We start from the raw sequence: 288,358 nt of genomic DNA, 5'->3' as shown, positions 1-288,358 counted from the left end.
ACATACAGATCACTCAGACGTCCCTCTCAGACCACCACACCATAAAGCTGAAGATCAACATAAGTACAACTAGAAAAACAAGGACAAACAACTGAAGAATAAATAACAATCTTCTTCAACATGAATGGGTACTGACCCAGATTAGAGAGGAAATTAGGAAGTATCTAGAAACTAATGAGAATGAGAATACAACGTACTAAACCCTGTGGGATACAGCAAAAGCCGTTATCGAAGGATGTTTGGTAGTGATTAATGTATATATGAAAAAGGAGGAGAAATTTACAAGTGATATGCTATCATAAAACCTACAGCAACTAGAACAGAATCAACAGAACAACCCATTCAGTAGCAAGAGAAAATAAATCATAAAAATCAAGGCAGACACTATGGAAATCAATCTGGCGATACCCAAAACAGATGGAAATAGAGTTACCATATGACCCAGCAATCCCCCTACTGGGCATATACCCAGAAGAGGCAAGAAACAAACCAAGACCAGACATCTGTGCTCCAATGTTCATTGCGGCACAGTTCACAATTGCAAGGAGTTGGAAGCAACCCAAATTTCCATCAACTGATGATTGGATTAAAAAACTGTGGTATATACATACAATGGAGTACTACGCATCACTAAAAAACAGTGATGAACGTATGAGGCACATAGCAGCATGGGAAGAACTGGAGGAAATCATGCTAAACGAGGTAAGTCAGGCACAAAAGGACAAGTACAACATGAGCCCTTTGAGGTAAGAATTAAAAATTTTTTTTTAAAAGCAAAAGTGGCATAGGGGAAAAAGCTACGGTATACAAACATTTTAGGGGTGAAGACTGTGTAGTATGGAAGAGACCAGACCAAAACCAGGGATGTACATGGTAGACAATGGTGGAGGAGGTGGGGAAAGGAAAACAAAAGGATGAATACAAGGAAGAAAAGGGTAGTGGGGTCATGGGGCATTAATCCACCCAAGGGGAGGGTATTGTTTATATCTCCACAGGGAAAGTGGGACCAGACTTCAACCCAGTGTCGCAAGGTGTCAATGCAATATCCCAGCGTGGAGTAGGGAACCAGTGGAGAGGTCTGGGAGGCTGGCCCCAGCACCATAAATTAAGTGGATTCCTGCCCCTCCCCCAAAAAGAATTTGTTCCAAAGGACGACATTGACTCTGCAGCTCCGGGAGATGAACATATCTGATCAGAGCACACGGGAGAAGATGAAGGGGCAGGAGGAGAGAGTGGAGCACAGCCTGGCCCACCAGGCCATGATGATGATGTTCCTGAGGAGAGCAGCCAGTCCACAGAGAGAACAACATGGCTGGCCCCACTATGAGAAATGATGCCAATCAGTGACTAAGGGCGATACAGGGGACAGCACCAGAGACACAGTATGGGAATTGCACCTGACCTGATCCCACCACACCGAGGCAAATCACTGGGGGAGTGCAGCGGAACAGCAAGGGAATGGAGTGGCAAGGTCCCCAGGGAATGCTGAAAGTGGACTTTGGGGCCAGGGCGTGGTGCCCCAACAGACTGGACTGGAAAACGCGCCTAAGGGCCAGCAAACGATCCCTGAACTAACTACAAGCTTTTCTCTTGTGAACTCTTTTGTTCTGTTCTTTGTCAGTGGTTTGTTTTTGTTGTTTTGTTGTCTGGTTGTATACTGTTGCTTTGTTTTCCTCTGTCTAGTTTTCCTGTATGTTAGTGTCTCCACAGGTCTGTCTGAATAGGACAGGCTGTATGAACTATCTGTAGGAAAAACAACGGGACCGACAGTTCCGGGGGTACTTGGGGTGGGGACGTAGGGGGGGTAAGGAAGTGGTGTTAACAAACCCAGGGACAAGGGAAAAACATGGGACCCCAAATGGTAGAGAAGGGGGAGTGGCAGGCCTGGTGGGAAATGATCAAGGGTAAGGTTACTTAGAGAAGAGGTATACTCTAGCCCAGGTGGCAATGAAGCATGGTAGTAGGGCAGGAGGAAAGTCAAGGGAGATGGAGGAAAGAGCTAGGAGTCAAAGGGCATTCATGGAGGTCTAGACAAAGACATGTACATGCAAATATATATAGGAGGATGGGGAAATAGATCTATGTGTCTATATTTATAGGTCAAGTATTAAGGTGGCGGAAGGACCTTGGGCCTCTACTCAAACACTCCCTCAATGCATGAATACCTTCTTTTATTAAATTGGAACTCTATGATGCTCACTCTCCCAACACAACGGCTGGAGCCAAAGTGGGTGAACAAGTAAATGTGGTGAAGAAAGCTGATGGTGCCCGGCTATCAAAAGAGATAGTGACTGGGGTCTTAAAGGCTTGAAGATAAACAAGCGGCCATCTAGCTCAGAAGCAACAAATTCCACATGGAAGAAAACACCAGCCTGTGTGTGATCGAGTGGTCCCAAAGGGATCAGTTACCAGGCATCAAAGAACAAAAAATCATCATATCATTGACTGCACACCTCCATGATAGGATCGCTGAAGACAAATGGGTGCATAAGCAAATGTGGTGAAGAAAGCTGATGGTGCCCGGCTATCAAAAGAGATAGTGTCTGGGGTCTTAAAGGCTTGAAGGTGAACAAGCGGCCATCTAGCTCAGAAGCAAACAAGCCCACATGGAAGAAGCACACCGGCCAGTGCGATCACGAGGTGCCAAGGGACCAGGTATAAGGCATCATGCAAAAAAAAAAAAAAAGGGTGTGTATGTATGTGTATATATGTGTATATGTATATATATACCATATTAAATGAAGGGGGAAGTGCAGAGTGGAGACCCAAGGCCCAAGTGTCGGCCAATGGAGATCCCCTCACAGAGGGGTTTAGGAGAGGAGATGGGTTAATTAGGGTGTGAGGTAGTATCGATGAAGAACACAGCTTTCCCCCAGATCCTGGATGCTTCCTACCCCCAACTACCATGATCCGAATTCTACCTTGCAGCGCTGGATAGGACAGAGGCTGTACACTGGTACATATGAGGGCTGGAGGTACAGGGAATCCAGGGTGGATGATACCTTCAGGACCAAGGGTGTGAGGGACGATGCTGGGAGAGTGGAGGGTGAATGGGTTGGAAAGGGGGAACTGATTACAAGGATCCACATGGGACCTCTTCCCTGGGAGAGGGACAGCAGAGAAGGGGGGATGGGAGACTCTGGATAGAGCAAGATATGACAAAATAACGATGTATAAATTACCCAGGGCACATGAGGGAGGGGGGAGCGGGGAGGGAGGGGGGAAAAAAAGAGGACCTGATGCAAAGGGATTAAGTGGAGAGCAAATGCTTTGAGAATGATTGGGGCAGGGAATGTATGGAGGTGCTTTATACAATTGATGTATGTATATGTATGGATGGTGATAAGAGTTGTATGAGTCCCTAATAAAATGTAAAAAAAGAAAAGAGGAGAAAAAATGATTAGGGCAAAGACTGTACAGATGTGCTTTATACAATTGATGTATGTATATGTATGAACTGTGATAAGAATTCTATGAGCCCCAATAAATTGTTAAAAAAAAAAAGCAAAAAAAAAAAAAAGAAAGAAAATGATTAGGGCAAAGAATGTACGGATGTGCTTTATACAATTGATGTATGTATATGTATGGATTGTGTTGTATGAGCCCCTAATAAAATGTTAAAAAAAATCAAGGGGGAGGAGGGAGAAGATGGCCGACAGGGACACCCGCATACTCTGAGAGCTCCTCCAAACAAAGCGGGATTGGCGACCAGGTAGCTGAATAGAAAGAGTCTGGTGAGTGAAATATCCCCCTGGGTCAGCACCCCAGTCCTACCCCACGTATTTGTCCGGAGCAGGGGTCTAGGTGAAAGAGGACCGGACTAGTGGGACATCTCTGGCCACTAAGCTGCCGTGAGCTCACTGGCGACCGGCTTAGGCTCCATCCCCAAACCCGGCGCCTAGCCCAGAGCCACTTGCCTGCCCTGCCTACTCCAGCGGCCCACTCCCCACTCCCTATCGCGGATCCCCACTGGGAGAGAAGCTTTCCTCTCCCGCAGTTCCCCTCTCCCCACAGGGCAGCGATCTGCCCTCGGGCCCACGTCCCTCCCTCCATTCATCCAAGCTCAGGGGAGCGGACCCGCGGGTTGTCTGGCGACCCCCACGGGGGACCATCCACCCGCACCGCTGCCGCGGACCTCTCCACCTGCCCTCCGTGCGCTGGCCTCCCACCCCCGCCCGCCCCCGCCAGCCCCTGGCAGCCTAGCGCCAGCTCCACTCCTGGCGGGGACCCTGCGCTGAGCACTTCCCGCCAACAGGAGCCATAGCCCAACCCGCGCCTGTCCCGGACCCTGAGCTTCCGCGGAGCGCCGCGCCCCGCGCTGCTGAGTCTGCCCACCAAGGGCCCCCCCCTGCGCAAGGCACAAGAGTAGGTGCCCTCCCCAGGGTGCTGCGGGGACCCCGGCGGCCGCGACTCTGAGCCTGAGCAGAGGAAGGGCGCCATTGCCCCCTGCGGTTTCGCGCCAAGCCTCCTTTGCCAGCGCCATTACCCCCTGCGGTTTCGCGCCAAAAGGGCGGAGAGCGAACACCATTGTTCCCTGCAGTGTCCCGCAGCTGCCTGCGCAGCTATCCAAGGGGCCCCGCTCACAGCCCGGGCAGATCAAACACTCCACCTGCAGTCTCGCTTTGCAGTCCCTGAGGAGCCCTCAGTGAGCTCCAGCCAGCTCTCACCACCTGGGGCCCTGTTGGGTCCCCAGTGCCAGCCCTAAGCCTGCCGCAGCCCGCCCCAGCCACCCCAGGAGACGGCACAGTGGCCTGAGCCTCCACACAATAAGGTTACTCCTGTCTCCCAGAAGCATGGGGCCTATTAAAGGATCAAGGAAAAATCAACAGACCACATCACTCCCAACAAAAAAATCAGAAAAACGAGGCACTTTAACAGACCTAACGTCACTCATAGAAGAAACAGATATAGATCAGCCACAAAAGGAAATCTTCAGAACTCTGCTTGCAGTAATACAGGAGCTAAGAGAAGAAAACCAAAATAAGGATGCAACGATAGAAGGGATGAAATGCACAATAGAGGGGATGAAGTCCACAATAGAGGGGATGAATACTATCCACCAAAAGGAACTGCAGAAACTAACAGAGGAGGTAGCAGAGGCCACACAAAAGGTCACAGAAGCTATATCTAGGCTTGAGGAGGCTGAGAACCGTATCAGTGAACTCGAGGACGCTCAAAACAAACGAAGCAAGCGAGAAAAACAATCAGATAGGAAAATTAAAGAAACAGAAGACAGCCTGAGATCAATGACAGATGCTATGAAGAGGAATAATATTCGAATAATTGGTCTACCGGAACACAACATAACACACAAATCGACCGCCAAGATAGCAAAGGAATTCCTGGAAGAAAATTTCCCCAACCTAACAAAGGAGAATCCGACTCTCATACAGGAAGCAGAGAGGACGCCGGCTAAGCTAAACACCAAGAAGAACACGCCAAGGCATATAATTGTAAAATTATCCAACTTAGAGGAAAAAGAGAAAATTCTACGAGCATCAAGAGAAAGGAAGACAGTCACATACAAAGGAGCGCAGGTAAGGGTATGCTCAGACTTATCAGCTGAAACCATGAAGAGGAGGAGAGAATGGAGCAGCATCTTCCAAATCCTGAAAGATAAAAATGCCTCCCCCAGAATCCTATACCCTGCCAAGTTATCCATTAAGATAGAGGGTAAGATAAGGGTCTTCCAGGACAAGGAAGAACTCAAAAAATATACTGCAAGTCACCCGACCCTGCAGAACATACTGGCTGACTCACTATGGCCAGAAGATCAAGCTCCAACTAGAACCTCCAGGAGACCACCATATATCCCATCTCCATCTAGAAGCCAACATGCCAGCAACACGTACCAGGACAACACGGTCTCAGATGGAAAAGAGGACAGGATAGAAACCCTCCACTCAAACGCAGTACACTGATATGAAGGAAGATAGGCAAAGACCCAAAACACAAAACAGAATATGGCAACCATGAAGCCAGAGATTGTAATAATCACTTTGAATACAAATGGGCTCAATTCATATGTTAAAAGAAAGAGGCTGGAGGATTGGATTAGAAAACATAACCCATCAATCTGCTGCCTGCAAGAGACACACCTTAAGCAAGCAGACAAGCATATGCTGAGAATAAAGGGCTGGCAGAAAGTTTACCAAGCAAATGGTAACTCCAAGAAGGCAGGAGTGGCTATCTTAATCTCCGACAAAATGGATCTCAAGATCCAAAACATAAAAAGAGACAAAGAGGGACATTACATAATGCTCAAAGGCTCAGTAAACCAGGAAGCAATAAGCATACTGAATATTTACGCACCTAATAATGGTGCGGCAAATTTCGTCAAACAAACTATTAAAAAAATGACAGAAGAAATCACGGAAACAACAATAATAGTGGGGGACTTCAACACTCCACTATCAGAGAAAGACAGGTCACAGGGAAAGAAGCTCAGCAAAGAGGCCAGAGAGCTAAACAATGTAATTAGGCAACAGGGCCTGATAGACATCTATAGAGCCTTTCATCCAAAAGCAAAAGGTTTCACATTCTTCTCCAATCCACACGGATCTTTCTCAAGAATAGATCACATGCTGGGGCACAAGGCCAGCCTGAGTAAATTCAAACACATAGATATTATCCAGACGTCTTTCTCAGACCACCATGCCATAAAGCTGGAGATTAATAGAAGGGCACCCAGAAAAGCAAGGGCCACCAATTGGAGAATAAACAACGATCTCCTGCGACATGAATGGGTTAAGGTCCAGATCAGAGAGGATATCAGGAAATTTCTAGAAACTAATGAGAACGAGCATACAACATATCAAAACTTATGGGACACTGCAAAGGCAGTTATCAGAGGTAGCTTGATATCACTGAATGCATACATGAAAAAAGAAGAAAGGCGTATGACAGATATGTTAACACAAAACCTCCAACAACTAGAACAGAGTCAACAGAACTACCCCTCCAATAGCAAGAGAAAAGAAATAATAAAAATCAGGGCGGAGTTAAACCAGTGGGAAGACAAAAGAACAATGCAAAGGATTAACGCAACTAGAAGCTGGTTTTATGAACGAATTAATAAAATTGACACTCCCCTGGCAAAGCTTACCAAAGATAGAAAGGAACAATCATCAATAGCCAGGATGAGGGATGAATCGGGGGCAATAACAACAGACCCCAATGAGATAAAAAGGATAATCACAAAGTACTATGAAGGTTTGTATTCTAATGAATTCAGAAACCTGGAAGACATGGATAAATATTTAGAAAAACAATCTATCCCTAGATTATCTGAGACAGAGATCAAGAACCTCAACAAACCCATAGCGAAGGAAGAAATAGAGAGTGTCATCAAAAACCTACCAAGGAAAAAGGCCCCAGGGCCAGATGGCTACACAGCAGAATTTTACCAAACATTCAGGGAAGAGCTGACACCGATCCTCCACAAAGTATTCCATAACATAGAAAAGAACGGCAAGCTCCCAAACTCATTTTACGAAGCCAGCATTACTTTGATACCCAAACAGGGAAAAGACCCCACAAGCGTAGAGAATTATAGACCAATATCTCTAATGAACATAGATGCAAAAATCCTTAACAAAATATTGGCCAATAGAATACAAAGGAACATCAAACATATCATTCACCACGACCAAGTAGGATTCATCCCAGCGATGCAGGGATGGTTTAACATCCGAAAATCCATCAATATCATTCACCACATCGAGAAGAAAAAGGATAAAAACCATATGATAATATCCATAGATGCAGAAAAAGCATTTGACAACATCCAGCATCCATTCCTAATCAAAACACTCATGAAGATAGGATTGGAAGGTAAGTTCCTCAAGCTCATACAAGCTATCTATGAAAGACCAACAGCCAACATCATAGTCAATGGAGAAAAGACAAGAACAATACCACTGAAAAAGGGTACAAGACAAGGATGCCCCCTGTCCCCTCTTCTATTCAATATCGTTTTGGAGGTTCTGGCTAACAACATAAGACAGCGGAAGGACATCAAAGGGATCCAGTTGGGAGAGGAGGAGGTGAAACTATCGTTATTTGCAGATGACATGATCCTATACATTGAAGACCCCCAAAACTCCACAGTTGGAATACTTACAGCAATAGAGGAATACGGAAGAGTAGCAGGATACAAGATCAATAAACAGAAGTCGGTAGGGTTTCTATACACATCGGACAGGGCCATGGAAGAGGCGATTAAGAGGGAAGTACCCTTCACAGTAGCCAAGAACAAACTGAAATACCTAGGAATATACTTAACAAAAAATACTAAAGACCTATATAAGCATAATTATAAAACCCTATTACAGGAAACCAAAAGTGACCTTCACAAATGGATGAAGCTCCCCTGCTCATGGTTAGGTAGGCTGAACATAGTAAAGATGACAGTTCTTCCTAAAGCACTCTACAAGTTCAATGCTATACCAATCCAATTACCATCAACCTTCTTCAAAGAATTGGAAAAACTGACCACCAACTTCATATGGAGAGGGAAGAAACCCAGAATTAGCAGAGAACTCCTCAAGAAGAAGGACACAATTGGAGGACTCGCCCTACCTGATTTTAATGCCTACTACACAGCTACAGTGGTCAAAACAGCATGGTACTGGCACAATGATAGACACTCAGACCAGTGGAAAAGAATAGAAAGCCCAGGAGTAAAATCATCAGCATATAGACAACTGATCTTCGACAAGGGTCCCAAAAACGTCAAGTGGGAAGCAAATGCCCTCTTTAATAAGTGGTGCTGGAAACAATGGATATCCACATGTAGAAAGTTGAAACAAGATGTCTACCTCACCCCATGCACAAGAATACACTCAAGGTGGATCACAGATCTAGAAGTCAAACCCCAAACCATCAGGACCATTAAGGAGGGAATCGGGACTAATCTCAGAGCACTGGCCCAGGGAGCACATAGGCTCACTGCAACAGGGAAGGGGACACACACAGGTGATCTGGAAATCGACAAATGGGATCTAATAAGAATAAAACACCTGTGCACCTCGAAAGACTTTGCCAAGAGGGTGACAAGGCAACCCACAGACTGGGAGAAGATTTTTAGTAATGACACGTCAGACAAAGGGCTCATAACTAAAATCTACAACACCATCATGACCTGCAAAAAGAGGAAAACAGTTAACCCCCTAAGGAAGTGGGCAAAAGAAATGAGAAGAACTTTCACTACAGAGGAGATCAATATGGCCAATAAATATATGAGAAAGTGCTCGAAGTCCCTTGCCATAAGAGAAATGCAAATCAAAACAACCATGAGATACCACCTAACACCCCTCAGGATAGCTCAGATCAGTAAATCAGAGAGCAACAAGTGTTGGAGGGGCTGTGGTGAAATAGGAACCCTCCTCCACTGCTGGTGGTCGTGCAGATTTGTACAGACACTGTGGAAAGCAATCTGGCGATACCTAAAGAAAATGGAAATTGATCTACCTTACGACCCAGCCATCCCTCTACTGGGCATATACCCGGTTGAAGCAGCAAATAAAACACGACCAGTCATATGCGCTCCAATGTTTATTGCGGCACAATTCACAATAGCAAAGACTTGGAAACAGCCTAAGTTTCCATCGATAGACGAGTGGATTAGCAAACTTTGGCACATACACACAATGGAGTATTATGCAGCACTAAAAAGCACCGATGAGCACATGAAACACGTTATTTCATGGGAAGAGCTGGAAGGAATTATGTTAAGCGAGGTAAGCCAGACCCAAAGGGACAGGTACAACATGAGTCCCCTGAGGTAAGTACAATCAGCATGACAGAAATGGGGCATTAATCCACCCAAGGGGAGGGTATGGTTTATATCTCCACAGGGAAAGTGGGACCAGACTTCAACCCAGTGTCGCAAGGTGTGAATGCAATATCCCGGCGTGGAGGACGGAACCGGTGGAGAGGTCTGGGAGGCTGGCCCCAGCACCATAAATTAAGTGGATTCCTGCCCCTCCCCCGAAAAGAACTTGTTCCAAAGGACGACATTGACCCTGCAGCTATGGGAGATGGACATATTTGATCAGAGCACACGGGAGCAGATGAAGGGGCAGGAGGAGAGAGTGGAGCACAGCCTGGCCCACCAGGCCGTGATGATGATGTTCCTGAGTAGAGCAGTCAGTCCACAGAGAGAACAACATGGCTGGCCCTACTATGAGACATGATGCCCCTCAGTGACTAAGGGCGATACAGGGGACAGCACCGGAGACACAGTGTGGGAATTGCACCTGACCTGATCCCACCACACCGAGGCAATGCACTGGGGGAGTGCAGCGGAACAGCAAGGGAATGGAGTGGCAAGGTCCCCAGGGAATGCTGAAAGCGGACTTTGGGGCCAGGGCGTGGTGCCCCAACAGACTGGACTGGAAAACGCTCCTAAGGGCCAGCAAAGATCCCTGAACTAACTACAAGCTTTTCTCTTGTGAACTGTTTTGGTTCTGTTCTTTTTCAGTGGTTTGTTTTTGTTGTATTGTTGTCTGGTTGTATACTGTCGCTTTGTGTTCCTCTGTCTAGTTTTCGTGCATGTTAGTGACCCCACAGGTCTGTCTGAATAGGACAGGCTGGATGAACTATCTGGATGAAAAACAACGGGACCGACAGTTCCGGGGGGACTTGGGGTGGGGGGTAGGGGGGGTAAGGAAGTGGTGTTAACAAACCCAGGGACAAGGGAAAAACATGGGACCCCAAAGGGTAGAGAAGGGGGAGTGGCAGGCCTGATGGGAAATGATCAAGGGTAAGGTTGCTTAGAGAAGAGGTATACTCTAGCCCAGGGGGCGATGAAGCATGGTAGTAGGGCAGGAGGAAGGTCAAGGGAGATGGAGGAAAGAGCTAGGAGTCAAAGGGCATTCATGGAGGTCTAGACAAAGACATGTACATGCATATATATATAGGAGGTTGGGGAAATAGATCTTTGTGTCGATATTTATAGGTCAAGTATTAAGGTGGCGGAAGGACCTTGGGCCTCTACTCAAACACTCCCTCTATGCATGAATACCTTCTTTTATTAAATTGGAACTCTATGATGCTCACTCTCCCGACACAACGGCTGGAGCCAAAGTGTGTGAACAAGTAAATGTGGTGAAGAAAGCTGATGGTGCCCGGCTATCAAAAGAGATAGTGACTGGGGTCTTAAAGGCTTGAAGATAAACAAGCGGCCATCTAGCTCAGAAGCAACAAAGTCCACATGGAAGAACACACCAGCCTGTGTGATCGAGTGGTCCCAAAGGGATCAGTTACCAGGCATCAAAGAACAAAAAATCATATCATTGACTGCACACCTCCATGATAGGATCGCTGAAGACAAATGGGTGCACAAGCAAATGTGGTGAAGAAAGCTGATGGTGCCCGGCTATCAAAAGAGATAGTGTCTGGGGTCTTAAAGGCTTGAAGGTGAACAAGCGGCCATCTCGCTCAGAAACAAATAAGTCCACATGGAAGAAGCACACCGGCCAGTGCGATCACGAGGTGCCCAAGGGACCAGATATAAGGCATCATGCAAAAAAAAAAAAAAAAAAGATATGTGTGTATGTATGTGTATATATGTGTATATGTATATATGTATGTGTATATATATATTATATTAAATGAAGGGGGAAGTGCAGAATGGAGACCCAAGGCCCAAGTGTCGGCCAATGGAGATCCCCTCATAGAGGGGCTTAGGAGAGGAGATGGGTTAACTAGGGTATGAGGTAGTATTGATGAAGAACACAGCTTTCCCCCAGATCCTGGATGCTTCCTCCCCCCAACTACCATGATCCGAATTCTACCTTGCAGGGCTGGATAGGACAGAGGCTGTACACTGGTACATATGAGGGTTGGAGGTACAGGGAATCCAGGGTGGATGATACCTTCAGGACCAAGGGTGTGAGGGACGATGCTGGGAGAGTGGAGGGTGAGTGGGTTGGAAAGGGGGAACTGATTACAAGGATCCACATGTGACGTCTTCCCTGGGAGAGGGACAGCAGAGAAGGGGGGAAGGGAGACCCCGAATAGGGCAATATATGACAAAATAACGAGGTATGAATTACCAAGGGCATATGAGGGAGGGGGGAATGGGGAGGAAGGGGAAAAAAAGAGGACCTGATGCAAGGGGCTTAAGTGGAGAGCAAATGCCTTGAGAATGATTGGGGCAGGGAATGTATGGATGTGCTTTATACAATTGATGTACGTATATGTATGGATTGTGGTAAGAGTTGTTGGAGTCCCTAATAAAATGTAAAAGAAGAAAAGAGAAAAAAAAATGATTAGGGCAAAGACTGTACAGATGTGCTTTATACAATTGATGTATGTATATGTATGAACTGTGTAAAGAATTGTATCAGCCCCAATAAATTGTTAAAAAAAAAAAAAGTCTACCATTAAAAAAATTAAGTCTACCATTAAAAAAAAAAAAAAAAATCAAGGTAGAGTTAACAAGTGGCAAGAGAAGAAACCTGTGCAAAATATCAGTACAGCAAAAAGCTGGTTCTTTGAAAGAATCAACGGAATCGACAAACCGCTGGAAAAGCTAAGCAAGGAGAGACAGGAGTAACATCAATAGCCAGGATGAGGGATGAAACCAGGGAAATCACAATGGACCCCAACGAGATTAAAAGGATAATCACAAAGTACAATGAAAATCTGTATCTTAATGAATTCAACAACATGAAACACATGGAAAAACAAACCCTCTCAAGATTATCCTAGATAGAGGTCAAGAACTTCAACAGACCTACAGCAAAATAAAAATAGATATGGTTATAAAGAAACTACCAACGAAAAAAACTCCTGGACCAGACGGCTTCACAGGATAATTCTACCAAGCATTCAGGGAAGAGCTGACATCAATCCTCCACAAGTAATTCCAGAGCATAGAAAAGGAAGGCAAACTCCAAAATTCATTCTATAAAACCAGTATAACTTTGATTCCCCAAACGGGCAAGGAGCCCACAGGAATTGAGACAATAGACTGATATCTCTAATGAGCATAGATACAAAATTTCTTAACAAAATATTGGGCAATAGAATACAAAAGTATATAAAACATATAATCCATCATGATCAGGTGGGATTCATTCCAGGGATGCAGGGACGGTTTAACATCTGAAAGTCAATCAATATTATTGTCCACATTGATAAGAAAGAGAATAAGAATCACATGACATCGATAGCTGCAGAAAAAGCATTTGACAGCATCTAATACCAATTCCTAATTAAGACACTCAAGAAAATAGGAGTAAAAAGGGTATTTCCTCACGTTAATACAAGCTATTTACAAAAAGCCAATAGCCAACATCATAGTCAATGGAGAAAAGACAAAAACAATCCCACTGAAAAAGGGGACCAGACAAGAATGTCCCTTTTCCCCACTTCTTTTCAATATCATACTGGAGTTCCTATTTAACAACATAAGGCAGTACAGGAGTTCCTGTCTAGCAATATTAGGCAGCAGAAGGACATTAAATGTATCCATCTGGGAGAGGAGATGGTGAAACTATAGCTATTTGCAGAGGACATGATTCTATACATTGAAAAACTCCAAAACTCTACAACAGGAGTACTGGCAGCAGTAGAGGAATACAGCAGAGTGACGGGATAGATCAACAAATAGAAGTCTACTCCCTTGCTATATATATTGGACAAGACCACATGGAAGGGGAGATCAAGAAGGCAGTACCATTCACAATAGCCAAGAACAAACTGAAATATCTAGGGATATAGCTAATAAAAACAATTTTTAAAAAGACTTATACAAGGAAAGCTACAGGAAAATAAAAGTGACCTCCACAAATGGAAAAATATCCCATGTTTGTGGATCCAAAGACTCAATGTAGTAAAGATGTCAATCTTACACAAGGCATTATATAAGTTTAACGCTCTCCCAAGTCAAATACAAACAACCTTCTTCAAAGAATTGGAAAAAGTGACAACCAGTTTCATGTGGAGAGGGAAGAAACACAGAATTATCAGAGAACACCTCAAGAAGAAAGAAAAAAAATCAGAGGGCTCTTCTTACATGACTTTAACACCTATTAAACCGCCACAGTGGTGGAAACAGAGTGGTACTTGAATAATGACATATCTGTCATTCTCAGACCAATAAAAACGAATGGAAACCCCAGAAATAAAGCCATCAGCATATAGACAACTGATTTTCAACAAGAGCCAAAAGCATCAAGTGGAAGGTACACTGGTACAGAAAGGAACTGGACACACAAGTAATCTAGGACAGATGAAACTCTAAGGACCAGTGGTGAGAGTGTCAATACTGGAGCGTGGAGGGAACGTGGGGTAGAAAGGAAGAACCGGAGGACATGGGAGAGGTGGAGGTTGGGGAAAGGAAGTGGTGTTAAAAACCCAGGGACAACAGATAAGTCTGTATGGTGAAAAATAACACCAAAGGTATATAACTTCCTTAAAACAATTAAACGTTTGAGATCAAAATGGTATTTTCCCAGGGACAAGTTTAGAAGAGAGGAAAGGAGAATGAATGGAAACACACAAAACATATGAAGGAATGAATGCTCCTTAGAAGCGAGGATGGAAGACTTCATGTTATACTTTGGATGGGTTACCTGGAGGACCTAGTTCCTGAGGACAGCTTGCTTGGTATAGTAGAAGGACAGTAAAATGAAGAGGAAGTCCCTCAAGAAGAGGGACTGACACAGGGGCTGTAACAATGAGCTCAACAAAAGCAGCGTTTGTTCCTGCAAATGGTGCAAAGCTGGGCAGCGTTTCGCTTTGTTGTGCGTAGAGTCACTGACTCAGACCCAACTTGACAGACCCTAACAATAGCAATATAAGATATGTGTATAAAACTGCACAAAACACTCCAGATATCCGTTTATTTACGACACCTTCAACAATTCAGAAAAAAAAGGAGACAGGGAACAACAGGAAAAAGCAAAATGTTCCCTCTGTAGCCAAAATAGATATGGTAAACATCATGTACTTTGAGCACAACATCATCCCTGGTGCCCACACTCAGAGCTTAAGAACTGTATTTTGCTCATTATTGCTTATAAGTGCAGCATTGTGTAACCTGCTTCTTTTCCAGTGCACTGCTGATGAGAAATAAATAAAAAAGAAAGACTGTTCAGTTATAGATCTTCAACAAAAAAAAGTGGTAACTTCTTTGAAGCCCCAATGGTTCAGTGGTTAAAGTATTTGGCCGTTAACCAAAGGTCCAAGGTTTAAACCTACTAGCTAATCCTTGGGAGAAACATTAGCAGACTGCTTCCTTAAAGATTCATTCATTTTGAATAGCCTTGCCTTCAGGCAGTATGCATCAAAACGTGAATTAATGTAAACATAGGTTACATTTTAACAACCTACCATATGTTTTCCCCTGCTGACTCATTTTCAACTTGTTCTCACTGCACCAAGTTGATTCGGACTCATAGCAACCGTCACTGTCATCAAGTAGATGCTGACCCATAGTGACCCTATAAGACAGGGTAGATTTGCCCTTGTGACTTTCTGAGACTGTAACTCTTTAATGTAGTGAAAATCCCTGTCTCTCTCCCCCAGAGAGGCTGGCAGTTTTGAACTGGTCACCTTGAAGTTAACAGCTCAACTCATAACCACTAGTTTTTTTTTTTTTTATCATTTTCTACTTTCTCTTGCATTGAGTTTTTTCCTGTGTTTTATTTTGTTGTCATTGACTGGGTGATAGGTAAATCTATAAAGACAGTACCTAGAATAATAGCTTCTTAGGATTATGACAGGAAGTTGGGGAAAATGAAAAGCTAAGAACAATGAGTACACAAAGAAAATGTTCTAAAATCGATTGTGGTGGTGATTGCACAACCCCTTTTAATGCGCATAAACTATTAAATTATATGTGAACTAAATGTCAAAAACGTTTCTTAAAAATGTACACCTTTGGAAATCCTATTTAGTAGTTCTACTCTGTTATATCAGCTCACTAGTAGTAAGTTTTTGAAATTAGCCCTTTATCTGATGTGTCATTCCTAAATATTTTCCCAATCTGTGAATTCTCTTTAAACTCTTTTGATGAAGTCGTTTGATGGGCATAAATGTCATATTTTTATCTTCTATAATGTAAACATTTTTCGCTATGTTCAGTAGCGTATTTTTTCCCTTCGAACTGTTCTTTCTTTAATAGTTTTATTAACACTTAATCCACATGTTACACAATTCAATAGTTCAATCACTGAGGTAGTTAGTTTATTGTGCCAACCTCGCCGATAAACACATGTGGGGTTAATTGAAAGGCGGAGGGATAAATGGTTCTGTGAGCCTCACCTTTCTAGTTCTTGGGTCTCTTGCTTTGTGATGGTCGGACCAGGGTGCAGCTACCTTGGCAGTTTCCTGCTTCAGCTGGCAAAGCTGACTTCCTACAAGACATCCCCAAGGAGAAGCCATATGGACCTTCCCTGATGCAGCCCTGGGTGCTGGAGCAGCTGTGTGGAGACCCCTGCCAGCACTGCGATGCTTTCACATTCACTGATTTGGCTTTCCTCCTGCAGTTAGCGTATTAGTGTGAGTATTGTGAGGTGGAGGAGGACTTTGTGGATTGGTGTTGGACATATGGGTTAATGGGTTAATGTTGGACTTGTGGGCTTGGGCAGCACTGGGTTGGAATGTTTTCTTGATGTGCACTTACCCTTTATATAAAACTCTCTCTTATACATGAGTTTCTGTGGATTTGTTTCTCTAATGTACCCAGACTAATACAATCACATTGAGAAGACCCTGTATAATCATCACCACATCAATTTTAGAACATTTTCTGCCTTCACCCTCATGGTTAAATCACTTAAAAAATAATTTGGTGGGGGGCTCATACATCTCATCACAATCCATCCATCCATCCATTGCGTCAAGCACATTTGTACATTCATTGCCCTCATCATTCTCAAAATATTTGCTCTCCACTTAAGCCCTTGGTATCAGCTCATTTCCCCCTTTCCTCCCTGCTTCCCTCTCCATCACGAACCTTTGATAATTTATAAATTATTATTATTTTGTCATGTCTTACACTGTCCGATGTCTCCTTTCACCCACTTTTCTGTTGTCCATCCCCCAGGGAGGAGGTTATATGTAGATACTTATAATTGGCTCCCCCTTTTCTACTCCACCTTCCCTTCACCCTGCAGTATCGCCACTCTCACCACTGGTCCTGAAGGGATCATCTGTACTGGATTCCCTGTGTTTAGGTTCCTATCTGTACCAGTGTACAATCTCTGGCTAGCCGAATTTGTAAGGTAGAATTGGGATCATGATAATGGGGGAGAGGAAGCATTTAAGAATTAGAGGAAAGTTGTATGTTACATTGTTGCTACACTGCACCCTGACTGGCTTGTCTCCTCCCTACGACCCTTCTGTAAGGGGGTGTCCAGTTACCTACAGCTGTACAGCTAGGTGGCCGTTTGTTTACCTTCAAGCTTTTAAGACCCCAGACGCTATATCTTTTGATAGCCGGGCACCATCATCAATATTGTATTTATGTCTTGTATTTATTTTAGCAGTTTTATTGATATCTAATTCATGTACCATACAATTCAGTGGCTTAAATATGGTTAAAAGAGTTATGCATTCATCACCACAATCTAAGACTTTTTCTTCATTTTTGTACCATGATTATTAGCTCCCTCTTCGCCCCCCACCACCACCTTCCCTGCCATATCCCTAAGAATCTAGTAATCTAGTTACTGTCTCTATAGATTTATCTATCCTGGATTTCATATAAAGAAAAGCGTACCACCTCTCCCAACAATAATAACAAAAAAAATTACAAAAACCTAACCCAAAAGAATGCAGAAACCAATAAAACTGGAAAAAATAATAAGATATTAAATTGTAGCCTAAGTATATCTACATTACTTCATCTTCTGATATCTGAGGTGGTTGAATAACTGTTTCTTTCAGTGATTGTATAATTATATGGAAGAGAAAAAACCTCAAGAGCCTACAACAAAGATTGTGTATAAGTTTCTGATGGTGTCTGTCTAACTGGCTACTTCTTTGCCAGAGTGGGACAGTGAGTATTAAAAGGACTCAGCAATCTCACAGGAAGACCAAACAAAAGCAAGAATGGGTGTCCTTCATGGAAATAGGGACCAGGGCCCAAGAAACCATTAGGGATGGTGGCAGCAGTGTCACTCTGTGGAACAATACTATCACGCTTTGTGACCTCTACCAGGCTTTAATTCAGCATGTCTCTAGTTCTAACCTTACTACTAGGACTTTCAGCTACTCTCCCCACATTCCCAGGGGAGGAATTTGATTCAGCCAAACTAATTCAGATAGTTTCCCTTAGTCCAATCTGTTGTAGCCAGATATGGCAGGTCAAATGCCTCAATCATACCCACACACACAAAAAATCCCTTAGCATTTACTGATTAAATCACTTATCCATGTTTCCGTGCAATGTGTTAGATATCTCTTGTGGACCCTCCCACACTTCGAGTTCAGATGTAAGAGACATTAATCGCTAGGATTTTGGGTTCGCTAGTTAAAGAAACAGGATATTTAGTTTCGCTCACTTTATGAAAAAACATCAATAAACTAGACCCTGTTTATCATTAGATAGCAGGTCCGTGACCGTGATCTGGGAGATCACTCAGACAGAATTACTGGCATCACAGACCGAAAACTCGGTCATTCCTCAGAAAAGATGACTTAAGTGTCTACTCTATTTTCTACACTGTGAGAGAAACAAGAATCAGTTCTGGCCCCTATGAAGAAAATGTGATTGCTGTATCTTCATATTCAGAGGCTTGTCTTGTATAAAATACGCATGACTGCTATAAAAGGCAGACCTAAGAGCAGAGGGTGAAAGTTGCAGGGGAGGAGAATAGGATGAAGTATCAAACCCTTAATGATGTCCAGAATGAGGTTAAAAACTCCACAAGATGTGCTTCCCTTCTAACCAAGAAATTAAAATATCAGTAACTATCAGGAGAGTTGTGAACAGGTTTTTTTTTTGCCTGAGGCAAAAGGACATGAAGTATTTTTTAAAAGACCCTTTCAATTCTTAGGTTCTGAAAATGACACGTAAGAGAACGGAAGTTTAGAAACAAAATAACCATGACTCTTCAATTTGCCTCAGAGAGAAGGTTTCCCAACAGGCTTAATTAAGCTATTCCTCATTCTCGTACTTCTCTGGAGCATCCTCTGTACCGACGACAGGGCAGAGACTCACGGTGGCTCCAGAAGAGGAGGCTCGTTTAATGGCTGACTGCATCAGAAGCCCTGCAGGATCTATTGTTGCTAATATGTTTTTAGAACAATACCGAAGAAGGACACAATGTCTAACCAGAAAGGGAAATGAGATAACCTCTCTAACAGAGAGTGCATGTGCCTGAATGTGATGGCAATAAAGGCCTTATGCAAGCAACCTTGAAGATCATCTATATTCCAACCTCCCGTCTGAGGCCCAGTGCTCTCTATGGCAACAGTGGCAACAATAAATTCAAGAGCTCCCGTTGCAGATGCGGGTGCCCACCAGACCTGACAGGGTCCACTACGGATGCTACATAATGATTAAAAGAGACTCCAGGCACACAGCAAGCAAGGTGCACTCGCTGTAAATTTACATAACAGTGAATAGGGGTCAGGGGCCTTGATGGGCCAAACTTTGTAGATATATTTTCATTCTCCTTCCCTCATTCATAGGTAAGGAAATTGAGAAAAGGGAGCTTTTCAAAGTCCAAGAGCAAGTGACAGAGGTGGACTTTGAAGCACAAGACTATTGGCCTCCAGAGACGTCAGCTTGTCAGCTGCGTGTCCTATCACGGCAACTATCTACTCTCTACTCTTCAATGGAAGGCGTTTCGGCCACATGACATGAATATACATGTAGTTTTCTGAAAGACGGGCCTCTCCTAGGTGAGATTACAATCTGGGTGATGAGTATTTGTTCTAATTAATATAAATCATAGCAGTATTCTTGGTTCTTCACCATAAGTAGTAAATTTTCTGAGTTTAGTAAACCATGATGAAAGATGTATTTGACTATCCAGCGTTTGCTCTAAAATCACTGGCAACAAGTCTACTTGCTTTCGTTAAGTCTAGGACCCCAAACCATGAGCTGTTATTGTAACAAAAGGCTTTTCACTTGCACGAAACACCAAAGATTTAGATTGTGTGGGTCTAATCTTCACCCAAATTCCTTCTGTACTTTGGTGTCCTTTATAACTAACGTTTTCCAGTTCGTATTAGCAAAGCTCAGTCTTCTTAGACGAATCACTGTGATGCTCTCTTTGTATAAGCCACAGTCTAGTGGGACCATATTCACCAGAATGCACAAACATCTTGGATCTGGGACAATGTTGACTTGAATCAACTTATCAGTTAAAATGTTAATGCATGTGTATTTACATGCGTACATTAAAATGTACACCGATATTAATAAACTACTTTTTAAAATGCAGAATTAGACTATTTTGCAGTGTGAATATATTGGGGGAAAACCTTACAATGAAAGATTCACTAAAAAAATAAATAAGTAAATAAAAAAAAATTAGTATTGCTAAAAAAAAAAAAAAGAAAAAGAAAGATTCACTAAGCTCCTAGTATAGGGCTAGCCCTGGAAAAGATCCGTATTCGTGCCAATTCCAATGAAAGGTGACCCAACAGAATGCAGAAATTGCTAAACAATATTAATATCAAATACAAAAAATTGTTTTTCAATAGCAGGTGTAGCAGTGAATCGACAGCAATTCAGTTCAGATTCAGAAGAGAGCGGATCTTAACTAAACACAGAAAAGACTAGAAAGGTGTGTTCTTGTGTCTTATTGACTATACAAAGGCATTGGACTGTATGAGTCACAACAAACTATGGATAATATTGAAGAGAATCAAAATTCCACAGCACTTCATTGGACTGATGTGGAACCTTTACACAGATCAAGAGAGCAGTCTGAACAGAACAGGGCACTGCATGGTTTAAGGGAAGGTGTGCGTCAAGGTTGTATCCTCTCACTTTACTTACTCAATCTGTATGCTGAGCAAATCATCTGAGAAGTTGGGCTACATGAAGAAGAAGTTGGTGTCAGAATTGGAGACAAACTTCCTTATAACTTGCAATATGCAGATGACAGCCTTGCTTACTGTAAGGGAGGACTTGAAGCAATTTGCTGTTGAAGATCAAGGACTTCAGCCTTACATATGGACTACAGTCAAATGTAAAAAAACCCAAAATCCTCACAACTGGACCGATAGATACCACAAGAAAGAAAAGATTAAAGTTGCCAAAGATTCCAATCGATGCTCCTGGAAGCAGCAGTCAAGAAACCAAACAAGGTGTTGCATTGGACAAATGTGCTGCACAGGGCCTCTTTAAAGTCTCCTAAAGCAAAGATGTCTCTATGAGAACTGAGGTGTTGCTGACCCAAGCCACAGTGTTTTCAAGAACCTCATCTGCATATGAAAATTGGACGTTGAATAAGGGAGATAGAAGAATCAATGCACTTGAATCATGGTGCAAAGACTAGTGAGACTACCATGGACTGCCAGAAGTACTAACAAATGCGCATTGAAAGAAGTGCAACCAGAACGCTCCTGAGAAGCCAGGATGGTGACATCTCATCTCATGTACTTTGGGCCTGTTATCCGGAGAGATCAGCCCCTGGAAAAGGACATCAAGCTTGTTAAAGTAGAGGGGGAGCAAAAACAGAGGATGATCCAAAGTGGACTTAATCCCTGTAGTTCCTTGTACAACATGGTCAGGAGTTGCGGTTTGCAGTTGACAGCTACGAGCTGATGCCATCAAGACTTAGAGTACCTATGTTTGTGAAGCCAACTCTGTGACCCTCCCAGGTCTCATTGTGCTCGCCCACAGAATAACCGAGTAGCAGGTATGAGTATGCCTCCCTCTTCACTCAGTCTTCTCTTCAGCTGTCTGTCTTTATGTGTCTTTTATAAAGATATTTATCCTTAGCGTTAGGATCCAGCTGCATCATTTAGGATGCTCTCTTCTCAAACTTTTTAACAATATCTGAAAAGACCCTTTGTCCAGATGAAGTCATTCCCAGATTTTGTGACATGAACATAAACATTTCCACTATACTGATGTATATGTACAGGCTTAGTCTTGCTTCTTTGTAATTTGTATTTAAATAGTATCATAATATGTATAATATTATGCAGCTTGCTTTTCATTAATTTCTATGTTCATAAAATTCATCCATGCTGATATACACATAAATAGCATAGTTCATTCACTTCTATTGCTTCCCATTTTTTTCATTGGATGAATGTACCACAGTTCAGTCATCCATTCTATTGGTACAGATTCAGGTTATTGTTATTGTTCGTATGTTTCACTTTTCTGATCTTTTCTTTTTGGGTTCGCTGTTACAATCAGTGCTACATTCTTATGCATGTCTCCTGGTAGACAAATATGAGTATTTTTCAAGGTTATAGCACCTGAGTACAACTGATGAAGTGCAGAGCATGCCCTATTTATTAGACAGATATAGCAAACTACTTAACAAATTGATTGTTCCAATGATACATTGTACAAGCATTCTCATTGCTTAATATTATCACTAATTATGACATCAGATTCTGCTCTCGGTCAATAGTATATATATGTAGTCAACTCTCATTGATATTTTAATTTGCATTTTCAAGATGACTGGTGTATTTCAGTACATGTTCATAGTTTTTTTCTTCTTCATCACAGTGATTTGTAAAAGTATTTGCATCCTGGGCACTACTAATTATCTAATTATTTGCCAGATACACACAAACATACACATACAAACATCTTTCCAACTTTTCCCTCTTTTTTATTGTCTTTATGTTGGTTCCCAATGATCATGAGTTCTGAATGTAACCAAAGTTATCATATCCTTATGGATTTCTGTTTTTATGTCTTGTTTAATAATGCTTTGCTAGTCTGGGGTGACTACAGAAATAAATTCATAGACACGTGTATAAGGAAGAGCTTCACCTAAAGAGCAATTGTACATTAAGAAAACATCCCAGCCCAATTCAGATCAAGTCCATAAGTCCTATACCAGCTCATATGTCCAATACCAATCTATACAGTGTCCTCAGACTCACGAAACACATGCAATGATGTCAAATGAAGAAAGATCACAGATCAGTGGGTGGGAGGTCTTGTGGATCCAGTGGCATTGCAATCACCTCAGCGCCGGCAGGGGTCTCCACGTGGCTCCTCCAGCCATGTGGCACCAGCACTGCTCCATGTGTCTTGTCAGCCAACTGCAACGTCTCCCAGAGAGTGAGCCTGTGTCCTGCCTCCAGTGAGCTATTTATCTCCTTAGTGCCTCCAAATGAGGTCATCAAGCTGTGACCTGATTGACAGACTAAACCCCACCCCTGCACTCTTAATCATCTCAAGTTGACTACAGATTATATAACTACCACAAATACCAATCTCAAAGTCACAGATATTGCTTTATATTTTCTTCTAAAAATGTCCAAATTATATCTTCCACATTTACATTATAATTGGCATGAAATCAGTATTTATGGTCTAGAGCTAGAAATCCAAATCATATTATCCACATAGAAAACCAGTCCTCTCCATCCAATTTGTTGACCATTCATCATTCACTATTAGCAACACTTCTGTTATTTATTCCTTATCTTCTATTGATCCCTTAGTCTTTGCACCAATAAATTATTGATTACTGTAACTTTAAAAAACGGAGTCCTGGTGGCAAAGTGATTACACGGTGGCGTGCTAACTAAATGATCAGCAGTCAAAAACACCAAATGGAACTCCTCAGGAGAAAGATGAGGCTTTCTACTCTTGCTAACAGTTACAGTCTCAGAACTCACAAGACCCTGTCCCATAGGGTCTCTATGAGTCGGCATCGACTCGATTAAGTGAGTTTGCTTTATTTAATTTAGATTATAACTTTAATCTTACTGCTTCTCTTTCAAAACTATTTTGGCCATTCTTGGACCTTCAATCCACTCCCTCAGGTTTCATACCCACCTTGCAAGTGCAATGCTGATTGTTTTAGATTTTTATTTTATTGCCATTAAATGTGTTGTTCCACTTGAGCAGATATCGCATCTTCAGGAAAGTCAGTCTACTTATTCACAAATATTTAGGAACCCTAATTATTTGTGGCATAACAGAAGCCCTGGTGGTGCAGTGGTTACAGAGCTGGGCTAACTGCAATGTCAGCAGTTCAAAACTACCAGCCTCTCTTTGGGAAACAGGGCTCTCTACTCCCCCAAAGAGTTACAGTCCTGGCAACCCCACAAGGGAAGTTCCACTTTAGTCAGCACTGACTCCATGGTAATGAGTTCGGGTTTTGCTTTGTTTATTTCTTTAAAGTGGAATAGCAAAGCATTTAACTGCGTAAGTGAAAGGTCGCTGGTGAGGCGGATGGCAGACAAATGGATGTAGCAGTCTGCTTCCACAAAGATTTCCAACCTTGGAAACATTATATGGCAGTATTCTGTTTTATAGTATCCCTGTGAGTTAAAATTGAATCAAGGGCAATGAGTTTGGATTTTGTGTGTGTGTGTGTGTGTATGTGTGTGTGTACCTGCCATACATTCTATTCTGCTATGTCAATGCCTTTTTATATATTTTAATAAAAATATATTTTTAGATTATTCCTAAATTGATATTTTGCATATATAATTGCTGTTATGAATTTACTTTTTTAAAATTAAGTATTTTCTAAGGTTTTCTTGCTGTTATATAGAAATAAAAGTTTTATATATTGATTCTTATATAAAAGAGAGTAGAAGGTGAGTGGTTTGGAAAGGGGGAACTGATTACAAGGATCTACATGTGACCTCCTCCCTCTACGTCCCTGGGGGACGGACAACAGAGAAGGGGGTGAAGGGAGACGCCGGATAGGGCAAGATATGACAAAATAATAATCTATAAATTATCAAGGGCTCATGTGGGAAGGGGGAGCGGGGAGGGAAGGGGATAAAAAAGAGGACCTGATGCAAAGGGCTTAACTGGAGCACAAATGCTTTGAAAATGATTATGGCAAAGAATGTACAGAGGTGCTTTATACAATTGATGTATGTATATGTATGGATTGTGATAAGAGTTGTATGAGCCCCTAATAAAATGTTTAAGAAAAATTATTGTAGGTGTTTTATATAAATCATCATATAAATTCAAACAGTGCTAAACCATGGTGGTGTAGTGGTTACGAGTTTGGTAGTGATCCACAAGGTCTGTAGTTCAAAGCCACCATCTGTTCTTTACTTCATAGAGTTACAGTCTCAGAAACTTACAGGGGCAGCCCTACCCCGTCTTGTAGGGTCATAATAAGCCAGCATTTACTCAAAGGCTGTGAGTTTGGGTTTGTGTGTGTGTGTGTGTGTGTGTGTGTGTGTTTGAAACTGCTAATACTTATGCCACTTATTTTCTTTTGTTTCATAGCAGTAAACCTGAAAGCAGGCATCTTTGATTTATTTATAAGATTAAAGATAACATATTTAAAGTTGGACTGTAAAGCATGATGTTAGATTTTGAGTTGATGGTTTACTAAGGTGTGAAAATTCCTTTACTTCCTAGCTGCTTTGTTTGTTTAAAAATTATTAATGTATATTGAAGTTTACAAAATGATTTTCTACACACATTAAAATGAGAAAATTTTTTTCACTCTTCAAAAAATCTAAACTCACTACCATTGAGATTTTATTAATGGATTTTCCAAATCTGAAGCACATTTACATTCTTGGAGTAAACTGAACTAGATCACAATATATTAATATGTTATATACATCATTGTATTTATGTACTAGGAGACTGTTCAATATTTTTGGACCTATGTTTATAAACATAGTATTTCTTGTATATAGGTATTGTACTTGTATTTAAAAGTATTTCTTTTTGATTTTTTCAAACCAACAGCCTTACATTATTTATTGTTAAACTTGATGCGGAAGCATAGAAACCAAGGAAGAAATCAGATTGTTTGCCAATACAAGTTCAATTGATCGGATGGTGGCAAAAGCCTTAACGCAGCTCAACACGCTGTGAGCCTCGGCAAGTGCAGCGTGAGCGCCCTCCCTCAGGGGGCTCCCTACAGACTCAGCTTGGCTCTTCTCCGATATCTTCTCTTGGAGTTGTACCTGATCTTATTACCAGTTTTCATTCGAATCCATTGAGGAATGAGCCGCTTCTGCTTTTGTTTCTTGGCCAGGGATCTCTTGATCCTGAAAATCTTATGAGAGGACATGGTGAAGTCGGAGCACACCACACTGAGGATGGCAGAGAGACTGAGAGAGGGTCTACAAGTATTTCTTGTACTTAATCTACTTTTAGAACGAAATCAGCTAAACAACATTTTCTTATCTTTTATTTTCTAGAACAGCTTTATTATAAGGCCTCTCTGCTTTTTAGAAAATATGTTTTAATTCAGGTGTGAAACTGAGAGGATCTGGATCAATGGGTAGGAGTAGAATAAAATAAATGATTTCCTATTATGTTATTGATCTATTTAATCATCTATTTCTCCTTGCACCAGTAGAGTGATTTTCCTCTAAAATCCGTGTCTAAATTTTCAGATTTATTGAAATACAAGCTACTGGTTCTATAGGTCTATCCCTCTTTCATTTTCCTTGTGTATTTTGCTTCCTCATATCTTCGCTCTTGCTCTCGCTCTCCCTCTTTCTTCCTCATTAACCTTGCGAGTGGGTTTTTCACTGTCTCAAGACAACAAAACGTCCTGTTCAGTTCCTGAGCTTGTCATAACTAGCAATGTTAACCTTGAGTAGCTGCTTAACTCCTTTGAGCTCCATTTTCCACTTTTATAAGATGGAGTTAATTACGATATCCCCATTATGGAGACTAGATGAGTTAATATAAGTAGATCACTTAGAACAGTACTAGTAAGCACTAAGTCTTATACGTTTGCATAATTTTCCTTTTGCATATGTTAGGAGTTCCTGCTCACACACTGAAAGTATGGCTTTTGCTTTTTGGCAGCTGCAAGATTCAGTCGGACTGCTGTTGTCGGACCTCATTGCCCCCAACCCCCGAAAGAGATTATTCAATAAAGTGATTTGATGACAAGAAAAAAAAAGTACTGTCTTTTGCATCATCAATTTTCTCTATTAGTTTTTCTATTACCTTAAATGTTTATGTTGCATACTGTTTTGTTTCTCAGTATGTTATTTTAACCTCATTTTACACTTTTCCTGGGATTTAAAATAAATTTCCTTCTATTTTTAACCTCTTCTTGTGAACTAAGTAAAGGTTTACCGAGCAAATCCGTTTTCTGTTCAACAAGCCATGCATGCATGCTGTTTCATGTTATTAATTAGTCCCCACCATGTGCCGTCAATCACGGTACTTCCTCGTGTCTTCTTTTCCTTCCTCCTTTCTGCCTCTGAACTTTGTCCCTGAGCAAACGCTCTGCCATGGATCTCAATGCTTGCTTATTCCAAGGACAGCCTCCCCAGTGTCGCTCCTCACCTGTGGACCTGTCTACCACTTGACTGAAAATGGAGCCACGGGGCGGAGTTCTATTGCAGCCCAAGCCATAGCTAACAGCCACAGTCCCACGGGTTCCACCAGTTTGTATTTGACTCGTTACCACGGGTTGGTTTGTTTTTTTTTTAATGATTTTTAGTTTTGTTCCACATTTCTCTCCCACTCAATCCAGAATCTTCTAGCACAATCCCTTTCTGAGCAGTCGGCGCTAGTTGCCATTTAATTCTTCTGGTCTCAGCACAATGATCTCAGTTGATCGGATCCACTGGACTGTTTCCATGTGTCTTCGATTTTCCTCACTCTTCATTGTTTTGGAGAGGCCAATATCTCTGCATTAGATGGTCACTCCCCAATCTTTTAAGACTCACGGTGGCAGATATATAATCTCCTGTCAACTAGTGAAGGGATGGAGTCTAGCCTGACAATCAGGCCATAGCCAGTGAGGTCTCCATGTGGGCATGGCCTTCTCCTGAGGATTCTGAAAACTCCTGTATTCCTCCCTGGAGGTGGGAGACACTCTCTGCTTTGTCTTCCAACTGACAAGACACATAGAGCCCTGGAGCTGGAGGAGCCACATGGAGCCCCATGCCAGAACTGATGCTTCCACTGCCACTGAATCCACAAGACTTCCCACCCACTGGCCTGTGATCTTCCTGCATTCGGCATCATTGCATGTGGGCAAGGCTATCCCAGAGCTGAATGGGAAACTTACTGGCATGGCCTTCCACGTCCCCACCCCAATGTGTCAGTCATGGATCGTACTGCTGCCAAGTACAATGATATCAAGAAGGTGGTGAAACAGGCGGCTGATGGTCCCCTAAAGGGCATCCTGGGCTACCTCCTGTGACTTCAACAGTTATCTCCTGTGACTTCAACAGTGACACCCACTCTTTCTCCTTTGATGCCGAGGCTGGTGTTACCTCAGCAACCATTTTGTCAAGCTCATTTGCTGGTGGGACAATGAATTTGACTACAGCAACAGAGCAGTAGACCTCATGATCCATTTGGCCTCCAAGGAGTAAGAGCCCCTCTTGCACAACCAGCCCCAAGAACGGTACTAGAGGAAGAGAGGCTCTCAACTTCTGGGAAGTCTGCCCCCAACTTGATCCCCCAATACAGTGGGACTATCCCATCATCTCGAGTTTCAATCCAGGCCCCTGAAGGAAGGGGAGAGGCTTATAGCCCAATCTTGTCATGTACCATCAAGAAAGTATACTGTACCCAGCCAAAAATGACATCAATGTCTTCTGCTTTAATTGCATCCATTAAATTTGTATTATACTGATTTCATTAACATTCTTCTCACAAGTTCAGTCACTGCCATCAAGTCAATTCCAACTCATAGTGAACTTCAGGACAGAGCAGAATCACCCCTATGGGTTTCTGAGGTCTCATCTTTCTCCCACTCATTCTCAGGTGTTTAGGATTGCCTTTCAAATCACTACACATAGAGAAGGTTATTTGGTGCTCAGTTTTCTTTTTCAGTTTGTTTCCAGGGACATGGAAACTTTTGTCTGGATGATATTTTATTTAACTTCATTGTTGCCCTTGCTTGGGAGCCCTGGCAGCAGAGTGGTGAGAGGTTGGGCTGTGACCCACATGGTCGGGACTCAGAATCCACCGGTTGTTCCTCTGGAGAAAGATGAGGCTTTCCCCCTGGAACACGTTGCCATCTCAGCGACCCACCAGGACAGTTCTACCTTGTCCCAGAGGGGCGCTATGGTTGGAATCAGTAGTGAATTTGGGTTTTTTTGGTTGGAGTCCTGGCTTGACACATTTGTTCTTGCATTTTCTGAGGATGCCAAACTATTTCTGTTTCTTAAATACTCTTATGGACTCCAGAGTAGCTCAAAGTAGACTTCAGATATGTACTCTTTCCCCAAAATCTTTGGGGCTGTTTGTTTGTTTCCCACTTTAGGCACTGTGTTAGTTTGGTTTTTCTCATTAACTCCTTCTTGAATAAGGCACGATCTTTCAAGTTCCAAGTTTCAAGTGGTAGAGTCGGCGACTTTTTCTTGGCTTCTGTTCATGGCACACTAAGAGGATGGCTGCCTACTTTTCTCAGAGTGACAGACATAGGGCCACTGTGCTGATTCCAAGATCTATCTTGGAGCTGGCTGCTGCCTGGTCCTTCTCTAGTTTGTATGATTAACCACGATCCTTTACTGAGCTGACCGGATTGGTTACTCAAATTGCTCCCTCTCACCTTAACTTCAGGCTGACATTTCTGGGTATTTTTTATTTTGAATGCATTGGATGCTGCTGGCTGTCTTCTACTTTGTGTACAGTTGTTTGGGGGGATTTATGGCTTCGTGTCTACCTCCCACTAGGAAGGTGATGATTGAGTTTGATGGTAGATAGAGGGAAGATCAGGAAGGATGTAGTCTGCTTCACAAAGCAGGTTTTGAGGGTTTCGGAGTACATCTGAGTATTTGAATATGTGGAAAGATATAAAATATTAGCCTCAGGTGGACTATTTTGATATATGAAACTGGTAACATATGAGGTGTTGCTTTGAAAATTGTGATACCCGCCACCTCAAGTTACTGAGGATCAAAAGAGATAATCCATCTAAGATATATGGAACTATGCCTGGCTAGAAGAAATACTCTGTAATAATAATAATGTGTTTAAATAGTATATAGTTGTGGTTTTTTAGTATTGTGAAATCCATATCTCGAACAAAGACTTATGAGACCTGTGTCCCTTGCTACCTCTTCTAGTGGAGTGATTTTGACTTTGTTTCCTCTCTGTGCCTTCACTCTCTCATTTGTGAAATTAGTGTTGGGATCTTTTATATTCAAAAATCTTACCAGCTCTGACCTATTATGAGGAAGTGCCGCAGTAGCAGTGCTTTGTTGCATGCATTCTCTGGGAATGGAGTCCTTCTGAAACATCTGTATGAAACAAACACATTTCTTTCTCAAGTCCACAAAGCAGAACTTGGCCTGGGCCAACAACTTTAATACAACCTTCTGTTTGTCCTCAGATGGCCCTGAGAAAATATGTGTGTGATGTCTTAGCAGCCGTATTTGTTTTTCTTGTCTCCCCTCTAAAGTTTCCTCCTTTCATTTCAAAGGCCTGGCATCTATCTCTTTTTATAATAGGAGCCTCGGTGCCGTAATGGGTCGTGCTTTGGACTGTTAGTGACAAGGTCAGCAGTTTGAACCCACCAGCAGCCCCATGAAAGAAAGATGGGACGCTTGGCTCCTGTAAAGACTCACGGTCTTGGAAACCCACAGGGGCAGTTTCTACTCTGTCCTATAGGGTCACTATGGGTCACAATTGACTCCATGTCCGTGAGAGAGTGCTTCTTTGTATCCAAAGGGAGCTGGATGTGCTACCATTTGACTAATTGACTAATAATATGAATGGGTTTCATTTGCATTATTGAATTGAAATCTGTGTTTGATTTTCTCACTCTCACTGAAGGGTTTGATCCCCTAGAAAAGCCTTGCCAGGCAGCATAGATAGATGAGATATTTGGGGAGGGAAAAGATAGAAATAGTCTCTAAATCACACCTTCATGAATTGCCCTACCTGGATGGGGCATTGCTCTCCGTGTCACCTAAGTTGGATTGGAATTCCTTTGTAATAGGGTTGTTGTTTTTTTCACAACCCTATGCAAACCCTACATAAGGACTGGTCTGTCGCCAACAACAGGAGCCCTGGTGGCATACTGGTTCGGGCTGTGGGGATAACATTCCATCCATAACAATTGCTAAATCTACTTTTAAAATGCAATGTGGTTCAAAGAGCAACTTTTTTTTAATGCCCACAGTAGAACCAAAAGGCAAAGAAATGTAAAATTATTCACAGGTACTGCTGAAGAAAGATCTGGCCATCAGTTATTGGAAACCCTTTGGTCTACTTTCATAAAGATCAGGGTCAACTCAATAGCACCTCGCTTTAGTTTAGTCTTACATTTAAAGCCACTTTGCAGTTTTCATTGCAGTTCACGTATTTATCATTTGTTTCACTGTAATCGAACTGTACTTTGTGAGTTGCGATGGGCAGTCCCATGCCCCAACCAAATAGGAAACTCACAGGGCTGATAATTGGCAGAGTTGCCACTGGGGTCTCTGCCTCCTGAATACTAACTCTGGTGGCTTTTTGCTTGTTTGTTTTTTGATAAATGTTGCCACCCCTCTAATTGTTATCTAAAAACTCATGTTAATATCTAGTTCCACATTTCTATTTTCCTGTCTACTTTCTGATTTGGAAAGAAATCCCATTATGAAAGGATGACTTCAAAGCCATCGCTCGTTGACTAATGTGAGTGTGGGTCGCATGCTTTGGACATTAATGACATACCAAGAAGCTTGCCATTATTTAGCTGAGCAAAAATAGACATCCAATGTCCTCTACCCCAAACGGCCCGAGTAACTTTAAAAGCTACTCTTGAAGGCTAGAGAGCTGTGGGAAATGACTAAGTAGCACTGAAAGCAGTTCTCTGCTCTTCAAGAGTTCAATGCTGAGGCAACGTGGGTGGTAGGAAGAAGTGAAATAAAAGGACCAGGACACACCTCTGAACATGTGCCAGAGCTTATGATGTGGACAAGTTATGGGCTCAAGTGTTGAAATCAATAACTGGGCATGATTTGAAAATAGTGTACATCCTACTGAATCTGTCGAGGGCAAATAGTCTTCCACATGGCAGATGCTGCCCCTGCTACTGGCTATAGACAGAGGCAGCGCCCCCAGGAGATCCTAGGAAGCCTTCGGCCAGTGCCTCAAAGGCAGGAGTGGAAATAGTGCACCGTTTTCTGAGGAACTCTTTGTTGAATACATTCATCCGTTCATTTGGCTGTCATCCGACAAAGGCGTGTGAAGCCATCGGGCTGTGCCGCTCACTTCCCCGGGCTGACGCTGCAACAGTGACCAAAGCAGAAAGTGAAGTCTGCCTTCATGGTACACGTGGGGATAAGCTAATCTGGGGCGATGAAACTAGTTAACAAAAAGCTATCTGCTAAGTAAACCAAAGCTGCCATCGAGTCAGCTCTGCCTCCTGGCAGTCTCATGGACCACGGAATGAAGCATGGCCCGGTTCTGCATCATCCTCGGATTACCGTGCCCCACTGGCCCTCCACGCCACCACACACATTGTGTCCGGCAACAATTGTTCCTCTGAATGACACGCCCAAAGGACGGAAGTCAGATAATCTTCTGCTGGGACCCATAGGTGTGTTGTGATCCCTAAGGCTTGCTGGGATCCATGGGTGTTGTGATTCCGGGTAATAGTTTTGTAGACTGTCTTCTGTATGTGTATGTGTGCGTTCTTAAAAATTCTTTAAGACATTCCACCTGGGAAATTGTAATGTACACTTAGGATATAAATTCTTTTCCTTTATACTTTACAGTTTAGATTGTATGATAAAAAGATCCTGAAAATTCAATTTAAAAAAAATAATTTTATTGGGGGCTCATACAACTCTTATCATAATCCATATATCCATCGATTTTTCAAGCACATTTGTCCATTTGTTGTCATCATCATCCTCAAAACATTTTCTTTCTACTTGAGCCCTTGGTATCAGCTTCTCATGTTTTTTATGTTCTTAGACATATTGAACACCACATTTTAAATTATTATATTGAAATTCCCATGAGTTGGATTACTAACGGGTCCCACTTAAGTCCTTCCTAGTACATTTTGAGAACCAGAAGGTGCAATCTATGAAGGTGACCATTGTGCTCCATCAATGTTTACTTACCTTACCCAATTGCGGTGAGAGGCATACATGAGCTGGACCCTCAAAGGAAGTGGAATGTGAACAATGGGAAAAAAGGGGTCTCAACTCAATTCAACTCACTGCCATTAAGTCGATGTGGACTCCTAGCAAGCTTGTAGGACAGGGAAGAATGGTCCCTGTGAGTTTTTCAGGACTGTAACTCTTTATAAGAAAGCCCTTTCTCCCGAGGAGCAGCTGGTGAATTTGAACTGCTGACCTTGTGGGTCACAGTGCCCAACATAGAACCATTGTGCCACCATGGCTGACGACAACAGGAAGGGTCAAAAGTTGGCTTTTCTAGTCAAGGGAAATGTCACAACCAAGGGCAAGGGGAAGTCGGCCTTTCATCTGGTCTACATCTGCTGAGCATTGGACCACAAGTTCCACCTAAGCCTTTGCTTTTGCCCATATCCTAGCAAAACAGTTTTCACACAAAGAGATGCAAACATTGGTTCAATTTTCAAAATATTTTGGCAATAACTCAGGAAGCATTCATTTTAGATGTGTCCTTAGGTAGTTGTTTTATAAGGAGCTAAACAGAATCCTGCAAAGAAGAATCAGCCCAGACAGATTTGAATGTTTAAAATAAGATGTAACCATCTGTTGAAGTTGTATGCAGTATACTTCAGAAGGCTATATTTTCATCTCTCTAATCCTTCCCTGAAAAATTCTATAGTCAACAATTTATACCATGGTAAAATGACAGTTTTAGCATCCTCAAGGGACTCAAATTGGCTCTTCATACGTGTTCTTTGACTTTGGGGAATAAAATGAAGTCAAGGTACAAGATTGGAGTTGTAGGGTGAATGGGGAAAGGCTTCCAGCAAAGCTCTTATAATCAAACGGAATTTTTATATCCAACTTTTTCTCAACAGTTTTATTAACGTACAATTCACAACCATACAATTCAACAGTTCAGTCACATCAAGAAGAGTGGCACAATCATCAGTACAATCAGTCACATCAAGAAGAGTGGCACAATCATCAGTACAATCAGTCACATCAAGAAGAGTGGCACAATCATCAGTACAATCAGTCACATCAAGAAGAGTGGCACAATCATCAGTACAATCAGTCACATCAAGAAGAGTGGCACAATCATCAGTACAATCAGTCACATCAAGAAGAGTGGCACAATCATCAGTACAATCGGTCACATCAAGAAGAGTGGCACAATCATCAGTACAATCAGTCACATCAAGAAGAGTGGCACAATCATCAGTACAATCAGTCACATCAAGAAGAGTGGCACAATCATCAGTACAATCGGTCACATCAAGAAGAGTGGCACAATCATCAGTACAATCAGTCACATCAAGAAGAGTGGCACAATCATCAGTACAATCGGTCACATCAAGAAGAGTGGCACAATCATCAGTACAATCAGTCACATCAAGAAGAGTGGCACAATCATCAGTACAATCAGTCACATCAAGAAGAGTGGCACAATCATCAGTACAATCAGTCACATCAAGAAGAGTGGCACAATCATCAGTACAATCAGTCACATCAAGAAGAGTGGCACAATCATCAGTACAATCGGTCACATCAAGAAGAGTGGCACAATCATCAGTACAATCAGTCACATCAAGAAGAGTGGCACAATCATCAGTACAATCAGTCACATCAAGAAGAGTGGCACAATCATCAGTACAATCGGTCACATCAAGAAGAGTGGCACAATCATCAGTACAATCAGTCACATCAAGAAGAGTGGCACAATCATCAGTACAATCAGTCACATCAAGAAGAGTGGCACAATCATCAGTACAATCAGTCACATCAAGAAGAGTGGCACAATCATCAGTACAATCAGTCACATCAAGAAGAGTGGCACAATCATCAGTACAATCAGTCACATCAAGAAGAGTGGCACAATCATCAGTACAATCAGTCACATCAAGAAGAGTGGCACAATCATCAGTACAATCGGTCACATCAAGAAGAGTGGCACAATCATCAGTACAATCGGTCACATCAAGAAGAGTGGCACAATCATCAGTACAATCGGTCACATCAAGAAGAGTGGCACAATCATCAGTACAATCGGTCACATCAAGAAGAGTGGCACAATCATCAGTACAATCAGTCACATCAAGAAGAGTGGCACAATCATCAGTACAATCAGTCACATCAAGAAGAGTGGCACAATCATCAGTACAATCAGTCACATCAAGAAGAGTGGCACAATCATCAGTACAATCGGTCACATCAAGAAGAGTGGCACAATCATCAGTACAATCAGTCACATCAAGAAGAGTGGCACAATCATCAGTACAATCAGTCACATCAAGAAGAGTGGCACAATCATCAGTACAATCGGTTTTAGAACATCTTCTTCATTCCTGTTCATTACCATTATCCCCCCTTTTCCCCCACCGCCCCTGCCAGGCTCCGAGGGGACCGTTAACCCCGTTCCTGTCCCTGTAGATTTAGCTATCCTGGATTTCATATGTGGAAAACACTTGAGAAGAAACAAATGAAAACTAACAGGAATAACAAAGTAAAATAGATTTTAAAACCTCAATTAAAAAGAAAGAAAATATTTAAAACTAGAACGAATTTCCCTGGATCATAAAGAAGAGCAAATGATGGAGTAATAAATTTTACCCTAACTGCATGTGCAGCGGTCCAGTTTCCAGTGCACGCTGCATGTTAGCCAGGCTCTTCTCGTCCCTGGCCCACGGCCAGAGGGGACTCACCAAGGGCTGACTCCATGTGTATTTCCCCCTTCACTTTTTTTTTATGATTAAACATGTTTTGTTTGAATAAACTTTCCCATAAAGGAATGCGAATGGTATCTGTGGCGATGTGAAATTGGGCTAGGTGGCTTTTTGAGGTGAAAGGGAAAAGAAAGGCTTCGTTTTAGCCTCTCTAATCCCTGTACCCACTTCCCCCAGAGCCCCCCCGCCCCGTTTACAGGTGACAGCACCTGCCCCAAGTTGCTTCTCATCTTACACATTCCTGCTAGACATCTGATGGGGAATTGACTTTATGCCTCTCTCGTCCCTTTTATTTTTAATGTGTGCTTGGAGTACCTACTATGTAGCTAATATTCTGACGACCTGATTTACCCTTTGCTCTGTCTTTTCTACAAGAGATTTCCTAGTAGTGTGTTTATTTCCAGAGGAGACCTGGCAGGGCAGTAGTTAGCGCAACTGCTAACGAATTGTTTGGAGATTTGAACCCACCTGGCATTCTGTGGCAGAAAGCTGTAGCTGTCTGCTTCCAGAGAGATTGCCGCCTCGGAAACCCTGTCAGGCGATTCGAAACTGCCCTGTACGGTTGATATTTACAAAGGGGCAGTACTTGATTACATGACGAACATGTGGACATTCATCTGGGATCATGAGAGAGGGCAATGATAGAAGGCTCTCGGGGACTCGGCCAGTGTAAACAGCAGGCTGCTTCTAAGCCAGAGAGAGGAACTCCGACTCTCAAATTTTCTTCTTGATTCGTTTCTGACCAACTTAGTCATGAGATTTTTCGACACCAGGGGAGATTAGATTGCTATTTCAGGCCTTGGGAACTGCCCACAATGTGAAGTTTATTAAATGTGAAGTACATTCTGTCCTACCTGCTCCTCCTGCCTGAGAGGGTTCCTCTTCTTTCCTCTCAGTTCTCTCTTAGAAATGCCACTTCCTCAGGGAGCCCTCTTGGACTGCCCTCCGATCTGAGCGAGGTTTCTGTCCCGTACTTGATAACACTGAGCCACTTTCCTTTAACATCTTCATCCCATTGGAAAATTTGTATTTCGACATCGTTACTATTTGCCTCTCTCCCCAGCTAAACTCTAAGATACCAGTGCTATCTTGTCCTCCAGTGTATCCTGAAACTTCACATAGCGTTTAGTGCATAGGCAGTGCTAAATGTGTTTCTTTGGCTATCAAAGAGGTTACTTTTGTGACATTAAGTCTAAGAAGACATGCGCCATAATATATTCCTAATATGGTAAGGATACCTTAAAAACTAAAAGCTCAGATCGGTTCCTCATCACCACTTTTCCCCGCCTACCAACTTTGGCCCACATTTCTTGCCTTTTCAAAATGGCACTGTAGGATTTTGTTTGTGAATAAATCCTGAAAATATGATTCTCTGTGTGTTCATCTGAGACTCAGTCAAAGGTCTTATGTGAAAATAGGTCAAACTGGATTATGTTTGACTGGCCACGTGGGCAAAAGCATTCTTGGTCAAAGGTCCTGAGTAAAGCAAACATTGTAAGGTCAAGTCCTGCCGTGGTTTAATTCCTGGATTCCCTAACATTTCCTGGGACGATAAAATTGTCATGATAATGCTTTGAGAAAAGGTAAAAATTTAACCCCAAATACAAGCATAGTCAGCCAATGACAGAAGTTTCCAACCAGTTTTGTTTGGTTTCTTCTTGTTTTTTCCAGCTCTTTCCCCCACAACCCACTCTTACCATAGATTCATGAGGTCAAGGGCTAAGTCCACAGTGTTGTTCCATGTCTTACCTCAACTGCCTGGCACAGAGATGTGCTCAGTAGGCAACCAGAGAATAAATAAACAGGTCCCAGCTTAAGTCTGAGTCTCCTTGCATGGGGGAAACTCAGAGGTGACCAAACCTTCACATCAGCACAGGAGGCTGGATTATAAATGAAGTAAACTTTAGTCGGTATTATTTGGTTACCAACCACAAGAGGATCGTCTGTCTTCACTGCCATTTGCAGCAATACATTGAGAGTTCCTCTGTGGGATTTGCCTTCAAAACTTCCTTTTGAACCATGTAAGAGAACCTTTCACTCATTTTTATTCATGTTTTCTTTACTGCCTCAAAGCCATTCTCAGATGTCTCGTTCATTCCCTTCATTTGCTATAAACCAAAATTCAAGCACACTGCTGTCGATTCTATTCCAACTAACGGCAACCCCGTGTGTTCAAATAATTGTTTGTAAATATTTAAAGTTATCTTATTATGCCAGAACAGTTTGTGCATATTTAAAATGATGGTAGCAGTCACCTCACTTCAAGCTGATTACTTGGATAGAGAAAGCACACAATTGGATATTTGGAAATCTGTACTACTTTAAGTTTCCAAATAAAATTCCATTCATATCTCATACACCAAAATAGGAAGTCCTGGAGCCCTGGTGCTGTAGTGGTTATGCATTGGGCTGCTATCCACAAGTTCAGCAGTTCTAAACCACCAGCCTCTCCTCGGGAGAAAAACGAGGCTTTCTATTCTTGTTAAGAGCAGCAGTTTTGGAACCCACAGGGGGCAGTTCTACCGTGTTTTATTGGATTAGGTTCCTCTGCTCTCAGGGTCACGGAGGCTGGGGTGTGAGTCGTCACAGTCTTTGGATTAGCCATCTCTTGCCAAGAGCATGAAGTGCAAACTCTCAGGACCACATAATCTGGTTCCAACCTAACTTTCTGGCCCCATGACTGCTTTTCTCTGAAACAGACACATGAACAAACAGTCGTCATCCAGATGGCTCCCATTCCCGGTGACCTTGTGTGTGTCACAGGAGCGCTGTGCTCCACGGGGTTTGCAGAAAGAGATGAGCAGGCCTTCCTCCCAGCGCATCTCTGGGTGGGCTCAGGCCTCCAGAATTTTCGCTAGCAGCCAGGACCATAAACGGTTTGCACCCCCCAGGAATTCTACTGCTCTTCAGGAGAGTTTGCTCTAATTATACATCTATGACAGTGTGCTCCTAATCTCTGCTCTCATCTCTTGTGTTAGCTCCTCTCTACATTCCATTCCCCCAGACTTTCAAGAACAAGTCCAGATGATCTAAAGTGTAACAACTGGTTTCTCTCCATTTCAGTTATAAAACAACAAGATAAATAGGAGAAATGTAGACAAGCGAATTAAATAAGAAATGCAAGGAAACAATCCGAAGACTATGACGACTCACACCCCAGCCTCCATGGCCCTGAGAGCAGAGGAACCTGGCAATGCCTAGATGTCACTATAACTAACCTGAAAAGCAAGTCTCACAATAGAAAGTCCTGCCTAGAGTGTGAGAAAAATATGGCATAAAACTCAAAATCATAAAAAAAAATTTTTTTAAGACCAGACTTACTGGTCTCATTGAAAATCATGGAAACCTCAAGACTACAGCCCTGAATCATCTTTTAAACCTGGAACTCGATTCACTTACTCCCGTGGCTCAACTTTCAGTCAAATCATATGCCTATAATGTAAGCAATTAGACCAGGGAAGTCAGCTTCTTACACCAATCAACCATACAAGATGGAGGGGGTAGGGGCATTTACAGAGCGAGGGCGCATTTGTCTCGAAATACAGCTCAGAAATCAAACCCCACATTGGGTAAGTGTGATGCACACGATCTCTTAAAAGTGCTGAAGAGCAAGGTGTGCCTGGCGCAAGCCAGGTATTATCCGTGGCGTTGGATGCGTGTGACATTTGAACATGGGATAAGAAGAGCAAGCAGAACTGATGAATTTGAGTTACAGGCTGGAGAAGAATCTCGAAACACTGGGGACTGCCACTGAGTGAACAAATCTGTCTTGGAAAAGGGCCTGTCCAAACAGTCCTTCAAGGCAAGAACAGGGAGACTTCATCTCATGTACTTTGGTCACTGGGCAAGAGAGACCAGTCCTTGAAGACATCATGCTCAGTAAAGTGAAGGCACTTTAGCAAAAAAGAGGAGGACCCTTGACGAGATAAATTGGCACAGAGATGACAACAAGGAGCTCAAACCTGGCAGTAATTGTGAGGATGGCCCAGGACTGGGCAGTGTCTCCTTCAGTTGTGTGTCAGTTATGAGTCAGACCCATTCAATGGTATCGACCAAAGGAGACTAAGGAGTTCTAAGATGGCCCTTCCTAATATGAATTAGCTCATTAAATCACGTAGTCGTCCTACATCGAGGCGCTCTGAATTCCTTGATACTTAACACATGATACTCTGTGGACTCAGGGCTTATTTGCCTTAACTTAAACAAGGTTTGGCATTTTGTCTACAGGAAAATCTTAGTCTTACACATTTAGGTAAGGCTTATTCTTCTCCTACATTTTAAAAATCATTTTATTAGGGGCTCATACAACTCTTATCACAACCCATACATACATCAATTGTTTAAAACACATTTGTACATTCATTGCCCTCATCTTTCTCAAAACACTTAAGCCCCTGGCATTAGCTCCTGAATTTTCCCCTCCTTCCCTACTCACCCCTCCCTCATGAACCCTTGATAATTTATAAATTATTATTTTGTCATATCTTTCACTGTACAACATCTCCCTTCATCCACTTTTCTGTTGTTTACCCTCCAGAGAGGAGTTTATATGTAGATCCTTATAATTGGCTCTCCCTTTCCACCCTACCCTTCCTCCACCCTCCCAATATCGCCACTCTCAGCACCGGTTCTGAAGGGATGATCAGCCCTGGATTCCCTGTGTTTCCAGTTCCTATCTGTACCAGTGTGCATCCTGTGGTCTAGCCAGATTTGTAGGATAGAATTGGGATCATGATAGTAAGGAGGGAGAAAGCATTTAAGAACTAAAGGAAAGTTGTATGTTTCATCATGGCTACACTGCACCTTGACTGGCTGGTCTCCTCCCCCCAACCCTTCTATAAGGGGATGTCCAGTTGCCTACAGATGGGCTTTGGGTCCCCACTGCACACACCCCTTCATTCATAATGATATGATTGTTTTGTTCTTTGATGCCTGAGACCTGATCACTTCAACCCCTCATGATCACACGAGGTGTGCTTCTTTTGTTGCTTCTGAGCTAGATGGCCGCTTTTTACCTTCAAGCCCTTAAGACCCCAGGCCCTATATCTTTGATAGCCGGGCACCATCAGCTTTCTTCACATTTGCTTATGCACCCACTTTGTGCTAAGCGATCATGCTAGGAAGGTGAGCATCACGGAATGCCAGTTTAATAGAACAGTGTTCTCGTATTGAGGGAGTACTTGAGTGAGGTGCAATGTCCATCTGCTACCTTAAATATATACCTATAAATATATGCACATAGATCTATTTCCTCATCATCATCTATAAATATTTTACATATGTAAATGCCTGTATTTAGACTTCTATAAATGTCCCTTGCTTCCTAATTCTTTCCTCTATTTCCTTTTACTCTCCTCTTGTCCCACTATTATGCTCAGCCTTCATTTGGATTTCAGTAATAATTTCTCTCGGTTACATTGCCCTTGATCATTCCCTACCAGGAATCATTTCTTTCATGGTAGAGTCTCAGTTCCTTATAGGAAGGAAAGTGCAAGTTCATAAGGTACCCAAGTAACCCAAGGACCACCACATCAATATCCCAAACCCAGCCAACATTTGGGGATCACTTTTCCCTTTCATAGCTAGGAAATGGAAAAAACAAGACTAGCTTGAGCTTTAGGGGTCCTCCCCAGGTAACATTTTTAGGGCATTTGGAATAGCTTGCAGTTTGTTCACTCACCTCTTGGTCCAGTTCTTGGCCTTTTATCTTTGCCTGCGTCTCACTGCCATTGCTACCCTCTTCCTCTAGTCCACCTCAAGCCCAACAGGAATTGGTCCTCTTTGTTTGACTCCTACCACAACACCAGAGTAAACACAATGCGGGGCGCAGTGTCTGCGGCAGAGGAGTCCATGGCCGGTGCTGTTCGAGACAGCATTGTGGCTGAGACAGAGGCTAAGAACAGTGGCTATAACAATGTAAATTAACCAAGGAAAGAGGCAGTGCGGCATATGGAGAAGCCATGGGTTGCAGAAAGGATGACTTGGGGGGAACTTAACAGACACTAACAGGAATGGGACCTACGGAATCTATCTGATCACAGACGTCCTCTTCCTAAAAGACTGAGCTCAACTGGTTTAAGAAACACGCAAAGCAAAGACACTTGTGACTGGTTGTTGTTGTTATTGTTGTTGGGTACCACTGAGTGGGGTCAGACTTAGCATCCTTATGTATAATAGAAACATCGCCTGGTCCTATACCATCCTCACAATTGTTATATTCAAGTCCATGGCTGCAGCCACTGTGTCTTTTTCACTGCCCCTCCACTCCAGGGCCTGGTATCTCCTAATAACACACCTGTGTTAGTCTGGGTTGACTAGAGAAACAAATTCATAGACACTCATGTTTATAAGAAAGAGCTTTATTTAAGAATAATTGTACATTAAGAAAACATCCCAGCCCAGTCTAGATCAAGTCCATATGTCCAATACCAATCTGTAAAATCCTCTTCAGACTTAGGCAACACATGCAATGATGCTGAATGCAGGAAGATCACAGGCCAGTGGGTGGGGAGTCTTGTGGATCCAGTGGTGGTGTAAGCATCTCAGCACTGGAAGGGGGCTCCATATGGCTTCTCCACCTCTGAAGCTCTGGCTGCAATCAGCCTGTCTCCATGTGTCTCCCAGGGAGTGAGCAGAAAGAGAGTCTCTCCTGTCTCCAAGGAGGATATAGGAGTTCCCAGAATCCTCAGAAGGCCATGCCCATACAGAGGCCTCATTGGCTATGACTTGATTGACAGACTAGACTCCACCCCTTCACTCTTAATCCTCTCAAATTGACAAACGATCATATAACTACCACAATGTCCAAGGTAGATGAGATGAAGTCTTGCTGTCCTTTCTTTTAAGGAACCAGCTGGCTGTGCTTCTTCCAAGACAGATGAACCAGTTCTTTCGGCAGTCCAAAGTATGGAAGTGGCCTGCAATGGTGGTTCTAGCACTACCTGGGGATCCTAACTAAGAATAAAGGAATCGTTTGTTGCCCAACTCATGATGCTAAGTATCCCAGATGTCTCTGTTACCGACTCCATTTTGAATGTCAGACTCCGTCTTGGACCCACGTGGTGCACACCCACTGAAGAGGAGGCAGGAAAGAGCTAGAAAACCACATGGCTGCACAAAACTTCCCAAACAAGACACCTTACCCTTAGAGACACACACAGCTTCATGACTAAAACAGCAGCACTATAAAAAACAAACACAGACATCAGACGGCATGTCTGCCCCGGAGGCCTCTCCTGCAAGTCAATTCTTTAATAAACACCTATATTAGACCTTAAACCCTGAGCCCCTGTTTGCAGAAGGCTAGGGATAGCAATGAAATCCAGAACCCCATTTGCAGAGTCCCCACATACATTTTGAATTGAATTCTTTCAGATCCTTAACCCACAAGGTAGATATTGCCCTCAGGCAGAGTGCCCTGGAAGGTGGGTTACCCCCACCCCTCTCCAGCTAGCCCAGGGAGGAGCAGTCTCTCTTAGGGGCTTGCATGGGTTCGCCCTTGATGGAAGTCACCATGTCGCGGATAGTACAGGTGGTCACAAGGTCACACAAGAGTCCTGCCCTATCAGTCATGCCCTGACTGCCTTGGTTGACACCCTGGACCAATATTGTAAGCTCTTCTGTCAAATGTCATGCACATGTCCCAGTTTGCTCTGGTTCCCACTTCTGTCATCCCATCTGTAACTGTGATGTGTTTATCTGTCACCAGTCATGGATTTGTGACAGTTTCCTTTGTTCGCTGCCTTAATTAACCATCATCTTGACTGAATGTGTGCGGGCTAATAGCCTCCCTTCTCTGGACGATCTGTATCTTTGTGCTGTTTTTGTCCCTTTTAAAACTTAAAAAATATGCTCCTTTGTTGCATTTGGGATCGAGATTTTCTTTGTACCTTGAGCATGCCGTAACACAACTTTGACTCTCTAGTCTTTGTATCCACTCTCATCTCCCCGAACAGTGCAACTGGTTAACTGCTCAGCTACTAACCACAAGGTTAGTGGTTCAAATACACCCAGAGGTGCCTTGGAAGTGTGGTCTGGGGAACTCCTTTGGAAACTTCAGTCAACAGGGGTGGGTGGAGGAGGGGGCTTCTACGAAACTCATGTCTACTGGAGAAGCCCAGGCCAGGCTCTATGCAACTCAACCGCAACTGGTGGGGTTTGGGGCAAGGAGGGCGTGGCAGCGGGGAGGAGGTTCTACCATCCTTGGCCGGCTAAAGGTCCTTCCCCAAAGGAATGCCCCCCAGGCACTGGGGTAGCCGCTGGGCTCCCTTTTGCTCCAGTGATTTATTTCTCTGTCTCTTTCACCCGTAACTTGTCCTCCTCCTGAACGGAGGCAGGCTTCTCATCTCTCTGCCTGGAACTGGGAATTCACCAAGCTTTAGGAGCAAAATAATCCAAATACCTCTCCCTTTCCAGGTGTCTATTTTTTGGGCACTCAAGTGCCTCTTCAGTGTTTAAATAAACAAAAACAACAAAACAGTTGTCTCCTCAGAAGAACTGTGCTACTAGCCATTAAAGTCACCGCTCTTCTCCTGCTCGTGTGTTGGACGAACACGGTCAAGGGGTCGGTTCTTTATTTTTAGCTGACTTTTAAACATTTTTAAACTGTCAATTAGGTAGAGGTTTACATTCCAGATCATCAAACTTGCTTTTTAAAAAAAAAAAAGAAAAGAAAAAGAAAATCACTGCCATCAAGTAAATGTCGACGTACAGCAACGGTTTAGAGCAGGTAGAACTGCCCTGTGAGTTTCTGAGGCTGTAACTTTGTAAGGGAGTACAAGACCGGTCTTTCTCCCTGAGAGTAAAGAGGACTCATTTATATCAAAATTACCTCCTCGGATGACCACAAGAGGGCAGTAGCACCAAAGCATCTTGATGTCTCAGTTCCGGAAGAACTTCGAACCAGTCCATTCCGGGCAACCACCTGCTGATGGTTTGCATTTCGATTCCAGCTATTCTGACTCCGAATCTTCCTTTTTTCCATGATCCCAAGTGATTCTCATAGACGTCCAAGTGATTCCTGTGCATACATTAGGACCACTTGTTAAAAGCAGATTTTACTTATATATCTGGGGTGGAAATGCAGCTTCTCCACAGGAGGTAAACTGGGTTCCAGCACTGATTTTGGAAGCTCTCCTTCCCTCTCCTACTTCATGATCTCTGTACCTCTTTTAAGAACTGTATGCTAATGTCCTCTGTCCCCGTGCTCCGGAGCCAAAACAGCCAATGCGGTCACTGCTGGAGATGCTGCCTACCAAATTCAGTAGGATTAGGACACCGATTCAATTATTGGATTTTTCATAGCACCCTTTGCCAGCTTCAACTGAAAACATGTTTCGTCAGAACTCATCTCATTCTAAATTTATCTCCGCAGAGATTAGTAGCATGGAATGGTTAATTAGGGACTAAGCCATTTCCTGGGTACTTTAGACATGACTGATTCTATGGTTCTCTGATTCACCCTCATTGCTTCAGTCATCTGTCCCTGAACAAAATGTGTTTATTTATGCCTTCCCTGGTTTGTTGATGTCCCTCAAAGCTAAATTGTTCCCCTCGCTTTACTTTCCTGAATAATTTTAATTAAGCTGCAACAACTAGAACAATCATTTTAAGACTGCAATTATATTCTGCCAGTGTTCCTCAAATCCCTCTAATGCAGCGGTTCTCCACGTTCCCACTGCCATGACCCTTTCATACTGTTCCTCTTGTTGTGGTGACCCCCAACCATAAAATTAGTTTTGTTGCTACTTCATAACTGTAATTTTGCTACAGTTATGAATTGTAATGTAAATATCTGATATACAGGGTATATTTTCATTGTTACAAATTGAACATAATTAGCACATAGTGATTAAACACAAAGCAATATATAATTATATATTGTGAAATATTTATTTCTAATTACAGAGAAATGAAATTTTGTCTTGAAGCATGGTGTAGCATGGGTAACGGTCTTCACGCCGGGTATACCTTTATGCGTGTATCTGCATGTGGGCGGACCTGCCTGGAGACATATAGAGGAGCAGTGTCTTGGTTCCTAAAACCATCTGAAATGTTTTCTGGTGGTCTTAGGCGACCCCTGTGAAAAGGTTGTTCAACCCCCAGTGGGGTCCCGACCCACAGGTTGAGAACCTATGCTCCTTACAAGGATCGACAAGACCTTGTCCTCTCTGAACAATCTCCTCCCTGTCTCTCCAGCTGTCTCTGTCTGCTCTCCCCTAATGGTTGCATCCATCTCCTTGGGCAGAGCAGGTATGTCTCGCCTCAGCACCTTTCTCCTTACTCATTCTTCTCCCTCCGTCATCTTTTCCCTACTGCCACCCCCACAGCTGCATGTCTACTCATTTCCCCTACTGCTACCTTCCTAGTGAGCTTTTCCTGCCCAATCTATCTAAGTGACAGTCAACACAACCGGCTCACATTCATATGCATGTTCACAGCCACCCTTCCTATAGGCTGTCCTTTATTGTTGCTTTTTAGTTTTGCCTCATCATGTGTCAGTAATACCTTATACATTTCGCTATGTACATATTCTGACTCCTCTAAGGGTTGGGGGGGAGTAAGCTTGTTGATGCAAGGTGATTTGCTCCTTTTATTCAATGCACTGTCGCTAATGAGGCATTTGGAGGTTCGGTGGTAGAATTTCTCACCTTCAACTCAATAGACCTGGATTCAATTCCCAGCCAATGCACCTCAAACACAGACACCACCTATCTGCCCGTGGTGGATTGTGGGTTGTTATGCTGTTGATCAGGTTTCAATGGTGCTTCTAGATGAAGATAAAGAAGGAAGAAATGCCTGGTGACCTACTGCTGAAAATCTGCCAGTGAAAACCCTCTGGAGTATCACTGTCTGATCCATAAGAAGTCATGAGGACTGCACAGGACCGAGCAGTGCTCCGTTGTGCGTTGGTTCATTTGCCACGAGCAGGGTCGACTTCATGGCAGCTAAAACCCATCTGCTCTTTAAAGAGAAGAAACATTCACTGCCTTTGAGTCAATGCCGACTCCAAGTAACCCTGTAGGACAGCACAGAATTGCCCCTGTAGGTTGCCAAGACTAACTATAGAAAGCCTCATCTTTCTCCCGCCATGTAGACAGGGGTTTTAAACTGCTGACCTTGTAGCTGGCAGACTAATGCCTAGATCACTATGCTACCAGGCTCCTTTGTTATAGTAGTCTTAAAAATACTATAGGGCAGTCTACTATATCCTTCTATAGACTCCTTATGAGTCTGCATCTACTTGAAGACAATGGGTTGGGTTTGGTTTCATAGTTCTCAATTGCCAAGGACTGCAATATTGAGGCTTAAATATGACATGATTCAATCTCTTTCATCTAAACAAGATAAATCTAGTTTTAGCTAAAACTATTTAATCTTGGTACAGTCTAGAATCACTAAGAATCCCAGTTAAATGGCCATTTCATATTCTGAATTCCAAGGAGTTGCTATCTGTACTTGACCTGATTACAGTACTTCTCAATTCAAAGAATTTATTCGAACCTAAGTCAAATTCACCTAATAGCACATATGAACTTGAATTGTGAATACGGCCCCAGAAATGTGTTGAGTTTGCAGTTTGATAAAAGCTTTTGAGCACCTGGATAATCACTTGGTTATCTCAAATGCAACAGGATTTGTAATCTTACTGGTTTGGATTAAGATAAAAGATCCCATAAGAACTAATTTCCACAGTTTTCAACCTGTAAGCTACTACTGCTGAGGGTCAGTTCAGACAATGGCAAACATAAGGGGGTCAGGGAAAGAGAGGCAAAAAGGAATGCATGCTGGCATTGATTTTTAATTGATCCTTAAAATTAATAGTCACCACAATTCGGTACCAGCTGCCATTGTTTCATGTCTGTCCACATCATTGGCATGGAGCGGCGCTTTACCCTTGGGTGGTGCGATTGGTTAACACAATCAATCGCCAAACACAAGGGTGGACGAAGCCACCGATACTTCTGAAAACTCAGCCGCTGAAAGCCAGCGAATCACTCTGCGAGAGAAAGAGGAGGCCTTCTATTCCCAGAGGATTTACAGTCTCTGGAACCTGCAAGAGCAGTTCGATTCTAACCCAGCAGGTCGCAATGAGTTGGAATCGACTGGGTGACAATAAGTTTTGCGTTTTTGAAAAACCAATAGGGCACAGTGCTGCTCTGACCCTCACACGGGCTCGCCATGAGCTGGAAGGGCTTGTACAGCCGCTAGTTGGGCTTACTCTCCAATTTAACCCCTTCTTCTCTAGTAATGACCATAATCTGGACAGCTCACACCTAACTTTACTTTCTGGTTGAAAGGATATTTCATTTGTACTTTTTAACATTTCCATCTATAAACACCAAAACCGGAAGATTTTTTTAGCTTCATCACATGCTTTTATGCTCCACATAACCTGAAAAAAGTGCCTATCAATTATGTTGTCTCTATAGAATCATGTTTAAAATTAATAGTCACTTGAGCAAGGAGAGTTTTGCAATCATCACAACCAATTTTAAAACATTTTCTTCTTCCCTGTACTTATTGCTATTAACTTCCCATTTCTCCTCAACTTCCCTACCATGGCCCCAAGAAACCATGAATCCAGTGACTGTCTCTAGATGCACCTGTCCTGGATTTCACACACAGAAAACAAACAGACAAGCAACAACAAAGCAAAATAAACTATTAGGAAAACAAAGTAAAACAGAAAAATGTCAGTAAAAAATAAAGTAGAAAATACTAAAAACAAGAACAAATTACAAATGGATCAAATAGAAATGAATTTTTAATGGAAAAGAAGAAAAAGAAAAAAGGGGGGTCAGATGTATTCTTCCAAATTTAATTATATATTACAAGGTTATAATCTTTTACAAAAGCAACAGTAGTTCATAAATATTTGAATCAAAATTAATAGACATTCCAGTGTGTTTCCCATGGGCTAAAAAGTGTGATAGTTGGGCTTTGTGTCCACGTGGCTGGCCTGAGATTCTCAGTGGATTGGGAAGTTTTGTTGTCAGGTGTCATGGGGTCGGTCTGACTCAGCGATCCTACAGACAACAGAAGGGAACAGTCACCTGAGCCTGCACCACTCTCCCAATTCTTGTTGTGTGAGTCCATTGTTGGCAGCTGCTACCACTCCATCCTGTATCGCTGCCCCTCAACTTTACCAAGCATGGTGTTCTTGTCCAGGAGCCAGTCTCTCTTGACAATGTCTCAATTACATGAGAAATCTGCCATCCTTGCTTCTAAGGAACTTTCTGGCTGCACTTCACCCAAGGCAGATTGGTTGGTTCTTTTGGCAATCCACACTACTTCCAAAATTACTTACCCGCAACATAATTCAAATGCATGGATTCTTCTCCGGTCTTCCTTATTCAATGTCCAACTTTCACATTGATAGGAGTTGGAGAACACCATGACCTGGGTCAGTGCACCTTAACACTCGCAGTAACATCACTTTTCAAAGAGGTCTTGTGCAGCAGATTTATCCAATGTAATGTGTCCTTTAAAAGACAAGACCTCTTTGAAAATTGTTGAAAAGCAGTCATGTTACCATGAGCACTGATTGGGATCCAAGCAAAATGAACACCTTGACAACTATAATCTTTTCCTAATTTATCAATACCGCATGATGTGATCTAATTCAATGTAATCAACTCCATAATAGCATCTGTGTGAATACCTAATCAGTTGTAAGAAGATTGCAGTGGTGTGTAACCCCTTGATTTAATTGAAAGGTTGCTTCTTCAGGCGGTCTTCACTGTGGGAAAGCTTGCTTGCCTTTTGCTCTGTGAGATGTACTCAGAGGGGGGCACTCACATCCCTAAAAAAATGGATTTTTTTCAAAGCTATGCATTTCCAGTTTTTTACAAAACAACCTTCCATCTTCAAAGTATTCTCCATCACAATTACATTTGTCCAATCTGCAATTCCATTCTTGGAAACATTTTTGAAACTCATCTCTTTGGATGAGTGACAGTACCTCCCTCATTTCTTTCTTCACCTCTTCTACATCAATAAATCACTGTCCTTTCACGTCCATATGCATTTGTGAACAAAAAAAGAAACAAAAAGAAGATGCACAGAGTGAGTTCAGGTGAGTAAAGTGCATAGGGCAAAAGAGGCATGCTGTTTGTTGCCAAAAACTACACACTGAGATGGCTGTGTGAGCAGGTGCATTGTCATGGTAGCAAAAGCAGTCCCCTGTCTGACACAAATCAGGCCTTTTTTGTTAAACAAGGCCTTTTTTCTTAAATGCTGTTACATAATCTTTTCAGAACCTCTAAATAGAAAGCTTGATTCACAGTCTGACCTGGTGGGATGATCTCCAAATGCACGATGAGCTGACATTTTCATCTGTTCGGGAAGTTGACAGACATCCAGAACCAAATTTGTCATCAATTGACATTTCACCTATTTAAAAATGATAAAAACCACTTGTACACTTGAGTTTTTACCATAGTGTTGTTTTTGTAATCTGTATTTACCATCACAACAGTTTCTGCAGCATTTTTCCCGAGCAGGAAACAAAATTTCATAGCCACACACTGGCCTCTTAAATCAGCCATCACAAAAAAACGAGGTTCCAGCGAAACTGCTTTTACAAAAAAATCACTGTGACCAGAGAGAACCTTCCCAGGCGATGCCACTGGGTGTACTAACTCAGAGAGAGTTGCTGGATGCTCACCTAGTGGGAAAAATGCCCACTACGCAAGCTTGCTCTGCCCTGTGCAATTCCAGATTTGGGGGGATAAACCCTAGTATGTCCCTTCTAGATATAATCCTTTTGGTAATGTATTCTAAATTCTAAACTCTTCTGTGGTTACAATCCCATTTTGCAGGAAGTTCTCTGTTAGGCTAATGAACAGGATTAGTATGAGTCTCCACCTTACTAGGAGGTGTGACTCAATTGACCTATTTTTCCCCTGTGGCCTGAAGGCAAAAACTGTATCCATTGAGCCATTCTTTTTTATGATTTCCCTTCTTGGTGGAGCATATGCAGAAGCACAGAAACCTTTGATTTTTGGACATTTTCACTCTGGCTCTGGACCTTCACCTGAGTTGCCCCTCTGGCTGACCCTCAGTTCTTGGGCCATTCATCTGACCTGATTTTACCAGGTTCCACAGCTGTACGGATGAAGTGGTTCCTCTAGACAGGCTTCTGAATTTTGGATTTGGTACTTAATTAAACAGATTTGTTACTTAACTACATGAGCCATTTCCTTAATATTTTGTGAGTTCTGTGAGATGTTACCACAAATCAAAGAACCCTGAGATGTGAGGGAATAAATATACTAAGGGGAGGAGTAGTGGTTAATATCAGTGATATAGCATTTTGGAAAAGCTGGATATTTGGAACATCTTTAATCTCTGCCTCTTTGGGTCAACTTTTATATTAATTTTTCTATCTCAAAACAAAAACTCACTACCATCAAGTTGATTCTGATTCATAGTGACCCCATTGGACAGAGTAAGAGTGCCTCTGTGGGTTTCTGAGATTGTAAATCTTTCTGGAAGTAGGAAACCTTATCTTTCTCCCATAGAGCCACAGGTGGTTCACAACACCATGTGTAGCCCACATGCTACCAGTGTCTGGATCTTGTATCTGGCACACCAACTTCGAGTTCTTTGGATGTGAGGCAATGGCCTGCCATGCTATCTGCTGATCCTGGGAACCATCAGTGATTTGTCATCTGACCTGCTGACTTTAGATCCATCTACCTCTGCAATCACTAGCCTGTGGTGTTCCTGCCATTCTTGGTTCATGAGCCACTGAAGCTACTTGAGTTAGAGCCTCCAGCTTAACATCTGACCCACAGACTTGGCATTTTGTCCACTTCTAAAACTGTGTGAGAAATTCTCCTTAAAATTTTCTATCATTGGTCTATCTATCTATCTATCTATCTATCTATCTATCTATCTATCTATCTATCTATCTATCTAAGCACCATTGGGTTTCTTCTCTACAGAATATAGTCTAAGGCACTTGGTACCAAGAGTGGTTCTAGAGAAACAAAATAATGAATTTTCTAACTTGGTTCTTAAATCTGATTTATCTTTGAGGCATTGATAACTGCCTCCATTGGTAAAAGGGGTGCTTTTATTCCATGATGTGAGGTGGCAATATCACAAAATACCATCACCATGAAATAATAAACTTTAAAATTTGGCCAAAAATTGTGATTAAATTCTAAGCCAGCTGTGATGCAGAGTTAAAGATACAGGGAGAAATAATTAGAATTTTGCCTCAGATTGCTTACCAGTTATTTCTAGACGCTCATAAGAGCTCTAAAAGAATATGTTTTTCTTCTCTTGGAATAGAGTTCTATGGTATGGTGATGAGTATGTGTCAATGATGGCCATCATTCCTAGCATCATATAGTCATGCTTCATTTTGTAATCTAGTATGAGCAGCCACACAGAGAAATGTCCTTGGGAATGTAACTTGCATCCAATGAGGGGATGGCATAAGATATTGCTACCAGTATTGCAGTCTGAGGTAGTGTATTGTGCCAACTTAGTCAATAAACACATGTGGGGTTAATTGAAGGGCAGAAGCATAAATGGCTCCATGAGCCTCACCTTTCTAGTTCTTGGGTCTCTTGCTTTCCGACAGTTGGACCAGGGTGCAATTGCCTTAGCCAATTCCCTGCTACAGCTGGCAAGGCTCACTTCCTGTAAGACATCTCCAAGGAGAAGCCTCATGGATCTACCCCGATGCAGCCCTGGGTGCTGGAGCAGCCGTGTGGAGACCCCTGCCAGCACTGAGATGCTTACACATTCAATTAAAATAGCACCTTCTGAGGGGATCTTCTGAACCAGTTCAATTCAAGGCACAGGTTGTTCAGGCAATGATGACCTGTTTGGGGGCATTCGAAAGGGGTCATTTTGATATATTTTCTTGAACAATACAGGATGGTCCCAAGGGACCATTAGGTAGAAGGTTAAGAAATTTAAAACTGCATCAGTGAGGAAAAAGCCAGAAAAGTTACACTGAGAAAACTTTTCCATCAAACAGTGCACCTGCTTATTCATCAAAGGTAGCCTTACCCCATTATAAAAGAATGTGTGGACGAGCCAGGCAGGGTGCAGTGCAGCACCGATGAAACACACAGCTCTCCTCGGGTTTCTTGGTGCTTCCTTCCTTGCAAAGCGGATTAGCCCAGAGCATGCGCACTGCTGCAGATAAAAGCCTGCAACACAGGGAATCCAGGACAGATAAACCACCCAGGGCCAGCAAGGAGAGTAGAGATACCAGGAGGATTAGGGGAAGGTGGGGGGAGAAAGGAGGGATCGATCACAAGGATCAACCTATAACCCTTTCCCAGATGAACAATGTAAAAGTGGATGAGTGGTGACAGAGGATGATGTAAGATATGGAAATAATAATCTATAACTCATCAAGGGTTTGTGAGGGAGAGCGGGCAGAGGAGTGAGGGGAAAGAAATGGGGAGCTGATATCAGGGGCTCAAATGGGAAAAGAATGCTTTGAAAATGATGATGGCAGCATATGTGCAAATGTGCTTGACACACTGGATGAATGTATGGATTGTGGTAAGAGCTGTAAAAGGCCCCAATAAAAGTACGGAAAAATAAATAAAATAAAAAGGATGTGTGTCTGACCTCCTCTGACTTTATCAGGGTGGAGGAAACAAAAACTCACTGGCACCGATTTGGTTCCAATTCATAGCAGTCTTACAGTACAGAACTTCCCCTGTGGGTCTTGAACAGTTGACCTTGCAGTTTTCAGCCCAATATGTGACCATTACACCCTCAAGGATCTTAGGAAAAGGAGGATCAAATTAAAAATTAACTCAAGACCTATCGATCCTATTTCTATGAGACAGGTATCCTCTTTCCTCCTTTTTAAATTCTGACACCAACCATCCCTCCCCACATCCTCTCTACTTCTCAGCTGGGATTGATAGTTTATTGCAGTTGTCACTGAGAACTAAACATACTAACAATTGGTGGGGAGGAGGGTAGTATTACTGTTACAATTCAGGATCAGAAATGGCTTAGAACACAGTTCTTTCCATTAGGACAGCTTCTTCCCTACCATGCTCACAGGCAGGCCTCCCTCTGGCCATTGGCCCCTGGGTCTGACTGCCCTGCTCGGGCAATGTTAGCACTGGAGATTAATGTGCAAAGGGCTCTTCGCTCCACCATAATCTTCAGCCCCAAAGTGCTTGGCTCTAGCTCCAGGTCTGTGGGTCAGCAAACCTAATTAGATTAAGGCCCTGGAGGATCCAAACTCCATAAGCAAGCTCTCTGCCTCAGCATACTCTGCTTCACTGGGTCTCGTGGGTCAGGAAACCCACTCCTTTCTCTCATGCTCTGGGTCTTAGTTTTGCTGCTGCCAATCCTCAACTCTGAAGTCACTACTTTCTATCTCTGGATTAAAGAGATTCAATACACTTGGATCTTGGGGCCCAAAGAACATACCCCACTCCTGGCTTTCTTGGTGATGGTGAGCTCTCTCCTGAGCAGGTTGTAAAGGGAGTTTCCCTGGAGTGTGGCCTCCATCACTTTTCAATTCACAAGAGAAAAACCATGCAAACAAAATTGACTGTCATGGAGGCGATTCCAACTCAGTGTTACCCTAATTAGGGGTTCTGATGCTGTAAATTTCAGTGGCTGGAAGGCTGGAACCACCAACTTTGGGGTTGACAGCTCAGCACCTAGAACTCCATGCTCCTCCTGGTGTCCTCCCCAGCTCCATCCTTTTTTATGGATCTCTTGACCCTCTAGAGAAGCGTTTCTCAACCTGTGGGTTGCAACCCCTTTGGGGGTCGAATGACCCTTTCACAGGGCTCACCTGATTCATAACAGTAGCAAAATTACAGTTACGAAGATAATTTTATGTTTGGGGGTCACCACACGAGGAACTGCATTAAAGGGTCATGGCATTAGGAAGGTTGAGAAGCCCTGCTCTAGATGCAGAGAAATTGATACATCTGAGTTGTGGTGTTGGCAAAGAATACTAAAAGGATCGCAGATTACCAGAACAAATATGTCCTACAAAGAGTACAAAGTTTCCCTTAGAATCAAGAATGGTAAGCTTAGCTGTTTCGCGTCCTTTGGACACACTGTCAGGGGAGACCAGTTCCTGGAAAAGAACATTGTGCTCGGTCAAGTAGAATGTCGGTGAAGAGGAAGACTGTCAAGGAGATCGCCTGACACAGTGGCTGCACAATGCACTCATCCCTAACAACGATTGTGGCGATGGTGCAATATTGGACAGTGTTTCACTGTTTGTCCAGTTGGAATTCCCTTGCCAACACCTAACACCAACACCATGAACCTCTTAGTCGGGAATGGTGAGATTATTAAAATTGTATGGTATTTCTATTTCCAACTTTGTTAAGGAAATGCCGTAACACTTGGTACAGTGGTTGTACTATTTTACTAAACCAACCTCTGGTGTTTTGACTTTTGTTTAGAGCCTGCTATTTCTCTCATTTGCAGGGCAGATATCTACCTTGTGCCTGTTCCACCCGGGTACTTTGGAAGCAGGTAACCTATAGGAAGAGAAATTTTGCCCCAGAATGAAACTTAAGAGTTTGGAGTTGACTTAAAACTTTTGGGATGACATAATGGGATGAAAGGGGCAAGGATACGAATTTGTGTTGGGCCAAAATGTGGAATATTATGGATTGGATCCAACCCTGCCCCCAAATACATCAGGTTGCCTGGGTCATGATTCTCGGGAGTTTGGCAGTTATACAGATGCGAAAATTCTTCATGATGTCATCAGCCAATCAGCTATAAGAAGATGAGGGTGGGACACAGCCTCCGTGATCAGGTCACAGCACGAATCTGATGGAAGCAGAGGCATTTCCTTGGCATGGGACCTGCATTCCCTTTGATTAGAAGACAAGAGGAGTGAGAAGCAGAGAGCAACCTACTCCCACCATGAAAGAAGCTCCAGAGTCAAGTGAAACACTTGGACTTGGGGTCCTGTCCCGAGAAACTGCTGGATCCAGGGGCCAGCGGATGACATGCATTTTTCCTCAGAACTCAGAAAGTCTTCTCCTTCGAGCTGGCACCCTGCATTCACACATCAAGCTCCCTAACCTGGGAGAGAATACATCTGTTTGTTAAAGCGACCTACTCATATTTCTGTTTCCACCGCACTTGATGACTAAAGCAATTAGCTTGGGTACCACTGTGAGACTCACAGCAAATACCAATAGCGATATCTTGGGAAATAAAAAAAATCATAGAATAGATTAAAACCTGTGGTTAGAGCTCATCTAGCTCACTAGTAAGTAGATTCAGTAAAAGCAATGTCAGCCTTCAGTAGTGGTGGCTGGACATACCGGAACACTCTGGATTTGTCGAGGGGTGGGGGGGAGACGACAAACATACAGTTGTGGGAGGCACGGTGTTTATCCTGAATCTTTACAGGACATGGTTTTGAATGACTAGGTTACATCATGCTCAATAAAGAATAAAGTCACAAAGGATTTCAACTGCTTCGATTCACAGTCCAGGCTCATGGAAGCAGCAGTCAAAAGATCAAATGGCATGTTACGTTGTGCTATTCTGCTGCCCAAGACCTCTTTGTTGTTGTTAATCACCACAGTCTGCTCCAACTCCTAGTGAACCTAGGTCCAAGGGAGCAAAACCCTGCCCGGCTGTCTTGTGCCCCCTGCACAATGGTGTTGGAGGTCATCGTTGCACTGAAGGAAATAGAACTGGGACTTATTCCCTGATGGGTATGGAGGGAATCTGGAAGACTGGTATTCCACGGCAGGAAGAACGCCACTCTGGTAGCTGCAGATATAACCTGTGGTGGTCTATCATTTCCACAGTTTCTCACCTTAAAGCCATGCTCCCTTAAAATGAGCACATGGTTGAGTCTATCTCCGTACAGAAGCAGACGCTCCGATTTGGTCTATTTCTTCCCGTGGCAGCATCCAGCCCCTCTCATACCTTTTTCCAATAGCAGATGGGCATGGGAAGACTTTATCTTCAGTGCCTGCATTCAAAATGCTTGCCATAAGCCTGAGATTTGGGCTTAGCTATATCAGATTTAATCATTGCCTTAATTTCTTCGTTATATTCCTGACCAATAATTCCAGTGACCACGAGAACACCTTGAGAATTTAGGCTGGCCTTTCCTAGTCAATGTCCCATAGTTCTTTTAGGTATTGGACCCCAATTACCATTCTGAATAATTTCTGATTTAATCACAGCTTTTGGTTTTTCCTCGCAACGCTGATCAACTCCAGTATCAATTGAAATCCTCGAGTACTCAGGTTACATCTTCCTGTGTCACTCTTCCCATAAGAGGCTCCTGCTTTACAGACTCAACAAACTGCTGGGAGGGCTTCCCGGCCTTCGCTTGGTTAATTCAACTTAGTGCAGCGAGAACAGAGGCTGGGCTTTTGCCTGTTTGGCCAGGTCTGGTCTGCTGCTGGGAGGCTGGGGGATACCTGAGATTGCTGCCTTTCAAAGATGCTCTTGCAGGCTTAGGCAGAGGCCTTGCCTTCGGAGCTGTTGAGTGCACTCGGATCAAGCCCCTTCCTCCATTTTCCCGCCGGGAAGCCTTTGCTAATGGCAACCCCTCACTGTTGAATCTTTTTTTTTTTTCCCGATGAAAGCTATTCACTATATTTTTCTTTTCCTTTTTAAAAATTTCTTTTAAAAAATCATTTTATTGGGGCTCATACAACTCTTGTCACAATCCACACATATGTCAATTGTGTAAAGCACACTTATACATTTGTTGCCCTCATCATTCTCAAATCACTCGCTTTCTGCTTAGGAATCAGATCATTTTTCTTTTTTTCTGTGGTCTGTCCCCCAGGGAGGAAGTCACACGTAGATCTTTGTAATCGGTTCCCCCTTTCTACCCCACCTTCCCTCTACCCTCTGGGTATCACCACTCTCACCACTGGTCCTGAGGGGTTCATCTGTCCTGGATTCCCTGTTTCCAGTTCCTATCTCCACCACTGTATATCCTCTAGTATAAACGGGTTTGTAAGGTGGAATTGGGATCATGATAGTAGCGGGGGGAGGGGGGAAGCATTTAACTAGAGGAAAATTGTATGTTTCATCAATGCTACACTGCACCCTGAGTGACTCATCTCCTCCCCACTACCCCTCTGCAAGGGATGTCCAGTTGTCTACAGATGGGCACTGGGTCTCCATCCCGCACTTCTCCTCATTCATGATGATACGATTTTTTTGTTCTTAGGTGCTTGACACCTGATCCCTTCGATCCCTCGTGATCACACAGGCTGGTGTGTTTCTTCCATGTGGGCTTTGTTACTTCTGGGCTAGATGGCTGCTTGTTTACCTACTAGCCTTTAAGATCCCAGACGCTATATATATCGATAGCCGAGCACCATCAGCCTTCTTCACCACACTTACTTGTGCACACATTTGTTTTCAGCGTTTATATGGGGAAGGTGAGCACACAATGATGGTTTTTGTTGTTACTTGATACCTGATCCCTTCAACACCTCGTGATTACACAGGCTGGTGTGCTTCTTCCATGTGGGCTTTGTTGCTTTCAAGCTAGATGGCCAACTGTTTACCTTCAGGCCTTCAAGACCCCAGACACTATATATTTTGATGACTGGGCACCATCAGCTTTCTTCACTACATTTGCTTAAGCACACATTTGTTTGTCTTCAGAGATCATGTTGGGAAGGTGGGTATCATGGGTATCATGCACCCTGGTCCAATTTATCCAATGACCATTTAGTTGAGCAAAGTGTTCTTGTATTGAGGGAGTACGTGAGTGGAGGCCCAATGTCCATCTGCTACCCTACTACTAAACCTATAAATATTTGCACATAGATCTATTTCCCCCATAATCATAAATTTACATATGCACATGCCTGTATTTAGGCCTCTATGTATGCCCTTTGCCTCCTACTTCTTTCCTCTGTGTCCTTTTGCTTTCCTCTTGTCCCACTACCATGCTCAGCCTTCATTTGGGTTTCAGTAATTCCTCTTGGTTACATTGCCTTTGATCATTCCCTACCAGTCCTCCCACCCCCTCCTTGTCACTGTTTTTGAATCACTAGTTGTCCCCTTGTCCCTGGGTTGGTTAACATCTCTTCCCTTCACCTCTCCCACTCTCCCATGCCCTCCCCCCATCATCAGTCCCATTGTTTTCTTCTACATATTGTTTATCCAGCCTATCTTATCTAGATAGACCTGAAGAGATAATAATATACACATAAAATTGCAGACAACACCAAACAAAGTGGTACAAAAAAACAAGGCCAAACTAACAAACAAAAAAGCCAGTGACATACAAAATCCAGAAGAGAAAAGGGAGAGAGAAAAAAAAGGGTAGAGAGAAAAAAAACGAAAAGCTTGAAGATAAAAGCAGCCATCTAGCTGAGAAGCATCAAAGCCCACATGGAAGAAGCAAAGGAGCCTGTCTGACCACAAAGTGCAGAAGGGATCAGTTATCAGACAGCAAAGAGCTACAAACCATATCAGTGGTGCCCACCTCCCTGATACGATCAATGAAGTCAAACGTGTGCAAAAGCAAATGTGGTGAAGAAAGCAGATGGTGTCCAGCTATCAAAAGACATAGCATCTAGGGTCTTAAAGTCTCAAAGATAAACAAGTGGCCATCTAGCTCAGAAGCAACAAAGCCCACATGGAAGAAACACACCAGCCTGTGTGACCACGAGTTGTTGAAGGGATCAGGTATGAAGCATCAAAGAACATAAAATCATATCATTGAAAAGGTGGGTGAGTGCAGAGTGGAGACTCAAAGCCCAAAGGTAGCCAACCAAACACCCCTTGCTGAAGGGCTGAGGGGAGGAGATGAACCAGGCAGGGTGCAGGGTAGCAACGATGAAACATATAACTTTCCTCTAGTTCTTAAATACTTCCTCCCCCCCCCCCACTATCATGATCCCAATACTACCTTGCAAATCTGGCTAGACCAGAGGATGTACATAGGTACAGATAGCAACTGGAAACACAGGGAATCCAGGACAGATGACTCCTCCAGAACCAGTGATGAGAGCGGCGATGCCTGGAGGGTGGAGAGAATGTGGGGTAGAAATGGGGACTTGATTACAGGAATCTACACATAGCCTCATCCCTGGGGGAGGGACAGCAGAGAAGAGAGCAGGGGGAGACGTCATATGAATAACATAGGAATGATGAAGGGTTCATGAGGTGGAGGGAAGTGGGGAGGGAGGGGGGAAATGAGCAGCAGATATTAAGGGCTCAAGTAGACAGCAAATGTTTTGAGAATGATGAAGGCAACAAATGTACATATGTTTTTGACCCATTGTCTGCTTTAAAATACACATTCACTATTTCCACTACTTATCTGCCAATCCCCCAACCGGATCCTCACGTCACACAATTTCCCAATTCACTTTACATTTCTGTGGGGCTGTACAATGTGTGACACTGTACCCTGTAACAATAACAGGCAGCTCACTCTCCTGCCCCATCAGGAATGAGTGCTCTGTAACAGTAACAGGCAGGTCACCCCCGGTCAGAAATGGAAACATTTTTAAATTGCAGCCTGAAACAGGTGTAGCCCAGCCTAGGATGTTTACGCTCCAAGAAGCAGCCTAGCCTACCTACAGTATCGTTTGGCAGACCACTGGGGACAAACTGATCTTAAATGTAGAACTTACTTTGTTAGACTTAAAAACTGTTTTGTTTCACTTTTCTGAGAATGCTTTGCCAGTTTCACACAAGAACTTGCCTTCCCCCTTCCCTTGCTTGGCAAGACGCCCCACAAGGATGTATAATAAGTTTCCTTTGAAGCTGTTCCGGGGCTCTCGCCTTAGACTGAGCCTGCCTCAGTTGCTGGTGAGGGCCCAGATTCGAATCTGTCTGAATAAAGCTTTACTGTTTCCATCTCTGTTTCAGTGAGTGGTCTGGGTGAGGGTCTCGCTCACTAACACAATTGTTAAACGGGGTATAACTCAAAAGAGTTCATTTCTTACTGCCACGCGATGGGCGCCATTTGTGGGGGGAAAGGCCAGCCCCCACAACTAATCACGGATTCAGTAAGCGCAATTGTATGGTTGAGATATATAAAGATTATAATAAAGTCATAGAGAGCATAAGGGATAGAAGAGAGATTGAAATAGTAAGAGTCAGATATATTTCATGGTAGTGCGCGCACCTCCTGGATGGCCATGATCTCAACAGTCAGGTCTGTGCACACATGGGCCAAGGGGAGGTAGGGTGGAGACTGACAGCTGGCCAAAGGCCCGGAGCAGGAGGCAACTTTATTGCTGAGGGACTAGGGGTATACATGTGACAAGATGGGTAGACCCTAGATTCATAATAGTGGCCTAACCTTGGTCACCCTTTGGTGGGCTTGACCTCTCTGGGGTCTCCTACAAGGAAAGTCAACTACTATCCTTGTCAGAAGGGAGTGGGTCCTACTTGTGGGATAAACAGTGGTGACTGCTTGCTCTGGGTGGCTGATAACCCTTAGGGAGAATAACCCCTGACCTACTTCGTTGACCTCCAAGTGTATAGTCATTTGCCAAGTGTAGCAAGCAGCTAAGTTTGGGATACATTTGGGGGAGACAACTTGGGAGAAATCTGTTTCCCACACCATTCTGTCACTCCATCTTTTCAAGGGCCTTCCTTATTTTGCTCTCTGTACTTTACCAAACAGAATGTCCTTCTCCAGGGACTGGTCTCTCCTGATAATATATATGTTCAAAGTACATGAGATGAAGCCTTGAAATTCTTGCCTCTACGGAGCATTCTGGCTGTACTTCTTCCAAGGCAGATTTGTTGGTTCTTTCGGCAGTCCATGGTACTTTCAATATTCTCCGCTAGCACCCTAATTCGAATGCATGGATTCTTCTCCACTCTTTTTTATTCTATGTCCAACTTTCACAAGCACATATGGGTGAATGAACAGGTGCACCTTAGTCCTCAAGTAGCATCATGCTTGCTTTTGAACACTTAAAAGGGGTGTTGTGCAGCAGATTTACCTAACACAATGCATCATCTGATCTCCTGACTACTCCTTTCATGAGGACTGCTTGTGATCCAAAGACAAAATCTTTGACAGCTTTAATCTTTTCTCCTTTTAGGATGATGCTACTGCTACCTGTTGGTCCACTTGTGAGAATTTTGGTCTTCTTGACATTGAGTTGTAATCTCTACTGAAGGCGAAATCCTTCATTTGCATCAGCAAGTGCTTTCAATTCCTCCTCTTTCAGCAACCAAGGTTGTATCATCTGCAAATCACAAGTTGTTGATAAGCCGACCTCTGATCCTGCTGTTGCCCTCATCTTCACATAACCCAGCCTTTCTAATCCTTCTCTGCACACAGACTGAATACGTGTGCTCGCAGCTACAACCCTGATACACACCTTTCCTGATTCCAAACCATGAGGGATTACTTACGCCATGGAGTATACAGTATATATATATTCAATAGTGAAGACATTGAGCAACTTCAAGAGCATTCTGCCTATATATATGCTCATATTGAAGAGGAATAAATAGTTCCAAATGATTCCCTAACAAGTCTGTTGATACACTGGAATTTTAAAGGGATAGAAACTTATTTTCCATGTTAAACTTTGGAGAAAATTGTAAAAAGTGTTTGAAATTAACATGATTTGTCTTTGACTTCAGTTTTTTTAAAAAGTGGGTGAAAGTTGACTGATAAATAGAAATGCTTAAGGGCTACGGTAGGAAACACTGGGAAAAAGAAAAGATCCCAATTATAATCATTGACCAAATCCTTTAAATTCACATTTAACTGACCAAACCTAAAGTAAAACCAGGAATGCAGAATAACCTTCTCAAAACTATGCTTAAATATCAGGTATATGGTTTGCTTTTTCCAGAACTGTCCAATCTCAGCCCAGGATTAGGTGTCTCAGTCCCATGGGCATGCTTTCTGCAGACACTCATGTGTCCAAACCTTGGACACGCAGTTTCTTTGAGAACCATTGTCTCACAAATATCTTAAAGTTGTGCAGGCTATCGTGGGAATCCCCACTAAAACTCAAATACAACACTTGGTTGTGCAACATAGAGAAGTAACTGATGTCGCATCAGGCCTCGGTGAACAATGCACTTTGTCTACTTTCATTCATCAGCTTTGCAACCGTCAGAATTTATGATGAATTAACTTGTCTTCACCGTCTCCCTTTAGAAGTTAGAGATTAATGTCATTATTATAAAATGAATTTTTAGAATGATTTAAAGAACTATTGAATATATTTATAGTATAGGAATCACTAAAATTTTTAAAGTATAACGTTGTGATTTTATTTTCCTTAGCAATAAAGAGGAAAGCAAATGATTGAGTTATGATTTGAGGCTAGTGAATGTCAAAAGTCTTAATGTTCATTTCCCAGAACCTCCCATTTCTTCATGTATGAAAATGCTCTCTGTTCAGGGAGGCAGTTTTTGTTGGATGAGATCCATGCTGCCCTCCTTGGGTCCCTACATTCAGTAAGGCTCTTTCCTTCACACTTGTCTTATCAGTAGGCTTAGTACTGGCAGGTAGCTCAAACCACCAACTTGCTTGGGGAAAAAAAACTAGCTCAGTTTCTTTATAATGTGGTTGTATTTTTTAAATCATTTTATTAGGGGCTCATCACAAAATCTAGTTGTATTTGTAATTTAATTTACATGTAAAATATCAGATCTTCCCCACATACTTCAAACAAAAGGAGAACAATATATGGCTGAAGTAGTATTTCACTCGAGTACATTCTTTTCTGGGGTGTACAAGACTTTTCAGAATATGTATAACCAAAAACCAAACTCAATGCTGACTCATAATGGGCCCTGTGGGTTTCTGAGACTGTTTTCAGGAGTCGAAAGCCCAGTTTTGCTCCAGAGGAGCTGCTGGTAGTTTCAAATTGCCAACCATGGGGTTCCCGGTGCAATGCATAACTGCTATACAACCAGGGCTCTTAGAACATGGATAACAACTTTAAACAATGTCAAGATTCCTCCCTCCTTTGTTGAAGTCATCATTGATTAACCATCCCACCGTAGGCATGGTTGAATGTCAGCTACAACAGTTTTAATAAGGGCCTGGATTCTTGGCAGTCAGCAAAACATCCCTGGGTTGCTTTTCTTCAATTACAGTAAGCATAGCTTCAAAATAGTAACATCAACATGGCATTATTCACATTAAAATACTGGGGAAATGAATCTGCAGATGTTCCGTATAAATATAATGCATCCAGGGTAAAATATAAACATTTTTGAAGTTTAAAAAAATACATTAAAACTTTTGTTCAAGTGTAAATGACAAATTTTATTACAGAAATCACCAGACATGCACAGGCAGTCCCCGGATTACAGAGGAGTTCCATCCCTACATCTGTTTTTATATGGATTTGTACATGAGTCAGAAGAGCTAAGGAATGGTTCATATCTAACATCACTTGGTCAAAATGTTTGTCTTAGTACACAGCTTACAGTACACTTTTCCATTTAAAGCAACCACATTAAAGAAACACTTCCAGACGCACGAAACCAGCTGCAACACAATACAACACCAACAATGTACGTCACATAGTTTAACCTAATGGACACACATCACAAAGGAGCTCCCGATTGTCATTCTGAACCAGTCCTGTCGTCCCCCAGAATCTGAGGGAGGGAGGGGGGCTGGTTCCAGGACCCCACCCCACCCCCCAGATACAAAAATCCTGGGATTCTCAAGTTCCTTATATAAAATGGCATAATAGTTGCATGTAACCTCTAGATGACTTAAAATGCCTAATAAAAGCCATGTAAATAGCACTTAGGCTCCATTAGCTTTTGAGGGACTGCTTTGACTACTAGCTCTCCTTCGCCGCCAAATATTTGTGTCTGAGGTTGAGGAATCCTCAGATACAAACGGATGAGTGTATGTACCTTTGGTTTTTATAAGGTTTACAAGCCTGTGGCTCATCACTACAGGTTGTACAGAAAGTTCAAGGTTCACAACCTGGTGACTACCTGTACAATGCAGTCTAAAGCTACCTCGGGGGCCTTCCAACACATCATTGCTCTACTCCAGTGGGAGTAGTGGATGCCAGGGCTCCATGAAGTTCGCCGAAGAAAGTCCATTATCTTCATATTTCCACAAGCTTTTGGAAGCCCCCTCCTACACACACACACACACACACACACACACACACACACACACACTCTCTCTCTCTCTCTCTCTCTCTCTCTCTCTCTCTCTCACTGCCATCAAGTCAACCTCTTAGCAAACTTCTGGGACAGGGCAGAATTGTAGTCTCAGAAACTGTAACTATGGGAACAGAAAGCCTCGCCTCTCTCTTGCGGAGAAACTGGTGGTTTCAAACGACTAATCTTGTGGTGTGCAGCTCACGGGTAACTCACTATGCCACCAGGGCTCCAGAGAGACCATAAACCAGGAGTTATGAGCCATATATGCACTTGGCTTTTTTTCAAATAATCTCCTTCATGCGGCAGATTGGGAAAGAGAATTAAAGTGCACAATTTATAGTCAGCTATGGAAATAGTTCCCACTTGTGAACAATGCTCAGGAAAGACTAGCATCCTCACAAACATGTTGGCTACATTATGGTACAAAAATGGAAGTCTCATCTTTGAAAAGGCACATCATTTGTGCCATCTCCTGAGCATTCCTGGGGACAAAATGAAAGTGACTCACATCCTTAGACATTCTGGTCGGTGGAAGAGTCTTCATCAGAGATATCTCAGAGGTGAAGATGCCCTGAGGACACTCAAGTCCACAAATGGAAGAAAATAAACAACCATGAAAAGGCAGGGTCACTTCAAATTCACCCTGAAGGAGAGATATGATCCCCCAATATTAACATCCTTCAACATACGAATGGCCTGGTTCTTCACTTTACTTTCAAACTGCCATTTTTCTGTGAATGAGTTGGGTCAGTGTCATAAAACGCACCTGTAGCTCTGTGCACATATTGCACGCTGCTGCTGATCCAAAGTTTCAGACTTGGTGTGCTAGTCTGGTTACTTTAGAGAAACAAATTCACAGAAAATCATGTATAAGAGAGTTTTATATAAAGGTTACGTGTGCATCATGAAAACATCCCAACCCAGTGCTGCCCAAGCCCACCAGTCCAACATTAACCCATATGTCCAACACCAATCCACAAAACACATGCAATGATGCCAACTGCAGGAGGAAAGTTGAGTCAGTGAATGTGTAAGCATCTCAGTGCTGGCAGGAGTCTCCACACAGCAGCTCCAGCATCCAGGGGTGCATTGGGCTAGGCCCATGTGGCTTCTACTTGGGGACGTCTTGCAGGAAGTGAGCCTTCCCAGCTAAAGCAAGGAACTGACTAAGGCAGCTGCACCCTGGTCCGACCACCACAAAACAAGAGACCCGAGAACTCGAAAGGCGAGGCTCACCAAGCCAGTTATCTCCCTGCCCTTCAATTAACCCCACGTTTATCGGCCAGGTTGGCACAATAAACAAACTACCTCATTAGGTAAGATGGTGTCATTCTTTTCAAGGAAGGAGTTTAATCAGATGACTTCCTTCTTAGCATCAGTTGATACCAGCTGTTCTAAGAAAAACTGGTGGAAGTAGAAAAATTGGAATTCTAGAATATGCATTTCCATCCATGAGGTAGGCTGGCCACGGAGAATCTGGAAACATGCAGGAGTGGCCCTGTGCTCCAAGGACACTAGGAAGTTGAGCTCCAATGCCACTTAGTTGATACACACATGGCGTCCTCGTGTGTGTCAGCTCAGACCTCTGCTCTATGAGGTTATCAATGGCTGATTTTTTGGAAACAGATTGCCAGAACTCTCTTCTGAGGTGCTTCTGGGTGGACTTGATCATCGAACCTTTTGATTAGCAGCCACCTGGCTGACCGTTTGTACCACCAGGACTCCTTAGACAGCAGACCCAAACCCAACCCACTGCTGTGGAGCTGACTCCGATTCAATGTGACCCTAGAGAACAGAGCAGATCTGCCCAGCGTGGTTCCATGGTTGTAAATCTTTACATGAGGTGGCCACACCGTTCTCCCGCACAGCAGCTAGGGGGTCTTGGGTAGCAGTTGAGTACTTTAATCACGGTGCCATCAGGGTGCCTCAGAAAGTGGAAAGGGGTACAAAACCTGAAGTGGACAAGAGATAAGAGGCCTCGTTCTTCAGATGTGGACACTTGCTTCCTTAGCTCTTCAAACTGTTCACACTACCCAGTGTCCAAGACGCCAAACTCAGGCAGGTATTTTGACGAGTATACGTACTGTCATTCAGTTAGTCCCTACTCAGTGCTACCCCATAGTACAGAGTAGGACGATTCAATGTGGTTTCTGATAGAGTGAATTCTTATGGGAGCGCACAGCCTTCTCCTTCTCCTTCTCCTGACGAGCTGGTGGATTTGAACCCCTGACCTTGTTGTTAGCAGCTCAATGCTTAGCTCACCATGCTATCAGGTTTCCTTTTGAATAGTGCAGGTCAGCTATATAAGGGCTTGGCCTGGGAACACATCACCAATTCATTCATAGTGTTTCTGCGGAAAAAGGATGTCAAAATCTGCCTGTTAAGGCAGTTGTCTGAAAACATGATAATTAATAGCTTCTTAAAATGATGGTTATTCATGTGTGTATAACTCTTTATGTCATTCTTCAAGTTCTGAATGTAATAAATATGCTTTGAATCTGCAAAATATATTCTAAGATACCTCACAAAAATGAGCCTTTTAAAAAAAGCCCAAATATGGGTGAGTCACCAAGATGAAAGCTGTGCACTGTACACTGAAATGCAGTAGGGAGTAATACTTCCAACTGCTATGTATTATTAAATGACACTGAGGCTCTGTGGAATAAACATCCCTTTCGAGACACACAGCAAATCTAACAATCCATCACTTCAATAAGCCATCCCAATAGTAAGGAATAGCTACAAATGCCAAGATTTCATGTCATTCTGCAAATACAAGAGGTAATGCTTTAAGGCTGCAGATTAAGGCTACCTTGGTTATATGAAATATACACCAAGGACACGTCCACAAAAGGTAATAGACATTCATCACTAGTGCCATCTTAGGGCAAGAAATAGCTATGACAAGTCAACTCCGACATTCAACATACAGCTTAAAAATTATTGCTATTTTGTTATTGCAGGACAGATTATTGCCGCAAAACTTCCCATTTCAAAATACCAAGAAATTCTCATCGAGTTATCTTTTTAAGCATGAACATGTCAGAATAAAGACGTTAAAATTAAACCTCTCATTTGTGTTAAAAGTGAAATTTATTACAATACAGTAAGTGTCAGTGTTATTAAAAATGATGGATGGGTTGAAATCATAGAGTATTGAAATAATTTTTCTAATATAAATATTGGAAATAACATGGATACATCTATACATATACAGAACAATAAACTCATACAATCATGCAGGAGGACAAAGAAATCCGTCTACACATTATCTCTGTGGGCATCGCAGTCACTCCTCCTCCTGGTCCCCGCAGCGTGAACTGAACAGGAAGCAGTGAGCAATTACTCAGATTGCACCCTCCCAGGTCGAAGTGTTTTGCAAGTACATTAGTTATAAATGAACAAGGATTCGAAATCACTGGTCATTCTGATTATGTGGTTCTATCCCCCGTATTTCCTTACCTCAGTAAGTCATGGACAAAGAGTTAGTTGAGCTAGCAAAACTGGGATTATAGTGTCCAGCAGAAAAGGGATTTTCAAAGATCCCGTTAAAGGTGGCAGAAATTGGTAAAAAAAAAAAAAAAAAGTCATTTAGGACATGAAGCACAACGTGCAAATCACCATGTAGACAGAGTGAAGCAGTACACTCTCCCACCTTGCTTACTTGGCCCCGTGTGTTCACACAATGAGGAATCCAGAACAAACCAGAGTACATCAGAACTGGGGGACAGGAGGGAAGTGGAGCACGGAGAATGCACAGGCCTGATTACAATGGGAAATTACAAAATATCACTTAGCTATTCTCCATCTTGCTAAAGCAGGGACAGCTTCCAGTGTCTCTGTCTTCCCTGCATCCCACTGTTACCCATCCCACCCCCAACCCCGACCCTGACCTCCCCTACACACAGTGGAAATTGCTGCTCCTGCCTTACTTAGAACCTCCTTCCCAAGGAGAAAGAACAGGCTAGCTGCCATAAGTCTGAACACCTGGAAAATTCCAAAGAGTAAGGTCCTCTCTGCTACCAAAAATCCAAACCCATGGCCATCGGGTCCACTGGGCTCATGGTGACCCTGCGGTATCAGAGAACAACTGGCCTCCACAGAGCTTTCAATGGCTGTGATCGTTTGAAAGAAATCACCAGGCACTTCTTCCCAAGGCATCTTGGGGAAGATTCTCACTGCCAACCTTTTAGTTAGTGTTTACATTTCAGGCCAACTACACATCCCCCAACTGCAATGGTTTGGGGTACAGTCTCAGAATCTGCATTTCCACAAAGGTCCATGAATGCCTATGCACTTGGAACAAGGCAAGCACTTTGGAGAAAAGTGTACAGCAGACAGAGGGGACCACGATCTTAGCAATGCTAAGTAGAACTGAGACTTGCCCCGGTTTTGTGTGCTGACACAAGCATAGCCCAGGCAAAAGATGTAGATGCAGCAGGTCCCAAACCATGTTTACATACTTCTGTGCATGCTATTTTTAAAGTGTGCTGTGCCCTACAATGTATGTGTGGATCATTTACTTAGGCCTGTTACTTATGAAAAAATGCAGTAACATCATTCAATTTAAATGGAGAGGTTTGTTGTTGGGAAGGAGCCCTCGTAGCCCAGTGGTTAAGTGTTTAGCTCCTAATCCACAAGGTCAGCAGTTCAAACCGCAAGCTGCTCTGTGGGAAAAAAAAAGATGTGGCAATGTGATTTCATCAAGATCACAGCCTTGGCAATCCTATGGGGTCATTCTACTGTCTCCTCTAGAGTCACTATGAGTGGGAAGCGAGTGGATGGCATGGGGTTATTTGCTGAGAATAAGGCTAATGTTTCACACATTTAGTCATCTTTAAAGTGAACATGATATAAAGGTATAAAAAACAGCCTATTAAATTTCATAGTAACATGCCATGTGTGTCCGTCCACATAAACATGTAGAAATGTGTTCAATGCATAGTATCAGAAGCAAGCACTACCACTGCTCCCAGCTAATATCATCTCCTCTGCCAAATACAAGGAAAAAGCCTTGGATTGTGAGGAAGATGACTGCATTGCCAGCCAGCACCAGGCCACAAGCTCCCCACTTGATCTGAAACAGAAAAAGAGAAGGATTAACTCTAGCCTCTAGTCATACAACATTACTTGCAAATCTGTTGTTTACTGAATTAGGAACACTCAAGGAACTACTACACAAATCTGCTAACAGGCTTCATGTAAGTAACAGGTGGGGGACACAGACCTCATCAGTAATTAGTCCAATTACTTCCACGATGGTTATTAAGTCTAGTACCATCCTTAACATGGCCCCCATTAGACATATTTCTCTACTTGTTTTCGGTGGATAAAACTGCCAAAGATACTTGCAATCAGATTATGAATGGTCCAATTATAATATTGAGTACTGAAAGTTGCCGCCTTCTATGGCAAGTAGGATAGAAGAGCTATGTGTTTGTTTGTTTCTTTTCTATTCGTGACAAAAGCCTAGATAAACAATCTGGGTATAAATCAAAGCGGACATCCAGCCTGGCTGTTTGCTTTTACGGAGGCACAGTTGGGGTGTGAGAGCACCCTCTAGCGAGCCTTGTCTCTTTGTCTCTGCAGAAGCAACAGACACCAATGAAACATGTTTCAGGGAACATGATGCAGTTTTGAAAAACAAAAACAGTATCTTGACAGCAGCACTAAGTGTGTACCGTGGAAAGCCCAGGAAGAACAAGGCCATGAAAATATTCGAATCAAGAACATAATGCTGCTCCACTGTCTACATCAAGTTGAAATTGACATGGCGTTAAAACCATTCCTACTCAGGCTTTCCCCACCTCTCTAGCCTCAATCACAAGGACTTCCCTTTAGCTCCATCATATTGAACTGCTCATCATGGTGGCAATACACACAGGAAAACACACACCGAATCAGCAAAGGCCATATGTAAATTCAGTGACATTGACTACATTCAATTTGTGTGACCATTACTAATCTTTCCGAGAACGATTCTACCACTATTAGCATAATGTGCTGGATTACTCTAGTCTACCAATTGTATTTCACACTCGAAGCTATTGTAGTAACCCCCACAATTAGCACCAGTGTAACCATAATGTAGTTAACTCAAATGTAGCCATTTTAACAATGTAACCATACTGTATAAATTAGCCTAAGTGTAGCCATTTTGTATTGACCCACGTGTAATTCCTTTTGTAACTTCTGTTAACTGCTGATCCATTGCATTATTGTTGAAATTGCTGATGTTGCTTGTAAACCATTTAATTTTTATAAGTTCCTTTTTATCATATAGCACGAGGCCACCTGCCCCTGTGCCTTGTTTATTCCACAGCATAAAAACTCCCCTCCTTTAAGCACTCGGTGTCAATGGAGAACTGGGCTCTAGCCGAGGCTTATCAACTTTAAAGAGCATGTGGGCTACTTGACCTCGTCTGGGCACAACACTATCGCTTATACCAGTTTCCCTTAGATTTGCCCAAACTCTAATTCCTCTCCTCTCAATGCTCCTATGATGCTCTGGTCGTATTTCAATCACCATCAGCGGTGCACTTAAGAGTACACACACTTATCATGCCCATTCCTGTGCTCTTCTTGGGGTTGTTCAAACGGGGTGATCCAAAGATATTTAATAAATGTGTTTAAGTGCGGTTTGTGCAAATTTCCTATTTCATAACCCCAAACAGAATGTAGGACAGAGAGGGAAAAAAGGTAAGGATGTAGACTGCAGGCATCATAAAACATCATAGAACTGAATAAGCTGTACCCACTATGTGCTTTTGGGGGACAGAAACTTCTACATTAAATCTAAAAAGGCTGTCACCTTATTCACTATCACTCACTCACTGCCATTGAGTCAATGCCGACCCACAGCGATTCTATAGGCTAGGGGAGAACTGTAAGTGTCTGGGACTGTAACTCTTTACAGGAGTAGAAAGCCCAGTCTTTCTCCCATGGAGCCGCTGATGGTTTCAAAGTGCCAACCTTGCAGATCGCGGTCCAAAGGGTAACCACTATGCAGCCAGGGTTCCTCTTTTTTTTTTTTAAATCAGTTTATTGGGGCTCGTACAACTCTTATCACAATCCATACATACATCCTTTGTGTGAAGCACATTTGTACATTTGTTGCCATCATCACTCTCAAAACACCTGCTTTCTGCTTGAGCCCTTGATGTCAGCTCATTTTTACCCCTCTCTCTCCACCAACCCCCACCCCCATGAACCCTTGATAATTTATAAATTATTATTATTTTGTCATGTCTTACACTATCCAATGTCTCCCTTCACCCAGTTTTCTGTTGTCCGTCCCCCAGGGAGGGGGTTATATGTAGATCCTTGTTATCGGTTTTCCCTTTCTACCCTACCTTCCTTCCACCCTCCTGGTACCGCCACTCTCACCACTGGTCCTGAGGGGTTCATCCTTCCTGGATTCCCTGTGTTTCCCATTCCTACCTACCAGTGTACATCCTCTAGTCTAGCCGGGTTTGTAAAGTAGAATTGGGATCATGACAGTGAAGGGGAGCAGGGGAGCATTAAAGAACTAAAGGAAAGTTGTATGGTTCATTGTTGCTACACTGCACCCTGACTGGCTAGGCTCCTCTCCACAATCCTTCTGTAAGGGGATGTCCAGATGGGATTTGTGTCTCCACACTCACGCTCTTTCACAATGATATGATTTTTTGTTCTTTGATGCCTGATCCCATCCACACCTCGTAATCACACAGGCTAGTGTGCTTCTTTCCATGTGGGCTTTGTTGCTTCTGAGCTAGATGGCCACTTGTTTATCTTCAAGCCTTTAAGACCCCAGACCCTATATCTTTTGATAGTCAGGCACATCAGCTTTCTTCACCACATTTGCTTATGCACCCGCTTTGTCTTCAGCAATCATATCAGGAAGGTGAGCATCATGGAATGCCAGTTTAATAGAACAAAGTATTCTTGCATTGAGGGAGGACTTGAGTGGAGGCCCAATGTCCACCTGCTACCTTAATACTAAACTTATAAATATATGCACATAGATCTATTTCCCCACCATATATAAATATATTTACATATGTACATGCCTGTATTTAGACCTCTATAAATGCCCTTTGCCTCCTAGTTATTTCCTCTATTTCCTTTTACTTTCTTCTTGTCCCACTATCATGCTCAGCCTTCATTTCGGTTGCAATAATTCCTCTCAGTTACATTGCCCTTGATCATTCCCTACCAGGCCTCCTACACCCTCCTTGCCACAGATTTTGGATCATTTGTTGTTCCCTTGTCCCTGGGTTTCACACCCACTTCCTTTCCCCCACCTCTCCCCCTCCCATGTCCCCTGGAACCAGATTGTTTATTCCACCTATTTTTATTTAGATAGACCTGCAGAGATAATAATATGTACAAAAACAAGGCAGAGCAAACAAAGCAACCAAAGAAAACAAAACAACAACAAAAACAATGACAAAATAAAGAGAAAAGCCTGTAAATAGTTCAAGGTCTGTTTGCTGCCCTTTAGGAGTGTTTTCTGGTCTCTGATGGGGTACCACACCCTGGCTCCAAAGTCTATTTTTCGTATTCCCTCCGGACTTCCTTGCTCTGCTGCTCTTGCTGTTCTGTTGCACAGCCTTAGTGTTTAGCCTCAGTGTGCTGGGGTCAGATCAGGTATAATTCCCACACTGTATCTCCAGTGTTGTCCCCCGTATGGGCATGGGTCAGTGAGGGATGTCATGTCTCACAGTGGGGCCGGCCATATAGTCCTCTCTGTGCATTGGCTTCTCTGAGCAGTGACATCGTCCTCAAGGCTTGGCCACCAGTGTTCCTCTTGTTCACTATACATATCTACATAACTGTCCCTCAATATATGCCAATTATTCAGTTGAAAATTAAGTATCTGATTCTATTTGCAGGCAAAGAATTTGATATGATCTCCACTTTGCACCTAGAAATCTATTACTATTGTAGTCTCTGTGGGTTGCCCTAATATTTAGGAGGCTGGGATGGAACGATAATTCCAGAGAACAGCTTAAAGCAGAAAACACAAGACAGAGGAAGGTCTAGCTAAGGGTTGTCAAAGAAATGAACAAAACATCCTGAAAACATGGTCAAGGTCAGGACGGATAGATCTGAAAGGGAGAAAGAGAAAAACTAACAAGATGTCTGGTTTGAAAAGAAGCTGAGGTTCCAGCCACAGGTGTCTGAAGTCAGTTCACTCATAATCTGGCCAAACAATAGAAAGCAGCACTTACCACAGCCACACGAGCAAGAATAACAGGAAATCCAAAGGCGGAAACAACGATTCCAGTAGTGAAGAAATATGCGAGTTCCCGACAAGCAGTACTGGTTGCATCAGAGTCATATGTTGCTCTTTTGGCAATAAAATGGGGGATGGGCGAGATGGCGTGAAATATCAGGACAAACAATGGCCAGTACACGCTGTCAGAGGGACCCAGGAGGAAAAAAAACAAAAAGCAAAGTTAATTAAATTTTAAGCAAATGACATTATGTTTAAAGCATAATTATGTCCCCAACTTACTTATCCAATTGTTCGTGTTAGTATAGAAGATGGTTTTTACCATGACCAGATAAATACTGATCATTTAAAAATGACTCCTTCATTAATATGCAGGTAGTTTATATCGTATAAGGGGATAACTGCACAATATTCTCTGTACTGCTGTTACTGAGTGCCTCAGAGCAGACCAACTATTAAACCACATTACCAAACCAAAATCACTGCCATTGAGTCGATTCTGACTAATGGCGACTTTAGTAAACAGGGTTGAGCTGTCGCTGAGAGTCGTAAGACTATAACTTTACAGGAGCAGAAAGCCTCATCTTTCTCCTTCAGAGCGGCTGGTGGTTTAGAACTGCTGACCTTTTAGATCATAACCCAACGCATAACCATGAAGCCTTTAAATCACACTATCTGACAAAAACCTACCGTAGGATTTCCTAGGATGTAATTTACTGAGGCAGGTCACAGGGCCTTTCTCCTGTAGAGTGGCTGGATGGGTATGGACCACCAGCCTTTCAAACCAGCAGCTGAGAGCTTACTTTACCACAGGTCACAGGGAATCTATGTTTTGTATTTCTTTAAGGCAATTATCTCAGCAGCATTTGTTTTTGCTGTGTGCCAGTACAAAGGCTTGTGCACCCTAAGTCAGTAAAGATCCTCTCAGTAAGAATCTTGAAATAATTCAATGGCTTCCTATCACACTTAAAATCTAAACTCCTTGCGTTGGTCTACAAAATCCTACCCCAAACGTACTGCCAGAGTGGATCCCAACTCCGAATGAGCCCACAGGACAGGGTGCAACTGCTTCTGTGGATTTCCAAGGTTGTAAAGCTTCATAGGAGCACAAAGCCTCTTCTCGGGTAGAGTAGCTGGTAATTTCGAACTGCTGATCTTGTGACCTTGTGCTTCAAAGACCCCCACATAATTCATTAAGCCACAAGGGCTCCTTATAAAGCCTTGCCGGGTCTTGTATTGTTTGTTCTTCCACTCATCAGGCATCATCTTCCTATCTTCCCTTTTTGTTCCTTGAACCCTGCAAGCTCACTGTGGCGAGGCCTTTGCACTAGCTGGGCTCTGCCTGCAACGTTCTCTCCCAGTGACTGGATCCCTGGTAGATTGAAGGCTATCACTGTCTCTACACCAGTGGTTCTCAACCTTCCTCATGCCGAGGCCCTTGAATACAGTGCCTCATGTTGTGGTGACCCCCAACCATAAAGTTATTTTTGTTGCTACTTCATAACTGTTATTTTGCTACTGTTAAGAATTGGGCGACCCCTGTGAAAGGGTCATCTAACCCCAAAGGGGTCATGACCCCAGGTTGAGTGAGAACCACTGCTCTACACTGAGCAGTGCTCTCCTCCTGAAAGTGGCTTTCCTTGAACAGTTACCCGGAAGCATTCGAGTCACTCTTAGCACATCACCCCCGCACTTTCTGCACAGCGCTCAATCCTATCACCAAGTTTCTTGTTTATGACAACAGACTTTATTTTTAAGATTTTAATCGTCATTTAGGTGAATGTTTGCAGAACAAATATACAACTTGATTCATGACACTGATCGCAACCCCCACAAAAATCACAGCACACTTCCTGCTTCAGCCTTTGGTTTACCATTTTCATTTGTCCTTTATCCTAGGCCTTCCTGCCTGCCTTCTGAGCTTTACCCCTGGGAAATGGTGTCCTTTGATTTCATGTGGTTGGTTGGTTCTCACTCACTGCCACTGAGTCACTTCTGACTCACAGCAACCGTATAGAACAGGGTAGAACTGCCCCTTTGGGGTTCCAAGGCTAACTCTTCACTAGAGTAGAAAGTGCAACTTTTAACCTGCAGAGTGGCTGGTGATTTTGAATTGCTGATGACCCTCGGCTAGCAGCTCAACTCACAACCACTCTATCACCAGGGCTCCTTAGCTGCTTCTAGGGAGTGTTTATACCTCCTTGGTGTTGTTTATGTAGTGTGTGGCTTAAAGGTAAGTCAAGTCAGTGGCTTAAAGGGAGAGAGGAGGCTTTCTGAACTCCAGCAAAGTTGAACAGTCTCAGAAACCTGCAGGGGCAGCTCTGCTCTGTCCTATAGGGTCAGTATGAGTCAGATTCAACTTGTTGGCAGTGAGTTTGAGCTCTTCAGAAAGGGCACAGGCTCAGGGGGTTCTAAAAGTCTTTACCAGACCAGCCAGCCTAGTCTTTTAAATCTTTTAATCTACAATTTTCTTGCACACTATCCAGGGTAACCTACTGCGACCAATCACTTTCAGATTGGGCAGCAGTGGTAGGCCAGCACCATCTAGTTCTTCCCATAACAGAGGTCCACTCTGTCGTGCTGAGTCACCACTCACTTCTCGTGACTGCAACAAGATGCTTCATTGATAACTACTGAATGAACAAATCAAGAACTGGATTTTCAATGTTGCTAAGTACTATGTCAACTTTCAATTCATAGCAATCCTATGTGACAGAACTGCCCATAGGGTTGTAATCTTTAAGGGAGAAACACTAGATCTTTCTCTGGTAGATCCACTGGGTAGGTTTAAACTAACAACCTTTTAGTTAATAACTGAGTGCTTAACCATCAATCTTTAAGTATAGAAGGAATGATACTGATATGCAAACTTTAGATCAACTCTGTCTACTATAAATGGTTAAAATAATAACGTAATATAAAACAAAAATGTTTTCTTTCCCAAATCCAATGTCTTGTAACAATTTACTAAAAAATGCCATATGCTTCCCAACTACCTATGTGCTATACACACTACAAAATACACTATCACCACAGGGAATCCAGGACAGATGAACCGCTCAGGACCAGTGGGGAGAGTGGTGATACCAGGAGGGTGGAGGGAAGGTGATGCAGAAAGGGGGAACAGATTACAAGGATCTACATATAACCTCCTCCCTGGGGGGTGGACAGCGGAGAAGTGGGTAGAGACATCGGATGGTGTAAGATATGACAAAATAATAATAATTTATAAATTATCAAGGGTTCATGGGGGAGGAGGGAGTGGGGAGCAAAGGGAAAAAATGAGGAGCTGATACCAAGGGCTCGAGTAGAAAGCAAATGTTTTTAAGGATGAGGGAAACAAATGTACAAAAGTGCATGATACAATGGATGTAAGTGTGGATTGTGATAAGAGTTGTACGAGCCCCCAATAAAATGATTTACCTTCTCGGAGAAATTGATCTTATCTTAGGAGCTGAAAGCCCGAATTTAAGGCCCCGATTCTACGGAAGGTTTTCTTTCGGCTCTGGGGGGAATCCTTGTCGCAGCTTCTCCATTCCTTGGGTCCTTGGTGATCTGCCCGCACCCATGTACCACCACAACTTGCGCTTGCCTGCTTCTGTCTACACTGCTCATTCTACCACCCAATGACTGGATAGGATAGGAGATATAGTGATATGCTTCCATTAATAAAGCCAAGACCCTATTTCCAAAGGGGATTATAACCATAAGCATGAAGGTCAGGATTCACAAATTAGGGTAGGGGCCTGTGGGGGTACATAATCAATCCATAACAGTATGTAACAAGAATGACCAAATGTTGTTGAAGGGAATTTCAAAGATTCTCTAGCTCAAAGCTCTAACTTTATGAAAAAAGAAACTGAGACACTGAGAGGGCAAAGGCCTGAAACAGACACACCTGACATCTGCCAAGAGCTGCTAATTCTTCCTGGAATGCAGAGCTCTATGTGGCCATTGAGACCATGCTGCCAATGTCCAATGAAGACAACTGTCAATACAGACGCGACCTTGTTTACATAAACATTTAAATGTTAATTTTGCTTGCTTGTTTGTTTGTTTTTTTAAAGGACCAAAGAGTAACCATCTTAACATAAAAGCTCCCCTGAGGCTGCCTGTCAAGGTGCCCTGGCAGTAGAACAGACTGCACAGAACGGCTCACAGCAAGGTGGGTGGGTGGAGCCCACTAGCTGCATGGGAAAAAGGATGCGGTGGTCTTTTTTCCTGCAACGATGAAGGGTAGTTCTACCCTGTCCTATAGGATCGCTATGAGTCAGAACTAACTCAATGGCAGTGAGTGGAGGCGAACCCATTCTCAAGATTCTTGCACCTACTGCCTGAAGAATAAAGTCTAACCTTCTTCACATTGCATCGGAGCCTTGGCGGTGCTTTGGGGGAAGCATTTGACTGCTTACCCAGCAGCTTCTCCTCTGAGAAAGAGACGGCTACCTGCTACCGTCAAGGTTTAAGCCTCGGAAACCCTGGAGCAGATCACCCTGAGTTGGAATCTACTCGGCGTTGAGTTTTTGTTTTTTCCTGCACATGACATACTAAGCCCAAAAGGACTGATTCTATGTCCTGGATTCTGTTATTATTATTATTAAAAGATCATTTTATTGGATGCTCTTACAGCTCTTATAAGAATCTATACATCAATTGTATCAAGCATATTTGTATATCTGTTGCCTTCATTATTTTCTAAACCTTTACTTTCTTTTGAGCCCTTGGTATCAGTCCTTTTTACCCTCCCTCCCCCTGTCCTGGATTCTTGACCAACAACTTCTGCCACTTCCTTTCTTCCCTAACACAAAGAACCATACATGGTTTCTGGGAAAAAAAACCTATGCACTCTCCTGTCTTGGGCCTTCAATCCTCTTAAGGAATTCTGGTAGTGCAGAGGTTAAGTGCTTAGCAGTTTAGCAGGAGGTCAGCAGTTGGTATCTATCAGCTCTTCCAAGGAAAAACGATGTGGCATGGCACTCTAGTTCGTACAGATTACAGCCTTGGGAACGCTATGGGGCAGTTCAAGGTCACTGAGTTGAAATAGACTCAATGGCAGCAGAGGTTTAAAACCTTCTCACCCCAGATCCCTACATGATCTGCTTCCTTATTTTCTCTACGTTTGCGGTCACCTTTCAGCCTTTCAGAGGGCTTCTCTAACTACTTCTCACCCCAGCTCCTTGCGCCCTGTCTGCGTTTTATTCCTTCTAACCTGCCTACTCCCAACAGACTGTCCATTTGTTTATCTGTTTATTGAGCCCACTCCCCTGCCCTCCTCCATATTGGAATACAGACTCAGAGAGCAGGGCGTTTTTGTTTTCAACTTCTTGTTGCCCAGTTCCCCTAACAGTGGCTGGAATAGGGTAGGCACTCAACAAATGACTGTTGAGTGAAGGATTGTGTTGACTGTTTCCTCAACCTGGAAGACCGTTTTGACCCATCGGGCTGCTAAACTCATGTTTACGTCATCTCCGTGCAAGTCCCACCTCGTCCACGCAGGCCTTCCTCGAACTCTCTCAGGGAGACTCGGGGGCACTTGCTCTCGCTCTCACAGTTCTTGGCAGAGGTCCACCGAGGCTGTGAACCAGTTGGTCCCAGGTCAGGGCCTTCCTGAGAATCTGCCTGTCTGTGCTGAATCAGAGTCTACACTGCAATTAGCTCCCAGGCGATCACAGACACCTAGGTGATATAGATGTATATACTCTAACAAGGTCATCAGGTAACACTTATAGATTCCCAGGTGTTTTAGGGGAATCACCTGGGGATCTTGTTAAGAACATAGATTCTGATTTAGTACATTTGGGATGGCAATGCAAATTTCTAAGCAGTTGAACCTTATAATGAGCCAGACTGAAGCCCTGTCTCCACTACAGACGTCATTTGTTGATGAATTTATCTGATTCTCACCTACAACAAAGAACTTTAAGGTAGACCTGTGTCGAAACATGCTATATATGCCAAGAATCTAGTACAGAACCTGGTCCCAATACATTTTAGTAAAATGAAAGAAAAAATCCACTTTTAAAAGACCTTGATACTGCACAAGCCAAGTTTCAAATTTTGTGCTTTATAAATTCACCTGGTTATAGCTACATGCTAAAATGGCCCAACTCTCTATACCCATACGACTACTGACAAAGACACAAAAAGAAAAATGGTTTGGAGTTTTTTTTGTTGTTTGAAAGGATAGCTTACCCATAATCCTCTAAGGCACATCCCAGCATAAGAAAAGTCAGTCCAATAGCCCCACTGAAGGATAATGCCACAAGAGCTGTAAAAAATAAAATTAAAAGTTAAACACTGATCCTAGAACTGTGACAGAAAATGGAGAGGGGAGGGCGAGAAATGAGCACTAATGGGTAGAGTGGCTCTCTGGGGTGGTGACAATGGACCACAGAACCCAGGGAGCACCAGGGTTGAAAGCACGCCATTGCTAGTCAAAAAGCCAGGGGTCTGAACCCCTACCAGGCGCGTGGGAGAAAAACGAGGCAGTCTGCTTCCACAAACATGTACAGTCCAGGAAACCCGAAAGGCGCAGTTCCGCTCTGAGTTGTTATGAGTTGGAATCAACTCAACAGTGACGAGTTTGGACTTTTGGTAATGTGTGGTTGTTACACATCGTGTGAATACATTAAAAGCCACTTTAAAGAGGTTAGTCTTTTTCACTTTTTTAAGCACTTTTACTGACACAGAATTCACATCGCATATAACTCAATGGTTGAAATATATCAACGCGAGTTGAGCAATCACCACCACAATCGGTTTAAGAACATTCGCTTCAGTCTTGTACCATTATAAGCTCTCCATTAGCCTCCAAGCTCCCCTGTCAGAACCCTCTCATGCTCCAAATTCACTGCCAGCGAGTCAATGCTGACTCACAGCAACCCTACCGGGCAGGGGAGAACTGATCCCGTAGCTTTCCAAGACTGTAATGCTTTGCAAAAGCAGAAAGCCCCGTCTTTCTCCTCACCAGGTAAGTGGTTTTGAACTGCCAACCTTGCCTTTAGCAGCCCAATGCAAAACCATTTCGCCATCAGGGCTCCTGCCACAACCCTAAGAACTTATTAATCCAGTTACTGTCTCCATAGATTTACCTATCCTGGATTTCACTTAAGAAAAATCATACAAAAGCCCAATGATTACAACAAAATAAAACCAGAAAAACCTCAATCCAAGTGAATGCAAAATAGAAACTATAATCAATTAAAAATGGGTCAAATGGGAAAACAAATAATAAGTTTAATTTTAACCAAACTACATCTGCAATACTCAACTTGCCAATACGCTTTGTCTGAAGGCAAGACTATTCACATGGTTCAAGGGAATTCAATGGAGGCTTAATCTGAGTAGGGACTCTTCATGTTAATTTTTGGTTTTCACTGCCATCCCTACCCTTATGCAAACTGGGTGCTCAGAATTTAAGCTCTAAGTCAAAACCCTCCTCTGACCTTGGATGTTTTACTTTACAATCCTTGGATCACACAGGCTGGTGTGCTCCTGATGAGGACATAGCTGACAACTCACTTAGATGGCTGTTTTAATACCTCAGATGCTTTAATACCTCAGAAGTCTTTAATACCTCAGATGCTATTTAGTTTTATGATATGTGAATTATATTTCAATGTAAATATTTTAAAGTTAAAAAAAGCTAAAGATTCCCAATTTAACCAGTTAAAAATGTATTTGGTTAGCTGACATGGGCTACCTTAGGTTAGTTCAAAATCATAAGGTAGGGAAAGGCTTCAAGCATCTCTGCCTGGATAACCAATAAAAGCAGAAATGATTGCTCAGAGTTGGTTCCGACTCAGAATCAAATTCACGACAGGTAAAACAGAATCATCATCCTGCGTCTTCTCGAAAACTTGGAATCCTATGTTGAAGAACGGACACTGTCACTACACTCATCAAGTCCAAGTGACTCAACTTCCAAAAATTCGCTCAAAACAATCTTTATCTCTAGAATCCTCTACCATTTCCCTAAAGCAGATTCTCATCATCTCAAGCCTGGACCTTTCTAAGAACCTATCTTCCTCTGACGGTCACTCTTCCCATCCATCCTTTTCACATCAGTCATCTTCAAATCTATGAATCTGGCATCCACCACACCATCCACATCTACCAGTTGCCCTGACACTTGAAGCTCATCTATAGCTGACTGAGCCATAACTGCCTGTCCAGTTTCCACTCTCACCACTTCCCCTCTAACTACAGTGTTACTAAAGCAGCTTCCCCTAAACAAATGCGCTGTCTAGCCTCCTCCTCTCACATCCATGCCATGCCACATGTCCACTTGGAATACATCTTCCTACACAGGAATACACATTAGACCAGTGGTTCTCAACCTTCCCAATGCTACAACCCTTTCAGTTTCTCATGTTGTGGTGACCCACCGCCCTCAACCATAAAATTATTTTCCTTGCTACTTCATCACTGTCATTTTGCTACTCTTATGAATCAGGCGACCCCTGTGAAAGTGTCGTTTAACCCCCAAAGGGGCTGCAACCCACAGATTGAGCACCACTGCCTTAGACATTTATACAGTAATTACTGTTTCCAGCCGTAACCTCACAATAACTTCCCATTTATTCTCCCACCCACTTCCATCTCAGGCATACAGTACTCCCTCAAAAAAAAAGTTGAATGGAATTAACTACAAAATACTTCTTCCCCAATTCTCTTTCAATTTCATATCTAACTTTTTTACTAGGTCACAATGTCTATGAACATAATGAAACATTATTGTTTAAAAAGTTCTGGTTGTAACTAAAAACTGTGTAGAACTAAGGTATCTGCATTCACACCACCACTACCCATTGGCTCCAAATGGATAAATTACACACGGGACATATTCCAATTAACCATGTTTGCTAACCTGATACTGCATTGAGAACTCAGCCAACTATAACGAAAGCATGTATCTCCTGCTAGCAGCTCACACACTCAGATATATTTCATAATGAACACACACCAACACATACTGTACGCATGCGGATATGGTTATGTGGGGAGAAGAGATCTTCTGGTATAAATTTCAAGAAGGGCGGGGACTCCAACAAGGAAATATGTTATGCTAGTCTCTTCATAAGATTAGAAATTCGTAAGAATGTCCTCCCCAAACGTCTGATAGCCTCTCTCGTGGCTGCCGCCCCTCATTCCTCTGAAGGCTGCAGATAAGGAAAAGCAGTGTTCCTGGTACCCTTTTTATCAAGGGTCCCTCTCAGAAACACACACTGCACGATCGCTCATTTCTTGTCTCAAAAAGAAAACAATGCTAAAAAAGCTTCTAGTCTCCACATTTACGGAAAATAGAGCATTTCTGGGCGCTTTCCATTAACATCCGCCCGCAGTCAACTCTGACCAATTGAAAAATTCACAAGGAACGTGAAGTTCCCCAGCGAAGACAGCACTAGGAGGCGGTGGCTTCTCGGAAAGAAGTAGGAGATCTGCCAGAGGCCTGAACAGGGGGGACCCCGGGGAGGCCGAGGTGGGCGGTGGGACCCCATGGAGCAGCTGCACCGCGGCAGGGGAGCGGCGCCCAAGCGCCGGGCCGGAGGAGACGCTCCCCGGCTAACCTGCGCGAGCCGGCACCACCGCACCCCGCGCGTGCGGGGCCGAGGGACCCCGTGTGGCCGGTGGTCTCCCAAAGAAGGGCTGCGGTTCCTCCCGAAACTGCCCTCCATTCGCATCCCAAGGGAAGAGAAGCAGCGGGCGCCTCCCAACCCGGAGAAGAGGAAAGAGTGGCGAGCACCGGAGCGGCCGCTCCCCACAAGCGCGCCAAAGGTGCCGCTCAAGGCACCGTCAGGGCAGGGGGCCGGCCGCACCGCGGAAGGACTGGGCCAGGGGCCGCGGATATACCTTTAACGCCCGCCATGTCTCCTGAGCCGAGACCGCGGCTACTTCCGGTTCCTGCCACCGCTAGGCCCGGCTCCCGCGGAGGACCGCTTAGAAGGCCCAGATCCGCCCTTCCACGCAAAGCCCCGCCCCGCCGGCCCACTACTCCGCCTTGGCGGGGCCAGGGCCCGCCTTCTCTTTGCATAGCCCGCCCGTAGCCCCGCCCCTGACAAGCACGAACCTCAAATTGTCCCTGGAAGCTCCGCCCCTACATGTAGATTCCGGCCCGATTCCAACCCTGAGTCCCGCCCCCTAAAAGCCCCGCTCCTATAGGCCGAATCCTGCTCCCCGAGGGGCCAGCCCCGCCCCTGCCTGTCCCGAACTCCGCCTCCTCGTCTCCCGAGCCCCGGCGGCTCTGCGTTCCCTCCCTCTCTGGCTGGTGAATCTGAGCGTAGACCCACAGTATCAACCATAGTTCTTCGGTGAACCCTTTGTGCTTGTGCCCTGGTGGCGAAGAAGTTATACATTGGATTGCTAACCATTAAGGCCAGCTGGTTGAAACCTCCAGTAGTCCACTAGTAGCTCCATGGGATAAATATTTATTCCCATAAAGATTTATAGTCTTGGAAACTACTGCCGCGCCTGACATCTACATCTACAGGTGGAAACACTCCTGCACAGCCCCTGAACTCCTGGGAGGGGGGTTGTGGGGGGGTGGAGAACCGCAGGACTTGCTGCCTGGAAACCCTGCGTATTAGTAGAGGGGAAGGAAGTTACTATGGGCAAGTAGCACCCACTTATTATTAATAGTTTGTGATTCCGCATCTTGCGTTCCTGTCTGCAGTGACCAGGGTATTGGCTTAAACCAAACCGAACTCCCTGCCATCAAGTCCACGGTGACTCATTGTGACCCGCTGTGGGTTTCCAGGAAGGAACTGTTTACGGGAGTAGGAAGTCCAATCTTTCTCCCCCGGAGCTGTTGTTGGTTTCAAACTGCCAACCTTGTGGGTCTCAGCCCAACGTGTAACCACTACACCACCAGGGCCCCTCCAGAGTTATTAGCTTATTAACTACAAAATCTTTAAGAAGCAGCCATAAATAAATAAATGATAGATAAATAAATGCAGAAACGTAGCCCAAGACCATTCATCTATAATAAAAACTGGGTGGGCTGAAAAATAGGGTAAATTCAAAGGTAGTTAAACTGCAAGTTGTGTGGTTCAAAACCGCCAGCTGACCCGTGGGGGCGTGAGTCTCAGAAACCTACAGGGGCAGTTCTACCCTCTCCTATCATGGTTATCTCTGAGTCGATCTCGACTGGAAGGCGGTCAGTTTGAGCTTTGGGTGAGGTGGGTGTGGGTGTTTGTTTTTGAGGATACCAAAGCTACCCCTTTAATGTGTGGTAAATTAAAAAACTAGAATTCGTTGGGAGAGGGTGAGAGAGCTGGAGACTGTCTACAGATGTGCACAGACCTAGATAAATAACAGGTTGAGGGACTATATCTGCACCATATTATATTTTTGTTTAATAAAGATGCCTGCAATTTTTAGCAATACTTTTTTACTTACCCCTTTTATTTTATGTATGTAAAATAGATGTCGTAGGGCCACACCTGTCACTGGAGAAGCCTCTCGAGCCAGTGCCTAAGTTAAATGCAAGTGTGGCATGACACAACCGAAATTGTTAGGCAGAAAGGCAGGGATGGGATGTCCATCGACGCATGCCCAAGAGGGCCAAGCGCGAGAGAACAAAGGCCTAGATTTTCCACCAGTAGGCATGGGTGGGCTCTGGATCGGCCCATCTGGGCCAGGTGAATTCAATCCAGCCAATGGGATTGATCTGGGGTCGTCCACCACGCCACCCCCTGCAATCCTTGAAAAGGCAGGAGCCAGGGAGAGAGAAAAAAAACAAAACAAAAAACGAGAGGAACTGGGGAGAGAACTTGAGAAAGAACTTGAGACAAGTCTTTTTTGGAGGAAAATTTGGGAGAGAGATCTTTGCGTGACGCCAAGCAGTCTCTGCCAGGCTGCATGGTCGAAAGGAATCCTATGGGTGCCGCGTAAAACCTGAAGCTTCTTTTAACTCTCATTAAACTCACTTGGATCACAAGCCAGGCGTAAATTCTTTCTCGTGCGGAGCCAAGGACCGAGGTGTAACTCTAGGCCGGAGAGAGAGATCTTACAAAATCAGTCAATGTTGGTTTTCCTTCTAACTCGCCACTGCTGCTTCTTTTTACACAAACAGCCCTGGTGGTGGCTGTCAGGTAAGTTTTAGACTGCTAAGTTCAAGCCAGCAGTTCAAACATACCTGTCGCTCCAAGGGTGAAAGATGAGGCTACCTTCTCCCATAAAGGTTTCCAGCCTGAGGGATACTATACAGGGTTGCCGTGAGTCAGAATCTACTTGGTGGCAGTGGGCTTAGCTTTGGTCACTACAAAACCATCGCGGTGACTCTCGTTTTATGCGGGCATCTGTTTCTGGGCCCAAGGAGACAGGAACAAGAGCCAGGCACAAGTGGCTTTGGGGTGCCCTTTCCTGCTGATGTTTAGCCACTCTCTACAACCTTAGGTTTCAATGTCTCCTCTTCTACCATAAAATATACACTAGTTAGTGGTCCTCTATGGGGTTCTGAGGCTATAAATCTTTGCAGGAACAGAAAACCCTATCTTTCTCCCAAAGAGAGGCTGAGGGGGTTAAACTGCCAACCTTACAGTTAGTAGCCTGCATTGCCACCAAAGCTCTTACTTAATGTTACTTCTTAGTAGGACAAACATGATCACTGGCAGTTTACATACGCATGCTTTATCTCTGTTTTGCAGGTGCTAAGATGCAGACTTAAGAAAATTCTAAAGGGCTCAGTGGAAAGTAAATGTCTAGAAAAGAATGAATGATGGAATATATATACTAATATGTCGGATACAATTGATGTATGGATTGTAACAAGAGTTGTAGGAGCCCCCAATAAAATGATTATTTTAAATTAAAAAAAGAAAGAAAAGAAAATTCTAAAACTTTCCCGATATAATAGTCCACAGAAGACATATCAAAAACTCAAACCTGGTTCTTTGGGGGTTAAACAAACACTCTACCGCTTTTCTCAAGCACCAGTTTCTTTAGAACAATCAAAACCTGTTTACTTGACCTAAATTCCCTATCAGGTGTTTCCGGCAAAGAAACTGTCCATATTGCTGTGATAATAGTTTGTGGAATTCATTTTTGCCCCCTTTCATGCTGACCAGAGTGGTGTTTCAGCAGTGGCGTTACCACCCACCCTGGACATTCTTTTCAGATGCAGGCAGCACAGGGAGAGCTCAGTGCCTTGGTTTCATCAGATTTCTTCTTCCCAGATGAACGTGCTGCTTCTGCCCAACAGAGCACAAAGGGCTTTGTTTCTATAACAAGGTCCCATGACCCCAGGATTCAGCCCTATGCCTCAGCCTATGAATGCACTTTGAAAAACCCACTCAGAGTTCTCAGTTAGGAGGCTGGGATTTCTCTGGGACTGCTTGTTGAAAAGACAGTCTTCGAGTAACCTGACTGAGTGGTGATCATATTGCTAAAATGGCCAACGTGATCATGCGTATGGGGAGGGATGAATATGGTGGTTAAAGTATCAATCCAGAAATCCTATCAGATTTTATCTCCTCACTAGTCTCCTGAAAAGTGAATCGCATTACAGGGCGTGCTTCCGGCTTCTGATCCATTTCCTACAGGTACGAAAATAACTTAAGTTTCTGTAAGTATTTTTGAGCCTTTTAATATACATTACAAATATTTTAGACCAATCACATTTTATTGTGTGTAACATATTTACAAAACAAAAAATATATTACAATAAATATGAATGAAACAGTGACTCTGACCAACAACAAGCTGCGTCACAACCAGATATTTGAAAGGAATGCAACCACCTGCAGGTCTGCGTATGTTAAGAGGCTTGCGATAAATAGGGGTCCAGAAGTATAATGTATCTGGAAAAGACATGTGAGGGGGGAAAACCCCCCAATTTTAAGTTAGGTAAGATTCTTTCTCATTGCTAATTACATAGCATTAAGTTGATGATGTTTTAAATGTGAACTTTGATGAATTATCCAAACGTGATACAAAGCTAATATAGTTCTACCATTTCAAAGTGTACGTGACATCCACATAATATCCTTTTAATTATTGTTATATTACGGTAGTTCACACATTATCTACAGATGTGAATGAGGAAAGAAACAAAAAAACAAAAACAGGTCACAGCAACATGTCTCACATTCCAATTTTAAATAAGACAAGCACATACTGGTCAAACATTATATCATAATACATTAATAAATAACACCTAGTTGTTATGGTTACCTTGAACAGTTAACAGCTGTATATTTTAACATTTTTCTGCGAGTTTCACATTGTCAGTTAAAGGTAAAATAAATAGTGAACTTTTATAACCAAAATTTTAAAAAAAGATCTATACAGAACATAAATCATTTTTGACATGCTGCTTTTCTGGTATAGTTTGCCACAAAGAAATTAAAATAGAAACCAAAAATGATTGTCATTGAAAAACAACTTTTGAAAGCTTTTCACAATATTGATATAAACTTTTAAGATGAGCCTGGGCATCGTTTTGCTCGTTTGCTTTGCGTATGTATACTATGTGTCTGTGCAGCCCCAAACTAACCTACCAGAGTCAAGGTACCGACTGCTTAGCGGCCCACACACTGAACTGCAATCCTGCTGCTGTGAGGCCTGGCAAGACTTCCCTCTTGCTTTGCTTTCACAGATGTCCCTGTGTGAATGTTTTTCCTTTGGACTGCCAACTATTTTTAAAACAATAAACCCCACCAGCTAATCCAAGTGGTCCCAATTCACCAGGTGGGGAGGGGCTGGGGCATCTGGTTCCTTTGAGTCAAATACTGACTTGACAGCTGAGTCGATCTGCAGGCGAGCCCAGCCTTCACTGCAGTGGGTATGTCTCAGGTCAGGAGTTCAGGGTTGTCTCCTTCCAATCTGGGACCACAACCACCCACAAACCAAGAGAATGCTGAGCCAAGAACTGGCTACCAGGTCTAATAAACTGTGAACCAGCCAAGTGGCTTCAAAACCTGTTTCCAGCTTGGAACATTCTTGGCTAAGCAAAAGACTTATAGGGAAGTGGGAGTTCCTTTCCAGTGAGGTTCAGAGCGACGCTCTACTATGAAGACTTTTTATCTTTAATTGGCCAAAGTATCATGAAGGAAATGGAAGGGAGTAGCCGAACCGCCAGACCAGAAATAGAGATTTCGAGATGCCCAGAATCCCTGTTTTCTATAGCTAGCATTTTCCCTGGCGCACAAATCTGGCAAGAGCCCCCGGTAATCAATGGACTGTAGCACAACCACTTCCCGTATTTCAGGTTCTGTTTCGTGTGTGTGTTAGTCCCCCTGACCAAAACAAGTGTACAGGTATGCTAAAGGTCATAGTAAATTCCCACGGGGGTGGGGTGGGGGACAGAAAAAACTTGCTGGGTGTGTTTGTCGAATCCGGAACGCCACTGCTCAGATCACACCTTTTTAAGAAAATGCTAAAACCATCACTGAAAACCGCCTTGAAATTCTACCCTCTAAACTGCTGCTCATGTCATCCAATGCGATGGGGGCTGTGCATTCTATGACCCCAGCTCCGTTTCTCCCAGGCCAGTGCTGAGTCGGCTGGCCACCGAGCAGGCTGCAGTGTTGTCACTCTGCAAGGTCATGTGACTGACAAGTTCTGTCCTCTCCTCTCCGGACACTTTATGCTGGGCACTTCGAGAAACCAAGCATCCACACTCCTTATCGACGAGGAATTAACTCACGAGTTATTTAACAGTTTAATTCTGAAAGCGCATTACTGAATTTGTTTTGTTTGGTTCATCTGTGAATACTCAGAACGGTGACACACACTAAGCATTAGTACACGTCTGCAGCCGAGATGGGAAAGCTTGTGAATTAGTACAGGGGCTTTTGGCCTTGATTTTCAAATTCAGACCATGCGTCATTTAGTTCCATGAAAATCATCTTAGCGTATTGTTCGTAGGGCTGCCCAGTAGCCTACAGAGAGAACAAAACACACGTCAGCTCCCTCCGAACTCAACAGAACTCACACAGGGCTCAGGGCAGATGGGTATGATATTAAAATGCTGCCAATGTATGGATTCGGAAGGACGGATGTCTTTTAAATGGGTCATTTCTCTCTTTCACTTTGTGACACTTCGTGACCCACAAACCCCCGTCCTAGAAATTCACATATGGTGGAGACAATACGGTTTCATTTTTTTCAGTGGTGCTATGTTGAGAAACAGAGAACACCTGGGGAGCAAAAGACACATCCTCAGTCTCTAGAAGCCACTACAGACATACTGGAGTCTGCAGCAGACTTTCCCAGTGATTGTCTATATTTCTAACCCACACTTTCCAGTCCCCGAACGAGTAAGTGCTTTGAGACTGATAGTGGGGCATATAAGTTGTGGACTTTTCTGGGCTCCCGTTATTTTTCCTTATGTGATTCTTAAAATTAAAAAGTTGATTCTCATTAATTCAGACTAGTCACAAAAGGGAAACGAAAGTCAAACACATCAGGTTCAAGAAGCAGGGGCTCCTCCCATCCCAAGTGACCTTTCAGTTACAGCTTAGGGCCATAGAATACCTATCGTCCCTGTGGAAGCAAGGCGACTCACTTCTACTTAGTTTGAATATTCATCGTTTTTCAGTTTTTGAAATATGCACGACTTATATGTGGGTACAGTTTTAGGAAAACATAAACTAGTTTCAGCAATACGGTATTTCATTTATTCCACTTTGAATATTCTGTTGATTCTCCCCAGTTTTGTCAAATATGTTCTATGCCTCCATATAGTCTGTCTTTGAGCAGAAAAGCGTCCTCTGTCCATCTCTTAGCGCATCCTTGATACTGTAAGAGGAGGGCAGGACACAATTTATATCTGTATATCTTACAGGTGAGTCATATGCCTCTCTCGGAAAGGTCCGATTTTGTTGTTTTGTGATCTGTAGCGTGATCTGTTTTTACCTACTTCATGAAGTATAACTGTTTGTTTAGATATCCAACTCTACATCGGGGGGTTTAAGATATTAATTAAATGATGCACTCAAGCAATATACTGAAAGGATGGGGCTTACAAAAGAGTGACACGAGACGAGACAACAGCACAGTTCGGCGAGTCATACTCACTTTATCTGGGTGCACCACCAGGACAGCCTTCCGGTACGCCTTCTTTACCTGCTCCGGAGCTACCAGGTCCGCCATGCCGACTGGCTTCCACTTGGCCTCCCCGGCCCAGAGCACCGTGTGCATTGTGGAAAGAAGGGCTCGGATATTCCTCTCTCTGCCTTCAATCCACTCTAAGATCTGTAAGTGCGGGGGATGAAGAAGAAATCCAAATGCTTTTTCAGTCCTGTTTAAAGTGCGCGGGGCTTCCAGGGCTCCTTAAGTTTTCCCCTCTCCGCCTCGTGCCTTGCTGATCTGGTTACTCATCACCATATTCAGAAACTTGCTAAACAATTCATACCCTTAGCCTTTGAGAGTTTGGACCCCTCCCCTACTTCCCCACCCCGCTATGAGAGTTAATTACCCCCCAAGCAAACCCGTTTCCATCAAGCTCATTCGGACTCCCAGAGACTCAGTAAGACAGAGTCGAACTGCCCCATAGGATTTCCAGTCTGTCACCCTGAAGGAAACAGAGTCATATCTTTCTTCCCTATAGTCGTGGGTAGCTTCCAACTGCCAACCTGCCAATTAGCAGTCAAGTGCTTAACCACTGTGAAACCGGTGCTCCTTCCCAAGAGAATAATCCATGAGGGTATACACTCTGTGTTTTGTCCTGCTATATGCCATACCAAGTACAGTGTCTGATGCATGCACACACTCACTGAATACTTCCGGCAACAATGAGATTCCTGGAGCGACACTGGTGTCACTGTCGCCAAACCTTCGGCTGCTAACCACAGGGGGTTGTTCCGTGGGAGAAAGATGACGTGACCTGCTCCCTTAACGACCTACAGCCCGGAGACCTTATCGGGTCACTCTATGTTGGAGTCAACTCAATGGCAATGGGTTTCGTTCTAACTGATGCACGTGACCCTGATAGGGGTTTCATTTAACCCCATGGTCTATGTGCTTGTCTTGTCTTGTCTTACCACTAGGGGGAGCTCCTTGAGGAAAGACACCTCTGCTCATCTGTCCCTGTGTCTCAGGAACCAAATAACATGCCCAGCACAAAATGGAGCTCGAAGTACTCGTTAAATGCATTCATCCAGTAAAGTCATTCATAGGTCCCTAGGTTGCTTTGGGTTTTTTTTATAGGAAAGAATTGCCAAACTGTTAGAATTTACCTAAGGAATGTCTTCAGGTAGCAAAGGTTGTAGTGAAGTTTTGGATGGAAATAGATATTGTGTGAGGTTGGTTGTGCGGGGGGCAAAAGATGAGGCTGTCTAATCCTGGAGAGATCTCCAGTCCTGGAAACCACAGGAAGCAAAACTAGTAAGTCCCATTGGGTCACTCGGAACCTGAACCAACTCAGTGACAGTGGGCGGGTACAACTATGGACATGAAAACCCAGTGCAAACAGAGGGCCTTCCACAGTACTCAACAACACATCAAAGAGTCTAGACATCTGCACCAGATGCTTGAATCTGTTCAGCAACGACAGAGAAAAGGAGCAGTGTGTACATCCCTGAGTGTATGTTTCACAATGTGGACAGCCGCAGGCTGGCTCGGCTTGGTTTGGGAGCTGCTTTAGAGCAGCAAGGGATCCTCTGTTACAATCCTCCCAGATTGTAACAGTGCCAGCAGGTTCCATGTCTCAACACACACGAGCCACCTCCTTAGTTGTGAAGGGCATTCTCTCTTCAACTTCACAAACTCTTTACAAACTCACACTGTGTATCAGCAGAAAGGCCCCTCTCTTTCCATCCTAACCTGTGTCTTCCTGACCACCCAACATCCTCATCTATGAACCAACAGCCACTTACTACTTACCTATGAAATCAAAAGGGTAAATTCAAATGAGAAACATTTTCCCACCTCCAAAGGAAATATTTTCTAGCCCTCTAGAAGGAAAAACCCAAACTGAGAGTAGAACTTCTGTGGTTGAAAGTGAAGAGGGCTCTGGGGAAGCCCAGCTCCATATGTCCCTTCACCTTCCCAGCTCTACTTCCCCGCAAGTCAATTCTGACCCGCAGCAACCCTGCAGGTTGTAGGAGAACTGCTCCTGGGGGGTTTCTGAGGCCCTAAGTCTTTAGGTGAGCAGACACCCCAACTTTCTCCCTCAGAGGGGCTGTTGGGTGTGAACTGCTCACCTCATGGCTAACCTGATACTGAACCCACAGTGCCACCTGGGTTCCTGTCCTCATACATGCAGATCTTGTTAGTTCCAAAGTGCATCCCGGCCCACTGGTCTGGCAGAAAGAGTGGACATAGACAGAGCATCCCCTTTCTCATCAGCTCTCTTTAGCCCGGGAGCGCCATCTGAATAGCAAAATCACCCCCATCAAGCGCACGCTCTCCCTTTCTGAAAGTTAAACAAAGGTAACCTGTGTGACCACGCCAAGCCGTAAAATGTATTCTGTGTCCATGCAGGAGGCTCTGTGCATGCTCACAACACGACATTCTCAAGCAGGAGAGTCACACTGGATGACGCTGGGCTCACCTTTAATTTCTCGGGATCCATTTCCTTAGCCATTTCCTCCTTTCTCATCTCAGCTATTGTTCGAGGCCCCTTTTTGTCTTTGTGGGCGTTGAAGCCTTGGCCAGAGAGCAGGTCCTCAAAGTCTGCCGCTTTCTGTTTCCCATCTGCCACGAGAGTTTTGAAAACCGTTACAGCTTTTCACCCTTGAACACAATCCCGCATTCTCTCAGAGCACTCGGGGTTTTCGGGTTGCTTTCGCGGGCAGTCAGGCCCTGAGTCCTCACCCTCACCCTGTGGGTAAGGTCGGAGGCTTGTCATGTCTACTTCTCAGATGAGGAAAATGAGGAATTTAAGAGACCAGTGACCAGTACAGACTCTTATAACTTCTCCATGGTCATGATGGAATTTAAGGCTGAATGATTAGACTAAGTCCAATTCCCTTTCTGCTTTGCCACCTTTAACAGATACGGCTGTTCATGGTTTCTCCCAATCATACAACTAAGAACCGAGAAAGACTTGGTTGCTGGCTGAGGAGACCAATGACTCTGTCCTTACTGTTTTCTGATGCTGACTTGTAGGAATCTGGTGACTTCTCTAATAATCCTTATTAGACTTCTCTTAATTATGAGTTCTGTCTGTGAGTTTTGCGTGGCTATTGCAGTGCGTTATGAACCTAGCACAGATGTGTGGGAGCCTTGGTGGTGTCATGGTTATGCTTTGGCCTCTGATTCACAAGGTCAACAGTTCACATTCCCCAGCTGCGCTGTGGGAGATAAACAGAGCTTTCTACTCCGTTTAGACTCAGTTACCATCTCAGAAACGCGTAAGAGCAGTTCTACCCTGTCCTATAGGTTGGCATTGACTCGATGGCAGTGAGTTTGGTTGGTTTGGGGTGAGAGCTCAGCTGTCAAGCTGTGTGGAAGGAATCGTCGGTGTCAGAATAGGTGATGGAGCGTGGGGCCATGTCTGACTCTGGCCTCATGAGTAGAGGGAAGCCAGAGGAGGGCACATATGCTCAACCCCATTGCTGCTTCTAAAGACCCCTTCTCATCTCCAGGCCTCAATATCCTCCTTCGTAGAATGAGGGCGATGTAAGCAATGTGACCCGCCCCACTGCGTTCTTGTGAGAATTAAAAGTTAACATTTTCAAGTGTGTGGTAAATAAAAGCAAAGTGAAGCACAGCAAGCCATCCATACCAACGCTAACCAACCAAAGTTGGAGCATGAGTTGAAATCCGTTTGCCATCTCCATGCTACACAGCTTTCTGAACACACTCGTACATGCACACATTAAAACGTAAGTGTTGCAAGACGAGAGATTTCGTCCGTCTTGTTCACGGCTTTCTATAGAGAAGTACTCTGTATATTTCTGCTGATAGAAGGCACTTCTTCCACATCCACCAGACACATAAATGGAAAAGCAGCCACAATCCTCTGGAATTGTGCAAGGCGTACCTGCTGCTAACCAAAGCACGGTCATGATGTTACATGTCCCCAACAAAGGACTTCCAATCCTGTTAGCACTGTGAGCAGCAAGGATGACACCCAGAACAAAAGAGCAAGGGTCATGAGAGGGAGCCGTTATTTGGGAAGCAGGGAGAGTTCCTATTTAAGGTGATGGGAAATTTGGCATTGACTAGGGGTGATATTTGTACAAGAATAATGTAACAGATATTGCTAAATAGTTGGGAAATGTAGAATTGACAAATAGTGTTATATATAATGCAATGTACAAATTATTACATATATATGTATATATAAAATTTTTTGTAAAGAACAGTGGTCCTTGATTTAAATGGTCTGAGTTCAAATCCCAATTTATCACTTATAAGCTTCATAAACTTCAGAAATTACCCAATCCAGAGATTCTTGATCTACCATCTGGGGTAGTGTTGAAGATGATATGAAATAATGTTTGGAAAGGCTAAGCATAGCACTTGACACATAGCAAATACTCAAGCGCAGGAGCAGGAAGGGCTGAACTGCCTTTCCCGTCGTCTTCAGAGGGAAGGGTTCCTCCTTCATCACTTTCTGCTCTCCTTTCTAGTCAACTGAAGTGTAAAATGTACCAGGATGGCGTTTTCAACAAAGCCCAGCTTAGCCACTGCTGCTATATGCCGAATGCCTTTCTTTCCATCCTTTGCCAAGAATCCCATCCAGGCATTCCCCAGCCCTACCTGTTGCCCAGCTTGTGCCCTGTTAACTTGGCTCTCAGAAGAGAGGAAACCCCACTTGAGGTGTCCTGCTGGTCTTTGGAACACCGACAAACCAGAGCATAAAAAGGATCAAAAACCAAGGTGCACGCACTCCTCTATCTTAAACTAGGATCCCAGGGCAAATCTGAAAACAGTGCTTGGAAAGTTCCTTACCTTTTGGTTCTACCCCAACTTCCACATTTATCCATCTAGAGCCGGGCTAGGTGCTGACCGCGATGTGGTGATTGGAGCAGCCCTGCCCTCAGACTGGACCCCGTGTGCACAAAAACAGTGTGCTAGCCCCAAGGTTTGGCTCCAGACACAGCAATGGGACTGGGCCTCGTGTATGGTTTCCACAACTGTAGGAATGCCTCAAGAGCTACCAGAAGTGTTTTCTGTCACTTTCCTTAGACAGGAGTACTCAGGCAGAAGGACTGCACAGATAAGGCCAGCCGTACTGCCAAGTGCCAAGCCCTGACCCTTACCCAGGTTAGCGGGTCCTTTCCCACGTTCGCTCTGGGCCCCGGGCATGGCTGAGAAGCTCACGTTGTAGTTGGGTCGGTTCTGAGGTGACGAGTGGGGCATGCTGGGCTGTGGCTTGGGCTGCGACTGTTGCCAGTTGTAGCCCCCACCCTGCTGCCAGCCTCCACCCATAGGCTGGGGAGATGCCTTTTGTGGTGAGCTCAGAGGCGGGAATCCTCCACCCAATCCAGTTGGTGTAGTGGGTTTGCTGGTAAAGGAAGAACTACCTACAGGAAAAAAGAGAGAAAGGAGGGCAAACTAGTCAAGTGTCCACAAACTCATGTGTTCCAAGATACTATTTATGACTTTAGTGCCCTGTGGCTTATCTGATAAAATGATGAACATTTTAGTTGTTAGACGATTTGTAGGCACATACATCACCTCATTTCATCTCACAATGCCATTCTTAGGTATCTATTAACAGATGCACACACGCACCCTACACACACGTGCGCACACATACACCCTACACACACACACACCCTACACACACACGCACAAACACACACCCTACACACCCACTTTTTCCAGATGAACAAACTGCATTTCAGAGAAGGCAAGTGATCTAAGGAGCCCTTAGTAATTATGAGCTGGGCTACAGTCGTACGATCTGCAGTGCGAAAGCACCAGGCACTCCGCGGAAGAAAGATGAGGCTTTCTGCTCCCATGAGAGCAGCATCTCAGACACCCACAGGGGCAGTTCTACCCTGGCCCATAGGGTTGCTCTCAGTAGCAGTGACGCCAAGGCAGGGAGTCTGGTTTTGGGTTTGGGGAGAGGCAAGTGGCAGAGCTAAGACTTGACTCTGGGACCACTCCATCCCCAAGCCTCAAGAGCCCTCCCTTGACTCTTCTCCCTGTGCCTCCCCCAACCCCCACCACTTCCCAGCAGGTTCTGTCTCTTCAGTGGAGTCCAAACAACCAAGTGACAAGGACCAGGAATACAAAAGAATGACTTCGTTCTTGGGGAGGCTATTAAAACGTCAACCAGTGCGATTAATCACTGTTTGTAATAAACATGGCTAGTGCCCAAGAGTAAATGAAGATGCTTCGAAATGTCACAAGTGGGCTTCAATTTCACACCCGGAGGATTTCACTGGAAGAGTACAAATTGAGCCAATACTCTGACAACTTTGATCGAGATGAAGGATCCTATTCAAGTTGTTGTGCCAGGGGTTCAAGTAGAATCCTGATTTCATAACTTCCTAACCTCCAAGCACTCGGGGTCCGCATTCTGGGTTGCGACCAAAATACCCAGAAGCCCAGGCGTGGCTTGTGCTGAAGAGGCGCAGTAAGCAGCTGAAATGGGAGGCCAAGATGACAATGACAAAAGAACTAGTGTCTCATGGCACGTGGCCCAGCTCACTGCCATGACGTTGATCCAGCCTCACATCGGCCCTGTATAGGGTTTCCAAGACTGTAACTCCATGGGTTCAGAGAGCTTCATCTTTCTGCCAAGGGGCGGCTGTGGGTCTGAACTGCTGACCCTGCAGTGAACAGTCCAGAGCTTACCCAGCAGCACTACCAAGGATCTTTAGCGTTTACTAATGGCTGTTTGTGTACATTACTGCCTTTGATCAACACAACACCCCTGAAAAGAACATGGTATTTCTACTCTAGTGATGAGGCAGTCAAGGCTCACAAAGTTTTACTGACATGCTAGTGAACACAGAGCTAGCGAATGGGCCCTCCCTCCAAGTCCCATGCTCCTTTGCAGCCCCATCCTTCATCGGCCTAATCACTGATCCTGTTCCAAATCCTTTCACCACTCTTCCTTTGACGTCTCCTGTTTCTGTAGATGCGCTTTCTTTCTGTTCTGATCCTGGGCGTCCTCTTTCTATCCCCACTGAGAACGCTGTCTACTGGTCCTTAGAGTTGATGACTCCTCCCCCCCCCCCCCCCCCCGCCACCAGCTTTGATGTCTCAGCTCGAGGACTCCCATATGGGCCCAGATGGTCATTTGATCCGTATTTATTGAGCACCTACTATATACCAGACACTGTGCTGAGCACTAGGAATACAGCTAAAAGCATGCTATCAAGAATCTTTGCTCTTCTGAAATGGTGAAAAATGTCACTTCTTTGAGCCTCAGTCTCCTTGTTTGTGACATAAAAAATCGCCAGTCTTGGAGAAGGGTCTGGAGCCCTGGTGGCCTAGTGGTTAAGCGTTTGGCTACTAGCTGCAAGATCAGCAGTTCAAAACTCACAGGCGCAGTGAGGAAGAAGGACAGGGCTTTCAGTTCCAGTGGCAGAAACCCACAGGGGCAGTTCTACCCTGTCCTGCAGGGTCGCTGTGAGTCAGAATTGACTCTGTCAGTGACTTGACTTCGGTGGTAAAGACAGCATGGCTATGGGAGAGTGCGTCACGGATTCTGAATTGAGAGGTAGTGAATATAAAACAGCGATGCAAGTTCACATGGTACTTGCTCTGTCACAGCCACTTGCCCCCAGGCCGACTCTGACGCAGAGGGACCCGTGTGCGCCACAGTGGAATGATCCTCCATGGTCTCCAGCGGTAGCTTTTCCAGAAGCTGATCCCCAGGCCTTTCTCCCCAGGTGCATCGTGGGCTCAATAGACAGGGCATGTCCTCTGAGGCCCGGCACTATCCCCTCTCCATCGGAAACTCAGAGCACGATGCCACTCTTCCTGTGACCCTGCGGTGCCCTCCTGCCGCCCGCACGTCAACATACACTAAGACTGAGCGTGTCTTCCACACTGGACTTCCACTCTTTGTTTTTAAGAAGGTGTCATATCTTTTCGTCCCGATGACAGGGGTTTGTTATTTAAAATCTTTGTAGCTGTGGAAAGTCTAAAGTACTAAACTAAAGCCCATATTCTCACATACGTGTCAACTGACCCCTTCAGTAATAACGCTCTTCTGCGTGCCAGGCTGCAGGCACACTGCTGAACAGGCCATGCTGACCCTGCTCTGCGGGGGCTCATCCGTGTGGTTGCACTTTCTGACGTCTACCCTTCGACCCACTCGTGCTAAGCAATTCTGATTGTAGCTGAAGAGAACGGGAGAAGCACAGAGCAGAAGCTAAACTTCACACGGCTATCTGTCCCTTTCCGAGCTGAGGCCGTCCGTGGTGCTCAAACTCGGCTGCACACAAGAATCACCTAGGGAGCCTGCAAGTCCTCGCCGAGCACAGTTTGCTATTGGTACCTAGCTGAAGGATTGACTGTTGGAAACTACCCAGAGTGCTGCAGAACAAAGGCCTGGCACTCTGCTTTGGAAAAGATTACAGGGAGACAAAACAAACAAACAAAAACCCCGGTGGGGCCGTTCTACCCTGTAACACATGGTGCCGCTATGCATGGGAATGAACTCACAACGCACTGACACTGAGGTGACGTTGACTCGCACAGAACCAATTGGTCAGAGCAGCGCTATTGCCCGTGAGCTTCTGACCGTGTGAAATACTTACCAGAGTAGGAAGCCTCATCTTTCTATCGAGCTGTGGCTGCCCGCACAGTCAGTAGTCCAACACGTGGTAGCCCACTCTGCCCCCGGGGCTGCACTAGACTCAACGTAAGGGATATGGATTTTGCCCCCCCCCCTTTTAATACCCAAGCCACATACAAGATCAATTACATACAACTATCTACAGGAAGAACTGTTCTAATGTGAACATGAGCATTGTTTAATGTGAAATTACCTTGAAAGGAAGGACATTGTCTTTTATTCTCATCTGAATTGCAGCTATATTGTTTGGAGATGTAGTTTTTCCTCAGAGGCCTTGCCTCAGAGTTAAAATCTCCTGACTGCTCGCCCTTGTTCCGATGCGGAACCCGCTCGACCAGCCTCCACTCTCGCTACTGCCCCTACTTTACCTTTGCTGCCGCCGAACTCTGTGGTCAGCTCTAGCTTTATTCATGTTGCTAGTGCAAGGTGCCTTGGTGGTGTCATGGTTACAAGCTGACCTGCCAATTGCAAGGTCAGCAGTTCAGAACCACCAGCCACTTGCTGGGAGAAAAATGAGGCTTTCTACTCCCATAAACAGTTCCAGTTATAGAAAGCCACAGGGGCAGTTCTACCTCGTCCTATGGGGTCACCGTGAGCCAGCTCAATAGCAGTGAGTTTGTTTATTTTAGTCTACACTTGGTCGTCGCCAAAAGGCCGAGAAGCGACTGTTGCAGTGTAAAAGCAGCATTCGCAAGAGGTCTGACAAATGTTCCCAACTCAATATTTGATGCCTTTTTTTTTCTTTTGTTTTTAAGATCAGTCCCAAGTTTCAGAGTATAGCTTAATACCCATTATTTGGGGTCCCAGGTAATAATTCCAATTCATTGTTACACTAAATATTTAGATTTGAAGCTCTGTAGCCATAAGTCAATGTTAAATGGATCCTAACCTGCTAAGTTTGTACCAAGTGCCCCAAGGTCAGCAAAGGGGTCCAGAGTCTGGGGTTTGTTTTGATGGGTGGGAGTGCCGTGTGAAGATCCGGTTGGGCTGGTGGCAGCAGACTTGCTTCCCATTCCAAAACCTCCTGAGAAGAAAACAACATCATGGAACATGAGGCTGTCATTTGAAGATGAATTCTAAAATTCAGAGTTTCAGAGCGCCTGGCCTGGACACACCAGGTCAAGGGTTAGGCATGGGTAACACGCTGCTAGGCCCTGTTTCTCTGACTTGAGTGAGCGAATGATGGCTGCAGCCGGGGCAGGACACAGAAAAGGCCCGGTTGTTTCCTGACCACACCTGTGAACTCTTCTAGCCACAGAACCTGACTTCATGCTCTCTAAGGGGCTCAGCTGGCTTGGAGTGAGAGCTGGATCCGAACTCTGGCCCTGCCACATCCTAGCAGAGTGACCTTGGGATGTTCCTTCCGGCCCCTTACCTGAGTATCAAACGTTTCTCATTTGTAAAAAAGAGGAAACACCAACAGCTTCAGAGAGCTGCTGTGAAAGTGACCTCTTGTGTGAATCTGTGTGTACGTGTGTGTTTGTATGGATCTGCGTAGGTCCGTCCATGCATATGCGTGTGAGTGGGTGTGTCTATGTTTCTGTATGGATGTCTACGCGTGTGGCCATGTGTGTGTATCTGGGTATGCAATTATCCCTATTTACAGATAAGAGAACTGAGACCAGGGCTTGTCAAGAACTGGTAGAGCTGGATCTACACCTAGATCACTCTGATTCTGTTATCAAGGCAGGAGTTCAGCCAAGTTAGGAAAGTTGCACAACGTATAATATTAGCATGTCATCAAGGGCAAAGGGAAAAGAAGGGACACGATGCAGTTTCAGGAATAGCAACACAAATGACAAGGGCGGGCAATAAGAACACTGTGCATGTGCTCAGGATACGCTGTGTGTAGCAACTGGTTAAATATGTACCCCCAATCACCTGCAGAGCTTTACCTGGTTTAGCATGCCAGTCCCAGCCTCCTGAAACGTCTGGCTGAATGTTCACAGCAGGTGTGCTAGAAGCTGCCCATGGGGAGAAGAAAAAACTGTGAGAATGAGAGCGCTCAGATCCACTGGCCTGACTTCATGCAGGACAATGCCGCCATCTCTCCCTCGAGGCCTGCACGACCTGCCAAGGCGTCCGTTCCTCTTTCTGGATTCCCCCTGCAGTTTCACAGCACTTGGTGTCTTGTGCCTCCTTCTGTGCTATTTGCACGTGGCTTGACCGAAACTGTATCTTTTGTCTCTGTTCCTTCTTTGGCTCACCTGTATTTTACCTCCACACCCACCACATAACAGGTGCTCAACCCACAAACCTGGCGCTGTGTTTTCATTACATTGTGAGTTCCTTAGAGACAAAAGCTATCTTATTCATCTTTCCCCCACCTCTTGCAAAATGCTCTTAGTGATTTATTTATATTTTAATAGTTTTATTGGCGCTGCATCCACATATCATACAATTCAACAGTTCAACCATATCAAGAAGAACTGTACAATCTTTACCACCATCCATTTTAGAACATTTTCTTCTCCCCCATACTCCTTGCTTTGAAATAGAGTAATCAGAAAAGGTGATAACTGAGTAAAGACTTCACTCGCATCTTTGCATCATCCTTCCTCTCCTGGTTAACTGACAACCAAGTAGGAGACCTTTTTAAGTGAACACTAAGCATGGGTGAGGGGTGAGGATCTATGAACCCACTTCAAAGAGTTATAGATTAAAAACCACATGAAAAAAATTAAAACCACATGACCTCACCCATTAAGGTTTTTAATATATTGATTTCTAGTTTCTAGCCATGTTATACATTGACCAGTGTTATACAACTCATTTCCCTTTGCATCAGCAATACTCCCATGAAGTCAAGCTGATATCTAGACTGTATTCTGTGGAAAACCTCAGAAACACTGCAGCCATGCATCCGCCTCTAGGCCTCGGGTAAGCCAAGGCTGTTCCACAGCCTTCTGTATCAGGAATGAGCTGTGTACAATTTTCCAGTTCCCCAGCTTTAATCAGTCTTACATACATAAAACACTTCTGCATTTCCATATAGATGAGATTACTACTCTTTCCACAAACTTAACAGAGAAATGGAATGTTGGTGACACAAACGACTCTCGATTGTCCAGCAGCTATGTGAGGAGTCCTGGTGGTGCCATGGGTTAAGCACTGGACTGCTGACCACAAGGTCAGCACTGCAAACTCGCCAGCCACTCCTTAGTAGAAAGATGTGACTCTCTGCATCCCTTAAGATGGACATGGCAGTCGCGGAAATCCTACAGAGAGTTACTATGAATCAAAATCGACTTGATGGCAGTGGGTTTGTTGTTTGTTTTTGTTAGCAGCTACATTAAAGAATGTAAAAAGAAACAAGTGATATTCATTGTAATTACATTTAACCCAATATATTTGAAATATTACTTTAAGATGTGGCAAATATACTATGTTCTTTTGTTACTACGTTTTCAAATCTAGTGCATAGTTTATATTTAGGCTATATCTCAAATCAAACGGCTGCATTTCAAGTACTTTACAGCCTCGTGAGGATAGTGGACAATGGCTGGACAGAACAGCTATAAAACACTAGGCCGACAGGTTCAAGTCTGTGAATTACCAGTTTTGTGGAATGCTAGTCTTGTGCCTAATTAATTTTAAGATCTGCAGTTTTTCCACATTTCAAAGACTTTTCCAATTAGAGGCATTTTCCAGCCAATTAAAAGTAGCAGTGTTAAAAATAAAATTTTAAAAGTGGCAGTGTTTTTCATACGGTATATAGAATAATCATCTCATTGCCATCAAGTCGATTCCAGTCCCAAGTGGCCGTCAGGGACAGGGTAGGATTGGGAGACTGTCTCTCTAGGGGAGTAGAGAGCCTCATCTTCCCCCTGTGGTGTGGTCTGTGGTTTCAAACTGCTGACCTTGAGGCTAGCAGCCCAACGCATAACCCACCCCGCCACCAGGACTCCTAAGTGAGTGCACAGCACATGCTGTGTCATGACGCAGAGTATGTCACTCCAGGTCAGACACACGGAACAGGTACCCATTGTCACAAAGTATCAAGACAGCCAAGGAAAACACAATGATGCAGGTTTCTGTCCTGCAAGGCATTCCAGAGATTTAGAGTTTAATGCTTTAACAGAATATTTTACTGTGTTTGCAGGGAAGGTTTACACACATGCATCAATTTCCACACAGGTTGGCCAATGACACTGGTCACATTCCTCACGAGTGAACGTTCTCATGCCATCCATTCTGGGGTTCTCTTTCCACCCACCTGACATTCTCGTCTCTGATTTCACGTAAGTTAATTCACCAGCGCTGTTGGTTTGTTTGGCTGTTGAGTTGGCTACGATCTCTGCTGACTTTAAGTGTCACAGAATGAAATACTTTGAAGGCCCACACCCTCCTGTCAGTCTGTCATACTGTGGTGACGTGTGTTTCAGTGATGCTGGAAGCTGTGTCACTGGCACTTCAAGTACCAGCAAGGTCAACACTGGTGCCAGGTTTCAGCAGAGCTTCCAGAATCAGACAAACTAGGAAGAAAGGTCTGGAGAGCTACTTCTGAAACCAAGCCAATAAAAACCCTACGGACAAAACAGCTTTTAGCAGGAACTGTCAATCTCAGAAGAGAGAAGCAGTCTGTCATTTTCCCCTCCAAAAGCACTCACGGGATATTTTTATATCCTACCAATACTTGCAGACACTGAACACAGTATAGAAAGGAAATGCTTTGAGAATGATGATGGCAACAAATGTACAAATATGCGTGACACAATGGAGGTATGTACGTATGCATTGTGATGAGTTGTACGATCCCCCAATAAAATGATTTTTAAAAATCCTCCCTCACCGTGCACTGTGGGCGAGGGGCTTCTTGTGGGCTGGAGAAAGGGATCACTGGATGCACTGGTTGCGTTCAGAAAAGATCCCAGCAAATCGTGACCTGGTGGCTTCGAAGGTGCTCCAAACAGGTCAAAGGTGGCACCTAGGAAACAAAGGGAAACTGTATTCTTTTCAGCTTTAGTTCATTCATCTGATACAGACTGAAGACTTGCCACCCCTGCCCTAGGTGAGTCACCTGAAGCATCATGATGAAGCCTGCCTCCCTGGATGCTCAACAGGACCAAACAACTCCAACCCATCAAACTTCCTAAGATTGGATGCCACCCAGGAACCAGGCCATCTTTGTGGACAATAGAGGGGCCTGGATTTACCTGTTAGATGAACCTCAGACTGTATAAATAAGAGTCCCTTTGGCCTTTCACTGCAACTCTATAGATGGCCTCAATTGCTGTGAAAATCTGGCCTTATGCCACCTTAGTGGCATGAAATAGGTGAAGTCGGGCTTACAGAGCAGTCAAGAGGATCAGGTCCTCTGACTCCAAATTCCAGGACATTTTCTAAAAGTGCCTCCCACTCCTGACCTTGCTGGTATTTCAAACGCCAGCAGCACAGCTTCCAACAGCATTGAAACACACGTCACCACGGTATGACAGACCGACAGGAGGGTGTGGGACTGCACCCTTAAGCCATGCTTAAGAGTCACGGTTGAAACAAACTTAGAGGGGGCTTGATGAAAACACGTTGACTGAACCAGTAGACAGAAGCCAGGCTGTGGGGCGCTCCTACCAAGTCGATCGGTGGGCAACCACAGGGTCCAGTTTGTTTGCTTTAGTGCTAGTGGGCTCTGGCTCACTTGAAAGCTGAATGAACATGAGATAAGTGAAGTGACAAAAACTGGGTTCTCATTAGGCCTCCTGTTCTACAGCACCCAAGCCCTGTTTCCAACTACTTGTCAGAAAGTAGGCGAGGGAGGAGATACGACGGAGGCGATAACACAGGCGCAAAGGGGGAAGTCCAGCTTACCCGCAGCCCCGCCACAGCAGCTCCTAACGTGTCGTTTTGAGGTTTATGCCGTCTCTTGTAAGGACGACCTCCCTAGAGCCTCCACACCCCATCAGACAAAGTGGTAGCATTATCTTTGTCGTTGCAGATGATGAAATTGAGACTTGGAAAGGATAGGTTTCTTGCCAAGGGCCAAAGGAATAAGAGTTTGGAATTCATAATCAGGTCCTCTGACTCCAAATTCCAGGACGTTTTCTAAAAGCGTCTCCTACCCCTACCATGCATAACATGGGCGTGAAGAAAATAGGCACAGCTGCACGAATGCAGCCTCTTTACTGCCTCTCTATGCTCCAGGCTGCTACCCCCGAGGCGAGCAGGAAAAGACCAGCTGCTCCGAGCGAGACAGCTGGGACTTTCTACCCCCATTGGGATGGGGACTCGCAAACTCACGGGGCACATCTACTCTGCCCCAGAAGGTTGCTGGGAGTCAGAATCGACTCGATGGTCGTGAATGTGGTTAGTGTTACTGGGACAGGCACACAACTCCCTTTAGCAACCTGTAGCAAGATGAAACTCAGGTGAGCAGGCTGACGGCCTCCTGAAGTTAGACTGAGTCATCCTAGGAGTTGTCGTTGTAAGGTGCCATCGAGTCGGTTCCAACCTGTAGCGACCTTATGCATATGTTCGGAATAGACAACCCAAATCAAACAAGTTAGTGAATAAATCCAACTATCAAACTCTGGGTTGGATAAATGACCTAACATGTTTGCAGGCACCAATTGCCGAATTCATGCTCTCTTAACTATCTGCAGAAGGCGCCCCGCCCCGGTGGCTGAGTGGTTCAGTTCAAAACAATGCAGTCCCTCTATGAGAAAAAGACGGGTCTCTCTACTCCTGCAAAGCATTACAGGCTCAGAAACCCACAGGGACAGTTCTACCCTATGCTACAGGGTCACTATCAGTCAGAATTGACTCAGGGGCAGTTAGTTTATTATCAGCATTGAGGTCTTGTGTAGGATCAAGTGGGTTTCAGAAACCTAACTACACAATTTATATCCCTTACCTCATTTTACACTCACAAAATCTTAACCCTTCAGTAAAATGGCATTACTGAGATTGTTATAGGAATGGTGCCCCAAGATTGCATCAACAATTCCACAGCCAGTTTTGATTCCCCACAGACACTGGAGTCTTCTCACCATGACTTTGTACACGTTTAATACTAGCTTATGTCCATCTGTCCCTGGGTGATACAAACACGCAGGGCAGTTCTTGGCAGTTCAAGAAAGGTTGATGATCCAAGGTCAGACAGAGGAGTATCCGAAGAAAAGCCTGGCAATCTATGGCTGATAAATCAGACCATGAAAACTTGATCAAACACAATTCAACTCAATGGCAATGGGTTATGCTACATTGGGGCCATTCTACAATACACTAAAAGTCAACTGCCCAACAACGCAAGAGAAAAGCGTAAAACTGTCTCTGAAATCATACCAATGGGTAGGCATTACTTCCAGTTTATAGCTAGAAAAGCTTGCCATTTTCAAATAAGGCTAAACAGCTAAATGTTGGCCCTGGGGTTCAAATTCAGGCCTTTGAATCTACCCCGTGCTCTTGCTACTGTTGGGAGTAAAACTACTTGAGTTCTAGGCCATAACCAACTCTGTCTTCAGACAACGAACCAATATATCTGTGTATAATTGAGGCACAGAATTAACTGATGTTTAAGACCATTCTTGCTCTGACATGTTACAAAACTAGGTAGATGGGCCTCTCAGGAATCATGCAAGGTCCACAGTTCTTAAGTATAAGCATGCACTCTTGGATTTGGGGGATTTCTTTGTATTGATTTTGGTGAGCCAGTAGTGCTGCTTTGCACCTCAGGGCCCTGGGTTTCTTAGTGTGTGCATTCCATGACCTGGAGAACCACTCATCACCAATGCCTACCACTCCACGAGCATAGGTCAAGACTAGCCCGAAGCGTTTTGAGAAGTGAAAACAGTAAGCGTGGAAACATGTTTCTCACAGGACACTCTAGGCCTGAAGAGTTGAGACCCTTTTGTTGCTGTTCCCTCCTAATGTGAGGCCCTCATGGTTCACAGTGGCAGCAACAAAGGTGACTAATTTGAGTTGGTTTTACCAAAGCTGCAGAGGATTGTTGCTCAGCCAGCTACACTGTGGGCAAACGTCACCCGCTTGTGCCTGACTCGTCACAGAAGGGGCTGGGTCTGGAGATGAGCACTGCAAAACTAACTGAGCAGTATATGGGGCTCGCTCACCACAATGTAAAACTAACTGAGCAGTATATGGGGCTCGCTCACCACAATCATTCTGTGCAGGCACATGGAGTCAAATGGCCTAGTTATCAACGCGGTCCCATTAATTACTAACTGTTATGGGTGGAATTGTAGCTTCTCAAAATATATGTTGCCATCCTAAACCTGCCTGTGGGTGTGATCTTGTGTAAAATAGGGTCGTCCATATTATGCACATTAGTTCATACTGAGTAGGGAGGGTCGAAACTTACTCCCCTATGAGTTATAAAAAGAACAGAACGCGCGCACACAGACAGACACACACGGGGGGACAGGTGACACGTGAGGCAGGACGACAAACTCTGTGCCATCCAAGCCCGTTTCCATTCTGACTCACAGCCACCCCATAGGACAGGTAGAACTGCCCCTGTGGGTTTCCTCTAACTCAGTGGCTCTCAACTTTCCTCATGCCATGACCCTTTAATACAGTTCCTCATGCTGTGGTGCCCCCCACCCCAAAACATAACATTATTTTCATTGCTACTTCATAACTGTCATTTTGCTACTGTGAAGAATCGTCATGTAAATATCTGATATGCAGGATGCATTAGGCGACCCCTGCGAAGGGGTCGTCACCCACAGGCTGAGAACCACTGCTCTGACTCTGTGTGAAGTACAAAGTCTCATCTTTCTCCTGCGGAGCAACAGCAGTTTCAAACCACTGACCTTGTGGACCGACCACAGCCTGTCATGTAACCAGTAAGCCACCAGGGTTCCTCATCTACAAGAAAAGACTATCAAAAGCCACTGGAACAAAGATCAGAAGCTAGGAGAAAGGCTCATACAAGGAATCGACATGGTTGTCACCTTGTTTGGGGATTTTAACCCGCAGAACCATGAGAAAATAAGTCATACATTTGTGGCATTTTTGTCACTGCCAAATTAAGTAACTAAGCCACTAGCACTCTATAGTTATACGACTAATTTAATTCTAAGCCTCCATTTCCTCAACGATTACACAGAGGTGATAAAATCGAAAACCAACCTCGCATCACCGAGTCAGTTCTGACTCACAGGGACCCCGTGGACAGAGCAGAGAACAGAGCAGCAACTTGGAGTTTCTGAGACTGTTGATCTGTATGAGAGGAGAGAGCCTCATCTTTCTCCTGGGGAAAAGTAATAGCACCTATGCGGGGGCTTTCATAAGAATTCAATCCATTCTTAGTGTTAGATTATTTGGTAAGCAGTAACTACTTCATAAGCAGCCCTGGTAACACTGTGGGGTAAGCATCGGCCTGCTAACCACAAGGCCGGCAGTTCAAGCCCAGCAGCGACTCCAGAGGAGAAAGCTGAAGCTCTCTGTTTCTGTGCAGATTTGCAGCCTGGGAACCCGATCCGGGGTCACTCGGAGTGGGAACCAGCTCGATGGCAGTGGAGTTAAGTACTCCATAAAGGTTAGCTGTTATTATTAATAATAGCTCCTCTTTCCACATTTCCAAGCAGAAGTAACTGAAGCAGCTCAGGGACAGGTGTCCCTTAAAAGAAGGGTAAGGCGCTCAAATCCTCGTGACTGTAGTACTGTCCTTCCAGAATCGACAACATGTCTATTTGCTCTTGTGGGGAAACTGGAAAAGTCTAGCTTAAGGAAGTTCAGTTCTCTGCCTGGCCCCAGAGCCCTGATTCCACACCAAAAAGCACAGGGCTCCCCGGAAACCCTTACCTTCTCCCACTCTCAGGGTGGGCGACGCAGAGGTGGAGGTGGCAGAGCGACGTGGTGTTGACTGGGTGGACGTGGGTCCTCCAGGATGAAACACGTCGTCCACCCCTGCCTGCGCAGCCTGGGCAGGGCCAGCTGCCCCAAACAGGTCACTCAGCAATTCAGAGTTGGTGGGAAGAGCCGCTGACGGAGAGAAGGTCTTACTGACTGCTGACCCTTCTAGGCCCAGGAGGTCCACGTCCTCGGGCGGTGCGGGCGCAGCTGGCTCCCGCTGCTTTCTGCTCGGTTTCCTGGCGCCATGGTGTCTGTCACCATTGGCATTGCCGTGTGGGCTCGCCAGCGTCAGAAGTTCATCGTCTGACTGCTCACTCTCCTGATTCATGAGGGCGGCGTGGTCCTCCTCGCAGAGCGACTTCTCGGATTTCTGGTCTAAAGAAGGCCGGTATGCCAACGCACGGTTAGTTAGCGACCACAGTGGTGACTGTTGGGGTGTGTTAGATGTACATCGCTCTAGTCAGAGACAGGTTTCCCCAAAAGGCTTTCTGGCCCTTGCCGTTGGAGGGATGGAGGGATGGACGACCGCTTTCCCTGCCCACACGATGACATTCACCTTTGTGGAGCGCACAGCTAGCTAACCTAACGGGCAGCGCTGCGTCGTGGTGCGTGGAGAGTGGTTGTCTGGAGCCAGGTGCCCTGGGCGGAATTCCAGCTTTGCTGCTTGTGGCTGTGTGCCCCTGACATGGCACTTTACTTGTGCCTTTATGTCCTCCTCAGGGAAATGGGGATAACCAAGCTTTCTAAAGAGAGACCGTCTAGAAACACCCCGGTCCTACTGGCTCCCCATCGGTCAGAATGGACTCACTGGCAGTGAATTTGGGGTGTTTGGAGCTCACGGGCTGAACTACTGTGGGAATTATGTGAGGCAATATATGGAAAATGCTTTAAGGACAAAGAGTTATCACAATGACTCTTCTTTTCCATTCTTTTCTCATTGTTTCTTTCCCACTCCTTTCCCACCCTCTCCTTGGCCGATAGCTCTCAGAGTCTTTACTTCCCCAGCTGCAAGCAAGGCCTTGCTCCCCCACTCTCGAGCAGGCGTGGACCTCACGGACCACACGTCTAAGGAGCCAACAGGGAGAATGGCTATGCTCGAAAGGGACCTACACCGACTTGAAAGGAGACACTTTCAACATAAATGGGCGGCGGGAAAGAGGCCTTGTCTGGGGAAGGAGTGGGGAGGCTGGCGCATGTCTTGCCAGGCTCATTGAGGCAGATCTCCCTGTGAGGCCATGTTATCTTGTTTTGATGTCAGATGAAGAGACCCAATTTCAAACCAAATACAGATAACACAATCCCCTCGGTCCCAATTCTGAAGTCAGTAAAGCAAGGTTTTCCCAGTTGGGGCCCACGCCCATTTGACATAAAAGCCAGCATCGATGTGACAGTACTGATTGTCTTCACATATCTCACTCAGGGTTGGTGTGTATATACCTCACTGAAGAAACACTGTGTTTGATTGCCGCGTATTGTCTGAGATGCCTCTGGGGATGTCAAGGAATAGAGCTTATGGACCACGTCACCATTTAAAACACACACACAAATATAATCCATTCCTAAATACTTATGACTCTTAAGAGTTCTGGGAAAAGATTGGGCACCTGTATAGTAAAGATGTGATTCAAACATAGCACACAGAGAGAACTCTAATTCTGGGAAGAGTAGAATTTTGTACTAGAGTAAAAGTTCCCAAGAATTTGAAAGGGAGGAAATCTGTAGCCACAATTATTGCAAGTCCATTCACAAAGGTGGAAGCTGCCTCGAGGTCCATCGACAGACGGGTTGATAAACACACTGTGGCCTGTAAGCAATAAAGGGAAACGGAGTCCGGATGCACGCACCGGATGCATGAAAGCACTATGGCAAGTGAGAGCAGGTCATCACAGAAGGGTAAATATTGTAGGACCCCGAGAGGTTTAGCATAAACAAATGCATAAAGGCCAGAGTTCATTACTGGTTACTAAGGGTGGGAGGGAGGGATGTTTAGAAAGCACTGAGCATCTGTTTCTGGGGGGTGGAAAATTAGGCAATGGATACCGGTCATGGTTGTACACCCTGATTAATGTAATCAGTGTCACTGAATTGCACCTGTTAAGGTGAATGTTGAATTGGTGAATGCTGTGTTGTCAGATTCTCACCACAATATACTCGTGAATGCAAGAACAATAGAAAAAGCCACGTCTTTGTTGACGTGTCCTAGGATTCATACATATACACTGCTGATGTATATGGACTGTGTTTACTGTGGGAACTTAATGCTTATTTATTTCTTCATGGAAAATTCATTGAAAGAAATCCCATGGAGATGACATAAAGCTTTTTTTCTTCTTTAAGATGGCTGGCAAAAGTCTCTCTCTCAAACTTACAACAAAATAATTCTACTTTTCATGGCATATGTTCCTTAATTGCCACAATCAAAATAGCTAAATATTCAAAAATTTAACAAAGGTTGGGGAGAAGTTGGTTGGTTTGAAGAAGGATTGGGCAGGGACAGTGTGGATGACAGGGGACACTGGGCAGTCCTGGAGTGCTGTTTTGTATGAGGCAATTTTGTGTGAGAACCACGTACCTTGCCAGCAGAGAGAAGAAAAGAAGCCACTTTGGCCAACATGCCGGGGGTTGTCCGGTGGGATGTCCACTGGAGCCTGCCCTGCAAGACAAAAGACCGTGCAGCCCCACTGAGACCCAAGAAAGAAGCCAGTGTGGCCAGTAACGCAGAGGCCGCAGTCTGAAGAGCAGAACCAGCAGGGACACCTACCTCCTAAGAGCAGAGTGTCCTGCTGCTCCTGATGAGAAGAGAAAAGGATGCTGGGATTGACATCTTTCGTGCAGTAATGGTCCCAGGGCGGAGTCAGGTCTACTGCCTTGTCCTGGGACTGTAGTTCTATTTCTAGTGTCACCTGAAACAGCTGAGGGTACTTTTCTGGCACATCACAGGCATCCAATTCAGGCCTGGGTAGGGGTTTAAAAGGAGACGACCAGAGGAAAGCCACGGCATGAGTATGACTCTCAACACAGGACCATCTTGCACTGACGCTGAGCCTAACTTTTGGCTTAGTTAGTAACCAAATGAATCACTTTACTTTTTTTTTTTTTTTTTAGCTTCAGTTTCATCATCTCCTTCACAAAAGGTGGTAAAATACTGCTCACTCGGAGGATCTGGGTGCTGCTGCATGTGAATGTATTCTGGAAGGCATGCAGCTCGTATATGCTGGTATGGTGAGAACAGTAGCTAAGGTGGTATTAAGTACTAAGTCCATAAGGAGCCCTGGTGGTGTAGTACGTTTGTGTTGGACTGTTAACCACCAGATCAACCGTTCAAACTCACCGCTGCCCTGTGGGAGAAAAATGAGGCATTCTGTTTCCATAATGATTTACAGTCTCAGAAACCCAAAGGGGCAGTTGAACTCTGCCCTACAGGGTCTCTATCAGTCCTATGGACTCCATGGCTGTCAGCTGAGTTGATTAGACCCACAGTCACTGTCTTGTGCCTTCACATGCCTATCCCAACACTAGCCTTGCAACTCCCTATATCACCTGAACCACCCCACTGAATCCCCCAGATCTCAGAAGGAGATAGCAACTCAGAGTTCATGTCTGGGGCAGAAAAGCTCTCAGTCAATATTAAAACTTGATTATGATGGGTCTTTGCTCAATTTGATGGCCATCGTGGCTGAAAAGCATCAAGAGCTACACAGATACAAACTATCAGTGTTTTAATATGTTGTTGCTGCTGATTCTCTCATATGCAATTCTGGACCCTTCTTTATGAACTTGATTTGTCAGATAGTTTACTGAAGGACTGACAGTGCAACCAGCCTCAAAGCGCAGAAAGCTATACTCAATGACCCAGAAGCACAGGCTTCTAGGAGAGGACGCAGCACAGGTTTAAAGAGCTCCCAGCATTTCATATCCGCATTGAAAAGGGCTTTCAGCTGTACTTACTTAGTAAACTTTAAAACTGTTGTGTCCAATGGTATGAATCCAGTATGAAACTGAAGCTGGAATATCTGTGTGTTCGTCACCTAAAGAATACACGAGAAGGTGGGTATCATGGAATGATCGTTTAGCTGAGCAAAGTGTTCTTGTATTGAAGGAATGCACGCATGGAGGCCCAAAGTCCACCTGCTGCCCTACTACTAAACATATACATATATGCACATAGATCTATTTCCCCCTCAATTATAAATATATTTACATATGTGCATGCCTGTATTTAGGCCTCTATGTATGCCCTTTGCCTCCTACTTCTTTCCTCTACTTCCTTACGCTTTCCTCCTGTCCCACTACCATGTTCAGCCTTCATTCTGGTTTCAGTAATTCCGCTCAGTTACACTGCCCTTGGTCACTCCCTACCAGTCCTCCCATCCCCTCCCTGCCACTGGTTTTGAACCACTCCTTGTTCCCTTGTCACTGGGTTGGCCCAAACCTCCTCCCTTCTCCCACCTCCGCCTATCCCATGTCCCACTCCCCCACCCCCGACCATTGGTCCCATTGTTTTCTTCTCCACATTGTTTATCTAACCTATCTTATCCAGATAGACCTTCAGAGATGATAATATGCGCATCAAACTGCAGATGGCCTCGACATTACCAAACAAAGTGGCACATAAGAGCATGTTGCTGAAGATAAACCTGTGCATAAGCAAATGTGGTGAAGAAAACTGATGGTGCCCGGCTATCAAAAGATATAGTTTCTGGATGCGCAATGGGGACCCAATGCCCATCTGTAGACAACTGGACATACCTTGCAGAGGAGTAGTGGGGAGGAGATGAGTCACTCAGGGTGCAGTGTAGCATTAATGAAACTCAAAACCCGCCTCTAGTTCTTGAAAGCTTCCTCCCCACCAATTATCATGATCCCAATTCTACCTTGCAAAACTGGTTAGACCAAAGGATGCATAGGTACAGATGAGAACTGGAAACACAGGGAATCCAGGACAGATGAACCCCTCGGGACCAGTGGTGAGAGTGGCGATACCGGGCAGGAAGAGGGAAGGAGGATAGAAAGGGGGAACCGATTACAAGGATCTACATATAACTTCCTCCCTAGGAGATGGACAACAGAAAAGTGTGTGAAGGGAGACGCCACGCAGTGTAAGATATGATCAAATAATAATTTATAAATAATCAGGGTTCATGAGTGAGGGGGGAGTGGGAAGGGAAGGAGGGTAAGAAAAATGAGGAGCTGATTCCAGGAGCCCAAGCGGAAAGCAAGAGTTTTGAGAATGATGGGGGCAACGAATGTATAAGTGTTCTTCACACAACTGATGTAGGTATGGTGTTAAGAGTTGTATGAGCCCCAAAAGAGATTAAAAAACACACACACATGAGAAAAGCACAATGCAAACAATCAGTGAAAACAGTCTGATCCAAAGTGTCTACCTTGGAGAGCCATTCACCTTCACCTGTTTCTGCATCAGCATCTTTGTTCACTATGAACATCAGGTGCTCTCTTCTTAAACTGGCTCGGCTTCATTACTAGCCTCTGCTTTCCATGAACTTTGACTCAGCAAGCCATTTCCTCACCTGAAAATGCCATACTGCGACTCATGCCATTCCTTCTCTCCCCAGAAGGACCCACCGCCACCTGGTGAATGCATCCAGTCGTACTGAGCAGTCAGTCTTTTTCTAGCCTTTCAGGGACGGCCCTGATATAGCAAGCCCGGATTAACGTCTGGTGCAGAAGCAACACTGGCTAAAAGTAAGCTGCTCCAATTATAGTGCCGCTTGTTCTTGTCCTTGTTAGATGTCATGAGCTAATTCTGACTCATGAACCGAACCACGCCCTGCCAAGTCCGGTGTCATCCTCACAGTTTGGCCTCATCTGAGCCCACTGTTGCAGCCATTGTGTCAGTCCACATGGTTGCTTACCTTCCTTTTTCTCACTGACTCTCCAGTTTACCGAACACGAAGGCCTCCCCCAAGGGCTGGCCCTCCTGACAACGTGTCCTCAGTACTTGAGACAGCGCCTCACCATCCTCACTTCTGAAGAGCATACTAGCAGTATTTCTTCCAAGACAGACTTGCTCCTTCTTCTGAGCGTTCATGAAATATATTCCATATTCTTTCATCCAAAGACTATTTCAAAGGTTATCAATTCTTCTCTGGCCTTCATTATTCACTGTCTAGCTTTCCTCTGAGTATGAGGGTAAAATTGAACACACGTGGCTTAGGTCAAGTGCACCTTAGATCTCAACATGACATTTTTGTTTTTCTAACATTTTATAAGCTATTTTGCAGCAGATTGGCCCAATGTAATACAATGGTGATTTCCGGACTGCTGCTTGCATGGGTGCTGATTGTGAACTCGGGCAAAATGAGATCCTCCACAAGCTCCAACTTCTTGTTGTGTATCATGATATGGCTTGTTGGTCCAAATGTGAGGATTTGTGTTTTCTTTATGGTAAGATGTAATCCATATTGAAGCCTGGAGATTTGGGCTTCATCAAGAACGTATTCCATTTTCCTGTAGTCTCAATAAGCAAGGCTGTATCGTCTGCATATCACAGTTGATAATGCGGCTTCCTCGAATCCTGCCGCCTCATGCTTCTTCATGGAGTCCAGCTCCTAGAGTTATCTGCACAGCATGCTGAAAGGACACAACCCTGACACACATGCCTTTCTGATTTTAAACAATGCAGCAATTCCTTGTTCTGTTTGAACAGGTGCCTCTTCTTGATCTACGTACAGGTTCTGGATGAGCACAATGAAGTGCTCAGAAATCCCATTCTTTGCGATGTTGTCCAGTTTTCTATGATCCATACAGTCAAATGTCTTTGTGTAGTTAACAAGACCAGCAATTCTATGGCATGATGTGCTTTTCAGGCCAGATCCAATTGACAACAACAACGGCTATCCCTCATCCAACATCATCTTCTGAGGCTAGCTGGAATTTCTGGCAGCTCCCTGTTGATATACTGCTGCAACTAGTGTTCTTCTGCAAAATGTCACCGATGTGTGAGAGTAATGACATCGCTTGATCATTTCTGTGTTCTGTTGGATCATTTTTCGTTAGAATGGGTCTGGTAGTCATTGGCAAGGTAGCAATCTTTCTAATTACTTGGCATTGACAGAGTGCTTCTTGCATTGCATCCTCCTGTAGTCTCAATCGGTATTCTGGCAATTTCTGGTATTTATCATGTTGTTTTGCACAATGCCCTCAGGGTAGCTTGGATTTCTTCCTTAAATACTAACATTTTAAAAACCATACCCTCCCTCCTGAAATGCTTGATGTCAACCAATTGGGTTTCAGGTAATGACTGTTATTCCTTCCATCTTCATCAGATGCTTCCTGCATCGCTCAATATCTTGCTCAGACAGTCTTTAAATGTTGCAACTTGAGGACTGAATTTTTTCTCAGTTATTTCAGCCTGAGAATTTCAAAGGATGTTATTCTGTTTGAATTTTCTAACTTTAGGTCTTTGCACATTTCATAATAATTTCTTACTCTTGTTTTCTCAAGTTGCCCTTTGAAATTTTTTAAGCTCTTTTACCTCATAATTTCCTCTATTTGCTTTAAATACCCTCCATTCAAGAGCAAGTTTTATAATCTTTTCTTACATCCATTTGGGTCGTTTGTTCCTTTTTTTTTTTTAATTCAGGGGAGAGCGCGAACGCAGTCCGTTTGTTCCTTTTTTTAATGACAGTTATCTTCTTTCATGAAAGATGTTCTTGATATCATTTCACAATTCATCGGGTCTTTGTGTTCAATGTGTGAAATCTATTCTTGAGAAGATCTCTACATTCAGGTGGGATTTACGTGTGTGTTTTTTTTTTTTTTGGTTCTTATAGAGTAAATTTTTTTCCAACTTTCAACTTGCCTATGAACAATTATTGGTATATTCCATAGTTGGCCCCTGGCCTTGTTCTAATATTGAGCTTCCCCTTTGTCTCTTTCCATAAATGAGGCGGATTTGATTCTTGTGTATTCCATCTAGCAAGCTTCAAGTATAGGCACTATTTATGTTCCTAAGGTATTTACAATGAATAGGTCACTGGGCCTTACAAACTCTCTTACGTGTTCTCTAGTATCATTTCTATCACCGAGGCCATATGAGAGCGTCAAGGTTTGCTTGTGCCAACCTGGCCAATAATCACACGTGGGATTAATTGAAGGGCAGAGAGATAAATGGCTCGGTGAGGTTCGCCTTTGTAGTTCTAGGGTCTCTTGCTTTCTGATGGTCGGACCAGAGTGCAGCTGCCTTAGCCAATTCCCTGCTTCAGCTTGGCAGGCTCACTTCCTGCAACACATCCCTGAGGAGAAGCCACCATAAACCTACCCTGATGCAGCCCTGGGTGCTAGAGCATCCACATGGAGACCCTGCCAGCGCTAAGATGCTCACTGATTTGGCTTTTTCCTGCAGTTGGTGTCACTGCGTGTGTTTTATGAGACTGAGGAGGACTTTGTAGCTTGGTGTCAGACATATGGGCTAATGTTGGACTTATGGGATTGGACAGCACTGGGTTGGGATGCTTTCTTAATGTATACTTACCCTTTATATAAAACTCTTACACATATGCGTTTCTGTGGATTTGTTTCCCTAGTTTACGCAGAGTAACACACCATATTTTTCTACTGCTCCTTAGTTTTTGTTTCTAATTTTTGCATTTCCAATTACTAATAATTACCAGTGCATCTTGATTGATGTGTGATCAATTTTAGACGAAAAAAGTTGGTAAAACTCTTCAGTTTCTTAATTTTTGGCACTGGTAGTTGGTACACAAATTTGCCTAATAACTAATGACAAGTAACTGGTCTTCCTTCTAGGTCTATGAATAATACCCTATCACTGACAGCACTGCATTTCAGGATAAACCTCGAAACGCTCTTTTTCACTATGAATGTAATATTTACTACTCTTCTTAAATTTTTCATTTCCGGCCTACTAGTCCATGTGATTGTCCTATTAAACGTGGTCCAAACCAGTGCTTTTCAGCTCACGAAGGTCTAGGGCACTGAGCCATTTCTAATTTTCTCAGATTTGTACTTGGCACATTCCATGTTCCGATTCTTAATGGATGCCTGCGACATTCTTTTCCTTTGGGGTTCTCCCCATCATCCCATGAAGGTCCTGGAAGTTTTAATCCAACTACTTCCTAAGACGAGCTATTCTTTGAAGAAGCAGCTCTTCCTCAATTGTAGTCAAGGACCTTCCAACCTAAGAAGCTCCTCCTCTGGCACAATTATCAGACGTGTTTCTATAGCACCCACAAGATTTTCACTGGGATGTTTCCCAGAAGCAGGTCTGTCTGGGTCTGGAGGCTCTGCTGCAAGCTATCCGCTCTGGGCGAGCCCTCTGGGAGTTGGCAACCTTGGTGACGTCACTTCCAGCATCACAGCAACACACATGCCACGGCAGTATGGAAATGGACAGACAAGTGGCACAGAGCAAGTCATACCTACCTCCCACACGGCATTACAGATATGTACACATATGAGAGTCTCCCTGCTCCACTGATTCCTTCAAGACAGGGACATTTTCTTCATTGTTCATTTGTGTTAACTCCCAGGCATTGCTTGTCACTGAGTATGAGTTTAGCACATAGTTGATGATTTAAAATAAAAATTTTGCAGCATTATTCACAATAGCTATAAGTGGAAACAACTCCAACCAATGGCTGGAGTAGTGAATGGGAGTGCATTCCTGCAACGGGTTTTATTTGGCAGTAAAGAGAAATGAAGTACTGGTTCATGTTGTAACATAAGATAACTCTTAACATGTTACACTAAGTGAAAGAAAACGGGCACCCAATCTTGTAGATATGATTCGATTTCTAGGAAACGTCCAGAAGAGGAAAATGCATAGAACAGAAAGCAGATTGGTGTTCCAAGGGGTGGGGATGAAAGGAAAGGTGGCTGCTAATCAGCATGAGATTCCCTTCTGAGGTGATGGAAACCTTAAGGCGTTAGATGGCTGCAGAGCACTGTGAGTGCTCTAGACGTCACGAACGTGTGCCCTGTAGAAAGAGAAGGCGCATGCTTCTCAAGGACACAGGTGCTGGAAGTGCCCAGACTGCCAACTCTGCCAGGGTCACTAGGTCGAGCCCTGGGGCAAGGCACAATCTCTCAGAGACTCAGTTTCCTCACTTATAAAAGGAGGGGTGGGATAAACAATCTTGAGAGCATCTTTCTAGTTCTAACATCACAGGTCACTGAAGCCCAGAGTGGTTTGAAGAAAGGATTCAGAAAAACTGCCACCAGTGGCTCAGATGTGCTTTCCCATGAAGAATGATACCTTAACCTTTAGCCATACCTTAGCCTGCAGCCGGCTCCCAATGGTTGACCTCAAATGATACATGGAGACAATCACATCTCCTTGCACAGTGATGCTTAAAGGAATGAAGATTTTCCCATCTTGGACGCGATACTCTCTTTAAAGAGACACCAAAGAAACTACATTTAGGAGAGTCCCAAATTGTGTAATCACACAGCCCACCCCAACACACACACACACACACACACACACACACACACACACACACAGGCCTAGCCCCCTGTGTGGCTCTGGTAAAGTGTTCTCGGTGCAAAGACCTGGGCCTAGGACCACTCCCTATCTTGAGCAAAAGATCAGGGGTACAGCTAGCCCGTACTCACTGAAATGCTGTTTCAGAAATGGCCTGGCAAGGGTCTGATGCCAGCAGCTCTCTCCATCTGACCTGCAATGTCTGACAATTCACTGGTCCATCCTGGCATCAAGGGTGTGCCTTGAGCTGCTCATCACAACGGCGGCAGGTTGAACCCACCAGTTGCCCCCCGGGAGAAACATGGGGCTGTCCGCTCCTATAAAGATTTAAGGTCTCGGAAACCCCAAAACTTACATTCTACTCTGTCCTACAGGGTTGCCAGGAGTCAGAATTGACTCAATGACAGTAAGTTTTGTTTTATTTTACTTTACAGATCCTCTTGTTTGCTTCAAATGCATTCAGCCCTGTTATATTTATCTTTTCCTGATTTAAGGTTTATAGGGAAGGGTCAGGGAGAAGGCAAAAAAAAAAAGGAAACCAAGGTTTAAGTATTAAAACAACAACTTGAGAGTCTTGGATACTCATTCCCAAATTCAACCAACACCCCAATAATTTTGTTCTATGTTACGACCTCTCCAAACCTTTTTTCTACATTCCCCTACCAATGCGGGGTTGTACCTGCTCTTTTATTCGGATGCTATGGCTCCTTAAGTTACACAACCTTGTTGCACAGCTGGAAATCTCCTTTAGCTCGGGCTTCCATTGTCTTTACCAAATCCCATCATAGCTGGCTTCCATCAACACCCAGGCTCCCTGTCTCCCACTATTGCCTCAGCTCTCATAATACTTCAACCTAGCCCTTCTTGAAAACTGGATTTTTAAAAATTTTAATTAATTATTTTATTGGGAGCTCTTACAGATATCATAACATGCCATCGTTCAATCACATCACGCAGTAACATACAATTGCTACCATAATCAGTTTCAAAATATTTTCTTTCTTCTTGAACTCCTTGTTATCAGCTCACCTTTGTCCCTTCCCTCCCCTTCCCTTTTTCCCCCTATAACAGTTTTGAGGGTTGCTATTGGGTTTTTTCCCATATCTTACATGATTCGATGTACATATTCGCATACGAATCTGTTGCTCATTCCCATTGAGTGAGGTTATAGAGTCATCGATGCCCTCAGTTTCCTTGTCCCCCACCCCAACTCTTCCCATACCCCCAGGGAACCATTACTCCTGTTACTATTTCTGAAGGGTTATCTAGCTTGGCGTTCATGTAGCGAGTGATCATAAATATACAAATGAAACTGGACTCTTCAGTTCTTTTGTTTCCATCTTAAAAAGTAACCATAACATCCTTTGAGTTGAGCTGTACATTTCCAATACTCTGCCAGATGTTGTTGAATACATTTTTTAGTACCAGTGATTTTCACAATGCTCTCCTCACGAGCGGATGTATGCTCATCTTATAAAAGAACGGGACAGTTCACTAGGAGAGATGAAGAAAAGCACCGCGACTTACTTCATGCGTTCAAAATCTGTGCAGGTTGTGTATATTTTGGTTTCTCCGATCAACACGTCGCAGTAAGGCCGGCATCCATTTCTCTGTTTGTTAAAAAAGGGGATTGGGCTGACAGTGATCGACTTAATTGTGAGAGGCTTGAAATGAGGACGGTAGGGTTTGTCCGCTAGTAGGTCACACATATAGCCCAGGTATCTGAAACAGAAGATTGTCCGTCTATTTGGGGTCTAATACACCAGGAAAAAACAGAGGCCAATCTTTAGCATGAAATTTGTTCTTTCAAATTAGTATTTACTCTGTTAACTTCTGAGACATTTAACTGGCAAATGTACAATCATTTAGGAAGGCCTTTGTCTGGTGATACTGCTGTACGTTCCCATGGAATTGATAACTGGGTATTTATGAAATGAAGATGTTGTGGGGGCTTTATACTAGCTAATGATGGAATATTATTCCTATTTGATTTGGTAGATGAAATTTCTCAGCTAAAAGCTGACTCTAAACACATTTTGGAATTTTAGCATCTTCGAAGTGCTTTTAATCCAGAGAAATAAGGCAATGCAATTTAACTAAGACTCAATTTAACAGGAAAGAAAATCAAAGTTGTCTAAAAATGGCTTTATTATTATTTATCATAATCCATATACTTATCCATTGTGTAAAGCCCCATTGTACATATGTTGCCATCATCATTCTCAAAAGCATTTTCTTTCTACTTGAGCCCTTGGTATCAGCTCATTTTTCTCCCTCCCTCTCTCATGAACCCTTGAGAAGTTATAGATTATAGATTATTATTTTCATAACTTACATCATCCTCTGTCACCCTTCACCCACTTTTCTGTTGTTCGTCCCCCTGGGAGGAGTTGATATGTTGATCCTTGTGATCAGTTCCCCCCTTTTCCACCCACCTTCCCCTTATCCTCCTGGCATCTCTATTTAAACCCCTCGGGGCTTGTCTTTTGAAAGCCACTTGTCAGATTTTCTCTTATAATCTATTTCCTTGTTTCCATGTCAACAGAAGCATTTTTCACACTCCTTATTGCCTTTATACTTCTACCTTTCCCTCTTCTTTGGTAACTATGTGCCTAAATATAGCCTGAGGTTACTTGTATTCCCATAAACACTGGCACAGCGAAACAGAACGGGACTGGTTTGGGAGACGGTGATCTGAGGTCGTGTCCAGAAGGTACTGTCAGACCCAGAGAATGTTGCGACCTGCCTAGGTCTCAGTGTCCTCGTCTGTACAGTGAAAGAGGTGGACATCAGTATTCTTTGAAGGCTCTTTCTTTTTTAAGATGGCCAGTGCTGAAAGGGGGATATTTAGCTGTCAGGCATCAAATGTCCTGATCTGATAAGATTCTTGCCATAGTTCAGGAGAGTGGCAGATGACAAAGTAAAATAACACGTCCTGACAGCACTTTAAGGGGTGGAAGGTGAAGCTCACATGATACCATTTAGACCACATTTGAGCCTAACTCTGCCTCTAGCTTACTCTACCTCCTGTGCGACGGTGACAGTCCGATGCCTGGCCTCTTCGCATACAGCAGTCGAACAGCCGGGCCAGGAGAAGAGTAGAGATTACAGAAAATGAACATAGCCCCAACCAAAATTGACGATGCTGCCCGTCCATCCTGCCAAAAGAAGCACATAAACTCATTAGGAGCACGGTTCACTGAGTCCCTTTCCGAGACTATGTGTAGGAGTGATGGAAAGAAGGGGTGCAGGGAGAGCAATCTGAGAAATCTCTTAACCAGGGGGCCTCAAATTCACTGGGAAATCAGAATCAGCCCCAGCTATTTAAATCACAAAGCAGAGAGTAAAGACTTTTTCTAAGGGTAAAATGGACTCTCTACTAACTAGAGAAACCCAGCAATTTACATATTATCCTTTGGGAAGCTCTTTTCCCATTATTTACATTATTTCTGGAAATATCGTCTTCAAAGTAACTTTGAACTTGGCGCAGCAGAACTGATCAGTTGAGGCTTTTTGGTTTTAGGACTAGAGGTAAAAAGTTTACAGGTTAGGTAAATGCTGCTTTTTAAAGAACACACTATGTATTTACTTTACCCCAACCATGTACATAGGGGTTCATATAAAGAAGCTTCGCCTGATTCCACCTTCATCAAATATACAAGTACAACCAGCAGTATTCCTGGCAGGTGGTCATTCCGTCTCTTCTAGAATACTGTGTAAGTGACAGGCTGCCTATAGCTACTTGAAGTTGTCCATTCCACTGCACATTTTTCCTCATTCTGAGGATGCTATGTTTGTTCCTCCATAGCTTACTCCCAAAGATCCTTTCTCCCTTCTTCTCAGAACAAAGTCTCAGCCCACTCCTTTCTCCACATGACACTCAATTCTCCCTCATTCGATATTTCATATCAATAGACATCATTTGGAGGTTTCTTCTGAACCAATCGCACTTTGAAAACAACCACCGTAATGAGCAGCGAGATGTGACATGCAACATGCCAGAGGTATTCTGACATAACCAGAGAGAAAGTATCACCTCCTTTGAGATGAACATTATGCTTCTATTAACAGAACCCCAAATCAAACTAGTTCAAATTTAGGCTAAGTGACACTATGTGCTTTTACTGATCTTTTAATCGATGGGAATCCTTGGTTCTGTTTCAGGTGAAGGCTGAGTTCTGAAGGATAGATGCAAAGTCCAGAGGAGTAGTTGGGGAGGGAAACCCAGGAAGTCAGTTGTTAGAAAACAGATCAGTCTCCCTGAGAATTGCTTTTGCAATGCACTTAATCCATTGGTATCCTTGGAGGGCATTGTGTCTTTTTCATTTTTGCTCAAACACAAATAGTGTATTTACAGGCTATGTCAATACTGTTATGTCAATTGTATTCAGACAGAGTTAGAGGAATTCTGTTTTGACCTCTTTGATATCTGACACTTTAAAAATTAATAAATCATTTTATTGGAGGCTCTTACAGCTATTATAACAACCCATACATTAATTCTATCAAGCACACTTGTACATATGCTGCCATTGTCACTTTCAAAACATTTGCTACTTGGCACTTTTATAATACTTCGTGAGCTGGGCACGTATCTACTCCTCCCACTAGTACTTAAACTTGAAGGCCTAACAGAACAAACTCTTCCTTCATTGTTACATCCTTCACATCATCTATCTCCTAAGGGACTCAAGATTCGATTACTGGACTCAAATGTCTCCCACACACCTTAGGCTAGCTTATCTGACCAAATTACACCGTCGAACGACCAACAACAGAAAGATTACTCACCAAACAGTGTACAACACAGACATTTTTGGGATTCTGTAGTAGCCAGTTATACATATTCCGACACACAGCGAAGAGGTTGTGCAAACTGGGGGCCTGCCTAATGGGCCAACTGCATTCTGAGACCTAAGGGAATAGAGCAAAAGGAAATGAACCCTCCATGCCGCTTCCTCTCCATAAGAAGGTGTCACACCAAGCAAGCCCTCCTGAAGCCGACACTGCACCTGCAGTTCACATAACCAGGAAGAGCTGAGAGCAATGTCCAGTCACCCAAAGAAGGTACGTCAGACAGCCAGTATTTAATGAAAATATTCTGTTCCTGTGAATGTATGAAAACATATTTCAAAATGTGTTTTAAGTTAAGCTGACCATTTACAGTACACATTTGGATTTTTTAAAATCCTCGAAGGTAACATAAAGTTTAATTCCTATTAACTATAAAATGTTTTGACCGGCCTACAAGATATTTAATTATAGGATTATTTTATAAATCTTGCATTCACTCTAATTCTACCTCAGCCTTAGAGATAACATGAAACATGCTGCACGGAGTGTTAATGCAGGTTTATTTCTTCTTCCTTTAGTGGAGGGCCTGCCATGGGGGCTGGGGGCCGTCCACAGTCACTCAATTCACACACTTCTTATGTAGTGTATTACAGAGTATGGACCATGTTTCAAGGGTGTTGCTTGGCTCTGATGTGCACAGTGTTGTGAGAGGCATTAATATGAGATAAATGAATCCCAGAGGGGGCTTTGTTCCAAGATACACTACCGATCAGGGCGCCCCAGCTCTTCCGAGCACAGGTCCTGTCACTGTGTGACAGCAGCACAGGGGTTAAATGACCCTCTGCTTCTACTTACTAGGCAGGAACCTTTGTTGATGAATTATTAATTAATTTAAATAAAAACCAAATACACAATTTGAACTTGAGTAAATTTTGTGACTTTTCTAAGACTTTATTCATAAAATATAGCAATTTATACCTACTTACCAACCAGCATTTCAAGTGTGCAATGACAATGAACTAAAAGGGAGATGCACACAAAGTTCTCAATAAATGTTAACGATTATTATTAATTCTGACTCAGCATCAATTGGCTCCCAGGAGGAAATACCAGATTTCCCAGAATTCTCAGGAGAAGGCCATGCCCACACAGAGGCCTCATTAAATATGACCTGATTGACAGACCAGACTCCACCCCTTCACTCTTAATCCTCTCAAGTCCCAAACTGGCACCAGATGATGTCACTTCCACACTACGTGACTGGTATTTCCGATAGCAGCAGGTCACCCAAAGCGAATAGGTTTTAGCCGAACTTCCAGGCTAAGCACAGAGGAAAAGGAGGAATAGGCTGTCCACTTCTGCGGCACAGGCCACTGAAACCTTGTGGGTAGCAGTGGAACCTTGTCAGATACGGAAAACCTCATGGACAGAGCAGACCCTCGCCGGGGAGACTGCCAGGAGACGGGGCCCTCAGGTCGGAAGGCACTCAGAAAGAATATCCGCAGAGCTTCCTCCCCTCTCTCCCATGGACGCTGTGTTCCGTGAGAGCAGAGACGATGGCGTATTCGTTTTTGCACCAGGGCCCGATGTCCATCTGTGGGTCATATGTGCTCAACAATGGACCCCACAGGCATGTCTCTCTGACTGATACATTGTGTCACTATGTACACTGTCCTGAGCAAGTTGTAGGGGATCAATATCAGTGTTCTTTTTCGGTTACAACAGTATGAAACTTTAAGAAATTTGTTTTCCCAAGCAATAACTTTTTAACTAACTTAAAAAAAATCATTTTCTTAGGGGGCTCATACAATTCTTATACAATCCATCCATACATCAATTGTGTCAAGCACATTTGTACATTCATTGCCCTCATCATTCTCAAAACATTTGCTCTCCACCTAAACTCCTAGTATCGGCTTCTCATTTTTCCCCCTCCCGCCCTGCTCCTCGCCTCCCTCATGAACCCTTGATAATTTATAAATTATTATTTTGCCATCTGTTTGCAATTCCCCACATGCCAATGTAAATTTGCTTAATGATCCTCAGCTAAAAGTTGGCTAAACTGTCCTTAGCACAATAGGCTAATAGCACCAGAATCATTAAATCAATCAAGTAAATAATATTAATTTAAAGCACTCCATAATTACATATTTACTTGATATATAATTACACACCACCAAGCAAACATACAATTAGAACTTTTTTAAAGGCATGTGCTCTGTCTAAAAGGGGAAGAAAAAACATTAAAAAAATAAAAAGAAGAAATTCAATCACAGTAAGCTATTTTTGTAGCTCTCCGGGGTTCACAACTATGTGTACTACGCATGCTGCTCGGTACATGACATTCACCCTGCCATCGGCATTCTCTCGGAATTCCTCCTGCAGTCTCTGGGCATCAGAGAGTACCATATGTATCACAAGGCTGCCATGGAAGCACCCAATGGGACAGAGGCTACGGCACAACCTGGACTGGATGCCATTCGATTTGTATCTCTCCATCGCCCAGCACCGGATCATCAGAATGGCAGAAGCATTCCACCTGCTGAAGCACTATAGCAAAAGGGACGACGGAGATCCCAACTTAAGTTCCATGCCCCGGTACTTATGAATTTGGGACATTGTTTCTGGAAGACAGGAATCCTTCAGTCAATTGTCTGTTTGACATGTATTTTCTTTTTTTTTTGACATGTATTTTCAATGTTAAACAGACACTTACTGAATTCATACTCAAAGCCAGATTTGGTTATTAAATATATTTCTTTAAAAAATATATTTCTTACAACACACTTACAGAAGTCTTCTAAAAGTATTTGCAAGATAAATACTCTTAGTGTCATCCTTCCTTTCAACAGGAGGAAACTAAGACACAGAAGGGGTGAGGTGACATGTCCAAGAAGGAGCAGTATTAAGATGTGAATCTTAATACTTATTGTTGTTGGTCTTAAGTTTAAAACCTACATAAGTGAATTTCACTTCAAGAAAATAATTTAAAAACTCTGTGTTCTTTGCCTTAAGCACGGTGTCTGATGACTGATTATTAACAATCATAGAAAGGCAAGAATTCCATTTTACATTTGTGTAGTGGTGATATGGCTTCAAGCCATGATGTCTTTTAGCAAGGTTGAGGCATTCATTTCATGCAAGGCCACACAAGTAGAACATGAGGAATTGCCTGTGCATTCCTTGGATCAAAGGCCAGTGATTTCTTTTCTACTCCCATTTTCCTGTCGTGACATTGACGCACAGTGCTGGAAGCAGAGACAAAAACAATAGGGCCAAATCCCTGCACAACTAACCTCCCTCCCATCCAAGAAACCGAACCAGAAGCAGCAGGATTGCCACAGCAACCTCCCTGTGCACTGTGGAGAGGAAGTGGAAAAGGGGGAGTTAACCTTCGTGCAACCCTGAGCTCACCCTGAAATCCAAGCTGGCACTATCGTTTCCACAAATCAAGTTTTCATGACAATGGGAAAATTCTCTAAGATTCCATGGTTTGGAGAGAGTCAACATCATGGACGATTGTTAAAGGCCCAGTTGGGCCACAGATATTTCCTCAAAAGAATGGGAAGCAGGAACTCAAACAGAAACCTGACAACAACAAAAAAGTGCCAGCACCATCCACAACAGTGGGAAGGTGTGCACAACCTGAATGTGCACACAGAAGACCGGTGAAATAAATGTGGTACAGGCATACAGGGCATACTGCACAAAGGGAGATGAAGTCCTGATCTCTGTAAACTGTGATGAACACTATGCTGAGTGAGATAAAGGCACGTATTATATATTTATAAAATAGACACATGTGTAGAGACCAAAGCCTGTCAGTGGGTAGCAGTTGTTGGGAGGATAAGGAATGGGGGAGTCACTACGTAGAGAGCAGAGTTTTGGTTAATGGTAGAATGATTGAGAAAAGGATTTTGATAATGCTTCACGGGAAAACGAATGTAATCAATGGCGCCGAATTACACATGTAAAAGTTGAACATGCAAATGTTTTTTCATGTGTGTCTTTACACATACATGTCTATTAGTCTATCTAATAATGTCAGGCGAAAGGCGTAAGAGGTTGGAGAGATGTGCTGCTGTTGTAAACTGCCATCATGTCAGCTCGCGTCTACGGCAGCCCCAGACAGAATGGAATGCGACACTGCCCAGTCAGTCTTGCACCATTCCCACGACCGGTTACGGATAAGATTGCTACGCGGCACAGCTTTTCCAAGCAGTTCAGCAGGCTGTTCCTCTCTGTCGATTGTAGTTGCAGCCTTCACGGATAGAGAGGTAGTAGCTGGCAGCGAGGTACAATCATGAAGGTTTTGATCCACCAGGAAGGTGAGACTGCCACCACTGAACAACCACTGCCCACAGGGCACAAGTGCCCAACGGGGTCTGGGGATTAAAAGGAAAACTAAGATGTTGGGACTTGAGATACAAGGGCTGTAGAAGTCAGGTCAGAGGTCCAGTTACATTCTGCCAAGTTCTGGAACTGTCCTGGGAAGGGCTATCAATGTACTACCGCACTGTGTTTTAAGGGATAGAATCAGAAAAGTTTGTGGCATGTGGAAATGACTCCCTTAGAGAAGTTAGGTTAACAGTAAAGGGGTGGAGCTTGGGCTGGTGTGGTAGTTACATAATCTTGGTTCGACTTGAGGGTGTTAAGAGTGAAGGGGTCGAGTCTAGTCTGTCAATCAGGTCACAGTCTGATGATGCCTCCTTGGGGCAGGGCCTTCTCATGGGGACTCTGGGAACTTCCTCTTTCTCTCTGCCTTTGACTTCCTGTTGATAAGCCATGGGGAGACTTGCTGAGACCTGTAAGAGCGCTCTTTCTCTGCTTCACCTTCCTGTTGAAGACCCACACTCAGAAAGCTGGAGGAGCCAAGGGGAGACCTGTGCAAGCGCTGAGATGCTTTCACCACTACTGGATCCACAAGGCTTTTCACCCACCGGCCTGTGATCTTCCTGCCTTGGGCATCACTGCATGTGCTGCACGAGTCTAAAGAGGAATTTATGGACGGGTATCAGACATGTGGGCTATTATCGAACTTATGGACTTGACCTGGACTGGGCTGGGATGCTTTCTCAATATATAACTGCTATTGTATACCGTATACAATTTTAATGCAAAGCTCTCTCTTACCCAGGAGGACACTAATGAGTGTCCCTGGATTTGCTTCTCTAGTGGACCCGGCCTAGCACAGCTGGTGTGGTGGACTTGCTACAAGAGAAGGAGCAGCTCATGCAGAGAGGTCGTGTGTGTGTTTGCACACACCACACACGTAAGCAGTTTTTGGTAGGCTCAAGTGCGCATGCACACACCCACCCTGATTAGATCATGGGCTGTCTGGACAATGAAGATGGGGGAAGATGATGCTAAAGAGTTGAGCAGAGGCCAGGTAAGGAAGGTCCTCCTAAATCACACTCGACGGTTTGGTGGGCCAGAGAGCCCCAGGCCTTTCGCTATGTAATTCCCACTCGTGCTTTACCCACCCCCAGCTGCCACTGTGGTCTCCTTTCACTCGTCTCCTTGGCGAGGACTCTACATATGACTGGTGTTTGTCTTCAGAATGCCCCGAGTTCTTTCTTAGGCTAGGTTTTAGTGCTTTGAGAACAAGAACCAAGTGTTTATGCTACATCTACATTGTCTAGCAATTCCTGGCACATCACTCCCTTTGAGGAATGTTCATTCGCAATGCCAGGCACTGTTCCAGGCAGCAAACACAATAAACAAGCTCCCTGCTCTCCCAGAACAAGTGAGAGAAGCCCTGGGTAGATGCGCACTTCTAGTTTCATTTGGAAAGAGTAAGTCAGGTCATAAAAGCTCTGGTTATGTAATGTTGTTACTGAAGGCTGCAATCTTCCATCTGTATCAGCAAGTGCATCAAGCCCTCCTCACTAGCAACGAGCGAGGTAATATATCTGTATATCGGCACATGGAAGGCTGTTAATAAACCATCCTCAAATCCTGGTGCCACATTCTTCACATCACCCAGCTTCCTGAGTTAGTTGCTCAGCGTAGAATGAGTAAGTGTGCTGAGAGGCTATCCCCTTCCCACACCTTTCCTGATTTTAAACCACTCTGTCTTTCCTTGTTCTGTTCACACAATTGCTTCTTGTCCCAAGTAGAGGTTCCCCAGGAGCACAGTGAAATACTGTAGAGTGCCCATTATTCTCAATATTCTCCATAGTTTGTTATGATCTACGCAGGCAAAATAAAATGCCTTTGCATAGTCAATAAGACACACGGGAACATTTTTCATCTTTTCTAGTATTCTCTGCTTTCAGCCAAGACCTATTTGTCATCAGCAATGATATCCCTTGTTCCAAGTCCTCTTCAGAATCAGGCCAGACCCTCTGAAAGCTCCCTGTGAATGTAGTGCTGCAAACATTGTTGGATGATCTTCGGTAACGTTTTACCTACCTGATCGCAATGATGTTGTTCTATAATTTGTGCATTCTGCAGGGTGAGCTTTTCTTTGGAATTAGTGTAAATATCGATGTCTTCTAGTTAGTTCACCAAGTAGCTGTTTTCCCAATTTCCTAGCCTAGGTGTTTGCAGTGCTTCATCAGCTGTTGAACCACTTCAATTGACATTCCATCAATTCTTGGAGCCTTGTTTTCAGCTAATATTTTCAGTGTATCCTGGACTTCTTCCTTCATTACCTTGGTTCTTGTTCAAATGCTACTTCTTGAAATGGCTGAATGTCGACTGACCCGTTCTTTTCGGTACAGTGACTCTGTGTGTTCTTTTCATTTTTTTTGGATGGTTCCTGCATCACTCAATATTTTGTGCATAGACTCTTTCAATAGTGTAACTCGAAACCTGAATTTTTCTTGAGTTCTATCAGTCTAAGATATGCTGAGTGCATTCTTCCTCGTTTGTTTACTAACTCTAGATCTTTGCACATTTCATTGTAATATTTGACTTTTGTCTTCTCAAGCCCTTACATTTTTTCTGTTCAGCTCTTTTAGGTCATCATTTCTTCCCTTTGCCTTTAAAGTCTCTACTTTGATCTTTTCTTCACGCTTGTATTTTTAAATTACCTTTTTCTTTCTTCATGAATCATGTTCTTGATGTCCTCCTACAGTTTATCAGGGCTTCTGTCAGTACTGTTTAATGCATCTAAGCTGTTCATGAGATGTTCTCGAAATTTGGATGGGGCACACTCAACGGTGTATTTTGGTTCTCATGGATTTATTTTCATTTTCTTCAGCTTGTCCATACCAACTCATGGTGGCCCTGTAGGGCAGGAGAGGATCGCCCTGTGTTGCTGAGACTGTACCTCGCTACAGGAGTGGTGGCGTCAAACTGCAGACCTCGTGTAACACAGCCCGAAGCATCACTGCTATGCCAGGGCTCCTGGTCCACACTCAGCCTCTGGCCTCCTTTTAGCTGCTGATATGGAGTTTCTCCATTGTCTGTTCCCCCAGATGTAGCAAAGTTTATTTCTTCCATCTGGAGAAGTCTGTTGTATAGTCACCTTTTGTGTTGTCGGAAAAAGCAATTGGTATGAACAAGCAACAAGCAATCTCCAGCTTTGTTCCTGTCACGAAGATCATGAATTTTCCAACTATTCTTCCTTTCTCTTGGTTTCCAACTTTTGCATTCCAATGGCCAATAATTATCAGTGCAGCTTGGTGGCATGTTTGATAAATGTCAGACTGAAGAAATTGGTAGAACTCTTCAATGTCTGCTCACTAGCTTTGATGAGTGGTGCATAAGTTTGAATACTAGTTGTATTGAGTAGAAGTCTTTATACGGGGATGGACACTATCACAGACAGCATCGTACTTGAAGATAGGTCTTGGAATTACCATTTTGGTGACGAATGCAGTCTATTCTTCCTGATTTTTTTCTCCCATTTCTGGCATAGTAAACCATGCAATTTTCTGATTCAAAATGGCCAGTTCATTTCAGCTCAAGAACACCTAGAATATCAATCTTATGTGTTGCTTCATTTTAACAACTTCCAACTTTCCCAGATTCATACTTCGTACATTCCAAGTCCCAATTAGTAATTGATGCCTGCAGCCATTTCTTCTCATTGAGTCATGTCCATGAGCAGATGAAGGTGCTGAAGGTGTTACATCCCGTCATTGTGGTCGACTTGACTTTGAGAAGGCAGACACTCCTCAGTCTTGTTCTCGTGCCTTCCAACTGAGGGGCTCATCTTCCGACACTGTCTCCACACGGATCGACTACTGGAAGTTCATGAGGTTTTTCCCAACAGACAATCTTTGGATGACATCCAGAGGGTTTTTCGTGGCTAATTTCTCAGAGGGGGGCAGCTTATCCCTTCTTCGTAGTCTGTTCTTAGTCTGGAAGTTCCGCTGAAACCTGTTCACTCTGGTGACCCTGCTGGCATTTGAAACACCAGTGACACAGCTTCCAGCATCACAGCAACACACAAGGCCCCACAGTACAACACACTGACAGACATGTTGTGGAATTAGTTACACATAGAGTCTGTTATTTAAAGATATTATTAAGGGATAATTATACTGTTTTGTTGTAATTTGGTACAGATGTATATTGACTACCTCTTTTTTATTGTTGTTAGTGTTCATTGTATTGCCTTTTAGTATCAGAATGTTTATGAAGCTGATCTTTATCTTTTGGGGCTGAAGACACTACATCTGAGAATGATGACATCAGCAAATCACTGGCTGTCACCTGTGACAAGGAGCTTCAGAGAATTCCTGCAAAGACAGAATGTCACGATAATGGCATATCCCCACCTGCTCCTTCCAGTCCTCACACCCCTCACATCCCATTTCACTAAGGGCAGGGAGGGTGAGAACAAAGCAGCAATATGCCACAGGTCAGGGATTACCTTTGTGATCCACGTGTAGGACCGCTTCTCTCATGCTATTACATTCGTATTCAGTGTTAGGGGAAAATGTTCCAGACAACCGTAGCTCTTTCAAAATCAAATAAGATGTCTATGAAATATTATGCAAACTGTTCCCCAATGCTGCATTTATGAAAATTGACTGAGTCTTCACACAAGAAAAATCAACTCAAAAGAATTTGCATCCTACTTAGATACACAGTACCAGCCCAGGTTTCTGTTTGATATTAATTCACTTGCTCTGAATTAGGTAACGGAAGGAATAGGAGTCAGAAGGATAGTTTATTACAGGAGAGTTTAAAGAGCTGCATTTAACATCTTCATCGCAACAGCAATTTAGACCAAGTGGATCCAGAAGATTTACATCCATTCCCAAAGGATGGTCCCTGGGTGGCAGCAGCAGCACCTGGAAGCTTGGTCACTTCGTGTCCCACTGGTGTCCTGAATCAGAAACCTTGGGGCAGGAACCTAACAATCTGTGTTTAGCAAACTCTCCAAGGGATTCTGATGAACACTAAAATTTGAGAGCTACTTGCCTCTCTTGGGAATGTTCTGAAGGAACGGTCTTTAACAGAAGACTTATTGCCCAGAGCATTAGATTGTGAAGGGGTCATGGAAAGCAGAGAGAACAACCTTCTTGTGGTCTTTACAGATAAGGAAAAGGATGCCCAGGGATTATCAGTGGCATCTAGGATTTAGAGCAAAATGGAGTCCAGCATCCAGGACATTAAACTGAGATCCTAGACACCAGGCATGGGCACCTACTACCATATTCATATTTGAAAGCAAGTTTTGCTTTTAATTTAAAGGGTCTCTTTGTGGAAGCACTTTCTATATTTTAATAGACTTGGATGTCTATTCTTGAAGATTCTCTCTGGGGAGGAATGTCTTATTTCTGTGAATAAATCAGTAATTTTGTGACCAGAAACATCAGACTCAACTCAGATTCACACCTGGCTGTTTTTCATAGCTCCATAGCCAGCCTGGAACCAGGAATAATGCTCTGTCTAGCACAGAAAGCTCCACCACGTGTACTCCAGCTTCTTCAATAACACTTTCAGCCCAGGGCAGTGGTAACAACACAAGTCTTAATAGTTGTGTGGTCATGGGCAAGTTACCTTATCGGTCTGTGCCTCTGTTTCTTCACCTACTTTAGGGCACTGACGGGAGAATTAAATCAGATGCTGGATATAAAGTTCTTGCCACAATGTAAATGCTCTAAAAACAAGAGGAGGCTTCAGAAAGTTCCCAGTCAACTGGAATTGAAAGATCATGGAACTTTTCCATGAACTTTTTGATGACCCCTTGTATTGGTTGCTGCTCCCACTAATAAAGGAGCAATAGTAGTAGAGTAATAACTACTAGTAGTAGTAACAGCAAACCTACAGGATGAACACTGCTTATGTATTATCCTCCACTCATAGGAGAGGCAAGGGGCTCTGGTGACACTGAGGTCTTGCGTTGGGCTGCTACCCTCAAGGTCAGTGGGACAAACTCATCAGCCTTGGGAGACAAACGAAGGTTTCTGCTGCCTTAAAGATTTACAGTCTTACTAGGTGAGGGGACCATCTACACTGTGGAGGAGGCACATGAAAGCAGACTTGGCAGGAAGCATGGCATAATGCAGGGTTCACCAGGACTTACCATAGGGGCCCCACTAAGTGAACTGAACTCTGCCTGGAAGTTGCCTGCACCCTTGGACTGAGGCCTGGGGTACTTGTATGGGAGAGGAAGCAGAGAGTGGCCATCCCAGGAATGTGGAAAAGGCAGTCACTGGACCTTGGGGGAAAGCCGCGGCTCCGTGGATGTCCAATGGAAAGGGACCCACTATCATCAAATCTGTAGGACCTCAATGTCCACCCTGCAGTGACACACAGATTGTGATCTATTGAGCATGGATCTGCACTTATAAGAATTGATGCAGGAAGGTTCCCCCTGGCATCAATCCCCTTACTTGGGGTCAATAGTGCCCAACCGAAGGAGAGAACAAACTGTGTAGGGCAAAAACTCGTGAGTTGAGGCTCAAGGTGGAATGGTACTCGCGTAGACTCCTCATACTGACAGTGTCTGGGGCGCTGGGTCCTTGGGGGAAAGCATGATGCTAATAGTGCAATCGACGGATTCCCCGGGGGTGGGGGTGACTGGCAGTGCTGTACTTCTTTGTACATATGGGTTTCTGCTTTCCTGCTGGTGTTCACTTCTTTTCCCCTTTATTTCTCTTTCTCTCTCTCTCTCTCTCTCTCTCTCTCTCTCTCTCTCTCTCTCGCTCGCTCTCTCTCTCTCTCTCTGTATGTGTGTGTTCTGGTTGTTCAGTTGCTAGTTGGCTAATGGCTGCTATTGGTGTAGTTGGTCTTACAGGGGTTTGATTTTGTCATAGTACAACCACCAAAGCAAACTCCAGACGTGCAAGCCCCAGGGACAAGCAGGTGAAAGTCTGGGCTCCTCCTTAACCCAAGCCCCAATCCAAGAACAGCTAGTTCAGATAACATGGCCCTGCTCCATACTCACCTTCATGAAATGATCACTGAAGGGTGCTACAGCCAAGTGTGGTGAAGAAAGAAAATGGTGGCTGGCTATGAATTGGAACAGTGTCTGCGGTCTTGTATTCAAACAAGCAGCCATCTTAGCAAGGAGTCAACTAAGTCCATATGGAAGAAGCATACCAGCTTGTGTGATCCAAAGATGACAGTTACAAAATTCAATTATGACAAAGAGAAAAGTATCAGAGGCTAGCGAGGACAATGGGAGCCCCAAGCCCGTCTGCAGAGGATCCAGTCAGACTGAGCCTCTGGCAGATCCCTTCTAGCCACAGGCAAGAGTCTCAAACAGTCTTACAATCAAGCAGAGACCATTTTAATCTTGATTATGCTGGATCAAACTCGAAACTTGTTAGTTGACCTCCCAATAGACACAACCTGAATTCATTCTGGGTATCTCTTACTGGTTCCATGACAGAAATTTCTTCCCAGCCTTTTTTAATTTGATGGGGATCTTTTCTCTCTTACTCATTATTTATATTTTTGTCTTTATATTATTATTATTTTATCCTTACTAACTTATTTTGATTTTGTTTTTTATTGTTTCTGTTGAGCTTCTCAGTTTGCAAAGCACAGAAGGAGTGGATGTACAGTGATACTAACCGATACAAGGGTTTATAGGGGAGGTAAGGGTAGGGGGCAAGTGAAAGGCAAGGTAAGGCAACATTGGGAGTAAGTAATGAAGGCGGAAGAGGTAAGGAACACTAGAACTGATTATGATTGGACAACTCGTTTTAAAGGGCATTTAACTACGAGAGGAGTGGAAATGTTCTAAAATTGATGTGGCAATGATTGTACATTTTCTTGATATGATTGAATGATTTGGACTGTTGAATTGTATAATATGTAAATTATGTGCCGATAAAACTATTGAAAAAAGTGATCTACAGTCCTGGAAACTCACAACAGCAACCCTATACTCTGTGCTATAGGGTCACAATGAGTCGGAATCCACTCAATGGCAGTGAGGTTGAGGATTTTTTCTTTTTTAATAAAAAAGGCACTTGAGTTACACTCAATTTACTTGGCTCTTCCAGCCATCATCATTTCTGTGGAGTATTATATTTCTGGATTCCATACACCTATGGTTATCATTCCATTTTTTAGGGCATTATCTGCCAACACACAGGAATAGGATGAGCTTAAGGTTCTCACTTTAGCAGAGGGTGAAATGGGGCCACACTCTTTGATTAATGCTGATTCTGGTTACTGTTCCTGATAATGGATGTAAGCAATTGCATGTTGCAGCTGAGAGGAGAAAGAAAACTGCTTCTGGAGTGGCCTGGGAAAAGGCCTGGCTGAATGAGATTAGCAGTATGTCAATGCCTGGTGGAAACATCTTGCCAAGGGGCCCAAGGTCAAATATGCATAAAAATGATACAGTCTAGGGGTGGAGAATATTTGGGTGAAATTTGATTATACTAAGTAACTCCCACCAAACAACTTCTCTCTGCATGGGTCTGATAAGAAGGTGGGGAAAGATACTGATAGGATTCTACCATAAGTAACTGTGAACAAGATTCCCTGCAAAGCCATCCTGATGCATATAAAATGTGCCCAATGAGAAGCAGGGGGAATGGTCTCATCACTGGCAAGAATCAGGAATAGGGCATGTCCTCTGGGCCAGCATCTGGCTTAACCATGCCTGACCTTAGGATTTGGGACTAAACTGCACCCACCACTGCATGAGACATGTCCAAACTTTCATGAGCTCTGTGGAACACAGCAATTTATAAGAGAAGTGGGAAGAGTGATGGGAGAATGGAGCCGACTATTATAAGAGTTGACTTTGGGGGCTTTTTCAACCTCCAACTCCTTGGGACACAACCAAAACTCACTGCCACTGAGTCAAGGCCAACTCACAGTGACCCCTCTGAGTTTCTGAGGCTATAACCATTTATGGGAGTAGAAAGCCCCATTTTTCTCCGGCAGAGCATATAGTGCCTTTGAACCATAGACCTTGCAGATCTCAGCCCAATTTGTAAGCACTCTGCCACAAGAGCTAGGTTGGCATTAATTCTTACAAAAGAAAGTATTATTATAGCACTTTTACTAAATGTCCAAAATATATTTCCACTAACACTGGCGATGTGTGTCTGTACTGATCTATCTCTATCACCTACTTATCTAGCTATACCTTGATGCTCAACTAACAGAGTCCTGGTGATTTCGTGGTAAAATTTCCCCACCCTCTATGTAACAGACCTTGGTTCAATTCCTAGCCAAAGCATGGCATGTGCAGTCAGTCCCTACAACCCTACCCTCATATGCAGGGGAGCCTTGCACGCTGCTATGGGGCTGAACTAAGATAGCGGTGCTTCCAGACTCAGCACAGACTAGGAAGGAGGGCCTGGGTATTCACGTCCAAAAGTCGCCAAGGAAAACCTCATGGATCACAGTGGTCTGGTCTGCAGTGGATCCTGGGAAGGTGCAGGCGCAGGCAGCATCTCCCTCCACTGGGCGTATAGTCTTCTCAAGTCCAGAGCTGACCTGATGAGAGCTCACCACAGTAACAGCAGCAAAGGCGTACTAGTGATGCACAAAAGAACAGCCAAGTGCCGTGCCTGGCAGTTCAATCTCTCACTTGCATGTCATAGGCAATATAAGCTGTGTCTTCACAAAGGATTGTAGCCCCAAATTAGTGTTGTCACAATTTTATTGAAACAAACTTTGCTGAATATATCTCCAGGGAAAAACAGCCTAATAAATATTATGCAGATAGAAGTGTCCAGAGCAGGGGTCCTCAAACTACGGCCCGCAGGCCACATGCGGTCTGCTGAGGATATTTGTCTGGCCTGCCGGGTGGTTTTGCCCCGTTTGTTTTTTTACTTCAAAATAAGATATGTGCAGTGTGCATAGGAAATTGTTCATAGTGTTTTTTTAAACTATAGTCCGGCCCTCCAACGGTCTGAGGGAGAGTGAACTGTTGCCCTGGTTAAAAAGTTTGAGGACCCCTGGTCCAGAGTTTCTAGCCTTTTAGCTTCATGTTCCTGCGGTTTTACAGATGGACTGTTAAGTTTGAAAACCCCCTGTGAGGTCTTCAAAACTAGAACCACAGGCCTCAAATTCCTTACCCGGCTGTGGAACTTGGCAGTCCGGTAAGACGCGGGTGACAGATTGTACACCGTGTAGTGGTCCAGATGTCTGCAATCCAAAAAGCTCCGAATGTCATCAACCTGATTCCTGAATCCTATGTCAACATTATCCAGAGGAAAGGACATCACTGGGAGGGGTCACAGAAAGAAAGAAAGAAAAGGGTTGAATGGGTCTGCTGTCGCTATGAGTATCAATGTAAATAATTATTTCATAAATATGAAACACTTACCAATAATTCTTGAGGTAACATAAGTAAAGTCTAAATCTCCCTTCGTGTAGCTAAAACAAACAAAGGCAGAGAAGGGCATTCATTATCATGATCCAAATATGTCAAAAGTTATCCCCCTGTCCATTGTGACCCATGAGACTTGTGCTCACGGAGGCAGACTTTACTCCCCTGAAGAGAAAAGGTCAGCCCTCCTCCTTAGACCGGTACACCCTCCGCCCCTGCGGGAGTGTTCCAACGGCCTCTTTCAATACTACTTCAGGAACAAGACCAACTCTCAGGAGAGAAAACTTTGCTTATTTATTAACACATCTTTCTATTCTCTCTTATCAACACAGAATCTCCCGAAGTGTGAGCAGCTAAGGGGCCTGGGCAGGCGTGAATGAGAAAGAACAAAGGGCACTCTCTGGCTCCCTACCAGACCCAGATGGCAACTGAAGGTGAGGGGTCATGTGCCCTTCCAGTCAAGATTGAAATGTGGATTAATATATGGGGTTTGACATTTGGATTTCTGACTCAGGATTGCTAACAAAAATTCCCTAGAACTTCCTAATAGCTACAAATCACGAACCCATGGCTTGTTGGCCGGAAGTTTCATGTGGTAGAAGGGGGAGTGGGCCTTCTCTTAAAGAAACGTCCAGAGAGCAGTAGGGTCAGGAGGAATTCCTTGGGATGGCTTCTCCTGCTTGGTTCTTCCTTGTTTCACTCAGTCCTCACAATGTCAAAAGATGCACTCTCCATCAGAGAATGAAAAGAAAGCTCAGAGGGGCAAATTGCCTTGGTTAATAAAAGACATACCGCCCTCTTGTCCTTCTTGTGTGTCTCAAATGGGTTCTGACTTGTGGGTATCACATTATGATCCAGGATATCTGATTTCAGAGCCAGGGATGGCAACCACCACACTTCAATTTACCAAGGGTTGAGTGGAGGTGCTGCTAACCAAATCAAGGCCAGTAATTCATCCCCACCAATCACCGTGAGGGAGAAAGATGATCCTACACAAATTTACAGTCTCTAACCCTACACAGTGAGAAGTGACTTAATGGCAGTGGGTTTTTTTGTTTTTTGTCTCTTTGGGCTTTTAGTTCTCTTTACTGTACTTGCAACATTTAAAGGTTTTGACTTTATGGCTTTGATGACAAGCTGCAGCCCACCAGATGCATGATCACAGCTTCATGTAATTTTATCACTTGGAGCCAGACACGGGGCTGAAGGTAACCAGATGTTTCACCTTAATTAGAAGAAGGAACATACCTGGCAACAGACTGTATGACTCTAGAAGATGTGTCTTTGAGGGTGTCTTTCAAGTTGTCCTTTAGATTACTGAAGAGCCTCCCTGCACCTCCTTTTACCATGTCAAAGAGACCGCCTCCATAGCTGGGCTCCATGTCTGGAGACGAGGCACCTGTCAACGAAAAACAGAAAAGGAGGTCAGATGGCACATACCACCATGTCAATCTTTCTTCCTTCCTAAAGTGTTGTGCAGACCATCCTTCGAAGTCTTGGACAAATATTGCTGGAAGGTACAGCCTGCTTTCAGAACTAGCAACTCTTGGGTCACAGCAGCGCTCAAGTCCACAGAGTGTCAGGCGCAAAAACTGTCAGAGTGGTACCATCCAATAACGCAGCCGCACTATCGGCAAGGTCAGCAGTTCAACACTACCAGGTGTTCCCAGGGAGAAAGATGAGGCTTTGGACTCCCATAAAGATTTACAAGTCTGAAATCCACAAGGCAGTTCTACTCAGTCCTATGGGGTAGCTACGTGTCAGAATCCACTCAATGGCAGTGAGTTTGGTTTTGGAGTTTTGAGCCAAGGTGTCAAGGGAGTTCTTGAAATGGTGTCAATCTGAATGGAGACACACTGGACGTATGAAATACACACTAGATTTCAAAGGTTTAGTGCAAGTCTTTGAAATTGAGTATAAGAGAACTCAATCATTTTCTACATTGATTATATGTTGAAATGAAAATCCTTTTAGGTATATTTAGTTCAATAAGTTACGTTGTTAAAATTTTGAATTACATGTGTGGACTGCATCATACTTCTCTTGCACAGTGCTGTGCTAGAGAGACTGAGGAGGAACAGCACTGGGGTAATCTGCCCCCAAATCTGGAACTGGCTGTATTAGAAGACCCTCAAGCCATTAGTCAGCTTCCATCATGGGCATCTTCTGAAGGACCTTCCAAGAGCTGTAAGGTCTGAAGATGTGTGGATATTCCTGGTTATTTGTAAAGTCAAGTTCTCCCTCCTTAACCAGAAACAAACAGAAGCCACCCAAACCCACTGCCACTGAGTTACTTCCAGCTCATAGTGACCCCGGGGGACAAAGCAGAACTGCACCATAGTGTTTCAAAGACTGACACCTCTACAGAAGCAGATGGCCGCTTCCTTCTACAAAGCGCCGATAGGCTTGAACCATGGACCTTTCAGTTCACAGCCAAGTACTTAGCCACTGCATCATGGGGACTCTTCATGACAGCATCATAAAGGTGAACTTTCTGGACCCTGGTGTTTTGAAGAAGCCATGTGACTAGCTCTAGTTCAGGGCTTCTCAACCAAGGCTCTGCTGACATGTTGGACCAGATACTTCCTTGTTGTGGGCAGGGGTGATAGTGAGGGGAGATGCTGTCCTGTGCCTTATAGGCTGTTTAACAACCTTCCTCACTTGTACCCTTAGATACCAGTACATGCCCCATGCCCTCCGCCTCAGGTTGTATTGGCCAAAAATATAGCTGGATATTGTTACTGTCACCTATGGAGCAAAATCACCCTCAGGTATAAATCACAGCTCTAGTCTATGCTATGCAAAAGGAAGTGTTGTTTGTGTGTCACTTCCAGGCTAGAGTATTTAATTAGGAGCCAAAGATTCTCCCAACTTGCTCACTCCCTCTTGCTCTCTCTTTCTCCCTTGGAAACCAGAGAGGATCGAGATGGAGGCCACTCTGCCTGGGACTCCTGGGTCCTGGAGTGAGGACCTACGGCACAGAGACCCCAGCTGACCTGTCATGGATATGCAGCGTGCATAGGGTTTAATTCTTACTGTGCATTTGAAGCTATCAATATTTGGGGAATTGTAGCTCCCACAGCAAAACCGGATCTAGAGAGACTGATACAGGAAGGAAGGAAGAATCTATGAAGAGAAGGCTAATAGTACGATGGCCTAGCTGTCCAAACCATTACAACTGCTCTCACCTGGGTTCTGGCCTAGGCTTCTTATTCCCCCTAGCTAGGTCACCTTGGGATGTCACAGCCTTTCTAAGCCTCTGCCTTCCTGTCAAGCAAATGGGTATAAAAAAACAATGCCTGCCTCATAGAAAAGATTAAATGAGTTTATGTAGAGCTTTTAGCATAGTACCCAATATATTTAGAGATCAACAGATGGTAGCTATACTATTATTATTATATGCCACACCCAGAAATTCTTATGCTGATGCTATTTTTCCATCACTATTAACTTTGAACTATCTAAGCAGAAACAGAACTGTATGATTTAAAATCAGGAGCTGAGCATCGGGGTTTTGCTCGTTCACCACCCTATTTCATTTGCACGCCAGGGGAACAACTCTTACTATTTCATTTGCACACTGAGGAAACAATCCTTACTATTTCACTTGTACACCGGGGGAACAATCCTTACTATTCCACTTGCACGCCGGGGGAACAATCCTGACTATTTCACTTGGACACCAGGGGAACAATCCTCACTATTTCACTTGCACTCCGGGGGAACAATCCTTGCTATTTCATTTGCACGCCGGAGGAACAATCCTTACTATTTCACTTGCACTCCGGGGGAACAATCCTTACTATTTCACTTGGACACCAGGGGAACAATCCTTACTATTTCACTTGCACACCGGAGGAACAATCCTTACTATTTCACTTGCACTCCGGGGGAACAATCCTTACTATTTCACTTGCACACCGGGGGAACAATCCTTACTATTTCACTTGCACTCCGGGGGAACAATCCTTACTATTTCACTTGCACTCCGGGGGAACAATCCTTACTATTTCATTTGCACGCCCAGGAAACAACCCAAGAAGGTGGACTATAAGAAGATTGCAGCATCAGTTTATAGGAAGGCTCATTAACAACCTTTGATGTGTCCATGACACAACCTGGTTTCTGAAAGTAAGGAGGACTTGAAGCATTTGTCGATGAAAATCAGAGACTACAGCTCTCAGAATGGATTGCAAATCCAAATAAAGAAATTAAAAATCCTCCCAACTGGGCCAAGAGACAGTATCATGACAAATGGAGAAAAGACTGGAGGTGTCCAGAATTTCATCTGGTTTAAGTCCATCATCAATGCTCATAGAAGCAGCAGTCAAGAAATCCAATGCTAAATTGTATTTGGAAAATCTGTTGCACACGACATCTTTGAAATGCTGAAGAGCAAGGACATCACGCTAAGGACTATGGTGTGCCCACCCTACATGCCACGCTATTTTAAATCACACCACAGCCTGTGAAAGTTGAATAATAGATAAGAAGACTGCAGAAGAATTGAACTTGAATTATGGGGCTGGTGAAAATATTGAAAGTACTGTGGTCTGCCAGAAGAACAACAAACCTGTCTTGGAAGAAGTACAACCAGAATGTTCCATAGAAGCAAGGATGAACCGCTGAAGCCAAAGCGGGTGAACAAGCAAATGTGGTGAAGAAAGCTGATGGTGCCCGGCTATCAAAAGAGATAGCATCTGGAGTCTTACAGGCTTGAAGATAAACAAGCGGCCATCTAGCTCAGAAGCAACAAAGCCCACATGGAAGAACACACCAGCCTGTGTGATCACGTGGTTCCAAAGGGATCAGTTATCAGGCATCAAAGAACAAAAAAATCATATCATTGAGTACATACCTCCATGATACGATCGCCGAGGACAAACGGGTGCATAAGCAAATGTGGCAAAGAAAGCTAATGGTGCCCAGCTATCAAAAGAGATAGTGTCTGGGGTCTTAAAGGCTTGAAGGTAAACAAGCGGCCATCTAGCTCAGAAGCAACAAAGCCCACATGGACGAAGCATAACAGCCTGTGCGATCACGAGGTGTTGAAGGGATCAGGTATAAGGCATCATCAAAAAAAAAATCTTACCATAGTGAATGAAGGGCTAAGTGCAGAGTGGAGACTCAAAGCCCATTTGTTGGCCACTGGAGATCCCCTCACAGAGGGGTCTAGGGGAGGAGATGAGTCAGTCAGAGTGCGATGTAGCACCCATGAAGAATACAGCTTTCCTCCAGTACCTAAATGCTTCCCCTCCCCCGCCCCCCCAACTATCATGATCCGAATTCTACCTTGAAAGTCTGGATAGAGCAGAGGATGTACACTGGTGCAGATAGAAGCTGGAGGCACAGGGAATCCAGGGTGGATGATACCTTCAGGACCAGGGGTGTGAGGGGTGATACTGGGAGGGTAGAGGGTGAGTGGGTTGGAAAGGGGGAACTGATTACAAGGATCTACATGTGACCTCCTCCCCGGGGGAAGGACAACAGAAAAGGGGGTGAAGGGAGAAGCCAAACAGGGCAAGATATGAAAAAATAATAATTTATAAATTATCAAGGGCTGATGAGGGAGGGGGGCGCGGGGAGGGAGGGGGAAAAAGAGGACTTGATGCAAAGGGCTTAAGTGGAGAGCAAATGCCTTGAAAATGATGAGGGCAAAGAATGTACAGATGTGCTTTATACAATTGATGTATGTATAGATTGTGATAAGAGTTGTATGAGTCTCTAAGAAAACTTTTTTTTTTTTTTTAAAGAAGAAGAAGCAAGGATGGCGAGACTTTGCCTTATCTACATTGGAGATGTTATCAGGAGAGACCAGGCCCTGGCAAAGGACAGCATGCTTGGTAATGTTGAAGGTCAGTGAAAAGGAAGACCGCAGTGAGATGGACTGACACCGTTAACTACAACCTTGGGCTCAGTCTGACAAGTGTGAGCATGGCCCAGGACCAGGCAGTGTTTCATTAGCTTATGTATAAGGTCGCTACGGGTAGGAACAGATTTAGTGGCACCCACAGCCACAACATGGTTTTGTAGCCTCATCATTAGAGCTAGTGATACTGACATAAGGCTTAATTAGAAATTACAAAGAATAATAAATACTGGTGAATACACAAATAGGACACGTGGAGAAACAGTAATGTCTCCCAGTTACTGCGCTCTCAAGTATACCAGGAACTCTGCTTGGACCCTTATGATAGTCTAAATTCATATAGGAAATTTACATGGTGGGGGGGAGAATGTTTATTATCCCCCATGTTACAGATGAAGAAAAGGTGGTTAACGGAAGGGAAGCAACTCACATAAGATCCTATAGCAAACAAACTGTAGAGCCAACGATTCAAATCTAAATCTATTTAATTCCAAGGCCTATGCCACTTGCACCATTTTACATTATTTTCACAGCTCTGTATCGGATTACACGTCTAAGAGAAGTAATCAGTGTGGTCCTTAACGACCTTACACACAGTTACTCTCTTCCTATACCTTGCTCTCCTCCACCTCCACCTGCATACCTTTCATCTCATCAACCATGCACTCTCACCTGTCAGACCAGTCTAATCCATCTCAGCATGTAGGTGGCCACGCCTCCACCCCCCACTGGGTCAAATGCTAGCAACTGTCTGATAATGGCCCCAAATCTGAGACTGCTCTCCTGGACTCGGTTTCCTTACGACGCAGGGCACATCACATTGACATGAGGTATAACACCATAACCACACGCACTGCCATCTAGTCGATGCTGACTCACAGCGACCCGATAGGACAGGGTAGAACTGCCCCGGAGAGTTGCTGAGAGGGCAACTGTTTGTGGGAGTAGCTAGCTCTGTCTTTTCCCATGGAATGGCTGGTGGCTACGAACTGCAGACATTGCGGATTGCAGCCCAATGCATAACACAATGGCACGAGGGCTCCCTGAAACAGGTTATAGCACGTCTAACTTGAGATGAAACAAACGTGTAGAATAGGATACACTCCATATTGTGCCTACTTTTTAAATAAATCCATTTTGAATAAAGCCTTAACCACAGCTATCAAGTCAGGGACAGGCTTCCAAGCCTATAACTCTTTATGAGAGCTGACAGCCTCATCTTACTCCCACAGAGAGTGTGGTGGGTTTAAAGTGCTGACTTTGTAGTTGACGACCAAACAACTGATCCATAGTGCCATGAGATTCTTCTATGAATAAAGAATAATCTGGCCTAAAACATCTCCCACTTCCCCATCGCTATCCCTTATTGTCACGTCGGTCAGAACACCCTGATACATCAATGTTCTACCTGGTGACACCATACTGCTTATGGAGACCTCTCTCTGACTCTCAATTTCACACCAGAGCAGAACTCCAAAGCACCGACCCAGTGAAAGATATAAATACCTTTGGTTATCTAAAATAAAAATAAAAAATCAGATCTTCACCATCGCTCAAGCTGTGCCCTGTATTCATTAGCACCTTGGAATGCTGAAGAGACCAGAGCAGTCTGCCAGCGTCCATCTGTAACCTTCCTACCCCCAAATTATCTGTCACACTAGTCAGGACACAGAAAAGAGAAGAGGAACACTGCTGGTTCTTGTAAGTATTCTAGCTCTTAAAAAAAAGTTATGCTGACATAGAATTCATGGACCATACAATTCAATAGCTTAAATAGACTTTTAAAGTTGGACAATCATCACCACAATCCATTTTAGAACATATTCTTTATGCTTGTACCCAATATAATTAGTGTCTCATTAATCCTCAAGCTCCCCCGCCATAACCCTAAGGAACTATGAATCTAGTTACCGTCTCAATAGATTCACTCATCCTGAATTTCATATAAAGAAAATCACACAACAATCCCAAACAATGATAACAAAATAAAACATATAAAAACCTCAATCCAAGTGAAAGAAGATAACAGAAACTAGAACAAGTAAAAAAACAGGACAAGAAGGAACACAAATAACATGTTAAATTTTAACCTAACAAGACAGCAGTAATCCACTTTCCAAAATGATCTGTGTGCTGAAGGCAAGGCTATTCGCATTTGTTTGAAGAAGCTCAATAGAGGCTTTATCCACGGGAGGACTCTGCAAGTGAAACTTGTGCTTTCACCACCATCCATAGCCTTCTGCAAACCGGGTGCTCAGAATTTAAGCTCTAATGCAATTCCTTCCTCTGAACTTAGATTTTATTACTTACAATTCCTAGATCACATGGGTTGGTGTGCTTCTTCATGTGGACTGAGCTGACACCTCACTCATAGTGATTATCGGTGATCAATTCATAACGGCAAGTATTGAGAAGGGTCACTTATAAGAACTACTTGTTCATAGATTAGATTTTATGGTTAAATGCATGCTCAAAATCCATACATATATCTAAAGGATATATATATATATGCATATATATATATATGACATTACGTAACAGTCATGACAGCATGGAGATTTAACCCTAGGTCTGGCTAGATCCAGTGGCTCAGCTCTTACCCACCTCTCCTGCCTTCTTTCATGAATGGCTTTGCTTGTCATGCTCCCATTCTTCCATCTCACTTTGTTCCTCCACCCTAGGACTCAGTACTCTGATTTATATTAAAATTATTTTTGAAAGGTCCCATCCCGCCCCCTCCATCAACCCCTAGATCACGGAGCTTCAGTCACGGGGACCATGTCTCATGCTTCTTGAACAACGCCCTGGTGGCGTAGTGGTAGCACGCTGGGGCTGCTAAATGCAAGGCCGGCAATTCAAAACCACCACCCACTCCGCAGGAGAAAGGTAAAGAATCACAGTCTCGGAAACTCGCAGGGGCAGTTCTACCCAGCCCTAAAGGATTGCTAGGAGTTGGCAGCAATGTGATGGCAGTGAGTTTGGTTTTAGTTTTGTATGATCTTAGCACAGTGCCTGGTACAAGGTAAACCAAAAACCAAATTCTGCTGTCAAGTCAACTCAGACTCATAAAAACCTTACAGGGCAGAGTAGAACTGCCCCCTTTGGTTTTCAGAAGCTGTAAACCTTTTTAGGAAGAGAAAGCCTCCTCTTTCTCCTGAAGATCAGCTCATGAGTTCAAACTGCTGACCTTGCTTTACTGTTGGTAGACCAATTCAGAAAGCACTGTGCTACCAGGACTAATTGATACAAAGTAAAACTAAAACACTGAAGCTCACTGCCATTGAGTGGATTCTGATTCATAGCAACCCTAAAGAACAGGGTAAAACAGCCCCTGTGGGTTTCTAAGACTATAGTTCTGTACAGGAACTAAAAGCCTCATCTTTCTTCCACAGAACATGCTGGTGGTTTCGAACTGCAGACCTTGTGGTTAGCAGGCCAACATGTAGCCCCTGCGCTACAAGGGATCCTTGATACAAGGTAAGCACTCCACAAATGTGGAACTAGACTGCTCTACAATGCAAGCACCAGAGAAAAGATGCCAGGTGGCAAGAAAGACCAAAAAAGCAACCTTGGCAAAGACTATCCCCCTCTGCTTGATTGTATAAAGTAATTCTGACCAAAAATTGACTTTGGGGCCAGGGTGTGGCACCCCAGCAGACTCAACCTGAAAAGACTCATAAAGGTCAACAAACAGACTTGGAATTATTTATAGGCTTTTACTTTTTATTGTTTTAGTTTTTTGTGCTTATTGTTGTTTTTGCATGTCTATCTAGATAAGATAGGTGGGATAAACAATCCCAAAGAGAAAAAATGGACAAAGGGTTCCAGGGGGACATGGGAGAGGGGGAGGTGGGGGGAAGATAGGAGGGTGCCAACAAACCAGGGACAGGGAACAACAAGTGATCTAAAATGAATAGCGAGGAGGGTATAAGATGCCTGGTGGGGCTTGATCAAGTGTAATATAGGTGAGAGGAATTACTGAAACCCGAATGAAAGCCGAACATGATAATGGGAACAAAAGGAAAGTAAAGGGAAATACAGGAAATAACTAGGAGTCAAAGGACATTTATAAAGGTCTAAATACAGGTATGTACATATGTAAATATATTTACATATGATGATGGGGAAATAGATCTATGGGCATCTATTTATAGGTTTAGTATTAAGGTAGCAGACAGACATTTGGCCTCTACTCAAGTACTCCCTGATTGCAAGAACACTTTTTCTAATAACCTGGCATTCTGTGATGCTCACTTTCCTGACATGATAGCTGAAGACAAAATGGTTAAGCAAATGCATAAGCAAATGTGGTGAAGAAAGCTAATGGTGCCTGACTATCAAAAGAAATAGTCTGGACTCCTAAAGGCTTGAAAATGAACAAGCGGCCATCTAGCTGAGAAGCAACAAAGCCCACACGGAAGAAGTACACCAGTCAGTGTGATCATGAGGTGTCGATGGGATCAGGTATCAGACATCAAAACCCCAGAAAAAAATATCATATCAATGTGAATGAAGGGGATTGCAGAGTGGAGACCCAAAGCCCACCTGTAGACAATTGGACATCCCTTTACAGAAGGGTACAGAGAGGAGATGAGCCTGTCAGGGTGTATTATAGCACCAACGAAACATATAACTTTCTTCTAGTTCTTTTAATGCTTCCTCTCCCCCACCATCGTGGCCCCAATTCTACCTTACAAATCCAGCTAGACCAGAGCATGTACACTAACTAGTACAGATAAGAGCTCGCAACACAGGGAATCCAGGGCAGATAAACCTCTCAGGACAAATAATGAGAGTAGCCATACCAGGAGGGGAAGGAGAAGATGGGGGGGGGGGGAAAGGGGGAACCCATCACAATGTTCAATATATGACCCCCTCCAAGGGGGATGAACCCAAAAAATGGGTGAAGGGAGACAGCAGTCAGTGTAAGATATGAAAAAATAATAACATAAATTATCATGGGATCATGAGGGAGCGTCAGGGAAGGGGGAAAATAAGCTGATACTAAGGACTCAAGTAGAAAGAAAATGTTTTGAAAATCATGATGGCAGTAAATGTACAAATGTGCTTGACACAATGGATGGATGGATGGATGGATTGTGATAAGACCTGAAAAGCCCCCAATAAAGTGATTTTTTTAAAGAAATAAAGTGATTCTTATTGGATGCCTTCGTTGTCTCATTGCTCTTCTCAGTATTTCTCAGTGAGAAATATCTCTGGGACCTACTGGGCATGCCTGCTTCAGTATGAGAGATGGGCTTTCCATGAAATTCAGCAAGAGCCTTATTGTACAGAAGATTGATACTTGAGAAGACCAGTGAGAAGGACTTGTCTCCAGAAAGATTGTTGTTAGCTGCAGTCAAGAGGGAACGTACCCAGGGTGACCTTGGGTATAACCCAGGGAAGGGTGCAGATTAGACAAGCGAACGAAGCAACACATGCTAGGTCTGCTTTCCTGAAAGGACCTAGGAAAAGCTATAAAAGAAGAATATGAATGAGGTAAATGAAGGCATTATCCCAAACTGATGGTGTAATAGACACAATGCACAGCGATCGGTGGCACTGTCAGGGTAAGTGGTGAACTGCTAACTGCAAGGTCGGCAGTTCAAATCCACCACCTTCCCTGAAAGAGAAATTTGAGGCTATCTGTTCCTGGAAAGATTTACAGTCTTCGCGTCACTATGATTTACAGTCTACACAGCGTCACTATGAGTTGGAATCAACTTGACCGCAGTGGGTTTCCTTGGGTTTGGTACTAGGAAAATTGTGGCTAAACATGTTTAGTTCCTTTGTGAATCAACAGAATCGGGTTATACAGTTCCTAATCTGAATTCTACCCAACAAGCTCACAGATAAAATTATGACATGGATATTGTTTAACTTAATTCAACAAACATATTTAATACTTATAATATGTCAGGAAAACTGAACTATATAAAAGGTCCTTGCTCTCTGACACCTGGGACAACTAAAGAGGCTCCACATTATTCAATAATAATGATTGATTCTATGTAACCAGACCAAAACGCACAGTGGAACTCTGAAGAAGCCTCCCAGCCACGGGAAGTGAAGGACTATCTACATGTTTTCCTCTCTTCTCTAACCAGAAGATGGGGGTGTAAAGTGCATCAAGAGCACTGAGATATTTCCCTCTTAGTTACCAGCCCTGTGTTGCCTGCAACAGTGAAAATGGCTTCACTGTTATCTGAGCCTGACCGTGATGGAGGGCAGAGATAGCAGAGGACTGTGGCCTGCTTAAAGAGCCCTGCAAGGAAAAAAAAAAAAGGCAAAAACCCTCTTTTCAGCATCTTAGTTCCCTTTGGAGAGGAGAGAGCAGACTGACAATAGAGGCACCAAAGGGTGCCGGAGAGAGCACCATAATCCTGCCAAATAACACCCATTTTCACATATAATCTTAGACAAACAATGTGCTAGTTATATAAATGCAGATCCATTTGGCGGTCCCAAGCTCCTCCCTTTCCAACAAGAACGGTTTCTCTCAGCCACTCAGACACAGAAACTCTGGAGCTGCCACCACAAGCCTGCTTCTGAGAGAAAGACCCAATTGACGCTCTCGACAGGGACAGCCGCTGCTGTGGATGGATGTTATTCATTGTTTACAAGATCAGGGTAGGTGTGTATATGCTGGGTGCTACATAGAACGCATGCCTCTGCTACACACACACACACACACCAAAGTAGGCACTATGCTGGGAATATAAATGATCTCCTATCATTCAGATGAAATACTTATAGTTTAGCTCTTCTTTTTCAGAAAGGAACTGGTGCCTATGGGAAAAAAATTCATTCACCCAAGGTTAAATTGTCTAGGATATGTAAAATGTCTTTTGGGTAAAAAAAGCTATATATTTTTCATTTTATCAAGCACGATCCACAGAGGTAAATACTACTTCCTGTACCAAAGGATGAAACCGTCTAGACTCCTAACACTTTATTACTAAATTGGACATTAGAAATGTACTGTATTCTCAGATCTTCAGTGAACACATCAGGGAAAAAAATCCAGTTAGATAAATGACTTGCCCCAAATAATTGTTCTGATTAACTCTTATTTAAGAATCAGCTTCACTGAAATATGGCTGACAAGCAATAAGCTGCACACATTTAAAATGTAGGCTTTTAATAATTTTATGTGTATATGTCTAATATACATATATAATACATCAAGGCACATATCATACATATAATACACTCACACAGTACATTTGATCAATAGTTCTATGGTAAAGTAATGTTGTGCATTCTGTCTATACACAAAGAAGGTTGAAACACTGAGGGCAGTGGAAATACACACATCCACACCCACAGTCCAAAGGTTGCAAGACTACGCAATACTTCTAAGGATCTGACTATTTGGGCCAGGTAAAGAAAAGGTTGCTTTTGTTGTTGCTGTGAGGTGCCCCTGATCAGCTCCAATCATACCAGCTCCCATGTGCAACACAACGACACCCTGCCCGGCCAGGCGCCGTCTTCCCAATTGCTGCTAGCCTGGATCCCATTGTTGCAGTCACTATGTCGATCCATCTCCTTGAGCGCCTTCCTTTCTTGCTGACCCATGACCTTACCAAGCACGAGGTCCTTTGCCAGGGGCTGGTATCTCTTGAGGGCATCCCCACTGTTCCTAAAATTAAGGCTTGCCACGTTCGTTTCTAAGAAACATTCTAGCTGTATTTCCTCCAGCACAGATTTGTTTGTTCCCTGGCAGCCCATGGTACTTTCTATCAGTTATATCAACACCACCATTCTAAGGAATTAATTCTTCTACGGGTTTCCTGTTTGACTGCCCACCTTTCACATGCACTGAGCACACCATGGCATGGGTTCTCACACTGAGTCCTCCAAGGGACACCTCTGTCTTCAATGCTTTAAATAGGTTCTGTGAAGTGGATGCACTGTGCAATACATTGTTTGATTCCTGGACTGTGAAGGACGGAGCAAGGCTCTAATCTGCATAGCAATCCCGGGAGTCCTGGAAGAAGGCTAAGCTGTCAATACACACAGTAACACTTCACAAGGTTCAGCACAGATCACGTAGCAGAGTTGAGAAGTGAATTGAGATGCGGAGTTATGCAGTGCTGAGGTCAGCCTAGCCAATGCAGAAAGATCTTGCTGAATATATAAAACATCCAGTTAAATATTCAGGATTTTTTATTAGAAAGGTCACATCCACCTAGGAATGAGGACAACTTCCTAGAGTAGGGGCAGCCCCTTGGACTAAGCATAAAAAACCCCCAAAACATATCCATTTCAACAGAAAATAAAACCTTGCTTGGGAGACTCAGAGGAATAGGCCAATAATTTAGCTGCCTTCCAGAATAAAGTTCAACATAGTTTAAGGGGAAATGAAATAATTCAGACATCCTATGAAGTCTTATGCACTTTCCTGTTTACAATAAAAACAAAAACTTCTAGATGTGCAAGTAGAAAAACTGACCATAGCAGAGCAACCTATTGAAATAAATCTTGAAATGCCCCATATATTGAAATGAACAAACCAGAAAGCAATTTCCTTTAATTATGATCAAAGACTTAAAGGGAAAAATAGCTTAAAAGAGTAAAGAATGAAGACTGGGTGTGTTTTTAAAAATCATTGTATTGGGGGCTCTAAATGCCAGTAGTAGCCCTACCCATAAACAGAGGCAACAAAAAACACCACGCTCACTGCCGTTGCATCAATTCCACTCAGAGCCTCCCTAGAAGTGATTTGCAGCTTTATGTTTCTTTCTACAAAACAAATGGTGGTTTTGAACTGCTAACCTTGTATGATGAGTTTTCCCTAACCATCCCTCCCCCATACAAACAAACAAACAAGCTCACCACTGTTGATTCAGTTCAGACTCAGAGCAACCCGACAGGACAAGGTAGAACTGCCCCATGGGTGTCCAAGACTGTAACTCTTTTTCTGAGAGCAGCTGATGAATTCAAACTGCTCAAATTGTGGTTCTCAGCCTAATGTGTAGGTGCTGTAACACCAGGGCTCCCCAGAGAAGGAAAACGATCCTCGGCTCTGTAGTTGGGAATGACTACCAGAGAGTCAAGAAGTTCAGTGCGCCTTAATACACCATGCAAATCACACGTGAAACAGAAAGCTGCCGTGGCTATATTAATATCAGGCAAATGAATTTTAAGACAAATAGAAACCTAGAGATTAAAAAGAAACATGTCATAGTAATAAAAGGACTAGTACTTAAAACATATTAACAGAAATGGTATTAATTTAATAATAAAACTTCAAAATATATGAGGCCCAAATTGGTAGACTAGAAAGAGACAAATCCACAATCACTGATATGGATTTTTAAAATCATTTTATTGAGGGCTCTTATAATTCCTATCAGAATCCATATATACATCCATTGACAAGCACAGTTTCACATATGTTGCCACCATCATTTTCAAAACATTTTCTTTCTACTTGAGGCCTGGGCATCAGCTCATTTCTCACGCACCCCCATTCATGAACGCTTGATAATTTATTTTAAAATTTTCATGTTTTACACTGACAAATATTTCCCTCCATCTACTTTTCTATTGTTTGTCCCCCTAGAAAGGGGTTATATGTAGATCATTGTGATTGGTCCCCCCTTTTCTCCCCCTACCTTCCCCTTCCCCTACTGGTATCACCACTCTCTCGTTGTTGGTCCTGAGGGGTTTATCTGTCCTGGATTCCCTGTGTTGCAAGCTCTTATCTGTATCAGTGTGCATGTTCTGGTCTAGCTGGATCTGTAAGGTAGAACTGGGGTCATGATAGTGGGGGAGAGGAAGCACTAAAGAACTAGAGGAAAGTTGTATGTTTTATTGGTGCTATACTGCACCCTGACAGGCTCATCTCCTTCCTGTGACCCTTCTGTAAAGGGATATCCAGTTGTCTACAGATGGACTTTGGGTCTCCACTCTGCAATCCCTTCATTCACATTGATATGTTATTTTTTTCTGGGTCTTTGATGTCTGATACCTGATCCCATCGATACCTCATGATCACACTGACTGGTGTGCTTCTTCTGTGTGGGCTTTGTTGCTTTTCAGCTAGATGGCCGCTTGTTCATCTTCAAGCCTTTAAGAGCCCAGATGCTATATCTTTTAATAGCCAGGCACAATCAGCTTTCTTCACCATATTTGCATATGCACCCATTTTGTCTTCAGTGATCATGTCAGAAAGGTGAGCATCATGGAATGCTGGGTTATTAGAAAAGTTATTATTAATTATTAGAAAAGTTCTTAAATTAAGGGAGTACTTGAGTAGAGGCCCAATGTCCACCTGCTACCTTAATACTTAGTAAATATATGTACAAAATCTATTTCCCTATTGTTATATATAAATATATTTACATATGTACATGCCTGTATTGAGACCTCTATAAATGTCCTTTGCCTCCCAGTTCTTCCCTCTGTTTCCTTTGACTTCCCTCTTGTCCCACCATCATGTTTGGCCTTTGCCAAGGAGGATATAGGAGGCCTGGTGGGGCCTGATCAAGGGCAGTGTAGCCAAGAGGAATTACTGAAACCTGAATGAAGGCCAAAAATGGTAGTTGGACAAGATACAGATTTTTAATTCTCTCAGTAACTGATAAAATATCAGGAAAGATGTAGACATGTAGAGAATGTTATACCCAATTAAAGAATGCATACTCTTATCAAGTGCTTACATGTGGAGAAATATAAAATAAGTTTGAGTAAATGTTTAAAAGTTGGCAAAAGATGCATTCTTAGGCTTCAACCCTAACTTTGGTATGTTAGGGGCAAATGCGGAAATTGATGCTCAAATCATCCAGCCTGTAACTGACAGGACAGAAAAATGAACACTCTTTTGACTCTATCTCTTCTATTCTCGTCATTGCAGACTTGAGTGGAGTCCAGTCTACTTAGGGAACATAAGACGAAAGCAGGCGTCACTAGAAAGTACTGTGCTTAGCCTCTCAAGACTCTCCCCTTGTCTGCTAAGGCTCTGCTTGGACGAGCTCAGAACCAGCACCTATCTGTCAGTTCGTCAGATGGTGGTGGCTTGTATTCTGCTGTCATGCTGAAGAAATAAGAGCTGTGCTCAATTACTTGAGACAAATCAGAGTGAAAATTCTCACTCTAATCATGTGTCACGGAGCTTAGAAGCAGGGCTTTATGGCAACCAATGTATGTAATGAAGAATCGTGGGAATTTTTAAACTGGGACGTACAATTGGTAAAGAATATATTCATTTGGCAGTATGGAAAAGTGAGTTTGGGGAGAAGGGAAGTTGAGGAAGTAAAAAGGTACAAGGCAGAGATGTGAATTTTAATTTTCATCGACTTTGTTTTCATTTACTTTAAAAAGAGGGGCATGGATGTAGCAGAGACCCACATTCCACCAGCAAGACAACTGGACAAGCCCTCTCAGAAGGGTTACACATAAAGGATGATAAATACAGGGTGTGGCATAGCACGGGCGATGCACATAACTATTCTCTAGTTCTTTAATATTCCCTCCCCTTACTATCATGGCTCTTTTTTTTGGCCTCATCAATCATGTTAGACTTGCCTATGTTCATTTGTATTATTAAGATCATTCAATACATGAAAGCCAAGATTGATAACCCTTCAGAAAGAGTAACAGGAGTAATGGTTCCCTGAGGGAATGGGAAGAGGGAGTAGTCTACGGAGCTAATAGCACTGATATAACCCCACTCGAGGGAGCGGACAACAGAATTACACATAAATGGACATATTGGATGGTGTAAGATTTGGGAAAAAAATAAGGTTCTGGGTTGGGGGAAGAGAGGGGATAAAGGAGAGCTGATTCAAGCAGAAAAAATGTTTTGAAACTGACTGTGGTACCAATTGTATTGATGTGATTGATCACTGCTTGATGCGAATGACATATGGAGTGTTATGTTATCTGTAAGAGCTCCCAATAAAATGATAAAAAAATTAAAAAGAATTTTAAGTGTTTTTATCTAGATTTTTGGAAACATATTGCTGAGATCATTCGAAGTTAAAAAATTGGCACATTCAAGGACATGTCCAGAGCACTAGAGAGAAAGCAAATGACCAAGAAAAGCAGGTGGGGATTGTGAATGAAGGGAAGGGGAGTGGGCAGAATCTAGAAAAACATCAGAGAGGAGATGTGGACAGTGGGGACTATGAAGTAGAGTGTAATGAAGTAGCTTCTCAGCTAAGGTAGCTCTGAGGTCCATTAAGGCAAAGTAAAAAGATAAAGAAGAAAACAAAATGGATCAAAATCACCAACCAAGCGTGGTGGTGGTGGTGGTGGTGGTGGTGGTGCCCTTGAGTAGTTCTGGCTCACAGAGACCCTTTGTACAACAGAATGAAGCAGTGCCCAGTCCTGCATCGTCCTACCAATTGTCCTCCCGTGAGAGCCCACTGGTGCAGCCACCCAGTCAAGCCATCTTGTCGAGGGCCTTCTTCGTGTTCATGCCCCTCTACCAAGCCTGATGTCCTTTTCTAGGGACTGGTGGCTCCTTATAACATGTCCAAAGTATGTCAGACAAAATCTCCCTATCCAAGCCTCTAAGGAGCACTCTGGCTGGACTTCTTCCAAGACTCTGTTTGCCTTTGGGCAGTCCATGGTACTTCCAATACTCTTCTCATAATTCAAATAAATCCATCTTCAGTTGGTTTTCCTTCTTCAATGTCCACTTGTCTGAAAGGCTGTGTCACTGGTATTTCCAATGCCAGCAGGGCCACCCACAGTGAACAGATTTCAGTGGAGCTTCCAGACTAAGAACAGACCACAAAGAAGGAACAGGCTGTCTGCTTCAGAAGGACTCGTCACTGAAGACACTGTGGACAGCATCGACTCCTTATCAGGTACAACCAAGGGTAATCACTGCTATCATTCTGGAGAGCCTCTTATTCCTACGATCGTGGTTCTGTGTTTGTGTGTGCACATACATTTGCACATGGGAATAGGTTTACACAGTATGCAGTTTGAGGATCCCTGATGGCGTAATGGGTATAAGTTGGGCTGCTAACCACAAGTTCAGCAGTTCCAAACCACCAGCTGTTCTTCAGGAGAAAGACTAGGCTTTCAGCATCCATTAAAAGTTACAGTCTGGGACACTCACAGGGACAGTTCTACACTGTCCACCAGGGTCGCTATGAGTCAGAAAAGACTCAATGACAGGTTACAGTTTTAGAACTGTCACTTTTCCCATTTCATTAATACTTTCCTCTAACATCACCTCTAATGGCTTTACCAAACTCAGTAAAATCACTGCTTGTGAGATTTGATCCTCAGACTTAGATAACAAGACACATAACCAGAGAGCTAATCAGCAGTATTCTCCCACAGAGCTGCACATCGTTATTCATGGGTTCCCTATTGTTGGGACTTGTATATAAAGTGGCATAGAAATTCAGAGGAGCCAGTGTACTGCCAAGTGGAAGGAATGAGGACTGCTGAAGAAACAGGGGAGGTTTGCTGGAAACAAGAGATCTGAGTTAAGTTGAGATGGGCATTGGGCTGAAAGACAATTCAGGCTAAGGGAGGAGAGAAAGCAAAGACCAAGAGACCATCAAGTCAAGGACACACATAAAGAAGAAAAGGGGCATAACTAAGTGTCAGTCATAATTATACCGGGGCCCATACTAAGCTTTTCATATGTATTCATCCGTACCCAACACGGAACAATGGCTATTACAGCCTCTACCGAGGAGCTCGGCCTCCAGCCGGGATCTGCCTAAGGCACTGACTATGTTACATATTGGACCCAGGTCACCATTGCTGCTGCCTATGGAAATTGGGAGGTTAGAGAGGATATGCTAAAGAATGGTGGCAGGTGAAACTGGGAAGGTGAGTGGTACTCATAGCCCAACCAAACCGAAATCCAAAGTCACTGCCGCCACTCAATTCCAGATCACAGGCAGACCCTATGAGAAGGAGGACAGCTTCCCCCGAAGGCTTCCAAAGTGGTACATCTTTTTTATTATTATTAAGTTTTTAAAGCTGTCAATCTTTAGGGAAGCACATGGCCACATCTTTCTTCTACTAAGTGGCTCGTGGTGGATTTGAACCACTGGCTTTTGGATTAGCAGCGAAGCACTTTAATCTCTGTCCCAACAGGGCTCCCAACTCAGATGTCAGAAGGCCAGAAAGTTAAGTAGAGAGTCTGAACATTTACCAAACTCTGTATATAACTATTTGTGAGATTAGCTCCTCACACCGATATACCAAATAACAAAAATTGCTATCAGCAGACTTCCAAGAGCCTGCTCAGAGAGCAGTTTAATATTGCCTCACACAAGTGGCTTTCCCCGAGTGAGCACACTCCCCAGGGCACGTTTCAAATGCTAGAATTTCATCCCAGGGCACTGAAAGAAACTTTCAAGGCAATACCTTCAGCATCTACTTATCAGATAAATGCATTTGAAGGAGATCTCGGATAGGCAGTTTCTAAATCATACCAAGTATAAAAATACTCAGTAAGGCCGAGAGTTCTCAGTGTAAGGACACATCTCAAGGCTAGCTAAACAGTAAATGGAAAACACTCTGAAGGTGAGTCCTGGGCTGCAAACACTGCTGCAAGCATTCAGGGGAGAATCTGCTACCTAAGTGCAAAGAGAACTGGCAATTCCATTTCACTGATCTGAAAGGGAAAGGAAACCCCCACTATTTGTGGGCACAACTTTTGAATGGACTTTCTTGGCTAGTACATTCTGACTCAACCAATTTGGGATGGGAAGTGAGAAAAGGGCTGGAGAGAGGAGAACATTTAAAATGTTCTCGCTGTGGATCAATCACCAGCTGGAATTCTGAAGCCTTTTCTCTATCTGTAAATCTTTACCTTATAGGGATTTGAACCACACAAAGGGCAGACACTTGGGAACTGCTTCTCAGACGTAAATCCTCACACATGGTACCGTACCTCCAGAAGCGCGCTCACCAGGCTAAGGAATGTGGTCTCTCTCTGGCAGTCATGTTAACTAGCTGACCTGGCTGTCTTTTTTTGTCTTAATTATGCTCCAATAATCCGGAAAGGGCTGGACTTCACTATAAATCATAAGAGTGATAACCTTAAAATAAAAGCAAGATTAATGACATGACCTCAATCTTGGCATGAAGGCTTATTAATTGGAAATCATGGACTTAATTGAATTCTGGGCATAATGCTGCTAGCTGGAATAAATGTGCTAGGACCCATTTGTTCACCTAGATGATGAAAACGGTCATGTGTCAATGGCATCTAAGTCAAAGACATGACCAGCCAGATGGCTAATCAATTACTTCGCTAACCTACAAGTTGGCCAACCACTGGGAGACCCTGAGGCCGGTGCTCTGGAGAGGTAATTGCCACCATTTCAGTCATGCTCTCAGACTTTTACATGCTCAAGGGCATACACACTGCCTAGAACCTCACTTTCCTCACTGGCAAACTGGATAGTAGTGTAATAAGGACCCATGAGATAATGCTTCTAAAATGCGTCTATAAGTAGATATTAGACATATTCATACATGCATGCAAACCCACAAGGGAGATTCAAAAATTTTGTGGGGAAATTTGATGATCTTTTCATTGCACTTTTCCACAAACTTTTTGAAGCCTCCTCCTCTATGTATATTCACCACTCATCTGTAAAGCTTGTGTGCTGCTGCGAAGCTGGAAACTATGTTACCAGTATTTCAAATGCCACCAGCCCCCAGCCTCCCACCCCCCACCCCCCACCCCCGCCATAGTAGACAGATTAGAATAGAACTTGTGGAGTACAACAGACTAGTAAAAAGAAAGAGACAGGCCACTTCTGAAAAATTATCCCCTGAACATCTTATGAATAGCGGCGAGACACTGTGTGCTAGAGTGCCATAAGGTGAGATTCTCTGACTAAGGGAGAGCTACCTCCTCAAAGTGCAGCCGGCCTTCATGAAGAGGCTGGAGGAAAGTTTGGGACCCTCCATTGGCTGATGGGCAACATCAAGATGAGACACAGCAGCTGCAAATAGCCATTAATAATCAGAATGTGGAAAGTATACATCTAAGAATATTAGAATTGATAAAAAATGAAGGAACACACAGAAGATAGGTCATGGTGCCCAGCTACCAACTTCATTAGTCTGGCAATGATCAGATGCAATCACGATGCATTGGTAAATACTGGTGATTACAATGAGAAAGTTGGAAACAAAGAAAGAGCAGCAGTTTGAAAACACTGCCTTGATGACAGAAATGGCAGTCAAGAACCCCATGACAGTGTTGTAAGGCCCCAAACTTATTTATTGCAAACACTTTTTCATGTCAACAACATAAACAGTGACTATACACACAGACATTGCCAGACAGAAATATCCAGGAATCAAATCGACTACTTCTGTGGAAAGAGACGACAGAGAAGCACAATATCTATCCGTCAGAACAAGGCCAGAGGCCAACTGTAGACAAATAGAGCATCAATTTGAAGCTGGAGAAAATTAAAGCAAGACCGAGAGAACCAAAGAATCAACCGTAGGCGTCTATCACATGGAGTTAGGGGGCACCTTCAGACTAGATTTGATTCCCTGGAGACGTATGACTGAAGACCAGGTGCGTTGTGAGATGACATCAAAGACATCATACATGCAGAAAGCAAAAAGGTCATTAAAAAGACAAGAAAGGGCAAAATGGATGTCAGAAGAAACACTGAAACTTGAACGTAAAAATACTAAAGCAACAGGAAGAAATGATGACGTAAAAGAGCAAAATTATAATGAAAGACTTGTAGTTAGAAATCCAAAAAAGAACACTTTGACATTTTTCCAACTGACAGAACTGAAGAAAAACCTCAAGTCTCAAGTTGAAAAACTGAGAGCTTCTATAGACAAATATTGAACGATGCAGGAAGTACCTAAAGAAAATGGAAGGAACAGAAGGAGTCACTGCCCCCCAAAGAACTGGCTCACATTCGACAATCTCAGGGGGTAGCATATGACACGAACCCAAGAGATTAAGGAACAGATCCAAGCTGCACTGAAGGCGTTAGTGAAATACAAGGCTCCGGGAATTGACCACTAGAAACGTTTCATCAGCACGATGATAAAAGTGCTGGAGATGCTTGACTGTCTAAGCCAGGAAGACACCTGGCTGGCGAACACACTGAAAGAGATCCACATTCGTGCCCATTGCAAAGAAAGGTTACCCAGCAGAATGCTTACATTCTCAAACAGTAGGATTAATATGGAATGCAAGTAAACATTTTCTGAAGATAATTTTTAAATGGTTGCAGCAGGACAGTGACAGGGCGCTTCCAGAAATTCAAGCTGGATTCAGAAGAGGAGTTGGCGTGCTGGATATCACTGCTGATGTCACGTGAGCAAGCCACGGGCGCAAGACATACATCCATGTCATATAGCCAGAGCGCTTCCCCAAGTCTGCTCTCTCCAACCCCATGTTTCCTCTCACTGAATTTTGCTACTTCCAGTGTACTTGTTAAACAGCCATGGTGCTACAGTGGGTTAAGTGCTTGGCTGCTGGATCGATGTGGCAATGTGTTTCTGTAAAGACGTACAGCCTCATACATCCCATGGAATCATTTTATCCATTCCATGCGGTCAGTAGGAGTTGGAATTGACTCTAAAGCAGTGGGCTTAGTCTAGTTATAGATAGGTATATATCTATTAAGAAGCCTGTGATGCAAAGTTAATTGCTCAGCTGCTAACCATACGGTTGGCAGTTCAAACTCACCCTATAGCTCTGAGGGAGAAGAGCAGACAATCTGCTCCCATCAAGATTACAGGGAGACAGCAGTTGGTGTGAGAGATGAAAATAATAACAAAGTACAATCTATTGGGGGGCTATGAAGGGAGGGAGGAACAAAGAGCTGGGACTGAGGGCTCAATACAAAATAAATGTCTAGAAGAGATTGAGAGCAACATATGTACAAACATATCTGATTCAATTGATGTATGGATTGTGATAAGAGTTGTACGAGTCAATAAAATTATTTTTAAAATTAAAAATAAATAAAAATATTATAAGTTAGAAACACTTTGGGACAGTTCAAATCTGTCTATAAGCCAAAATCAACAACAACAAAGATTTGATTAAAAGGTTAAAATATAAGGGGAAACTGTCAAACCACATAGCAGGTTAGAGAAGAGGAAGTCCAATAGGTGCTCTGTGTGTGATCTAATGATATTTTTTAAAGATCAGACATCCTAGACTCTGCTAAGCATCAGCTGCTGGCAAGGCAAAAATAAATGAAACCTGCCTTCTACGACTTCGGCAGGGAGGAAAGGAAAGCCAGAGGACCAGGTGCCTCAAGGTCCCTCATGTGGACCTGGACATCTCACAAAAGGATGGTAGGAAATGACTGAAGCTGTGCTTCCTAAATTAGCCTCTTTCTGCCACCCAACTGCACCATCCTCCAGGCACACGTGCCTAGGGGGCCAGCAGCTGTTGAGACGTTCACCAGTTACACACACGAGCACTCCAGGGGTGGCAGCAGCACATGGGAGCAGGGGAAGGGCAGGAAGAGCCAAAGAGCACGCTGCAGATAGCCTCTGAGGCTTCTCCATAGAACCATTCTACAGTTTTTGGAAGTGTGTCCACTGTCAAATCCCTTTGATGCATCAAAGCACAGTAGCACTGACTAAATGAGGGTCAGAGCCTGCTTGAAAAGGATGGTGGCAGAGGCAGCTGCTAAGTCATTCACCATGGTTGGTCTCCCTGGGTGCCTTTGAGATCCCAGGTAACATGATCAAGCTCCCGGGCTCTGAGACTTCAAGGCAGACATGGAAAACCATAAACAGCATCTTGGTACTTGGCGAGGCTGAAGGCCACGTCCTGCCATGGTCATGAACAATGTGTCTGCAAAACCCAAAGAACAGAAGAGAGGACGGAGAGTCCATTTTAAATAAAGCCCTGGTTTCCGTCTCTAAAGGAAAAGAAAATGGGGGCATCAGCTGGCTTATACAGAACCGTTGTGCTAGTTGGAAAAGGGCCATGCAACCCTTCATGGTCTGACCTCATTTCCTGCTCATCCCCTCAGGGCCCATCTGGGTACTACACAGCTGCACGAACTCGTGTGTCAGCCCTGAGCCTGTCCACGCAGGACGTTTCATACGTTTCACTTCATTCCACCCTTACGAGGATACTGTGAGCAGGAGGAGTGTGGTCCCATTTATCAGATGCTGGAAGGAGACTGGGAGAGGTTACATAACCTATTCAAGCTAAAAGCCCTAGCAATCATTGGTACCAAGAGTCTGCCAAGATTACACGTAATGTCTGACATCAGACAGAATAATTTGACTGCAACAGATTAATTTGGGGTGCCCCAAGGGCGTAGTGGGTATGAGTTGGGCAGCTAATTTCTAGGCCAGCATTTGAAACAGCCAGTCGCTCTGCAGGGAAAGACAAGGCTTTCTCCTCTTGCAAAGAGTTACAGTCTTGGAAACTCAAAGGGGGCAGGTCTACCCTGTCCTATCGGGTCCAAGAGAGTTGTAATTGACTCAAGTTTGTTTTTAAAACTTTATTTTAAACTGCATTCGTAGGGATTTCCCCCCCCCCACTCTGGATCAGATTCTCTGGGATGGAGCCTCAGATGGGCATCTCTATGCCCCACTTGGGAGTGTCTGGCAAACTGTGTGTAAGAAGCAGCACTGTGCCACTCCGCCTAACAAGCAAAACCAGTTGCCCTCCAGGTATTCAGACTCATTGGGATCTCACATGTGCCCCAGGAGAACTCCAGGGTTTTCCATGGCTAATGTTCAGAAGCAGATTGCCACCACATCACCAGGGCTCCTTAGTAAACGTTACCAAGCCGACATTGCTTCCTCTGTAAAACAGACACACGACACCCTTGACTGGTTGCAATCAGGATTAGACAGATAGCTTGCATGGGCCACCCTGTGGTAGAGCGGCTAAATGCTTAACTAACTGTTAATCCACCTGCTGCTGGTTCAAACCCACCAGCAGCTTAAGGGGAAAGACCTGGTGGTCTGTTCTAATAAGCATTCTACCACAGCTCTACCACTACCGCTCAGTCAGTTCTCATTCGGAGAAACCCTGTGTCTGTAGGGTTTCTGAGGCTGCAGATCTCTGTGGGGGTAGATACTCTCATCTTTCTCCCAAGGAGCCAGTGATGGGTTTGAACCGCTGACCTTGAGGTTAGCAGTCCAATGCTGACTCAACATCTTCACTAGTAAAGCTAGCAGCCTTAGAAACTCCCCGGGGGCACTGCAGGGTCCTTCCTGTAGGAGAGTTTAAAGTCAGATCCGTGTCAAGAGAGCAGTGTGGAAGTAGAACCTGGAACTCCATTTCCATGTTCTGACTTGAGTCCAGAATCCAGGTTAAATTTTAAGAGTTGCCTTTCCTGATAGCAGTTCCTCTAAGCCTGATGCTGATCGAACCACATCTCCACCCCATCCCCAATACACTCATTTTCTCTGAGCTCTGGCACACAGGCAGGACATCACACTCTATTTCCAGAGAGTCTTTCGACTACGGTCAGACAGACAGAATATGTGCTAGCGTGCATGTGAAGGGGTCTTGATACACAGCATCAATAAATCTTTACAATGGATTCCTGGAAACAAATATGATTAAGGAAGTAATTTTAATAATAGGCTACCAGAAAAACCTGCCCTACCATCGCCCAGTGACCTCCAGTCATAAGCTGTGCAATGTAACCTGCCCTCACCTCCCATGACTGTCTGCTAGCCCATTATGATTCTATAAAGTTTGGTTCCTGCACTGACATTACAACATATATTCTTCCCCATTGTCCACCAGGGCAGCCATTTTCTCCCTATCAATGTGGATGTCTTCCTGCTCCAGGCCATCTCTATGCCTCAATGGGCCTGTTGCTTTTCCTTTAAGTAGCTTCCGAGATATTGTTCTTCCACCCTCACTATGAATCGGAATCAATCGATGACAATAAAGAGGAAGGTGAAAGCTACATCAGAAGGTGCCATAGGCTCTCTGGCTTGAACCCCAAGCACTCCGCGGCCCTGAGTTTCCTGCTTGGCAGCGAGAAGAGGAGAGGTCCCGGAGCAATGAGCCAAAGGAGCACACCCACTTTTTCTCTAGGCACACAGCCTCTTCAGCTGTCAGTCAGTGGTCGGGTTAGGTTGCTCCTAGGTGTGCTTCCCACAACACTGGGCGACTCCCGGATTCACAGAATCTATGTTATGTGAAGAGTAAAATATGACTACAGTAAGTTTCCTGAATAAAGAGCAATGGCTCTCAACCTTCCTAAGGCGGTCACCTTTTAATACAGTTCCTCATGTTGTGGTGACCCCCCCAAACATAAAATAATTTTTGTTGCTACTTCATAACTGTAATTTTGTTACTGTTATGAATCTGGTGACCCCTGTGAAAGGGTTGTTCGACCCCTAAAGGAGTCGCGACCCACAGGTTGAGAACCACTGCTATCGAGCAAGGTGTTGGTCAGAGACCCAGCCGGCTGAGACACTAGAGGTGAAGTTTTAACTGCTTCGAAAGGAACCTGGCAGCATTGTTAGGCAAGCACTAATTGGCAAGGTCATGGGTTCAAACCTACCAGCTCCTGTACGTAGTAAAGATGAAGCTGTCTGTTCCTCTAAAGATCTAAAGCCTCAGAAAGTGCACATGGGCTCACCGAGGGTCAGAACTGACTTGATAGCCGTGGGTTTAATGGCAGCTTGTGTAGAACAAAAGGATTCATAAACCTAGATCTTGCCTTCTGTTTTCTATCTCGGGTCTGGAAGCCCTGGCGAGGTGGTTATGTAACAGGCTGACCAGCTGCAAGGTCTTTTCTTTCTCTTTCCCTGCAGTTGGCACGAATTTCCAATAACTGCCGGCCGACTGACCACTCACTGGCTGACCACTCCCTGCTTGCCCTCTTTCATAGCTAGCATGCCTTTTTACCTCACTGCAAGCTCTTGCAGAGCCAGATGGGAGGCTTAGACACGACTGCACACACAGGGCAGAGTTCTGAGCTGTGTACACCCTGCCAGTGTACTAGTAAGTCCAGGATGCTGCAGTTTGCCCTTGGTGGTGTTAGCTGCTATCAAGACAGGCCCGCTCATGGTGGCCCGTGGGTCCAGTCGTCTTGGACTGCTGTGAAGCATGGCACTGTCACCAGCACAGGCTGATGTTTGCCACTACCTCACTAGGCTTTTCTTCTTTGCAAGCATGCTAACAATGATAAATGATCAGGAAAAGCAGCTGACATTGGAGTGCCTGCGATGTACCTGGTACTATTCTAGTGGCTTTGTAACCATCCGATGAGGCAGGTACTTTACTGTGCATGTTTCACAGATGCAGAAAGACATCACGACTAAGTAAACACACTTACCTGCTAAGGTCACAGTCAGTCAAGGCACAGCCTGGCCTGCCCCACCCCACCATAAGCTGACTGCAAGGTTTAAGTATCAGATTGACTTGGAATTGAACTTCAGCTCAGCAATGTATTAGCTGTTTCTATGAATACACTGCTGACCCCATGCTGTGTGTCAGTTTCCTCCTCCGTATAGTCAAAACATGTACCTTATAGGATTATTCTGAGTCAGAGACACGCATAGAATTCACTGGCCTGCTTTGTGCCAGGCCCTTTGTTAACTTGCTGTCATCTATCCAGTTGATTCTGACTTAGAGCAACCCACTAGGGCAACCTGTGGAATTGCCCCTGTGGGTGTTTGGAGCAACCTACTAGGGCAACCTGTGGAATTGCCCCTGTGGGTGTTTGGGACTGCAATCCATGCATAACCCACTACACCATGGAGGCTCCTTTGGGCTCTGTGTTGGGTGGCAGGAAAACAGAAGAAAGCATGACCCCTGCCCCAAAGCTGTCCTCAGTCTCCTGATGGTGGCACAAACAAACAAAACAATCACTATCTTTAAGAAATGTTATGAGCAGGTTTCACTAAAGCACACAAGGGTGCCCGAGATCAAGGAAAGCTGAACTGAGGCATTCAGGACATGTGTGGCAGACCAAGGAGTCTTGGTGGCACGCTGGGTTAGACCTTTGCCTGCTAACCACAAAGGAGGCGATTCAAAACCACCAACCACTGGCAAAAGAAAGATGAGCCTGCCCCTCAAAAGGCTGACCATTAGGAAACCCTGCATGAGACACAAGAGACAGAGATATAAGCTGGGTTTCTTTGAATTTAAAAAACTGAAAGTTATATGTCTTTGAATACAACTTCTTTCATGAAGTTGATTTCAGAACAGTGTAAATATCAACTATGCAGCTCAATGATGGCTCAATAACTCTATGTCAATAATAGTAAAATAAAGAGAGAAAAATGTCATTGATCACCATTGGAGAAAGCTAGGAAACCAAGGTGTTATCTTTTGAAATTGTTATAGACAAAGAATCAAGTCTCCCTTCCCCCTCCATCCCCCACCTGTACAAAATAACTCCAATTAAATATGATGACATACTACACATAGAGAAACATTCTCAAGATACTTTAAGACAGAGAGTAATTGCCTTAAAGTGAAATAGCCTCAGACTGAAGAAAAGAAATAAACTCTTTGGGTGGTAATTTTAGTATTGTTATTCATTAATAAACTCTTTGGGTGGTAATTTTAGTATTGTTATTCATTAATAAACTCTTTGGGTGGTAATTTTAGTATTGTTATTCATTAATGAGGTATTATTTAACTCACTTAAAGAAAACCAACAACTTACTGCCATTGAGTCAGTGTAGATTCATAAGGACCCTATAATTACCGAAGGCACCATGGTGGAGCAGTGAGTTATGAGTTGGACTGCTGAGCACAAGGTCAGGGGTATGAACCCACCAGCCGTTCCAAGAGAGAAAGATGAGGCTCTCCGCTCCTGTAAAGATTCACAGCTTCAGAAACCCCCAGGGCCAGTTCTCCTCTGTCCTATAAGGCCCTGTGAGTCAGAATCAACTCAGTGGCAAGAAGTTTTCTGTGAATTATGAAATAAAGCAAATTAGTAATTGTATTTATATAATTGGGGGGTTGGGGCATTGAGTGAGGGGATACAGATGTAAGACCTATAGATGTAAAAAACTGAAAGGCTAAGTTAAAACCTCATGTTCCTGAATTTGATTTGGAAGTATCAGGGTGATGCATTTTTTTTCCTAGCCCTGGCCCATTGAAGGCACTTACATATAGATAGGTACACTAATCCAGTAACAGTGAGGGAACTTTATAAAAATATTGTGGTACTGAGATGTCGTTTCCATCTAAAGAAATTGGGTCACCCATTAAAGAAGTAGCTGCTTCTAAACTTGGGGGAGCCAATGCAGCAGATGGGCCTGGATCATTTGATGGCACCAGAAAGCAAGGCGAAGAAGCAAAGTCTACTTGATTTGTGCCCAAAGGACTCCGGAACCAACTTAAAGAGACTCCCATTAGCCAAAGATAAGTAATGTCGAATCTCAGTAAGAACAACACCTCAATAGTAGCTCAGTAAACCATGAATTCATAATGGTAAAACAAAGGGAGAGAGATTTCATTGATAACCCTTGGATAAGGCTAGAGAAACAACCCTACTAGGTTGTGCAATAGGCTGCAAACATCAAGCTCAGCAGTTCAAAACCACCAACAGATCTGTGCGCTCAAGCTGAGGCTTGTCATTCCCATAAAGATTTACAGCCTCAGAAACCCACGGGGCCAGTTCTACTCTGTCCTGTAGGAGCCCTATGCGTCAGAATTGACCCAATGGAAGTGAACTGAACATGTGCCTTTACAATGTGAACCGTATTCTGGGGCAGTCAATGATTTGATGAGGCAGACTTTCTCTTGAGAGAAGCTTTCCAACTGAAAAATTAAAAAGTGATAAATCAACTTCATGGCAGTAGGTCTTTTGTGTTTTTTTATTTGTAAATAAAATAATGGAGCTTTTGGTTCATGTAAATGATTAACATGCTCAGCTACTAACCTAAAGGTTGAATGTTCCAGTGCACTCAGAGGTACCTTGGAAGAAGATTGAGGCAAATATATTTCTAAACCATCAGCCACTGAAAACCCCATGGAACAAAATTGTATTTTGACGCAGGTGAGGTTGCCCATGAGTTGGAAATGACTTGATGGAAATCTTTTGTTATTTTTGTGAGTGGCAGTAAGCCACCATGATAAATGGTTATTCGCTGATAAAAAGTGGAAGCAACCATACAGCACGTACCCCTGATGGGTACAGTGGATTACACACTGGGCTGCCCACCGTAAACCAGCTGTTGGAAACCACCAGCCGCTCACTCCCCGTGAGAAGGAGGAGGCTTTCTACTCCCATACAGTTACAGTCTCAGAAACCCGCAGGGCAGCTCTCGTCTGTCCTATCAGCTAGCTAAGAGTCAGAATTGAGTCGAGGGTTATTGAGTTTCTTAAAGGAAATACAGAACACAATCCAAGTGACAATCTTACCCCCAAAATTGATGCGAATCTAAGTCCAAATCTGATCAAGCAGCTAGAGTTAACAGGGAATATCTTCCTATCTGGTCTCTTAATTTCCACCCTTGTTTCCCTCTGCAACAAGTATGTTCTCTTAAGAAATGACATATTGTTTCAATCTTTTGCTTAAAAAATAAAACTCTAATGGCTTCCAATCTTAGAGTAAAGTCAAAATTCTTACTATAGTCTACACGGTTTCACAGGAGTTGGCCCCTAATTCCTCTCTGACCTTATCTACCACCTCTCTCCTTGTCTCTGCTGCATCCACACAGCTTCTACTGCACTAAAGCTCTGCTCCTGCATGGTTTTCCTGCAGGTCTCTGTGTAAACAGTTCCTTAGCTGAGAGGCTTTCCAGACCATCCTGCCTACAGTAACACCCTAATCTCCTAACTTCAGTTTCCTCTTCTTCTTCATAGCAGTGTTTCATCTTAATTTTTCTTCTCTTATTCATTCACTAGAAAATAGTGCCATAAAAGGGGAGGTGTTGCTTTGTGGCTGTTGCTGTTGTTAGGGAGTGTTAGAGAGGCTGGCAAGGGGAAGAGGGGGTGACGACATCAATCAGTGGCCAAACCCGGTTCCCTTATATGCCTCTCCGCACAAAGGAAGCTGAAGGGCAGCTAAGACATTTCCTTACCAATGGAAGAGACCAGAGATAGGGAAGATAATCACAGGACCCCCACAGGGCTAAACAGACTCTTGGATTGACATCTGGAACGACCTGAGAAAAGGAGGGTACCCTGCAAAAGACCAGCCAATAGCAGAAGACCCTCCACAAAGTCCGCCTAAGTGTCCCCTGCAGTAAACTTAGTCTTCCTGTTCAACCCTTATCTCTTGGTTCCGGTGTGAATTCTGTCACTGACAAGAAAGATTTCAAGGGAAGGGCAACACAGAACAAACACCACCTGGTCCTCCCCTCCCCCCACACACCCCCCCCCCTACTCCTAACAACTGTTTTTGTGTTTGAGCCCATTGTCAATCCAACTCCTTGATAATCTTCCTTTTTTTCACTGCTCCTCACTTTACCGTGCACAATGACCTTCTCTAGGGACGGGTCTCGCCTGATATATAGCATGTCCAAAGTATATGCGGAGGAGTCTCACCATTCTGGATGCCCTTCTTCCAAAGCAAATTTGTTTATTCTTCTGGCAGTCCACGGTACTTTCACGATTCATTGACAGCATCATAATTCAAATGCATTGATTCTTCTTCAGTCTTGCTTATTCAGTGACCAACGTTCACATGCATATGAGGTGACAGAAAATACCATGGCTTGGGTCAGACACATCTTAGTCCTCAAAGTGACCCCCTTGCCCTTTAATTCTTTAAAGAGGTCTTGTGCACCATATTTGACCCATAAAATCCACCATCTTATATTCTTAACTGTTTCCATGAGTATTGATTACATATCCAGGCATGATGAAATCTTTGGCAAGTTTGAACTTTTCTATTTATCATAATGTCTATTGGACTCGTTGTTAGGATTTTTGTTTTCTTTACACTGAATTGCAATCCATAGTAAAGGCACAGTCCTTGATCGTCATCAGCAGGTGCTTCAGCAAGCACGGTTCGGTCATCTACACAGCGCAGGTTGCTAATGAGCCTTCCTTCGATCCAGATACTGCATTCTTCCTGGAGTCCAGCTTCTCAGATTATTTGCTCAGCACACAGACTGAAGAAGTACGGTGGACTGCAGTTGGCTTCAGTCACTTATTTCCTAGCACTGTTAAATTCCAAAGTGCTTGTCTCAATAAATAGTTATGGATTTTGAACTTAAACTTTGCACTACAATTTGGCCAGCAATACTGCAGAGGATGGCAGGAGTGTCAGGGACCCAATTCTGGAATGTTTATATGGCCCGTTAAGAAGTTTGAATTGTATCTTGTAGGTGATGGGGGAATAACAAACTATATAGGAGAACTCCAAATTTCAGTAATAGTCCTAATTCCCATCATCATTATTGTATTAAAAGGGAATGTGTGGTCTGTATTTATTTGTTGATCTTACTATATATAATAAAGAGATCAGAAGGTCCATCACCTTGTATTCAGAGAAGCTGTGCCACTGTGGAGGTGTCTCCGGAAAGCTGTCTCCTCCTGGACCAGAATAAAATGTCCCCAAATAAAAATCACACACACACACACACACACACACACACACACACACACACACACAAGCACAAGCACAAATCATTTGCCCACAAGGTTCTTTGAATAAAAAGCTCTTTGAGGACATTTGCACTTTGTGTGGATGATCATAAGGAAGGACCTGTCCACTCTCTTACTGCTTCACCACAAATGCTAGTGGTGACCACAACTTGGAGGCATGGGCACTACGGGGAATAAAAGGAATCTAAGGATCACTCTGTGCCTTCCCTTGTGGCGACAGCCGAACACCAAGTCCCATCGCTCCAACCTCTAAGGAGTTCTTCAATTCATCCTGTTCTTCTAAATCCTTACTGCTAGTTAGAGTCCTGGTGGTGTAGTGGTTACACACTGGGCTGCCATCCACAGGATCAGTAGATCTGAGAAAGACTGGGCTTTCTACTCCCATAAACAGTTACAGTCTCAGAAAGCCACACAGGGTCCCTAGGAAGCAACCTTGACTCAATGGCAGTGAGATCTAGTTCCTGGGTTCAGGCCACTTCTGTCTCTTGTCTCAATTGCCTGGCTAACCAGCCTTGAAGCCTCCAGTCCATTATCTGAAGGATAGCCAGAAGGATCTCAAAATGCAAATTTTATCTTATCACTCCCCTTTGTGACTGGGACCCAGGGGAACAAGGAGCTGCTTCCCTTCTCCTTTTCTACCCTGTCCCCTCTTAGCTACTCCCGGGCACCACTCTCTTCTAGATTTTGCACACACTTTCTGAGGGATCTCATGCTTTCTCAAGAGTATTTTTGTCCTACCTCCTCCCATCACAATTCTGCATTCATTGTTACATTTTTGTGCATTACAGCAATAGAACCCTTTCTAAAAGATCTCCCAGTATTGATCACCTTGCCAGAGGCTGTCTGGCTGAAGGGTCGGTAGTCTCGGTCCCCCCATCTCTCATGTCAAATATGGTTAAATCTTATATTTGCAGTTTGTGAGTCCGTCTAGGAAATGTTCCAAGTCTCATCTGGGAGCCTTCTTAGTCTTTTGTCACAATGTTGTTTTCGTCTTCTCCAAAATTAACCTAACAACAGAATGCTGTCGCTACCTTTTGCTCATTGATCTAGTCCAATGGTCCACCGACTTTCAACAGAACATCTTACTATGAGTTAATCATGTATGCACATGGCTAAAGCCACTGTTACTTTGGGAAATCACTCCTCTTATTCCTATTCATGTCGACACTTCCTAGGAAAAGAAGGTCATGCCTGCAGCCTGTAAATCCTTCATAAAAATGCTTCTACAGATTCTGCCTGCAACTTAATATAAGCATACACAGCAATATCCAAAGGCCAAACTTTGTTTTTAAAAAGAAAAAATGAAGTCTAACGGTCACAAGGAATTCTAGATCCAAGACACTGTCAAAAAACATTACTTGGGTCGGATGGGAACTGATATTGCACTTATTTTATTTCCCTAAGATTTCAAATCACACCCACAGAGGATAAAACCGTAAACAACTTACCTAAAAGGAATATTGATGCCTCTTCAAAATATGTTCCCTGAGTTATGAGTATCAGTATAACACGGTGAAAAGGACTAAGGTTTTGAAAACTGGAGCTGAAATCCTGGTCTATCACCTGCTAGACGTGCTGTGACCCTTGGCATGTCACTTAACCTTTTGAGTGTCTGTCTCCTCAACTGCAAAGGGAAGAGAACCAAACCTAGCCCAGAAGGAAACTAAGAATGAGGTTACATGATGAGTCCGGAAGCACTCAGGAAACGAAAACCGAAGCCTCCATGGAGTTTATCCGTGCCCATGCCAGCAAGCAATGCAATCCGCACAAGCCCCTCCCAGGACTCCACTTCTCCCGCTCGCAGGGCGTTTATTGCAGCAGGCTGTGGTGTTCATGATTATCGATGCACATCCAAAGGATCTCTACTGAGCATGTACAAATAACAACTCCGGAAAGTACTGTTGGATTGCTACGCCAATTACTGGGCTTTGCTTGCTGGTTTGTCTGTAAGGACCCTCTTGGTGAGTTAAGATTTGTGATATGGACAGCTGAACTAACTTTACATTAATGACCAAAGTTCCCTCAACTAGAACAATATTCGCATCTGCTAATGATTGATGGCTAGAGCCAGGGGGTACGCATCTGGGAAGCTCTAGTCACTGTATAAAATAATCTGCCATTGTTTTCTGCTCGGTTCAACCCCTGTGGCGCCACAACACCGTTTGGGCACTCTCCAATTTTCTATAGATTCCAAGCTTAGTTTTCTGATGTAATAATTGAATTTCTAATACTTTAAGTACTTGAATGGAGGTGATCTGACTCCCATTATTAGGCATGGATATCAAAAACAACCTTGATTTCTTATATACAACATACCTCCGAAGAATTCTGAAAGAAAAGCTGTCAACTTTAAACACTTCCAAAGGGGGATTCAAGGATGTGAAAGAGAACATTTCATCAGGTAAACTGTCAATCACCCTTCCAAAGATCCCTAAACCAAATCACTGCCATCAGGTCAGTTGACTTTTAGTGATCCCACAGGACAGAATAAAACTGCTCCTTAGGGTTTCCAAGGCTATACATCTTTATGGAAGCAGACTGTCTCGTGTCATCTTAATTCCACTTAACACTGAGGGATCTGAACTGCCAACCTTTTGGCTTGCAGCTAAGAACCACCAGAGCTCTGTGACCTCACCACCACCACCCCACAATTCACCAAACAAGCCTTCCTTCATCTCAAACATCTAGGTTTCAAGTGTCCATCCTGTGGTCTACATATGTACAAATAACAACTCCAGAAATTTTTTTCGGTTGAAACAGGGACTTGACCATTAAGATAGGGTGTCCATCCATTCTAGTATGTATGTGTGCATAATCTATTCATCGCATTATTAAGAGCAAAGGGGGGGGGAGACAAAGCTAAGACGATCGGCAAATAAAGGCCTAGTGAAATCTTCCGTCGCTCAGACCCTGCAGTCTTTAATGGGGCACAACAAGACTAACACCATCAAGCCTAGCCCCAGGCCCCACACTGGCCAAGAGACTCCAGAGAAATCAATGAAAATATGAGGCGAAAACTCTAGCCTTGGAGAAAGACTGATGAGGAGGCAAACCCCACTTGTGCCACATGTAAGTCCTGCAGTATTTCTCCGCACATGTCTGCAGGCAAGCTAACGTGCCCCAAGCAACGCTGATGACAGCAAGACGGCACAGGGGCCACACACGGCCTTCGTGGATTCCTGGCCTCAGTTCATGCTCAGCACACAGGATGTCAGGCCCATCCTTTCAACGTGGGGCTCATAACCTACTTAAAAGAACACTTCCTGCTCGGGTCACAATTAGAAGTGTCAGATGATTATGAGGAACACGAGAGAGGGCTTTATGAGGTGTTAATGAGGAACTACAATTTGTCTGGCATCAGAGGTGGAGATGGCACTGACCTCAGGCCCCCGGCACACAGCTGCACCGTGTGACCTTACTATTGTGTGTCCTTGTGGAAGGTACTTCATCTCTCTGGAAACTTCATCTCTACCTTGGGGGTTGTTAATAGTATCTGCCCCTAGGAGTCTTCTGGGAGTCAATGGAATAATGCGTGCCAAGCACTTCACATGTACCCAGAAAACAAACAAACAAACAGAGTAAGCCCCCGGAAAGGGTAGCTATTTTCTTGACTACTAAGGGAAAGGGGAGTAGTGGCTCAAACCCCCCAGCCACTCAGCAGAAGAAAGGATCTGCGGCCTGGGATGGTTGTACCGGACTGTAAAGGCACAGTGCACCCAAGCCAACTCAAAGGCAACGGGTTTGGTTTTCATCATAGTGACCTAATCCACCCATTTTCTCAATTTCAGTCTTTCAAGAACTCCTAAGAATTTTGTCTCTATTCCAGCTGGCGCCAGGGGGCGGGGTGTCCCTTCTTTGTTCTTTCTAAAACGGAAACTTAATAATCACCTAGGAAAGCCTTGGCTAGGAGGTACCAACATAGAACCTCTTTTCCTGCAGTTGAAACAGATGGAGGTGCGGCACTGGCTGCTTTTTGTCACCCCATAACCATTCTCCCATTTCTTGTCCCTTAGGAACAAAGACTGTATTGTCTTCAGGTAAGCAGGGCCATTTGATGGCGTTCTGAACAACGGGATGCGTGGGGCGGAGCATGTAACTTCCAGGCTGTTCCTCAAAGGAGAGAGAAATGTTCTTCTTTGCCTTTGCGTTCCTAAAAGACGAGTGCACTGGTGAGCCCTCTGGGGCAAAAGGAAGACAGCGCAGAGGTGCCATTCAGATTAGACTTCTGAGCAAGACCTAGCCTTCCAGCTGCATAAGCCACAGTGATGTAGGCCTTCGCTCCACACAGCCAAAACTAACAGGCTCAGAGATACGGTGACCAACGTAGAGAAGGGGAAGAGAAAGGCAGAATGCGGTGGGGGTTCTAATACTCATAATAACTTACACCATTAAACAGCCTCTTTAACCCTCTAGAAAGTCAAGACCAATTTGGAAAATGGAAATTCAGCTCCAAACACAAGAGGGACAGTGGCCAGCTGGAGAGTGTCCATAGGAGCATGACTAGGTCAATGAAGGTCGAAAAAACCCATCTCACCAGGAAAGACTGGACGAGCTAGAAGAGGAAAGGTAAGCCAGAACCACAGGGTTAGATTTCAGGTAACTCAAGGGTGGTAAACTGAGCAGGCCGCCTCTGTTTGCACTCCAGTTTCCCCATGTGTCGAATGAATGAGAGCAGGAATTCGTCAAAATCCCTTTTAGCCATACCATGAGGGACTTATAGAGTCAGAGGAACTTAAGTTACAGCAAAGGGTAAAACTAGAACCAACCCAAATATAGCACTGAAAGATGCCAACGGGTAGATTTCCGCTGAGCATCAAAAGAGAACTTCCTAACAATGTGTCCTGTCCCACAGAATGGCCGCCTTCCAAAGGTACCAGATACCAGGTACCTGGCTGGAAGCGCTCTATCAGAGCGGGTCCCTGTGTAAGACCACGGAGTTCAAAGAGCTCCCTAAAGACTGAGCAGGAGAGTGGAATGTGTAGTGGACACTCCTGGATTTGAGCACACAATCCTGGGCAAGTTATACACCTTTCAAACCATCGTTACCTCACTTTTAAAAGGATAGGGAAATTTCTATCCTTAAGCAAGATATGTATGCATGTCAAACTCATAGAGGCTTACAGTAGTCATCATCAATACATCAGAAATGGACGAAAAGGAAGGGGTCCCGATTGGGCAAGTGGCTGCACAGTCAACAGAGACTAGGGCGTACCGCCTAACACTGTGGGGGGTGTGAGGGCATGGAAAAAGCCAGTCCACTGATCAGAAAGAAGGGACAGGAGTCAACGGGAGACTTGGGAGGAACTGGGGAAGTACTCTCACCCAGACCTCCGTCCATCCACCCAAAGTTTATTGATTATAAGTAATTATAAAGTGATAAATGTAGCACAATAAGGAACATAGAGAGTGTAATTGGAACACCGATGAGAAGTACTTGATTCAGAAATAGAATTTCAGATGAGGTTTCCAGAGGAAATGATATCTAAATGGTGTCCTGCATTACCAGGGCAAAGTAGCTTGGGGAGGATGGGCAGCTAAGGGGAGAAAGAGAGAGAGATCAAGTTGACAAGATGTTGAGAGTGGGACGAGGCATCATAAACCTTTCTCACTTCCACCTGAAATTTCACTATTCCGAGTATTCGCTACGACTTTCAAGTCCTTTGCAGCTCTAAGGTTCTATCATTATGGCTGTAGATGAAAAAGCCATTTAGGCTAAGGATATATTTTAAATATACTTAGTCTATGGGAGGTGGGTGGCGTTAGAGCAAGATGAGGAATCCTCTTGGTGTTGGCGCTGTTCATATCTTAAATATGATGTGTGGACGCACAGACCTACCCAATTGATAACACTGGATAAACCTTAACGGGCACAAACACATGGATACAAGTAGTACTACAGAAATTTAACTTATGATTGTACACTATACTTTTGCAAAATGATGCCCACACACTGTCATCAAATCAATACCAACTCACAATACAAGTTTCTGAGACTGTAAGTCTTTACTGGAGAAGACAGCCTCCTCAGAGTTCACCCTCAGAGTTGCTACTGGATCTGAACCAATGACCTTTTAGTTAGCAATCGAAAACCTAACCCACTGCACTATCAGGCTCCTTAAAAAGTTACCACTGCGGGAAAACAGACTAATTGTGCGATGCATCTCTCTCTGAAAGAGTTCCACATTTCAATAAGTATTTCCAGTAAAAAAAAAGAAGCTACATGGAGGAAAAAGAAATGTAGTGATATCTGTTTGTTGATATTTATGTACTCACTGTTGATATTTTAGAAGAATGAACAACAAACAAAAATAGAGTACCAGTAATTCTGTTGTGCATGGAGTCAATATGAGCCAGAACAGGCTCAGTGACTCATAACAACAACTGCTATTCAAATACCCTTTTATAATATTTTAATCAAATTCCTTCCCTCTTATAGTTGATAGCCTTACAGTGATTATGCTATGGGTATGTATAGTTGTACATATGTGTATACATTTTTACATAGTTCACATTAATGGACAAGAAAGGTGGTTTCAAAATCAGGTATAAAAATTCCATTATCTGTATGGATTATAAGTTGTACAGCCTCCAATAAAATGATTTTTTAAAAAGAAAAAATCCATTATCTCTTCATTCTATTTTCTTCCATGAAATTTTCGACACCCCCTGGTATATAGGTTCTCTTGCTTGTGCCACTAATTGTGTATTTCAAAGATTTTTCCCATTATTTTTTATGACTGTGTAATTATGCCATTTCCTATGATAAGCAATACTGCAATAGGTTAAATCCTGCACATTTACAAGGTCTGCACAATGTCTACAAATGGCCTTAAAACTTGCAAACATACCCAGAATGAGCATAATGAAGGAAATGTCCAGAGCCTTTCAAAATAAAAGGGGTATAAAAATGATCCACCTTGAAAAACCTCAGGGTAATAAAATATTCCAACCTGTCTTAACTTCAACTCAACCTCTTGATCCAACCCCTACTTGTGAAGCATCCACGATGGAAAGTGCACTTGGCACTTTTCTATGCTTTATTCTATTTCACTTTCAAGCAATCAGATGAGAAAGGCATCATCTAATTTATAGAAGGGAAAACTCAGGCTCACGAGGTCAAGAATTACTAGTCCAAGGTCAGAAAGCTCATCTGTGGCATCAACCATTTAAAGGGGGAGATAAAGGTTTAAAAAATGGTGGATTCCCAATAATGGTCACTGAAGACAAATTTGTGCATAAGCAAATGTGGTGAAGAAAGCTGATGGTGCCCAGCTATCAAAAGATATAGCATCTGAGAGTCTTAGAGACTTGAAAATAAACAAGCGGCAATCTAGGTGAGAAGCAACAAAGCCCACATGAAAGAAGCACACCAGCCTGTGTGACCACGAGGTATCAAAGGGATCAGGGATCAAAAAACAAAAAAATCATATCATTCATTGTAAATGAGGGTGAGTGCAGAGTGGAGACCCAAAGCCCATCTGTAGGCAACTGGACACCCCCTTACTGAAGGGTTGCGGGGAGGAGACGAGACAGTCAGGGTGCTGGGTAGCAACAATGAAACATACAACTTTCCTCTAGTTTTTAAATGCTTCCTCCCACCATTATCATGATCCCAATTCTACTTTACAAATCTGGCTAGACCAGAGGATGTACACTGGTACAGATAGGAACTGGAAACACAGGGAATCCAGGGCAGATGATCCCTTCAGGACCAGAGGTGAGAATGGCGATACCAGGATGGTGGAGCGAGGGTGGGTTGGAAAGGGGGAACCGATTACAAGGATCTACATATAACCTCCTTCCTGGGGATGGACAATGGAAAAGTGGCTGAAGGGAGACGTTGGACAGTGTAAGATATGACAAAATAATAATAATTTATGAATTATGAAGGGTTCATGAGGGAGGGGCAATGGGGAAGGAGGGGGTGAAATGAGGTGCTGATATTAAGGGCTCAAGTAGAAAGTAAATGTTTTGAGAATGATGATGGCTACAAATTACAAATATGCCCGACACAATGGATGTATGTGTGGATTGTGATAAGAATTGTACAAGTTCCCAACAAAATGATAGGGGAAAATGGTGGAAACAGAGCAAGCCCTTGAGAGATTTAATAAAGTGTTGGACACAGAAATGACTATTTGATCAGCAAAGACTCACGTAATTCACAATAGTTTGGGTTTTTTACATTTTTGGTCTGGAATATCTGACTCCAACCCCAAGTCTGCACAGGTGGCCACACTGCGTGCAGTGCTATACAAGAAAACCAGTGGCTGAAACCAGTGCAGAGCCAAGAGAGTGACAGCATCTTTTCATTCGTCTTTCCACTTTACACACTGATCGGAAACAAGCGGATATATGCCAGGAAGGGTCATCAGCAGGTTTATCAGTTACTGCGCATACTCCCGTATAAGCCAATCCACCTAATTTTACCACAAAAACTGCATGAAAAATGTGCTGAAAAACTCAGCTTATACAGTATATATGGTAGCTATCTTTAGGGTTTTTAAAAATATTTTCTTAATACTTTTATCCTGAATATGCATTATCTATATAATAAAGAGAAATTAACCCGATTTCAACAACAAAAGTAATTCACTGAATTATCACCATTTAATGCCAGGTTCCAGGAGCCCTGCAGTGCTGTTGGGTAAACATTAGCCTGCTAACTGTAAGGTCAGCCGTTCAAACTCATCGGCGGCTCCAGGAGAGACATCAGCCCATCTGCTTCTGTCAAGATTTGCAGGCTCAGAAACCCTGTACAGAATCAACTAGACGGTGGTGGGTTTTGGTTGATTTGGATGTCATCTTCCCACAAACCCAAATCACCCATTCCCACTTCTGAGATGGAGAAAATTAAGAAGCTGAAACATGTCCAGTGCTGTTGGCCAGGACGTGGCCAGGACAGGCAGCCTCATACACTATTAGTAGGGATTTAAATAGGTACAAGCTTCTTAGACCACACTCTGACAAGATGTTCTCATAATGTCAAATGTACTATAAAATATATATCCAAAGATATTTACAGCTTACATTAAGGGTACTAGGGCAGTGGAACTCAAGGTAGTCATTAGAGAAAATAAGATACATCTCCAGAAATTAATGTAGAAAGTTATCCAAGATATGCTATTAAGTAATAAAATCAAGTTATTTATACACAGTTTCGAAAAGTTTGTGGAAAATTTCTTTGCCTTTTAAATCCACTTTTCCATGAGCTTTTTGAAGCCCCTCATTTAAGAGACAGCATGTGTAAAAGGACTCCAGGGTGTCTGATATGTGAGCGTGTATATATGAGGGAATACTCCCAAGAAAATGATACTCATTTGCTTGCTGTTTCTATGTGAGGGGGATAGTGCCTTTGTAGTTTGTCCCACCAGGTCAGACTGTTAAGCAAGCTTTCTAATTGGAGGTTCTGAAAAGATTGGGTAATAGTGTGCAACCAAAAAGCCCTGGTTTGTGGCAGACAGGGGACTGGTTTTGCCACCACAACCATGCGCCTGCTCACACAGCCTTCTCAGTGTGTCAGTTTTGGGCAAAAGCAGCATGCCTCTCTTGCCCCACACACCTTACTCATTCAGTGCAACGTCTTTTGTGTCCACGAATGAACAGGGACTTGAAAGGACAGCAACTTGATGAAGTAGAAGAATGAAGATTAAAAAGAAGCCGAGGGAGGTGCTGACGCCATCCCAACAGATGAGTTTAAAAATGTTTGCAAGAATGGAATTGCAGGTTTGACAAATGTATTAAGTGCAATGGAGAGCACTTTGAAGGTGATACGGTAGGAGGGAAGGGGGATAAAAAGAGGACCTGGTGCAAAGGGCTTCAGTGGAAAGCAAATGCTTTGAGAATGATGAGGGCAAAGAATGTACGGATGTGCTTTATACAATTGATGTATGTATATGCATGGATTGTGATAAGAGTTGCATGAGCCCCTAATAAAATGTTTTAAAAAGAGAGAAAAATATTTAAATACATAACTTTGAAAAAATCCATTTGGGGGTACCCCTTCATATATACACACACACACTTATGGGTTCACTGGAATCTACATGTGTCTGTTGTTGCGTATCAGCTATTTACATGCACAGAGCATTTTTTAAGTACTCATCTATATGAGCTCATGAAATAATTCCATTATCTCTTATTTCCACTTTTCCACAAGCTTTTTGAAGTCCCTTTGTATGAGAAGCCATTAATATTCGTTATATCTGAAAATGGGGCCTGAAGCTAGGGAGAAAGAAAAATGAATTTTTAGTTCCTTTTTTTGCCACCTTCTGAACTGTTTAAAATTTAATCTATCATGACCATGTATCATGGCTATAAATAAAAAAAGATGGTATTTTTGCTTTTTCTTTTTAAAGAGAACCCAGCTCTCACCCAATGGCTTGAAAACAAAGCAACGTATGAAACAGAACTGTCTTCTGTCACAACGGCAAACACTCACAGAACAAGGCCATGTCTGAAAGCTCCCAGGCCTCTGTGTGTCAGAGAAAGGCAGCTTGGAGACAGTTCCCTCTTGGCGCACTCAGAGCGAAGGCCCAGATATTACCCATTAGGATTATACTGGCTGGACCTTAAGATCAATAGTTAAAGTAAAACCCTGCTATATTTTTGAAAGCAACTAATATCCATGGCAGTTAAAACCTTTTGTTTTCCCCATGTTCTCTCTCTTCAGCTTGTCTCCTTCTGAAAGGAACTGATACACCTGGGCCGAAGAGCGCCCGAGATCGCAACTCCCCCCCCCGCCCCCCCGCCCCCTGCAAATCTCTGTCTTGGCCCAACACGGCAGAAGAGAGGGGCTCTGGAACTGACTGGCTTGGTTGCACGTCAGCTCGTTAAGCCTAACAGAGCATCTAATAAAAACTGCCTGTTGACACCACACACTTCACTGGACAATTATAAGAACTCCAGAAGGAAAAGGGAAAAGGACAAGAGCTGTCACGGGTTGATTCTGACCCACGGCACCACGGGGTGGAGTAGAACAGCCACGCACTGATTTGTTTGCTGCACTGCGCACTGAAGAGCGCCGTACAGTAGGGTATCAAAAAGCACGATGCCAACACTAAGATTCTGTGACGTGTTAGTTCATTAAAAAAAAAATCCATATTGTTGAATACAGCTGCTCACCAGGTTTACGACATGCAAACTCTGACTCAACAATCTTCAGTACCTAAATCCGTGCTCCAGACAAGCAAGCATCAGAAGTGGTCTCCTAAAATCCCAACTCGGCCTCCTTAGTTCCCCCTGCCCCCATCCGATCCCACTAAGCCCCCGTTACTCGAGCTACCAGACACCTTTCTATTTTATTCACAGCAGTGTTCTCTTGACGGCCACGAAGGTTTCAAGTTCAGGCAATGGCAAAGGAAGACAGGTGTGTTCGGACTGTGATGTTGGCAGAAAATACTGTGGGCTTCAGAAGAGTGAGCAGAGCCATTGGAGAATAAACGGCCGCCAGCACGCCGCTCAGAAGCAAGGCTGCGGAGATGTAGCCACTTTCCTCAGGATGTGCCAGCGGGAAAGAGCGGTCTCTAGACAAAGACATGGTGTTTGGTAACAAAGAGGTCAACAGAATGGGGAGGGGGAGCTCAGTGAGCTGGACTGACAGAGCAGCACCGCAAGGAACTCAAGCCTATCAACCACCAGGACGACGACGTGCCAGACGGAGCAACGTCTCCTCTGGGTGTCCATGAGGGCTCCAAGAGGCACAGGTGACGCCACGCCAGCTAACAACAAATACCTCAAATGCTGGATTCTCAGCTCTTCTCCCTTTCCTCGTCCCCCTCCTTCTCCCTTCGTCTTGCTGTTTGCCTCAGGCTAGCAGTTCAAACGTGGCTTCTGAGGCAGGCCTTCGCTGAGCATGCTCTGGAAAGGAGGCCTCCGTCCTCCCCCCTACTGCCACCCTGAGGTGCGCGCTCTTCACTGTGCTCTCAACACCGCACTTAGCACAGCCTGTAACCCGGCTTCTCTGCTTCCTGCCGGACCGGATGTCGCCAACACTGCCCTGGGTCTTCCCTGGCTGTATCCTCTGTGCCTACGGCAGAGCCGCACACAGTCAGGGGCAGGAAGCAAGCCTAAGAAGAGTTGTAGATGGCACAGTGCTAGAGACATTGTTTGCATGTCCCCTCCCCTGTGAAGCAGACAGGGCCTGGGGTTGTTTGTTTTTTTGCCTCGTTTCCGACCAAGGTCACAGCTGGTAAAGGACAAAGCCAGAGCCTATCCCTGTGAGCCCCCAGCTGCTCAATGACACCCACAAGTGTGGGCTGGGAAGGATTTTCTGGTGTACAGCAATTTATCTAGGAGAGGACAGGAGGAAGATCTGCTTTCCTGTAAAGGTGAGGTGGGAGGGATGGGGAGTTGGAGGTGGTGGTGATCTATATCTTGCCCTCTTTAGTTGCGAATTAATTGGTAAGATTCTTTCCTTCCTCTGAATGAAACATAGCTACCTCCAGGATAGAAGGTTATGAAACTTCTTATCATTAAGTCACAGTGTGAAACACTATGCTAATTGAAACAGCAAGTGAAATTTTAGGTAGGTCAGATGCAATTACCCAAATTAGAAAGTGAAGTGATACCAGTGTTCACACCTTTGGACCACATGCTGCAGACTTGAATCAGACACACACCACCACCACCACCTCCTCCTCCTCCTCCATCACCATTACTCCCAAAGCCAGTCACCCACACACCTTTCTACTGCATCTATTTCCAAGTTGCCCAAATATGCTGACTCACTGGGGAGGAGAGAGAAAGAAGAGAGGAGAGGGGGGCAGAAAAGGGTACAGAGCCCAGGGGGTCAGGGAGGAGAAGGCAGATGGAAGGAAAAAGGAGGAAGACCAAAAGGCGAAGAAGGAAGGGGGCTGGGGGGAGGGCAGGCGTGAGCGCAAGAAGAACCGGCATGGTGGAGGGGCCGCTATCTGCTAAGTTGCTAGTTGCAATGCTGAAGCAGCCAGTGCTTGTACAAAGCAGGCCTTGAAAATTCCTAGGGTGGGGGTTTGTTGTTTCTCAGGTGCTCATTTGTAGATTCTTTGTGGTTAGGAGCCTGGCTGCTAACGCAGTCTAGAGGTTCAAATCCAGCAAGTGCTCTGTAGGAGAACGATGCAGGCAGCTGTTTGCTTCTGTGGAGCTCTACAGCCTTGGAAACTCTACAGCGCCATTCTCCCCGGTGCTACAGAGTTGCTGTAAGTTGGAACGGACTCCGTGACAACAGGGTTGGTTTTTCTTGTTTTCCCTTTTTTTTTTTTTTGGTCTGTTTCCATAGAGACGGAGAATGTCTGCTTTCAATAATCAACATTCAAGTTTCTCTGGTGTTTGAGCTTCCTCCTGTGCCTCTATCGCTAAGCAGAGAGGCAGTGTCCAGGGCTCACCCAGGGAGAATAGGCAGAGGGCAAACCAGTCATCTACATGGTCCTGGCCCCTGGCCTCTGGCCTGCGATGGAGACGCGGCTCAGTTCCACACAGCAGCGGTTCTAGGGTTTCCCCCTACCTTCCCCTCCTCCATGCAAACGCATGGACTCCTCCTTTCCGCCTTCCACCAGCTCCCCAGCACTGCAGCGGAAATCTACTCAGCCTAATGGGCAGCCTGCCCAAAAGCTAAAAGCCTGGAGAAGACTTGTGCCAACCTGACAGCAAACATGGCCCTTTCCACATATATATGATATATACATATACATATATATCATATTTATGGTGTGCTTAGTGATAGAAAACAAATTGTTCACATTTTCCACTTCTAGCGAAGACCATAAATACTACCTCATATTGCCCTGCCTTGGTGGCATCATGGGTTACAACTTAGGCTATTAACTTCAAGATTAGCAATTCGAATCCACCAGCTGCTCCATGGGAGAAAGATGAGGCTTTTTGCTCCTGTAAAGACTTACAACCTTAGAAACCCATGGGAGCAGTTCTACTCTGTCCTCTGACGGGGTCTCTGTGAGTCAGTCAAGCAGATGGCAATGAGTTTGGTCCTCCCCAAACCCCTGTATACCTCACACCCACATCGGCCGCCTGACAGAGTCTGCCATTCATAGCATTGCTTCCCAGAACTACCTCGTTCAGTCCCACAGGCTCTTCTCTGACTTCCGCCTTCACTACTTCTCGGAAAGGTACTCAGGAGAGAGATGAGGCTTCCTACTGCTGTAAAGGTCTGCAGTCTTAGAAACCCGCAGGGGCAGCTCTCCTGTGTCCTATGGGTCACTACAATTCACAATCGCCTTGATGGCCGTGAGTCTAGTTTGGGACCTAGCTACCAGTTGCCACTAAGCTGATCTAATTCATGGTTGTCAGAGTGGGACTATGCTACCTAGGGTTTTCCAAGTCTGGCTTTTTCAGAAGTAGCTTAGCAAGCCGTCTGAGGCGCCTCAGGGAGCACTCACGCCCTCAATGCTCCATTTTACAGGCTGGACATGTTCTCCATTTGCACCATGCTGGAGCTCCCATCAACTACTCGGTCAGGAGGGTCCTGCAGAGACCGCTCTGAATCACAGTAGCCCCATGCACTGCCTCTTCACTGTTCTCAATGGACTCCAGGCTCATGCTAGCTCACTTACGAGGACAAGCCCCATGCTCATTAAAGTCAACACTCCCAGGTCCAGGGAATGCGGGTTTACAAGCAGCCTTTCACGTAACTGGATATATAGCTATGAATCACTTAGGGACCACAGGTGGAGCCCATCCTCCAGACAGCTGCAAATCAACCTCAGAATTCACATCGTGTGCCATCCGGGGCTGCAACCTGACTTTGGTGGGCCCAAGGCACTTTTAAGAGACCCTGATGGCATAATGGTTATGCATCGTGCTGTGATTCATAAGGTCAGCAGTTTGAAACCACCAGCCTCCCCGAGGGAGAAAAAACAGGACTCTCTACTCTCACAAAGAGGCAGTCTAGGGAACTCACAGGGGCAGTTCTAGCCTGTTGTGCAGGGTGGCTATGAGTCAGTATCGACTCACTGGCAGTGAGTGAGTAAGGTACTTTTACATTCCTCGACCTCTTCCTCCATTACCAACAATAAAAAACTAAACAACGTTTTATAACTGAGTTAGTATGAAAACACTAATTCATTATTGTTATACTCATCTTTTCCTTCTAACTTTTTAAGACATTAAAATTAAAACAATTTTGTGGACCCTAAAAATACTAGTTGGAGCGTTGGTGTTGCAGTGGTTACATGTCAAGCTACAAATCACAAGGACAGCAGTTTGAATCCACTAGTTGCCCCACAGGTAAAAAAGGAGGAGGCTTTCTACTCCCAGGATTGATGACCTGATAGAGACAGCAAGGAGAACAAGGGCTCCAGGAGGAGGGGCGGGAGCTACAGTGGGGGGTGGGGTGGGGTAGGGGGGGTGGTAAAGGGAGCTGGTATCAAGGCGGTCAAGAAGAAAGAGAACGTTTGAAAACTGACTGCGGTAGAAATTGTCTGATTGATGTGACTGAACTATGGAATGATGTCTGCATTAGCCCCCAGGTTTTGGAGGTAAAAAATGAAGCAATATGTAAATATCCAAAATAAGTTTTATTGTTAGATATTATTTAGTATTTTTCATTAATACTTTAAAATGCATTCTTAAAATCTGGTTTGTATGCCATTTTTATTGTTCTCATTTAGGTATTAACTGTATGAAATAATAAACTACCTTTCAGTAAAAGAAAAGAAAGAAAATTGATGGGACTATGAAATATGGGCGCAATAAGAAATAAAATGGAAATACAATTCAAAAAAATTAGTTTCAATGTTGGAAACCCACAAGGGCAGCTATGCCCTGTCTAAGAGGGTCACGGTAAGTCAGAATTCACTTGAGGGTGGTGGGCATGGAGTTTGGGGAAGACACCAGACGAGGATAGGAATAGTTCAGTGGTAGTGTCCTCTCCTTTCATACAGGAGACCTGAGCTCAATCCCCTGCCTGTGCACCCTGTGCACAGCCAATGCTCAGCTATCAGTGGAGGCGTGCATGATGCTCTGCTGCCGAACAAGCTCCAGCAGAGCTTCCGGACTAAAATGGACTCGAAAAATAGAGTCTGGTGATCTATTCCTGCAAATCAGCCAATGAAAACCCTACAGATGACAAAGACCTAATCTGCAACCCACCGTGAGGATGGCATCACAGGGTCAGGTGGCATTCTGTTTTCTTGTGCAAGGGGTCACCATGAGTCTGGGGCCAACCTGATATTAGCTAACAATCACTGGAGTACTGTGGGCCCTCATTATGCTGCCAAGTGAGTAAGTTGGCCCTACCTCACCCATTCTTATTTGCATCGGCCTTACCCCATGTCCCAATCTTAAATGGTTTCCTGTTGCCGAGAGAATAACGTTCCATCGCCTCACCTCGGCATTTAAGGCAGAGAATAAAGTTCAGTCACCTCACCTGTGCATTTAAGGCACACCTCTCATTTGGGTTCAGTCTTTCTCTCCAGCGCCAGCAATTCCCACTTGAACTGCAGCTTCCACATCTAGAGATGGTTCGCTCAAAATGCCTTATGTCTTTGCCCCAAAACTAGACTCCTATTACTGCCTACTGGTTCTTCCATGTGGCCTTCCCTAGTCCTTGATATTAAAATTATGACTCCTTCCACGCCTACATAGTACTTTCTACATCTACTGAATATACCACTTATTCAGCCTGCCCTTGGCCAAATAGCCCCACTTCTAATGTGCCGTTCTTTCACAGAATAGCATTTCCACACTCGGGAAGCGACTTATACCCGGTGCCAAACCAACGTGCCAGCCACTAAGCAGAGCACTATGCCACAGAGTGCCAGGAAGAAAAAATGCACACTTAACACTGCACACAAGATATCCAGTTGCCTGCCTGTTGCTCTCTGAGGCATTATTTAGATTGCAACTGTAGCACACAGTTGCATGTTAGTGCGGAATTTCTATTCCGAAAACCTTTTAAATTACGCTCTGATGCATTATTGAAATTAAAGTACATTTTTTACTTCTGCAGTAGTTTGTGACAATTCAGGCAATGCAATTAAAGGCAGTAGAAACTGCCAGCCCTCTTGCCACATGCCACGGAATTTCCTAATTCCCTGGACCGTGAAGGACTTACTCCTCACACACTCAGGTGCATTGTCAAAAGCTCCACAGTTACTTTCAAGAGAAGATATTAATTATGCAGTAACTATAATTTAGGGGTTTACAGAATTATAAGATTTATTGACAAGGAAAATGCACCTCTAAATACAGGATTCTTCAAGCCACATCCGAATTAGAGATGATTTCAGGATGGCAAGTACTGGTATGAGGAGAAGAAGCTCCTATATAGCTTACATCCACAATCAGGTAGTCAAGGGTGATGCAGAGAATTTTCTAAACCTACACGTGAAAATGGCTAGGATTTCATCATGGTAATACCAAGGAGGGGACAGAGCGGCATAGGTGAAAGTTGTCTATTGTTGGCTTTTAAAAGTGTGGGCGGATATGTACACAAGTATATATATATGCAGAGTTTCTTTTTTCTACAAAATAAAAAAAGTACGCACCTTGATGATGACTCACACAATAGATAGCATTTTGGGGTGGGGGAAAACAGCAGTCTTCTGGTAAGCTAATTACTTCTTCACATTTCTACACTAGCTAGAAAACTCTTGGGGGTCTGGGACTATGTATTAATCATCTTTCTCTCCCCATTAGGGGCCTTTCCTACACATGACAAAAGCTCCTTACTGAACTGGCCAGACTTCCTGCTAACATTCCTTAGAACCATAGCCTCATTTCTGTTAAAATCTAGCTCCATGCATATTTTTAGGTTTTGATGGGCATGTTTCATTATAAATGCCCTTTTTAAAAATTCAAAATCCATTCGTGCTTTCGGTCATTCAACAAGTATTTATCAGGCTCCTGAAAATGCCAAGAATTAACGAGATTACAAAGGTGAAATAACACACAGCCTTGTTCTGAACTTTACTTACAGTCTAGTGGGAGAGAAAGGCCAGACAGCGGACCACAGCTCAGTGTGACGAGTCCTGTTGCAGGGAAGTACAGGCTTGTGTAGGCGCTGCAAGGATGAGGGCTTTGGGCAACCTAGAGGATCTGAGAAACATCTGAGTCGTGTCCTAAAAAGTGCGTAAATGACTGCCTGGGGAAGTGGGCATCCATCCAGATGTCTACAGGTAGAATTCTCACCTTCAATGTAGGAGACTCAAACTCATTCTCCTGAGGCATAGCTAAAGCCAGTGGAGGCTTGGGGGCCTGCCATAATCCTGGAAATGTTTGAGCAGAGCTTGCAGATTAAAGACCTGGAGATAAGCCTCTAAAAATCATCCAGTGTAAACTCTACGGATCACAATGGTCAGCTCCTATGGTACAGGGGCCACCAGGAGTCAAGGGCCAGCCTGATGGCAGCTAGCAACAGCAGCAAGACAACTATAGGACAGGTTGGCCAATGCTGAAGGAACAGTACATGCAAAGGTACAGACTCACGAGGGAGAAAATGTCAAGTTCTGTTGGGCTGCCTTAGAGATGGCTGATAACCAGTTAGTAACAACCTGGACTTTATACCTAGAGCAGCAGACATTCATTCCCACTGGCAAGATTTTGCTCCTCAAATTTATATAACTGTTCCAAATACAAGGGTTAAATCAGTGTTTATTCAATGGTGGTTTTGCTGTCTCCTTTCAAGCCTTTGAAAAAGTTAAGTTGCATTAAAGTTAAGAAAATAGTTTCTTGTTTCATGATATAATTTTTTTAAATCTATTTCAGTTCCTTTTAGTTCCCTCAGAAAAAGAACCAATGGAAAACTCACCTCTAAATTATTCACTTGTCATCTTAAACAGGCATTTTCTACAACATTTTACTCAACAGAGAATGAGCAGAGTGGGCCTGTGTAACTGGGCAATTTGCTTAACATTTCTGAGCTTCAATTTATTCAACTGAAGAGTAACCTGAGTATCTAAAAACCAAAACCAAACTCACTGCCAATGAGTCACTGCTGACTCATAGTGAGCCCTGTGGTTGTGGAGACTGTAACTGTTTCCCGGAGTAGTGAGAGCCTGCAGCCCAGCTCGTGACCCCCATACTACCAGAACTCCTCAGAAGTGTGTACACCGATATGGAGGCTCTATCAAAAACAGTATCTTCAGAGGTTGATATTTTTGTTTAATAAAGGTTCCATGGTTTTAAAACAATACTTTTTTGTTTTACTCTTGTATATATATGAATAGATACATGAGTATATACATGAACTTTGTCCTTGGGTAAATGTCACTCTTTTGATTTCAAATGGTTGATGATACTAAGGGGCACATACGCATATAGTATTACTATTCCCCCTTATAGTCTTGTCTATTGTTTGGTTGAAAAAAAATTGTGTTGCTCATACCTTCCCTCAATACAAGAACACTTTGTTCTAATAAATTGGCATTCTGTGATGCACACGCATAATCACTGAAGACAAAATGGGTGCATAAGCCGATATGGTAAAGACAGAGGATGGTGCCCGGCTATTAAAAGATATAGTGTCCGGGGTCTTAAAGGCTTGAAGTTAAACAAGTGGCCGTCCAACAGTGAAGCAATAAGTCTACATGGAAGAAGCACACCAGCCAGTGCAATTGTGAGGTGTCATCGAGACTGGGCAACAGGCATCAGAAGATTCACAACAAACAGTAAACAAACCAACAAAAATGCATTGGCGAGAATGGAGGGGGGCTGAAGCGGAGACCCAAAGCCCATCTATGGACAATGGAACATCCCCCCACAGAGGGAAGAGATAAAACTCATGACACATGGAACTCAGGAACAGGAATGGGAATAGAGATACTAAAAAGGTAGAAGGAAGAAGGGAAGAGGTGAGGAGAGAGGGGGGACACCGATCACAATGAATGATACATAACTACACATCCCCAGTCAGGAGGAAGAACAACAGAAACCAGAGGGGAAGGGAGACAGCAGTCAGTGTGAGATTGGAAAATAATTAATCTACAATCTATCAGAGGGCCATGAGGGTTCAGGGGTGGGGGGAATTTGTCAGATAACAAGAGTTGTAAGAATCCCCATAAAATGATTTAAAACACAAAACAAAACTGTGTCGTAGAGGTCAGTTGATTTCTAGATCTGAAGGCTGACTAAGGGCCGTTTCTCAGGGTTCTACCAGTCTATTTGATCAGTCAGCTTGGTATTTTAATGAAGATCTTGAGTTTCGTTCCACATTTTTATCCCACTCTATCCAGGTCTTCTCCAGCTCAACTCCTCTCGGGGGAGTTGGTAGGCGTGGTAGTCAGGCACTTCTAGTTCGTCTGGTCTCAGGGTTGTGAAGGCTACTAACATTCAAGTGCCCCATTACTCCACTGGACCAATTGCTTACATGTGCCTCCAATTTCCCTCCAGGGAGGCTGAGAGAGACCAAGAGTTGCACTTTGCGTGGCTACTTACACGCTTATAAGATCTGTCTCTACTCAATTTTTAATTCCATTTTCCCTCAACCATATGGATCAAAACAAATTATAGATAATATGGTGAAGAATATGAATTCCAGGATGCATAGCTGTGTTCATGCAGAGCAAGAGGCGGTCATCTGAACCGAGCAAGGGGTTCCTGCGTGGTTTAAAGCCAGCAAAGGCCTGTGTCAGTCAGAGGTGTAAACTTTAGCCGTACATATTCAATCTGTACACAGAGCAGAGAGCTCAAGAAGCTATGTGATATGTAGAACACGGCATCCGCATTGGAGGAAGACTCAGTAACACTCGGCGATGTGCAGATGACACAGCCTTGCTGGCTGAAAGTGAAGAGGACTTGACGCACTTGCTGATGCAGATAAAAAGCTATAGCCGTCAGTGTGGCTCACACCTCGATGCAAACAAAACAAAACCCTTATAATGGATCAATAAACAGCACCATGATAAATGGCTAAAAGACTGAAGTTCTCAAGGATTTCACTGCGTTTTCATCCACAATGAATACACGTGGAAGCATCACTCCAGAACTGCAACAACATCCGGTGCCGGGCAAATCTGCTGTCCGGGGCCCATTTAAAGGGCTAACAAAAAACAAAATGATGTAATTTTTGAGGACTAAGGTGTTCTCAATCAAGCCATGGTATTTTCAATGACCTCATATGCATGTGAAAGTTAGAAAATAAATAAGAAAGCCCCAAAAAGCATTGTTCTTTTTATTATAATGACAGTGAAGGATATTAAACATGTCGTATATTTCCAGAAGAATCAACCAATCTGTCTTAGAGGAGATCCATCCAAAGCGTTGCTAATGGCAGGACTTCCTCTCATGTACTTTGGATGGAAGGACCTGTCCCTGGAGAAGGACATCATGCTTAGTAAAGGAAGGGGAGGAGCGTCGAAAAAGAAAAACCCTCAGTGAGATGAACTGACACACGTGGCTGCAACAGGGACACAAACATAACACCAACTGTGCTCACGGGCAGGACCAGACAGTGTTTTGTTCTGTTGTTCCTATGAGTCAGAGGCGACTCAAGAGGACCTAGCAACAACCCCTGTAGAAGCAGACACACTACAGCTGTTGGCACATACAGTAAGGATACCTCTGAGGCGAGAGCCTAGACAATCAAGGAGAGGGCAGGGTGCATCTTCCAAAATGTCATCTTATAATTTGCTTTATTTTTAACTAACGTTGATGAAAAATCCATTACACAGAATAAATTGTTCTCAAAGACGATTAGATAAGTAAAGTGAGGAGCCTCGGTTTGACTCGTCTCGATGGCTCTCACTGCCATCAGGTCAATTCCAACTCACAGCAACCCTATGGGACAGGGTAGAACTGGGTTTCCTCGGGGTTTCTGAGACTGTAACTATTCACGGGAGTCGAAAGCTTCATCTTTCTCCCAAAAAGTGACTGGTGGTTTTAAAATGCTGATCTTTTTGCAGTATACTCGGCCCTGTGGTAAAGTTACTGGAAGGCTGACTGGTCTAAATAAACAAGGATCTCCACACAGAGGAGAGCTACCCAAAGGCACTGCCTTGGAGGTGGTGAGAGCCGCATCGCAGTTGTTCATCACAGGCTACAGGGTCATCTTGAAGAGCTATAGTTTAAGTCTTAGATAATAGACATTTGGCAATTAGATGGACATTTCTTGCTGTGATGCCCAGTAGCGACTGCATCCTTAAATGGCTATACAGAAACATTCAAACTATGGTGGTGTATCAGTTGTTGTTGAAGCAATTCCAATTCATAGGCACAGATTAAATAAATAAATAAGATAAATGAACTTTGTCTTCAATGTTCAAGACCCTTAAGTAGACAGCTCTTCCTTAATAAGAATATACCAGTTGCCGGTGAATCAACTCTGACACATGGCAGCCCCATGGCTTACGTAATAGAACTGCTGCACTTCATAGGGCTGTGTGCAATCTTTAGAAACACCAGATCGTGGGCTAGACTGAACAAACGTTCAGTTAGTAGTTGAGAAAGTAACCATTTACTCTACCTACGGACGCCCAAGTAAGGATTACACCTATATATACATTCATTTTTCAGTGAAATATGGTGTCATTCAAAATGAACGTTTCACAATGTTAAATCTTGGTTCAAAATCTGGAGGCTGTGTTTAAACCCAACTTGGAATAGTATTAGTGAAAGGCAGCTTTTGATTTCATTCAGATTCGCATTAAACATGTAAGCGTTTTAGCATCCTTTGGGTCCTAATATCTCAAAACGCCATCCAAACCTCTTTCTGGGTGGGCCTACTCTTCTACGACTTGTCTCTATGAATCTAGCAAATTGAGTTTAATACCAGAATACTTCAGTGGCTTAAGATGAAGCATGCCACGTTTGTGGACCTACTTTCCTGAAGGTAGCGCACTCTGTGTGAAATAGGGTTTTTCTGAGATGATAAACTGCGGTAGCTTCAGTGCCATTCGGGATCTGCCGGGATGACCTCTGAGCGACCATCTTTGCAGAGAATCATTTGAATGAACAGCAAGGGAGCTGGGGCAGGCAGACACATCCATTTAAGGAGTGGCACTGGAATCTGCCACTTGAGAGTGTTGACTTAGAGAATCATCACATTTCTGTGGACATCCATCACTCTCATCTAAAGATGTGTGTGTGGGGGGGGGGGGGAGGTCAGAGCAGAAAAACGGTTCTGATTCCACAATCAGCTTACATGATGCCGGCACAGAAAGGCATCTTTGGGGGAAACTTGGATATTAGAGTGAGAAGACCAGAAACTGGCTGCTATTCACTAACTGTTTGACTTTGGTTAAGTCTCCTACCTTCTGGAAGAAACAATGTCTTTGGACAAGTATCAAAGTGAAGAAAGGGGACAAATGTATTCTCACAGTGTTTTAAGCGTCAGAGCACAGCTCTATATAAAACCAGCTATGGCAATTCTTTTATAAATGGGGCTTAAAGAAGCTACCAGATTTTTCACCAAGTAACAATAGTGCAGAAGTCTGAGCCCCAGTCCCCAGTCTTGGGTCCATGCGGCTTACTCTACCTATATTTATTTGATTTAGGAAATAAGATGTCTAAATATTCTATATAGTATAAATTGCTATATAGGTGTAAGTTGTTGTTAAGATGAAGGTGTAAATTCACTAGACAGACCTGATAATATATATATTTCAACTCATAAGTGTTTTTGTTAGAGCAAGAGCCTCCATAAACCACCAATTCTATATGGCATGTCAGAATATAATCAGTTGGATAAATTGACAGTTTACTGCTGCTTTAGAAATGATCCATGATTTTAATTAAAAAGCCTGAACAAACAGATATATTTACACTACACAAAGCCATACTTGGAGGATCTTAGAAGAAAAATTATAATTAAAGACAGATATAGTTGGACTAGTAAATGACATTTGTTACCTAATTTTTAAAAAATCCCATTCTCAAAGCCCAACTCATCACCCAAGCCAATTAAATAGCACCTTCCAAACTTCATCCTCAGTTGCAAATATTCATCAGCATAGTCAAGATCCACTGTGTGACTGACTGCTGCACCAGTGGCACCGCCCCACCACCCCTCCCAGAAAGGAGAGCCAGCCATGGGAAGGGGATCCCTGCAGTCTTCCTGTAGTGCCAGTTTCAACCCCAAGAACCAATCCCTGGCAGCAACACTTGTGATATAACAGTATCCTGAATGAAAATGCTTTCCCATCACAAAGTACTTAAGCAAGGCAATGCATTCTTCTGCATAACACATACTGAAGGAACAAACAAGTAAAAGATTGGTTTGGTGAAGAGGACAACCTTGAGAAACACAAGTTTTTCAGGCTGCTTTGTGTTGGGACCCTTCATCGTGAAAGTGGTTAAGCTCTGGGTGCTAACCGAAAGGTTGGAAGTTTAAGTCCACCCAAAGGCACCTTGGAGGAATAGCCTGGGGATCTCCTTCTGAAAAATCAGTCCTTATTGGGATCAACTCAATGGCAACTGGTTCAGGGTTTCTGTTTGTTTGGCCCGGTGCTAATTGCTGCCCCTCCTGAAGGTGACCACCCTCGAAGTCACAATTGTCTCATTCACCACTGTGTTAACATAGAGCAGGGCTGAGGAAGTATATGCTGCATTTATTCTAGAATGGTACGTTGCTGTTGTTGTTTTTTAATTCCAACTTTTAAAATGCAATCCCAAAGAAGAATGAAAATGCATGAGAGCTCGCCTTTCTTTTGTTCCCCTGAAACATGGCTCTACTGTACTAATTTTGAATGTATTCATTTTCATTACAATTATTTATTCACATGTCCTCCATGTTCCCAAAAGGGTTCGTGTAGCATCATTCAGAATACATAGATCTTCTTAAGATCTAATAGGAGACCACATCCATTGAAAAGGTAGCTTGTATTTGATATGCCACAGCTTTGGAAAACATAAATCAAATAACCACATACTTAAATACCAAAGTCCTGAAACCATCAGTCCCTTGGGAGCAATAGTTGCTTAATTTCAAATGGTTATGAGAGACTGTCCCATCAATACCTTACTCAACTTCAATAAGAGCCTGCAAGGGTAAAGTCCTTTTTCAGCCCAGAATATTCGAACATCTGTGAACAATATTTTACCACTTATACGAGGAAAAGAGAAGCTGGTAGCCCAGGGAGGGCCACTCCATAGTGAAAAGACACAAGCATTCGTTTGCTAAGTAAACTGAGGTGGGTCTCCTTGCTCACTTGCTAACCAGAAGGCCGAACATGAATATTTCCACTTCAGTATAAATTATCTCTATTTAAACCGCCCTGGTGCCTCAAGTAAAACAGGCACACAGCTATCATACTCCTGGTCCAACAAATAGGAAATGACTGTTTTGCTATGGAAATTGCTAAAAGAGAATTTGCAAGAAAGACAATCCAACTAGCTAAAATTCTTCGTAGATGATGGTTGCAAGCCCAGATTCAAAGTTTAGAAGCATTTCCATTATCTCTGCGTTTAAAGGGTTATAAAATATCCGTACGCTCAAAGCGAAAGGGTGGAGATAAGCCAAATCAAAGCCAAAGCTGATCAAATAAATGTCATTGTGCAAACCATAAACGCCGTGTAAAGGGATTCTAGATCTCAGGTAAAAACTGCTCGGAGAAACGTAGCCGCGTTAACTGGAGCAGACAGAAGAGTTAACGAGGCAGGGCTTTACAACGTTGCAAACAGAAGCAGCAATACACGAATCACAATTGGGATCAATGCCGTCCACGGGCTGCAAAAACCATCAACGCCTTTGCTCCTTCCCCTCTCCTCCCTCAACTAGCTGGGGTGGAAAGCAGCTGCCACTCCCCGCCCTCGTTCCGAGCCGCTCTCCGCGCCTCCCCCTCCCTCGTCCTCTCCACTCCCTCCTCCCTGCCCCCAGCTGGCGTGTTCAGCAGCCTCGAGAGATTAAGGGGTGCTCGCGGTAGTCACTGGGCCTCTGGACAGATCTAACGTTGCCTAGCTCCCTGCACCAAAGAAATTAGAGACGCGACACCCTGCTGCTCTGGGGCGCCCGCTCCCCGCCCGGGCGGGAATGAGAGCCTAGGCCAGTGGGCTCGGCCCCACCGGGAGCCCGGCGCCACGCGGGGCTGCGCTCGCAGGGGCAGCGCTACCTGAGCTGTCCATGGTGCTGGCGCGGTCCGGAGGGTGCCGGGCGGGACTCCGCGCCGCCGCCGCCGCCGCCCCGGCGTGCACTCGCGGCTTGCCGCCCCCCGCACTTAAGTCCCCATTACTGTCCACCAGCTGCAAGGATTCATAACCATCGTTGCTGGTCTTTTTCCGGTAGCTCCCGAGGAGGCTCATGGGCAAGCCCAGGGAGGGGAAATTCAATCACCTGGGAGAGGGCGAGGAAGGTGGAAAGGAAGGAAGGAGAAATTTGAAAAGAGCGAAAGAAAGCAATCAAGTGCCCGACATGACGCAGAGGAGGGGAGCGAGGGCGCGGCCGCCCGAGGGGAGCCTTGCGGGGCGCGGGGGAGGCCGCCGCCCTGGGCAGAGCACGGCTCGGGGCGCGCGGTGAGCGAAGGAAGGAGGGCGGACCCGGTGGGCGGGGGCGCGCGTTCCCGGAGCCGCCGGCCCTCCCGAGCGCCGAGCGCCGAGCCGCGGGCCGCGGGCCAGCCACCCTCTGCTGGGAAGTGCCCGGAAGCAATCCTATAGGTGTCGCCGCGTAGCCCCGTCGCGCAGCAGGGCAGCTCCAAGCGCCGCTGGCCCGCGGGGAGGGAAGAAAGGGAGGGAGCTTGGCTGCGAGCGGGGACCGAAAGCGGAAAACGGAGAGGGGAGGGGAAGGGAGGGGACTACTACGACTGGGGGAGGGGGTGATTTTTGCGCGCGTGTAGTAAGAAGAAAGGGTTGGGTGTCTTTGACCCGGGAGCTGTGGGTACCAGGGGTTTCTTGGTAAGATCCAGACACGCCCAATTCGTATAACTTAGCCTATATTTGCCGAAAGCTGCTTCAAGTCAAAGCGCCCGACGGCCACTGTCCAGGAGGGCTGGTTCTTAACTCAACAGGGCAAGGAAATAATGTTACATGCCACGTTCTACGCATGTTCGAATATAAAGATGCTCCAGCACTTTGCACTTTTCACACAGAATGGAGATGATCCCAAAGTTGGGAACCCAAGAGTGGGACATCCTAACTCTATACTGCAGTTAGGGTTCATTTCAACCCAGCGCAGACATAGGAGCGCTTAGTAACTATTTGTTAAAGAAGAAACAGGAGCTGGACTAAGTCTGAGTTGGGTGCAATTCCAGACCTGACATCATTTACCTCGGGCCTTGGAGAAAGGTCTGTATCACTCCGCTGGATTCTGAAGAAGATGGTTGCAATGCAAGAGAGCTAAGATCCCTCTTTCAATTCCCTAGCCCGATTCTACACCCAACCACATTTGCACCTTCTCACCATCTCTCCCCCACCCCACCTGTTTCCTTTCCTGGCAAAGCAGATAGCTCATTATCAGAGGAGAATTCATCACAGTTAATGAAGCTTAAGCACCAACACCCCCCCTTTTGTGTGCAAAAAATTCCTTTCAAAGGGTGTGTGCCTAACTTTACATTCATAATTTTGTATTCTCATGCTTAAAGAGAAGCCCAAGACTGTGTCAGGCCTCCCCAAACCTGAATATAACTCCACTAAGTACTAAAATGCAATGATAAAAGTGTATACTTTTATTTGAAATTGTAAGATTGTATATATACATATATACACACAATTATTAGGATTGTTGATTTCAACCTCATTGTCTGACAGTTTGTCATTCGGTGGTGGGTCGTGTGTTGTTGTGATGCTGGACGCTATGTCAGTGGTATTTCATAGGCAAGGTCACCCATAGTGAGCAGGTTTCGGTGTAGCTTACAGACTAAGGACAGACAGAAGGGCTCAGCTCCCCACTTCTGAAGAAGGCACTGAAACCCTTATGGACAGCTTCGAAGGACTGTCAAATACTGAAAGCATAAACACAGGAAGCAGAATATTGTCAGTGATATTGCCCGCAGAGGGGTGCATCGGGACCTAGGTTACTCAAATAGTGACTGAAAAGGAGTTGGTTTCTTTGAGGGGACAGGACCTCGGTGATCTGAGTTAGGTAAAGCCAATGGGAGTAGAACGTTCTGGATCTTCATTTGCTGATGTGGCACTACTCACAGTGAAGAAAAAAAAAACAGCTTCAAAAATCTAATGATCAGATCTTGGAATGTACATATGAAGTATGGATTTAGGAATGACAGGAAGCACCTTGCTACATCCATCATGACATGTTATGCTATCTGTGATTGGATTTTATCTATCCACCTTCAATGAAATCCAATCAATACAATTATTATTCAAATTTATACACCAAACACAAAAGCCAGTGATAAAAAATTGAAAAATTCTACTAGCAACCTGAGTCAGAAATTGATCAAACAAGCAATTCAGATGCACTGATAGTTATCGGTTCCTGGGATGCAAAATTTAGAAACAAGAAGGAATGGCAGTCGGACAATATGGACTTGGTGACAGAAATGAAGCTGGAGATCTCATGATAGAATTCTGTAAAACTAATGACTTGTTCATAGAAAATGCCTTTTATCAACAACACAAAAGGTAACTGTACACATAAATTTCCCAGATGGAAAACACACAAATTAAATTGACTACATCTGTGGGAATATACAGTGGAGAAACCCAGTCAGCAACTGAAACCACACCAGGGGCCAACTGTGAAATAGACCATCAATTGCTCATCTGTACACTCCAGATAAAGCTGAAGAAAATGAAAACAAGTCCACAGGAGCCAAAATAAGACCTTGAGTCTATCCAACTTGAATTTAGAAAATATCTCAAGAACTGACACGCATTGAACACTAATAACTGGAGACCTGATGAGCTGTGGGTGGACTTCAAGACCATCACCCATGAAGAAAGCAAAAAGTAATTTGAAAAAAATGAAAGAATGGTGGGTGAACAAGTAAATGTGGTGAAGAAAGCTGATGGTGCCCGGCTATCAAAAGAGATAGTGTCTGGGGTCTTAAAGGCTTGAAGATAAACAAGCGGTCATCTAGCTCAGAAGCAACAAAGCCCACATGGAAGAACACACCAGCCTGAGTGAGCGAGTGATCCCAAAGGGATCAGTTATCAGGCATCAAAGAACAAAAAATCATCATATCATTGGCTGCACACCTCTATGATAGGATCGCTGAAGACAAATGGGTGCATAAGCAAATGTGGCGAAGAAAGCTGATGGTGCCCGGCTATCAAAAGAGATAGTGTCTGGGGTCTTAAAGGCTTAAAGATAAACAAGCGGCCATCTAGCTCAGAAGCAAAAAAGCCCACATGGAAGAAGCACACCGGCCAGTGCGATCACGAGGTGCCAAAGGGACCAGGTATAAGGCATCATGCCAAAAAAAAAAAGAATGTGTGTGTGTATATGTATATATATATATGTTTATATATATACCACATTGAATGAAGGGGGAAGTGCAGAGTGGAGACCCAGGGCCCAAGTGTCGGCCACTGGAGATCCCCTCATAGAGGGGCTGAGGAGAGGAGATGGGTCAGTCAGGGTGCAAGGTAGTACCGACGAAGAGCACAGCTTTCCCCCAGATCCTGGATGCTTCCTCCCCCCAACTACCATGATCCGAATTCTACCTTGCAGGACTGGATAGGGCAGAGGTTGTACACTGGTACATATGAGGGCTGGAGGCACAGGGAATCCAGGGTGGATGATACCTTCAGGACCAAGGGTGTGAGGGGTGATGCTGGGAGAGTGGAGGGCGAGTGGGTTGGAAAGGGGGAACTGATTACAGGGATCCACATGTGACCTCCTCCCTGGGAGAGGGACCACAGAGAAGGGGGGGAAGGGAGACTCCGGATAGAGCAAGATATGACAAAATAACAATGTATAAATTACAAAGGGCACATGAGGGAGGAGGAAGCGGGGAGGGAGGGGAAAAAAAAAGAGGACCTGATGCAAAGGGCTTAAGTGGAGAGCAAATGCTTTGAGAATGATTGGGGCGGGGAATGTATGGATGTGCTTTATACAATTAATGTATGTATATGTATGGATTGTGATAAGAGTTGTATGAGTCCCTAATAAAATGTAAAAAAAGAAAAGGGAAAAGAAAGAAAGAAAAGAAAATGATTAGGGCAAAGAATGTACAGATGTGCTTTATACAATTGATGTATGTATATGTATGGACTGTGATAAGAGTTGTATGAGCCCCTAATAAAACGTTTAAAACAAAAAAAAATGAAAGAACGAAAAAATCAAAGTGGATGTCAGCAGAGACTGAGAAAGTTGCCACTGACCATAGAATGGTTCAAGTAAATGGAAGAAACGGAAGACGTCAATGAGTTGAACTGAAATCTTCAAAGGGCAGCTTGGGAAAACAAAGCTAAATATTATAAAGAAATGTGCAAGGACCTAGAATTAAAAAAACCAAAAGGGAAGAAGAACAGGTTCAGCATATCTGAAAGTGAAAGAACTCAAGATAAAAATTCAAGCCTTGAGCTGCAATTTTGAAAGGGAAGATATTGAATGATGTAGGAAAATACTGAATGATGCAGGAAGCATCAAGAGAAGAGAGAAAGAATATACAGTCACTGTACCAGAAAGAACTAGTCAACAGCCTACCTTTTCTGAAGATAGCACATGAACAAGAACCAATGGTGCTAAAGGAAAAAGTTCAAGTTCACTGAATACATTAGGCAAAAGCAAGGCTCCAGGAACTGAGGGAAGATCCACTGCAATGTTTCAACAGATTGAAGAAGCACTCACTCATCTATACCTGGTAATTTGGAAGACACCTACCAGGCCAACTGACTGGAAGAGATCCATATTTACACCCTTTCCAAAGAAAGTAACCCTTCAGCAGCCTCAAACTATAGAACAATATATCACTGATATATGGCAAACAAAGAAACTTTTGCTTAAGATCATCCAAAAATGGCTGCAGCAACACATTGACAGAGAACTGCCAGAAGTTCAGGCAGGCTTCAGAAGCCAACACAAAACAAAAGCTATCATTGCTGATGTCAGATGGGTCATGGCTCAAAGCAGAGAATGCCAGAAAGATGGTTCCTTGTGTGTCATTGACTGTGCAAAGGTGCTCTCTGTGTGGACCATAATAAACCGTGGATAACCTTGGCAAGAATGGGAATTCCAGGACCCTTCATTGTGCTCGTGAAGAACTTGTACATGGATCAAGAGGCAGTTTATGGGAACAGAACAAGGGAACCCTGGGGGGCACCTGAGCAGAGCTTTCATAGCATGCAACACCATTAGTACACCCAGTGGTGCTGCCTGGGAAGATTCTCTCTGGTCACAGTGACTTTTTTAATAAAGCACTTTCACTTGAATCTCGTTTTGTGTGATGGCCAATTTAAGAGAACAGTGTGGGGCTGTGAAATTTTGTTTCCTGCTCAAGAAAAATGCCGCAGAAATTGTTGTGATGTTGAACACATCTTACCAGGACAGAGCTATGGGAAAAACTCAAGTGTACAAGTGGTTTTCTCATTTCAGGAAAAGTGAACTATCAATTGATGGTGAACCTCATTTCTTGACATCCATCAACTTCCAAAACAAATGAAATTGTCAATTCATAGTACATTTGGCGTTCATTCCACCAGGTCAGACTGTTAATCAATCTTTCTATTTAGAGGTTCTGGAAAGATAGCATAACAGTGTGTGACCCAAAAAAGGCCTGATTTGTGGCAGTAGGGGGACTCGTTTTGCCACAACAATGCACCTGCTCGGGCAGCCATCTCAGTGTGTCAGTTTTTGGCAAAAAAGCAGCATATCTCTCTTGCCCTGTGCACTTTACTCAGCTGACCTCTCTCCCTGTAACTTTTTTTGTTTGTTTCTGAGATCAGAGAATGAAGAGGGACATGAAAAGACAGTGATTTGATGAAATAGAAGAGGTGAAGGAAAAAATGACGGAGGTGCTGTCACCATCCAAACAAATGAGTTTTAAAAATGTTTCCAAGAATCACAGATTTGACAAATGTAGTAAGTATAATGGAAAGTACTTTGAAGGTGATAGGTTGTTTTGTAATAAACAAACAACCAGATAAATAGCTAGCTTTGGAAAAAAACAAATTTTTTTCTGGGTACCCCCTTTTACCGCATGGTTTAAAATCAGAAAAGGTGTGTATCAGAGTTGTATCTACTCGCCATACTTGCTCAATCTAAATGCTAAGCAAATCATGAGAGCAGTTGGATTATATGAAGAAGAGTGTGACCTCAGGATTGGAGGAAGGCTTATTGTGCAGATGACATAAACTTGCTTGCTGAAAGGAAGGAGAAATTGAAGCACTTACTGATGAAGATATCGAAGATGGTAGCCATCAGTATGGATTACAACTTACTGTAAGGAAGATCAAAATCCTTACAACTGGGCCAGTAAGGTAACATCAAGATAAAGGAAGAAAAGGTTGAAGTTGTCAAAGATTTTGTCTTACCTGGAACTACAAACCATTTTTCATGGAAGCAGCAGACTACAGATGAAAAGGCATGTTGCATTAGGTAAATCTGCTGCACAAGACCTCTTTAGAGTTTTGAAGAGCAAGAATGTTCCTCTGAGGGCCAAGGTGCGCCTGATCCAAGCCATGGTGTTTTCTGCTACACCATATGCATATGAAAGTTGGACACTGAATAAGGAAGACTGTAGAAAAAGAGATACATTTGAATTGTGCTGGAAAAGAACACTGAAAGTACTCCACACTGCTAAAAGTTCATTCCAATCTGTACTGGAAGAAGTAAGGCCGTATTGCTCCTCAGAGGCAAGGATGAAAAGACTTCATCTTACATACTTTGAACATAAGCAGGACATCATGTTTGGTACAGTGGAGGGAGGGGCAGTGAAAAGAGGAAGGCCCTCAACAAGATGGAATGACTCAATGGCTACAGCACTGGGCATAGGAACAATTGTCAGAAAGGCGCAGGGCTTCATTCTATTGTGCACAAGGGTCACTATGGGTTAGAGGGGACTTGATGGCGCCTAACGCAACAACCTCATTCTCAAATGAGACAAGGAAAAATGCGAAGAAACAGCTGTGATAATTGAGAACTCATCAGAATGTGAATTGGGCAAGATATGAATCAAGGAAATTGCAAGCAGTCAAAAAATGAAATGGAAAGCATACAAAAATGAAATAGAATAACCTAGTCATCCCCGACATCCCTGCCATGGCCATGGAGTTGATTCCCACTCATAGTCACTCATCTTTCTCCCATATTGTGTCTGGTAGGCTTGAACCACCAACCTAAGAGCAAGAGTCAAGAGTGGAGTGCTTTCTCTGGACCCGAGATTCCTGTGGAGTCAACCTCCTGGATCCAGAGGATAAAACTCACAGCATTTCATGCTCATCGTTTCAGTACCGGGTATTACAGCAACACACACACACAAAATGTGGATGAAAGTTGTCTTGATGCCATTGACATTGCCCGTCTCTACATTATTCTGTCCTTTCGTGACTTTCTCAGGTTTTTGATTATTTTAGACTTCAGTCTAGATCAGTGGTTCTCAACCTTCCTAGTACTGCGACCCTGTAATACAGTTCCTCATGTCGTGGTGACCCCCCAACCATAAAATTATTTTCGTTGCTACTTCATAACTGTAATTTTGCTACTATTATGAATCAAGCGACCCCTGTGAAAGGGTTGTTTGACCCTCAAAGGGGTCGAGACCCACAGATTAAGAACCGCTGGTCTAGATCATTAAGGATCCTAAGAGTTTCCTGCGCGTACTCTCTCAGAGACCTATGAAAAATATATTAACTGGATAGAAAGAGATTTTCCTGTTCCAGGATCACTAAAGTGCAGATTCTTGTGAGAAGAGGATGAATCAGGAAAGGCCAAGAGTGTAGGTCATCTATATTCCTCCCATTCTCCTTGGAAAGAGTCTAAGCTTAATGACCTCACTGTATCATCTAATGACGGAGTAGGCTAATCAGAATCAGAAATCAGAATTAATACTCACGACACAACCAAACAACTTGGAGAAAGTGCTTGCAATACAATTTTATCCACAACTTTTAAACTATCAATTTGCTGAATCTATCAGTTTGGGCTGTTTTAGTTATCTGACTGAAATGAAATTCCTTAAACTCTAGTCAATAAGTGTTTTCCAGTGATACTTAACATAATTTTCCCTACTCTCTTTTAACTCAGTGAATACCCAACGTTCATCATATGCCTTGAAAAATGCTAGATTTATATTCACTTTATTGGGAGAATTAAAAATGCCATTTTAAAAGTTAAAATAAGTACTTTCAAAAAGAGTACTCTCAGTTATTTTTGCTCAACTGTTTTCAGAGCTGAAGACACTGCTGGAAGAAATTATCGATGAAACATATGCCTTTGAATTTTTGGACAGCTATCGTCCAATTTTGCAAATTTCAAGACAAGGAATGAACGGGCTGTGTGAACCATTTTATTTTTTATCTTTAAACTTAAATGAATATAATCACTTAGAATAACTGTCAAAAGCTGGAAACACAGGGAATCCGGGACAGATAAACCCCTCAGGACCAATAATGAGAGTAGCAATTCCAGAAGGGTAAGGGGAGGGTAGCGGAGAAAGGGGCAACTGATCACAATGATCTACATATAACCCCCTCCCTGGGAGACGGACAACAGAAAAGTGGGTGAAGGGAGACATTGAACAGTGTAAGGCATGACAAAATAAAAATAATTTATAAATTATCAAGGGTTGGTGGGGGGGTGGCAGGAAGGGAGGGAAAAAATGAGGAGCTGATACCAAGGGCTCAAGTAGAAAGCAAATGTTTTGAGAATGATGATGGCAACAAATGTGCTTCACACAATGATGTATGGATTGTGATTAGAGTTGTATGAGCCCCCAATAAAATTATTTTTAAAAGAAAATTAATGTTACCCCCCAAAAGAAAGAACATAATAATAATAATTTTTAAAAAGAATACACTTAAGACAGAGTAATACAATAACTAAATTATAATAGTCTAAAACTACTTTGGGGATTAAATTGGAAAATATATTAATTTTAAAAATCAAAATATTCTTTTCTAGCCTAATGATCAAATTCAAAGTTGACTCATTTGTGGGAGTTTCACTTTTCTTCTCTGTAAAATGAGTGAAATAAAAGTATCATCGTAAAGATTCAGTTGTAGGCTCCTTTGAGTTGGTTCCCACTTACAGTGACTCCAGTGCACAACAGAACAAAACACTGCCCCCCCACCATCCTCACAACTGTTAATAAGTCTGAGCTCAGTGTTAAAGCCATTGTGTCGATTCCTCTCCCTATATACCATCCTCCCTTTCATTTACCCTCCACTCAGCAAGCCTGATGTCCTCTGCAAGGACTGGTCCCTCCTGATAAGATTGTATTGAGAATTTAATTAGTAGCTAACATATAGTAAGGGCATACTATTACTCTGTTTTAGGCAAATTCTATGCTCAGTGCTTGGCAATCTCAGATCCTTCCAGAAAAGGAATTCAATAATTGCTGAATATTATTTTTTCCAATAATATGCTAATGGAAAAGCTGTTTGCATTTTTTCTTTTTGTTGTTTTTGTTTGTTTGTTTAAAAATCATTTCATTGGGGACTCCAAAAGCTCTTTATAACAACCATACATCAATTGTATCAAGCATATTTTTACATAGGTTGCCATAATCATTTTCTAAACATTTATTCTCTGTTTGAACCCTTGATATCAGCTCCTCTTTCTTCCCTCCCTCCCCCAACCCTTGTGACCCCTTGATAAATTATAAACTACTATTATTTTCATATCTTACATTGTCTCTCTTCACCCACACTTCTGTTGTTCATCCCCCTTGGTGGGCGGGGAGGGCGTGTCTACATTATTTAGTTCTGAATTAGACCATGGGTTTAGGGAAGGGAAGGGGCAGCAAGAGTAAGACCCAAATATTTAGAATCAAGCTTTTCTTTTTTAAAGACTGAGTCAATTCTGACTCACAGTGACCCTGTGGAGTTTCCATGGTAAATCTTTATGAAAGCAGATTGCAGAGCCAATGGTTGATTTGAACTACTGGTCTGTTGGGTTAACAGCCGAGTCCTTTCCCATTACCTCATTACAGCTCCTCAGGTTGACTTCCATGGCTGTTATCACTGTGGTGAACATTGTCCACAGTGAGGGATATTCGGGACCCAGATTCTACTCCTGCTCATCCCCTCTCCTCTACTGCTTTCCTGCCATGGCAGATTATTGACCACTGTTGGGGGTGATGCTGATTGTGTTCAGTGCCACCAAATCAGTTCCAAGTCATAGGTAACCTAAGGTGGTGGTTCTCAACTTGTGGGTCACAATCCCTTTGGGGGGTTGAAGGATCCTTTCATAGGGGTCACCCGATTCATAACAGTAGCAAAATGACAGTGATGAAGTAGCTACGAAAATAATTTTATGGTTGGGGGGATCACCGCAACATGAAGAACTGTATTAAAGGGTCGAAGCCTTAGGAAGGTGGAGAACCACTGCCCTAAGACAACAGAATGAAACACTGCCTGATCCTGTGCCATCCTCATGATTGCTGTTAGATTTGCGGCCATTGTTGCAGCCACTGTGTCAATTCATCTCCTTGAGGGTCTTCCTCGTTTGGGCTTTCTACTTTGCCAAGCATGTCTCTATCTCCAGAGACTAGCCCAAAGTACTTGAGGCAAAGTCTCACCATCCTTGCTTCTTGGGAATATGCTGGCCGCCCTTCTCCAAGGCAGATTTATTTCTGAGAATGTAAATCTTTAAGAGAGCGGGCTCATCATGCTTCTAAGAAGAGGCTGGTGGGTTTGAACTGCCAATGCTGCGGTTAGCCCAACATTTAGGCCTATGAAGAGCTTATCTGGAACTGATAATAATTTTATTAGAGTCGAAGATCCAGAATCATATTGCCTAGAATGAAAGCCTAGTTCCAATGCCTTCTAACATTGGACAAGTACTTCTCAGCCTCATTCTTCTCCCCTAAGAAGTGGCCATCAGAATAGTATCATAATTAGATGGTGATACAGAAAATTAACTTAGTACCTAAAGTACTATCCCTGTTTAACAGATACAAGGGTTTAACTAGAGTCTTGGTGGTTACACGTTGGGCTGCTAACTGTGAGATCAACAATTCAAAATCACCTGGGGGGAAAACAGTGCTTTCTCCTCCCATAAAAAGTTACCGTCTCAGAAACTGACAAGAGCAGTTCTCCCATGCCCTATAGGGCGGCTAGAAGTTGACATACACTCAATGGTAGTGAGTTAGGTTTTTCGTGTATTTATTATTACACTTCTGTTCTACTTAGTACTTAGAATAAGTCACTGTACCTGACGTGCCGATTTTAAACATACCAGCACCCACAATCCCATGAGCTAATTCCTTAAAGCAATAGTTTGGGACCATAATTCGGTACTTTTAGAGAAGGCATTAGATAAAGAAATATCTGAGTTGATAACACACAGTAAAATAACCCCCCTCTTTGCCATGGAAATTCCAGAGCACTGTGCTCATGCACCTTGTACCTAGACCAAGACTAGAGCAAAGGGTTACCATGTGGTTTAAAATCAGGAATTGTGTCCATCAAAATTACATACTTTCAGTGTACTAATTCCATCTGTATGCTGAGCAATAATTTCAGAATATAAAATACATGAAGAAGACCATGGTATCAAGACTGGATGAAAACTTACTCGATGTGGCTATGACTTCTCCTTGCTTGCTCATAAAAAAGAGGATTTGAAGCAATTTCTAAGGAAGCTCAAAGACTCCAGGCCTCAGTACAGATTACGACTCAGTGTAAAAACCATCAAAGTCCTCAGAACTGGGCCAACAGAAAACATAAGCTCATAAGAACAACATAGAGATCATTGGCTGCACACCTCCATGATAGGATCGCTGAAGACAAATGGGTGCACAAGCAAATGTGGCGAAGAAAGCTGATGGTGCCCGGCTATCAAAAGAGATAGTGTCTGGGGTCTTAAAGGCTTGAAGGTGAACAAGCGACCATCTAGCTCAGAAGCAAAAAAACCCACATGGAAGAAGCACACCAGCCAGTGCGATCACGAGGTGCCAAAGGGACCAGGTATAAGGCATCATGCAAAAAAAAAAAGATGTATGTATATATATATGTGTGTGTGTGTGTGTGTGTGTCTATGTATATATGTGTGTGTATATATATGTATATATATATATCATATTGAATGAAGGGGGAAGAGCAGAGTGGAGACCCAAGGCTCAAGTGTCGGCCACTGGAGATCCCCTCATAGAGGGGTTTAGGAGAGGAGATGGGTCAGTCAGGGTGCGAGGTAGTACCAATGAAGAACACAGCTTTCCCCCAGATCCTGGATGCTTCCTCCCCCCAACTACCATGATCCGAATTCTACCTTGCAGGACTGGATAGGGCAGAGGTTGTACACTGGTGCATATGGTGGCTGGAGGCACAGGGAATTCAGGGTGGATGATACCTTCAGGACCAAGGGTGTGAGGGGCAATGCTGGGAGAGTGGAGGGTGAGTGGGTTGGAAATGGGGAACTGATTACAAGGATCCACATGTGACCTCCTCCCTGGGAGATGGACGGCAGAGAAGGGGGGGAAGGGAGACTCCAGATAGGGCAAGATATGACAAAATAAGAATGTATAAATTACCAAGGGCACATGAGGGAGGGGTGAGCGGGGAGGGAAGGGAAAAAAAAGAGGACCTGATGCAAAGGGCTTAAGTGGAGAGCAAATGCTTTGAGAATGATTGGGGCAGGGAATGTGTGGATGTGCTTTATACAATTGATGTATGTATATGTATGGATTGTGATAAGAGTATGAGCCCCTAATAAAATGTAAAAAAAGAAAATGAAAAAAAAAGAAAAGTTGATCAATGAATGTACAAAGGTGCTTTACACAATTGATGTATGTATGAATTGTTATAAGAGTTGTATGAGCCCCTAATAAAACAATTTTTAAAAAATGAACAACATAGAGAAAAGATTGAATTGTCCAGGCTTTTCTTTTGCTTGGAGGCAAAAGAAACACTCATGGAGGCAGCATCAAGAAGGAAATGATGTACTGCACTGGGCAAGTGTGCTAGATAAATAAGACCCTCTCAAGAGATAAAGAACAAAGAGGTCACTGCAAGGACTAAGGTGAGCCTGACCTGACCCAGGGCCTTTTGAATTGCCTCAGATACATGTGGAAGCTAAGCAACGAATACAGAAGAGTGGAGAACAGTTGGTGCATTTGAATCCTATTGGCAAAGAATATTGAAAGCACCTAAGAGTTGCCAGAACAAACTAAACTGTTGGTAGAAGAACAGTCAGAATACAACTTACAAGCAATGATGGACAGATTTCAGCTCATATACTAGGGGTACCCCTTAAAAATAAAAAATTCCCCAAAGCTATGTATTTAAAAATTTTTTTTCTACAAAACAACTTTATGACCTTCAAAGTCCTCTCCCTTACACTGACTACACTTGTCAAATCTATGATTCCATTCTTTTTTTTTTTAGTCATCAATTGAAATTTAATCTTTTTTTTTAATTTTAACAATTTATTGGAGCTCATACAATTCTTATCACAGTTCATACATATACATACATCAATTGTATAAAGCACATCTGTACGGTCTTTGCCCTAATCATTTTTTTCTCCTCTTTTCTTCTTTTACATTTTATTAGGGACTATGATTCCATTCTTGGAAACATTTTTCAAACGCATCTGTTTGGATGGCTGACAGCCCCTCCCGTGTTTTTGTCTTCACCTCTTTTACATTGCCAAATCACTGTCCTCTCAAGCCCCTCTTCATTTTCAGAAACAAGAAGAAGCCACACTGAGTGAGGTCAGGTGAGTAAGGTGCATAGGGCAAGAGAGGCATGCTGGTTTTTTTGCCAAAAACTGTAGCACTGAGATGTGGTGGTAAAACCACTCCCCTGTCTGCCGTACATCAGGTCTTTTTTGTCCCACACCATAATGCAATAATTTCAGAACCTCTAAATAGAAATCTTGATTAACCATCTGACTTAGTGAAATAAACTCCAAATGCACTATCCACCTCAAAAAAAATGAGCATCATTTTGATCATTGATTTCACTTCATGAGTTTTCTGGGACAAGGAGACGAGGGTGTCTTCCACTGACTTGCTTGATGTTTGCTGTCATGGTTGTAAGAAGAGCACCGTGAGGGAACCAGTGGAGAGGTCTGGTGGGCTGGCCCCAATCCCAACTACTAAGTGGACACCGCCCTTTCCCCCAGAATTTATTTCAAAGGACAGCATTGAATCTGCTGCTCTGGGAGACTGACATAACTGATCGGAGCACACGGGAGCAGATGAAGGGGGAGGGGGAGAGAGTGGAGTACACCCTGGCCCACCAGGTCATGAGGACAATGACCCCAATTAGATTAGCCAGTCCACAGAGAGGAAACCATGGCCAGCCCAACTATGAGACATGACGCCCCACACTGACCCATAGCCCTACAGAGGACAACACCGGAGACACGGTGTGAGAATTGCACTCAAGGTGATCCCACCACAACAAGGCAAAACACTAAGGGGGTGCAACCAAACAGCAAGGGAACGGAGCGGTGAGGTCCCCAGGGAATGCTGAAGGTGGAATTTGGGGCCAGGGCGTGGACTGGAAAACACTCCTAAAGGTCAACAAACAATCCTTGAACTAATTACGAGCTTTTGTTTCTTGTTGTGTTTTGTTTTTGGTCATTGGTTTATTGTAGTTTGTTGTATACTGTTGCTTGGTTTTGCTCTGTCTTGTTTTTGTGCATGTTATTATCTTTGCAGGTCTGTCTAAATAAGATAGGCTGGATGAACAATCTGGAGGAGAAAACAACGAGGCCAACAGTTCTGGGGGGACATGGGAGAGGGGGACATGGGGGGAAAGGTAGTGGTGTTAACAAACCCAGGCACAAGGGAACAACAAGTGATCCAAATCGGTGGTGAGGAGGGTGTGGGAGGCCTGGTAGGGCATGCTCAAGGGTAATGTAACTAAGAGAAATTGCTGAAACCCAGGTGGGGACTGAGCATGATAGTGGAACAATAGGAAAGTAAAAGGAAATAGAGGAAAGAGCTAGGAAGCAAAGGGCATTTAGAGAGGTACATACCTAAATAAAGGTATGTACATATGCAAATATATTTATATATGAGGATGGGCAAATAGATCTATGTGCATGTATTAATAGGTTTAGTATTAAGGTAGCAGATGGACATTGGGCCTCCACTCAAGTACTCCCTCAATGCAAGAATACTTTGTTCTATTAACCTGGCATTCCGTGATGCTCACCTTGCTGACACAATCGCTGAAGACAAAGTGGGCACATAATCAAATGTGGTGAAGAAAGCTGGTGGAGCCTGGTTATCAAAAGATATAGTGACTAGGGTCTTAAAGGCTTGAAGGTAAACAGGCAGCCATCTAGATCAGAAGCAACAAAGCCCACATGGAAGAAGCACACCAACCTGTGAGATCACAAGGTGCCAAAGGGATCAGTAACCAGGCATCAAAGAACAAAAAAATCTTATCATTGTGTGCTCACCTCCATGATACGATCACTGAAGACAAATGTGTGCATAAGCAAATGTGACAAAGAAAGCTGATGGTGCCTGGCTATCAAAAGATATAGCATCTGGGGTCTTAAAGGCTTGAAGTTAAATAAGCGGCCACCTAGCTCAGAAGAAACAAAGCCCACATGGAACAAACACACCAGCCTGTGCAACCATGAAGTGTCGACAGAATCAGGTAAAAAGCACAAGAAGATACCACCACCACCACCCAAAAAACCCCATAGTGTTGAGAATGAGGGGCGTTGGAGCAGAGATCCCAAACCCATCTGCAGACAATTAGACATCCCTCACGGAAGGGTCACAGGAAGGGATGAGTCAATCAGGGTGCAGAATAGCACAATATTCTCTAGGTTTTTCAGGCTTCTTCACTTCCCACTATCATGACCCCAGTCCTGGCTTTTAGCTCTGGCTAGACCAGAGCATGTACACTGGTACAGATAAGAGCTCATGATACACAGAATCCAGGTCAGATAAGCCCCTCAGGAACAGAAATGAGAGTATCGATACCAGGAGCAGGAGGGTAGTGGGGAAGGGGAGGGGAGGAGGGAAAGAAGGGGGAACCCATTGCAATGATAGTTGCATAATTCTACCCCCTCCCGGGGGATAAACAACAGAATCATGGGTGAAATGAGGCAGCGGTTGGTGTAAGATATGAAAACAACAATAATTTAAAATTTATCAAGGTGTCATGAAGTGGGAGGTGGGAGGGAAAAAAGAGAAGCTGATACCAAGGGCTCAAGTAGAAAGTAAATGTTTAGAAAATGATGATGGCAGCATTGTACAAATACGCTTGATACAATTGATGTACAGAATGTTATAAGAGCTATAAGAGCCCCAATAAAATTATTTTTTTTAAAGCACAGTATGTTTCCACTCCACACTCTTTTTCTTGGTCAGTCAGAACCCGAGGCACAAATTTCAAAGTGACCCTTCTCATTCCCAAATCTTCCATTAAAATTCGCTGAACTGAGCTCCAAGAGAGTCCAGGATAACTTCCCCATCTCCTCAATGGTCCGTTGTTGGTCTTGTAGCACAAGTGCACAAATTCTGTTGACATTTGCATCCAATGGGGAAGTTGACAGAAGTCGAGAAGGAGGTTTGTCATAAATTGACCTTTCACCTTTTTTGAAAGGAGAAAACCACTTTCACTTGAGTTTGCCGCAGAGCGCTGTCTGTGTAAGCTGCGTTCAACATCACAACAGTTTCTGGGCCATTTTCCTGATCAGGAAACAAACTTTCACAGGCACATGCATACTGTTTGTTCTCTTAAATTGGCCTTCACAAAAAGCAAAGTTTGAGCGACACTTTTTTTTTAATGCACACATCTCCAACAGATTTTTTTTTTTAAGTATGAATTGTGAGGAAAGAAAAAAAACATGAGGCAGGGCAAAGTATGGAATAGAAAATAAATACAAATGTAAGCCGATTTGCTAATTGCTTTATAACCACAAAGGAGTACAGAGGAGGTCCTGTACCAAACAACACAAAAAGGTTCAAAGGTGGAGGTGTTCCCTTAGCAAGGCTGAAGAGTCCAGTCTCTGGTATTTGGAACTTAGGCGGCAGTCCTTGGTTTTGGATGGATCACTGGGTGTGTGGGCACAATCCATGCTTTAACCAGATTTGAACAGAAGGATGGCCACTTGGCCCAGGTAGAAGTAAATGAAGTGCTTAGTTTCATGTGTCACATAACTACCAAAGTTTCTGCCCACAATGCAGTGCCAAGTGGGATTGTACTTCTTGTCAAACTCCTTCTTGATGTAGGCCGCAATGTCCTTCTCTATGTTGTATTTCTCCAGCGCCTGAGTCGCGCACTCCACCGAGTCCTGTTGCATCTCCTCCGACATGTCGGCATTTTTTATCACGGCCTTTCGGTCACACATGGTTACCGTGAAGCGCGGACTAGCCGACTGCGACGGTCCTGGGGGAGGGGGTTAGAGCGGCTCAAACACAGCGAGAGCCGTCGCTACCGAAGCCGTGGCGCATCTAAAGAGCGACACTGTTTTTATGAAAAAAACTCACCGTGACCAGAGAGAACCTTCCCGCGTGACAACACTGGGCGCACTAACTCAAGAGAAAGTTGTTCGAGGCTCACCTGGTGGGAAAAATGCATCCTACGAAAGTCCACCCAGCGGATGTTTTTCCATTGTTTGTGGGGGGTGGGCGTGGGGCATATCCCCTCATACTTTGAGCCTGTTACCAGGAGCCACTGGTCCCTGGAAAAGGGCATCACGTTTGGCAAAGTAGCGAGTCAATGAGAGAGGAAGATCCTCGAGGAGATGGGCTGAGGAGTGGCTTCAAGAACGATCCAACCTTAACAACCGTGAGGACGGCACGGGCCAGGCAGGAGTGTCTCATTCTCTGTAAGATGGAGACGACTCAATGGCACTTCACAACAACAGCAGTAAGTCAGTTTGGAGGGTAGTGAGCATTAGAATTCATTGGGAAAACAACTTAATGGGGGAGGGATGTTCTGAAATTGATTACAGTATTGATTGTACAATTCTTCAGGATATGACTGAACTATTGAATTGTGGATAAAGTGTCAATAAAACCATCAAACATCATTTGGGTTTTTGTGTCTTTGTGCGTATGGGTACATGTAAGCACATGCATCCTCAGTAGGGACATGCAGTTGTTTCTGAGTAGGAACCCTAGTTATGTGTTTGCGGGTTATACACGGCAGAACCTTCTGTTCTGAGAAGTACAAGAGTTGCACAGTTGTAAATGTCCTATACATCATGGTACCTGAATTTACTTGGATAACAGTGGCAACGAAGAGTTCAGGCTCAGCAGACAATGAAAGAAAGTAGAGTTTTGTTTAGCTTAGTTTTCCCTGCTGCAGATGAATCGTGATCAGATTTCTAAAATGCTTTAACTAATAACAAATCAGTGCATAGTATTGGAACTTTTCCTTGGCAATAAGCCTCAGCTGCATGATTCAGAGTGATCTTTGTATTGAAAAGTTTATAGACACTGATGGTGAAAAACACTCAAACTGGGAGCCAATAAGCTGCATCTGGGCACAGTCATGTTTTCCTTGCCTTTTTTTTTTTTAGGTCAGTTTGTTTGCTTTCTTTCTTTGTTAAATATTTTTTTCAGAGGGTACGCAGGCTCCATTGTGCCACAGTTCCCCAGCAGGTCTGATTGTACACCAGCTAACCAGCTCTACCAGCCAGCCTTGCAAGCTTTAGCATCTGACATCTGCAGGGCAGTGGTGAAAACTGGCAATTAAACTCCATGCATGTCTCTAGATCAGTCTTAAACAGCAGAATGGAAATCATCTCTTGACTCTACTGTCCACCAGTCACTGCTTTGATTCACTCCCCCACCCCGCCCGTGGGAATTATCCTAGCAAGAAAATAAAGATATTGAATTATATGATGCTCCCTAGTTTGCAAATTTCCCAATATGTCTCCAAACTTCAGTTATCATTTCCCTCTTTCTCCTCCAGATGAAGCGCAGGAGGCAGAGACCACCGTCATTTACATTTTGCAGGTTGGGAAGTCCCCATTAATGAAGGTTTCACTACAAACTGCGTGCACAAAAGTAGCAGCTGTCAGAAGCAATATGCAAAGAGAAGGGAGGAGGTGTGCTGGGGAAGAAGAAAAGACTGATTTGCTATAACTGAAGAAAATCTGAAGCAGACCTATAGTGCTACCCAGGAATAAGTACCCCTCAAAATCAGGGTGTCTGTTCTTGAACCTCCCAGAAGGGATGCACATTTTCCAAGCAGGGCATATTTTTTTAAAGACAACTCAGTGTCCTGAACCCATGGCTCTCTGGGGACACTTGTGGAAATAACAATAGCTGCCACTGAATACTTACCATGTGCCAAGTGCCTTGCCTTCCGTGATGCTCACCATCCCAAGAGCCTTTGCGAATGTGTCACTACCTTCATTCAGAGCCAGAATTGGAGAGGTGAAGTACTTGCTGAAAATCACAGAGCTATCAGAAGTCAAACTACCAACCTCTCTTTCTGATCCCAAGTCCACCATTTTGGCATTGAAGTTCAGTGGCCACCGCACTGAAGAGACCATTCTGGTAATCAAAGTCAAAGCTGGAGGACCATGTGTGTGTGTGTGTGTGTGTGTGTGTGGGAGCTTCCCTGGGAACGACCTCTCTTCCTCAGCGTCAGTCACAGTTGGTTTGGAGGAGCTCCCTCACTACACTACAGATCTCAAATGTCAACGTGTGCAAGGGCCCACTGTGGACACACACGCCAGCATCTTACATCTGGAAGCGGTGGGAACTGTGGCAAAATGGAGTCGGCGCACCCCTCTTAAAAGCAGGTAACTACGAAAAGGAACTGACCTATAAGGGGGGATGGGCAACAAAACATGGATAGGAGACAGACACAGCCTGTTGCTTTTCAGTTTGAGTGTGTGGCCCCATCTACAGTCACGCAACTTGAGGGAAGGGGAATAACTAAAATGGTGCAGGTTATAAAACAAAACCAAAAAGCAAAGCATAGCTGACATTGGGAAGCACTGGTTATCAGTGCACAGCAGTTAGTAATTTCAGTAACTACACAGCAAATCATTAAATATCTAAAAAGAGGAAAATTGGTGTGGGGCCCTAGTCAGCATTTCCCTCCTTTACTTTGCACATGGCAGGCTCTGCCCCGTGAAACTTGAAGCTTTTCCATTGACGTGGCTTCTAACGGGAAATCTTGCGCGCAACCATAGTCTCGGAGGACTTGCATGCTGTGCTCCAGAAAATTAAGACTTGGCTACTCTTACACCTATTTCCACTAAAAGTAAGCTACTAGCTTTAAAAGAAATTTGATCTCTATTATGGTTGTACACATGTACATGTAATAATGGGTGTGAATGCAAATTAAAAAGACATCAAAGCATTGTGGGAAAACCAGGCTTGGAAGGAGGTGGGGGAGAGATACAACTATGTTTGAGTCCTGGACCTGCCAGATGCAAGTTTGGGATACTCAAGCAATCACCCATGGCTGGATCCCCTTTCTAAAAAGTGGAGGAAACTGACTGCCAAGGAAGAATCATAGGAAATAAGGTGCACAAAAGCACTTAATAAACACTACAACCCTTCTTGTGACATCTAAAACACAACAATTTGAAGTCACAACATTAAGCAAGTACTACAAATAGAAAGAGTACTGTCACATGGTTTCATGTTGAGGCTCCTCGAGATGCCTCTTGATTTCAGATGTGTTAATATTCTTTTCAAAGTCTTACAATTGAAGAAACACGTTGTTATTATTATTATTTGACTCTGTGTTAAACTGAAAATATGTTTTTCAATTAATGATTCAGTATTTGCTAATTGAACAAAACTCCAGCCTTTCGATTAGCAGCCCGATACATTAACCATTTGCACCACCCATGGATCCCCATGCTTTCTTAGGACATACCTATTGCAGAAAGGCGCCCTCAAAGCACAGTGTGGGATCGATCGGGCTACTAACCACAAAGTCAGTAGTTTGAATGCATCAGTCACTCCACAAGATAAAGGTGAGGCTCTCTGCTCCTGTAACAGATGTATAGTCTGTGTACTGAGCAAGTAATCTGAGAAGCGGAACTCTATGAAGAACATAGTATCAGGATTGAAAGAAGGTTTATTAACACCCTGGGATATACAGATGACACCACCTTGCTTGCTGAAAGCAAGGAGGATATGAAGGAAGTACTTGTTTAAGATTAAGGCATGAAGTCTTCCATAAGGATTATTGCTCAATATAAAGAAAACAAAAATCCTCAAAACTGGACCAACAGGTAGGAGCATAGTAAATGGAACAAAGATGGGAGAGGTGAAGGACTGCATGCTGCTTGAGCCTGCAGTCATCCCTCATGGGGCAGCAGTCAAGGAATCAAACGACATACCACACTGGGAAACCCTGCTGCAGAAGACCTCTTCAACGAGTTGGAGAGCAAGGATGGTACTTTGAGGACTAGGGGGCACCTGACCCAACCCTTGCCATTTTTAATGTCCTCATATGCATATGCAAGTTGGACAATGAGCAGCAAGGACCTTAGGGTCAGCCTCACCACAAGACACAACATCCCCTTACTGACTCACAGTGCTACAGGGGGCAGCACCTGAAACACAGTGTGGGAATTGAGCCCAGTCTGACCCCCCACCGGGGCATAACACGAAGGCTGTGTAACAGAGCAACAAGGGGAGCAAAACAACAAAGTCCCTGAGGAATTCTGAAAATAAACTTTGGACTCAGGGGGAGGGGGGAGGGGCAAGGTGGCGGCACTTGGCACTGCATCAAACCTGCTGATAGGAAAATATTCATAAGGGCCAGTACACAGACCTGGAACTATTCATAGGCTACTTTCCCGCCTTTCCCCCCCCTTTTTCCCCCCATGTCTATCTATATAAGATAGTCAGGATAAACAATTCCAAGAAGAAAGCAATGGACAAATGGTTCTGAGGAGGGAGGGGTCAGGGGAGAGAAGAAGGCGAGGGAAAAGGAGGGGAGAGTCAACAAACCCAGGGACAAAGGAACAACAAGAGATCTAAAATCGATGGCCAGGAGGGTATAGAATGCCTAGTGGGGTCCAATCAAGGGCAATGTAGCCGAGAGGAAGTACAGAGCGCCGAATGAAGGTTGAGCATGATAGTGGGACAGGAGGAAAGTAAAAGGGAATAGAGGAAAGAGCTAGGAGGCCAAAGACATTTATAAAGGTATAAACATAGGCATGTACATATGTAAATATACTAATATATAATAAAAGGGATATAGGTCTGTGTACATATATTTATGTTAAGTATTGAGGTAGCAGACGGACATTGGACCTCTATTCAAGTACTCTGACGAACACTGAAAGAACCAATGGACTGTCAAACGAACAAACAACTCTGTCTTGGGAGAAATGGTCAGAAGGCTCACATACTGCATATACTCGAGTATAAATCGACCCGAATATCAGCTGAGACACCTAATTTTACCACAAAAAAACTAAGTTAAAAATATGCTGAAAAATTCTGCAGTACTTTGGCTGTTATCAGCAGAGTTTAGTCCCTGGAAAGGGCATACTTGGTGAAGTAGAAGATCAATAAAAAGGAGATGAACTGACACAATGGCTGCAACAATGAGTTCAAACATAACAATTATGAGGATGGGGCAGGGCTTGGCACTTCCCATTCTGGGTGCCTCACACCCCCACCAACACCACCCTTGGTGGTAGATTTTGATCCATTTAATTTTCTTCTTTATCTTACTGCCGCACTTTGCTTTGTGGACCTCAGGGCGGAGAAGCTAACAATAACACCATTTCACACCCACAGAGACTAGATGTAGCCAGTGCAGCTGCGTGCGGGGCAGGCAGCGACTGTTGGTGACCCTCGGGCTCCTCTGCTCCTTCCATTCCAGTACAGCCACAGATCCGTAGCTGGGCACTTGGCCATGCAGTACAAAGAACGACGTATTTCTCCATGCCGTCTTGCGCCTGAAACTTTTCACGAATGAGTGTTCTACAGTCTGCTAATTGTGGGCATGGGCCTAAGCTCTGACAGTTGTGATGCAAATTATGTGCAATCCTTAAAATGAGTGGGGTTGGGATGCCCTTCGTCCAGCCCCTCCTCCATTCACTGGTTGGACTGTGAAGCGCCAGCCGCTATCCTGGATCATGCGGGACTGTGAGGACAGCAGACTTACACAGGGAAGCAGGCAGGGAGAAGAAACGTGGTGGTCTTGGGAGACTTGTGCTAGATCTGGCCTGGTTAACTCTGGACTTCTCATCGCTGACAGAGAAACAAACACCTTTCTCTTAAGCCTTTGTTATTTTTTGCTTTTACTCTATGGAAATCCAAACATCATGAAAAATTCAATCAAACCACTGGAGTGTACTGATTTATTTACAATACTTACTGGTGATGACATAAACTCCATGTGATCTTGGACAAATTATATAAATTCTCTAATCCTCAATATGCTCCTTTGCATAGCAGGGAGTTAGAATCCACGAGACGGCCACTGAAATGAACAATCTAGTGGCAGCGTGCCATGGGCTAGCATTGCAGCACAGAAAGAACCCAGAGCTTAACGTAGTGCCTGGCATATAGTCAGAGTTCGATGAACATGATCTCTTTTTGCAATTTCTCATCGGTGTCCTCCACTTAATAGATGGCCGAATCAAATATGCTCGACTCCAAAGCCAGTGCTCTCACCTCGCCCGGATCTGCAGCAGCCCGCCTGTAGCCTCTCTGAGCTCCCAGGAGAGCTGCCCCTTCCTTGCCTATGATTCTGATTCTTTGATCTGCCCACATGATCTAAATGCAGGCTGGGACATTCTGAGCCAAAGCTATTACAGAACTTAAAGCAGTGTGCGCATTTATGACACAGCGACTCTGAGTCTATTTGCTTCAGCGTGGTGAAAGAAGAGAGCCTGACTTGTTCTACACCTGTGGATAAATAAGGGACTGGAGTACTAGGTGGAGGCACTTTTAGTGTATCGTTCAAGCATACATAAAAGTAGCAAAATAATTACCTAGTCACTGGCCATCTTGTTTCCTATGGATAGACCCCTAATTATCTTGGAGCAAATTCCAGACTTCCTATCACTTTTCCAGTGACTAGCTCAGCAGGTAGCAGTGCACCAGGAATGGGGCAAGGGGCCATTCTACAGTTGCAGACAGGCTAAAGCCCTCTCTCTGGCCACCCCTTCCCTTTCAGGAGAGACTGATTGTCAGAGAAACCTACATAAACCTCTCACTGACTTATTTCTTAATGAAAATGACCCATCGTGTTTTGTTTTGTTCTTTGTCAGTGGTTTGTTTATGTTGTTTTATTCTCTGGTTGTATACTGTTGCTTTGTTTTCCTCTGTCTTGTTTTCCTGCATGTTAGTGTCTCCACAGGTCTGTCTGAATAGGACAGGCTGGATGAACTACCTGGAGGAAAAACAATAGGACAGACAGTTCCTGGGGGACAGACAGATCCAGGTGGAGGAGGGGGAGGAGGGTAAGGAAGTGATGTTAATAAACACAGGGACAAGGGAACAACATGGGACCCAAAATGGTAGTGAGGGGGGAGTGACAGGCCTGATGGGGAATGATCAAGGGTAAGGTTGCATAGAGAAGAGGTATAGCTGTAGCCCAGGTGGGGACGGAGCATGGTGGTGGGGCAGGAGGAAAGTCAAGGGAGAGGGAGGAAGGAGCTGGGAGTCAAGGGACATTTATGGAGGTCTAGACAAAGACGTGTACATGCAAACATATATATGAGGATGGGGAAATAGATCTAATTATCTACATTTATAGGTTTAATATTAAGGTGGCGGAAGGACCTTGGGCCTCTACTCAAGCACTCCCTCAATGCATGAATACTTTCATTTATTAAATTGGTACTCTATGATGCTCACTCTCCCGACACAACTGCTGAAGCCAAAGTAGGTGAACAAGTAAATGTGGTGAAGAAAGCTGATGGTGCCCGGCTATCAAAAGAGATAGTGACTGGGGTCTTAAAGGCTTGAAGATAAACAAGTGGCCATCTAGCTCAGAAGCAAAAAAGCCCACATGGAAGAAGCACACTAGCCAGTGCGATCACGAGGTGTCAAAGGGACTAGGTATAAGGCATCATGCCAAAAAAAAAAATATGTGTGTATGTGTATATATATATACATATATATATGTATGTATGTATTTATATATATACCACATTGAATGAAGGGGGAAGTGCAGAGTGGAGACCCAAGGCCCAAGTGTCGGCCACTGGAGATCACCTCATAGAGGGGCTTAGGAGAGGAGATGGGTCAGTCAGGGTGCAAGGTAGTACCGACGAAGAGCACAGCTTTCCCCCAGATCCTGGATGCTTCCTCCCCCCAACTACCATGATCTGAATTCTACCTTGCAGGGCTGGATAGGGCAGAGGTTGTACACTGGTACATATGAGGGCTGGAGGCACAGGGAATCCAGGGTGGACGATACCTTCAGGACCAGGGGTGCGAGGGGCGATGCTGGGAGAGCGTAGGGTGAGTGGGTTGGAAAGGGGGAACTGATTACAGGGATCCACATGTGACCTCCTCCCTGGGAGAGGGACGACAGAGAAGGGGGGGAAGGGAGACTCCGGATAGAGCAAGATATGACAAAATAACGATGTATAAATTACAAAGGGCACATGAGGGAGGGGGGAGCGGGGAGGGATGGGGGAAAAAAAGAGGACCTGATGCAAAGGGCTTAAGTGGAGAGCAAATGCTTTGAGAATGATTGGGGCGGGGAATGTATGGATGTGCTTTATACAATTGATGTATGTATATGTATGGATTGTGATAAGAGTTGTATGAGTCCCTAATAAAATGTAAAAAAAGAAAAGGGAAAAGAAAGAAAGAAAAGAAAATGATTAGGGCAAAGAATGTACAGATGTGCTTTATACAATTGATGTATGTATATGTATGGACTGTGATAAGAGTTGTATGAGCCCCTAATAAAACGTTTAAAAAGAAAAAAAGAAAATGACCCATCATCTATCAGCTCCCTGTCCTCCTCACCCCTACCCTAACAAATCTCAACTTTTCAAACTCCAGTTGAAATCTTCCATTTTGAATAGCAAGAGATCTGGAATCTGCAAGGGGCTAAATTTGCCAATACAGGAGAATCTATGGTAGATTAAGTTGGTAGGGAGTTATAAAAGGTAAACTATCCTCCTTCAATTTACAGATAAGAAAACCATGTCCAAGAGCAAGCAAATGAATTCACATTTGAGCTTTTTAAAATGGAAGCCCAATCACGTAACTCAGCTGCTTAAAACCACATGAGGTCTCCCATCCCCTTGGTGTAAGGTATTTAAGAGAATGGACCTTCACATGCTAGGACTAACCACTTCCCTCCCCTGCCTCAGCCCTTACCACTGCCCCTTAGACCAGCGGTTCCCAACCTGTGGGTCGCGCCCCCTTTGGGGGTCGAATGACCCTTTCACAGGGGTCGCCCGATTCATAACAGTAGCAAAATTACAGTGATGAAGTAGCAAATGAAAATAATTTTATGGTTGGGGGGGTCACCACAACATGAGGAACTGCATGCGGCATGAGGAAGGCTGCCTTACACCATCCTCCCTGTACATCTAGATAGAGGCTTTCTTTGTGATCCCTGCCTGCTGGAAGCCCCTGCATTGACAGCACTTCCACAAGAAACCATCCAAGTTCCTGATTCTTGGTAAGACACAATACCGTGTGGTCCCACAGAATCTTGTATATCTTTAAACATAGCAATGGCAAACACCTCCGTGGAAAATGGCCTGTTTACATGTATGTCCCTCCACATATCAGGCTCCCCACCCGGCCGGTGCCGATATCTGGCAAATGCTTGCTGAACAAGTGAATGACTTGACGACTAGACAGGGTCTGTGAGGGATGTTTGGGAAATGCTCTGCACACTGCTTATACATTCAACCAGGGCTAGTCCTTGCGTTTCTTCAGGCTTCCGGCCACAGGGCTCAGCAGGAGACTGGTTTCTGGCCAATACAGTTTGGAGGCCTTAGCATGCCATCAAATTGCTTAATAAAAAGTCAGACAATTAACTTGTCATCTAATTTTCCTATGTAAATAAAACCATTTCCACTAGATTAAAGAAAACAGTCTCAGACTTGCTGGCTTTGGATGTCATTTTAGTTTGACATGTTTGGCGTTATTTTTATTTTGACCTGTATAGAAGAGAAGATTCGCACACACTCCCCAGACCATTTGGGAGAGAGATCTATGGATCATCATTTTTAAAGAGTATTTCATTTAGCCAGGTTATACTTTTAAGAATGACAGAAGACAATTCTTTCATCATTGCATCTGAAATCCCACAGGTTATAAACTATAGGGAGCCAGTGTATTGGTGAAAAATAAGATGGGAATATTTTCCAAATAAGCTATGGGACTACAAATTACAAATATGAATTGCCTGTCAGTGGTTCTCAACCTTCCTAATGCTGCAACCCTTTAATACAGTTCCTCATGCTGTGGGGACCCCCCCCACAGCCATCAGAAAGATGTGTTTTCTGATGGTCGTAGGTGACCCCTGTGATTGAGAACCGCTGACCTAAGTGATAGAAAATGTATTCTAAGTTCATTACCACAATGATGACTGTGGCCAAGCTGTTCTATGGCCTTTCAAGTATCGGCTGCCAGAAGGCACAACACAGGGGTGTGGGTTTTCAATTCAAGAGGACTTCACTGAGGATAGGCATGGGTCAGCTATCATACCCTCACTTAGGTTTCAATAAGAAGCAACCTAGCAGGGAAAAATGTATGGTAATTGGAAAAGGCAAAAAAAAAAAGCCAAACAATTTTAGCTATGTGCACACAAACTCCCATTCACTGGAACACTCTCCAAGCAGCAGTTAAGAACAAGGGATTTGGAAACAAACAGACCAGAGCTTGCAGCTTGGAAAGTTTGAACTCTAGCAAACTATACAACCTCTTAAGAGGTTTTCTCATTAATAAAACAGGATATTTTCCTCCATAATTGGATGCATCTATTAAATTGAATGAGATAAGTATAATGAATATTTATTTTTTACTAGCCAAGACCACCACTCCCTTTTATGAAGTTACCCCTCTGCTGTTGGGGTGGGTAGTTCTGGTGGCGCTGTAGGCTAGGCTTGGGTCTCCTAACTGCCAATGCGGTATCCACACCCATCAGTTGTTCGGAGGGAGCAAGATAAGTCTGTACAGTCTCACAAACTCTGCATGGGGTCACTAGTCATAGAAATTGACTTGATGGAAGTGGGTATGGTTTGGGGTTCGGTGGTAAGCACTCAGTTGTTAAACAGCAGGCCAGTCATTCAAACCTACCATTCACCCTACAGGAGAAAAATGTAGCAGTCTGCTTCCATAAAGACCTATGTAACCTTGGAAACTCTCTGGGCAGTTCTGCTCTGGCCCTGTAGGACTGCTGAGTTGGAACTGTCTCGGTGGCAGGTCTTTGGGGTTTGGGTTTGTTGTTGGAATTCGAGCTGCCTTGGTCTAGGGGTGAGTGCCTGAAGAGAAGGCAGATCCACTACGGCCTTTCAAAGCCATGGTCTTCAGGTCGGAAACCACTGCGACCACGTCTAAATCCATCCCGAGAGCCAAGCTGACCCTCAGGCAATGCAGGAGCCATGCTTTCTAACAAGTGGGGATAACTGATCTGAAAACGTTTCCGATGGTGAAGAAGTCAATGTGAAAGAGAGAGACAGAGATGATTATGTTTATGTCTCAGGAATTCAGGAGAATCTAACATACCCTGGGTCCATTTTTCAATTCAGTTCACTCACTTGTAGCCAACAGACATCTTCCTGATCCCACAGTACTCAGCACAATTCCTACATCATTGTAGCTCAATGCACCTAAATTGTTATTTGTTCACATTATTGCATAAGCATGCCGAGTCAGTCTGGGAGACTAAAGAAACAAAATTCATCTACACTTATATTTTATGAGAGAGTAAAAGGTAAGTGTACATTAACAAAGCATCCCAACCCAGTCCAGTTCAAGCCCATCTGTCTGACACTGATCTACATAGCCCTCCTCAAACTCGCAAAACACACGCAATAACACCGAATGCAGGAGGAAAGCTGAATCAGTGAGCTTCTCAGCGCTGGCAGGGGTCTCCATGTGGCTTCTCCAGCACCCAGGGCTGCATCAGGGTATGTCCATGTGGCTTCTCCTCAGGGATGTCTCACAGGAAGGGAGCCTTGCCATCTTAGGCAAAGAACTAGCTAAAGTAGCTGCACACTGGTCTGACCATCAGAGAACAAGAGACCAGAGAACCGGAAAGGTGAGGCTCACCAAGCCATTTCTCTCTCTGCCCTTCAATTAATCCCACATGTGTCTATCAGCAGGTTGGCACAATAAACGTTAACTATCACACATACCCACCTATAGTCCTCTAATAGAGATAAAAATGGGGAACTAACTCCTCAGAGCAGCCAATCCACAGAGAAGGTCACATGGCCAGCCCCACTATGAGACACAACATCCCTCACTGATCCATAGCCCTACAGGGGACAACACAGGAGACAAAGTGTGGGAAATTTGCCTGATCTCATCCCACCACACCGAGGCAAAATACTAAGGGCGTGGAGCAGAACATCAAGGGGAACAGAGCAAGGAAGTCCACAGGGAATACCAAAAATAGACTTTGGGGTCAGAGTTTGGTGTCCCAATAGACTTGACTGGAAAACACTGTTAAAGGCCAACAAACAGTCCTTGAACTAACTACAAGCTTTGCTTTCTTGTTGTTGTGTTTTGTTTTTGTCATTGCTTATTGTTGTTTAGTTGCTTGGTTTTGCTCTGTGTTGTTTTTGTGCATGTTATTATGTCCACAGGTCTGTCTAAATAGGCTGGGTGAACAATCTGGAGGAGAAAACAACTGACAGTTCCTAGGGGACATGGGAGATGAGGAGGTGGGGGAAAGGAAGTGGTGCTAACAAACCCAGGGACAAGGGAACAAGTGATCCAAATCGGTGGTGAGGAGGGTGTAGGAGGCCTGGTAGGGCATGACCAAGGGTAATATAACTGAGAGGAATTACTGAAATCCTAATGAAGGTTGAACATGATAGTGGGGCAAGAGGAAAGTAAAAGAAAATAGAGGAAAGAGCTAGGAGGGCAAAGGGCATTTATAGAGGTTTAAATAAAGGCATGTATATATGTAAATATATTTATATATGAGGATGTGGAAATAGATCTATGTGCATATATGTATTGATTTAGTATTAAGGTAGCAGATGGACACTGGGCCTACACTCAAGTACTCCCTCAATGCAAGAATACTTTGGTCTATCAAACTGGCATTCCATGATACTCCCCTTCCTGACACAATCACTGAAGACAAATGGGTGCATAAGCAAATGTGGTGAAGAAAGCTGATGGTGCCCAGCTATCAAAAGGTATAGTGTCTGGGGTCTTAAAGGCTTGAAGGTAAACAAGCAGTCATCTAGCTCAGAAACAACAAAGCCACATGGAAGAAGCATAGCAGCCTGTAAGATCATGCTGTGTCAAAGGGATCAGGTGTCAAGCATCAAAGAACAAAAAGTCATATCATTGTAAATGAGGGAGAGTGCAGAGTGGAGACCCAAAGCCCATCTGTAGGCAATTGGACATCCCCTTATGAAAGGGTCACAGGGAGGAGACAAGCCAGCCTGGGTGCAGTGTAGCCACAATGAAACACACAACTTTCCTCTAGTTCTTAAAATGCTTCCCACCTCCCCATTATAATGATCCCAATTCTAACTTAAATATCTGGCTAGACCAGAGGATGTACCCTGGTACAGATAGGAACTGGAAACACAGGGAATCCAGGGCGGATGACCCCTTCAGGACCAGTGGTGAGAGTGGGGATACTGGGAGGTTCGAGGGAGGGTGGGTTGGAAAGGGGGAACCAATTACAAGGATCTACCTATAATCTCCTCCATGGGGGTTGGACAACAGAAAAGTGGGTGAAGGGAGACGTCGGACAGTGCAAGATATGACAAAATAATAATTTATAAATTATCAAGGGTTCATGAGTGAGGGGGGAGCGGGGAGAGAGGGAAAAAATAAGGAGCTGGTGCCAGGAACTTAGGTGGAGAACAAATGTTTTGAGAATGATAAGGGCAATGAATGTACATTGATGATGTACATATTGTGATCAGAATTGTATGAGCCCCTAATAAAGTGATTTTTAAAAAACAGGGAAATATTAAAATGCCTGAATAAAGCATGTTGCAGTAGTTTAGTAAACACAAACTGCTTCCTTCTATCACTTAAGATTCCTGCCATTCAGCTGAAGCTTCTCCTCTTCTGATTGTAACGAACTCTCATGCTGCTCTTGGTCTACAGAGAACTTCCGGGGAAAGCGGCACTGCCCACTAGAAATAAATACAACACAAACGCAGATGTGAGTCAGATCTGTAGTGTTCACTTTCCAGTAGCCACTTTTTAAAAATATAAATAAACAAGTAAAATTTTAATAACAATTTTTATTCAATTCAATGTATCAAAAATATTGTCAAATCAATATATAATCCATTTAAAAAACAAGCCACGAGCTACTTTACAATGCTCACACTAAGCCTCTGGTGCATCTCCATTTAGATTAGCCATTCGAGACTTCAAAAGCCGCTTACAGCTTAATGGCTATCGGAATAGCACAGAGGAGAATGGCTGGTCAGCCTTCACAAGTGATCACAAAGATTAAAGCTTGTCATTATGGAGGAGGACTGAAACTCAGAAAAATTAAGGTTTTTGCTCACAGTCAACAAGGTAACTCCTGAAAAGCTCAGACTCTAACCTTTGACTTTTGGCTCCAGATGCTATGCTGCTTGTCACACCAGGGCTGGTTTTGGACAAGAAACTGACGTTGCACGTGATCCTGTCTCACAGCCATCGCAATCCACTGAAGTAATCACGATGTGACTTCACCTACAAAACCGTGCCCTCTAGGTACAAGGGCTGTATTTCCTGACTGACCACTTCAGACAGAATACTGGCCTGCCAGCCCAAGGGCAGAGTTGCCCCAATGAAAATAACCCCCAGAAAACTGCAATTCTCTGGACCTCTCAATTCACAGATGTAACTAAAACATCACTGTCCCAAATATATTTGAGTGGGACTTCCAAAATGCATGTGGAAAAACTGTCATCTTTCCATTCCGTTTTTCCACACACTTTTTCAACACCACATATGTTACCTCCACCACACCATCCTCTGTAACAACCAGATGATTATTCTGCTCCAAGTATCAAAATACAAGTCTTTACAAAGAAAATTGTTCACTAACACAATCTGCAGCGGTCTCTGGCATAACGGCTAGAAAGATGGTTGCTTCCCACAATGGGGCCAGAGGGCACCCTGGCTCCTCTGTGGGCAATGCCCCAGCCCTCCCCCATTTACAAAAACCCTGCCTTTGCCTCAGCACCCCGAGCTCAGGTCAGGCTCTTAAGGAAAAATCCCCACAAAAACAGGCACTGCTGATATATCTTAACCATTATAATTCTCTCTCTGCCACTTCACACAAAATCGATAGCTTTTCCCTTTCTTTTTCACAGCGGAAGCAAATGACTTCCTTGTTTTGATGGCAAAGTGTCAACCCTGAAAATGTATAAGAAACTAGCTTTTTAATCAAGACAAGATGAAAGTGCCTGAAACACATCAGGTACTCAATTTATGTGGATTTTCTTTGTATCTTAGGTAAACCATGACTTTGATAAATATTTAATGCTTGAGAAAAAATCTACAACGTAATGTCAAGGGAAATGAACAGGACCCAAATCTGATTCTATAATGTAAATCCTTATTTTACAAGAAAATAACAAGATAGCTTCAATACATGCATAGACAAAACAATGAAATAAAATGTAACAATAAATGAATAATAATTCTAATGATTTGTTAATAATTATGGATATGTATCATTAATCATAACAAATGAAAAAATATGTATTGTGGAGGTATTAGATGGCTGCAGCAGTACAATGACAGAGAACTGCCAGAGGTTCCGGTCGGATTCAGAAGAGGACGAGGAATAAGCGAGATCCTTGCTGATGTCAGATGGGTCAAAGCCGGAATACCACTTGTGGTTTACTGACTATGAAAAGGCGTCCAACGGTGTGGACGGTAATAAAGTACAGGTAAGCTTGAGAAGAAGGGGAATTCCAGAACACTTAAGTGTGCTCATTTGGAACTGTACATGGATCAAGAGGCAGTTGTGCAAACAGAACAAGGGCATACCGCAGGGTTTAAAATCAGGAAAGGTGTGTATCAGGGTTGCATCCTCTCACCATCCCTATTCGGTCTGTGTGCTGAGCCAATCATTAGAGAAGCGGATTCTATGAAGAAGAATCTTGCATCAGGATTTGGAGGAAGACTCATGAACAACCTGAGATATGCAGATGACACAATCGTGCTTGCTGCAAGTAAGGAGAATCTGAAGTACTTTCTGATGAACATCAAGGACTGCAGCCTTCAGTATGGATTAAGACTATGTAAAGAAAAACCAAATTCTCACAACTGGGCCAAAAGGTAAGTAACATCATGATAAATGGAGAAAAGGATGAAGTTGTCAATAATTTTGTCTTGCTTGGACTCACAATCAATACAATGGAAGCAGCAGTCAAGGAATTAAAAGATGCTTTGCATTGGGTAAATCTGCTGCACAAGACCTTTTTTAGAAAATTGAAAAACAAAGATGTTACTTTGAGGACTAAGCTGCACCTGACCCAAGCCATGGTATTTTCCATTGCCTCATAAACATGTGGAGGTTAAGACACTGAATTAAGAAGACCCAAAGAGCATCGATAATTTTGAATTTTGGTGCTGGCAAATAATACTAAAAGTACCAAGAGGACAAACCAATCTGTCTTGGAAGAAGCACAGCCAGAGTCGTCCTTAGAGGCAAGGATGGCAAGACTTCGTCTTCCATACGTTGGACATGCTGTCGGGAGAGAGCAGGCCTGGAGCAGGACGGCGTGCCTGGGAAAGTGGTGGGGCAGTGGAAAGAGGAAGGCCCCCGAGGAGCGGGATTGGCACAGCGGCCGCAGTGAGAGATGAAGCAGTACAGACAGTGCAAGTCGAGGCAGTGTTTCGTTCCAGTGTGCATAGGGTCTCTACGGACAGAGCCAATGGAACAGCACCTAACACCAGCAAGAGACATCACTTAAATGATGCTGATATTGGTACAGGCTAAAAAAACTGCTTGTAGAAATGTCTACTGTCGTTTACCTTCCACCCTATTCATGCTCCTTTGTGCCCATTCTTTGCAGTTTTACCGTATATACTCGAGTATAAGCCGAGTTTTCCTGGCACATTTTTCATGCAGTTTTTGTGGTAAAATTAGGTGCCTCGGCTGATACTCACATCAGCTAATACTCAAGTTATATGGTACTTGCATTCCTCTCCATCACAAGGTGGAATATTTCCTCACCTCTGGAACCTGGCTGGCTTGTGACATGCTTTTAACAAAAAATAGTGGTAGCATTGTGCCAGTTTCCAGCCTAGATCCCAGAGCCCTTATGGACTTCCGCTTGCTCTCTTGGCTCCTCTGTTTTCACCAGGAGAATGATTTCAAGCTAGTCTACTGTAGGTAGTACAAAGCTATGTAGAGGACCAGGCCAGTCATCTCAGTCCCAGTGATAATAGTCAAGCTTATCCCAGATCAGAAGGTGCACCCAGTTGAGCCCAGTTTGTATCTAGGCTGCTACCAGAATGGTGAGCTAAAAAAATGTATGTTGTCTTAAGCAAAAAACTTTTGGGATATTTCAATATTCAGCAAATGTTAAAAAAAATCATATGCCATATCCCTAAATTCTATAACAAAGAGCTATTAAAATTATTTATAGGAAAAAATTTTCTTTTAAAAAGAAGGAAGGGTGCTCGCTTCGGCAGCACATATACTAAAATTGGAATGATACAGAGAAGATTAGCATGGCCCCTGCGCAAGGATGACATGCAAATTCATGAAGCGTTCCATATTTTAATAAATAAATAAATAAATAAATAAAAAGAAGGAAGGAAATGATGGAGGAAAGTCAAAAGATAAAGATAATCATGAGCCTTAAGTCTGTGAGATCTGGGTTCAATTCCTGGCTTCCCCATCAAGTAGATGTGGTAGACAAGTTATCAAAGTAGAGTGACTTTTAAAATTAAAGGGGATAATATTGAGAGCACCCTAGCCTAGTCCCTATCACATAGTGCGGACACACCCAGTCCGCATCCCAGAGCCTTTCCTTACTTCCTCCTTCCGTAGCCTCCGAGCAGGACCAACATTTCTTGTGAAAATGGCTCAGCTTTATCCCACTCAAGCGTGCGATGCGATAAAAATGCCTGGCATGCTTAGCTCTTAATTCATTTTCACCTCCTGTCCCAGACAGAACAAGTCAAGTAACTACAAATTCACTTAATTATAGGGTTTGGAGAGAATGTTAAGTCACGGGAAGGCTAGAACTTCATTAATAAGTCACAGTTCCCTGAACATTTTTAAGGAAAATTTCAAACATGCCAAAAAGATTCAAGGGCTTACACAATGATTACCTGTAAACCTAAAACCAAGATTTGACAACTGAAAACATTTTGCCTTTTGTTTTACCTAGACATGTTTGATTTTTATTCTTTTTGCTGAATTTTTTGACAATGAATCGAAACATCATGTCACGTAGCCCCCAATTCTTCATCATGCATCTGCTAATAAGGAGATCTATTCACCTGTACAACCAAAAATTAATGATAATTCTCCCTCATGCTATCTAAGGAGTTCCCAGTGTGGAACAGAAAGTTAAACACTCACAACTAACAAAAAGTAGCCACACAAAGACACCTCAAAATAAAGAACAGAAACCTGCTTTTCAAACACCACAGCTCTGAAAAACCTACAGCATACAGGTCTACTCTGAACACAGGGGCTTCCATGAGCCAGAAGAAATTCAATGGGAATGTTTTTTGTTTGGGGTCTTTTGTTGGGGTGGCGAGGGGTTAATGTTATTTAACATCCAATCTATACCCCCCATTATCTCTGGGGATTTTTTTAATGGCTAACTTTTCAATTAATAATAGTTTGAATTTAGATATACTTGATCTTCATAACAATGATTTGAGGTAGATCATTAATTTTCCTGTTTTATACTTGAAGAAACTGAATTCAGAATGTAAACTTTCTTATCAAAAATTACACAGTGGGTCTAGGACAAAGTCATTATTTAACCTATGTAAATGTTTAACTTTTTTAGATGATCAGGTTGATACATCAACAAATGCCTGTGAAATTTTCAACAATCAATACATTATAAAACATTAAAGCTTTTAGAAGAAAATATAAGATTGCGTTTCTATGGCTTGGGGCACAAACTTTCTTAAACAGAATCTAAAAAGTAGTAACTATAAAGCAAAAATTGATGATATAGAATACATTAAAATTAAAATTTTCTGTTCATCAAAAGAATTCAATAAGACAATGAAAAGGCAGGCTATTAGGGATTTTGCAATACATGTATTTAAAAAAATCTCTATCTAACACATATAAAGAACTCCTACAAGTCAATAGGAAAAAGACATAAACCTGAGCATACACAGTTAATGTACAAGATAGTTGGAGAGTAGTTCTACCAATATAGTAAATGGGTAAAAGACATCCATAACTGGGCGGTGAATAAGGGAAGCTGGGGTATGCAGCAATGAGAATAAGGAACCACAACTACCACGCAACATGGATGGGTCTCGTGAACACAGCCCTGGGCACAGGAAGCAGGGAGAAGCAGTTCCTATGGGAGGATTCCACAGACATAAAATTCGAAAGCCTGCAGGACTGGCAAGCCTGCAGAGAGGAGACCGAGGACAGGTATTCTGGTGGGTGGGTGTTAGTAGAGAAGGCGTGTGCTTTGGGGGAGCAGCGCCAGGCCCCGGCCACTCCCATCACTACTCTGTCAGGAAGCTGGGCTGGACTGCGGCCTGCAGCCAGACCAAGGCGGACAATCAAGAGGGTAATGGAAGCCATAAAAAAACTGTAGAAATAAAAGTCCACGTCAGACAGTTCAGCAACCCAGATTCCAACCTGAAATCAGCAACCAGCCTCCGCTCCAACTCACGCCTCAGCCTTCCACAGAGCAAGTCCCTGAGCCCCGCACCCCCCCCCCCCGACTCCACCACAAATGACTCCTAGCCACTGTCAGCTGGCAGTCAGCTGCCGATGGACTTTCCACCCTCATGAAGGAAGGGCCAGTTCTCCTAGAGCAGGCGTCCTCAAACTACAGCCCGGGGGCCACGTGCAGCCCACCCAGGACATTTATCCGGCCCCTCGAGTGTTTTTGCCCCACTTGTTTCTTACTTCAAAATAAGATACATGCAGTGTGCATAGGAATTTGTTCATAGTTGCTTTTGTTTTTTTTAACTATAATCCGGCCCTCCAACGGGCCTGAGGGACAGTGAACTGGGCCCTGTTTAAAAAGCTTGAGGAGCCCTGTACTAGAGACGCGCTGCTAAGGAAGAGGAGGCCGTGGACGCCCTGCCCACGAAGTGCTTCTGGGTGGATCACCCTGCTGTGCAGCAGAAAGCTAGCATCATCCTGGCAACACTGACTTCCCGGTGCCCTACTTCTACTTATTGAACTGCGTTCTGGCTCTGCTGTGTGGCTGGGGCAAGGGGAAGAAAGCACTGGAGTCCAGAGCCTGCACTTAGGAGCTCTCTGGGATAGAAGACTGATCGAGACACAGGGCTTGGGTTGTAGCACCTGAGTCTACCTATCCTTAGAAGAGAAACACTAATGTCCTTCTTGAACCCAAAGCAAGCTGGAACAGCAACTAACCCAAAGTTTAACTGCTCCATACTCTCTGCTCAAAAACCACCTGGGCTGCTAAGGCTAGGAACAGATGAGAAAAGAGAGAGCCTAGTCATGATGGTCCAGTGGGCTACCCATTTGGCTGCTAACTGCAAGGTCAGCAGCTCAAAACCACAAGCTGCTCCACATGAGAAAGACGAGGCTTTCTAAAGCTCCTGTAAAGATTTATAGCCTCTGTACTGAAACAAGCAGCCATCGGGCAGGGAAGCAACAAAACCCACAAGGAAGAACACCAGCCTGTGTGATCATGAGGTGTTAACAGGAAGGGGTATCAGCAAGTTCAAAAACAAGCAACCAAATCAATGTGAAGGGGTATAGATGTAGTAGAAACCCAAAACCCACCTGTAAGATAATTGGACAGTCCCTCTCAGAAGGGCCACATGGAAGGGACGATAAATCCTGGGTGAGGGATAGCATTGATGAACCACATAACTATCTTCTACTTCTTTAATCCCCCCCGCTAACTATTATGGCTTTTGTTGTTTTACCTCATTAATCATATTAGATTTTCATATGTTCATTTGGATATTTAAGATGGTTTGGTACATGAAAGTCAAGACAGATAACCCTCCAGAAAGAGTAACAGGAGTAATGGTTCCCTGAGGGTACAGGAAGAGAGTGTGAGAGGGTCTGGGGAATGGGGAGTTGATAGCACTGATGACTGTATAACCCAACTCAATGGGATTGAACAACAGAATGGTATGTAAATGGATATATTGGATTGTGAAGATATGGCACACACACAAAAAAAACTATTATAGAAAAAAATGGCTCCTAGGGGGTATGGTAGGGGAGGAAGGGAACAAAGGGAAGCTGATATCAAGTAGTTAAAAAAGAAAGAAAATGTTTTGAAACTGATTGTACAATGCTGTTTGATATGATTGAATTATGGAATGCTATGATATCTGTAAAAGGTCCTAATAAAATGATTTTTTTTATTTATAGCCTCAAATCCCACATGGGGCAGTTCTACTCTGCCCTATAGGGTCGCTATCAGTCAGAACCAACTCAGTGACAGTTTTGAGCGAGAGGGCTACTTGAACTTGAATGCAGACTACTTATGCTCCAGCTCTGTTGTCGAGTTAAAGGGATGGATAGTTTCCTGCTGGAAAGGGAAGAAGGGGCTTTGCTCCAGATGGAGACAGAAAGTCAGTGTAGACTTATTTCTTGCTTCTACACACTTCTCATCATTCCTGAAGTTACCTCCTCATGGGAATTCCAGTCTGGCAGTTGCTTTATCTATTTCTTTCTCTTTTAAAAAATAACTTTATTGGGGGTTCCTTTATCTATTTCTCTTTCTCTCATGCTCTCTTTATCTTTTGGACCAGAAACTTCATTCCAACATCCCGTCTGATGCCACAGTGCCCAGCACTCCAACCACAAACTCTGTCCCAGCAATACTCTGAGGTGCTGACAGTCGTACCCATCCTTCCTGAGCCCTGCCTCCACTCAGATTCCCAAGGAAGTTCCCTAGTCTTTAAAATACACATATTTAATTGAAATTTGTGATATTATTCTTTAGTTTCAAAATTTTTAAGGAAATGGAATTGGACAGCAATGAGTAAAGACATGTTTTGCTGCTGAATAGAGAATGTTTTAAGTTATTATAAAATTTGAAATATAAAAACAATGGCAGCCAGAGTAATGTAGTGTTAGCCTTCAGATTAGGTGCTCTAAGCAGGGGTGGCCCGCAGCAGATGGTGACTAGGAGGAGACCTCCCAGTCAGTGATCACATTCTGTTATTTTACCTTAATGCGAGTGAGAAAAATGCGTTCACTGCAAAAACTCATCAATTTGTACACTTCAACAAGGTGTACTTTTCTGTAGATTTCGTTTAAACACTCACTTTAAAATTTACTGTTCTCTGGGCTTAAATATATTGACAAATCAATATAAGGGAGGTAGGTATAAGACTATATCAATGTATTTTTAAAATAATATTTTATTGCATATTCAGTGAAATTTTACACAGCAAAATATAGGTTCTCATTTAATGCTTTTCTACACACACTTCCTAGTCCCATTAATTACATTCCCTGCAGTCTGTCAGCATTCCTATTATTTTCACACTGGAAATCTAGTTTTCCTGTTCCCTTGACTCCTCATCTGTAGAGCAAATGCTGACCATTCAGTCTCATACAGGTGCCCCCCCCCCACAAGGGAGCATAGTACCTATGAGTGATCTTACCTTATTCTGTAAGCAAATCTGTTATCTAAAAGGTGATCTCAAGGAACTGTCTCACTTCAAAGTTTAAAAGAATGTCTAAGGGAGTCCTGACAAGTCCAGGAAGTGGAACTTCAAGGAATCTGAGCTCTGCGCCACCCTCCTCTCTAAGGCCATCTGTGAGAATGCGTCTGCTGTGTCCGAGGAGAACACTTGTGTCCGCTGGGCACCACCTAGCTCTTCTGGTCTCAGGGCGGATGACGCCATGGTGTGTGTAGTCAATTAGTCCTCGAGACTAGTTTCAGTAGAAAGACTACCAAAGTCAACACTCATTAGGTCGTCTTCTGAGAATACCCTGAATATCCCTGATCTGTGTAATGTTCTTATTTGCTTTTATATACTGCCAATTTGGTCTTTTCCCAAAGCTTAATTTCTTACTTGAGAACGGAACTGCTCATTTTGCTTTTCCTTTGAGCATTTTAATCCATTCTTTCAAATTTGGAGGAAGCAGAGAGAAGAATTTTGAAAGATGAAAAGAGACGTGACAGAATCAAGAAGGCTACACCTGAACCTGGCAAGCACAGGTGCAATATAAAATTACCTGAAGACTTGGGATTTGACAGCACGGCCACTGGTGGACAGTGATGTGTGAGATGAAGCCAAGAATGAAAACAGAAGGGCTGTTTAAGAAGCAAACACCCGTGTCCCCTCCCTCCTCATGTGCAGCTAAGCACTCCCCTGCTGCAACCCCAGCAGAAGGTCAGAGGTTATTTTCTAGCCTGGACGGTAGAGGAGATCCCTGGACTGGGAAAAAGCAGACAGAGTTTAAGGCTCCAGTATTGTACTTTAAAAACTGAATACCAAATTCACTGCCAGTGCGGCGATAAATGTTTGCATTCCAAAATGTGTGAGACCCTCGCTCTCTGATCAACACGTCAGGAGATGTGCTGGCATCCTCTTCCAAAATGTTACTCCCTTTGTTGTTGAGAACACCCCCAGTCAAACGCACACAAGCTGGGCAGCGCCTGCGTGTACAGCTCCACGCCACTGACGACCTTCTGTCTTCCAGTTGGTCAACCTGTCTCACCCTCCTTTTCTGAGTGGTTCTTCCTCGTTAATGGAAATTCACTACTCCTTCAGATTTCTACCCAAATCTTTTGAGTTGCTGTTGTCAATTTGATATCATATCAGTAGTTCTTAAAACGTTACGTTTCCTAGTTAAGCTAAATTATTGCTAGAGTTTAAGATGACTTCAAGTTTAAAGATTATCTCGGTGAAGTAAGTGTTTCAAAGGTCTATCCACCCTTCATTGCCTCAGAAAGTCCAGAGTCCATGTCATCGTTGTTGTTGTTAGGTGCCATCAAGTCGGATCCAACCCATAGCAACCCAATGCACAACAGACGGAAACACTGCCCGGTCCTGTGCCAGCCTCACAATGGTTCCTATGCTTGAGCCCATTGCTGCAGCCCGTGCCAGTCTCTCTCACTGAGGCCTTCCTCTTTTTAGCTGCCTCTCTACTTTACCCAGCATGATGTCCTTCTCCAGGAACCGCAGTTCCAGATCTCGTTGAAATCTGGTTCTGCATTAGTTTCTCCTTTTTCTCAGGACTCTTCTATAGAATTTCTTAATCCAGATATTTAGTAGTGGTGGCCAAACACCGTCCAGATCTTCTGGTCGCACAGCAAAGAAGGCAGTTAGCTATTCGAGTCATCTTCTCTTCCTAGTTCTCCTTCTTCCCACGTTGCTCCAAGCAAACTCAGACCCACTGTTGTGTCCGGGGTGGTCCCTTAAAGCTGTCACAACTCCAAGCAATACACAAGGAACTAGGAGGCAGATCCGAGGCCTTAAATGTAGTTTTAGACAAATTAACTAGGAAGTTCCAGAAAACTAATCTCCCAGCCGAAGAACTAAATCTCATAAGGGATGTGGTATATATGAAACCCCAGCAGTTTCTCTCTCCCCTCCTCTCTCCATCTGTCCGTCTGTCTGTCATTGGTGTGAATGCACCTACTCTTCACTTGTCGTCTAGCCCATGAGCCAACATTTCTCACTTAAAACAACAATGATAAGTCTACTATCTCTTTTGAACATTAGCCACACGCATTTGACAGTAAGACACTGAGGTGCAAGAACATGCTGCCACTGTGCTCAAGATGGTCACAGTGAAGTGTGAATTTAGTTGGGCCAAGTTACATAAGGATGCACGTTGGCAGGCGCGTAATCCTGAGGTCATTCTCCACTTTTGCATAATGCCTATTGTCAAATATTGGACTGGGTGTAGAAACCTAACCATGTTAATAACTAAGAAGTGCGTATGTATCTTGTCACACAACTTCTGCTGATTCAACTTTTAACAGGTGTACATCTTATTGACAGTAATTACAATAATCAGCTGTACAACCCAACCTGTAATCAAGGCGGTTTTTCCAGCACCACCAAACCACTCTTTTCTGTCTCCTTCTCAACCCCAATAGTAACCACTAAAAAACTTTGGTCTCTGCGCATTTGTTGTTTCTTTTCCTTTTAAATAAGTGAGGTAATTTTTTGGTACTTTTATAATTGGCTTATTTCATACAGTATAATGTCTTCAAACGCAATCCACCCTGTAGCGCATATCAGGACCTCATTTCTCCAATTAGCTGAGTAGTATTCCATTGTATGTACTCCTGTGCTGTGTCTTCCATTATATGTACACAGTATTCCATTGTATGTACTCCTGTGCTGTGTTTTGGGCATCCAGGTGGCTATGATTTCATGGGACAGCCCAGGTAGCTAACCTAATAACATGTCTCGTGCTTTTGTACTTCCTTTCAGCTTCCTTCGCCCTTCCTGCCATGACCGTGCGCCCAGGGTCTGGAGAGCCTGTAGGTGGCCCTGGAAGGTAAAACGCTGCTCTGTTCGCCTGGAACAAAGGAAGGAACATCAAAACAGGAGGATGTGGAAGGTGTGGCTAACTGGCTCCATGCACAATGGCCTCCTGTGCCACGAAACCCAAACAACCTGGTGGTGTATGGTCACTGTTACTGAACATTTGGATCAAAAATTCTTCTATCAAAAAGGGGCAGGGGTGGGAGTCGGGGGGAAGAACTGAGATGTAGAACAGAATTTCAAATTAGCATGAACCCAGGCATCTGTAGCCATGGCGGGTGGATGAACCCCTGAAGCCAATGCCTTGATATAATCTTAAACCTTAAACCTAAAATAGCCCCTTAAAGTCTTCTTAAAAACAAACAAATGGGAGGGCATATGGCCGGTGCCTCAGAGGAGCCAGTTGGAGACAGGGTGGTGATTTCTCCGGGAGCACCTGTCAAGGGATGAACATAGATGTGCCTGGAACCAGATGTTTCAACCCGTTTCTCCTCCTCGCAACACATCACATCTCGGTGCACCGTGGCAGTGGCAGCAGGAACATGGGCACTGTCCACCAGAACTGTCCTGAATCATGTCTTTCAATTCGAGATGGAGTTTGATACAGTTTGTCACCAAGCTACACAGCCTCTCCCAGATGACTACAATTGGAAGGTGGGGCTTGCTTGGACATCAGATGTCAGGACAGTAGCATGCTACCGCCCTTCTGTGGGCATTCCAGATGAACATCCAAAACCTACTCCTCGGCCAGACCCTACACATAACAGTGAAGAAACACATGACCACGTGCTGAAAACTAGATTCGAAGTGAAGGATCAGCCCCTTGAACAAGGACCTAGGACAGAACAACTTAGCAAAAGGTTCTTTACTACGAAGGCACCATTGGTCTCCTCACGGGCAGTGTCATAGACGTCGTAAGAAATTGAATCCTCCAAAAGACAGATGATTTCATGGTGCTCATTAGGAATCAGAGAGAAATGCTATATTTTGCTTCATTTGCCACTTGAGAAAATATCTGATGTAGTCCCTACTTTGTTATAAAGCAATTTTAAAAATAAAGAACTAAAATTTAAAAATGGTTAACTTAATAAAGAATGTCTGCCTTGAGCATCGACCTCTTTTAAGAGCTAGCTAAACGGGATCAAATTCACAAGAGCAATTTTCAAGTTAGATAGAACAATTAGGAAGAGTCCATTTATGTTAATGGGGGAGGAATGACTCAAAAAAAGAGTGTGAAAATGGTTGAACAATTTAAAGAATGTGATCAATGGCATTGATTTGTACATGAAACTGTTGAATTCATAGTTTCTGCTTACACAATCTCAATAAGAAACTAAAATCATTTTTTAAATATATGCTACATCATTCCATTGACAGAATCATAATTACAGAGATGAGCAGGTTACTGGTTGGCAGGCGATGGAGACTAGGAAGAACAAGAGTGACTGCATAGGGACAACCCAGGGTGATGGTTCAGACGAGGCAGTGGTTTTGATTGTGGTAGAGGTTATCGAAAGCTACCAAAAATCAATTCCAGCTGATGGCCATTGCAAAGATGCTGACTCACGGCAACCTCACTTGTTAGAGGAGAATGGAGCTCCACGGGGTTCTCTTGGCTAATCACAGGCCATTCTTCCACATCGCCACTAGGAAGAACTACGACCCATTTGGTTAGCAGAAGAGAATGACCAGTGGGGACCACCCCAGGACCATGGAAGGCAACGTGTGATAACTGTATATCGCTGTACATATACGAAGGAGTCCTGGCTGCACAGTGGTTAAGGTCTGGCTACTATTCAAAAGGTTGACAGTTCAAAGTTACCAGTTGATCTGTGGGAGAAAGATGTGGCAGTCTGCTTCTATAAAGATTTCAGCCTGAGAAAGCCTACGGTACAGCTATACTCTTCTGTGCCAGGACACTATGAGTTTGGAATCAACTCAGTGGCAATGCCATTCATTCTCTCTCTCTCTCTCTCTCTCTCTCTCTCTCTCTCTCTCTCTCTCTCTCTCTCTCTCTCTCTCTCTCTCACACACACACACACACACACACACACACACACACACACTCCTAAATACGTGTACATAAATTGGTGTCATCTGAAAAATCTCTTTGGATTATGACAATGTCGATTTATTAGCTTTGAAATTGTACTAGATCTGTCAATGTTGTTAACAAGGAGTGGGTGTGCACAGAAGAAAAATATATAGCAATTTCCGATGCGTTTCTTTGCAAATTCTTGCAAGCCTATACTTTAGGACATGTGGAGAACCTACAGCTTCACATTTTGATGTGATTTTATAGCAATAAAAAATGTGTTTGCTTTAAGCCATACATGTAACACGCCAAGGAAAGTCACTGAACAGATATTCATTGAGTACCTCCTCTGTGCTAGGTTCCATGCCAACAATGGTGGTATAATTGTGACAGGAATTGTGCCCTCTAAAGGAAAAAACTAAACCCACTGCCCTCTGGTCGGGAAACTGGCAAGCAGCAGCCCATTATAAGGCGGTGCATTATTCTTTCCAACGCCTTAGCAACTGGAGAACTCAGCCAACACACCCATATAAGTACACAGCTCGTTCCTTACAAGCCCCTCCCCACGCGCTCCCTTTGGAAGGCCAGAAACGCAGACGCAGAAGAGCTGATGCCACCATAAAGCTCACCTTGATAACCTGTGATCTCACTTACCGTCGTTGGAAAAATCCCCTTCACAAAATGCAGTCCGCCTACGGTACTTTACTTAAGGCAGGCTGTCTGGAATTTTAAACATCGTTTTATTGGCATTCAACTCACATATCATTTCATCGTTCAATCACATGAGAAGAGTTGTATAATCATCACCACAATCAACTTCAAAACATTTCTTCTTATACTCATTGTTGGCTCTCCATTTCCCTCACCTTCTCTGATATGCCTCCAGGTAGGTATTAATCTAATTACTGTCTCTATGGATTTACCTATCCTGAAAAACAAATAAAACATAAACAGGAAGGGGGGAAAAAACATTCTCCTACCTCGATACATTCCTCAAACGCAGGCAAGTTGGACGTGGAGATCACCTACACAGGCCAGATAATGAGGTGTCCTCTCTTATTTTCCTGACTTTTAGTGATGAAAAGGTAGGTCCTGCTATCTAGTTAGTGAACAAAAGACACCCTGGGACTGGCCTAAGATTTAACAAACCTTGTTCTGTTACTGGGGCCCTGGGGGTGTAGTGGTTACACATTGGTCTGCTAACTGCAACTTCTGAGGAAGAAAGACCAGGCTCTCGACTCCAATAAAGAGTTACTGTCTCAGAAATGTATCCCATAGAGTAACTATGAGTCCAATCAACTCCGCATCAGTGAATTTGGTTTTGTATTAATGCTTGTTTGCTCATGGTCAACAGTTGTTTCTAGTTAATGTAAAACATCTACACATGACTCTCCTAAGTGTAAATTCCAAGACCAAAGGTATAGATTCTGTGTGTGTGCGCGGATTCAAAGAGGACACCAGAGAGACAGTCAAGTCGCCTTTGCGCTGCCTAGTGCCCCTGATGGTGTCCCCGCCCCTCTAAACAAAAACTCTTTCTTCCCCTGCCAACATCGAGTGAGGGAATGGGCGGCAAAACTTCAGAGGACAATCCCTGCATTTCAGGTTACATCTCCATGATTTTAACCTGCTCCCCTCCACTGGCCTTTCTTCTGGTATCATGGTGACATCCTGATCTTTCCCACTGAGGACTTAATCTAATTCTCCCCCACACCACTCATGGCAGCCAATGGGTGACCTACCAATTATACTCTTCCACAGAGTGAAGAGGAAGAGATCAACACTGGCCAGCAACCTTTTGATTTTGGCTTTTTAATCTCTTGCCATTAAGTGGTAGGAGAAAGTTACTTTTTTTTAAAAGACATTTTTAGTTAAAGGCATAAAATACTGGAAATATTTTGCATCTCGATGCATATAGCAGAGAAAACATTCTACTGTACAGGTCTTAATGACCACATTTTTCCAGACTTGACAATATATTCTTTCCAGAAAATATGAAAAGGTATGAAGTACTAATATGTTCTACAACATGAGTCCTGAAATCATGGTGGCCAGTGAAAGAAATCAGACATACAAGAGCACAGTTACATGCAATGTCTGGAACAGGCACATCTATAGAGACAGAAAGTAGATCAATGGCTGTCAGGGGCAGAAGAGAGGGGAAATACTATCTGGGTTGCCTTCTGAGTGATGAAAAGTCAGAATTACTGGGGATGGCAACACAACCCTGTGAATTTTGTTAAAAACAAAAGTCTGACTTGTACACTGTCAGAGGGTTTGCTTCCTTCTTTGTGTTTTATATGACTTTCTGTATATGAAACCCAGGATAGGTAAACCTATAGATACGGTAATTGGACTGATAATTACCTAGAGGCATGGCAGGGAAGAACTGGGGAAATGGGTAGCTAACAAGTACGACTGCAAGAAGAACATGTCCTGAAATTAACTGTACTGATGACTGCGCAGCTTTTCTTTAATATGACTGAATGATTAAATTACACGATGTGTGCCAAAAAGCTATTTTTAGAAAAATAAAATGACTATATGGACTATGTAATATATCTCAATGAAAAAAGTACACTGAGATATCATAAGAAAATTTTAAATGCAATTTTATTGTAGCTCCATAATTCTTTTCTCAAAAGAAATCTCACCCACTAAGATAAATCAAACGAAAAATCTCCACAGGACTCTAAAGCTCTATAAAATGAGCAGTGATTGAGTCAAGATGAATCTGCAGGAAACTTTCCCATCGCCTTGTTGGTCGAGGCCAATGAACTATACGCTCCACCTGGCTACCCCGTTTCTTTAATGATATTAACCCACTGCAGATTCACCCAAATAAGCAAGACAGGTGATAACAGAAGACAGACAGACAAGATCAAGGTCAGCTGCAACTTCTCTGCTGTACCATTTACTTGCCCAGGAAGTTCAACTCTCCTCCTAGCATCCTGCCCTGCTAGGCATGAGCATTTGAATGGCTGACAGGCCGGTTTCTGAATCTAATAAAGGAAGGCACCGTTCTCATTATAAAGCAGTATAGATTTAGCAGTACTTTACAGCAGCATTTGACAGACAGTAAAGATCTGGAAAGTGCTGGGGCAGATACGATTAAGTGGGGGGAAAGAAAGAATGAAAAGGGATCTCAGCTAAGTAAAGCACGCAGGGCTAGATAAGGATATGCAGAGAGGAGACGCACTGACATCTCCCTAGCAATTACCTCCCCAAGATGGGCTCGTGGTTACAAAGATGGTTTGCTCTGTGCTTTATTAAATTTGCATAATGTCCTCAGGAACACATATCCATGCTTAATGCCATTGTATTAAGGACGTTTGTGGCAGAGGTGGCTGGGTGCTTTTTAAAACTATGATGATGATGGCAAAATTCGAGGTAGGGAACTATTTGCCGGCTCGGTGATCTCCAGATGTGCGGCAAGGAGACGATATATATTGTGCAGCCGCCACCGTTAGCCATTCCCAAATTTTTCCATCACCCCAAGGGAAGCACACTGTCCCCTAGTCAGCCAGGTGCTTTTGAAGTAATAATTCGAATCTCACAACAACTCTGTGAAGTAGGTGCTATTTCAAAGTGAGGAAACAGAGACTCAAAGAAATGGAGGACCTGCCCTGTGGTGAGTCTGAGGTCCAGACTGACTGCAGTTGTCTTCCTGGCTGTCTCCCTCCCCTCATTTTCCTTTCTCTCCTCTCTTCCTCAGCAGACACAGAAGGACTGTGAAATGCCAAAATGTAAGCCTGTAACTGAAAGCATGGGGAGTGGCATGAAAAGACAAACACAGACTGCTCTGAAAACATATAATAACGGAGCATGGGGAAGGGAGCCAGTGGAGAAGCCAGGCCAAGCCCTCTATGGCAGTGGAAATTGCATATATATATGGCAGTAGGAACTGGAACTGCATGTTGGGAACTCAAAATGTCAAGTTTCTGACAGTGAAATAAATTCAGGGTGACTTACTACAAATGCCAGGTTCTGCGTGGTTAAGTGAGGAGCCCTGGAGGCACAGTAGGTTAGGTGCTGGGCTGCTAGCCACAAGGTCAGCAGTTTGAAACCACCAGCCACTCCTCAAGAGAAAGACGAGGTTTTCTACTTCTCTAAAGAGTTGCAGCCCAGCTATCAAAAGATGTGGTGTCTGGGGTCTTAAAGGCTCTAAGGTAAACAAGCGGCCATGTAGCTTATAAGCAACAATGCCCACTTGGAAGAAGCGCACCAGACTGTGTGATCACGATGTGCCGAAGGGATCTAGAGGACGGGTGGGTTGGAAAGGGGGAACCGATTACAAGGATCTACATGTGACCTCCTCCCTGGGGGACGGACAACAGAAAAGTGGGTGAAGGGAGACGTCGGCCAGTGTAAGATATGACAAAATAATAATTTATAAATTATCAAGTGTTCATGAGGGAGGGGGGAGCGGGGAGGGAGGGGGAAAACGAGGGCCTGATGCCAGGGGTTTACATGGAAAGGAAATGTTTTGAGAATGATGAGGGTAATGAATGTACAAATGTGCTTTATACAATTCATGTAAGTATGGATTGTGATAAGAGCTGTATGAACCCCCAATAAAATGATTTTAAAAAAAGAGAGAGAGCTGCCATCCCAGGAACCCAGAAACAGTTCTACCTTGTTCTATAGCATTGGAATTGACTCCGTGGCAGAGTTTGGTTTTGAGTTTGTGTGAGTACGTGGATAGAGGTATAAATAGATACATAGATATAATATATAGGTAGTTGTAATCTGCATATTAATATTTAAATTCTGGATTCTCAAGGCAAATAAATACATTCCCCGTGTCTCCTTCGGTGGGCAATGTTCTGCAGAGATGGGAATAGTTCCCACTCTTGCTTCCTCTCCCCACTTCAACCAGGCTTTTCGGTGCCTGTGCAGCCCCCGCTCGGGAGAGCCCTTTGCTTCTAAAACTGGCTCCCACATTTCCCCATTTATTTCACAGAGACTGGAGCCACAGCTGGGTTCGCTCTCTGACCCCCGGGCCCCAGTCCTCCTCACCAACACTATCACATTGGGAAAAAAGTATTCTAAATTTAAACACATAGCAACAAAACTAAAAATGGCTTTGAAATGTGAACAAACATACCTTCGCTAGGTTCCCCCCTCCCCTTTTTTTTGAATGCTGGCTCCTTTTTAGATTTCACAGGCATGAACCACTCTATGCACAGGCGGTCCAATGACTCCTTGCTGATAAAACAACCATCTCCACCTTCATATCAGATTTTAAAAGGGGTGTTTTTCAAAGCCGAGGAGTGAGGTTGGAGGAGGGCACAGAGCCGGGAATTAAGTGCTGACTCATGCAAGGCGCATTTGGGGTTCTGAGAAGGTCACCCTGGCCCAGTATCAATGCAGCTAGCTCTTCCTCACCCCCTTTCTGAATCAGCACGCTGGGAAAGTAAACAGAGCTGGAAGTCAGAGGCCTCAGTGCCAATCCTAGTTTTATGTAAGAACGCTCCACTCCCCGGGGAATTGCCTCTTTCCAAGCTTCAGTTTTGTCATCTGTAAAATGAGAAGGTTGAAGACAGAGCATTAAAAGTTAGTTCTTAAAAAGGGGGGAGGGGGAAGGAGTGTAACAAAAATATAGAGTGATGCAAATGATCAAGTACTGGGAGCCCTCCCCAAAGGTGGACAGTTCAAACCCACCAAGAGTTGGCTGAAAGGTCAGGCCTGGCTGTCTGGTTCTGTCTTCAACACTCTAGGGAGCAGCACTGCTTCAGTCTACTGTGTGGTCATCAGGACTCAACTAATAACACACACACACACAAATGTGAGTAAGTCAAGCACTCGGCTCAATGGAGTCTCAAAAGCTGGATGCACCCAAATAAACAGCAACCAAGTAACATGGTCTGACCAGCGTCCTAGAGCCTCTCTGCTTCCTTTGCATTTTTTAAATACTAGCACTGGAGTGGAGAAACATACAGGAAAGGATGAAAAATCAGTGACAGTCTGCTGGTTTGATTTTAAAAGAGAATTTGGGGAAATATGCAAAACACTTCCCAAACTGGGTAATTTGCCCTTCAGTTGGTCACCCGCCCTTCAGCTCTATGGTACAGTGGAGTAGAGCTATCTTCCGCCCCGAGCCAGCCCTGCAATTACCCTGATGTATACTTAAGAGGAGGAAGAGCTGTGTGGCACATTAGCTGTGCAAAAATGTATGGTGCGTGAGTAGACAGCCTGAGAGATGGCGGGGCCCTGAAGCCCGGTGCACAAACCAGCACCACACATGACCTCTGCTCCTGGGGAAGCTGTTGAAAAAAGTTCCTACTCAGCTGTGGTAGGCAATTTGGATCAAGTGTTCTAAAAAAAATTTTTTTTTATAATCAAATTATTTGGTAAATTTTAGAATCCCATTGAACTGGAAAGCAAGCATTAGTAATTCCAAAGGAGGATCAGCCTCGGGGAAGGGGAGAGTGAAAAATGAGTCTGTGGCATACATATTCCCTAGAACAAAGGAACACAAAGTTGTAAGCGTTTTGGAGGAAATGTGGGAAAGGAAGCTGCTGGCAAGCTTTCAATAAGCTAGGGAGAATAAATAGAAATCAATTTTACATATCTTCTGTGGTATATCTAAGATATTTAAAGTGTCAAAATATCTTGCTTATTGGGTCTGCTGTTTTTATTTTGGCTCATTTTCAGGGAAACAAACAAAATTCACATGGATTGGTTCTACTTCCAACTATATCAGAATGACTTGTAAGCAGACCAATAGTTCTGCTGACGACAACTCCAAAAGCCATATTTTAAAAACCCAAAAGGTCATAGCCAGGCAAAGGACAGAGAAGTCCACAGGACTGTAGACACTTGTGGGCTGCAAAAACACACGCAGGTCTGAGAAGGCAGATTTCAGAGACTGTGACAAAAGCTGGTCTAACAGAAGCTTCCCCTGAAGTGTTGCTGACTGAGTGACATTGGGAAAGACGCTAGGAATCCGAAAGAACGCATCTGAAACACAGAGTGAGACTTCTGAGAGTAGTTTGTGGCAGTCTCACAGTACTAGAGTGATGAGATTTGGGGATTATGGCTTTCCCAGGAGAAGTGGGAGGATTCAGCAGTATTCCTTGGAGCCTAGATTTAGGGGAAGCGTTAAGCAAGGGCTTAACTGAATTGAGGTTATTTCCTTTCTGCTGTGAGCAAATACTAGGGTATATACTCATAGAACAGACATGGCATCCTCCAGAACAACTTCATACATAATGTAGCACTTTTCATTAGAAAACATGGAAGGCATATCATGAAAGAGGAGGACCACAGGGAAAAACAGAAAGGATAAACAGACCCACAAATGACCCAGATTTTGGAGTCATTAAACATGGTCTTTAAAATGACAGTGAAAGAAAATTCAAGAGAACAGAAGACAAGGTAAAGAGCCTAATAAAAGCTCCAGAAACGAAAGATTAAAAATGCAATCTAAACAAGCAGCTATCCAACAGGGAAGCAACCAGCCCACGTGGAAGACGCACACCAGCCAGTGCGATCATGAGATGTCAGAGGGGCCAGGTAACCGGCATCAGAAGATTCATAACAAACAACAAACAAAAACACATTGGTGGGGGGGGGGCGTCTGGAGCAGAGATCCAAAGCCCATCTTAGACAATGGAACATCCCCCACCAGAGGGATAGCAGAAAGGGGATGAGTCAATCAGGATGCAGTAGAGCACTGATGGATCATGCAATATTCCTCGGGTCCCTTGAGGCCTCCTCACTCCCCCCACCACCACTATCATGACCCCACTGCTGCTTCCCACTCTGGACTGGACAGGAACACGTACATAGGTATAGGCAAGAGATACAGCTCAGGACACACGGAACCCAAGGACAGGAATGGTTATAGCGATACCAAAAGGGTAGAGGTAAGGAGGAGAAAACAGAGGAGGAAGGGGGAACCGGCCCCAATGAATCAAAGACCCAGAACAAAAAAATCATATAATTGTGAATAAGGGGGAGTATGGAGTGGAGACCCAAAGGCCATCCGTAGACAATTGGACATTCCCTTACAGAAGGATCACAAGGAAGAGATGAGCTAGTCAGGGTGCAGTAAAGCACTGATGAAACACACAACTTTCCGCTAGTTCTTTAATGCTCCCCACCCCCAGTATCAGGACCCCAATTCTATCTTACAAATCTAGCTAGACCAGAGCATGTACACTGGTACAGATAAGAGCTTCAAACACAGGGAATAAGGACAGATAAACCCCTCAGGACCAATAATGAGAGGAGGGGAAGGAGAGAAAGGAGGAACTGATCACAATGATCTACATATAATCCCATCACTGGGGTATGGACAATGAAAAGTGCAAGAAGGGAGACATCAGTAAGAATAAGACATGAAAAATGATAATAATTGATCAATTATTATGGGTTTATGAGAGAGGGATGGGGGGAGATGAGGACCTGATACCAAGGGCTCAAGTAGAAAGAAAATGTTTTGAAAATAATGATGGCAACAAATGTACAAATGTGCTTGACACAAGGAATGTATGTATGTATTGTTATAAGAGCTATATAAGCCCCTAATAAAATGATTAAAAAATAAAAGTTCTGGCCTAGACAGCTTCACTGGAGAATTTTACTAAATATTCAGAGAAGAGTTCATACCAGTTCTATTCAAATTAATCCAGAACATAGAAGAGCATGGAATACCCCCACATTCCGTTGATGAAGCAAGCTTAGCAGTGATATCAAAGCCAGACCACGGAAGTACTAAAAAGAAAAGTAAGCATCCATATCCCTCTTGACTATGGATGCAAAATTCTCAGTAAGACCGTAGCCAATAGAAGTCAACACTATATCCAAAAAGTCATGATACGGCATCATCAAGTAAGATTCATCCCAATGTCACAAAGGAGGATTCAACATTAGAAAATCAATCAAGGTAATCCAACATAAATAAAACAAAGGAAAAGAAAATGATCCTCTGTAGAAAAGCAATTGATAAAATCCAGCAGATTTTCCTGATACAAATTCTTAGCAAAATAGGAATAAAAGGAAAATTCCTCAACATAATTAAAGACATGTATGCAAAACCAACAGTCAATATTATTCTCAACGGAGAGAATGAAGGCATTCTCCTTGATATCAGACACCTGGCAAGTATGCCCTTCCACTACTTGTATTCAATCCTGTACTTGAAATCCCAACTTAAGTAATATGGCAAGAAAGGAAAGCTATGGGTATCTAAGTTTAAAAGGGGGAATTAAAATATCCTTATTTGTGAATGATCTTGTCTGTCATACAGAAACATCCAGAAATTTCGCAAGAAAATCATGGGAGCTGATAAGGTTCAGCAAAGCAAAAGAGTACAAGATTAAACACAGAAACCAGGGGGGTTCCTTATACTAACAAAGACTTCGAAAAAGAAATAAAGATGATAATACCATTTACAATAGCCCCCAAACAAGAAAATTTCTAGAAATAAGCCTAACCAGGGATATAAAAGACTTATACAAGGACAACCATAAAATACCACAGCAATAAACTAAAGGAGACCTGAAAACCCAGAAAGGCATTCTATGTTCCTGAATTAGGAAATGTAGCATTGTGGGAAATGCCCACACTACCAAAGTGAGCTATAGCTAGAACGCAAATCCGATCCAAATTCCAACACTGTTCTTTACCAAAATGGAAAAAAATATCAGTCTCTGACCGAATCGAATGATGCTAAAACTTTGCCTAGGGGGAAATCTACAGTCTTTATAAAGATAAGCCCTGCTCCCCAGCCCCACCCTGCAAAATCCCATTGCCATCAAGCTGACGCGGACTCAGCAGTTCTATGTAGGGTTTCCAAGACAGTAAATTTTTACAAAGAAGGCAGCTTCATGGTGCGCCCAGGGAGCACTGTCGACCATGCACGCAGAGTCCAGCACCTAGCCCACAACACCACCAGGGATCCTTTATGAAAGATATGTTAATAAGTTATAAAGGTAAAAGCAGTGTCATGAAATAGAAATGTAAAATACAATAAAAAATCAAATAAACCTATTAAAAATTTATGATGTTTTAGAGTTAGCCAAAACTTAGCAATAACCTGACTAAACTCATTGTCATCATGTCCATACTGACTCATAATGACCCTATAGGACGGGGTAGAACCGCCCTTGTGAGATGTGGAGACTGTAACTCTTTACAGGAGTAGAAAGGAAAGTTCCATCTTTCTCCTGTTGAGCAGCTGGTGGTTTCTAACTGCTGACCTTTTGGTTAGCAGCCCAGTGTGTAACCACTAGGCCACCAGAGGTCAGCAATAGTCATAAAACATTAGAACTAATGGGAGAAGACAAGCCAGTCAAGGTGCAGTATAGCAACTATAAAACATACAACTTTCCTCTAGTTCCTAAATGCTCACCCACCCCCATCCCACCCCCACTATCGTGATCCCAATTCTACCTTACAAGTCTGGCCAGACCAGAGAATGTGCCCTGGTACAGATAGGAACTGGAAACACAGGGAATCCAGGACAGATGATCCCTTCAGGACCAGTGGTGAGATGGCAATACCGGGAGGGTAGAGGGAAAGTGGGGTAGAAAGGGGGAACCAATTGCAAGGATCTACATGGACAACAGAAAAGTGGCTGAAGGGAGATGTTGGACAGTGTAAGATATGACAAAATAATCATAATTTATAAATTATCAAGGGTTTATAAGCAAGGAAGGAGGGGGAAAATGAGGAGCTGATACTAAGGGCTCAAGTAGAAAGAAAATGTTTTGAGAATGATCATGGCAACAAATGTACAAATGTGCTTGACACATGGATGGAGGTATGGATTGTGATGAGTTTTTTTTTTCTTTTTGTGATGAGTTTTATAAGCCACCAGTAAAATGAATTTTTTTTCATTAGAACTAAGTTATTCACAGAAAATTATCATGATTCACAGAAAACTTGTCTAAATAGTTTAAACCCAAGAGAATCTTAAAAACTATTAAAGTCAGAGAATAATAGAGCAAGATAACTCAACATAAGGTTAATATATTAAAAGCATTTTATTTTCCTACATTCCTAGCAACAATTAGAAAATGAAATTCTATAATATACATTAAAAATTTCAATCACCAGTAACATCACTTTCAAAAATGTTGCAATCCCTCTATCCCAGGATCTATGCCCTCTAAAGGAAAAGTGTGTGCTGAATTCAATCCTAGTGAGGGGCTGTTCTATGTGGAGTCAGAAATACAGAACTGTCTGAGGTATTAACATTGCTAAGGGTTTTTTACATTAGAAGGACTACAACAAGCTTGTTTTATAAATTCTCAGACATAATATAAGAAATGTAGACCTACTTAATCCTACTTAACCCAATGCCTCCTTTTTACAAAATATGTTGTATTCCCATTGAGTATCCCAAAGTGAAAAATCATAGATAAAATAAAACTTAACTAACACATAACCGATATAATTAAACACACACACATATTTTGTATGCATGGTCCAATTGTAATATAAAGAAGCTAAACATTTACTAATAACAAAATAATACATGTTTCAGTATGATATAAGCAGAACTACATTAGAAAACATGATAAAATGAGTACTTGCATCTATACATCTCTGCTTGCATCCATCTATGAATGAGAGGTAGTTTGCACTGTAGCCCCAAGACAAATGGCTGAGTTGCTGTGGCATTTGATTATCTGAACAAAACTGCAAGTAATTTTTCCTGAATTCACACAGTGATCTTAATCCTGAAAATTCCAGTGTAGCATATATGTAAAACCAATTTATATTTTAGGTTCAGAAAAATACATAGCAGTTTGTCTATACAAGTAAAATAAGTGATCATCCCATAGTATTCCAGATAATTGGTCAGTGTGCATAAAAGTGCAGAATGCTGCAAAAACACTATCTAGTATGTCTGGTTTCTTTCCACTAAATGCTACTAGTTGCTAGCACACATGGAGACCCGAGTGTGTCAGAGTAGAATTATGTTCCACGGCGTTTTCAGTAGCTCATTTCTCAGAAGCAAATTATCAGGACTTTCTTCTAAGATTCCCAAAGTGAGCAATACCTCCTAACCCATTGGATGAACTTCTGGAACAGTCAAAGGGGACTGCAAAAGCAGATACCTACACTTTATCCTGGATTGTGAGCTATAGTGAGAGGGAGCTGGGTAAATTTCTTTGTCTGGGGAGGGGAAGGGGTAGGTAGCCCAAGTCAGTTTGGGAGCCTATGAGGGGATACCCCACCAAAAAAAAACCAGAATTTTTTTTCAAAGTTATGTATTTAAATTATTTTACAGAACCTTATCCACCTATGTCATCAAATCACTGTCCTTTTGTGTCCCTCTGCATTTGAAGAAACAAAAAGTCACTCAGAGCAAGGTCAGGTGAGTAAGGTACGTGGGGTAAGAGAGGGATGCTGTTGGTTTTTTTTGTTGTTTTTTTTTTTTGAGGGGGATGCTATTTTTTGCCAGAACTGGTACATTGAGTTGGCTGCATGAGCAGGTGCATTGTCATGGTGGCAAAACCAGTGCCCCGTCTGCCACAAGTCGGGCCTTTTTTCCTATACCGTTAGGCAATCTTTTCAGAACCTCTAAACAGAAAGCTTGATTGACAGAGGATGACTTGGTGGAATTATCTCCAAATACATGTATCCCCCTCACATCACAAAAACAAATGAACACCGTCTTGATCTTTGATTTCACCTGACGAGCTTTTGGGAGCAAGGTGACGATGGTGTCTTCCACTGGCTTGATTGATGTTTGCCTGCAGCATCGTAAAAATAGCACCGTGTCTCCTCATCAGTACGGACCTTGGGGAAAGTCTGGGTAGATTCAGAGCTGTTCTTTCAAAGCACGGCAAGTTTCCTGTTGATGCTCTTTTTCCTGGTCAGTCAGAACCTGAGGCACAAATTTCACAGTGATCCTTCTCATTCCCAAATGTTTCCTTAAAATTTGTTGAACCGAGCACCAAGATAGTCCAGATAACTTACACGTCTCTTCAATGGTCCATCGTCAGTCTTTGAGCACAAATGCACAAATTTTGTCAACATTTTCCCCTGTTCAGGAAGTTGACAAATATCCAGAATAGATATGTCACCTCTTTTGAAATGAAAAAACCACTCGCACACTTGAATTTTTCCCGTAGTGCTGTCCTTGTAAGTTGTGTTCAACATCACAACAGTTTCTGTGGTATTTTTCCCGACAGGAAACAAAATTTCAGCCATGCACTGTTCTCTTAAATCAGCTGTCTCTTCTCTCTCTCTCTCTCTCTCTCTCTCTCTCTCTCTCTCTCTCTCTCTCTCTCACACACACACACACACACACACACACACACACACACACACCCCACAAGGTTCGAGTAAAACTGCTTTTACTAAAAAATTCACTATGACCACAGAGAAACTTCCCAAGCAACACCACTAGGTACACTAACTCAGAGCCAGTTGCTGATGCTCACCTAGTGGGAAGAATCATACTAGGAAAGCTCTGCCCAGCAGAGCTCTATTCTGTTTTGTTTGTTTTCAGTACTCCTTCATGTGATTCAACCTTTGGGTTAGCAGCAGGATACATTAATCTTTTATTCTACTCCAGGCCTTCAGAGGCTACTCCAACCCCCTTGCCAAAATAAACACTTAGAAATTTTCAAGTTGCCCGAAGAGACAGTAACATGCCCATCGAAAAGCACTGGCCCATGCTAGCACATGCCAGCTCTGAACCCCTGAGGAGTGAGAGATCACTCCAATGAAAAGAACATTCTCCAAACCATCTACTTACACGCAAGAAATTTAGATCTTCTTTGAAAATTCTTTTTTTCAAAGTAGTCATGATGGTTTAAAAAAAATCACAACATTCTTGTATTTCCTTACATGTATTTATTTTGAAATGGAGGATGAACCCCAAACACTTTTTTTAAATCATTTTATTGGGGGCTCATACAACTCTTGTCACAATCCATATACATATCCATTGTGTGTCAAGCACATTTGTATATTCATTACCCACATCGTTCTCAAAACATTTTCCTTCTACTTGAGCCCTTGGTATCAGCTCATTTTCCCCCCTCTCCCAGCTCCGCTGTCCTTCATGAACCCTTGATAATTTATAAATTATTATTTTGTCATATCTTACACTGTCTGACGTCTCCCCTTCACCCACTTTTCTGTTGTCCATCCCCCAGGGAGGAGATTATATATAGATCCTTGTAATCGGTTTCCCCTTTCTACTCCACCCTCCCAGTATCGCCACTCACACCACTGGTCCTGAAGGGATCACCTGTCCTGGATTCCCTGTGTTTCCAGTTCCTATCTATACCAGTGTACAGCCTCTGATCTAGCTGGATTTGTAAGTAGAATTGGGATCATGATAGTGGGGCGGAGCACCACACACTTTTAAAAGGTAAGTCTGGATCTAAAGGTCTGGGCATGACCTGTTCAAACTCCCAATCATATTTTGCCATAACTTCCCATGAAAAATTAAAGAACATTTTACATCAAGGAAATGTAAAGCACTGGTGTGATGCTCTGATCCTAGTTGGATCACATCAAGATATGCTAGGAATCACCCATTTGCTCCCAAAATGTTACTTGAGGATAAAAATCTAAAAATAAAAAAGAAAGAAAAAAATTGGAGGTATGTCTATGCAAATTTTCGGTTGTTCCTCCTATCTCTGCCTCCAGAACCTCGCTGAATTAAATATTGAGAATTTATTAAGCAGAAAGAAAATCTGAAACTGAACTAAGAGCTAAAACACCTGTTTTCCAAATAGACACAACTTAGGAAAGTTAGTCAATGTCATCCTTTTTTACTGAACGATGTTGGTGATCCTTTTTCAAGCTGCAGTTTTACAAGGTTGTTGTGGTTGTTGTTAGGTGCCATCCGGTCACTTCCGATTCAGAGACCCTGTGTACAGCAGTATGAACACTGCTCTGGTCCTGCATCATCCTCAGAATAGGAATGTGTGAGCCCACTGTAGCCACAAGGTTACAACCCATCTTGTTGGCCAAGCAGGATGTCCTTCCCAAGGAACTCGTACTTAGGCTTGTTTACCATTGTGATTGCTTTTGGGGTGAAAAGACTTGAGTTGTAATACTAGCTCTCCCTATTACTAGCTATGTGTCCCTGCACAATAGTTTTAATCCGGCTCTTCATTTTCTTATATGTAAAATACCACCTACCTTGCAGTGTTGTGACAAAATGCAAAGCACCTCACAGAATGCTTTTCACATACTAGTTGTTCATTAAATAGGAAATGTGATTGCTATTATTATAATTAGCTGTCCTGCTTGCCAATATCTACTTATTAACTCATCCAACTGTTTTTTTTTCTTTGTTGCTTCATACATCATCTTTGTTTCTTTTTTTCCTGGCTTAGTAAGCATCTTGAAATATGCAGGTTAAGTGTTATACAATGCCTTATTGTATTCAAGAGCCTTACTGGTCTGTCTGAACACATGATGTTCCAAAAGGTGGGAGAAGAAAGAAAGACAGTTATTAAACACAATTCAACATTGACCAGTCATGTGATGGCAGCTTATAAAAATTTAGTAGCGGCCTACCCACAACCTAAAGATTTATTCGCCCCTGTCAACCTCTTTACATTTTATCTGGTTCTTTTCTTTCAAGCTTTGCAAGGAGAGCTGACTTCCAAATAACGGACAACATCCTAACAGCTTTTCTAAAGTTCTTTTCAGCACAAAGGTTCTTTCATTTTTAATGCATTCATATTCCAGACAACTGGTACTGTGACATACAAATAGTTCTCAATCTCTGTTTGCAGTCCTCAATGTTTCTCTCTTTATTTCTCTGTCTCTGTCTTTCTCTTACACACACACACACACACACCACAAACACATCTCATCTCACATCACACAAATCCAGAACATACTCATCTCCCAGGCCTGAAGGAATTCTTCAATCTCTTAAGAAGTTGGTTTGGAAGAAGTTTGGGAAGACCTTAGAAATATAATTGATGAGCTGTGTGGAAACCGGAGAAAAACTACCTATTTCCTGTTCATATACATGTAAAGCGGGGTATGCATAGAAGACTGCATAACACAAACTCCTGAAAAACCAAGCTAACAAGCTATGACCTACTTTGGTGCTTCTCAACCTTTTTGACTGGGACTCACATAAGAAATTGATCTAATGTCACAACATAGGCCGTACACACACGCACACATACACACATGTACGTTAATAAACATAAGAATTTAAAACAGGAGTTTCAGAAAGAATCCCTCACCAGGCAGAATGATTTCTGACCCTCTCTGCTGTATTTCACCTAAGATGCTGCTTAAGACTCACTAAATTATTTTCCCAGCACCACTGACCTAATCTAAAAGCAATCCCTTTTAGAGATGAGGATAGAGACTCAAAGAAATAAAATAAAGGGTCTTGTCCTAGATCACTCATGAGTCGGTGACTGAACAAAACTGAGCCTGACTATCCTGACTCCTAAGCCCAGGCTCTTTGCAATACATAGTGAAACAAAAATACCAACCCCACCCGCCACCCCAACCCTTAAAAGCATGAGGGTTCAGGGAGACACTGTGAGCGTTTCCTTTGCAAGCTGTGGTGAGTCTTAAACTCAACCTGCTGCAGTTGGGATCTTTTTCTCTAAAGTAAGCCCATGGCCTAGCATGACTTGGCAAATGATCAGTTGTTTTCTTGTTTTTCCCTTTCCAGAAACCTTCCTCCAGCTTCCGAAAACCATGCAGGAAACGCCAACCCGCTCTGGTTTCTGAATAAGCTAATTATGCACACCTAGGTAATATTTGTACAGGACGAGCTGGCTTACAAATAGAAGTGGACTCGCGGCCCGTGCATAGCCGTTTTTCTTCCCTTCCTAGGCTGCTGAGTTAAAACTGAAACATCAAAACCAAATGGATCAATACAAGGGATATCAATGATCCCCAACCTATTAGATGCTAACACTAACAAGACCAGCTGCCTCTAACCCCTTCTAAAGCCTGAATTAGAGAAAGTGGGTTTGTTTAAGGACCTGCACTACAGGCTGCGTAGTAGATTAAGATATCAGTCTTTCTGCTGCCATCGGGTGGTAGGAGGGTGTTTTTCATTTCTTCCCTCTCTTAATGTAAAATAAATATCGTTACCCATCACCAGGTGGGACTCTCCTATAACCAGAGAGACTGGCAGACTCCCGCGGGCTGGAGAAGGCTAAGGAGGGATGGCTTGGGGGTCTGCAGTCGCACTGGTCAACCACACTCTCCGTGGGCGGGAGCGCGCCTCTCGGGAAGACAGCAGGCGCTCCCCGGGGCGCCCACCTCCCGCTGCGCGCCGAGGCCGAGGCCTCCGGAAGCCTGAGCGCAGGGGAGCAAAGGGCGGAGTGCAACGGCAGCGCCGCGGCGCGGGAAAGGGGGGGCTGGTGGGCGAGCTCTAAAATTAGCACCCAAGAAAGCAGAAGCCGGGTGCTGTGGCTCCGAGAGCCCCCCAGGCCAGGGGCGCGGGCGGCCCCAGGCGCCTTCCCCGGGCACCAGGACCCGGAGACGGCCAAAGCGGCCTGGAGAAGTCCGCTCGCTCCCCACCCCCCACCCCTAAACAGGATCTGGGACCACGTGCAGCCTCCCGAGACCTTGGGGTCTGTCGCTCCTCCCCCAACTGCGGCAAAAAATGTAAGGAGCCTTGGAATTTAACCCCCCAGAAGCCTCCAGTATCTTTTGGGCTGAACTTAAAATCCCGTGGGCGCCTTTCCCTTTTCCAGTTGTGACATCTCCTGGTCTCCGACCTCTCTCGAGCTCAATTAGTGCCTGGGAGGGGAGGGCTGCGAATGTACCGAGGATGGCAAAGGGGCAAGCGGGTGGGCGCTGTGCCTCCCAACCTCTCTGCAAAGCAAACCCTTCTGAAGGTCAGTGCCGCGCCGGCTCCCCAGCGGGGCCGTGGCGTTCATTTTCTTAGAGCAACGTTCATTGAGGGCTTCTCCGGCAACCTTCGAGGGGTCTGTGGAGTGAAATACGTGCTCTTCAGCCAAGATTAAATGCAGGGTGCAAAGATACTGAGTAGCGAACATTGACTGACACACTGGTTCGAAACCAGAAGCCAGTTAGGTCTGAAAACTCATCGTATTATTACATAACTCGAATTGTAAAAGAACACTCTGCACAGGAATTTTAAGTCAGCCGCTGGTAACAAGGAACCGGTCCGTGGATTGGCAGCTCTTCCCTTAGTATCCTATCACCTCTCCCCCCGCCCCCCTTCAGACAGCCCCTTACCTTTATTTTCAGAATCTTTCATTCTCCCCTTCCTCCCTCAGCTGCAAAGATGCAAGAAACTCCGGCTGATTCTGTGACCCTGACTTTTGTGTGTCATTCACAGCAGTCAGCGGCCTCGGGGGTTGAAGTCCCTCCACGGAGGAGCACCCTGGCCTGGATAATTGCAAGCCGGTGTGCAGGGTTATAATTGTGCTTGTGCTGGTGGAAAAGGATGGGGATGAAGGCCGACGTAAACACAAATTCCAAAACATGGCATGGAGTCGGATCGGGAGCCCAGGCTTGCCTTCCTTTCCTTCAGGTTAGGCGACCAACTGTTTAGCACCTCCTGGCCTCTGGAGAGCTGTAGCCCAGAGGGAAATGGAAAGGACAGTGCCAAGTGCTGCCTATGGGATCCAAAGGAACCTCCCCCCCCCCCCCAATTCTTTGCAGTGGAGTTCGCTATACTTTGTTGCATCTTACAAATCCATTCATTCATTCACGCACTCAGTCAACAAACATGTCTTTTACTTTTACTTGGACCAGGATGTCTGATGATTGCTAGGGATTCAAGCACAAACAGGCCCATCCCCAGGCCCTAAGCCTCCTCACAGAATGTTATAGTCCACAGACTTACAAGGGAGCGGACGTCTAAAAGTTCATGAAGAAAAGGCCATTATCTTTCAATTCCACTTACCCCAAAACTTTTTGAAACTGTCTCACACAAATGCAGTCCGACACCTGCACTGCACACAGGTTGCTGCACCTAGTCTACACGCTCTAGTAGATACACAAAGAGGCCTTAAGTGATTTGTTTTTAAGCCATTTCCTGACTGAGCCTGAAGTAAACATGAAGAGCCAAGACCCTGCTGTAAGAGAATATTACAAAGATTGACATAATGGCCCAGTTCACTCCCAATCAGTATGCAATCATACACCCACCACACCACCTGCTAGGGATTCAGGAGCGCCTCCCCGAAAATGACCAAGTCCCTGCTCTTCAGGCAGGCAATAATCAAGCAAGCAGAAACATACAATAAATGCTGGGAAAGAACAACGAAGCACAAACAATTTTTTTAAAGAACAATGAAGCTTAGTAATGATGAAACAGGGCACCATTATAGATAGGGTGGCCAGGGGAGGTGACAGCTGACCCATTTTACACAAATGGGTCATCAAAGTCCCTTCCAAGCATCTAAACTCAGGAACTGCATTGCGGGGAAAGTTGTTTATATTTGTTGTTTGGAGTTGTGTTGGTTTTTTTTTTCCATTCTAAACTCTCAAAGCTCCCCTTCTACTACAAGTGCACTGATAGGTAGTATTTTGTCCCTATTATATTGTTGTTATTGGTGGTGGTGGAGGTGGTGGAGGTGGAGGTGGTGGTGGTGGTGGTGGTGGTGGTGGTGGTGGTGGTGGTGGTGGTGGTGGTGGTGGTGGTGGTGGTGGCGGCGGTGGTGGTGGTGGAGGTGGTGGTGGAGGTGGTGGAGATGGAGGTGGTGGTGGTGGTGGTGGTGGTGGTGATGGTGGTGGTGATGGTGGTGGTGATGGTGGTGGTGGAGGTGGTGGAGGTGGTGATGGTGGTGGTGGTGGTGGTGGAGGTGGTGGTGATGGTGATGGTGGTGGTGGTGGTGATGGTGGTGGTGGAGGTGGTGGTGGTGGAGGTGGTGGTGGTGGAGGTGGTGGTGGAGGTGGTGGTGGAGGTGGTGGTGGTGGTGGTGGTGGTGGTGGTGGTGGTGGTGGTGGTGGTGGAGGTGGTGATGGTGGTGGTGGTGGTGGAGGTGGTGGTGGTGGTGGTGGTGGAGGTGGTGGTGGTGGTGGTGGAGGTGGTGGTGGTGGTGGAGGTGGAGGTGGAGGTGGTGGTGGTGGTGGTGGTGGTGGTGGTGGTGGTGGTGGTGGTGGTGGTGGAGGTGGTGGTGGAGGTGGTGGTGATGGTGATGGTGGTGGTGGTGGTGGTGGTGGTGGTGGTGGTGGTGGTGGTGGTGGTGGTGGTGGTGGTGGTGGAGGTGGTGGTGGTGGTGGTGGTGGAGGTGGTGGTGGTGGTGGTGGTGGTGGTGGTGGTGGTGGTGGTAGGTGCCACAGAGTTGGTTCTATACAACAGAACGAAACAGCGCCTAGTCCTGCCCTCATATAAAGGTAGGTAAACTGATATTTCAAAAGGTTAACTGGCCCAGCCCACCTTTCGGGCCACACTGATTTGTGAGATGGGCAACAACATGAAACGATGCCCACCAGTTGCTCTCTGGCCCTTGAGTGCTAAGCTAAACACAGTATAGATGTGGAAAATGTGCTGGCCTAGGAATGACTCAGAGGGCAGAAGATGGATCGCTTTGCCCTATTAACTGAGTGGTGCAGGGCAGGTGACTTAGCCTGACTGGCACCAGTTTCCTCATCTGTAAAGTGGGGTTAATCATACCTGCTGTGAACATGCTGTAGGAAAGATCAAAAGGGAGAACCTGTCAGATACTTGGTAATGAAGCACTGGATAATTACCAACATGCTGGGGCACATTATTAGAAAGAACTAATTACCAGAGTACACTGGCTCTTTGCTGCAGCAAGAGTCAAATATAACTGGACAGTGAATGCTGTCTGGGCCATCAGGGGTCTGTGAGTTGACATCTAGCTGCCACCATGTGAAGACTCCCTGAAAGTCATGGAAATTTTGAAGTCTTTGGATTTTTGTCCCCCCGTTTCCTTCTCGGTCTGTGACACCTTACTGTTCCTGACTGCCAGTATAAGACCAGTGAGGAAAACTCACCTCCATGAGAATTCCTCATTAGCCATCCAGTAAACCATGTCAAAGAAACCGATGTCTCCATCTCCAAAAACCAAGTCCAGGGAAGTCCAAAGGTGTCCAGTGAGGGGCTGAGGAGAGGAGTTGGTGGTGAAGAGCCACCATTCAGGCAATGTCACTGTGCCAGGCACTCTCTGGACATTAGGAATGAGACAGTGCTCAATATTCTCGGGCCTCAAGGTGCTCAGGGCAAGAGGTTTCCACACGAGACGCCAGGTGAATTAGACAAAAGAGTGGCGAGACTTTGGTTCAGAGCATAGGGCAGGGGCTTCTCCGGGACCACAGAGACTGGGTTCACGCTCTGCTGTTTATTAGCCCCTCGATTCTAAGACCTAGAATAACCCGGAGCAAGTTCTCATAGCTCTCTCAGTCTCCTCTCCGATTCCTATCTGTAAGGTGCAGAAAATAATGGTCCTTACCTTCAAGGGCTGGGTGAGACTTGAGCCAGTTACTACATGTAAATTATATGACATGAAACTAGGCACAAAAAGCTCTATAAATGCTACCGCACTTGTGACCTGGGTCAGCTTTATTTTTCTGAGCCTTGATTTCCTCATAAAATGGTAACTAGCTTATGGAGTTGTTGTGAGAATTGTGCATCAGTTTAAAAAAAGCAAGCCCCTGGCACAGAGGAGTAGCTAACCACCTGGCTGTCCTGCTCCAGACCCTTTTATATCACGTAGACTGGGGGCTGAGGGGCAAGGGCCTGTGAATGGAAGTTTGGGATTTTTTTAATTTGGGTTTTGATTCGTGTGTGTGTGTGTGTGTGTGTGTGTTCATTTCTAGAGGGAAAACACTGAACAAGGTTCAAAGAATCATACAGTAACCTCACCTATAAGAATATTTTTCTATATTGGTTATCCAACTTTAATTGATCCTAAAAGAAAAAACAAAAGTTGAGAGCAGTTTTAAGTGCCTTGACTTTTCTAGAGCCTCACACAGAATTTACAGAACCCACAGCATCCTTTAGGGTCAAGTGCCTTTCAAAAGCCTCCCTTCTCCCCGAAACCTCAGAGCCACACCCAGATGAGGACAGGATGGACTCAAGCTGGAGGCTTTTCAGAACAAGGCAGGGAGGAAGGCAAACAAAGAAACTGGTATCAGATGACCTTTATAAATATCTGTAATTGAAAGAAATGATACTATATCCCAATCATGGGGCTTAAGTATCAGGCAGGCTGCACTAGCCACCAAGTCCCATCAACAACTCTGCACAGTCCTTGTCTTGTTAAATGCCACTTCTGAGTCACTCAACTGGTGAGTCATGCCCAGCTAGGAGGCCATCTTGGGAACAAAACTGAACAGAATTTTCAAGAACAGTGAGACCCTGAATTAAACAGGGCTTTTTTTTATTGTCCTGGAGAAAAATGAAAGGAAAAAAAAATACTGCTGAAACGTTGTTGATTAAGTCTACCAGTTGGAAAAGTTATCCTGGGCGGGGGGGCGGGGGAGAAATAGCCAAAAACCAAAAGCTGTTACATTTCCTGGGAATTTTCAGGCATTTCATTTCTTTGTTAGTAGATAAGTAAGCAAAGAAAACTCCCTGGGCTGTGCAACTGTTTAACAAGCTCAGGCTGCTAAGTGGAAGGCTGGAGGTTCAAATCCACTCAAAGGTTCCAGGGGAAAAGGAGACTTACTTCCAAAAATGTACTTAACTCATTGAAAACGCTGTGGAGCACAGTTCTATTGACACATAATGGGGTCACCTTGAGTCAAAAGTCACAGGACAGCAACTGGTTTTTAAGCCAATGGAGTCCCCGAGAATGTGTCTTCAATTAGACAGACACAGTGGTGGTTCAGAGATGGGATTCTCACCTTCCCTGTGAGACCTGGGTTTGATTCTCAGCCAACACACCGCAAACACAAGTACCATCCAACTCCTCTGAGGCTTGGTCGTTGCTATGAGGCTGAGCAGGTTTCAAAAGAGCTTCCAGACCAAGAAAGACTAGGCAGTTCTGGGCCGCACTTAACTCTAGCCCTAATCCAAGAACAGCTAGTTCTGATAACACGTTCCTGCTTGATACCCAACCTTCATGAAATGATCAGTGAAGATCAGGGCGCTACAGGACAGTGGTGAAGAAAGCAGATGGTGCCTGGCTATCAATCGGAATAATGTCTGGCTTGTATTCAAACAAGTGGCCATCTAAGCAAGGAGTCAACTAAGTCCACGTGGAAGAAGCGAAGCACACCAGCTTGTGTGATCCACTGATGACAATAACAAAATTCAAATATGACAAAGGACAAAGTACTGGAGCTAAAATTATGAACACCCAATTGGTAGAAGGCTATGGAGGACAGTGGGAGCCCAAAACCCATCTGCAGAGGAACTAGTCAGATTAAGCCGCTTGCAGACCCCGCCCCCCACTGCCCACAGGCAAGAGTCTCCAATAGCCTTACTGTCAGACAGAGATCACTGTAATCTTGATTATGCTGGGCCATACTTGATACATCGTCAGCTGACCTCCCTGTCGACCCAACCTGACTTTGTTCTAGCAGCAAGTATCTTTTGCGTGTTCCATGACAAAAATTTCTTCCCTGGCTTTTTAAAATATTTGATGGTGGTCTTTTCTTTACTAATTATTTGTACTTTAATCTTTATGTTATTATTATTTTATCCTTACCACTTTTGATTTTGTTTGTTTCTATTGGGTTTCCCAGTTTGTGACACACAGAGGGATTGGATAAATAGAAATATAACCAATGCAAGGCTTAGTAAGAAATGTAGGGGTGGGGAGGGAGATAGGGAAGGTGAGGCCACTGAAAACACCAGGGCTTAGTTTGTCAAGCACACCTTAGTACTCAAAGGGAGTCTTGCTTTGTAGAGGTCGTGTGCAACAGATCTGCCCGATGCAATATGTCCTGTGATTTATTTGCTGCTTCCATGAGCAATGACTGTGGATCCAATCCTTGGCAACTTCACTCTTTTCTCCATTTATCATGATGTTACCTTTTGGTGCTGTTGTGAGGAATTTTGTTTTCTTGACATTGATTTGCAATTCATACTGAAGGCTTTAATCCTTGATCTTCATCAACAAGTGTGTCAATCCCTCCTTGTTTTCAACAAGCAAGGTGTGTCATCTGCATATCCCAGGATGTTAATAAACTTCCCTAAAAACCTGATGCCATGTTCTTCTTCATATAGTTCAACTTCTCACATTATTTACTTCACAAACAAATTGAATATGGTCGAAAGGACATAACAATGACATACATTTTTCCTGACTTGAAGCAGCATAGTCTTCCCTTGTTCTCTTCAAACGACTGCTTCTTGATAGATGCAGATTCCTCGTGAGCACAGCGATGTGTTCTGAAATCCCCATTCTTCTCAAGGCTATCCAAAGTTGTTCTTTTAAAAAAAATTTTTTAATTAAATACTTTTAGTGGGGGCTCTTACAGCTCTTATCACAATCCATACATTCATCCAGTGTGTCAAGCACATTTGTACGTGTGCTGCCATCATCATTTTCAAAGTATTTTCTTTCTATTTGAACCCTTGATATCAGCTCATTTCTTCCCCCTCTCTCCTCCACCCTCCCTCTCTCATGAACCCTTGATAAGTTATAGATTATTATTTTCATATCTTACATCGTCCTCTGTCACCCTTCACTTTTCTGTTGTTCATCCCCCTGGGAGGGGGTTATATGTTGATCCTTATGATTGATTTCCCCTTTCTCCCCACACCTTCCCCTAATCCTCCTGGTATCTCCATTCTCATTGTTGACCCTGAGGGATTTATTTATCCTGGATTCCCTGTGTATTGGGCTCGTATCTGCAGCAGTGTACACGTTCTGGTCTAATCTGATTTGTAAAGTAGAACTGAGGTTGTGCAAAGTTGTTCTTATCTACACAGTCAAATACTTTTGTATAGTCGATAAAATATAAGTAACAGCATAAGTTCTGGTATTCTCTGCTTTCAACTAAGATCTATCTGATGTCAGCAATGATATCCTTTGTGTCACATCCTCTTCAGAATCTGGCTTGAATTTTTGACACCTTCCTGTCAATGTACTGCTGCAAACATTGTTGAATGATCTTCAGGAAACCTTTATTTGCATATCATATTAATGATACTAATACACAATTTCCACATTCGTTTGGGTCACCTTTCTTTGGAATGGGTAAAATTATGGATCTCTTTCAGTCAAATGGGCAGGCAGCTGTCATCCAAGTTTATTGGTATAGACAACTGAGGACTGAGTGTTTTGTCGGGTTGTTGGGTCATTTTAATTGGTACGCATCAATTCCTAGAGAGTTGGTTTTAGCTAATGCCTTCATTGTAGCTTGGACTTCTTCCTTCAGTACTATCACTTATGGATCATGTGCTATCCCTTAAAATGGCTGGATGTGAACTAGTTCCTTTTGGTACAGTGATTGTACATGCCTTCCATCTTCTTTTGATGTTTACTGCACCATTCAATATTTTGTCCATAAGAATCTTTCAATATCACAACTTGAGGCTTGAATTTTTTCTTGCGTTCTGTCAACTTGATATATGCTGTGCCTGCTCTTCTTTCTTTACTTTCTAACTCTAGGTCTTTACACATTATTGTCTTCTCAAGCTGCCCTCCTTTGAAATGTTCTATTCACCTTTTACATCATTTCCTCCAACTGCTGTAGCTACTCCACAGTCAAGAGCAAGTGTCGGAGTCTCTTCTGACGGCCACCTTGATCTTTCCTTTCTTTCTTGTCTTTTTTTTTTCTTTCAGTTCTTGCTCTTTTTAAAAATTCCTTTTTGTCTTTTTAATGGCCTTTTGCTCTCTTCGCGTATGTTCTTAAAGTCCATTCTACAGATCATGGCGTCTCTCTCTCTCACTATTATTCAATGAAGCAAATCTATTCTTAAGAAGTTTTCCAAATTCAAGTCGAATATATTCAAGATGGTATATCATTGTGGTAGTTACATAATTTCACATCAACTTGACGATATTATAGTGAAGGGGTGGAGCCTAGCCTTTCAATCACGTCACAGCCTGATGGTACCTCCTTGTGGGTGTGGCCCTCCCCCACCCTCTGCTTTTACTTTCCTGTTGATGAGCCACCCTGAGACCTGTTAGAGCCCTATGATGCTTCTACCGCCATTGGATCCACAAGATGTTGCACCCACCAGCCTATGCTGTTCCTGCATTCTGCATCATTGCATGTGGCTTTGTGAGTCTGAAGAGGGACTTATGGACTAGAATTGTACTTATGGGCTTGAGTTGGAATGGGCTGGGATATTTTCTGGATGGATAATTACTTCTTGATAGAAAGCTCTCTCTTACACATATACGAGTGTCACTGGATTTTTTTCTCTAGTCAACCCAACCTACCACAGTCGTGTTTTTGCTTGTGTGGACTTGTTTTAAGTTTCAACTTCAACTTGAACTTACATAAGAGCGATTGATGGCCTGCTCCACAACCATCCCCTGACCCTTTTTTGGCTGCTGACATTGCACTTCTCCATTTTCATTTCCCACAGACAAAGGCAGTCTGATTCTGTGTATTACATCTCACAAAGTCCACATCTGTGGTCGCTGTTTACGTTGCTGAACAGCTGAAACAACTACCAGAGGGTACACAGTTAATGAGTAGCAGACTCAGGACACTGTAGGTCATTACTCATCACAATAATCCTGAGGAAAGTATAGTCACAGCATCCTCCACTTACAAGGGGTCTAGTAACTTGCTAGGAGCCTGATGGCATAGTGGGTTACCAGTTGAGCTACTAACCGCAAGGCCAGCAGTTCAAAACTACCAGCTACTCTGTCAGGGGAAATGAGGATTTCTACTCCTGTAAAGAGTTACAGGAGTAACTACAGAAACCTACAGAGGCAGGGCTACCCTGTCCTGTCTATAAGGTCCTATGAGTAGGAACTGACTCCACTGCAGTGAGTGTGAGTTACTTGCTGGTGTCACAAAGGAGAGTTGAGATTTAAACCCACATTTACAGATTGTGAAGTCTTTGCTCAACTCACTAAGCCAATGGATCTCAAATATTAGCACACATCACAAATCCCAAAGCGCTGGTAGGACACTGGTTGCTGGGCCCACTCCTAGAATTTCTGTATCGGAAACTGCATTTGTAACAAGTGCTGTTGCTGCTGACCCAGAAAACACACCGACAACCGCTGTTCCACACTCACTCACCTGAATGCAGAATAGGTGGTCAGAGAAAGGACAGGGTCCAAGGACTGTATCATTCCGTGTGGGTTCCCCACTTTGACCAAGTACAGGTTACTCGTTAACATTTCCACAGTCCTCTCATGTCTACAACCTCATTTGATCTTTCCAATAGCCCTGGGAATAGGCTAAATTGGAAACATTATTAATGTTTCAAGTGATTCAGTCAGAAGTCAAACCTACCACCCAGTCCCTGGGAGAAAGATGTACCTTGTCTGCTCCCATGGAGACTTACAGTCTTAGAAACCTCAGTTTGGGTTACTTTGTGTCAGAATTGACTCTGTGGCAGTAGATTTGTTTGTTTGGTTGATTGATTTATGGCTAGAACAAGAAAGCCTGGTGTGGCAAAGAGGTTAAGCATTTAACTGCTAGCCCCAGAGTTTGAACCCCTAGCTTCTCTGTCAGACAAAGGGCAGTCTGCTTCCATAAGATTTACAACCTTGAAACCCCTATGGGGCAGTTCTACTCTGACTCTGTCCTACATAAATTCTACTCTGTCCAATTGTGGATTAGAATTCACTGCACCAAGGGAGCTTGCTAAAATGTAGTTTCAGGTTTCAATAATTCTGGTTTGAAGGCTGAACATGGTAGTGGGACAGGAGGAAAGCGTAGGGAAATAGAGGAAAGGAGTAGGAGGCAAAGGGCATACATAGAAGCCTAAATACAGACATGTACATATGTAAATATATTTATGATTATGGGGGAACTACACCTATGTGCGTATATTTAGAGGTTCAATAGTAGGGTAGCAGGTGGACATTGGGCCTCCTTGCGCGCATTCCCTCAATACAAGAGCACCTTGCTCAGTTAAACGGTCATTTCATGATACCCACCTTCCCGACATGATCGCTGAAGACAAATGTGTGCATAAGCAAATGTGGTGAAGAAAGCTGATGGTGCCCAGCTATCAAAAGATATAGCATCTGGGGTCTTAAAGGCTTGAAAGTAAACAAGCGGCAATCTAGCTCGGAAGCAACAAAGCCCACAAAGAAGAAGCACACAAGCCTAAGTGAACACGAGGTGTTGAAGGGATCAGGTAGCAGACACCAAAGAACAAAACCCATCATCGTGTGATCACCTTCCTCACATAAACGCTGAAGAAGAATGTGTGCATATGTAAGTGTGATGAAGAAGACTGATGGTGCCCGGCTATGGAGAGATATAGCGTCTGGGGACTTAAAGGCTTGAAAGTAAACAAGCGGCCATCTGGTCCAGAAGCAGCAAAGCCCACATGGAAGCAGCACACCAACATGTGTGATCATGGAGGGCCGAGGGGATCAGGTTTCAAGCACCAAAGGCAAGGTGGGGGGATGAGGATCATAACCTCGTGAATGAGGGGAGCGCATGATGGGGACCCAATGCCCATCTGTAGACAACTGGACATCCCTTGCAGAGGAGTAGTGGGGAGGAGATGTCACTCAGGGTTCAGTGTATCAATAATCAAACTCACAACCTTCCTCTAGTTCTTTACTCTTCCTCCCCCCAACTATCATGATCCCAATTCTACCTTGAAAACCTGGTTAGACCAGAGGATGCACAGCGGTACAGATGAGATCTGGAAACACAGGGAATCTAGGACAGATGAACTCCTCAGACCAACAGTGAGAGGGGCGATATGGGGCGGGAACGGGGAGGGGGAGTGTAGAAAGGGGGAACCCATCTCGGGAATCTACAAATAACCTCCTCTTTTTTTTTTTCTTCTTGTTTTTTTTTTAATTTTAACAATTTATTAGGGGCACATACAATTCTTATCACAGTTCATACATATACATACATCAATTGTATAAAGCACATCTGTACAGTCTTTGCCCTAATCATTTTTTTCTCCTCTTTTCTTTTTTTACATTTTATTAGGGACTCATACAACTCTTATCACCATCCATACATATACATACATCAATTGTATAAAGCACATCCATACATTCCCTGCCCCAATCATTCTCAAGGCATTTGCTCTCCACTTAAGCCCCTTGCATCAGGTCCTCTTTTTTTTCCCCTCCCTCCCCCTTCCCCCCTCCCTCATGTGCCCTTGGTAATTTATACATCGTTATTTTGTCATATCTTGCCCTATCCGGAGTCTCCCTTCCCCCCTTCTCTGCTGTCCCTCTCCCAGGGAAGAGGTCACATGTGGATCCTTGTAATCAGTTCCCCCTTTCCAACCCACTCACCCTCCACTCTCCCAGCATCGTCCCTCACACCCTTGGTCCTGAAGGTATCGTCCACCCTGGATTCCCTGATAACCTCCTCTTTGGGGGATGGGCAACAGAAAAGTGGGTGAAGAGAGACACCAGGCAGTATAAAATAAGATAAAATAATAATTTATAAATTATTAAGGGTTCATGAGGGAGGGGAAAACAGGGAGGGAGGGGAAGGAAATAAAGGAAAATGAGGAGCTGATTCCAGGAACCCAAGTGGAAAGTGAATTTTAAGTGTGATCAGGGCAATGAATGTATAAGTGTGCTTTACACAACTGATGTATGTATGGATTGTGATGAGTTGTATGAGCCCCAATAAAATGATTTTTTTAAAAAACAATAAAGAAGAAATTCCTTTAAAAATACATTAAATAAAATAAATGTTTAAATAAAAGCCAAAAAATGTAGATTCAGTATTATCTGGAATGGAAATGCCAATTATCAGCAAGGGGTAAGCTAGAATGAACCAGTTCAAAGCCCAGCTGTCAAGTATCTGTCCTTTCTACAGGATCTCAGTCCAGGAAAGCATGATCTAATGACAGGAGGTTGACTTCCCAACCCTGGGCTTTCCAAGAAATATTACAGTCAGGAAGGGGCCCCTTGTCCCACTAGGTCTTTAGGGGGGTAGCTTCTGGTGGGAGGAGCACAGAGTGAAGCCAGTGTCTTACCCTCGGTGCAAGGGCTCAGGCAAGCTGCTGCTCACCAAATCCTTCCACCTCCCGGACTCCTTTCTCTGACAGCTTTGCCTGTGGCTAAAATGTGCTGCTCTGGAAAGGAGGGAAACATTTGGGGGGTTAATTTCTATTTGGCCTAGCTTCCCATTTTGAACCCCTTTCCCTGTGAGGTATATTCTCTGGCTAACATCTATTTATTGGCATTGTAAATAAGGTTTGGGGCATAGAACTAACAAGTGATTGATATCCAGCATATTTAAAGGCTTCTATAAATAAGTTAAAAAGGCGAAAGACATGAGAAGGTGTACACATTAATGGCCAATATTCATATGGAAAGATACTCAGCTTCATTAGTTGTCAGGGAAACAATGTGAAACAACCATGAATGGCATTCCATATAGTAAGTTGGCAAGCGTTGAAAAGCCTGACAATCCCGCTGAAGCAGGGATGTATGAAATTCAGACTCTCACGCACTACTTGCTGGTGGGAGTATAAAGTAGTACAAATGGGTAGTGGTCACCTCGATAGCATCTTTCAAAATTGAAAAAGCATATCACCTGAACCCTGTAATTGCCCTTCCAAGTATTTTATAGGCATCATCACAAGCGTCTGTGTGGCAAACTTCAGACTCATCCTCTGAATTTACACAGTCTTTAAGGCTCCAGTCATTCCAAACTGAAGGTCTGCCCGCTGTGCTCATCATGCAATGTTAGGCTGAGAAGCTGCCAGGAATTCCTGTAAAAGACGCTGCTTCTCACATGCATACAGGCTCCCCGTGAAAAATGGCGGCGGAAGAAGGGTGCTGGTGGGAGAGCCTCACACTAACCCAAGCTTTCCAGAAGGAGTCTCCTGCCACGGTCTTGCTCCACAGCTCAAGAACGTCCCAGACCCATTACTGACCATGTTTGGGCATGATGTTCTGGTGGAAGAGCTGTCTCAATAGTAACAATAACAACAACCAGGATCATCTTGTGAGCCGTTTACATGTACAAGGCATGTCACTTACATTCACTCACTTAATCCTCACCACCCATCATGCATAGGGCTTATCATCCCCATTTTACACTTGATAGGTACCTGAATTTCAGAAAGATTAAATAGTTCACCTAAGATCATACAGTTAAGAAATGGCAGGCTTAGGGAGGGGGGAGAAGGGAGGGAGGGGGGAAATGAGGAGCTGATACCAAGGGCTTAAGCGGTGAGCAAATATTTTGAGAACAATGAGGACAACGAATGTACAAATGTGCTTGACACAATTGATGTATGTATGGATTGTGATAAGAGTTGTATGAGCCCCCAATAAAATGATTTAAAACAAAGAAAGAAATGGAAGGCTCAAATTTTAGTCTGTCTGCCTCCAAAGCCTATGAGACTCAATGTCCAAAGTGACACTGACAAGCTCATGAGACTTTCAAGCATCCTTTCAAAAGTAAACATACCACCTCACATACCAACACTATAGAAAGCAAAAAAAATTAAGAGCAATAAATAACAATTGTTGGAGAGAATCCAGAGAGTTCAGGATGTTTGTACATTGCTGGTGGGATTGCTGGTGGGACCAAACACTGTACAACCACACTAACAATTGATCTGGTGCTGCCTCAAAGAAATAGGAATAGAAACACCATATCGCCCAGCAGTCCTGCTCCTCAGTATATGCCCTAAAGAAATAAGGATCAGAATACAAGCAGATCCACGCACAAGGTGCACCTACCATCATTCACAATGGCAAGAAGATGGAAACACCCTGCGCGACCATTAGTGGAAGAATGGATACACACAATGGAATACATCTTGAAGTAGAGTAATGATGAAATTGTGAAATGCCTCATGACATGGATGGATTTGGAAGATGTTATGCTGAGTGGGGTTAGTCATCACAAAAGAATAAAAACTTTAAGAGACGGTGTTATAAAAAAGCATCAAGATGAAGGGTTTTATAAGAAACAGTCTTTGACAGTTACCAAGGGTGGGAGGAGAAGGGGAAGAAATAGGCTAGAGGGTAAACTGAACACCAGAATCACTAACATGGAGTCGATTCCGACTCATAGCGACCCCAGGGGACAGGGTAGAACTGCCCCCTGTGGTTTCCCAGACTGCAAGTCTTCACTAGAATCCAACATCTAGTCCTTTTCCTGAGGAAATTCGAACTGCTGCCCTTTCCATTAGCAGCTCACTGTGTAACCACTATGCCACCAGGGCCTCCTGGGTTATTGGGTAGCCAGGTGTTAATCTGCATGGAGGGATAAATAACATTCTACAAAGGAAAGAAGAACAACAAAAAAATAGGAGGTAGGGAGTAAGGCAAGCTATCAGAAGGGCTGATAAGTTATTTTATGCTGTTGAATACAAAAATGATTATATGAAGTAAACTCCTATGTACTTCATAAGAACAAATACACAAATAAAATGTTTAAATTAAATCAAATTGAAATATTTTGTATGGTATTCATTAATTTGCTCCTCTCTGTTGAAGACGTGGCAGAAAGCATGCTGTTTCAAGAGTCAGGCCTGAGTCTGCCCTTGCCACACCTGCAGCTGCACATGCACAAACACACATGGAAACATATCAGCAAATCTTCCATGTATGCCACAACTGTGGCCCCCAGCAGTTACATGTGCTCCTGTGAAACACACAGCCTCTCTTGCTTCCCCTCCCTCATCTCTAAAGGGAAAGAAAAATAGCAGCTGAGCTTCTACGAGAGCTGTCGAGATTGAAGGGAGATCTGGTACTTAAACATTTCTGTGAAGCGCAAAGAATCATGCAAGGGGCTTCAAAACGCTTCTGGAAAAGTGGGCTGGAAAGATAGTGGGATTTTCCCATGAACTCTGTAAAGCCCTCTCATATTGCACCCAAGTCACTCCAGTGATGGGTTCCCAGGACCTACTGCTGAGAGGACAATGGGCCCTGCGCGCTGAGCTGAGGGGTGCAGGATCTCTAGGGGGGAGCAGCTGTGGCAACAGGAGAGAGTGACTGCATGCAACATAGATCTGTATTTTTTTCATTATGAAACTAGAAACCTCATCCTAGCCCAGGTACTAGAGTGGCAATCTCCATCCCTGCCTCTTTGTAAAAATCCGCACACCCTCACGCTAACACTATGCACGGAATTATTACTTGAGGAAGACTTGTTGCAACTGCCAATCTCATTGAACTGCTCAGAGGAGCACAAGAAACCAGGTGGCCAACCGCCAGCAGCCTGACGCGCTACTGAGTTTCCGCTATGGTCCTCCATGACAGAGGGGGAATGGTATAGGTACGGTGACATTTGAAAGCCAGCGATGGAGTAATGCCAACCCACAGGTCACTACAGGATCACTATGGGTCAGAATCGACTCGGCCATAAGTGAGTGAGGGTCTTTCCTACCAACTCTAGAAAAGCTTGTGTCTAACACAATAAATACTTGACAGATCATTATTGCGGCCCCTGGTCACATTTAGTTGTACACATACTGCTGATTATGTGACAGTGCATTGCAGTTATTGACTCATTTACTTCATGAACTCATTTAAGCCTGAAAACAACCTTAAGAGGGAAAGACTGCAAAAATGACAGGGCCCTGGTGAAATCTCCCTTCTGCCCAGGATCAGGTCAGCCATTTTAGAAATCATGCCACGTCAGCCTCTAGGAAGAATCCTCAGATGATGGAAGTGGACTGAAAGGACAAGGAAGGGAGAGCGCGCATGCGTGCGCGCACGCACACACACACACACACACACACACACACACACACACACACACACACACACACACACACTGGTGCAGCAGCCAGCAAATCTTCCATTCATACAGCAAACAGGTATCTACAAAGTGCCACACCCTGCGTTCAGCCTTCAGGGGATGTGAAGAGGAAGTGGATTGGAAATCTGCCCAGTTGGAATCTACAAAGACCAGATGCGCAGGGACAAATGCCCTACAGGCAATGCAGTACTTCAGGAGAGGTTACAGGTGGCAGTAATCCGAGGGCTGGCATCACAGAGGAGATGGCGTTTTGTAGGACAGTAGGGCCCTTGCAGATCAGGAAAAGGCAGTGAGGCGGCACAACATGTTACAGTCCTGCTCAGAACACATTCATGGCTTCCCAGCTCCCTTAGAATAAAATCAAATTCCTGGCCCTGGCCCTGGCCCACCCAGCCCCTGATTTGGCCTCAGCCTCCCTCCCCCATCTCTTCTTCAATAGCCTTCCCATTTGCTAAGTAGCAGGTACACGGGAATCTTCCCACTTGTCATTCCCTCCTCCTGGAAATCTGTCCACCACTCCAGGCTGCAGGAACTCCCAATCCATCTCCTTCCTGGTCTCAAACTGCTGTGCTTCATGGAGGCCATTCCCTGTCTACCCACCAAGTAAAACAGGATCTCCCTCCTTTGCTTTTCCACTGCCAGCAGCCAACTGCATTTCTTCGAAAAACGGGCACAGTCATTTCTCGGGGTGCATTGCCTGTTTTATGAGTGGAATGCGTCTCCCCTTGCAGAAGTAATTCCATGAACAGGAACCCTATCTGTTCAGTCCAGGCCCGAGCTCACCAGAGGGTCACCAAAAATTACGGAATGAACGAATAGTGAAGCCATGTTCGGATAAAGTGGGATTTGTCTAGAAAACAGTTTGCTGCGGCTAGCCCTTGGGTGAAGAAGCATCAAAGCAGACAGGTTGGACAGCTGGGACAGGTCCTAAAGGGGAGGATCGTGGGTCCAGATTAATTGCCTCAGCAGTACTGCATTGCAGACACCAGGCCATGTGTTGGGGGGGAGGATGCGAAAGACTGCCCCCACGACGCGCAGGATCTTCTCTGGCCAAAGCCAGAGGGGCAGAGGGGGGGATAAACAAGCTACAGCCATCTGGGCCCACAGGGGATGCTCAGGGGGCCAGGAAGGGTCGGGAATGGGGACCGGTCGACAGAGACGCATCTCGAAGATGGATCTGGTGGGAGAGGGGGTGGGGTGAATCAGAAGGGCCTCGGCCTCCAGGCCACCAAACCGCCCCTGCCGCGCTCGGTGTCCCCCCTCCCCCAAGTGGGACAGCGGGTCCCGGTTCGAGAGCTCGGCCCAAGATGCCGGCACCCCGCCCGCGACCCCCGCTGCGGCGCGGCGAGCCGGGCGGCCGAAGGGCCCGGGAGGCCCGCGCCGGCCGGCCGCGCGGGGTAACAGGTCCCGGGGGCCGCGCCCACACTCACCCTGCGCCGCCCCGGGAGCCGAGCGCGTCCTCCACAGGCGCCGGGTCGCCTTCCAGCGCCGCAGCGAGGAAAGCAGCCGCCGGCGCTTCGTGCCGCCCTTCTCAGTGGCGCCCATCTGTGCGCCCGCGCCCCTCCCCCGCCGCCGCCGCCGCCGCCGCCGCCGCCTCCGCCGGACCGTCCCCTCGCGCGGCCGCCCGCGCGCGTCTGCGAGACCGGGCCGCCGGGGCGGGCGCGGGCGCCGGGGGAGGAGCCTGCGGCCGCGCCGCGAACCGTTGCTCGCGCGACGCCGCCGCGGCCGGGCCGGGCAGGGCAGTGGCTGGGGCTCGCTCGGCGCCGGGGAGAGGACCAGGTCCCGCCGGGCGGCGTTCGGGGCCACGGCGGACCGAGGGCAGGTGCGCCCGTCCGTACCCTCGCAGGACAGACCAGCAAACCGAAGGTCCCAGAGGTCAAGCCAGCTGCCCGGAGCGAGGGCACGCGCTCGCTGTGCACTGGGGACGATCTCCGAGGCCTGACCTCGCTGTTTTCTGTTTGTTTGTTTCATACCTTGCCATTCACTGCTTGGGAAATTTAAAAAGAAAAAGAGAATCTGAGCAAGCGTTCTGTTTTCCTCATCCAAGGGGTTCTTAGAGGATCTAATCCACGCGCCCCACCCCCCAGACGTTTACATACATTTGAGGATCAAAACAACAGCTCTGTGGGATGTGGGGCACCCCCTCTACACTCGGTTATCCAGGAGGAAACCGAAATAGCTGAACTGAGGCTACCTCTCCCCCTTCGAATGTCTTTCTTGCCCTCCTCACTCCGTCCTCTAGCCCGGATTTGCTTCCCCACGAGCATCACACTGCCATGGAGTCGATTGTGTCAGGCACAGTGGACCTGCCCTTCTGAGGTTCATGGGAAGAGCTAAATTGTAGTTGGGATCATCTGAGAAGAAGATGGAGACAAAGATCCCCTCACATTGTCTGGGGGGCGTTATATAATAGCCGCCCGTGTTTATGAGTTCTTTCTCAGTTTGCTGGGACTGGTTTATACCCGAGACCTCATCTGAAACACTCAGTGCGTGAAAAGGGTTCACACCGAAAAGATTGGGAAACAGAATCAGAGAAGGCAGAGGACACATATAAAAAAATTGTTAAGTTGAACCTTGAGGTTGACATTTTTGTAGGTCAAAGCAGTTGCAAATCAGACAAGAGCCTGACCTGGTGACCAAAGTAACATCAAGAATGGAGGTAGGTGGCCACTGAGCGACTGCAGGTGCGACATCCCAAGAAAGACATGTCACCTAAGGAGCGTGTGGGACAAGAATACACATCCTGAATTAACCACAGGGAGGAGTCGGCGAAACCCAAATGAGGACTGCCCTGTCTTCGCAAAGAACATCCACGTCAGAGGACAGGGTTATGGAGACCCTCTGGGTTATAGGAGGCTACACATGAAAACTAAATACTGGAACCTACACTACATCTCTACTAGTTTTTTGCATTGCTTTTTTTAAGGCTCTAAAGTACAACACCAGACACCAAACCCACCGCCACCGAGTGGCCCAATGGGACAGAACAGAACCGCCATTAAGGTTTCCAAGGCTGTAAGTCTAAGCAGACTGCCACGTCTTTCAACTGGTAAGTTCAAACTATCGACCTTTGAAGCCACCTTAAAACCACTAACTTTCACATGCGCAATCCAGGGCACCTTCCACCATCACTAGTTGTCAATCCTTGAACTCGTGGTCAGAGTATAACTGGGCTACATAGAGTTTTCAAGTCTATGGCCTTTCAAAGCAGACCACAAGGTCTTTAGTCCCAAGGAATGTGTGCAAGTTCAAACCTCCAGCCTTTCTGGGCGTGGCCCAGCACTTAACCCTTTGCACCAGCCATTATGTTAGACAGCTAGTGCTGCTGTAAAGTAATATCACAAGTAGTTGGCTTTAACAAATTTGGGGAGCAAATGTTTTGAGAATGATGAGGGCAATGAATGTACACATGTGCTTGACACAATTGATGCCTGTATGGATTGTGATGAGTTGTATGAGCCCCTAATAAAACCATTAAAAAAGAAAAAAAAGCAAATTTGATTTTGCGTCTTTCACGAGGTTAGAAGTCTGAATTCAGAGCGCTAGCTGGAGCGGAAGGTTTTTTTCTCGAGGTAGGTGTTGTCTTCTCAGTCTCTGCTTCTTGGCTCCTTTGAGGTCTTCACGTGTCTCGGCATCTAGCTTGTCCTACCTCTTCTCTGCTCACACTGCAGTCAAGTTGATGCCCACTCATTGTCACCCCCCTGTGGGTTTAGGGCAGCGGTTCTCAACCTGTGGGTCTCGACCCCTTTGGGAGTCGACGACCTTTTCAGAGGGGTCAGTAGCAAAATTACAGTTATGAAGTAGCGATGAAAATAATTTTATGGTTGGGGGTCACCACAACATGAGGAACTGTATTATAGGGTCGCTGCAGTGTGAAGGTTGAGAACCACTGGTTTAGGAAATTGTGTTTACAGGAGTAGAAAGCCCCCTGATTAATCTCTTTTATATCTCCAAAGAGTTTGACTCAAGACACACCCACACTAAGACTCATGAACATATCAAAGGGAATGCATTCCAAAAAGGGATTAGAACCACAAGCGATAACAAACTCACTGCTGGGGAGTCAATGAATTGATTACATCTGACCAGAGAGAATAGAACTGCCTCTCTGGGAAACCATGACTATAACTCTTGGGAAGAGTAGAAAGCTTCCTCTCTCCCTCAGAACGGCTGGTGGTTCTGAACCACTGGTCTTGTGGATGAGCAGCTCAATGTGTAACCCACTGCAGCACCAGAGCTCCACAGGCGTCAAGGTTAGGATTTACCATGCATGTTGTGGGGGAGCAGACACCATTTCATCCATAGCACTCAGGGATTACCTAACCTCACACAATTCCCTTAAGTCTATTCAGACTCATAGCAACCCTCTAAGACAGAGCAGAACTGCCTCTGTGGGTTTCCAAGACTGTCACACTACACGTATAGAAAACTTCATATTTCTCCTGATGAATCTCTGGTGATTTCAAACGGCTGACCTTTTGCACTTAAGAACCCAACATGTTAACCCTCAGGAACTCCCTAAAAGGCATTACCAAAACACACAGACCCCTTCCACTCTAGTTGATTTGGACTCATAGCAACCCAACAGCCCCACCGGGTTTCTAAGGCAGAAATCTCGTTGGAAGCAGACTGCTGCATCTTTTCCCCACAGAACCCTCTTAGAGTGGAATGACTCAGCACACCACCAGGGCTCCTTATAAGCATAGGAATAAGGGTGAGAAGGTACAACATATAATTTTGGAGGACACAATTCAATTTATAACATGAGCAATTTGTCTAACATCCCTAAACCTGTCTCTGCATCTCTAAAATGAAGAGAGAGCACCCTGGGCAGCACAGTTAAGTGCTCAACTATCAACTGAGAATTGTCAGTTTCCACCTGCCCAGAGGCACTTGAAGGAAAGACCTGGCTGTTGGCTTATGAATGATCACATCTTGAAAGTCCTAAGGTGCAGCTCCACTCTGTAACACATGGATTAGAACTGACTGGCTTTGTTTTATGTACACTTAAACATTAAGTCCTTATCTAGCCACTATCTCCCCAATTTTTATTTCCACTCTGTAGGTTGTCTTTCTCACTTTGCTGATAAAGTCTTTGGTGTGCAGATGTATTTAATTTTAAGAGGCCTCATGTACCTATTTTGTCTTTTGCTGTCATATCATTTAATCTATCATGAAACAATAGGTCATACATTTTTTCTAAGAATGCTAAGGTTTTCGTTTCCAAGTTTAGCTTATCAAATTGCACATCTGCAATTTCGTATGGTTCAATTTTTGAAGCTTAATTGGGCTGATATTCAGCCTAGACCCATGTCTTCTCTCTATACCCCACTTCCTAATGACCCCTGGCTCACTCAGCCCAAGGATCACTGCTAAGCCTGGGGGTGGAGTCGAGGAGGACCCAACGCAAGCACGAGGGACAAGGTCAGGATCTCTCTCTTTCTCTCTCTCTCACTGCCTTGGAGTTCATGTCAACTCTTAGGGCAGGGATCTCTGTGAGATCCTGAGACTGGAGTCCTTTATGAGAATAAAAACCCATCTTTCTCCTGGACAGCAGCTGGTGGTTTCAAACTGCTGACCTTGTGATTAGCAGACCAACATGACACTACTACAGCAGCAGGGTTCCTTGGTCAGTAAGGAAGAGCTAAATTACTCTCCTACTTTTAGAATGGAAATCCTTAGTAATCTAGAGGAGTGAGCAAATAGTAAATGTGAAACAACTCTATTTCATTCTTTGTCTACCTGAGAAGACTAAAGCATCCGCCCAAACCCACTACCATTTAGTCCAGTGGTTCTCAACCTTCCTAATGCCACAACCCTTTCATACAGTTCCTCATGTTGTGGTGACCCCCAACCATAAAATTATTTTCGTTGCTACTTAATCACTGTCATTTTGCTACTGTTATGAATCAGGAGACCCCAGTAAAAGGGTCATTCAACCCTTAAAGGGGTCATGACCCACAGGTTGGGAACCGCTGATTTAGTCGATTTAGCCTCACAATGATCCTACAGAGCGTTTCTGAGGACAAATAACCGTTGATGGGAGCAGATCACTTCATCTTCTCCAGAAGAACAGCTGGTGTGCTTGAACCTCTGTCTGTATGGTGAGCAGTCCAACAATTGCCAACAGCACACCAGAGGGCGTCTATTGAGCAGAGTACCCCAAACCAAACCAATTGTCCTTAGGTCAACTCTAACTCATAAGGAACCTATAAGATAGAGTGGAGCTGCTCTCTAGGATTTCCAAGGCCCTTAATTGTTACAGGAGGCGATGGTTTCCTCTTTCTCCATCCAGTGGAATGGGTCTGGTGACATGGCAGTTAGTAGCCATGTGTAGCCCACTCTGACACCAGGGCGCCCATTGAGAAGAACAGAAGACGCCCATTTGCAAAGGGAAAGGAGCAGGAGACTGGGAAGGGGCTGGAAATCGAGAGGGGTTTCCTCTCTGTCAACAATTAAGTTGAGTTTTCATCCCCCTTTTGGCCCATTTTCAATTTATTCTAGTTTTTAAAAATCTTCTACTTCCTTTTTGACTGAGATTTTTCTTTGTTTTACTTTGTTATTAGTATTAGCCTTTTTGTTTTCTTTTTTGTATGTTTTTCTGTAGATGAAATCTAGGAAAATAAATCATAGAGATGGTGGCTAGGTTAGTGGTTTCTTGGGGGAAGGAAGGTGAAGTTAGGGAGGAATGGAGAACTAATAACAATGAGATTAAGAAAGAAGAAATTGTTCTAAAATTGATTGTGGCAATGACTGTACAACTCTTCCTGATATGACTGAAGTATTGAATTGTATGATGTGTGGATTGTATGCCCAATACACTTAAAAACAAACAGAAAATTGAGTTTTCTTCTACATTAACCTCCTTTCCCTATTACGTCCAAGATAAAGAAATTGGTCTTTGTATTGGACAGGGTTCTCTAGAGAGACAAACCAGATTGCTAGTAATTATATATAAATATATTTATAAAGATAGATATATAATTAAAGAAATAAACCGTTAATTAATATACAGATAGATAATACAAGAATTTAACAGTTAAATTATAAAGCAGTGAGACACTAGCAGTCCTTCAAGTTTTGAGAGCTGCCAGGTGCCAGTCCCTTTCTGTAGAGAGAGCTGGGCTATATATACCCAGGCAGCAAACAGCAAGGCAGGTCCCCAACTGTCATCAACTGTCAGTCCCCAGCTTCAGAGATGAACATTCCAATTGTGTGGGCTTAAAGGGACCTCAACTTACAGTGACACAGTCCACAGGCTAGGCATCCCACAGGTAGTGTACCCCTTTAAACTGAGGCACAGAACAAGCAAGGCGAGGCTCACCGAGCCATTTATCCCTCTGCCCTTCAGTTAATCCTACTTGTGTTTATCGGCCAGGCTGGCACAATAAACTATAGCAGTCTTTATGAAATATTACCTAACTAACAAAATACTGAAGAATAGTACCCTCATGCCACCAATTGATTCCCTACGTAGGCAAAGGTAGCCTTTTGTTTTGGGGACTCTTTATCCAGCCTTGAAGGTAAGACATCAGGAGTCTTGTCTGTTACACAAACCAGCTGTAAAAACCCTGGGTATGTTCCTTACTTCTTTGCTCTCTTGTTTTGCCACCACTCCCCCGACTCCCAATTATAGAGGGGGTTGACCAGATGGCTGAAACGTTCCCTTTCAGCATCTTCCATCTCCATTCCCTTTATATTTATACTCTCATTAACTCATTTTTAAATGCTGCTATTACTAATAATTTATTAGGAACCCCAGGAGGTCTGGCTAATAGGCTCACTTTTCTTCTACTGTCCTGACACTTTCAGTGGGTTGAAGCAACAACTTGGAAAGAGCCTCCTGCTCACCTCTTAGACTTCATTGTCAGGGCAGATGAGAGGGACATTCTTTGTCTTGCCCTTTGAATCCAAACAGCATGTGATTTCTTGGCCCTTCTCCAGCAGAGAGCTGAAATGCAGCCAGAAGCCTCTGGCTCCTCCAGTCACAGCTTGCTCCGGGCAAATCTACCTTCTCTGCAGTGCCTGGCATCATGAGGGGGAAATGCCACTGAGCGCTCTTCCACCCCAGTGGAAACGCCCAGGCGTCCTCGGACACATTCGTGAATATTAGCAACATGGATTTTCTTTTCATATGTCAAAAAGGCAAAACAAATAAGCCATTTATTTCTGCATCTGGCTCATAGGAGAAAGGCCTAACGGGGGAATGAAAACAACTCTGAATTCCATGCATGTCATTGTGTTTACAAAGCTAAGTCTAGAAGAAAAAAAAATAAAAGACTGTGCTCCAAGACTTGCGGGGGGTGGGGTGGGGGGTGGGGGGGCAGCGCGGAATGGTAACAGAAAGAACCTAGACTTTCCCCGCTGGGTACCAAAAATATTAAGTGACTGGCTGCTGAGTTAAGAGTGTCAGTGTGAATCAATAGACATACATGGAAAGAAAGAATAACTCATGATTGATCTACTTCAAACAACTCTACTGTGAAGCACCTGGGGTGACATTAAGTCCAAATGAACTCAAGGACCCCTGGCTTTTTAGGCTTTCTATCCTGGCTATCAGTCACTGTAAGACCATGTTTGGAATTCAAAAAAAAAAAAAAAGACCATGTTTGTTTGTTTGCTTTTTTTCAGTTTCTTAGTGCTTCATAAGCAGAAATACTACAAGTGTGTGGGTGTGGTGAACAGAATTGTGTTTTGTCACGTCATGAGGCTGGAAGTCTGAGTTCTGAGCACCCGCTCCTAGTAGACTTTCTCTGTGTCCACTCTGGGGAAAGGTCCTTGTCTCTTCTTGACTTTCCCCCTCAGTTCCTTTGCAATGTCTGTGTGGTGTGGCATCTATGGTCTTCCATCTGTTCTGTGCTTAATCGGTTCTTCTTATATCTCAAGTCCATTCTGACTCAGAGCAGCCCTGCGAGTCAAAGGACAACCATGCCATGAGATTGTCACGGCTGAAGTCTTTATGGAAGAAGACTGCCAAGTCTTGCTCCCATGGGGGGACTGTGAGTAGCTGAGAGCCCACCTAGCTGGACGGTGAGGACTTACCCATGCAACGAAAAAGTACTGTAAGCACAATGGAAGCCATCACCCTTGGCCAACTTGCCGTACTTTTCCAAGGCTCAGATTCTACATTTCTAAAATAGAGATAGTAAATAATACTTACACCACAGCGTTTCAGTAAATTTTATTTTTATATGTGAAGAATTAAATGGGTCCTGTAAATTATAACTTATTAAAATGCTATGTTCTCCACAATGGATGGATGGATGGATTGTGATGAGTTATACAAGTCCCCCCAAAAATGATTAAAAAATACTATGCCCTTGATTGAACTGTATAATGATGTGACATATGTATTGGCTACCAAGTTACAGCAAATTAAAATAAATAAAGAAGGCATAGATCCAGCAATGGGTTTGAGGCTCGCACCAAATCCTAGGTCCAACTTAAGACCAATCAGGTCTTAAATTATGGCCTTGCTCCATTCGATACGCACCTTCATGAAAGGATCACTGAAGATAAGGGTGCTGTAGCAAAATATGGTGAAGAAAGCAGATGGTGACAGCTATCAATCAGAATAGTGTTTGGGATCTTAAAGGCGTATATTCAAGCAAGCAGCCATCTAAGTAAGGAGTCAATTCAGTGCACACAGAAGAAGTATATCAGCTTGTGTGATACAAAGAGGACAATTACAAAATTTCTATGGAAACATTTGAAAAGCAGCAGAACAAAAAATTTGAACACCCAATTTGTGGAGGGTGAGGGGGGACGGTGGGATCCCAAAACCCATCTGCAGAGTATTTAGTCGGACTGAGCTACGAGCAGATCAGCTCTAGCCACAGGCAACAGTCTTGAACAGACTTATTAGCAGACAGAGACCATTGTAATCTTGAGTGATTAATTTGATTAATTAATTAATCTTGAGTGATTAATGCTGGAGTGAACTCAATATTGACCAATTAACTACCCTACAGACTAGACCTGACTCAGTTCTGGGTGAAAATATCTCTTATTGGTTCCATGACAGAAATTTCTTCCCTGGCTTTTGGAACGTTGTTTGTGATATTTTCCTTCTTATGCATTGTTTGTAATTTTTGTTTGTGTACTGTTATGTTTTTTAACCTTACCATTGTAGTGTGATTTTTTTGTTATTGTTTTCTGTTGCATCTCCCATTTATGAAGCCCAGGAGGAGTAGATGCATAATGATAATAACTGATTCAAGGGGACGTAGGGAACACAGACAGTGGGTGGGTGATAGGGAAGGAAAGGGTATCTGGGGAGTAAATAATGGAGGCTGGAGGTGGAAAGGAACATAAAATGGGTTGTGATTACACAACTCAACTTAAAGGCAATTTAACCATGGGGGAATCCTCTAAAACTAAGGTGGTGGTGATTGTGCAAGTCTCCTTGATATGATTGAATGATTGATGGCCATTTGTTTATCTTCAAGCCTTGAAGACCCTAGACACTACATCTTTAGATAGCCAGGCACCATCAGCTTTCTTCACCACATTTGCTTATACACCTGCTTTGTCTTCCAGCGTCTGGGATCTTAAAAGCTTGGAGTTAAACTTGTGGCCATCTAACAGGGAAGCAACAAAGCCCACATGGAAAAAGTACACCAGAATGTGTGATCATGAAGTGTCAATGGGAGGAGGTATTAGAAGTTCAAAAAACATGCTTCCAAATTGATATGAAGGGGACTGGATGTAGTGGAGACGCAAAGTCCACCATCAAGACAATTGGACAATCCCACTTAGTAGGGCCTCATGGAACAGAGGATAAATCCAGGGTGTAGTGTAGCACTGATGAACCGTGTAACTATCTTCTAGTTCTTTAAGATATCCTCCCCTTACTATTATGGTCCATACATGATACACCTCACTGGTCATGTTAGACTGGTGTATGTTCCTCTGTTCATTTATGATCACTCGGTGCATGGTAGACCTCAGAGACA

The 288,358-nt window shown here is 43.9% G+C and overlaps 2 protein-coding genes, 1 non-coding gene and 2 pseudogenes across 5 annotated transcripts; 2 read left to right on the top strand and 3 right to left on the bottom strand.

The window, feature by feature from the left end:
- Positions 1 to 68,065: 68,065 nt before the first annotated feature.
- LEPROT (leptin receptor overlapping transcript) lies at positions 68,066 to 84,193 on the bottom strand. 2 transcript variants are annotated; one of them, XM_075557202.1, is made up of 4 exons: positions 84,064 to 84,193; positions 80,404 to 80,479; positions 74,207 to 74,393; positions 68,066 to 70,068 (listed from the first exon to the last, which is right to left on the bottom strand). In XM_075557202.1, the coding sequence occupies exons 1-4, from the start codon at positions 84,077 to 84,079 to the stop codon at positions 69,952 to 69,954; spliced, it is 396 nt and encodes a 131-aa protein (XP_075413317.1). In that variant the 5' UTR covers positions 84,080 to 84,193; the 3' UTR covers positions 68,066 to 69,951. The 2 variants fall into 2 exon arrangements, with proteins under 2 accessions (XP_075413317.1, XP_075413313.1); XM_075557198.1 differs by lacking the exon at positions 84,064 to 84,193 and adding an exon at positions 83,177 to 83,330.
- A 3,610-nt stretch (positions 84,194 to 87,803) lies between these two features.
- On the bottom strand, positions 87,804 to 278,963 carry DNAJC6 (DnaJ heat shock protein family (Hsp40) member C6). Of its 2 annotated transcripts, none has more exons than XM_075557188.1 (19): positions 278,834 to 278,963; positions 140,899 to 141,049; positions 139,648 to 139,697; positions 139,397 to 139,545; positions 124,938 to 125,060; positions 123,171 to 123,304; positions 121,674 to 121,868; positions 119,937 to 120,054; positions 113,627 to 113,706; positions 112,440 to 112,633; positions 112,251 to 112,331; positions 109,628 to 110,053; positions 104,658 to 104,792; positions 101,761 to 101,829; positions 100,755 to 100,889; positions 96,366 to 96,629; positions 93,707 to 93,849; positions 91,231 to 91,407; positions 87,804 to 90,092 (listed from the first exon to the last, which is right to left on the bottom strand). In XM_075557188.1, the coding sequence occupies exons 1-19, from the start codon at positions 278,946 to 278,948 to the stop codon at positions 89,991 to 89,993; spliced, it is 2,841 nt and encodes a 946-aa protein (XP_075413303.1). In that variant the 5' UTR covers positions 278,949 to 278,963; the 3' UTR covers positions 87,804 to 89,990. The 2 variants fall into 2 exon arrangements, with proteins under 2 accessions (XP_075413303.1, XP_075413305.1); XM_075557190.1 differs by lacking the exon at positions 278,834 to 278,963 and adding an exon at positions 261,864 to 261,964.
- LOC142436064 (dynein light chain 1, cytoplasmic pseudogene) lies at positions 215,795 to 216,362 on the bottom strand (annotated as a pseudogene).
- LOC142438155 (U6 spliceosomal RNA) lies at positions 233,665 to 233,771 on the top strand. Its single transcript, XR_012782584.1, has one exon. It is a non-coding gene; the product is annotated as a U6 spliceosomal RNA (small nuclear RNA).
- LOC142436049 (large ribosomal subunit protein mL42 pseudogene) lies at positions 242,246 to 242,563 on the top strand (annotated as a pseudogene).
- Positions 278,964 to 288,358: the final 9,395 nt, after the last annotated feature.

This window comes from Tenrec ecaudatus, chromosome 1 (assembly GCF_050624435.1).
Source record: "Tenrec ecaudatus isolate mTenEca1 chromosome 1, mTenEca1.hap1, whole genome shotgun sequence".
Classification (NCBI taxonomy): Eukaryota; Metazoa; Chordata; class Mammalia; order Afrosoricida; family Tenrecidae; genus Tenrec; species Tenrec ecaudatus.
This window is presented reverse-complemented; position numbering and strand designations above follow the sequence as displayed.

Excerpts from the sequence above, each read along its gene's own strand:
- LEPROT (XM_075557198.1), bottom strand. Across the intron at positions 74,394-80,403 it reads TGTGCCTTAGAGGATTATGG|CGTGTACTGGCCATTGTTTG; the intron begins GTAAGCTATCCT and ends TCCCTCTGACAG. Across the intron at positions 70,069-74,206 it reads TTCTTGCTCGTGTGGCTGTG|ATCAAGTGGGGAGCTTGTGG; the intron begins GTAAGTGCTGCT and ends TTTCTGTTTCAG.
- DNAJC6 (XM_075557188.1), bottom strand. The coding sequence starts at position 278,948 with ATGGGCGCCACTGAGAAGGGCGGCACGAAGCGCCGGCGGCTGCTTTCC. Across the intron at positions 113,707-119,936 it reads GGAGCCGGCTGCAGGCTAAG|GTGACGAACACACAGATATT; the intron begins GTATGGCTAAAG and ends TGTATTCTTTAG. Across the intron at positions 96,630-100,754 it reads ACTTGGTACAAACTTAGCAG|GTAGTTCTTCCTTTACCAGC; the intron begins GTTAGGATCCAT and ends TTTTTCCTGTAG.